We start from the raw sequence: 217,466 nt of genomic DNA, 5'->3' as shown, positions 1-217,466 counted from the left end.
ATACCACTTCCACAAAGAAATCAGATGCAGAGCAAAATGCTCCAAATGACAGAAAAGGTAGCAAGGAGTCTCTGAGGTAAATGGAAAATGTGAAATGATGGTACACACCATGAAACCCTAATTTTGAACACTGCATTTTATTCCTCTTATTTTGCCTCTTCTTCTTCTTCTTCTTCTTCTTCTTCTTCTTCTTCTTCTTTCTTCTATCTTCTATCTTCTTTCTTCTTCTTTCTTCTTTCTTCTTCTTCTTCTTTCTTCTTCTTCATCATCATAAAAGGCCCTATGTGAAAGGCCTAATATCATACTGCTTTGCTATGCATACTCTCCCAGGATATGTAGATAGTCTCACTGCAGGCAGCAGAAATATCAAAAGTATGTTTAAAGAAGAGAGACCTCTAAGCCATCTTAGAAAAGAATCACTGCATGGAAACAGATAATGATGGTGAGAGAAGGGAAAGGCAATGCAGCAGCTGCAATAGCCAATTTCCCCCACAGTCAAAATATCAGACAGAATGACACTGATGGGCTTCAGGCTGCAGCTGACTTTTAATGGAACCTTTCCTGATTTGTACACTTCAGAGTAAAATCAAGTTCAACAACAAAGCCCTAACTCTTGTCACAGCAGTCTGTGCATTAGAAACTGGGTTAATCACAACCCTGAAATAAAGATTCTTTCACTGTGTAGCTCATCTCAAGAAAGGATGTATCATAATTACAAAACTTACCTACTTCACACACCTGAAATGTGTAAGTTGAGAAAGAATTGCTTGGATTTATAGCTGTTCAATGGAGTAGAACCAGGACTATTTTGCTCAATATTTTCACTACCATTTGGAATAAAATTTTTGGTAATGGAGTTGTTAGTATTCAGGGTAGGTTGCTTTGGAGTACTCTAGTTTATCCTATTGTACATATAAAACTGAACAAATACAGTAAGGCCAAATGGAACATTTCATAGAATGGGGATGAGTGTGGATTTGATGGCTGCTAACAGCAATTTCTAAATATAATCTCTCACTTTGTTATGGCAAACCAGCAATTCTTGGGCCAGGCAGATGCAGAATGTATCAAGTTAGTACCTTAGGGCAAGGAATACAATGGGATGTTTCATTACAAACTCAGGGAAGCAAACTACATCCTTAACATTCTCTGCTTCCAGACGTTGCTGAGGCAATTGATAATTCTTTATGTCTCATGTGGAGGATCACCAGAGGAAATCTCTGGAACTAGTCATTAATCAAACAACAGCATAACACAGAGCTAAAATCTTTGAAATGGTGCCAAAAGCATTTGTGGAAATTTGCAATGACAACTGATGAGAAACTCAATGCCTAGAGGGAGGGAGGGTTGTGGCTTTCCTCTGGTTTTGTTTTGGTTTTTTAGATTTTGCTTTTTACTGATTGCTATAGAATCGTTACAGGGAAAATTTTCCAGTCAGTCCTTTGTAGAAAAGAAAATCCATTTTACAGTTTCTATTATACTGGCAATATTCCTGTAGTTATACAGAATGAGATTTATCCATTCCAACAATAGGTTTCCAATTAAAGAAGAAAACCAAAATATAAGGCAACAGAATGAGTCTAGAATAGAGTAGGGTGGGATGAGCCACAATCAGAATGCACTTGGCAAAAGAAAAAGGTATTAAATTGGCTTTAAAACACAAAGAAGAATTCCCAGACAGTAGGGCAAAAAGAAAAAAAATAGGAGAGAAAAAATGAGTGAAGAAACTCTGGTAGATAGCAGCAATTGCCTATGTCTAATTAGCCTTAGCTAAAATGGGAGAAATATATTCTAACAAGCCCTTGCAAATGGGCTGGCAGGTACAAATAGAGATCTCACTTCTCAGGTTCCTGGCATAAAATGATATATTTTGCACATTTTTGTACATTGCCTAGAGAAACAGGGCTAGCTATGGGACACTGTACTCTAACATGAAAAAAGACAGTTTCAGTAATCAAGGCCATTAGCCTCAGATTTCCCTATGCTACCAAACCAGGATACTTTGTGTTCAAACAATCCAGACAGACACAGTCTTCAAGGCACTAATACTTATTCTTATGATACTCCCTAGTATATTTTTTAAATTCCAAGTTACTTCAGGTAAATTAATCCTTAAAGTTTTCATGCTGCAGTGTCAGGTACAGTGCTTTTTCTCTTCCCACTCATTTTACCAGGGCTGGCATTTGAGGCCTAATTTCAAATTATGGTCAAAGCCTCAGATAATGCAAACTGTCATTTTTGCATCAGGTCTATCATTGTGATAAAATGATAATTATCTGCCAATCCACTGGAAATCTTCCTACTTCAGTGATTTATATGTGCCAGACAATTTTGAAATTCACTCTACAAAGAGCTCCTTAAAAAAGAGACTATCTTATAAGAAAAACAATTGGTGACATCCTGCCCAGTGAAGCTCAACAAATTTCTGTAATGGAATTCCCATTTACACCCACACCAGTCTGGTGATTCGACTGCACTGGTGGAAAGAAGACTTTGTTTCTTCAGATCAACCAGCACTTACAGGAAAAGACTCCCACACATTTCTGAATGCTCCATTCCAAAGCCTGATGTGCAGACAGACACAACTGCAGATAATTTATGGATCACACTAAGCTCAGGCTAGGCTCACAGATAAATCAGTCCTGGTAGGACAGCACTAGTTCCAGGTACTTTGCCACTTCTTTCAGGGAAATCAAAGACAAAAGGCACAAAAGCTTACAATGGGTGTTTAGGCAAAACTTAACTCATATGATATTAAAGAAAATATTTAGATTAAGAAAAGAACAAGAACATTCAAACATTTAACTCTCAGAAGCACATTTAGATAATAGTGGAATCATGACCTAAAGCATTGTGCTTAGGAGAAGATGTATTTTCTCCATACATGCACCATAAGCATTAGCGTTTTGCTATAATGACAATGAATGTATGCTAATGCCTTTGTTTCCATGCCAAACCACCCATCTGGTCTCTGCTCAGAATTCCATCACGCTCCTTTCTTTTCACTTTTGCCCTATGCTATATTTAAGTCAAAAATATAAAACTATGAATTATCACATACATGTAATTTATGATCTAGACTCAGAGTTAATGAAATTCAACAATAACAAAGAGAGAATGGTTTTGAATACTAAGTTTCCACTTGTTTGAGATGTAGCACTGCTTTATTGTGTTTATTGTGTTATTGTGTTGCACTAGCAACCTCTTCATAAAAAGGAGAGGCAAAAAGTGTTTTAATTAATTACTTCATTGGTAGGAGGGAAAAGAATCTAACTTTTAAATGCATAGTTCATTCATCTGCTAACACATGAGACACTAATATTGTCTCATGCTGATATATCACTATCACCACCATACATGATAAGATACCTACTAGCCATCATTATTATGGGATTTAGGTTTCATTAATTTATTAAAAAGGTGCCTACAAAGTCTTTTGCATTATCACTTGCTGTTTCAAAAATGGGAACAGAAGTTTGCATTAGAAGTTTTTAGGAGACTAGTAATCAGACTTCCTGCACTCACTGTGAAATTTATGTGATATATTATAAATTAACACTAGATGTGTGTAAGTGCTTCCTGCCTGTTGTCTGAGAGTGAATCCTGCAATATGAGTCATAATTATTCAGGCCATAATTTATGATACTCTACATTTCCTTTTGGGCAGCAGAAGTACTTCAAAAAGGCCCTGCTAGGGTATAAATACAGATGAAATGACCAGCCTGCTTCAGGGATTGTCTACTCTTCTAGCTTCTAGGAGAACATTTACGACCAGATCAGTTAGAATTGAAGACAGATGAAAAGACCTGATAATGGACCTTTTTCTCCAAAGCACCTACAAAAGGGACTTTCATAGCTGGGCATTCTCAGCTGCCATTGTGCATGTGTAATTTAAATGGCTATTTTTTGTCACAGCCCCAGAGAATGTCATTATGTATGTGAAACTACAGCTAGCAGTATATATAAAATACATTCACATATTCATGGCATCTTCAAGATAACGTGCTCTTAAGTACAGCTTCGTTGCATCAAGTCCTACATGATGATTAAGTGATTACACTAAATTATGGTTGAAGCACAGTAAATATTTTGTTCTTCCTATGGGTCCATTTTTCTTCTGCACATAACAAAAAACTGATGTTAAGCCAAAAGCACATGCTGAATTAATGGTGATATTCAGCTCTTTTCTCAGATGCACAATTGCTTTCTGAAGAATCAGTTTCTCATAATCCAGTCCCATGTGGCTTGAATATAACCCAGTTACAGCACTGAAACCTTTTCCCTTTTCAGTGTCAGTACAAAGAAAGCTGGGGACAAGCTCCTAGTCCATGCTCTGGCAGCTTTAATACCTGCCTAAATAGGTTACTCAGGATTACTTTTGGCACTGCTTGGGAAACTTAACTGATGTCAAGCCAATGTACCCCACTTTCTGCCAACTGCTTCTTGTTCTCTTCTTAATCAAGGAAGTACCATTAAAAAGTGCTGTGGAGAAAGCTGAGGACTGGGCTAAAGCACACTTCACTCCAGTGAGTTGTGTAAGCACAAGGGATCCACAGGGAACAATTACAGACCAGAACAACCTGGAGCAGCTACTGTAATTTGTTCTGGGCACCATATAGAGATGCCAGCATCTCCTCGAAGAGTGTGCCAAATACTCTGGCAAATCTTGACATTTTGTCCTTAAGTCAGTGTTTGCAGAAAAGTTCCTAAATGTTGTGTTGTCCTGCCTTCCTGCCTCCATCCATCCATCCATCCCTCCCTCAAAACTTTATCTGAAATCCCTTGCACTCTGTGGGACCACAAACAACTTTAAGTGAGTATTTAGCTTATACCCTACACCAGACTGAGCTTTCCAGAAGTCAGAGATCTGCAAAACCTCAGTTTTCCTTACTGCTATGAAATTTCAGAAATAGGGCACTGCTGCAAAATATTGTCACTACATTACAGGTGAAAGAAGGTTTTTTTTTTTTTAATCATATTTCCTATTCCATCTGTTATTGAAGAACTTTCTTCCACTCTGAACTCTTAAGGGTTAACTGGCATTGGGTGGAGGAGGGGGAAATCAGAGGTCAGCTCATGTTCTGATATCAGTGAACTCACAAGTTACTCCATAAGCATGTGGCTTCATCCTAGGTTCTTCCTGCCAGCAATTTCTCACTTTAATCATACACCCACAGCAACCCAGATCTTTAAATTCAGCAATTCTTTCTCAGGTTTCAGCAAGTCATTGGCAGCCTGAGCTATTTTTGGGATATTTTCTCTACTGCAGATGCAGCTTAGGAAAACGCAGGGAGCATGCTAAAGACCTGCAGCTATTTGCCTTGTACGATTTGCTCATTTCTCTTTATTTCTCTGTTTTCCTGCACTCATCACTTAAAGGACAATCTTTCTTGCAAACAAAATCCCTGGAGCCTGATTAGAGGGACTGAAGGCTCCCAGACACGGATTGCCTGCCAGCCACAGCACGGTAAGGACATGGACACTTTTGGCTAGCCTTGCATTGCAGCTTTTTAAGCTTTGCTGAATGTTTATTTGTGTCCATCACTTCCAAATCAACACTGCTGGCATGGCAGGCAGTCTCCAGCTCCCGGTCTCCATTTTCATTCCCTAAAATCCTCAGCACCTGTAAGTAACACGTTTATACTCACCATCTCTTTGTGTGTTTTAGAAATCAATGACTGACACTAATTTTGATCAGTTCTAGGGGTCTGAGATTTTTCTTTACATTTTACTATCTTTTGGACATCTGTAATTTGCAATCCTGATTGAAACTGTGGATATTTTATTGCCTGATCTTCCCTGTTGAAGGTATATTGTTAATCTTGTTACTTAGCTCAGCAAATTATTCAAATCAGAGAATGGTTTTATGTACAGTAAATGGAAATGTTAAGAAAAGCCCTGCTCCAGCTGATTTACAGTTTTATACGTTGCCTTCCTGTCTTGTGCTCCAGCTCTGCTTTAATACCTTGAGGCTGCTACAGAGCAGTACACTAACACTACAAAGGAATTGACAGCATAAAACCAATGCAGCAGACAGAGCTGTACTAAAAATGACTCAATTTTATCATGCAGTTATTTTATTTGCTCACAGAAATGCACCAAGTAACCTTAGCAAGAATGCTGAAATTTCAATATATTAATATATTTTAGATTTAGTAGATTCGGAATCGGGCTCTGAAGGTGGTATTTTTATTTCAAAAAGTCTCTTAACAATTTTGAGACAATTTCTATGATATTGTCAGTGTTGCTTGTAACATAAGGCTGATACCTGAGCCTGGCTCTCTAATCCAGCTTGTGAGTCTGTCTCAGTTTCACTGAAATCCCTGATACTAAATTAACTGAAAGATAAATAGGCATCAATCCTTTAATCCTGAGTTCAATTTTATACCCAATCCCAAATGTTAGTACTCAGATTGCTTGAAATCTTGAGACTCAACACATTTCCCAGAGACCACAGGAAGAAAGATAGATGTGTTTTACTAAAAGTTAGCAAAGCTAACTAATTGCTTACTACTAACAGAAAAACTGTTATGTCACTAGACAAGTTACAGAGCACACATGTAAAGCTATATCATGCATTTCTCTCTCAAAAAACCAATGTTGCTCTCAGCACAAACAGAAGTCAGGTGAAGGAAGTTTTACCAAGAGGACAGGTCTGTGCAGAATTGAGGCTTTTGGGAATTCAGTGAGATAAACCCAATACAGGAATTATACCTGTACATACAACAGTTCAAGTGGTTCTTGTCAGGGCTCATTTTAAAATATTGCCCTAAATTGTGCCACTGATAAAAATTATTTTTAAAAAGACAATGCTTGTTGTCACAAGATGTGCAAAAAGGAAATAAACTGAATGATGAAAAAACAGATTACATATCTAACTGTTTCTTTTCAAAGCAAACTGTTGCATACAGGAATTCTCTGGATTTAAAATCTTGTCTTTGTTAGAGGAGGAATATAGACCATGGAGATTAGCAACTCTCCAGACCTTCCCAACTGAGCATACACTCTTACCATGTTAATACAATCATTTTTTTTTGTGTGCATATATACTAAATCATCCCCACACAAGATACTAAAAATTAATTTAATCTATAAATGAACTAATTTATAATTCAGCAGCAGCACTGCATAACTCATAATTGATGATCTAGAAACCAGAATATAAAAAGGACTAATGGATATCAATAACCACAAAGGCTAAAGTGAAGTGGAACCCATGCTGATGTAAAGTAAAACTTGTTTTAGACTCAGAACATGAGTCAAAAACTTGATTATTCCTCAGAATATCATGGAAGTGGGTCCCTCTAATTTTAGTGACATTCTCAGACACACACTAAAGCTGCAATATGATACCATACATTAACACAGATAATGGTAATTGGACAGTTATATTCCATTCAGCTTGGTTGGGGCTTTTTAAGTTTACACTTCACAATTTTAGTTTAAAAATCAGTTTAGAAAAAGTTAATTGGTCCTGTACTACTCTGCAATTGGCTAGACTAAAAGCAACCAGAGTTTCAATGGCTCCACTGACACACAGTAACTTACCAACGGCAACAATCTGATCATATCTGAGCCCTTCATTAAAATTGAAGGTACCGTTTTATTTTTCCTGGCTGTCACTTTGGACCAGATTAATTCTATTAAATCCAGCTGAGGGACTGTGTTGAAAGTGGAATCATCAACAAAGACTGAATAGTAAAAGTTCTTCAAGGACTGGGTCTGAATTTTAATAGTCATACAGAGCAGGGCTCTGCAAGAAAAAAACTGACACATTTAGTGGTGTGCTGCTGTATGTTGGAGGCAGCATCAGTTTAGATGAGGAATAACACAGAATTGCAGAAATGAGAGAAGATGTAGTAGTAAATTAAGGTCTCATTGGAGGCAGGAATAAGCAGATAAGGGGGCAGCTGAGGTGACAGGCTGCAGACAGTACATGAGGAGGCAGGAAGCGCCCACTTGGCAAGTCTGAGCAGCTGGGCATTGTCTTCCCTGTATCTGTGGAGCCCTGGCAGCACCAGCACGCCCCAGCCCCCTCCCAGATGGCAACAACAGCAGGATGAAAATGCTCTGCAACCTGTTTCTCTCGAATCCCCCCATCTCCATTTCTTCCCACGTCATCCCACAGCTGGAGTAGGCCTTGGCCCACTTCTGGATCTCATTTCAACCTAAACCTCAGCCTGATAACAGTTAAAGAAGCACCAGGGTACAAAGGGCTTGGGAAGGATCAGAAAGAGGCTACAGGGCCTGGACAGCAAGGTGGAAGTAACAGAGGAATGGAGAGGTAATAGATATCCTGGAGGACTGTGCAAAGAGACAGGCAAACAAACAAAAGTGCAGCTGATTCCACCTAACACTCTGAGTGTAAAACAGCTGAGAAAAAGACAAAACCATACTAAAGTACAGCATTATAGATCCTAGAGACAGTACAGCACTGATGGCATCCTATAAGTATGGTCAGTCCCTAATTAAAACATTATATAGTTGTTGTCACTCACAACACAGAAAGATCAATGTGTATTGTAACAATGAGGCAGGAGCATGAAGGCTATTGGTAAAGGCATCATCACAGAGATTAATTATTTAAAATGTATGAAAATGTTGGCCCAAGAACAGACAGATATAAATCAAATATAGCAATTAGAATTTGGAGAATACAATGAAGCAGTGAGATGGGAACAAGAAACCTAATTATCGGGCTTTTATGATGAAGAATTATCAATTACCAAAAGCAATGTCTGTTTCTGCAAGTTGCTGCAATATTATAATTGCTCCAGGACTGTTTCTAGATCACTGTCATACATGCTAATTTAAGTGAGTCAGTCTCAGGGTGTGATGAATGGACAGGTGCTATAACTTACTTTAGCAATGTTGCTCCTTTTGACATCACTTCTCTCTCTGTACAAAGATTAAGATAACAAATGCAGTAATACCAGCCTCTTTCAGATACTCAAATAAAACTAGCACTTAAAGAAGAATGAATGAAGCAATCTTGGTTCTTGTTGAAATCCTGAAGAATCTTGGAAATCTGTTATGAGACTACATACATTAGGGTACTTTGAATGTATTTTAACTGTAAATAATAACCAAAAAGTTACTTCCACGTTACGTTTTTCCTCTATTTTTTGAAAACTAAGTTGATTTGACCATTGTTATTAATGTTACATTAATTTCCATTATAATCTTTGTAGGCTGCAAGTTAAATATAATCCCTGATACCACCTTTTGGCATTTCTAGACATTGACTTCAATTAAATATAGTTGCAATGGATCCCTTAGCTGTCCCTATCAAATATATCAACTCTTCAGTCAGTTTTTGTGGATATTTTTATAATCTTGCTGATTCTTGACTGACTTTTGTTTTACTACATATAATGGTCAAACTAGCAATCATAAGAAATAGAATCACTAGCAAAGGCAGCTAAAAGTTATATTTATACTTGAAAATCCAAGTCCAAGTCACTGAGGCAAGTCACTGACAGACACTAACAATATACAGCAGCTCCTAACTCCAACTTACGCAACTTATTATACAACATCTTTTCCTCTGCCACGTCCTGTTAATAACTGAAGTCACTAATTTTATCAAAAGCTAGATAGAATATACAAACTCAAAGAATATAATATATCAATGCAGGAATGGTCTACTAAATATAAATAATACTTTTATCAAGGATAGAAAATGCAACTAAAATTTGCCTCTCATTAACACTACCTCACATTTATGCCAAAATCTTTTCGGTTATGACTTTGTTTTTTGATGCAGACACAGTATTAACCTGCCAGTACTCAAAATTAGAAGGTAAACAATTTTTGTGTTTGTCAAAAGAAAAAACAAAAGGTCTCAGTCAGGAGGGAGGAAAGAGATTACTATCCTTAAGTATGAGAAAGACTTCCGATAAAATACTGATCCAGTCATATTTATGTCTACTAATTTCACCATTTTAGAGTTAGATGAAAACAAACAATATCTCAGTCTTGCAGAGCACGCTGACATCACACAGCCCCCAGTTTTAGTTCTTTAATGTAGTTTGTCTGTGCTGGTGTTATTAATAGATACACTAAAATGGGAACTTTGCCCTGGCTCACTTTTGACTCACTACATGGCCTTGGGCATCACATAACCTCTGTCTCCAGTTCTCTATCTGCATAATGCATTTGTCTATCTAGTGACTTTGCAGAGTCATGGGTCAAATAAATGAGTCACTTCACAGAAGTTTCAAATTGAAATACACTGGCTTCTCTTATGCACTTTTGTAATATATTTCCCTGAATTTTAACATAAACTCGACTTTTGCATAAAAGCAACCAAAGTGTTTAAATAAAGAGAAAAAAAAACTATTTAACACTTCCAAATTAAAACGTCCTTGAACTACAATAATGGAACCACAGCCACATAAGACAGCTTGTCAACTCACAGCCTAAAATACCTTTAGCTGATGCTTTTTATAAAGTTCTTCACTGTACAGGGGAGAGGAAAGAAAGAAGGAAGCTTAATTTTGCACCATGCAAAAAATAACAGACCACAGTTAGTAAAATCTGCACTGCAAAGTATGGTCTGGACATAACAGATGGAAGAATCTATCAACCAATCTCCTTTATTACACTAGCAGTCAAAAGAGCTGTATTTTTTTTTTAATCTAAACTGGTTCTGAGTGCAACAGAGTCATATTCATTTGACTGCACCAGAAGATACAAATCCTTCGTGCAGCTGAGATGACTTGCCCAAAGCTAATCAAGTTAGTTATACGCTTAGTTAATTTTTTTGCTTGTTGTCCATTGAAACTAAACTAATTTACTCTAGAAAATAACTTCTCTGCTGCAATTCTAACCCTTTGTGTCTTCAGGAGAGGAAAAACCCCTTCCGTCAAGGCAGCCCCTGAGGGGACTTTTAAAGCATTGACATGCAATACTCAGATGTTCATTTGTTTGTAACGGGAGTCTAACCTAGATGCAAAACTGAATTACAGAGTCATCTGGCATTACTTTAAAATGCAAAGATGGACAAAGCAAGCGCATTAATTATCAAAAGTTGAAAAGTTCACTGCTGATTATTGCTTCAGTGGATGCTGCTTCTTTACAAAGCCCAGACGTCCAGCAAACAACTGATGCTTCATTAGATACAAGCAATTGTATCTTTCAAGGTGGTGTTCTTGGATGCTCACTCATCCATTGCTGTCTTATTTTTTCTTATTCTTTGCTTGGGTGAGGTACAAGATCAAAAAGGGACCTTATATAAAGGAATACTTATAATCTAGGATATGCAAGGAATATGCTGACCAGTGTTGCTGTACTAAGCAAGCAGCGAGTTGTTCCCAAAGTTAGCCCCTTTCAGCTCTGTTAATCAGGAACATGGATCTCATGATAGCACAGCTACCAGAGAATGGCAAATGTCATTGCATTACTAATTATATCACTACAGAACAGTGAGAAAAAATAATGTATTGCTCCAATGTATGTAGATACGTTTGTATGCCAAACAGGTTCTTGGTCTTGGAAGTACCTTGTCCATTCCACAAGAAAAAAGAATTCAGAGCTCCAACCTAATTCATAGCTTGTGTCGTCATGGAATTTGGCAACAGGACAAAGAATTAAAAAAAAAACCTCTAAAGCTGATCTAATCACTAATAATGACATAATTATTATGACATAACTAGAAATTTATGACAGATCTAGTCTGACAATGCTATTTGAGGACAACAGGTCAAATGAGGATGCAAAAAAATCCAAGTTCTAATTCATTCCCAGTGCAAATTGACAGTATCCCCTTTGACTTCAATGAGAGTTTTACTTGTTCACTTCAGATCTAATTTTTAGTCAACATCTTCCCAATATTTATGATTGAGTTGCACCAGCCTAAAAAGTACCCACTTTTAAATTCAAAGCAAGAACCTCCAGAGAGCTGAGGAAAGGCATATTTTCATATAAGAGTCTTCATTTAGATAGTACATTTACATTTACTTTTACTGGAGTAACTTTCCCATATAAAGAGAAAATTTAGTAAGAAAAAATTAACAAACTTCAGAGGCACAGCAGCAAGAGCCAGTCTAAAATATCTATGTGGCTCTTTTGTCCAGATAACCAAAAAGTAACACCCATGGAGGAAAGAATAGAAGGAATAATTAAAATAGAGAATAATGAGAAATAATGAACAAGTAGATGCATGTAGATACATGTAATCTTGTATTGTTTAAACAACAATAATAAATTCAAACATTAAACCAGAAAGAGATGCTTCTTTTGTTTTGTGGGAAATGGGATTTCTGTTTTCATTGTGACATAGCTATCGGAGAGTTTCAAAACAGCAAATCTTGGTGAGGAAGGGAAATTTTGAGTTGTGCTAAATGAAATACTTGAGTCACATTAGTGTGTAAATTGCAGTAAAAAACAGACAGATACTCCATCCTTCTTCAGCTCAAATGGTATCAGCAATGAGGCCAGAGGATCAGTACTAGTACTCAGTCAATCCAAATGTCTTGCCACAGAAAAGTCTTGATTCTGGACAAAACACTTCACCATAGGTTGGGCTGTGATGATAAAGCATATATTTAAATTCTTCGCTGTATTAGCAGAGGGATTTTGCCATAGCATAAACCTGAAGCAAAAATGAAGAGAGAACTGAGGCAGCCAAGTGATCCATTATGTCTTCTCAGAAGACAAAACAGTGAATCATTTATGATAAGTTAAATCAGCAAAACACTGGTTTTAATGTATTTATCTATAAATACATTTTTAATGTGGTTATTGATTTAGTATTTAATGATGGTTGGTTAAAAGATGAGGTTGCCCAAGATCTGTATCCATTACTATTAAGTGTCGAGGACTTGTGGATACTGACTGTGGATACTGTTTACTGACTTCCACATATTGCATGAATACCATGGCCATGCCTCAATGACTCAGGTCAGGGTGTGTTGCTCAAAACTCTGTACAAATGTCAAGCAAGCAAAACTTTAATATATAAACAGTAGTTTATATATTAAAATACAAAAAAGAAATATAAGTTTTATAAAAGCACAGGACTTGAATGGCCGTTTATTAGCTGCCAGGTTACTTTCAATATTGATCAACTAAATTTTCATCCAGGGTAACCATTGCTTCACATGAAAAAGGAAAGAAATTCACTGGGCTCCACTGACTGAATGGCACTGCAAGCTTTTGCCACTAGAGTGTGTCAGGGCATTTGTGAGGAATAAACGTCTTCACGTGCTGTATCATTCAATTCAAACTATTACCACAGCCCTTGACAAAGACAAGCAGCTTGAATGTACCATTTATTTTTCTGATTTCCTGCTTGACTGCTAGAACTTGTCTTAAAGATTATACTACTATGAAAAGGTCTCACCTCATTAGTCTGCTTATGCTGTGCACAGGGATTTTTATATGGATTCTGAACACAGGCATCCAGAAACAGTGCAACCAATTTTAGGATCTATTACACAGTGCCTATATTTTCAGTTCAATGTCAATGAAACACCATTTCCAGGCTAGGACTCCTACTTTGATGCAGTACAATAACCCTGCTATTTTATACTGAAAAGTCAGCATGGCCAGTCAATGTATGTAAATATGTCCTTTCCTGCTTCTCTCTCTGCTGGATGTCTGAAGTTGCACTAAAATTGGGGTGTGGGGAGCAGGGGGGAGAGGAAGGGGTAAGGGGAGCCCACACACCTATACAAAAACTGCTGAAAATCTGAAAACATACTGAAAATCTGTGCTGAGAATAGAGATGCTCCAGCATATTTAAAAAATCAGTTTGAAGAGAAACTATAAAAGCCCTTCTCTTTGATAGTAAAAAAAAAATCAGAACAGTTAAAATTAGAAATGCGTAGGCATAAAGCATTTCCAGGATCAGAGTATGCTGAAATGTACACATTTGGTAATGCTAAAAACCAGGATCTGCCTCCATACTTTTCTGAATCAAGGTTTGTTCCCTTCTCCATCTGTAAAACTGCACTGACAGCACTCCCTCTCTCTTTTTGCTCACTTTTGTCTCTTCAAATTGCAAACTCTTATTAGCTGTTTTGACTACAGGAGTTTAGTAAAAATTTTCACTGTCCATAATGTAATCTCCAAGCTGAAGATTTTACCTACTAGACCAACCCTAATCACTTTTCTTTAAAAGACATTAAAAACAAAACAAAACCCAAACAACATCCAAAAACTACCTATAAGAGATAGGAATCCTACAGCCAATCTGTAGTCATTTACACACTCAAGTGCTGTTGTGAATGGAGACACATAGTAGCACTTGATTTCTTCACCTGCTTTACTTCTCCTAGGAAAGGTCTGGTAAGCCTCTCTTGGGAGACTGCAGCAGCTTTCTGAGCTTCCAGAGGTTGACACTGTTAGAGTGACAATAATGACAGAGCAGAACAGCTTCTGAAATGCTTAAGCATTCACCCAAATCAGCCATATAGGGTCAATGGGAGAGGAGCCACAGATCAGAAGATTCTACCTTTTAATTGCCCAGACCAGCCTGAGAAAATGAGAGTTTGACAGGGCATCCAGAGTTCTCATCACCTACTCTGTAACTTTAAATGAAAATTTTGAACATTGTATCTATTTGAAATGAACTGATGGGTGACAGGAGAACAAGCAACAGGAAAGAAGAGACTAGGAACACAAAGTAGAAGGAAAAGATCTGTGACTAGGTCTCTTTTTACTCAGTGTATGCTGAGCTAATGATACCTCATGCAGATATCCCACAATCACATTAGAATGAAGAGATCCTGCTTTTCAAGAACAGCCTGCTGAAATCACGGATCCCTACCCACTGTATTTTTGTCCCAAAGAATCAGAGTACAGCACAGGCAGAGCATGCAGCAAGGCTCAAGGTCCAGCACTGGTACAGTACAGGGAGGAGTTACACCCTCATACACTAACAGTCACCTGAAAACACACAGATCACCTGAAAACTCCCAGAACAGTGTCTCATGAAGATTTTGTGAACAGAATCAAGCAAGTGAAGTTTCTTCCAGTTCAATAACAAAATGAAAATACCAGCAAAAAGGAAGCACAAAACTCCGTTCATACAGAATGCACATGATACATTTTTTTAAAACAAAATAAAAACCCAGTAATTTCCATTTGGGGTAAATCTGTAATATTACATCTAATCAAAAATAAAATGTTTTGTGACTTTTAAAAAAAATACACATATTTTACTATTCAATTTATATTTACTTGGAAGTGGGAAATGGTATTTCTGTTTCAAAAGATGAAAAACTTTATTTTCAGCATGTTAATATATTTCCTTTAAAAACTAAGAAAATGTTTCATTTTTTTCTATATTTCATTTGAAACAATTTTAGCTCAACCTAATCTCAAGAATGGTACCAGTCCTTTCAAATCTCAGTTATTCTAAGAATTTAAAAATCATTCAAAATTTTTGTCTACCTCTATTCATAAATTCAAGCATCATTTTGGCCCTAGAATCTTCGGAAATACTCAAGAGTCTTTCTAAAATATCTTTCCATTTCCCACCACTGTGTCCTTAGCTGATATTCCTTGTATCCTCATGCAGCAATAGCTCTGCCTTTACTGTGGCAGAGTCCCTTGTGAAACGTTTTCTAGAATTAGAGTGTGAAGGCTGGAGAGTGAACTTGCTGCTTTTATATAGAGGGAAGAACACCCAGGAGAAGGTATTTAAATTATGTCCTGAGGCAGAATGAAGTTGATTTATGTCAAGGATTATTTTTATCTCTCCAGTCAACTAGAAGTTATGCAGCAAAGCCAGCAAAGACAGAGCCATGCAGCATGGTCCGTAGCAGACTCTGACAGTGTGGAAGATAAAGGCAGCCTAGCAGCAGGAGGAGCTGTGCCCTTGCGAGCCCTTGGGAAGGGCTTCCCCTGCCAGGGCTGCTCCCTGCCCAGAGGGGCACCACCCGGGCCCTGCAGAACAGACTCCACCGGCAGATTGCCACAGCAGTTCCGGAGACTCCTGGGTTTGGCTCCTGCTCTACCACTCCACTCATGTCCTGGCATACTGATGAGGGGAAAATGGGATGGTTATGGGATCCCATGCCCATTCTTCCATCACATACTGCCTCTACACATCTCTAATCTGTACTGAGAGCAGGTTATTTGAACCATGGACACCTGGGACCCTTCTCCTTCCAGCTTCTGGTCTGGCTCTGACAGAAGTGAATATATTCTTCCATGCCTGAGACCTCAATTCAAAGTGCATGACCTTTCCATTGATTTCAGAAATCCTTGCATAGAACTACAACCAGGTATTCCTGCAGAATATCATTAGGAATACAAAGCAAACCCTCACAATTGTGAAATTACCTCTGGAAGAGAAATATCTATTTCCTCAAGATTTTTTTTCACTGAAAAAGGCAGCATATTTACTGAGTTTTTAACAAGTAGATAGAGGCACGTATGCAGTTGCCTGAAAGCACATGATCTAAAACATTTAATCTCTGCATTTCATTTTCATGTCTAGGGAAGAAAAATCAGTAAAAATTTTGAACCAATAAACTCTAGTTTTTAGAATAAAAAATTAGAGTAAATGTTTCCAGGCAGCCTGGAATAAATAAATAAATTGCTTGGATTTTTAAATTCTCTTGCAGTTTTTGAAATTAAAACATTGCATCATATTCCCAGTCCTTACCAGCAAGAACAAATTCATTATAAACTAGCATAAAACTACATTTTCTTCTACTACTGGTGAATAAGCAGTGATGTGCAAGGTCATAAATAAGAAATGCAAATGAATTTGTATGTTAATAAATGTAATTATGTATCTATCTGAATTTTAATCACCTAATGAATATAACTCCTAAATTACACAGGGAAAGAAACTAATTGTATTCTCTGTATCTTTTCTGTTGTGGCTACAAGTAGTGTATCGCACATTTCCTAGGACTGAGAAAGGACAATGCTTTGGACAAGGAAGGAGTTCCATCCAGAGGCCAGCAAGTAGCTTGAACTTTATGATATGCAGCTATTTATCTTTTTTCTTCTTTTGATTTTTCTAAGTAGAAATACCACATTTTAAGAGACACCCCTCAACCTTTGAAACAAGTAAAACTGATGACCAGTGAAATATGTTATAAAGAAAAAATAATTATCAAAATAGTAGCTAAAAGGAATATTTTAGAGCTACTTGCATACTTCAATCTTTTCAAAATTTCAAAGAGCACATTTTCACAAGAGCTAAGAAGTGATTTTACACTATTTAATACAGTGTAGAGATGCAGTGGATACATGTGTTTTCTTAATAAATCCGTCTCTGAGTTCTCAACATTTTGAATCAGAGCAGCAAAAAGCACTGCATGGGGTAATGCAAAATTAAAAATAAATTTTAAAATTCTTTACACGTTTTTTGCTAAATATACTGTATGTATATATATTACACTCACAAGCTTTATTCCTTTCTTGGCATGAATGTTTATGGTAACATTACTTGAAAGTAGAACAGAAAACTTATAGCATATTACAGATAGAATACATATAAACAAGGTTCTGTCAATTAAAATCCTAAAATTCATATAAGTCCTATATTATATTTGGTTCTCTTTTTTTCTATTATGAGAAGAATCTCATATCATTCCTATGAGATAATGACAACTAATAAAGCAGATGAAATTTGCACAGCAGTTTGCAAGAAAGAGAACTATTTTTTAATCTCCATTTGACATAAACAAAGCTAATAATAGCAAATTTTCTGCTGAATAAATTATTAGCAATTACACCTAATTTGGGTACCATACTGTCAGAATATTTCATCAGTAGACAAATGCAATTTAAGTGAGGTTTATCTCTAGCAGTAGAATAACAGACTGAGGTCACTTTAAACAAATGTTTGAAATGCAATGTGTTATTAGTATTTCAACCACTGCCAACTGCATTTACTTACTATAATTATTATTTCATAAGATTTAGAAGAAGCATGTTTTGCTATCTGCTGCAGGATACTATACCACAAATTGAGGGGATTTGGATTAAGACTTGTCTTATTGTAAGTACATTCTGAAGCCTAGACTTTAATCTTTATAAATTATTCATATCGCCTCCCAATTTTACCTGTTTCTTTAAAAAATAATCTTCTATGGATTTGCCCTTTCTTCTCAGAGATGCCTGTTCCTCTGATTATCTTAGTTTGGACTCACCCAATCCAGGCACTAATTCCTTCTACCACCTTTTCCTTTCTTAATTTTCCAAAAGGAATCCTAGTGACCACAGTTCTCTGATGTTGAGTGTCTAATTTTACAGTTTTCTACAAACTTATTGGAGTGAATTTTTTTTTCCACAGAAGAGTGGTGCAACAGGCCACCCTGTTTCGCCTAGCAAATTACAAGCACACATTGTAATAACTTACATGCAATCTAATGTGGTGGTAATGAACAGAAACCTACCCAATAAGGTATATCATGCCTACTTTTTGCACACTGATGCTGGATGATGACCAGCAGTGGCCTTGTGAGGGAGCATATGATCAGAGAAGTCATTGATTTGTGTGATTTATCCAACATTTTGAAAGCAAATTGTCTTCTGATGTCTTAACTTTAAAGTGGCAACAATAAGATAATGCAATCTGATTTTTCTAAATAAAAAGTATATACACTTTCCCTTTTCATCATTTGGAGAACTATCACAGCATTTCTCTTATTGCGCCCTTGTTTATAATAATGATTACCTCAAATATTGACAACGATAAATACATTATAATATTAAAGGTTGTATAAACAACTATATTTCTGACAGATGTTAAATGTTTTAAAACTTAGAAACTTTAGAAGCTTTATAAGTAATAGATTCATAACGTACCAGCTTGGAAAAAAGCCAAAACAAACCCACCAAACAAAAAACTCTCAAACAAATCTCCAAACTTGAATTTATATTTCAAGGGAAAAAAGTTGTATGTAGCATAATTAGCAGTCATGGCTTATCTCCTTAATTATCTCCCAGTTCCTTGAAATGTAGACTCATGTATGATGTGAATGCATGAATACAAGAGTTCATACCCCTCACTTCATACATCACAGAACAGGTTTCCTGCATTGCCCTCATGAGGCCCATAAGAATTGAAGGTCTGCATTAAGGCAATAATTGTAATCAAACCACATTCTTCACCCAGCAATTCACAGGGCTCAGGAAGGAGTTAGTCTCCCTGATGCACAATTAGCTTCTCTGATACATATTTTGTTTTTATCTATTGGATTTAGGTTGGGTATTTCTCACCTCATTCTGAAGCACCAGCTCAGCCCTATTGTCTGGACATACATCCAAACTCTATCCACACAGACCAAATCAGAAGTTAAATCAGACAGAACCAAGACTTTAAAAATTAAAAGCAATGTAATTCAGTAGTGCATAAATCATATTCTTCCATTGGCATCTATGCAATTTCTAAAGCTCATCTGGTAATTCTTGTTCCAAAGCAGAAGGACATAATTTTGTCTTCATTTAACAGTTTCTCAAATAATTGCCCACATTTTCCCACAAGCTTAGTATAGTACAAATGGCTTTTCTGATATTTTGATTAATTTTTCCCTAGTAATAACAACCAAATAATTGGACTAGAAAAGTGTATAGTTATTTTACAGAATTCTGTTTTGGTTATTGGACTATATTTCTAGTCTTCATGACAATTTTCATGACTCTGCAACATGTCCCTTGCCCTCCACAATCCTAAGACCCTTCCTTCCCTACTTCTTCCCTGCTCTGCCCTTTTTGGTTTTACAGCACTTTTTCACAAGCCCACAGCCTAGGTCTCTCATAGAGTCCACCTAATGGCAGACTACAGCTTCAGACCTCCGAGTGAAATAAAATATGAGCACATCTCATGTGGCTTTTTTCCCCTCCTCATCAGCACAACAACATAGTCAATGGTAACACAATTGTGTTAGTCTTCGTTGTTGCTAAGGAGAAGGGAGCTTGGAAAAATGTGGGAGCAATGTTACTTTAAAATCTGCATGTACACATGGTCTTTCATACATCTCCTTACCTCTATACTGGGAAAAGGAATATGGCATTATAGTAATGATGTTAATATATCTCATATGGCATTACTTCTCTACTCCTTGGATAACCAAGGAGGGCTACCCATGGGGTCAATACTTATACAGAAGATAACTATCTTCTTCACTCCATCAATGTCATTTAGATCTATGTAAGATTTGGGGACACAATAATTTTGTATCTCTTTGGTTCTGAGAATACTTAGAACAACCTTATTTGGTCTACTTCGCATCCTTTTCTGTTTATGTCCTTGGTGCAGGTAGTAGAAATAAAAGGATTTTACTTATCCCCCTTCACTTCCTCTGCAAGTTCTCTATGCTGTTCTCTTGATTTTGTTCTCAGAATCTCTTATTTCCCTCTCTGCCTGGCAGACAAGGCAACCTTTGGGGCCCTGTGCTATTAGTGTCATCACAGGGCAAAGATTCAATTCATGGAAGAGCTGTTTCCTGCCTGGCTGTGAGCTGTATGCTAATGTGACAGCCTGGCAAGTATTTGAGACTGTCACTTCTAGCAAAATAACTGTCCTGAATGGTATTTGTCATATATAAAACCACATATATATCAACAAAAAAAACCCCAACAATATCCAACTCTAATACATATTTCAAATGAGATGCCCACAGGCACTTACAACATAAGTACATGTCAGTAGCCATATGTGCTGTAATCCTCCTCTTTATACATAGACCCAGCATAATCCTTTCATGCACCATGTATCTAATCTGTATTCTCTGCTTTGGAAGCAAGATTAATCTCAAACTTTCAGAATTAATTCAAACGCATTAACTAGCTTTCAAATCTTCATTATTTTGGCAACCAAGTAGTTAAACAATGTGGCAAATGACCAGATCATTTCTGATACCACTTCATTTCAGGTTCTTTAAAGCCCTGCAGCTGAACCACAGCTGGGCACTTAATACAAGGTTTTATCTTTTGGGGGAATGTTACTTTTAAATGCTTAGTAATTATGAATTCATTTCCCATTTTTTTTATAAGCAGAGGATCATAATGAACTCATTTGTTATTCATGTGAATGTCAAATGTGTTCCCACGGGAGTTTTATTCTAATTCACTATTAGTTAGTGGACTCATAAAATAAAATGTTACTCATTTTTTACTCGGAACATGTAATGTTTGGTAATTGTTCATCAAAGGGCAAATGTAGTGTTTTCCTTTGATAACTTTCAGTTCTGATTTAACTAGAAATAGAACTAGTTTTAGAGTAAGGGTACTTCTAGAAAAAGAAGTAGATTTGATAAGCTGTGAGCCTTCCATTTAAAATGCAATGAATGAGATTATCATAAACTAGTATTTTAAAAAGCAGATGTATTATACTATAAGCGTACATGTTTGAATGACATGGTTTAGCATAATAAGACAAGCCATATCCAATATACATTGTTTAATAATAGTTCAATGAAAGATATATTTCAGTATTCCACAACAGTTTTCAGGCAGCTGTTCTATTGCAATAGAAAATTTAGAGGTGAGAGACTGACAGGTCATGGCAGAATCTGAATGTGATGACACTGGACAGCTGAACTTTGACTTGTGAAAGCAACCACAAAGTAAGCAATAGAAAAAAAGAGAATTCAAACTCTTATGTGATTTTTTAAAATAGTTAAATACATGGGATTTTTTTATTAAATTACTTACAAATTTCTTCTATATCCCTAATCTAAACTGAGCATTAGCAGGAAGGATATACTCCATGTACAAATAGCCCTGAAATATTTCAGTGCCTTAGATCTGACATGCTGTACTAGGATTCTCAACAACTGTGTCACAGGGATACTTCCAATCTTGAAATGCTCTTTAGAAATGCTAATCAAAACAAATGAATTATTATTGAGATGCAGTTTCAAGGAAGATGGTAATAAACCCAGAATCGAATTTATAATTGGAGCCTGTAGATCAAAATACTTACAGATTTGGTCTATAAGTACTCTAAAATAAACAAGGAGAGAATTTTTTTTCACTTGAAGTAACAAGGACATGTTTTAAGTATTAAGAATGGAAATAATAATTTCCTCAAATCATATGTATGGTATTTAAATCAAAATATGTTATTATTGTGCATTCTCTGGCAGTCAGTAGATTATTAGAATATTAACCATGAAGAAAAGTCTTGATCATCACAGATATTTCCAGATGTTAAAAACTGTAACTTCACCTTTTATAATGGGTAGCAGGAAACATAATAAGCAACAGTGCTTCCTGAATGCTATGACTTCCTTCATAGTTTAAGAAATAATATTTATTTTAATCTTCTAAAATATGTTTTACTTTATTTCAATAATGATCATGTTAAAAAAGAAAAGGTCTACTTTTACTTGCTATAATGGCAGACTTGAGTTATATAGATAATGTGGAAAAGGAATAACAGAATTAGTGAATGAAAGGAAAAGTGCACAAGAGAGGTAAAACTTTTGGAGCTTGCATGTTTATCAGCTGCTTTTTATTAAGATGCAATGTATTTATTTTATACATTAAACAACTATGACAGAAATTATCACCACCAGCAGGCAGCCTGAAGGCTCTTCCCTAGAGTGAAAATACAAATGTGGGAGATCAGAAAAATGGGAAAAAGTTTTGTGGGGATGGATATTGATCTGTGAAAATATCACTTTCCTAGACAACAGGATAGCTCAGGAGACCTAGAAACTGACAAATCATTCATCAATTTACAAGGGGATCTACCAGTTTAAAAGGTCTGGGTTTGAACTCCTTATTCTCTAACAGTGAAATTCTATTTACCTCACTGGTGTAATTTGATTTATACATGTCTAAAAGGAGAACTGACTTTTGTAATAGAAAGAAATGAGAAAATATGTTGGAGAACATGAATTCTACAGAAAGGAAACAATCAAACTAATGGAAATGTAACTGTGAATGAGTGAGGCACTGAATTCTACCAGTAGCAACAGATCCAATTTTATTCAGAAACTTGCAGAAGTTGGGGTTCAGGATTGCTAGTCCCCTCTAAAGTCATAAAGATAGAGAGTTATGATTTGGTGCTCACAGGTTGTTTGGCTTTTCCTACCCACTTGAAAGAAAAGAAGAATTTGCAGGACTGAATATGTGGAAGCAGATAGGGGTGAGGCTGAGCCTCAGTTCACTGGAGCTGCCCTCACAAAGTGCCAGGGAGGAAAGGAACAACTGCAATGACAAGGGTATTTCCAGAGCCCTGCTGGCTTTTTGCCACAGAGGGTAACAGCTGCTCTTAACTAACATTCAATTTATAGCAAGTCTCTTTTAAGACAATATATTTAGTGATTTTAGCAGTTCATAGTGCTGAAGAACCAGCATCTTTCTGGCAAAACACTGGCATTTGCCAGCTTTTACTTTGCACAGAAAAAGAGAGAAGTGCAACAAAGTGACATAAGTGGTGATTTTATCAAAGCAGTCACAGAAAGGAGGATCAACATATCATTCAGGGTGACATGTACAGATCAGAAGCACTGGAAGATATAAGGGTAAGTAATTTAGGCATTGAATATAAAGAAGGCTGATACTTCTAGGAAGAAAGGAAAAAAAAATACAGTTGATAAATAGTAATGTATTACAATAACAAAGATGGCAAAATACTTGAGTGCCCTGCTTGCATATTTTTAGAAGCTGCAATAGTCTACTAATGAACACACTTTCAAAACAATAGCTAAAATATTACATTAGGAGCAACCATCCAGTATCAAGTGACTAGATGTTTCCACCTGGAACAGTGGAAGTAGTCCTTGGCCATCTTAAGATTCACAGATTCTTTTATAGAACTGAGAATGGTAAAGGGCAGCAGAAGGATTTGCTGAGTTTCCACTACTCACAAAGATTAAAGAAAAAAGTTCTTCAGTCTCTGGAGAAAAGAACAGTATATCTCATTTCTTTGAAAGGAACAGAGAGATGACAGCTTCAATGCTATCTGAACAGTGTAAAACACCAGAGCAAGGGAGCATGAACCTGAGCTAAGAACTGGACATTAGAGGAATGGAGGTGGAATTCCTTAACACCAAAAGCTCGATAACATGTGCAAAAAGATAGCAAGAGCAGCAGCCAGAAGAAATCAAATCATTTCACAAGAAAATTAAGTAACACCTGAAAAAGGAAGCTCAACACAGTCTCATACACTTGAACATTAATGATTACATTTATTTCCTAACATACCTCAATTGTTGTTTCCTATTTGACTATTGCTGAGGTTCATTAGTGGTGTCTGTGTAATTGCACTGGAAAAACAGACACTGATATTGTTCTAATTAACTTACAACTCTTAGAACTCTCACTCTTCCAAATTGAGAAATGCTATTAATATAAAAGGTTCTCCATAGCGATGGCAAATATTCTGTGAAGAAGACTAACTACAAACAGCCATGTCAAAATATATATCCTAAGGCTTATTATTAATGTATCAGCTAGCATAAATCACTGTAGCTTCACTGACCGCAATGAAGCCACAGTGAATTCATATTGAGAATACAGCTACGTAAGCTGCATCTCCTTTTGCCACTGTACAATGGGAAAATACATTGCAAAATGATAGGATATGACATTAACATAATATTGGAGGAACATTGCAGCTCACAGAATTAGTTGAAAATAATTCCATTAAAAAGCTACTACTAGTCTCACCTTCCATTTGCTACAAGTGCTTTGAACTTTGGGTTTTTAATTAAATAATTTTTCTGACTCATTGACACACTTAATGCTTTTATCCCTAGTTTAGAAACTGTTCAGTCCTCAATTATTTACTTTGACAAATAAAATTTTAGAATGTATGGTGATTTTTTGCTTTACTTGTTTGTTTTAGAGGGTTTATTTAGTGGGATGCTTGTTTGTTTGTTTTGTTGTAGTTTTTTAAAATGCCCAAACTAATGCCTGGTTTTGCAGTGCAAGCCCAGATAGTTTAACAGGACCAAACTCTAAATTCACATTGGAATAAAAAATGCCTGTAAAACAATGTGAATTTAAAAACAATACAGATTGGATTCACAGTACAGTAAAATTATAACATAGTCCAAAATATGAAATAGGACCAGGATTCCAGTAAAATAACATGTGAGGACCTTTTGTCTGCTGGCTGTTATCACATCCGGAGATGATTTCTGTACAAGATTTTTTGGAAGAAACTTCAATAGGGGTTTGATATATGGAACAATAGCAGGATATGGCCTCTAAATGGTAGGAACAATTGCTGTTCTCAGACATGTGCAAGTTAACTTTCATTAGCTTTGTTAGAATTTGTGCACACTTTCTGGCCTAGATTCAGGGCTGCATCTAATTTCTCCTGGGGACAGCTGAGTGTAAGTGAAGAACAGTAACTATTCTGTCTAAGCAGAATATACTGAGGAAAACTCACATGAGCTTCAAGAGTGTGATAGACCATTTTGGGAATAATGTGAGAAAGTAATACAAGCAAACCCACTTTCTTGCCAGCTACACCCTTGATGCCTTGTAGGCTGCAGAGCAAGGGAAGATCTGCCTAGACTGACTCCACAATGGCTGGAAACGCCTCAGAACCAAAGGAATTTTCAGCATGTTATTTCTTCCAGTGTTATAGCAGGACCATCCAAAAAAGCTTTAGGAGGGGAAGAGAGAAAGACAGACTTTAACCTTTGAATTTTGGAAGATGTACGTACAGACTTTTCTCTAGGATAGTAACTAACAACTCTATAGACATGCTAGCTGTTTACATAGTTCAAATTTCAAAGGGTTTGTTTTTACAGAATTATTTGTAGTATAAAAGGGTTTAATTCCTTCAGTTCTCAGAAAGTGGAATAGTCTGTATTTTGAAAAGAGGACTTTCTGTTTCCTTTTCCTTCATTACCTGACTGACTTTTCTACAGTCCCAAGCAGAAATTAATTTCCTTCCCATTCAAGGAAGGCCCTTTATCTTTCCTCAACTGGTTTTCTTCACCTATTATTTAAAATTCAATCGTTTCTGTAATTTCTGACAGTTTCCCCATAAATTAAAATGCTGCTTTAGGCTGCAACTTCTAATTTTTCACCAGCACTGTTTCAGCTGCCCAAGGCCACTAATTCTCAATTTTGTGTAGCCACTTCAGGAGGCCAACACAGATTTTTGTGCAGCCCTCTGATAAACCAGACTGGAAAACTTATTTGGCTGAAAAATATTTTATGGAAAAGAGTGTTTTTAAACTTCATCTTCTGCCTCGCATCTGCACAGGCAGCTGCATGAACACAACACAATGGGTGGGGCAGGAAAGAGAACAATTAGCTGAGGCAGAGCTGCTTAAACCAATATTACTACTCCACAGAAGTGCACATGGAGCCAAACAGTCTAAATGTGCTATTTTAAGTACCCTTTTAAAACCCTCACCTGTTGCAGTGCCTATTAAAAGAATTTATACTAATAACTCAAGGATTAGTTCACTCCTGCTTACTGATGGAGCCAAATTTTGGCTCATTGTTTCCTTGTTCTGGTTGATTTGTCTTCTAATTAGATTGTAGAAAACATAATGGAGAGACATAAATGATCTTTTGGCCCACTTAACAACAATCTGACTTCTGCTACAGTCGGTGCAAATTTTACCTCAGATTCAAAAGGAATTAGATTGTGTCTGTCAGGACATCATTTCCCCCAGACACTAAACATTCTGATTATTTTGTTTTAGAAGGGCAATCCTTCAGAGCAGGGTCAGATCACTGAGAAATACATTTCTGCAAATAATTATGTGTTTCCTATAATAATGTACAGCTCTTTTCAAGAATAATGAGTTGTGTTTTTTAATTAAAACATTAATTTTTATCTGTTACTTTTCTGAAATCCCTGGGGCTTTAGAACGAGGTGAGCAATTGTGCTAAACAGCGAAAGTCATAAAGGAGAGCTACATCACTCCTAAATTGCATTGACCCAATTACATGACCATTCTTATTCTGATGGTACTTCTAAAGAGTTTGTTTTTCATCCAGAGTTCACTTGGGATATTTGACTGCATGAGGCACAGCACTGTCATAAACCAACAGGAAAGAATCTGCTGAAGTTAGCAGAGTATAGAAGTACATTCAGCGATTCTCGCAGTAAGAAATGTAAAAGTCTTTGATACTTAACTGAAGCAAAGGACCAATGAAACACATGTTGCAGTTAACCAAAGCCATATTATTCAAAGCATAAATGCTCCTTCAACTAGAAATGAAAAATTTCCATTGAGCTGTAAAGAACATTTTGTGAGTCTGCAGTTCTCTCCACTTCAAGATACTTGATAATACAATTCTGTCCTACTGATTCCACTAGTTTCCACAGTTGTGTTCGTATATTTGTGTTTGTATATTTGTCTTTACATAGAGATTTAGTATGCATTATATGCACTGAAGTAAAATAGGAACACAATTATATGCAAATACAGCAGAGAACATCAGCAGAAGTGAAAAAATGAAGGTTTTTCTAATGATTGAGTAATATAGTTTACCCTTTCATTCAGGGACCATTTGCAATACAATATTTAATCAAAAAGTTATCACTATTCATTATTAGTAGTCTTGATATTGCATAAGGATATCAGTCCTAGCTCTGAGCCTTCCAATGAATCTTCCAAGTATGTGTCCCATGGAGCAAACAATTAATCTTTTTGTCTGCATCATAAGCTTTTGCAGTTAGTGAATATTTTTATAAATATTGGTGTTGAATAATATAGGATGTTAAAAAAAAGAGAAAAATAATTCAATACCTGGAAAAACTATTTTCCCAAAAGCAACAGAAGGTGTCACTGCTAACTGATTTTAAACAAATGAATCCCTCAGTGGAAAACACTGTCTTTGTTTTGAAAGAAACTTGAACATTGTTTGGGAAGGCAATTGGGTTCCCTTCTCAGGGATTCACCAGCTCCAAACATAAACATTACATTTAAAAATGGAAAAGACTGCTTCACACCATCTAATTCTCCTTTCTGTTTGCTATAATACCCTGCAGCTGTTTTACTTCAGGCTATGATTCAGAATCAAAGCAAGAGGAGTTTAGGCCAGTATTTGGACAGAAAACTTCCAAAGGACCTTTTAACCCATTATTATAGAAGGTCTAGTAATTAAATTTCTTCAAATACATCATTTAAGATGCTGCCAAAATTAATATAATGAGGATGCTAGAGGAACCATTTCCATCAAGAAATGCAAAACTGAGTTTCCAGGTAGTTTGACACTGAAATCTTTCTGTATACTGCATTTCAGCTTGTGTAACAGCTGTCTCTCTAACCTTGTGGTGTTATTTTAACTCTGTGTGGCAGTCCTCACTGCCTTGTCTTCCTCGATACTGTAGTGCTGCTATTCTATGTTAAACAGCTGTTACATCCATGCCAGAGATGTCTGCATAACACTGACAGGTGAGGTGTTATTTTCTAAATATACTTACAGATTTTGAAGTACTTTATCACTGTTTCCAAGTCTCTCCATCCATTCAGATATATATATATGAGACTAATGTAAAACAGTAATATAAAACACATTTCCCCTCCCTAATAAGCTTAATTTTTGGTTTCTGGAGAACAGCGGGAACTCACATCCTTTTTCCTCTGGACTTCCCTTCCCTAGAGGTCCCTCCTGGGCTGCCCGCACCCAGCGCCGTGGTCGCACCGGGTCATGGCTGCTGTCTCTGCAGCTGCGGGCCTATGCTCCGAGCGGCTGTTTACTGCTTGTGAAGTAACTGCCAAAGCTGTAATTAAAAAAAAGATGCATAATATATAGATATATATATATATATATATATACATACATTTAAAGCCCGTGGCTTTTAGCCATCACGATTGCATGCTTAATAGCTGCATCCAAGCACTCTCTCTAGGCTCCCAGCCTGGCGGCTCCAACACAGCCCTCCCCTTCTTTTCCCCAGAGAAAGGCATTTCAGGTCACTTGAATTATTTAGCGGGGTGTTTTTAACCATCTCAAGGGCTTTGCTCCTGCCGCGCGGTGCCTGCAGAGCTCGGGTCTGTGGTGGGTTTTTTTTATTTCTTTTTTTATATTTTTTTTTTTTTTTTTTAGCACGCGAGGTGGAGTTGCTCCACTTCCCTGGCAGAAGGAGGAGATAAAACGCGGGGGGAAGGCGAGAGGGGCGGCTTAGCGTGTGAGGGGAGGGGAAAGGCCGCCACACCTGCGGGCCGCGCGGCCCCTCAGGCCCGGCCCTGGCCGCCGGGACCGCTCACCGGGTCGCTCTAACGCAGCTCTCTCTATCTCTTCCCCCCACCCCCCCTTCCCCGCCGATCCTCCTTCCCCTCCCGCTCCTCATTCATCCTCCCCTCTCCCGCCCCCTCCCCGTGCAGGCGAAGCGGGCGCGGCAGGAGGCGGAGCGGGCCGCCGCACGTCCCCCGGCCGGCCGGCCGGCCCCCCCGCCATGGGTCGGAAGCGCTGCGTGGGGGGAGACGGCTCCAAGATGGCGGCGGGTTGCTGCGGGGTGAAGAAGCAGAAACTCTCCAGCTCCCCTCCCTCGGGCTCGGCCGGCCCGGGTGGCGGCGGCGGCGGCTCCCACTGCGGCGGGGCGGCGGCGGCGGGGGGCGAGCCGGGGGCGCTGCCCCCGCCGGGGGGCCCCCGCCTGAACGGCATCGGGGGGCTGGCGGGGGGCGCCGCCGGCTGCGCCCTGTCCCCGCCGCTGCCGCCCAGCTGCGGCGGGGGCCCCGCTGGCCTCTCCCCGCCGGCCTCCTCGCTGCTCGCCTCCCCCGGCTCCGGCGGGCCCGGCTGCAGGAAGATGGTGGTGTCGGCCGAGATGTGCTGCTTCTGCTTCGATGTGCTTTACTGTCACCTGTACGGATACCAGCCCCCGCGGAGCCCCCGCTTCACCAACGACCCATAGTGAGTATCGGCGCGACCGCCCGCGTGGGCGCCTCGTGCGCGCCCGTCCCGCCCGGCTCCCCCCAGCCGGGCGCCCTCCCTCCCTCCCCGCCGGCTCCCGCCTCCCGCCCGGCACCTTCCCCGCTGCCGCCGCCCGGCCGCTGTCCTCGCCTGGCCCCACGCCTGTCCCCGGGCCCGGCCCGCGGGCGCCCCCGCTCCCCGGGAGCCGCGCTGCCCTCCCGCACCGGGCTCGCCCCGGGGAGCGCCGCGCTGCCCCCCAGCTCGGTGACTCCCTCCCGGCCCCTCTTGGCCCGTCGGGCACCGGGCTCGCTGGTGACATCTCCCCCGTGATCCCTCACACCTCTGGCAGCGCCCTGCTCCGAGCGGCCGCCTTTGTGGCAGGCTCCGCGGCCACCTCCGGCCGCCGCGCTCCGTGGGCAGTGCCCGCTCCCCGCTCGTGGGCTGTGTTCAGCAGCCCCCCGAGTAGCTCGCTCCTCGCTCGTTTCACCAGTAGTCCTTACTGGGACCCCTTCACTAGGCAGCCTCTCGCTGTCCGTGTGTTCTGCATGAGGGCGGGCCTCTCCTTCACCAGTGCTGGATGGTGAGTACCCAGTATAAGAGCCCTGTCGTGCGAGTCCCAGATTTGTGAGCACTAGTGTACCTGTACATTTCCCGTGCCAGGCACTTGTAACGTTACTTTGGTCTCATATCGTTCAGAGTCCTTGATTTGTAATGACTCCTGAAGATCACCCAGTGTTAGACATCCTGAGTCCCTGAGTAATCCACCAAATCAAATTCCCAGAGTTTTGAACAGATCACATAAACACCTGTTACTCCCATCCTCCCTCTGCCTCCCAAGCTTCCTTGCAAGAGTGTCCAACAGGGGCCTGTTTTATTCCCATCCCTGGCCACTCTTGCTCAATGTTTGTCTTGAGCCCTGTGCCCCACCACCTTCAGGAGTGACCTGCCAGGACCGTGTTGCCCAGCATGTCAGCACTTGCAGCCTGCCTGTGCCGGGGAGCCGGGCATGCTGCTGCAGATAGAGCTTGACACATCAGGGAGTAACTTCTCTCTGACAGGAAGTTCCTTCCTCTCAGCCGGGATGAGTTACTGCTGCATGATCCAAGTCTGTTTGATTGTAGAGTTAATGTAAGGGGTTGTTGAAAATGAGTTTCCAGTGTTTTACTTTTCTTTTAAATGGAATGGAGCTCGTGTGGTGAGTTTCCAAGCTCCAGCTGAGACTCGACTGTGTTGGTCCACCAGAATGCATGTCACTTTTTTACTCTTATATATAGCATGACTACCAAGTTTGTGAGACCCTGTGCTTTCTCAGTACTTAATGAGTGCAAGTTTTCTGTATATGTCCTGGCCCCTTGTGCACCCTCACCAGTGCAAACAGTTATTGTGCAGTCTGTGTTTCATTAATGAGATGTAGTGTATGCTTCTTGGTGTTTAAAAATGTAATATATTGATAATCTTATTTGTAGTCCTTGCTGTTCTAACACTCAGGATCTATACATCTCTTGCATACTTTCAGCTGCTGTCATGACAACCCAGCTCTGTGGATTCCTACTTAACCTGCCACCCCAGCAAGTCTTCCTTATATGCTCTTCATAACTCCTATGTGATTTCATCAGAGTACCAATAATGAAAGGAGGGCAGGGAGACTCCACTGTGAGTTTCTTTACCCAGGTCTTTTGCAAATCCATGTCTGTCCTTCTGTAGATAAAAACTGTTCAGCAACTGCTGCTCTGAGTAGACATTTTGCTGTGCGTTGTCCTGTGTCTGTTTTCCATCCCAGACCACTATAGGTTGCAACATCAGCTTTTTGCTGTTTCACTTTTTCATTGCTGTAAGAGAGTTGAATTTTGTCTGTGTCTCTGTAACAATATTACCTTGGTGTTATGTTTTTTTTATCTGTGTTGCAGAATGACTTGTTGAACAGATTAGTTCTGCTGTCTGTTTTATTAGTGGAAGAAACTGAGGCAGGGATGAAGATCTCAGCACTGAAATGATTTCCAGTAAGCTCTTTGATTCTTCTTAGTAAGCAGTAGATCACTTGAAGTTTTTCCTCCTGCTTCTTACTTTAACAACAACACAATTGCAAACTAAGTAAAATTAGTTGATTTTTTCTGAAATTCATATGTGTTCTTCAGATTTAGTTGCTAGACTTGGTGAAAAGTTGCTGTATCAACTTCTGAACTTCTAGACTTCAGGAAGTGGCACTGTAATTAGAATTCACAATGTAATTTCTTTTTATTCCCATGCTTGTGCCATCATGCATGGTTGTATAAATCAGGAAATTATCTAACAATAATTTTGTATTTTCCCCTGATTGGTTTCAGAGTTTGGTTCTCTCTGGATCATTGCATGGCTTCACAAACATTTGTGCCTGCAGAAGTGTGAGGTGGGAATAAGCAGACAGATGGCAGAACTGCTGCTTTCAGCAGCCATGTGAGCTGATTATGTTTGTGCAATTGGGGATGCAACTTTGAAAAAGTTGTTCAGTATTACACGTAAAATTTTAGCTCGGTCAGTAAACTGCTCCTGCTAAGTGTTCAGAGGCAGCATGATTTCTAGCATTCACAAGATTAACAGACAGTTGTATAACTGGGTAACTCACAAGGGTTAGATGTTGACTTTGAAGCTGGGCTTCATCCTGTACAGCAAAAAAAAACCTGAATGAAAACTGGTGTTTTTCAGTGAATGTGTGTTGCATCTTTCTGCCTTGAATTAATTTGGAGGTTTTGTCCATAGACTGAAATACCTGGTCGAAGAGCAGTGGCCTAAAATAAGAGTTTGTATGCAAAGTATGGAATTATTTTTTAAAGTTATGTTAATTACAGGGAGGATGAAAGACCTGTGAGCGGGTATCCTCACACAAACATTACTCATATTCCTTGCAGGTCTTTGAACAATGAAACTGGGCATGATCAAAGAAAAGCAGGTAGCTGAATCACTTGGACAAGGGGTTCTGGCATCTTGTCTTTAGAGCAAAACCTGCTTGTGACACATCTGGATTTTTCTGACTTTCTGATGGCAAGATGAGGACAGCATCAGGGCAGCAAATTCAAGGCAGTAGGAATTACTCAAAAAGCTTGTTTTGAAAGGGTGTGGGTTTTGAACTCCAGGGCAGCCCATACATGGATGAAACAGTTGGCATTTTCCTATCTCTGAAGTTCCTAAAGCACAAGAGAATAGGGTGTTGAGGGTATTGCTAGGGAGGTGTTGGGTTGGAGGGGGTGGTGACTCAGGGAGTTAAAAGAAGATAGCTGGAAGATACCGAATCTCTCCAGCAGTGTTTTGTTGAGAATAGGCTGAGGAAGTTCTTCCAGCCATGGACTCCCTCTCCTCTTGTAGGCTCCATGGATCTGCAGACATTTTATTCTGTCACTCTTAATTGGACTTGTACCTTTAATTTCACTTCACTTTGGGTTGCTCTCTAAGCCACCCTTGCCCTTCTTTGCAGGATATGTCCGGCAGGGCCTGTGTCTTGCTTCCACCAGTGCGATGGCTCTCATTCCTGAGCTGCAGAAGTTATGTAGAAATGACCCTGGCAGTGTGAACACTGATACAAAATTTGAAAATTGCTGACTCAGACGCAATTGTCTCTAGGACAGAGTGTCATCTAGACACTGTTTTTGAGACTCAGTTTGATGAGTAAAGTTGCAGAACACTGAACTTGTCCATAGAAATGAATTGTAAGGGGATGCAGGAAGAGTTGTAAAAGCATTTTAGCCCACTCATTTATGGAGAAGGAAAACTGAGTAGCCTTCTTTCCCTGTGTTTCTTGCCTTTCCAATGTGTAATTCCTATCCCTTTATTGCTTTTCTGGTTTGGTCTTGTGCAATACACAAGATGGGCCATTATGATTAGTGGAAACAATACCATGTCCTGCCTTCCATTGTGGAAGTGGAAAGGAGGTGTCTACCAGTGTGAAGGTGCTCAAGGTGTACACTTGCTCACTGCTATTTCCCTTCTAGTAGGAAAGTGTTTGAGTGGAAGTGCAAGAAGGTTGTGACAAGAGAGGGAAGATACATGTGTGAAGAGGAGTTCAGTTGAAGCTGTGCTGTGGGGAGTGAGGAGGACCTTCTTCTTAGAATCTCATCTCTCTGCTCACTGTACTGATTTCCCTTGGCACACAGAAATCATCTTTCTGAGTTTTGGTCCTGCACAATGTCTGCTTCAAAATCTTAATCTTGCCTACTTAATTTTAATATTAACATCTTTGTGGAGAGGACATTGTCTGGCAGTCCATCAGGTTAACTTTTTTGTCAGTTGTCTGCTTTTTGTAGTCCCTTCTTGAAGGTTTCCTGCTAGTGAGCAGGATTATTTTAGTGGTGACCACCTGTACTTGATACAATTTGTAAGGGGAATCATCTGAAGAGCTCTTTGGGAATTGTATTCAAATGCCCAAATGAAGACTGGCTCACATCTTCCTCATCTGTCTGGGGACTGTGCTGGCAGCAGTAGGTGGTTCCTGTAGCTGACCTCTGTACCTGTGGTGGTTCTGATGCTTTAGGGAAGCTGACAGCCCTGTGCACATGAGGAAGTATTGCTGGCTACCACATTCTTTGCTAGGAATAATCTGTATGGCTTGACCATTTTCTGTGATTGACCTCTGGATTAAAATATTGTCCAGGTGATGGCCAGTTTTGAGATAAAGACTTAGCTCAGAAATTTATCTGTTCCTTTCTTCATTGATGACTTGTGGCATTTTGCAGCAACTGTTTGTTTGGCTACAGGACAGAGATGCAAATCAGCAGCCATCTTAATGTGCCTGACTTTAGTATTTAATTGTGTTTTCAGGTCTAATTTACATAATCTGAAAGGATATGGGGTAGCAGTACTACACTACCTTAATATTTTGTTAGTGAAATCTGGAAACATTTCAATTCAATACAGTTTAAAAATACAGAGTTAGCTGGTCTTGTGCCCATTATTTTTCTCACTCAAAGACTTTAAGTTGTGATTCTACTCAAACTGAGTATAACTTAATCTTGTAGTAAAGAAACAGATCTAGGGTTACTGGATATTCAGGGTTCTTCCTTAGTTACTGTGTCTTGGTAAAGTGTTGATAATGGTGGAGAATTGCTGGTAATTTAGATTGAAATAGCTTAAAATCTCCCTGTACAGTTGCAAAGCTAATTTTTTTTTCTTGTTTACTGTCCACTGCTTTCTAGTAAGGCATTGAAGAGATGAGACTTATCTATAGTGTGTACATATGCTTACACATACATGTGAATAAAAATGTTATGGCTTGCAGTTTATAGAATTTCATGCTTTTCTCAATTTCTTGTTTCTTGGCTGCAGCCTGACCTCCAGCTTTAGTCTCTACAACTTATGGTAATGTTGCACTTAACTCCTTGCTTGCTCTGGTATATGCTTCTTTGCAAGCTTTTCTTTGAAACTTTGTCTGGAAACTCAGAATTTCATATTGTCTTAAAAAAACCAGCAGTGTTCTTTCTCTGCAATCCCTACACAGAGTTGAGCTGTACCTATTTTCATTACTGCTCTTAGTGCCAGGAATATGAAATTTTGTTGTTTCTCTGTAGGACTTGGTTTTATGGCAGTGGAGACTTGCACTGTTTTGTGGCAGACTCAATAATAATAATAATTTATATTTATTGTTACAGTCCAATATTACACAACAGCTATAATGATTGCTTGGTCACGGCCAAAGATCAACAAGGAAACACACAGGGAAGTGTTCTTTCATGTCTGTGTGTCTGTCTGACTTAATTCTGGTTTTCATGTGCGGGTCATGTGGATTTGTACAAGGTTCAGTATTTTCTTCTGAATTAACAGCATGTATTGGTCTTTACTGTTGAATGTTAAATGTTGGAATATGAAGTGGTAGTTCTTTCAGAGTGGCATTCCATGGTAGATGCTTTGAAAATATAGTACAGTAGAGAATGTGTATTTTGGCTGGCACTGGCAGTGCTCAGCAGGGAATTCCCAGCATATTTGAAAGCAGATCTAGTGAATGCATTTTGGTGCAGCAGAAGGACAGAAGGGATAAGGTTGCATGGCTTCAGAAAGAAGTTGCCTTTGCCAGTAGGTTCATCCTCTTGATATGATTGGTGAACTGAGAAAATATGCCATGATAAACTCCAAATTAGGTTATCTGTAATTTGAGGACTTTTTCCTTCATAAGTTCACTTTAATGAGTTGTTCTTACATGCAGATGAGGTAGTAATACAGGAAATCAAATCATTGGCAGTCTTAAGGATAGACCTTGGTTTTGTTTCTTTAGCTAAAAGCAGTCACCACAAATACTACGTGCTCTGATTCTCTGCAGTACTAGTTCTGTGGAAGTTAATTGTTCTCATATTCATTGTAGGATGGAGAGGAGTCAGCAGCGACCTCACCTTGTGCCATCAGTCTGGTCATTCATTTTTATTGCCTCCTTTGGTTTAGTTACATTCGTATTGTTTGTCATATTTTCTTTATTCTATTTGGTGCTTTATGTTCCTGCTAAAGATTTTCATGGCAATTCAGATTTTAATATTGTTTTGACATTTAAACTCTGTCAGAAATATGTATTTTGTGTCTAGACTTGGTATACTTCACACGTACATCTAACTTCAGTATTTTTTGCTAGAAATTGTTGAAACGTTAATGATTTAGGAATGCAAGTATTTTATTTGGAGCTGCTGAAAGAGTATGTAGTTCTGCCTTCTTTTCAGTTGTGAGTTAAATATAATAGTAATGTTATCTAGCACTGAATACTAAAACAAGAGAAATTTAATGTTGGCACTTTTAAGAAATGTTGGCACAGTTAAGAGATAATCAGAAAATAAAAATTTGGAACCCTGGGCTAGTTAATTGTGCTTATTTTACGGATCTAGACTGTGACCAGTTAATGAATGAAATGTAGTCTTTAGTTTTTGTTCTCTCAAAACTCATGCCATAATTAATAGAGCAAGCTCACTATGTTATCTGTTTTTGCATTAAGTAACTGTTTACAGTTAAGTACAAGTTTTCTGTAGCATCAAATTACTTCAGAAATAGAAGTGTTAGTTGTTTGATATATGTATGCCATATACTGGTGGTTTGTGGCAGGAGTCTCCATGGAAGGTAGGAAATATGTAAATTATTTAAAAATAATAGTAGACTCATCAGAGTTTGGCCAATACAGAAACTGTTGCTAGGCTGGAGGCCAAAACAAGTCCAGTCAGGCCCTGACCCTCATTAACAAAGCATTATGAAAATGCTTGACTTTTTTTATGATGTTTATGCTCCCAAGGAGTGGGTTATTAAGATTGGTACTCTGCTTAGCATTGCAAAGTTTGCATTTAAATAACAAGATGGGGCGGCTCTACTGTGGTTAATTGACAAATTCTCAGAAATGTCCTTGATAACAAAGCATGCTGGTAGTGCAATAGCTCTCAAATGGAATATGGCTGTTGAGTTGGTCCTATGCTGCACTTCCTCACTGTGTGGTAATACTCTGGTATATGCTGACTGACCAAAAGTTGGGCAGTTTATCAATCCAACACTATAAACAAGTCAGCATCTGTCCTGGGCTGGTTGTCTGACTTTCTAAAAAGCCCTTCATTTTTGTGACTGGGGTGTTGGCTAAAGCAATCAATATAAAGGGCTTCATTTCTGAAGTGGCATACCTTCTTGTTCCATTGGTCAGAACCATATTTGTCGAGGTCTTTTTTGTTTTGCTTTTGTGTCATCCCTTCACAGCTGGTGTCCCCTAACAGACTGCACGTCTGTGTCCATGCCTTAGAGGATATGCCTGAAGTTTTTGTAAGCTGACGGGGCTCTGGTAACTTCCTGGAAGGCAGTGCTTGTTGTGAGTACGTGGATATTGCTTTGCCACACTAAGTACTTGCAGCCAGGGTTATTAAAGTGCTAATTTCATGAGAATGACATCTTATGGAATACAGAACAGCTCCGTGGAGTTGTGGCAAGGTCACTGGGACAGCAGCCATATCAAGATCTGTATGTCTTCCCAGAGCACTCTTGTGTTACAAAGATGGAGTTTTCACAATATTTAATGGTATATAAAATCTCTTTTTTTGTTTTCTTTCCATTAGCTTGAAATCTGTGGCACCTTTGGCAAAGTTGAACCTGTGGCTGCAGTGATTGTAATATATATGCCCTAGACATACTCCTGTAATTTATCTTTTGCCCCCTGCCACCAAAGATGTCTCCTCTCCAGGCTTTGTTGGCACACCATGGGTTCTAGCATCTGTGAGGCTGTCTGCTTTACTGAGTGGTGCTTGGGGGCCATGTTTGAGACAAAAGAGAGAGGAGGAGAAGGATCCCTGTCATAAGTTTTTATCTTTAGTATCAGTAAGGCTTCTGTTTTATCTTTTCTGAAAATTGAGTGTTTTTCATGTGGCACTTTGTACAGAGATGAGAATTCTATGGGTGAAGCTCAAGAATTCATGAGTTTTATGTGTATTATTAAGGTAGAAAAAAGTATGTGATTCTTCACTGGTGGACAGCAGTGTGGGCCTGTGTAAATCTGGTTGCTTCCAGCCCCTTTTTCTAGGTAACTGGAAGAATATAAGGGTTGGGTGCCACACTATTTTCCTTACTCAGTAAGTGAGCACAAGGGTATGTTCAGCTGCCAAGGAATGGCAAGTTTGCAAGGCTGTTCTTTTCTGTATAAATGAACTTGCTGAAAGATAAACTTTTGGGGAAGATGATGTGCTATGCAAAGGTCCCTTGCAAGGACCTTTATGAGGAATAAAAAACATATTTTTGTAGTCTTCAGTACTTTATTTTGTCTGCCACATTAAGTAGGCAAAGAAAGTGCTGCACCAATCTTCTCTTAAGTAGTGTTTCTGCAGAGAGAATGCTGGGGGCTGAGCGCGTGGTTGAAAAACCGACAGAAAAGGTGTAGTGAGGAAAGAAGCCCTCTTCAAAGAGTGCTGCAGTGCCTGAAGGGAGGTGACTAACTGCAACTGAAGCATCTCATAAGCGTGAGGGGAACAAAACTCCAGCAAGTCACTGACACAAATTAAAAACTGCAAGCCAAGCAGTAGAAGGTAAGTTATTTTGGTACAGTGTTACAAGCAAACTGAAGAACCAAATGGTAATGTAGTATTAAAACTGATCCCTGATAAGATGCTGATAGAATGCAAAGTTGTAGTAATGAGGCTCACTCTTCCTTAAGAAGTAAGAGCAGGATTCTGGACCTGATTCAGTTCTACTAAAATTGAAAAATAAACAACCGGAGAAGAGGCAGGTGGCAGAAATCTCGCATGGGATATTTCCCACCATAGTACCTGAATTCCTCTAAAATACTGGACTAAAATTTGAGAAAATGCATGAAGATTGGGGCTGTTCATTGGGAAGGAATTCTGGATAAACCCAAGCATTAAAAATTAAGTGTTCTAAAGAAGGATAAATGGAACACAAATTACCTTTTTCTTAATTCACTGGAAAAAGTTTCAAGTGAAACAAGCATTCCTGTATACACTTAAGCACTGTGGTCTCTTTTCACCTCAAGGATGAATTATTGCAGTTTTCTGTGCTTGGACAGCTTTAGCTTTTAAGGTAGAAAATTTAAACCCCTGTAAAAAGTAGCTCCCAGCAGTTCTTCTTTTTGGGAGAATATGAAATCTGTGCTTCAGGTTGTTTGGTGCCAGCTGCTTCTTTTTTTTTCCCCTTCCTTTTTTTCCTTTTGCACGATTTCAAGGTGTTAAGTTTCTTCACATATGTAATGTAAATGTCTTGGAATAACCTGCTCAAAGACTACCTACTACCCTTTGCCATCCTGCTAATTTAAGTATGCTTTCTTCTTTTTTAAATGTGTTGAGATGCTCAGTAGCAGCAGATTGTTGCTCATCCTGAGCTGAAATAGTTACACTAGGCAGGGTAAATGAAGATAGAGGAACATGATGAACACTCTGCTGCTGCAATGTGAGATATTACTCTTTCTCTGACCAGTGGTCATATAAATGTATAGATGACAGATATACATCTAATACTTAGGCAACATAAGCATAATACACTTTCTTGGTTGTCATTTTATGTAGAATGTTTAATGGAAATTGCTCTGGAAGGGAAAACTAGGCCAGTTCAGAGTGGTCTCTGACATCTTGGCACTAAATTTTAGGGGATTGGAGATGCCAGAAATTTCTTGGAAGAGGCCATTGCAGAGAGATCAGTAATGTTCAGATGGTTCCACTGGTAAGATCTGTACTTGTTTTTAAGTGATTGGATTAGTCAAAAGAAGGAAGAGACAATCTTATATAAAAAGACTGAATGGCTGTTGGACCTCTGAGTGTTTCTGGGGCTTTGCAGGTTCTGTCCAGCTCTCTGTATCCAAGTTATTAGAGGAGGCAAGTGAGACTTAAGGATGAATCACTGCAGTGGTGTTTGGAAGGATTGTTTTGTTCCTGGCCATGTGATTATGGTGGACAAGCTTGAATGAGGTCTTCAATCTCTCTACCTTGTGTTCTTTATGTAAAAATAAGGCACCTCAACCTACTCTTCTTTGTCAAGTTAGTATAGAGAGAAATTGGCTGTTATTGCAATTGTTCTTTTTCTTGACTGGATTATCCTGCCAAGAAGCTCTCCAGACTTGGCTCAAGATATTTTTGCCTAAATTGGCAACTTGGAGGCATACACTTTTTTTTTTTTTCCATTTTTTCCTTATTTTCGTTTTTTTTAAACTGTAATCTACTATATCTGAAATGAATCACAGTTGTATTCATGTTAGCTTGACTCCTTTAAAGGCTATTGTTGCTTCTCAAATAAGTCACAGAATTTGCAATGATTTTTTTTTCAGAATAGTTTTTTCATTTGGGGTTCTCATAGTCACAGTATTCTCCTTCATAGTTTAGGGTTCTGTTCAGTGAATACTTAAGAATAGTTCAGACAGTTTTAAGTTTGGTAATACAAGTTGAAGACAAGACCTTCTGGAAATCATACTGCATCTTGTGTTTCTGTTCAAGCAGTATGAACACCATTGTTTTATGGACATTTTGAAACTTGGAAGAGGGAGGAAGGTATGGTTATGCATTCCGTGCCCTGCTACGGCAGTAAGTTATGGTTGTGTAGAGACAAGTTCTCTTGATTTTACTGAGTGTTGGAATTGGAGATGAGCAGAAAGAAAAGGTAGGGTGGCAAGGAAATACAAGCAGTGACCTTATAATGATACTTCCCTAAATGTTTTTCTAGTCTTTAGGAACTAGTAGTTTGGGACATCTGGAGCCAGAAGTGATGGGTTTCACCAGTAATTCTCCCCAACACCTCATCCACCCAACTAGCAATGAATAGGTTATTAATAAAGTTTTATGAAAGTGAAGTTGGAAGAAAGAGACTATTTTGCAGGAATGGTTTAAGTACTTCAGGGGCTATACTGTTAGAAATGGAATGAAAATCAGTATTTTTTAGAACAATGCCATGTACTTCAGGAGTACATAAATACTGATTCTGTAAGTTAGGAGTTTCTCTCCTTAATGGTTTTCTGGTATTTCCAGTTGACTGTCAGATTGCTTAGCTTTCATTATGCTATAGATCTATAAAGGGCAGGTGGCTATTTTAAAGAGTAATTATAAGTAAGAATATAAAAGTACTAAATACAGTTTTAAAAGGGAGTGGCTGAGAGCTTACTCATAAAAGTTTATGGTTCTGCTGCTCTCAGGAGAAAGACATCTTGTGTTTGCAAAGCAGGGCAGCCAGAGTGCTTGAGAGTGTGAAATCAGCTTGCAAAGGAAGGTGAAAAGGGCTGGGTTGCTTTAGAGGATCAGAACAATGACTAAAAGGTACAAAATTTGATTGAGGAGAGGTGTGTATGTGTGTATACATATTGGTATATCTATATATATATATTGTACATACATATTGGTATGTACAATATATATTGGTATATATTGGTATATCTATATGTATCTATCTCTTTGTCTGTGCATATGTATGTGTGTATAGGAAGAGAAAGGGACATAAATTAACTCTTTAAACCAAATGCCAGTACTGTTAGAAGAGCAAAACGGATATTAAAAGACTGTGAATTAATTTTAGATTTAGAGTGTAAGGTTTCCATTTTCTGGAGTAATGTGGCATTATTGTAATCAGTAATAGGATTAGTGGGGGCAGGCAATCCAAATAGTTTAGATAGATCTTGATTACTTTGATAAGATATATGTGACACATTGCCTTTGGTAGTAAGTTTAAAAGGTCCCTCTGAGTTCATTGGAGTGGAATTGGGCTTTAGGCATCAATGTGGCATTTTACCTTCTCAGGGGATGGATAGGTGGCATTAATCCTGATCCTTGGTTGTTTCTGCTTTGGTAATATGTTCTAGATTGAGAAATCATCTGGTCATGAAGTTTTCAAGAATAAAGACAATAATTTTGCCATTGAAAGTCTCAAGTTATCAAGATAATGTGACAAAGCTTGTCTTCTCAATATCATCTGACCATCTTTATTTCCTGCCTGAAAATTCTTCTTTTTTTTTTTTTTTTTTTTTTTTTTTTTTTAATTGATACTGCAATCATTGCCAAGTTGTTCATGTCCTATTGTGTGTAGCCATGGTAGTTAGTAATGCTCTACTGATAACTCCTTACATGAAGTTAAGTGCTGTCACTAATGAATTCTGTATCTGAATATCGGGATAAGTCAGTTTTAATCTGTGGCACTGATGCTTTTCTTGTATAAGAAAGATTGGTTTTGGAGAATAGTGATGATAGATGAAGTTTATTATTTTTGAGGGCTGTTAGATGAACTGTCTTTAGGCACCTTCTGATAGACTTTGTCTTGAGCAGATTACTTGTTTCACTTTGAGTTCAAAGATGCCCAAGTTGGTGCTCTCTGAATGGGTTGGGTCTAGCAGGGTTACTACCTTACTTAGTGGGGGTTCTTTAATAAATTGTTTTGCTTTGACAGAGAAACTTCTACCTTTCTTTCCAGTCTGCTTTTGGTTTGAGTAAGATTTATGACTTTCTTGAGATGGAGACAAATAGAAGTAAATACTGGTCAGTAACAGAGCTCTGTGGAGGTAATTAATTTGGAGAATGTTATATGTATAAATAATTTTTTACTAAATTGGAATTGAACCATAACTCTGCTATTGTTCATGTAGAACAGGGAATGGGATACTGGTTTTCTGAACACAGTATCCTTTGCTCTTAACAGGAGTGGTTGCCAAAATAAAACTCAAGGAAAGGATTCAAATGGCAAACAAAGTATATGTTAAGCAGCAATGTTTTTTAGAGTAGTGGTGCTGGAGCCTTTACTGCTTTACTTCAGCCACCTAATAAAATGAGTTTTTATTTGCACACCATTTCATGGCAACAAAGAAATGAAGCAGTGTAGGAGCACAGTTTCTATGAAAGGGAGTAACGGGGAACTGAAAGACAGGCTCACCCTGAGGTGTCAGGGAGAGTTGTGGCTTCCACATTTACATTGAAATGGCAGAAGACTTCAAGTTGATAATTTTGAAATTGTGAACTTTTAAAGCAAAGCTGCACTTTGGTGGGTTGTGTTGCTTTATTTATTTATTTATTGTTTTTTAAAATCAAGATAACAGACCAATAAAGTGATACAGGTGATCTTTGCTTCTAGAGCTGGTAACATGGTGGTTTATCAGTGTTTTTATATGGTCATCCTGCTGTTCCTCCTCATCTCAGTTTAGGTTTCCCCTATCAGCTGAAGTATGCCCACTACTGCACGTGTTTCAGGCTTGGATGCAGTTGAGGGAGTGGCAGCCTCTATGGAGCTAAAACTGGAAATAATGATCAGAGAAGTCTGACTTCACACCATGAGGTGGAACACGCCACTACCTCGTGTGTGATCTGGCACAGAGCAGAGTGCTCTTCATGAGGTAGATGCTGTACAGTGGCTGTACCTGAGCAAAGTCCAGTGTGTAAATCCATGCTTTAGTTTTCAGTAAATCTTGCTGGTCACAGTGTAGACCCACCATTCCCAGGTTACTGAAAGAAAAATTGATGCCAACCTCCAGCTGCCAGAGCCGAGGTCAGGGAGCAAGGTGCCACAATAGTGGAATTATTCTGCCTTGGAAGAGGTGAAAATAGGAGATCTGGCATCTTGAAGCATTGCAGTGAGAAGTCCAAAAAGGAGCAATTTGGACCTCTCTGTTGCTTTCAAGAGATTTATGGTGATTTTCATAGACCTTTAAAGCTATCTACCCTTACCTGTGTTGATTTAAAAAAAAAATAGGCAGTAGGATGGTTGAATGTTTAGGGTTTTTGAAGTAAAGATAAATTTTCAGTGGTTTGACCTTTAGAAATGTCACTGATTAGCCAATATACAAATTTAATAACAACAAAATAATACTCATCTTTAGACCAGTGATTTGGTCTGCAGCTGTTTTATTTTAGCTAATTCCTAGAATGATTGAATTGTGGTTGTATGGGACCTGCTCATCAGTGGTGAGTTGGCTTGGGGCTTTTTGGTAGTACATCAAATAACCTGTTTTTAGCAAAACTTGAAAATTTATATTAAGTTAAACACTACACATATTTTTGTGGTGCAGTTGTAGGATACAATATTTTCAGAGAACTCCTGGTACTAATTTTGAAATGCTATATATATACTTTTCTGGTGTGCAGTGCAGTTGTATTTTGTGTTAGCTTTAGAAATGTGTCATTTTCATGGTTAATTTTGAAGATGTTGTTAGCTTTTTGCTTTCAAAAAATGTCTAGTGAAGAAAACCAAAACATGAGCACACAGATTTTGATGTGTCAAAAGTGCACTCTGGTTATTTTCCAGAGTTTTCAGTTTGATAGGATGATTTTTAAAATTCAGTTTTGACATTTGAAGAGATCTCACTGAAGGTTTCTCTACATAGTTATGAGAGACTGCTTGCATCTCATGCGGTGTTTGAGAGAGTATTTAATTTTAGAAGGAAGTGTTTAAGCTTTGTTGTGGAAACATTGTAGTGTTTTTGAGATTAAATGGGTCTTTCAGAATTTTGTTTTTCTTTAATCTTGTTAGTGTTGCATAACTGACTGTCTCATACAGTGTATTTGTGTCCTGCAAGCCATTTGAATGACATTATAGAACTGGGGTGCAATTTCCCAATCTGACTTCACTCGCATACCAAGATGACTGTAGGCATAATTAATGCTCTGACTATAGTTTGCTGGTTTGGAGAAGTAATGTGAGTTAAATGCAGCCTTTGGATGAGGCTCCATGTCCAGGACAAACAAAACATCCTCATAGATGTGCCCCACACCCTCCCTTGAATTACTTGCATTGATCAGTGCATGCTGGCTGTGCTGTTTCTGCTTGATAAGTCAGCAGCAGATACTCTGCTGCTTTTTGTTATGGTTTTTTTTTTGTTTGTTTTTTTTTTTTGCTGAGTTTTGAGACTCATTTTTGCTGAGTCTTTTAGCATGCTAAATGCCAGAGCTGGCTTAAGGGATAGGATCTTCCCATGTGGTCTGGGGAAAGATGGGACTCTTGCAACCAGCCAGTATTAATTTTAGTCTGACAAGAACTGTAGCTCAAGTTGTTTTAACCTGGATTTGTTTTCTGCTCTGAGAATGTAAATGCTCTGCTGGTTGAGACTGTAAGCCCGTTGCTGTACCTAGCAGCAAAGGGAATTATTTTTTTTTGGTGGACTCATTTCAATAAATTTTTCTAGCTTTTGGCACATCGAGCAGGTAGGTTGGAGCCTGCAAGTACATTCAGAAACTGTGGAAGAAAAAACAATCATACAACATATTTCCTTTTGTGATTCTGCTGTTAACAGCATTGCCAGTTGTTTGCCCTACATCTTATTCCCCAGTCATCAGAACAAAGCTTACAGGCTAGAATATAAGACTTAAACTGGGACTTTTTTTTCCTTGTTGAGTTCATCTGGGTATATCATAGTGCTTTTATATACATAGTTGCAAACATTGCAATGTACTGCAAACCTTTGGATCATAATTTTAAGACAGCAAAGGAACCTGCAGTATGTAGCAAAACTATGTGCAGGCTGTCACAGAAAGTCTTGATCCCATTTTGGGTGGCTGAGAATTACATTTACAAGTAGTTTTTTTATCCAAAATAGTCCTGATAGTCCTAAAATACTCCTAGCTTTGTGGATTGCTTCCACAAGGCTATCTGGTGTTTAGCCCAGTAACTTAAGGGATCCAACAGTTGGGGGATATGTAAGTTGGCACCAGAGTGGGGGAGTATTGTGGCCTTGGTAGGAGAAGTACTCAGAGGAGCTGAGTGTACTTTTTCCAAGAGACTGGTTGTCTGTGCTCAGTGATCTGATCTGCTGCTACCTTGCAGGGATGGAAATTGTGTTTGCTTTTCTGTAGTGTCAGTCCCTTTAGAGTCTTTCGTGTGCTCTGGAATTACATTGGCAACCTGTTGCCCAGCAGTTCCTCAGTGTCGGGTTTGGAACTGTCCTGTGCTGGCCCCAGCACAGGAACTATGTCTGACTTGTCTGTTCAGCCAAATGCTTCCCCTGTACTTAATTCAAATTGACCTCATCCCTCTGACTTATATACTGTGAAGATAGGTGTGAATGTCTCCCCAGTAGCTTCATTTGTAAATACTGGGAATAGTGTTCCACTGAGCTTCTCTACACTGGTGTTGTCAATCCTCCATCCTTTTTTCATTTTGGTCTGCAAGAGACCCTGCTGGTTTTTCTAGTTGGTTTCCAGCTTTCGATGTAGTTAAGTAACTTTGCAAGGTGCTACCCAGATATGTTAAGTTCTATTTCCTGTTTACTTTTGACCTACCATGTATATTCTAAACTCTTCTGTTCTCATTAAGCAAGCTTTCTGATTTTAAAAGCTGACTTCTCAGATTTGCTTCCTAACTTCCCCATTTAATCATGCAGTATATAGGCTCTTACTGCAGGGGCTGATGTATTCTTTTGACTGCTTTTGTTTTGCTTCCAACTGAGAGGAGTTTTTGCTTGATCTCCTAATGCAGAATTTTGTCTGCTTTTTTTTTGTAATTTTTTCCCCCTCCCTTCAGGGTTGTGTGGTTTTGGGTTGTTTGTTTGTCTGTTTGGGTTGTTTTTGAGGGGAAACAGGTTTGAAAGAATTGCTAATTACTTTTTTTTTTAACACGGTTCCCCTAACATTAATTATCCATGTGCCAATAGTTTTTTGTCTCACTGTATTCAGCTGTGATCTTGAAATATAATTGCATTGCAGGCACAGTTACATAGCAGCATTCTTATCCTTTAACTATATCTTATGTACCATTAAAAACAAAGCCAAAAATTGATTCTTTTCATGTAGATCCTAGCACTAATTCTCAAGGTAGAAATCATTATTTGGGGAAAAAAAATCTGCATGCCATTCTAATGAGTCACAGCCTTCACTATACATCAGGAGATTTCTGTTGCCCATTGCTATTACCTTTCTTAAAGTTGAAAGTCTGTAACCTTCTTGAACTGGTCGTGCATCTTTATTACTTGATTGTGTGACTTCTAGCATAAGAAGTTAATTGGACTTCTCCTCACCTGTAGCACTTTATGCCATTAAATGTTTATATAACCTTCACAGACAGTGCCGTTCCCCACCGGCCTGTTGTTTGTTGCTCCTGTTGGAATTGCTGAGTAAGCTGGCAGGCTCTCAGCATTATCCTGTTTTGGTTTGTCCTCTTTCCACCAGATCTTGGAGATGCTTGTTACTTTGAGGGTGTCAGGTGAGGCCAAGTATTTGGGCTTCCCATGTGTTACTTATGAAATTCCTAGCCCTAGTGTGGCAGTGTTTGTAAGTTCTAAAACTCTTATTAGCATGCCAGTCTGGCTGACTCTGGCATGACTAATGTGTGTGCTTAACAAGTTCTTCCTGTTCCCATCATGCCTGAATCCTTGCTGTCTGTATCACTGACTTCCTTTCTCAGCCTCACATGTGAATCTGGCAGCACTTAAGAAAGCAAAACCATGGAAATCCTGAGTGCAATGCTTCTGTCCATCAAGCTAAGTTTACTTCCCAGAGAATCCATCCTGTGATTCTACACACTGCTCACTGCTGTTACTAGTGTGTATTCAGTGCACTGGGTTGTTTGGTTGGGTGTTTGGTTTTTTTGTGGTTTGTGGTTTTCTGTTTTGTTTTTTTGTTTTGTTGATTTTTTTTTTGTTGAATCACCAGGTAGTCGAGGTTGCTGCCTTTCCATCTGTTGGCTGCTGTGCCAGCTGGTTGTCAGATGTCACAAATACAACAAGCTGTGTCTCGAGTAAAGTCATCTGATAACCACACCTGCTTCTTCCCAGTCCTAATTCTGTCTACTCCACGGATTCCTATGTCAACAGGAAGCAGAGGGTGGATTGTTCCAGAGATTAACTCTGATCCATTCTAGGTCCACTTGAATGCTAGAGATGGCAAAAGGCATGATGAAGCATGGAAGAGTAAACAAGTAGGCAACACAAGAGCCTTTTTCAATGGTATTGTTTATCTGTTATAAAACTGCAGTGATGTCCATATGAAGTAGTGGGATTTTAAAAAACTTTTTAGATTTGTTCCCTCATAATGAAGGCATATCCCTACAATTGTCAGTCTTCAAAGAGGAAAAAAAAATCCATTTTTGGGAAGCAGAATTGCAGACAGCATTTCTGTGCTTTTGTGAACTTGTGTTTAGTAAAAGACTGTGAAAGAATTGATGTTCCTAGTGAGGATCTGCTTTATTAGTGTCCCAGGGATGGCCAGTGGAAGATTCTGCTGGAAGAATGTAACAGCAGGGAAAGCCTGTAAAGATGCTTCTGTACCTCCAGTAATTTCCTATACTAGAGCTGGTGTCTTTGTGTTTATGGGTTGTCCAATTGTATGGCTGGTGATGGCATGTAGTAAACCAGTATACTTGCTCAGAAAATGATGCTCTGTTATCTTGGATGTCTGAAAGTAGCTAAGTCATATCTGTTGCCTGCTTAAAATTGTAGTCCCAGTATTGGGTCTGTGTGTTACTGCATCTTTGTGTCACTAACTGCAGTGTGTTCTCTTCCAAAGGGATCAGTGACCAGTCACCTGGCTTATTGCTACACACCTCTGTGTTGCTTGAGTGCTAAGTGTGTTCTTTTTCAAGGTTAGCATGGTTGTTTACCTCATGACCAGTTTTGTTCTCTCTTGCGTGTTGCATAATCTGCTAAAGCAATGTGTCTGAAAGCTCCTCTGCTTTTTTCAGCAGTAGTCTGTCCTCATGAAAGTAATTACCTCTCTTTAATAATCTTACTGCTGTTTCCTGTTGTTTAAGCTGTACTGCATGTGTTTCTTCTTGTGAGATGCAAATGTAAGCAGTCATCTCATTGCTCTTCTTTACTGCCTCTTTTGCCTCTCCTCTTTTTGACCTGAGGTTAGAGCAAGTCTGTATTTATTTAAGCAGCAGGTCTGGACTTCACTGTTACTCAACCCTTGATACAGTCATTAGTGATTTAAGGGGTGGGAAGACAATGAGAGATCATCCAGTGCATCTGAAAGCATGATACCCTGTGTTCTATACTTATGCTGACTGAGAGATGTCTGTCTTTTTTAAAAGCATCCAGTTTCCATAGACTTTCAAACCAGGGAGAACTCTGATTTTGAATCATCTTTATCAGTCTTAAAAGTACTGTCTTCTGTTACATCTTTATCAAAAATATAAATTCCATTTGGCTCTAATTCCATCCTGGTATTTAGAGGATCTTAAAAAGTGTAATCTCATTGCTTACATTAAATGGTGAAGTTCTATACAAACAGTGCAATCTAGAATGATTGAATAGTAATTAATAGTAATTAATTTATTCCAGCTGTTGAGTTAGTGAAGTCTGAATTAGAGGGCAAATTCAGATTCTTCTGAGCCTTGCTTTTTTGCTCTTCTTGCATTATTGTGAGTTTCTTGAAACCACTTCCAAAATTATTGAATGCTTACTAAATTTTCAAAGCTACGTGTTTTAAAAATACATTCTAAAAACTTGAAAGTAAATGCTAATGTATCTTCTTCTTGTGTGCTTTCTCATGTTTCAAGTCTTTTGCAAGCTACTGTTATGCAGTCGACCTTTAAAATATGTAATTTAAAATGAGAAGGAGCAATGATTTTTAAAGGAATAATTTTGAATGTTTGGCTGAACTGCAGTCTCTCCTGTCAGTTGATGCCTTGGCATATAAGTTTTGTAATATATTATTGCTATAAAAAAAATCCTGTGTAGTTTCAATTTTTTCCTTAGGTTTCTTTAAATATTTCTCAGTCCTTCCTTTGAACCAAGTTCCACTTAAGCAGAAAACTCCTGTGTGTTAATTTCTCACAGGCTTGGCAAACTCTAAGTTATTGGCATAAATTGTTTGTTCATCTGTTTATGTTATGCCCTTAGGTGCTTCTGTCTCAGCGTGCATCATGCATTTGGCAACTAACAGAAAGCATTTTAAAGGCCAAATGGATGCCTTTATGGCTATACCTAGTGTCTTGTTTGTATAAAGTGTCTGAACTTAATTAAGAAAGTTATTTTCCAGAACAAATTTCATATGTTGCATTGCCTGCTTCTACTCACTGATATAATATTTTAAATGAACACTGTGTCTCACAGTTAGCTGAAATTCATTAAAACGTAAATTATTCATCTGTAGCAAATATCTGTAGAATCCCAGATATACCTCTAATAAAATTTTGTGTGAACTTTTATTAACTGTAACTCCTGATTTTCCATTGATGGCTTGAGTAACTGCTTCAAGTAATATTTCAGCAGAACAAAAAAAAAGCAGTTTATGAAAATCCAGTGGTCACTGGCAATTTGAGTAAAACTGGCAAGTCTAATCAGAGTGAAGAATTCATTATCTTCACTGACAATTGAGAATGGACTCTCATTTGAGGTAATCTGTGTAGACTCTGAAGGTAGGAGTAATTTGTTAAGGTACGGTCTGAACTCTATGCAAAACAATGTTTCCTGGCTCCTGATTTGTAGTAAATATGCAGCAACTACTTGTGAACATGGAATTGTTTTCCCTCCTAAAAGAAGGGAAATAATGTTGTGGCGCAAAGCTTCCAGACTTTTAGTGCTTGGAAAATGCTTTTTCTCTATCAAATTTAAAAACTAATTTTATGCCTGCGTCATTCTGCTAGTGATAGAAGGGGAAACATTATACCAGTGCCTCAAAACTAATGTTTGCTGTATTCTTGCTAGTGACTTCTAAGAAAATAAAAATATAGGAGCCAGAGCTATTCTTGCCAGATTTCTTTAGCACTGTCTTCTGGTCTTCTATGGGGTAGAAGTTCTGGGGATCTTACACATTTCTAAAACATGTTGCACATGGTGTTCTTAAACCATGTGGTTTTGGATACATTAATAGAATTTTAGGAAAGTTTTCTGCTGAATCCTTTCAAAGCATTAATTGTGAAAAAGTTACTGTTGAAAATACTTTCAGTGGAAATACTTTGTCTCAATTCCAGTCTGTACTTAGAGATCACAAACTATACCTGAGATCTTTGGTCCTGAAATTGCTTTAACTTTGATTTGCAAAGCATCCAATTATGTTATTAGGGTAACTATTTTGCTCCCTTTAAAATGCTTTCCTTTGACGTGAGTATCTTTAATTCAGGACTGTTTGGTCCTTCTGGAGAGGAGTGTATCTGTAGTGTTGCTTTGGGTAAGTAGTGCCAGTCCTCGATAAGCTGAAGACGTGTTAGTTTGTTAATGGGTACATGTGTTTGAGCTCATTTTTAGATATGACAGCTGCTTGTGGTTTGAAGTTACCCACTTTCTTTGAAACTTGGGTGGGAAGGAGACTTTGGCTGGAACCTATCTACCTTGAAAAATTCAAATGTAGCCAGAGTTTCTTGCTAAGTGTTTTCCTGATGTTTCTATTAAGAGCTACCTACGGGAACATAAAATAATGTAATGTTGTCTGAGGAATGAGAGAGGTGGAAATACCGGCTTTGCTTTGTGAATAGTTTTTCTTAAACAAACCATTAGTTTCAATGTATAATCTGAAGTTTGATTTGATTAAAAGAAGTGTAATGGATGACTACTAATAAAGGTATCAAGGAAACAAAAGTATATTTCTTCAGAATATTTAAAAATGTCCCACAGAAACTCATAATTAGGTGACTGCAGATTCTGAAGTAATACTTTTTATGATTTGTAATGACACTGAATTGATTCATTAACTTCATAAAGTCTGATTTTTCTGCTCTGGTTCATAATTGTGCAATTGAGGAAAAAGAATTGCTTAAGTAGGTCAGAGCATAAATGTGAAGAGTTCTATAACATGTATATATATTGTTACATAATTTTATTAAATATTGCAAATTATGGTGCCTTAATAACCTGGAATGTGGTGACACTTGTTCTTGGGTGCTTTTGACATTCAAGCAGAATTTTGTCTGGAGTTACAGGCCTTACCCTGGATGTGTTTAATAAGCATGTGTACTGTCTTGAAAGATTAAGCATTACTTTGGTAAGAGACGTTCCAAAGAACCTTTAAGTCTTCTTTTCAAAATGCAAACCCCACTTTCTCATAATTTTTTGCTGATTTTTTTTGGGGGAACATGCCAAATGCTCCAGGAGTTTTAATCAAAGTGAAGATTCCAGAATTTGTGAAACAAATAGAGACTTATTTAGTGAGGGTCGAGGACTTTCTCCCTGACTTGTAATGGGCATGTGGAATGCAATAACTTGAGTATTTCATTATTTCTTCTCTCCCTTTTTAAAAACTGGTTGCAAAGGGAGATTTAAGTATGAAAAAGATGGAGGGAGAATAGAAATGGAAGAAAAAATTAAAGGTGTGGGGGAACAGAAATGGAAGAGAAAATTAAAGGTGTGGGGGAAGGGAAAGAAAGCCTAAAAACACATGGAATACAGAAATGGGCACAATGAGCAGAAGAATGAGTTTTGAAATGTAATGAGCTCAGAGCATGATGGAGGCAGGAATACACATTTATTCTGTAATACCTTGTCAAATTGTGTGAGGGTGATAATGTTCATTAGAGGAGTGTTACATGTTAATGGCTTTGTTACAAAACAGTGGTCAGTTCTGCAATTCCTGATCTAGTGCTTAATAAGAGCCAGAATCATCTAGGCCAAGTGCAGAGCCAACCTATCTGCTCTCCCACATATGGCACTGTGTTCCTCAGATAAACACAATCCCCTGGAAATAGTCAAGGGATGTCTGTCTTCAAGCTGCATTGCTCCAGACCTGTACTGAGATACTTGTAGGCACCTTTAATGAAAACAATATTTATGGAACAATAAGCCTTTTTAAAAAGCAAAGCTGATGAATTACTGTCATTTAATTTTTTGGTGTTGACATAGAGATGGTTGGTTGGTTTTGAGGAGCAGGTTTCTGTGTGTTTATCCTGCGAGTCAGGACCTGCATAGGATTAGCAGAAGTTCGAAGGCGAAACCTGGCTAGTCAGAGGTAAATATGGAAGAGCAGGGGATCATGGTGTATATGATCACAGAAAATACCTTGAAAACACCCTGGTGAGGAACCTTGGCATCACAAGTGCTGTGACCCTTTGTCCCATTCTGGTAGTTCTAGTCTACATTGTTAGCTTCTATTATTTAAAACTAAGATAGATTCTGCTCAGCATTCAGAGGAAGGTGGAAAACTCTTCTCTTTCCCCACAGCTCCTTCACTTCTGTAGTCTTTTGAGGAGAATTGAATTTTCCATTTTATTCTTCCTTGCTTTTTGATTCCTCCTATCTACTCTCTAATCATGTCCTCCCCTCCCTGTTTTGAGTCCCGACTTCATGCCACTGTTCTTTATCATTGCAAAGAGTATTTTCAATTTGAAATGACTAATGGTTTCCCTGTTGGATGTGTGATTCTGACAAGAAATAGTAAACATAAAAGCTGTGCTAACATTAATGTTGCTAAGATCTGCAGCCAGGGAGCTGGAATAACCTTGTGATACTGAATTGGCTAATACTTGGGTCATACTTGGAACGCTTTCTTCAGAGCTGTATGGGTTAGAAACATATTTAAGGCTTGATTTATTATTTTTTAAATAAAAAAAAAAAAACCTCTGAAATAACATAGCCATATCTCTGTGAATCCCTTCTGGCCTAACTGCATAAGATCTCTGCTGGATACTTACTTTAACTTGATCTTAATTTCTTGGAGATACAAATGGCTTTAGTGACTAAAGCACAGCCCTAAGCTTTGATGCTCTAAAGATACGCAATTCTAAATTACTTCAGTTAATGGTTTAGCATCTGTCCAGATGTATAAACCTGGTACCTGCTGATTGAGGTATAAAACAGCTTGATGATCTTGGAGTTTGTGGTAGACGAGAGCTGTGGTTGGAACATTGTTGAAGTGTTGTAATTTGAAGCAGTCTGAGCTGATGAACTGGTGTGTCTTCTTGGTTTGTGTGTGCATACTCAACTGTGTGACACGTCAGTCCCTTGTACAAACACAATTCATACCCAGTTGAAGTTATAGTGTTGGCAATTCAAGGAAGATAAACATTTTATTTCAGAGGACAATTCAAGTGTCTCACATTAAAAAAGTTATATAGGCCTAAAGATTCATCAGTAACTGAGCAATGAAGTGAGTAATTAATTCACCTGTAAGGAAGATGCCATCCTGAGGAATTGCCAGGTGTGCTGTGAGCTGTAGGACTGCAGAGTTAAGTGCTCTAACTTAAGTGACCACTGCCCTGACAAATATTACTGTGGAGAACATCATGATTTTGAAGGTTGTTTCTTGAAAGTACAGTCTAAGGAACTGCAGATATTCAAACTTTTTTTAGCAATGCTTAATAAGCTATGCATAACCATCTTGTGTGATTTCTGAGGCACTCTGAGTTTTGTTACATATAAATATGTATTTTAGCGAAGTGAACAGTAAACTTAGGAACATACGTCATAGAAACTCAATTTGTTTCTTGAACTTGAGGGGTTGTCTTCTGAGAGTTACAGGGAGAAGGTGCAAAATAATGACTTTTTCATTTGTTTTGATGTTTTGTTGGTCATGTCTGACTGAGCATTCAGTCTGAGCATAGCTAAATTTTCTTGTCATACCCTTATAAATTGTTGCTTGTACCCTCTGTTACCTGGAATGATGCCCATGTTGCCTGAGCTCATGTAATAGAGTGTACAAGAATAGTGGCTCTGATGCTGCAGCTGAAGGAGCAGACACATAGTCTGGCTGTATTTGTGAATTTTTGTCCTTTTTTGTCGGTTTTTAATGTGACCTTAATTAAGGTATTGTAGGTTCACTTTAGAAAATGACCAGGCAGCAGTCCTTTTATTTTTAACCCTGATTATACGCTTGTTTAAACTAGATTTTCTTAAAATAGTAGCTGCTTTCTGACCTTCCTTAAGATTAGCTGCTTAGATAAGCAGAACTCGCTAACAAATTCACACCTAGCAGCTCCGGTTTGAGGTTGATCTGTCTAGGGCACGCAGTCATTTCAGGGAAATCACCAAATACACTAAATGGTTTATATGCCTAAAGAAATCAATCTCTAAATGTTGATTTCTGAAATACAGTAGTTGGAAGAGTTGCTCATTTAGTCCTGAGAATGAGTGAAAGAATATGCTGTGTTCTCAGAAGTAATTAATAAATTTTTCAGTAATTGTATAGTATTTTAAATTCAAAAATTGCAGTTCTTTCTTGTGACTTCTGAAGCCACTAGGTTGTGATTGTCTTTGGATCACCATGCATTGGCAGTAATAAACCTTCTTCATTGGCTAAATGTGTTGAAGGAGTAGTGCAATGCAGACTGTTTTTAAGAAGCTCAGCATGTTTCCCACATGGAAGAAAAACGTTATCATGGAATCAGTTTCCTTGTTTGGGAAAATCCATGTTTTATGTACTCCAGTCTTTGTAGATTTTCCTGGATGGTGTCACTGTCCTAGAAAGTTGAGGTTTCTTGTGAATATGTGTTTTGACACAGGCAGGGGAATGGGTTTGAGACTTTACTCAGTAGTTCTCTTTTTGATTGTGTAAAACTAGTCAAGCAAATTGTGCTGTTAACACATATTTTGACACTAGCTGTTAAGTGGCACTGTAGTAAAAAAAAACCCAACTTTTGGTTTGCAGCTAGCCCAAAAGGCTCTTTGTATTGACTTCCAGAACGGGAAAAACATAATATGTGGGCTTCTCTAAATTTTCACTTTAGAATGTTTTTTGGACTTGAGATGAAGAAACTGGTGTCTATTCTGTATTCAGAAGAAGTTGAAGAGCACCTTGAACCTCAAGAAAGCTACTCAATCATCTGTTCCTTGAAGCAATAAATTATGCTTTCTGATCCTTAAAATATGATTAATATTGCGTATCTCTTTTTCTCTGCTCAATTCTGCAGTAGTGCTACATAGAAGGAAACATACAGAAGTATAATATGAATGTGGGGTTTTTAGATTTTTTTTTTGACAATGGGATTTGTCATGGCAGTTCTCTCACACAGTTTTACACAAGTTTCATGTGTGAATTATCCCTTTGTTCTCTTACCTTGCATCATACAAAATCAGAAAAGGAGTCTGCAGTGAACATCAGGAGTCCATTTGATCTTTTCTCTTGTTAAAGGATGGAATCAAATATATTTCCAGCATTCCTGACAGTGGCCAGTTTTTGAAGGCCTTTGAAGATACACTTGTGATGGCAGGCATACATCCTCCAAGGCAGTCAATACTAACATTGATGTTTCTTACTGTTAGGACTTTATTTAATTGAATATCTTACAGTGAAGGTTTCTTAGCATCTTCTGTTGTCAGGTGTTCCCCATAGTCTCTGAGTTAAGTAGCTGGCAAACAATTTCCTTGTCTTTCTCTTCCTTCTCAGAAATGATTTTATGAGGATAGTAAGGGTTCCCTTTATACTCATTTATATTCATAAGTTGCAAATTGATTGTCTTAGTTGTGCCTTTTCTTGTGCTTTGCTGTTTTTCTGTCTGCTCCAATTTTTTGTAGTGGATTTATTGCTGCGATTGTTAGTCTTTATGCACTTGAGCCTTTTTCCTTTGAGGAAGGAGCTTTGGGCTCCTGTGAGAAGCTACTGACTTCTTCCTTTTGTTGCTTCTTTTGGCTTCTGGAAACTTTGTTTTAATTGTCTACATTTACCAAAATATGTTTTTATAAATGTGGATGGAAGGCTGTTGCCGTTCTCTTAGTCTCCTGTGAGATTCATAAACTCCTGTCTTGACTTTCTTGTGTCTTATCAGGCTTTTTCTGGAATATATCTGGTGAGCTAAAATGTCCTTGCCCTACATTGTGTGCTTGTATGATGATGACTGTTTGAGAAGGACAGCAGATTTTTTGTGGTTCTTGACCAGCTCTGTAGTTTTATCCACCAACTTTCCCCTTTCATCACAAACCAGGTACTTCCAGCAGGTCTGTGCAGGTGCCCTTGATGAGGGTATTGGGGGAGCTGTGCTGTCTCCTTCACTCCTGAGCTGTATTCTCTTGATACTGAGTAATGAGAGTTAGCTCATGGAATTGTGACAGCTGGAAATGCCCCAGCCTGGACAGTGCTGGAGTTGAGTGCATCAGTCACAGGAGGAGGGCTGCTCTCTGTGCTTCCAGGCAGGCCTGCCTCTGCACCTGTGCAGGAGGGGTCACAGCAGACTGTTCCAGTGACAGGCTCAAATGCCTTTTCCTCCAGATGCTTCTAGTTGGAAACAGTACTATGAGAAGGTTTAGTATTATTAGAAAGGGTAACATGATCACAAATAAGACAGTAAGCTTGAAAGAAAGAATGTGAATGTGAAAAAATATAAATCTTAACATTTCTGGAACTGAGGAGCAATAGCTCATTCACTTGTGTGAAACAAAAAGGAAAATGCTGGCAGCACCACTTTGCTTGTTCCAAGTGTTTCCTGTGAGTGTGAGAGCTTGGAGATGCTCAGAGCTGAAGTGGAAGCACTCTACTCTTACAAAGGGATGAGTGTGCAGCTTTTCAAAGTGTCAGATCCTGCAGCTCTGGGTGTCAAGTGACATGAGGGCTGAAGAGGCTTTCTTACCTTCTGCGGTTATAAAAGGTAGTGGTTAAATAACTGTAATTAAAATATCCATGTAAATATCATTTTACCTCCCAATTCATCAAGTTTAATCCTTTTCACTTCAAAGTCCTCCAAGTTTTTTATTACTTGGAAGTCTTCAAATGAAACAGACATTTCTCACTCATCTTTTATAAAAATAAAGAAATATTCTTTACTGTTACTCTTTCTTTCCCCTGTTCTCACCTTCACCTCCTTTCTTTTTCTCCCTATCCACAACAAGGAAGAGAAACTTTTTATATTGGTGGTACCAGTACAAGACCAATTTATTCATGGTTCTTGCTTTCTCTCCCACACCCGAACTTGAAGAAGCCCTTCACTTTTTTGGTAAATAAGAGGCAGCTTGTATCTAGTGCTGCTTTATATTGAAAGAAGATATTTTTAACAGTGCATTCTGCATGATGTCAGTGCAAGTTATTGGTATGATGACTCTTAACTGTGGTAGCTGGCTGATTGCTAAAATAGCTTGCAGACTTCTGCTTTCAGTCTAAATATTTTCAGTAACATATAGCAACAGGTGAGTAAATGGTTTAGGCAATTTTGGCTGTGAAGCATTACCAGTGCCCTAAGCACACTTTTTAAGCATTTTTAAAGAGAATATTCTGATACTTGCTTTCAGTGCTCCATGGGGATTGTTCCAGTTCTCCAGGAGTTGTAACAGATTAATGCTCAGGTGAAGTGTAGAGCTGTCCTAGTTTTTTCATTAATGAGAAGGGTATAATAGGCATGGACACCACTGATTGGGTGACCCAAGCACCTGGGCTTCAGCCACGCATTTTCTGGCTTGTCTTTAAGGTCAGTGTTCAGGGTGTTGGATGTGTTTCAGAATCTGACAAGGAGACAGACTGTGCATGTATGCCCCTTTTGATGACTACAGTTGTATATAAGGAAGTAATATCAGGTCAAACTCATTGTTTTGCAGCAGTCTCTTTAATTCAGTTTTGCAACTGAAAGGAAAAAACAATATACATGATCAGCTGGTTTTCATGGGGTAGTGACTGACAACCTCTATAGCAAATATCTGAAACAGTTCCTGCTGTTTAGATTAGAGCTGGGCAAGACTTTCTGATAAATAGTAATTTATGCAATGTCTGGGTGGTGAGTTTATAGTCTTCAGGTTGCTTGTGAATTTGCTGTGGCACCTGTAAATAGTTTTGGATAGAAATACTTTCTCAGTGTCTGGCTCTCAAACAAACAAAAAAATCAAAACATAGACCCTTATGAAAGAAGATTGATTGTCATGTTTACAGGGGCTTCAGAGGATCCAGATGTGGTCTTTTCTTCTGTTCCTTCATGGTTTGAAACATCTTCCACCATCTTTCAGCTGCTGATACTTGGTGGTGCTCTGCAAAACTCCTGTTAACACTGTCAGCAGCATGTTAGAAGTTCCTGGCACCACAACGAGAAGCTGAACAAATAAATTTCCGAGTCTGGTGGTTCAAGATAGCTTACTCACAAGCTTGGAGCTCTTTTGCTTTTATGCTTAATCCTTAACTGAGTAAGGGAACTGCTTAAGGCTGATTATTAGAGCACTTCCCATGGAAGTGCAAAGTCTGGTTTTGTGAATGTTTTTTTTTTAAACTTACAAACAACAACATCTGCAGCTTTCTGACTACATCAAGAGGGAGCCAGATAGAAAGGTGAGATTACTCCAGCCAGTATGCTCTTTGATTCTTGTGGTATATGTGGCTTCAAACTTCCTTCGACAAAAAGAAGACTGAACTCCAGGATGCCATGCATATTGTAGCTATACATCATTAGATAACAAAGAATCCAAGCATCTGCCATCCTTCCTGCTTCTTACTAAAGATTTTTAGATCTAACAGTGTGTTGCTCAAAACAATCTTGTTTTTATTTTAAGAAAAACAGGTAACACTTGAAAAATATTTTTTTTTTCAAGTTAAAAATGAACCAATTTACTTAGCTGCTTTTGATATCAATATCTGTGGAGTTTGGCACTTTAGCTTTGAATTTGCAGTTATGTCAGATAGCAAGTTTATTTGTGGATTATTGGCTTTAGAACACAAGGAAAGCATTGCAGGCTTTAGGAAGATCTGCTGGCAGCTGAAGCCAGTGATGCTGAGAAAAAGCAAAATAACCTCACTAGTAAGAAAAATATACTTTCCATAGCTTGTCTAGCTTCTGTGAGCAGGTCTTTGTTTAGTGTAAGACTAGAAATGCTCTCTCAAGATTTTGTTAGGCTCTAAGAGTTAGTACTAAAAAGTAGCAGTCAGTGTTCATAATTCAGAAGTGGAAGCATTGATTCAAGTAATTCTTTCTCTGTAATTCTGTCTGCGGTTCCAAACATGGATGTTCAAGAAGGCAAATTTAAACTGGAAAAGTGTAGAGAAGAGATGTGATGGTCAGAATGGAAAGGTCCCCTTTGAGAGGAAGCTGAATGAGCATATCCCACTCAGCTCAGCAAAGTGAAGTCTGGAGAGGCATGTGAATTATTTCTATAAATACTTTGGGGAATAATAACCAGGAAGGGAAAGAACTATTTAAACTAAAGGACAATGTTGGCACAAGAATAGATAGGTACAGGCTGGCTGGGAAAACATTTTGGCAGGAAATTGGAATATTTCCAGAGCTCCTGAACTTCAAGGTTTTGAAGCAAGCTTCAGATTTTTCATTTTGAGGATTTTGTCTCCATTATTTTTACTTCTGACAGTAAAAGCTGGATCATTTATGAACAGAATTATATAATTATTCCTTACAATAGCAGGAGCCCAGAGGTCTCTTTCAGCCTTATTTAATGGATTTTAAGAGTTAGAATCTTCTTGGGTCACTGACTGTTCTGAACCTGTGGTCTGTATTGCACTTTGAAGACATCTGTGATGGTAATTGGATAATTCTGTTCAGTAGGCTTAGATTTCCTGTGTAGACATCCTTGTACCTTTGGTAGCTCCTGGGGAGCAATGCAGAAGTTGAAAAGTTGGAAAAACATATTTAGTCAGATTTGTGTTGTATGGTAATAATTGCTACCAGTAGTGGTTCATTTACCCAACTCAGCTGGAACAGTTTGTTTATACTCCTACTACCAGTAGTACAAAAATACATGTGTGTAACTTTTACGTTTTGTCTTGGTACTCATTGACAAGGACCTTCAAAGTGTATGCAGATGTTTTAGTACTGTTTGTCATTCAGTAGAGCTCTCTGGTCTTCCCTTGTCCTTTTAAGGTAGCAGTAATGTTACACCTTAGAAGGAATTCAGTTTTGACAGGAAGGTAAATATGTATATGTTTCCCTGAATTACAACCCTCCACTAAGTGTATTACAGCTAATAAATCTCATAATCCAAAGATAAAGGTCAAGAGAATAATCCTGAAGTCCGTTTTGAGTCTTACTCATGCTTTTTTCTGTTCAAGGGGAGAGACTGGTTTCAAAGCCATTATGATCTAATAAATTTGTTGGTATGATTAAGGGTGACTGGGATACCTTTATTGAAAATCCAGTAAAATGCTAGTGGCTGATCTGAATGGAAGATAGTGCAATAACCCACATTTTATTAAATGTTTGGGCCCTGCTGGCTTTATGGGCCCTGCTGGCTTTATGCTTTTCAGTACTTACTAAAAAGGGAGGGAGGTGTCAGTAAAAAAGAAAAGGAAATCCAAAAGAAAACTATGACTTCAGCTTCCTCTTTTATTCATTGTCATTGAAAGAGGGGAACTTGTCCAGCTGAATCATGTAAGGAGGAAGTTGCTGTACCAGCAGGTGATAACAGGTTTTAGCAAGTTAGGAGAGGGCTGGATGCTGTTGTGTTAGTGCTGCAGATTGAGGCATATCCTTTTCTACCATCACAGGACAAGTACCTTGTGCCACACCAGACAAAGCTAATGATGTGGAAGGAGAAAAGGGATATGGGCTGTTCCTTGAGAGTCTCGAAGTGCACCCATCCCTATGTATGGATCCTCAGTACAGTTACACCCATCTCTGCCACACTGTGCAGTGACTGATCTCATAGAATAAAATGTACTCTTCTCTGTGTAATGCACTTTCATTTATCACCTTTCTAGGAAAAGAGTAAATTTCAAATGCTTTTCTTCTCTAAACATCCATGTTCATCTCACTATTAGAAATCTTTGTTAGGATTGGTATTCAGGTGCCATGTGCACTCCCTTGAGAAATCCAAGTTAGTTGTGTATTGATTAATGCAATTCTCTAGAACTGCAAGGAAAGGTTTGGTCCCCAAGAGCTGTATGGTTCTCCTCTTTCTGATTAATTTAGTCTATGAATTAGTTTGTTATTAGTATTTATTTGTAACTATCATGGTCATGTGCTTAACTTAGAGACTTTGCTCTACTTCTGGTCAATTTTGATATTTTTAAATGCTAACTTGGGATTCATGGAGAAAATACCCATTCCTCTGGTAGTTCTTTTAAGTTTAGAGGGTATTCCTAAATTTTGTTGTCTAAGGGTTTCTGTTTCTAGCCAGCAGTATTAGGACCGAAGTATTTGTACTCAGGAGGATGGATGGCTAGCATGACAGGGGTATTTTTCTCTTCCATAAAGGGCTCCTTATATACAGATCTCTAAGGTGAGGCTTTTCCCATTCACAGGAGAAGGCTAATGGGTAACAGTAAGGTACACTGAGCAAATTGGATCTGTTGCCAAGCAGTTTCATTCTGTCCCTAAACTATTCCAGTAATCTTATTTTCTATTATATCACATGAGCAATGGTAGAACAGTCAAAAGAATTGCAAAGGACATTTCTCACTGCTATGTCCTGTTCAGATACAGTCATTTTAGAGATTTGCCCCCTGTTGCCTGAAATGGAAGGGCACTGTTCCTGAAATTTCACACCAACTGTCAAAATTGCACCTGTGACCCTGTCTCTCTTTTCCTCCCTACCACAGCCCACTGTTTGTAACGTGGAAGATCGGTCGAGATAAGCGATTGCGTGGATGCATAGGTACTTTTTCTGCCATGAACCTGCATTCAGGACTCAGGGAGTACACACTTACTAGGTAAGAATTTGTTTTCTGTAGCCTTGACTTACATATTTAACTAGTCTGTTGAGGAGATAAGTGTGCTTTGGTTTGTTTTGGGTTTTTTGGCTGTGTCACTGTACGGGTCAATGAAAACCTGTGTCTCCTTTTGATGCTGAGAGTATTGTCTGGATATTTGACTACTGGTGTCATGAGGCCATGCTTGCAGTTAAAAACCATAAGTTGAGCCTGTTCTTATTTTATTGGTCTGTAAACTACTCTCCAGTAGCTTATGGTAACTGATTATTACAGTATTTTTCCAGTGTTCAGACAAATTTTAAACTTAGTAGTTAATGTCAGGCCAGAAGACCAGAAAGTCAGATTTAGGGATAATCCTATTCACACTTCTAAAACAGCAGGTATTTTCACCTCTTCTCCATCAGGTACTTCCAATCAGCTGCAGTTAATTTAATGCTACAAATTTCCATTACATGTTACTCTTCAGATTCATCCCAGCCCCTGAGTGGGAAGCTTCTGGATGAGGGAGGTAAGTGATGATAATCCTTCACTCCCTGGCAGCATAATCTTCATGTTTTGATCTACACCTAAATTCATTCACCTTAATATTGTTCCATTTCCTTTGCATAGAGTGAAAACTAATAAGTTTATCACTAGAGCTAGTAGCAAGCTTTCTACTTGTTTTTCTAAGAGTTTTCCTAAGTTTATTCTCTAAAGAATCAATGGAATTTTGTTCCTTTCAGTTACAATAGATTTATTGTGCTTTAAAATAGAAGCTGCATTCTGGCATGTGTAGACCTCTAAAATTGTCATTACTTAAAATAATTAGTGCTTCCAGATCACTTCAGATTTGAGGCTTTTGTCCATTACAGGATCTTCCTCTTTGCTGTTAAAATGCCTTGTCCATCCTGGCATTAAATAATATTAGAATGGGAGGTGTTCTTTCTTACTTAGTTGCAACCTGAAGTTCATTTCATGCTTCTCTGCTGAGCTTGAAGAAAACTGCTCATCTCCTGGAGCCCTTACAAACTTCTGAAAGACCTAGTTACCTTTATTGTGTTCAATTTATTTATTATGCACTCCGGAATGTTTCTGCTTGTGTCCTTTAAAACAATTCAGAATGGTCAGTGAGAAGAACCTTTTAATAAAATTCAAAGCAATTTCTTTGTTGAGAGTTAAAAGGCTTAAAATCTTAACCATTAATGAGCCAAAGTGAATGAAAAATAACTTCCCCTCTGTACTGGAAAGTGTTTCATTTAGGTGTATGCTTTACAGTGCCTGATCAAGAACAATGAGCTTGTACAGTAAATTTCCCCCTGAGGCTAGGAACAAGGCAATAGCTCAAGAAAATAGTTTTTGTTCCTTGTAGATTTTTCCATTCTCACAAATTGGACAGGACTGTGTTCTTAAATACCTTTAAAACTGATTATATGACTCCTGTCACTGCATTCTAACTGTGGAAGCTGAATACATGAAAAGTGATGAAAATTAAAAGGAACTGAAATAATTTCAGTGCAGTATTTACAGGATGGCCACATGCTGTGGAAGTTTATAGTAGGCTATTTAGAGGATAGATCAGTAATTTTCAAGATGAGGAAAATGGAACTATATACCAATCTATTTTTTTAAAAAAAATCTTCAGAAGCACATAAGTTGCTTTAAATATAACATTTAGTGCATATTGGATTGTGTTACATTTTGTGGTAAATCTTTTTTTTTATGCTTACGGTACCTAAAATGTTCCTAGGTTGCTTAATATTTTTTAAATAACCAAACTTCAAATATGATCACTGAAATGTACAAAAACGGTGGTCCCTTCTATCAGTCACTATATAAAAAATGAAAAAGAGGGTTACCTGTGATTAGTTTCCTTCCTGTGATCAGTCTTTTCAACTGTGGGGCTTCCAGAGGAGAGCATTTGAGGAATAAAAGGGCAACTATTGAAATGTCCAGGGGCTTTGACAGTTTGCAGCTCAACAGGTCTCCTTAGGAAGGATTAGAAACTAGGACATTACAGCTTACTCCAGCAGTATGTTGACAATAGGCTGCTGCAGAAGGCATGACAATTTCTGAAAGGAAAAAACTTATTCAGGGAAGGCAGAAATTATCAACAAGGTAGGTAGAATGAGAATGGGCTCTACTGCAGGAAGTGGAACTTGACCAAAACTTCCAGTTGACAATGCAGTCAGATGACTGCTGACTTTATTTTCCTTTGACACTGGGAGGCACATTCCTTCAGTTATTTTGAAGATATAGCATGGATAAACAGAACCAGGTTGTTTGTCTAATTCATTCTTGCTCCTGTTCAGCAATTTCTGTGTAATTGTGGCCCAGCTTCCAGTCAGTATAGTGGTACAAAAGATCAGCTGTTTTTAAATACCTTGGTGCTTAGAAATCAAAATATCCACAATTCCCTTCACACATGATTTTATTGCAAATATGCTGAATAGTCCATAGGATCACAGTAAATAAATCTTGTTATTTCTAGTGATCTCTGGCTATATATTATATCCATATGTGTAGGATACAACTCTCTATCTGCATATGGTAGTGTAGTTACTTTGAAGCAGCATAATGATAGTTTATCTAGGAATCTGGAGTGAACAATTTCTTTCTTGGGACACCCCCACTCTACACTTTTTTGGGTCTGGAACCAAAAATGGTGGTGATCTGTGACCGTTTTGAGCTCTGTAGGTTGTGCTGATATTGCCAGTATGTTCTAAACAGGAAATTTATGTGGAATGATTCATTGTTAATTGGATGCATCTGCCTAAGTTCTGAGGAGGCATGAGAATACCCATAGTTAAAAAAGCTATTACTGCATTCCTTATAAAATCTATGTGTTAAATTCCATTTTCTCTGCAGTTATATCAGTGAAACACAGGAGAAAGGATGTGTATTATTAAAATCTTCTACAGAACTTTATGAAGGGATTCAGACTTGGTGATTTGTATTTCATTTTACTAGGAGGCAAACCATGTCCAAATGTTCTACAGTGTTGAATGTTACACTTTAGAATGAAGAAATTTTACCATGGCTAAAATAGTCCTTTTTGACTGAATGTGTTAAATTGATTATCCCACCTGAATGCATAAAAATAAACCAATCCAGATTATGAAAAATACCTTATGTTTTACAGCTCCTTCAAGAAAATACTCTGAACTTGGAAGCAGGTTACCAAAGAATTTCATAACAGGTTGATAAATTACTTTTTCATGTATTCTCTACAGCAGTAAGACTTAGGTTTTGGCACTGAAGTTTTAAACTCCTGCTTTTATGCACTTGAGATACTACAAAATTGTTTCAGTTCTTTGTTTTAGTTTTTAATCTATTTAATAGAATTTGAAGTAATATTTTATGCCTATTGGATGTAAAAGTATAGGTGCATAAATTTTTAACTTTATGTTGGTTTAGCCCATCAAGGCTAGAATATGTATCTGGGGAGGGAGATGGTAGAGAGCAGGCAGGTGAAGGGAGATATTCCACAGCAGAGTCTGCTGTCCCAGAAGAAAGTGGTCAAGAAAAACTGGAGGACTCCAAGGCTTAAGTGTATTAACATAATGGCTGAAAACTGGGTTTAACCTACCTTCCTTTAACTAATAGGCCTGTCTCTGCTAACTATATGATGTAATAAGGTTTTTCTGTTGTGTGTTCTACTTATTACTCCACCTGAGGGAAATAGGACTGCTGTCAGACACTCAGCTTAGATGTGGCTGATCAAGAAAAAAAAAACAAAGAGAAGCTTGGGATGAGAAGCACGAGATGGAAGGAAATGAAACCTATGACCCAACTTTCTCATAACTGAATTTGGGTGTACATTCTATATGAGGATTTGGCACTGCTCTGTCCTTGTCAGCAATTTCAAGAGTCAATGCTGCCTGCCTGACCTCTCTGTCAAAAACACTAACCCTTTATTCCTCTTCCAAATGTTACCATCCAACTGTAAGATAGTAGTACAGCAAGCCAATTTAAGGGGTGAAGTTGAAGAATATTTAAGAACTGATCACATTTAGATTGATGCTAGCCATACTTGCTAAAGACTAGTGACAAGTTTTAGTAAGACAGGACAACTTCCTTTGTGTATTCACTTGAGTTTACTACTCTCACCCTGTAATCAGTCCCATAACTTCCCAAAGCCTTTACCACCAAGCAATGTTGCTGTGGGTGTAGGTAGTCATTACCATTGATCCAGGGCAAAGCATACTCATTCATCTGACTGCAATTTTTTGAACTGCAGAGTTGGGGGAATTACATGTTTTTGACAGTTGTTTTGGCCTTTGTTATTCATTAACCTGTGACAGAAGTCATAGGTTGAATTAATTTGTGCAAATAATATTTCATATAATGTTTCACAGCATATTGTTGCTTCTGTGTTGCCCACTGATAATACTTTGCAGGCTCTCTTGCTTTTGGCTTTGATTATAGTATACCACTGCTGAAAGTTGGCTTTTTAAAATTCTGCTAATACACTGTCTGGTAGCCATCAATGCAAAAATGCCTGATAATTGTGAGATGAAGCTTACATTATCACACTTGTAATTAAACTCTGCAGAGAGCAGTGTAGGTTCATGACAGCCTGAACTCATCAGGGTTATGCTGTTCTTCTATGTTTAATACTGTTTTTAGAGTCAGGGAGCTTCCTTTCCATTTGCATGTGTCTGTGAAAAGCTGGTGCCTGCTGGTCTCCTCTGAGTTCTCAAGGTTGCCTTAGTGAGGCACAGATCTCCAAGTGAGAAGCGGTGCTTAGGGCCATATGTGCATAACATGGTTCTGTGGCCAGTTGAGTGAACAGACAACCACTGTGTACCACAGCATGTGAGAAGCCAGTGGCAGTAACCCTCTGCAATGAGTAACTCCTACCTCCCACTTAACAGCAAGGTGCAGTCATGAAGGGGAAAACTTTTAGGGAGGGTTCAACCGATAAAATCTAGTAGGTTTTAAGAACAAAAGTGCCCTACATGCTGTCAGCTGGGACTCCTCAGATCTGTCACATTGAATCGTAGAATTATTTACATTGGAAAACACCTTTAAGGTCATCAAGTTCAACCATTAACACGGCACTACCAAGCCCAACATTACAAAATGTCTCCAAGTGCTACATCTACATAGCTTCTACGTCCCTTTAGGGTTGGAGACTCCACCCGTTGTTTGGGCAGCCTGTTTCAATATTGGTGAAAAAGTGTTACTTAATAGCCAGTCTAAATGATGCTCGGTGCAACTTGAGGCTATTTTTTATTGTCCTGTCACTTGCTGTTTGGGAGAAGAGGCTGACCCCACCAGAGTTATTAATAATGTTGGATCTTAGAACTCCTTTTTGTTTTCAAAAATGCTTTTGTTAAAATATAAAAGGTATTTAAGGTATTAGCACTGTGATCTTGAAGTATTTACTGATTACCTCTGTTGAAACTGAGGCAAAATTATTTTAACATATAGATATTTTGTACTGGCTCATGGATTTGCCTGCCATATCATCTGTATATAGATGAGCTTTTACTGAAACTTGGAGCTGTTCATATTTCTGAATTTTATCCAAGCCAATAAAAGCTAGTTGCTTTGAGTCTGCTTGTAGACACTGACTTTACAAATAACAAGCACTTTAATTTGTGTAAATCCTAAGATCTGTTCTAGTGGAATATATGTTTATTAGTAAAATGGTTTGTGGTGCAAACCCACAATAACAGAAAGTCCAAATAAAGTATATAAATCTGAATTTATTGAGCCAGACTTAGTTACTCTGTGTGAGTCAGTTCAGTAAATAGGTCTGTAATGATTTTGTGCCCACAGTGCCAGGTTGTTACTTCAGGGAACTGTTGTTTAACAGAGCTGTTTGCTGCCTTCTCTCCAAGGGCAAAGCTAGATACCATACTGTCTCTTTAAGTAAAAAAAAAACCCAATTTTTTGTTTTAATGATGAGTTAAATGTGTCTCCTTTTGTTAGGAAGGAAAATCTTGTTTAGAAGAAAGGAGCATGTCCTATGGAATACATGTTTTTTGCATATTGCATGTGTTGAGAATGTAGTGATTCTGCCTTAATTTTTTTCTTTATTTAAGAACAATCAAAACAAAAAAACCTGGTTTTGTAATTGTTACTCTATTATTCCTGAGAAAAACCTTGCTAGACCCTTGGACCTAATGGTAGATGAGTCTGTTTCCTTAGCAACACTGCTTGAAAGAAAGCAAAGGAAAATGCCACAAATGGAAGGACAGTCCTTAGATTATTATCTTTATCAAAGGAGGAGAGCATAATAATGCTTTTCCAAAGCTTTTTCAATAGAACCAGGGTTATCAAATATTGGTAATCATTTTACTGTTTTGCTGGAAAAACTGAATTATAGACTATGAATGCTTTGGCACAGGAGAACGCATTACTGTGTTTTGTAGAGTGAACTTACTTTTGGAGTTGACTGTTTATGAAAGGTATCTGAAAATCAAGGAAAAATAAATTTTATAATTTAAATTTACTACAAAATTGCTGTATCTGTATAAAATGGCTCAATGAAGTTTAGAGGGGGTTTTACTGAGACTTAAACTTACTGTCATAAGTTTAAGGTCTCGGCAGTAGAATTTGGTGTAACTAAGGAAATGGTTATATTTGAATTACTTATCTTATATTTCAAAGACATGCATTAAAAATTGGGAGTTTCAAAAATGTACCTTTATAAAATGCATGCTTAGAAAAATACATGCTCAAGCAAGATAACTTTCATTTGTTAATGTAACTTGTGGTATTGGGAATAAATCAGATGTTGCTGAAATTTGATTGAACTGGTGCTATCCAGCAGTTACTCAGACTTTCCAGATGGGTTTCAGGGAGGAGTCATGTCATTTGTCACTCCAGTCTTTCCCATGATGAGCTTGCATTTCATGTTCTTCCCACACAGTCTCCTATTATGTGAACAAAATTATGTTCTAAGACAGAGTTCTAGTTGAGTTGAAACACGAGTTTGGTTCTAAGTCAGATACTTATTTGTCTTTGGATGTTACTTAACAGAAGTGTTTGGGAGGGAGGGTGGAGGTAGGGGAACTGGCCACCCTGGCTTTCCTAGCAATGCTCTGTATTGCCGTAACTTCTTGTTTACTGGTACAGGTAGTTGTTGGTACTTTCATGGGTTTAAGTCAACTTTTTAATCTTTTTATATGATAATCTTAAGGAGAACATTATCAAAACATTGCCTAAAAATCTTTTATAATGACATTTGCTTTCTTTTGAGACTCTTGGTGACTTACTGATTTCTGAAGTGTTACAAAGATGTGCTGATGGGCCAGTGCTACAGAATACAAGATAGGACTGTGCTTACAACAGACAGAGATATAGGTGGAGTATGTCTCAGAGCACTAATACTGTAAAGAAAGGATTTGTCTATTTGGAAACAGGACAGAAATAAAAAAGTTGGCACAGCAATTAACCTGCTTCTGGGTGAGGTTTCCCCTTTGGCTGTTCTCAGCATAGCAGGTGTTAACTTTTAATGTAGAGCAAGGGATGTTTTTCACAACTTTCTTCTGAGGGTAGTGAAACATCCCACTGCACAAACTGGCCAGTGCTTATATGTACTAAATATGAGACAGTCTGGGAATTGAGGTGCAGCTGTGGTATATTACATAGCTTGCCCAGAAGTACACTTCGGCTCATGAACTGTTTTTTACTGAAATCTGATATTTCAATACCAGTTAGTAGAGATTAGGCAAGGTCACAGGAAAATGAATTGTCTCATGCTTACAAGCTGTTAAAATCTTTAAACTCTGCAGCTTTGTGTGGGAGGCACTGTGGGAAAGGAGTCTCTATTAAAGTTTTCAGTCTGTCAGCACCTCCTCCATTTAGGTGTTTTCTGATGCTTCCTTTTAAGACTATAAAGAAGAAATAGCACAATCTGGGTGTGGGGAACTGGGCTCCAAAAGCCCTTGTTATCCCTGTTCACTTTAATACAAAGGTGTTGAAGCTTTTGAAATGGGTTTTGTACAATTTTCCTTAGATCAGATTAATGAGAGTTAGAATGCTCTTGTAAACTGTAGCAGTGTATTCTGGAATTTTTTTAATAGAACTGACAGATACCGGTTTCTAAAATTTGTTCCTGTTGACACCAGGAAGAAAGAAGTTATGTCCTTTACAAGAGCTGTGCAATTAAGATGGTGGAAAAGCTCTTGGAAGAAGAAGAAATAGCCTATCCACTGCTGGAGCACAGGCAGCCATAGAAATGCTGAAGAATGTCTGAAGACATCTGAAGTTAAGCACATTTCTGAGGTAGTCCTAAAGTCTTAGAGGCCCAATTATTCCACACTATTTCAACTTGTATCATGTGTATATTTGTGAGCAAGTGACCTCAGAGTGGGAAGGGAGAAACAACACACAGGAAAGTCTTGAAAGACTTCTTGAATTTCATCGTTTACAAGTGACTGGAGTTTTACCCCAGTTCATCTCCAGTTCATTGTAGGGGGTATATATACTTACCTGAAAATAACCAGGTTTTTCTTTTCTAACATTAATTTAAAAATATAATATTAGGAACAGAAGCACTTCAGGTTTGTCTCTTTTCTTTGAATTGCAGATGCACTTTTCAGATTCTGCAATTTTCAACTGTACCCCTTAGAAAAATGTATGGAGTGCTATATACACTCTAAATGAGTGTATATTTGTGATAGCCTTTATTTTAGAAACAAACTGAATGTACTTTGATTTTTTTTTAGCTCTGTAAATAACTGTGTGTTGATGCAGTTCACAAAGCATCTACTGCTGTGAAAGTATGTAAACAAACCATTATTTCGGAATATTTGTTGTATAACCAAAAAATATTTCTAATCTCCAAAATTCCTACTTTTGAGTTTTCAACTTTTAATTAAAACTTTTCTAAATATAGTTGTAATTTACATGTGGAGAATAGCTTTTGATCATGGTGGAGAAAAGCTTTTTTTGGCCATCAGTACAAATTTCTGTAGGACTGGTAACACTCAGTTCGTCAAGCAGGGATATTTTCTGTGGGGGAATGGTGACATGTGCCTATGTCGTAAATATAATATGTAGGCTTACAAAGTGTCAGCTCACATGCTTAAATTTAGGTTCCCTGTTCCAGTGCAATGGCATAATCTTTATTTCTTAGTGCAGATTACTTGCATTAAAGGGTCAGTTGTCAGGCAAGCAGTCTCTCAGGTTGGAGAAGTGAAGTATATAAATAACTCCCACAAGAACTTGGGGAACTGGTGCAGATGTTAAGTGCTTTGCTGAGCCTGGGCACAGCTCTGAGAACTTCTCAGCTGTCAGAAGCTACAACCCCAGCTTCAGTAAAAGAGTCCTTTGTGATCCTGGCAATTACTACAGTTGTGGTTTAAGTCTGTGTATGAAATCAGGTATTGCAAACTATTAGCAGCAACGAAAGGTGACTTTTTATTTTTACTGAATTTTTCAGTTCATTTGAATTCCCTTAGTTTTGATTTTACAGGGGAAAAGAAGAAAAGCTCCTGGGGTTTTTTTTGAACAGTACAACTTTCTGGTACTTCTAGTTCAAGTAATTTTATGACTTCTGTAATACCACACACTGAAATACGTGTCAAGCTTCTTGTACCATGCAATCAATTTGATACTTTAGATACCAGCCTAATTGTGAGTAACATTCTCAGTGTTTTATTGATAAATAAAAGCCAGATTAGAAATGCATTTACACTGGTACATTCAAACAGTATTTCTTACTTCAAGAGACTCTTCATTTCTTTATTTTAATGTTGCTAAAGTGAATGATGTAGAATAAAAATATAGATAGTATGTAATAAAAGGTTAAGCAAGTATTTTCTTCAAATATTGGCTTACATCCCATTTAACTGAAGTGTCCATGTAAAGTAAAAATATATATTATGCCTCAATTGTACAAACGTTGAAAGAGATTTGTCTGTATGGAAAAAAAAAAGTTCTGTGTCCCTATGTATATGCATTTAACAGCTTCAGTTCTTGTTTAACTAGAGTTAAAAGAGCTGCTTGTGTTATCTCTAGGCCAGTTACTTCCAGGTATTGTTGTTAAAGCCCCACATGTAATGTGTTCATTTGGCCATGAATTAAAAATGCTTGTTATATAAGTGAACTCAAAGAAGGAAAAGGAGAAATATAATTTTAAAGCAATTGAGAGGTCATTGTAACCTCAGTTCTACAGCAGGGCATCACTGCTTTTCACCAGAAATATTTTACATGCTCTGTCAAGAAACTGATGGTGGTTTTGTTTCTGTTCCAGAAACTTCTGCACAATTTGCAAGCTGGTTAGCTGGCCTTTTCTCATCTGTGCTGAGGATGCATTCTGCAGTTTGCTCACTTAGCTACAGAGAGGCTTTTTTTCTTTGACCTAGACTGCTAATCCCTCATTGCAAAGAGCAGCAGCTGTGCTTTGTCTGTGGAGGTCTCTGCACTGCATTCAGCCTCGTTTGCCAGGGCCACCCCTCTTTGTGTGCTCAGCTTTTTCAGTCACAGAAAGGGTGACTTTCTGGTTTGTTGCTCAGAAAACCCTCTTCAGGTTTGTGGAAGTCTGCAATGCATGTTTGGGGGTTCTTTCCCCAAAAATGTGAATTTCCAAGAGCTGTTACATATGATTTCGCAAGTCTGTGTTTGACTAAAGCATTCCTGACATTCAGGAGGTGAAACATTTCATGAGTTGCTTTTTAAAAAGGTGATAATCTATTTCTATTTAGATATTAGCCACTTTAGATAGATGTGTTGAATTGTATATCTAATGGTGCAATTATGACTAAATCAATTTTTTGTGTGTTCCCACTGTATCCTTATTTAACATTGAATAGCTGGGCTTCAGTTGGTCTTGGTACAAGTCCCATAGTTAAACATATGTGGCAATGCAAGATGTTTGTGGTAGTTAAAAGCTGAATAGACACATGGACAGAACAGTACCTTCCTGGTTTAGGCTTTACTGCAGTAAATGGCAAAACTCTGCTACCTTCAAAGGCAGAAGAATTTGGCCTGTAGTTTCTCTAAGAAGATATGATTTAAAATACCTAATTCATAAGCAGACTTTTCAAATGTATATAATGCTGTTGATTTAAATGCATTCCTTGAATACTTGAGTTAAGATTGAGGCTATGGATAGATGTAGCCTAACCTTTTGCCTTTTCTTCACTTCAGAACTTCCCTTTTCATTCTAATTCAGCTGTTTTTATTTGCTACTCAAAACCTGGTTTAGAGTGAAAAACATACAGAGTGACAGCTGGCAGACTTGGAACTGCATGTACTGTTTAGCTGAGCTTGCAAAAGTTCTGTTGCTTGGGCATCTTGACCTTAGGTACGAGTGGTTTGTGAGTGCCCCATCCAGGCAGTTCTGTAAGCTGAGTGGGTTGCAGGTGGTACAGAACGTGCCACCCCAAGTAGACAGAATTGTGACAGGAATCTGGAAAGAATAAAAAGATGAAATCGTGACCCGCTCTCATGAGTGAGAGAGAAGTAGCAGAGTTGCTAAAAGGAGAATAAGAAGATGGCTTACAGACAACTTCTTTGTGTGTGGAAGATACAGGGAAGGAAATTCAGGAAGCAAACCTTCCAGATATATAAAATGTGTTTTTGTATCTAAAACATACTCTGTTCCTAGCTTGATCTGCTAATGGGATTCATACATGAAATAAAAACCTGTATATGTACAAAATGAACAGAAAAAAAGCCTTTTTGTTGCCTTAAATAGGAATTAAATTGTGTTGATGCAGCAATTCTGATGGCTGCATTCTAGAATAGTTTCATGATAGTGGGAGCAAGTGCCTAGAAACCAAAAGTCTCATGAAGTAAGGAGGGACCATTTCTTTCTCTGAGGGCTTGTTACGTGTGATATGCCACAAGGGACTCATCTTGTGCCTATCTTTTACTGTATTTATAAAAACACATGATTAGTAAGATGCTGTGAGCTCATTTGTCATCCTCTACACTGGCAGCACTCAGATCTGCAACTCTCTGCAGATGTACTTGCAGGATGTGTAAGAGATTGTGTTTAGCTAAAAACCAGTTGGTTTGAACATAATCCAAGCTGAGTTGTGATACTGATGGAACACATTTGGGAAACAAGCCAGGATATTATTCTGTGTTCTGTATTTTGAATAGTTGTATTCCAGTCTGTAAGGCAGTGTGGACCTTTGGTTATTCTCAGTTTATGTGTTTGAAGATTTCAAGACTGGATCCTGTCACCTTTTATTTCACAGACTATATTTGCTAATACCTTCATATTTCAGCGTATTTTCTTGTCTTAATATTTTTCTGTGAACCATTTACTGCAACACCCCACATAAGCAAACACAATTGAGCAACCTGGTCTGGTGGAAGGTGTCCCTGCCCACAGCAGGGGGTTGGAATTAAATGCTCTTTAGGGTCTCTTCCAGAGCTATTCTGTGATTATGCAATATTTGTCCTTCTGAATTGATTTACTACATAATCTACCATACCTTTTGCTTTCCTTATGTTTAACCTGATTGTACATATTTAATTTGTCCATCTCTGTGATTTCAAAGTCCTGATCATAAAACAGTTTCAGTGTTTGTGGCAAACAGTACTGAAACTGAGCAATAAAAATTCAACTATCATATTTTGATTAAAAATGCAGTGTTTCTGGTGAGATAAGAAATGCTGAGAAAATGAAGTATTCTTTTGTTCTAGAATCTCAGCAGCATAATTAAAAAATACCCTCTTTTTTACAAGCTGCAGGAATTTGAAGATGTAAATGTTTAAATTATCTTCATGCATTTATATATAAATACTTTGCTGACACATTTAGAAATGTTTTTGTCTGTACTTAAGATGAGGTCTTTTCAAAGTTCATAATGAATTAAAAATACCTCATTAATTTGTTATTTTGTAAAATTATGGCTTGAATGCAGCTTTAGAGGGGGAGCAGTATCTTGTGAATTGCTTAAATGAGAGTTGAACTCAGCTATTATGTGGCCTCAGAGATTTTTGTCTTGACTTCAGTATCTGTTTCGGGGTAAAATAATGTTCTTAGGTCAGTATTGAGAGATGTACTAGAGATGTAAAGAATTCTAGAGATTTCTTTTTATGTTCCTAGAGATTTAAGTGGTTAATGTTGTTCAAGCTGTGTGGTTCTAAGTGTAATTGAGCAGTTCATTTTTGTTCATTATCTAAACTTTGCCATCTGCTGGAAAGCCTTTTAGTGACATTATAATTTAGTCCAGTTGGAGCTCAATTAGAGTTTTCTGACTGGTCTGTTATCATGTATTCACCAAACAAAAACCTACACACCAAACCCTGGTCAGTGTTGCTCAGTTTTTAAACAAGCATCTGGAATCACTGCGACAAGCCTACTGTGTTATGCAGGGAGAATGTTTTAAGTGCTGTGGATTTAGCTTTTATGTAGCAAACCAAGACATTTCTGTGGAAATTGACACCTTTCAGCTTCCTGAATGTTTATGACACAAACTGTCGTGCATTTTTGAATTCCATTGTCATTTATTCCAGCAGGATGTATGATGCAGGGACAGGTGAGGGACAATACAGGAAAAGGCAGAGAAGAAGCTGCCCGCTATGAAGAAACTCCTGTATGCAGCTGCTGACCTGATGTTCCCTTGTAGTCAGATGTTTGGGGTCTGTGCTCAGCAATCCCAGTGCAGGCAGCTGTGGGGCAGTGGGTGTCCCAAACAGCCTCGTGCTGTCCCTGCAGGATGGAGTGGATGGAACAAGCAGTTGCAGCTCTCTACCTGCACCTGGGCAAATGCACAGTAACTGCTCACTCTGGGCTGTTGTGTGCTCTAAGCCCCTCTCTCACTGCCCTGTGTGATGGGAAAATTTTGGATTTAGCACACCTCTGTCAGGGTGTAGCTCTGAGCTGTTACTGAAGCTTTGCTGTATCTTGAAGTTAACATAATTGAAGATTCTGATTTTTTCTGATGTAATAGGGTATATTGTATAGTAATGCAAAATGATGCCTCATGCCCTGTAGGACTAGAACTGGGAGAAAGATGGACTCTTTACCTTATTTGGCCTTTTGAAAGGTCAGTAAGTCCTTTAGAACCACAGAAGCACTATAGTAGAAGATTTCTGGTTTCAGGAAAAAGGAAGTTAAAGCCATAGCAACTTGACTCCTTATGGATGTAATCAGGAACATACAATATCACTTTGTGGATCTTCTTAGTTTTAACTGAACTTTACGATGGGAGCAGGTTGCAAGTGCTGTGACTTCTATGACCATACTTTTCCACTTGAAGTCCATAACAGCACGTACACAGAATTCTCCTAAACTTTAAGAACCTCTCCATATAAGCCTTTGTTGTTTCCCTGATAATTTATGGCAGAATGAAAGAGAAATTTATTTCAGGCATCGTGTCCACACAGTGTAACATCATCGTGGCATAATGATGAACTAGGTTTCTTTGGAAGAATCCAGCATGGTAGAATATTTCTCTGGATAACTGTCAGAGCAGTAGAAAGAACACATTTGTTTCTTTCTGCTAAAAAGCCCTGAATTTATGGGAGTGTTGGTTTTTAGAGCTTCATGCTCATGAGCTTGCTTTTCTTAAAAGAAATTTTGTGATGGTGAGTCAGTGAGGAGTTGGAGTTTTCATCTGCTATGTACCCAGGGCTGCCAGACCCAACTGAGGAGCCAGCAGTAGTGAAACCCCGAGGAGTTTCAGCCCATGGTCACTGGACCAGGTGCACATGAGCTGTGTGTCTTAACAGGCACTGACAGTCACTGCAGAGTCCTTGAGCAGCATCTCAGACCTTGTCAGTCCTTCGTGTGTGCTCTGGACTGGATCTGTACCGTGTAGCCAGAATAAGAAGTCAGATAAGGATTTGTCTGGAAATTTTAAGTATTCCTACAAATACTCTGTAAGGGCTTCTTTTGATTTATACAGCTGGTGGACTTTTTTATGGAAAAGCAAGGGCCCAGAAGCTTACCAGCAACACCAGTATAGTTTGATTTTTAATTGTGGGTCTGGTTTCCACAATACATGTGTGTACATAAAAATATTCTTGAAGTCTTTAAATAAGGAGAACATACAGACAGCTTATTTCCAGAGCTGCTGCTGTCTAAAATAGAGATTTAATTGTCTTATGTAGCCAACATAGGTTTCCTTTTTAGATGAGGTTTTCTAAATGCTTAATTTATATATGTGCTCTGATTTGTCTTAAAAGGAATGGTATTTTTTCAAAGCTAAAATAACTGTCTAAAATAGAGCAGCAGGTTTTTCCTTCTTCCTCTTAAGTTACATATCTGATTTCAGGCAGATCGGGATATTTCACTTTTGTGGAGTAAAAAATATAAATAAATTTATTCAAGAGCCAGAATGACAGATCAGATTTGTCCCACCTGGAATGCTGTTGCTGTTACCTGGTGCACTGTGCTGATAAAATCAGCTGAGAACTTCAGAGATGTACTTCTGTGCCACACAACAAGTGTGCATTTCTTTTTTTATCCTCTGACTACCGTTTGGCAACATAATGTGCAGGAGGTATAAATGTTGTTCTTTCCCTTTCTGTCTCCTAAATGTAAGGGACAGTTCAGGAAAAACACATCATTCACAGTTGTTTTGTTTCCTGGAAATTTTTCCAGTCTGACCCAAAAAAAGAGCAATAACATAAATAAATGTTTTTTGCTTGCGTTCAAGTGATTTGACGTTATGTTTAAATTACTCTTTGAAATCTCCATTTAAGTTGGCAAAATTCTGCTGGTCATAAATAAAAGTCAGTAGAAGGCTGACCTGTGGGTTGTGTTGGGCTGTCTGGTGGCTTATGCTGACAGCTAGGAGGATTGTATTAATAATAATTTCTACTTCTGAAGTAGAGCACACTCTGCCCTGCTTTTCTGGCTTAAAAATTAATTGCATGTCGTGACTTGGAAGCTGTTGGCTTTCTCTGGTCTCTGCCAAACTGAGCTATGAGAGCTGATTTTCATTAGGAAAATACTGGTGGTCTGCTTAAGTGTTCCTTAATTTCTTCCTCTTGAAGTTACTGAATGAAAAAGTAACAATCTGAACTAACTTCACTGCTCAGTGACCTAGTAATGGAACAGTAAATACTGTCTTTTTTTCTCGTTCCGAAACCCTGACACCAAGTGTTTCTTGCTGTTGTCTTTTCTTCACTGTTCCCTAAAATCCAGTGAGTTTGCCACTCATTAATTTAAGGAGGTTTTGAATTAATTGAAGTACAATATCTCAGCCCTTTGGGCTGAATTCATAGACGAAGGGCCATTTCTTTGTTAAATATATATTCAAATGTAGTAGTAATTCTACTAAGCTTAGTTGGCTCAGTGAAAAAATTTGAAAATCTGTGGGTTACACTTATTGAGCTAAATAAAGAGCTGGTAGGATTTAAGTATTTTCCCTACCATCTGAAAGTAGTGCCACAGTACTGTTTATCAGAAGAGGGTAATAGTTTGTAAAATAAGATCTTTAGCCAATTTTAATATGTTTACTGATTATATTTTAAGAATTGTTTAGATGCCATAAAGTTATGGTTTGGTTTGACTCTGTTCAATATCAGAAACTGGTTAAGAGAAAATCTATTGCAATAAAGTGAACTAAAAAATTAATGGGAAATTAATTTTTAAATTGGATTATTAGTTACCAGTTCTGTTTGATTAAGCTTTTAGGAGCTACATTTCTACAGGGTAGGCTGAGCAGACTGAAAAAGATGCTGTCACAAAAAGTAGACTTTTAGGAATCAGGGATCTTAGATTCTGTTCTCAATTCTGTCACTGACTCAGTGTAAGCCTCCTAAATTGCATGAGTCACTTAATGTCTCTGCCTCATTCACACTTCCTATAAAAGTGAGTATGACTTACATCATGCCCAGTGTTTGACAGCTTCCTTTGCATCTCCTCCTCCCGTGTCATGTTTAAACCCTCAAAGTAATTTCCAGCAATGTACAGAACAGTATCCAGTTTTATCTGAACTCTGTCCACTATAGGTCTGTAGATGTGACAATCTCCAAAAAAGAGCTTTAGTGGGAAATTTCACTCTTAATGTGTGTTGTAAAATAACAATGAGTAGACCACTAGGAATTGAATTCATTTAATGCCACCATTCATCTGAATCAAAATCCTTCTTTACTATTTTTGATGCTTATATGCTATCAAGCTTTTTAAAGGATCTTTTTAATTTAATCACAAGGATTTTGTGGCATTTCTAAACAGAGTAATTAAACTCCATTACTACTTATTTCCCTAATTTGTGTTCTACTGTTTGTTACCCATCTGCCACATCACATGTAAGAGCCCTAGATTCTCAAAGACTGATGCTGACTTTTCCTTTTAAGGCATTTTTATAGCCTACAGAAATTATGGATAGAGAACACAATAATGTATTTCATTTTGCTTCACCTGCACATACTATCATTTCAGGTTGTTTTAAGAGCTTCCCTAGTCATACTTTATAGGAAACCAGATGTAGTCTTAAGGAACATAAATATGTAAGGAATATAATTTTTTTTTCAAATCATCATGCTGTTTGTCACAGCAACTCAAAATACTTCAAACAATTCCCTTATCTTTTTATACTTCCAGTGTCTTTGAAGTGTTTGCAAGCTTTTTTATATCCCACATACAAAGAGGAGTGGTCCTTGGAAAAATGAAATTACTGATAAACATTTCCTATAGCCAAATAAACTTCATGTGAAGAAAAGCTGAGAGTTGTATAGTATGGCTCAGCTGAAGAAAAACTGATAGTTGAGTAACAGTTTGTTTTGGCTTTTTTCCTAACTGGCAATTACTTGATCTTAGGACATCCAGGACTGCATAAATATTTAACTAGAAAGGCCATGTGTATGTGTGCATGCATTTAGTATCTAAAAATAGTTTTCCTTGAACAGCACTCAATTCTGACTTTCCTTGCTTCACTTTTTACATGGAGCAGACTCTATGTGGAAAAATGAATGCCCTTTTATTAGTCAGCTAGAATTCCACTTGCTTGGCACTGCCTCTTTTCAACTCTTCAGTACTATGTGCTTGTATTTAGTCAGCAGCAATATATGTAATCTGTTTCTGAGTATGAAGGACTAAAGAACAGATGGCCTAGGAAATGCTTTTACAATTACTGGGCTTTTTCTTGAAAAGTAGTTTCGAACTCCACCTAATTTTTCCAACTTCTTTTGCTGATTATTTCCACTTACCCTTCCTTAATTCTAAGTTTAACATAAAAATTGTGGAGTTAATATTTTTTAAACTCGGTATTTAATATGTCAGATTTCATTCATTTTTCTAACAGAAGAATTGAGAGAAAAATACAGCATTGAATAAAACTGCAAAATCAAATTCTAAGGCTACAAAAGTACAGCCACATACAGATTCTCCTGTGCCAGATAAGAATGTTGATGACCCACAGTTACATGGTGATTTTTTATTCTGAGTTCAGACCAGTGACGAGGTTTTGAGGAAAGCAAGCATTGCCTTGTCTTGTTCTCTGCTCGCTGGGAGTTGGTTACCAGGAGGCACATGGCAAGTGCAGTGACATGTCAGGGGAGGCCTAGGTCTGCATTTCCATCCATGGATGTTTGTACAGTGTGTGAATTGGTTGGTGAGGGCTAAACTGCTGCCTGTAGAAACTGTTTCTTCCCAGAGCAGGAATGGCAAAAGTAAAAGCTCATGCAAGGATTTTTTTCCTTGCTGACTAAGTGTTGACATCTGCTGACAATTCTGAGATTGATGCCAGTCTGCCAAGCATGGAGAGCTGAGACTTGTATAACGTGGAAGCTGCCCTTGAGGAATTGCTGGGCACCATCCACTTGTTCCACTGTCACCCTCAGAACAGTCATAGATGGTGATTTATTCACTACCCACAGAGATGAAGTTTAAACTCAAGGGCAATGGCTGAGTTCTGAAGGGAAGCATGTCTGATGCAGTACGTCTCCTGCTAACCGGGCATTGGGAAATGCATAAATGAAAGCAGTTCATCTGTGAAGAGGTTTTACAAAGCTGGTGTGCTTTTAGGCTTTGCAAAGGTATCTGGAACTTACGTAGAGTTTGGACCATGGCAGTAGCAATAGAATGATTGAGAAGATGACTGGTATTCTAACTGTAATATAGAGCACAATAAAACAGATCTTGGTTTTTAAAGTAGTATGTGATGTCCAAACTCATTAGGAAAAGGTTACAGAGTTTTCAGGTAGTTCTTCTGAAGCTGGCACCTGATAAAACTTTTGTTTCATAAATTTTGTTAGGAGACAGTGGCTCCTAACAAAATTTCATGTGTAGCTAATCAGTATATGCTCTCTTGTTGGCATTTCCCTTCAGTAGGTTTTATTCCAGTTCCTGATTGTCAACACAAGTTTCTCCAGGTAAATTTAGGTTTTACTTACAAAACAACAGAGGTGAGCTATTTTGAAAGATAGATAAGGTCTGAAGAAAGGCAAAGTAGGAATAAAATCACAGCAATATCTGTGTAGAGTTGTCACAGTAGTGTCAAAGGCTGTTACTCAAATCTCTGGTCTTACTCTGCTGGCTTCTCACTTACCTCCAGCAGCAGGAGTTTGGAGACAGGGTCTGTGCACCAGTGTCAGTAGCTGTGGAGGTGTCGAGGAGAAACCATCCAGCATGCTGTACAGATGGGCTAGCACCTGGCAGTTCAGCAGGAGTTAGTTATAATTGATATCACTCTATCATTTGATAGCAATATTTTAGTTCTCATGAGGAGGTTACATGAAGACAAGGTATTGGTGCCAGTGTCCTGGCTGAAGAATGGAGTGGGCCAGCTGAGCTTGGTGCTCAGCATGTGCTGGTCACTGCAGGGCACTGCTTTCACTGCAGCTGAACCACTTGGCTACCTTTGTGAGCCTGAGGCTTTTTCACCTTTGTGTGCCCTCCTGCTCCCACTGCTCACCTGAAGGTTTCATATCTCAGCTTTTTATCAATATTTAAATATATCATGGTTTTGCTCATCTTGTTTTAAATCATTAGCACAGCATTTAAGTGGAGTAGCTGAGCTGGGGTGTCCTGCAGAGGATCAGGAGTTGATGATCCTTATGGGTCCCTTCCAACTTAGGATATTCTATAGTTCTGTGGGACATGGCTTACACAAGCATGGGCTGAGGTTTGTTTCTGCACAACTTGAAGAATGTTAAATTACAGATTCTTTGTCATCTAGCAGTGCCACTACAGCAGATCTTCAGTGAGTGGGAATTTGCTGGAGACTTCTACTGCTACCTTTGTCTACAGCACACAAACAACCTTTGCCTCAAAAAGTTGAAATTTACAGTAGGTTTTGGCAGCTATAGGAATTGGAATTCAAAGACAAACTCCTAGTACCAAGTTGTGCAAAAAAAAAAATATTTTGAAGGTTTTAAATTATTGCAATATGGGAAGTGTTTTGCTTGGTTAAGAGGGTTGCAGAAATTTCAAGAAGCAGATTTAAAGTGATATTAGCAGTATCTATGCATACAGTTGTTTGTAGGGATAACTGAATTTCTTGTTCCTTGATAAAATAATGCTTGTCTGTCTGGGTGCTTCGCAGTAGGGTGTTCATATAGATTGGTTATGTGACAGAGATGCAAGAGACCTCAGGAAAATGAGCCATCTGCAAATAAGCAAGCCTGTAGTAGCAATGTATTCAAAGAGGATTAGGGGTTCCAATAATAATTTTTTATTAAAAAGGGGGGTAACATATTATAAGTGTGTATACATGAATTTACAAAATAAAATTGAGAAGAGCTTTCAAGTACAGTGATCCCATCTCTGACTCAAAATACCTAAGCTATAAATAACTGGATTCCTGGAGAATATTCTGGGAAGGTACCCCTGGACATTTGCTGTGACCGTGTTCTTGTACTCACTCATTTTGCTAACTGCTGTTGGTAAAGACTTACTACTAGATAGACTTAAAACTAGATAGACTTTTGGTTTGAGCTGTCCCCATGTTCTGAGTGTCCTCCCTTTACATACATACGTTTATTTATTTTCCCCATGTGGGGTATTTGAAAGCTCAATTAGGTTACTGGTATTTTGGGATGTTGTTGGTATGCTGTGGCTATAGGAGTTATCTCTGATGTTACTCTGAACACCAGAGAGCAGAGAATGGTAACTCTGCCTGGCTCCAGCAGTTTCAAATCTAGCCTGGAAAATCCCATCAGCATTACCTGCTTTTGATACATCTTTAGTGGAGGTCATTAGTTAAATACCATAAACCTTATGTTTTAAATCTCTTTAGTGTTCTCAGTTCTTCACAGGCCTGTGTAGAAAAGGACTTTGGAATCTGAATTTCAATACTGTGTTGTGTTTTGTAATATCTGCAACAAAAAATTTGCCTTCCCCCCACTCCAGAAAAACATAGGTTCTACTTTAGCTCTTCAGTTTATGGTATTAGTTTTTGATGGGAAACTATTTCTGGTTATGTATATGATGATTTCCTTTAGTTAAACTTTACATGTTGTGGTTTTTTTCCTCACGTGTTGTTATGTAGTCTGCTGTAATGAAGTTCTGTTACTCTTGATAAAAAACAGTGAATTCTGGTGCAGAGCCTGCAGCCATTATTCTAACACCATGGCCATAGCTGTGATTTTATCAGCTAAGGTGCACCCACTGGCTCTAGGCCAAATAAAACTGTTAAGAACAATCTAATTGTTAGATGAAACAATGAGACATGAAAACTTGGGAGTATTTCAGTAAGTCTCCTAAATTCTCTGTACTCATCCAAAAGCTCAGTTAGCAGATCACTGTTTTTGTTGGAGATGAGCATGTTTGTATTCACATCTTATTTCAAAGCTTAAGAGAATAAAAGATTGAGATGCCATCCTCACATTAACCTTCCCTTTGCCAATTTAACTGGTTCTTAACCAAATTTATGCAAGTAGGTTTTTACAAGTGTTCTTACTCGTGGCACTGCTTGCTGTGTGTTTCCAGGCGTGCTGGCCTGTGTGCAGGCAGCTCCCTCGGTGTGGATTTTACCCCAGTAGGTGTGTTTGTCTGTAGAATGGTACGTCATCCATGGATTAGCTCCTTGCAAGCTTCCCTGTTACTAATCATGGCATCTGCTTTGCAGAACCTCCTCAAGCCCTGTAGATTTACAGGTCTGTAGAGCCCTTGGATGTTTTCACCTTTTTATATTCACCTTTGCTAGTAAGCATGAATATTAGTCTTTTTTAGAGAATATTCTGCTTGTTTGGATTTTTTTTTCCACTGAATAATTAAATTCTACAATTTGATTACTGTATTAAGTGTTTGATCACTGCCAGCTATAGAAGTTCCCCCTTCACTTTGTGTTGAGAAGTTTAATCCTTTTTGAAAGGAGTTTACAAGTTGCAAGCAGAAGAGCTATTGCTTTTGTAACTTTTTTTCAAAAGCTTTCTGCTGCTGTAATAATAAGATTGTCACAGTAGCAAAATCAGCTCAGGAAGGAATGACCCTCAGAACATCATCTGATTGGCCAGCCAAGAGCCAAAAACAAATGTCTAAGGAAAAAGTTGGGAATGTTGATCAGAGTTACACTGGTGACTCGGTAATCAAACTGGTCATCATTTTATCAGGATTTTTTTTTTCTCCTTTATACTCCTCAGATTGAAATTTAAAAAAAAAAAAAATCCTTTGAAATTCTGTTTTGTCTTCAACAGTGCCCTTAAAGATAGTCGTTTCCCCCCAATGACGAGGGATGAGCTGCCACGGCTTTTCTGCTCAGTGTCTCTACTCACTAACTTCGAAGATGTGTGTGACTACATGGATTGGGAGGTAAGAATGTCAGATATCTTTCATGAAAATGAACATCTGTAGCTGAAGTAACACTTTAAATGATCTGCATGTATTAGTGTAGCTGTCACTGTTTTGCACTCTACACATGGTTATGTGCATGGATTCAAAAGACACTTTTTGATAAAACTTTTGCCACTTGAAGAGTCTGAACTGTGCAAGGGAATAAAGTTGTGGTTTTGCCCACGAAGGCACTCGGAGTGGTCTGCATAGTTGTCTTGATGTCTAAGACTCCATCAAGACAAGTGTTGTCTGAGCAAGTGTGTTCTGAGGCCTCATTGGCAGCATCTACCTGGTAGATCAGTCCCTTGACTCTGGAAAGGGATTCCAGTATGGAAGTTAATGGTCTGATGTATACTTCTAGAAACAAGTACTGCACAAAATTGCAGTCCCAGAACAAGCTGCTTCATTTAGCTTGTAGAGACATTCATCTTCTCCCAAACCTCCTTTACTTTCAGAGTGTCCTGCACAGACCTCCCAAAGCCTTTGTGTAGTGAGGCCACGTAAATCATTGCTCTCACGCTGCTTACGCATGGAACTGAATCTATTCTAATTGCCAGGTTCTAGGAAACCTGCATGCATCCTCTTGGAACAGCAGCATAAAAGAGATTAAAAAGCAGATGCTGACGTGTGTATGACAGCGTATACTGATGGAAGTGTTAGTCTGTAATGTTCTTTTCCCCAAATTATTTAGCATTAGATGCTTGCAGAAAACAAGGTACTTGACTTAATATGAACTCCTCGGTCATCATGTTGCATTCCTCATTCCTCTTTGAATCTATTTTTGAGTGGACGTAAGAAAAATTTTGACATTGTCATAGAATAGCAGACATTATAATGCCGACTCCACAAAAGCTACAGTATTTGCCTTTAATAATAACTTAGCCTGGCTAAATATTTAGAACTTCCTAGGAGAAAAAGAGGCTTTCTGTGTATTTAGAGATAAAAAAAGTACATTCAATAACAATTGCACTTGTTAGAACCATAACAGGCCCTGCTGTCTCAGAAGGAGGGTATCAGCAGTAACCTCAGCATTACAGATTTTACAGTAGCTGAAAATTGACAAAGATGTGTTTCCTGTTCACTCATGGTAACAAGGGCTTCTTACTTTCTGCTATATAACTCTGCATTGAGATGAATCCAGGTTTTCTTTCGGGCTTATGAGCATTTTCACCATAATCAGAAATACCCATTTTTTAATGTAATATCAAACCAAAAATAAATGTTAGCAGAAACTGTCTGCATTCTCAACAAGAGGCTTTTACAGAGCCATTTGACACTTTAAACAGTGTTTTCAAGTAATCAAACTAGTAATTATTAGTACTAAAGCTAGAAATCAAAATCATAGAATTTGTCTTCTCTATTAGGTTGACTTCTGATAGCCAGCACTGTGATGTTTTTAATTTCATTTATTATAATTTATTAAAAATCAGACTATTAATACACTCAGAAAATTTAACATGCATAATGAAATAGCATTCAGCTCTTTGCATGCCGTAGTCTATAAATATTATTAGGTGTTGTTTCATTGTGTCAATAATAAATGTCCAAAATGACCCAAGTGTTCATCCTTAAGGAAAAGCTGAAAGCAAAGCCTGAGTTCAAAAATCCACTTTCCCTTGCAAAGACTGGTTTTAGCTTTGTTCCTGGGGTGAGTCCTGATTCATAACTAATATTGATTCATAAGTAATATGAAAAAGGGAGGCTTTTACTTTCTATGCCCTTTCTATATATTTTGCTGCAGAATTTGTGAGACTTTAACAACAGTGTAAGTAAGCATAATGCAGAACTTAGTGAATTCTGATTGATTTTATGGATTCTTATAGTTGTTCTTACTGGAAAGCCCTGACTTACAAGGGAAGAATGCAGGGGTCAAAAATATAAAAGGCCTTGTGTTGCTTAGTTGCTCTCTCCTATTTAATTTAAGGTTTTCTAATGAGGAGTTGTTAAAACCCTTCATAAATTCCTACAATTCTAAGAAATTGTCACAAACTAGGTTTCCATGCAAAATGACCCAGAGGAGGGCGGTGATATATAAATATGAGATTATAAAATTTGTGGTTGTTAGTCCTTAAAGGAGTGATTCATCACTGTGTGTGCCTGGCAGTGAGATAGCTTATGTCACCCATGTGTCTTTCAAGGGAGTTGCAGTTATGCAGTATTAATGGCAGAAGGACATTTCAGGATGTCTAGAGTATGATGTAAAGAGAGACTGTGCATCTTTCATCTCCTGTCATGCTGGTATCCTGAAAAACATCAGCCTAGTTAGGAGCCCCTGCTTTTGTAGGAGTATTACTGATGATCTTGTGGAAGCCAGGTCAGCAATTTGCTGACACAGGTCACAGTATTTCAAAATTGCCAATTCAGACAACTCAGTGCTCTGAGGGACTTAGAGACAATGTCATCTGAAGTCAGGAGTGAAGCTGTCTGGAGACAGCTCAGGAGTGTCTTCTCTGTGCTGAAGTGGTGGATGTTTTCTCACATTAAGTAATTACCTTCCCAAGCAAAATAAGTGAACATTTCAGCTGCAAAAAGCAGTGTGAGACCCTTTTCCATCAAGTAAACAGGAGATTGGTGTGAAATCACTGTTGTTCCCACATGACTTCTCAAATGACTGCATTTTTATCTTTTATAAAAGTAATTAGGGGAAAGTACACATCTTTAAAGGACCACTTCAATACCATGTTCACAAGGATGCTTCCTAAAATACAACTTAGCATTCTTACATAGCTGTGATTTTGTCTGAATTTCAGTGCTGAACAGATACAAGGCTTTGAAAGGAGCACTGGGAGTGTAAGAGCTGCACCTCCAGTTCTGCTTCACAGAGCCCATGACAGTGCACTGTGGTCCAGTTGCTGCTGGGATGGAGTTGAACAGTTGCACAGCCTTTCCACCTCAGAGAAATGGACAGCATGAAAAACTCAAATGTCGGGTTTTTTGATGATACTACTGCTCTTTTATTAAAGAGCAGACAGCAAAGGACTAGTTACAAGACAAGTCATAATGACCACTTATTTTTAAGCATGTGCTATTGACAGCAGTCATTCCTTCCCTCCGTAAACTAATTCAGACCTGCTGATTCAGATCATCTCCTCATTTTTTATTAGAAGATCCTAAAGTATTGCAATTGTTTGTAATTATAACAAAGAACTTTTTGACTAGACTTGAGCAGTAGCTCTTCCTTAAAATACCTTGAGAGAGCTCTTTGCCCCAAAGTTGCTGTTCTTCAGTAAAATACAATCTGCAGAATTGTGTGTGCTGTCTTGATTCAAAAGGCCTTTAACCTGTGTGCACTGGTTTAAATATTAGCTGAAATAGTTGTAGCCAATAATGTTGACTTAAAGGCAGCTTTTCATTGTTGACAAAGTGGGTATATACAAGCATTGTGGAAGTTCTTTCCTGCCTGCAAGTGCAGCGACACCAGTGGCTCTCTCTTCTGTTCTGTATAACTGAGAAGAAAGTCTGGATCTCAATATGTTATTCTCTTTGGACAACATTCAGCAATTCCATGTATGTAAATGAATGATTATGCTTGACATGAAGTAGAGAACAAACCTCCTGAGGAGTCTTTTGCTTCTGTTGTTAAATCCGAATATAGTGTTTAGATGCTACTAAAGATGGTCAGAAAGAAGCCAGCATATTTGCTGAAAATGTGGGGCTAAAAAGCTGTGGAATTGAGCTAATGCCAAGTAGGATCAGCTTCAAGAAAGTAGCAATAGTCACTTAATCTGAAGGTTTTAATTTCCAAAACATTTGTGTAGAGCTGTTTCCATGTATTAGTCATGTAAATAAAGGGAAAAGATACTGTTCTGTGGTATCACAAGGAATACTGTGTAAGTTCCAGGCCAGCTTTTTTTGTTGGGAAAAAAGGAAGAAACCTTTTTTCTAGGTTGCTGCAGAGACAGGGCTGTCCCTAACCCAGAGCAGGGTGTCACAGTGCCACTGCCATGTGGGCACGGGCTGTGCATCAGGTCTGGGGTGCTGGAGACCCCAGAAAGTGAGTGACATAAGCAACAGGCAGATGCTTGTTCCTGACACCAAGGGGGTGTTGTACTGCTCCAGCTCTGGAGCATTCCATGTGTATTCTCTGTAACGGGCTCTTTATTTGCTTTAATGTATTTCTGAACAGCTGTTTTACAATTAATTTATTTTTAATTAGTGGTGATTGCATGCAACTAGCTTACAGAGTTCAGTGCAGTAGATATAACCAAACAACCATTATTTGGATGATAATTTACTCCACAGTGGAGTCCACAGAAACTTAAATGTCAACAAGGCCTGATGTTCAGGTACTTATCCAAATTCCCTGTGGACAGTCTAATGAGAATAATGTTATTTCTTCCTCTCAGTATGGTTGGAGATTCAGTCTAAGAGGAACAAATTAACGAACAGGTTTTGGAGCCTTGGGGCAGAACAGTCCATCAGGAGAGTTGCTTCAGCTTTGGTGTCAGAGGGGGCTTTGGAACCATATTTTCTTAGATAAAGAGAGAAGTATTGTAGGCAGTAATCTGGTTAGTGCCATAGGCACTTGACAGAACAATAAATGTGGCATGTACATGTTTTCCCTCATCCCAAGGTGTATTGGAATAAAGAATTCATTAAAAAAAATGTATAAATGAATATGAATGTGTTTAAATACACAACAAAGTCTGAAGTTTTATAAAGGTCATTTCATAAGTAAAATAATGCAGTTTAATGCAATCCTTAGATGTAATGAAAGGTCTATTAATGTAATTGATATTGTCACAGAACCTAATTTTAGGTGGCCTCTGGCCACTTACACAACTGATCAGAAAGTTTATATCTACAAGTACTGCTTATATAGGACACAGTATTTCATGCTGTGAAACTCCATAGAAATATTTCTATTGTCAGAGGTTGTTTTCTGCCTAAGTCTTTCTCCTTATCTTGCTTTCCTCTCGCAATAGCAACAATTTAAACTGGTTCCTTTCCACGTGGGAGGCTGAAGCAGCCCCTTTTCAGCTCCACAGGATACCTATAGGCAGTAATTTCCCTAATGAATGGTAATAGGCAAGGCAGAACTCCAGCTCTATGTGCACAAGATTGATTTGTTTTTCTAAACTTCACAGACAGATGCTGTTGTTCTACAGAGTGCTGCCTGTAGTTTATCAGTATTTTTAGTCTGAGAAGCAGACCTGAGGCTGTGTAGGAAGGTGTGTGCTGATCCTGGTAGCATAATGCCATCCACAGACCCAGCCCTTACCTCCCATCTTGGAGAGGGCTGTTTTGGGAAATCTCACAGAAGTTTGCATCAGTTGAACACCACTCTCTTAAGGAAAATAAATTCCACACTCTGCCCGTGACAGTCTTAGTGTGGATCATTTTTACTTTGCTTGTGTGTGGCTTCCATTTAGTTAACTCAAGCCTTCTAGCTGGAATTGAACAATGAAAAGCTGTTTGTCCTGCTCAGCTGTGCAGTTGGAATTCATCCTCCACAGGATGCTATGAGATTCTCCCCTGCTCTACATCCCTTTTTCTGCAGACATGGGCCTAAAAATCCATTAAAATGGTTAATGGGAAACACCCAGAGCAGTGATGCAACTTGAATGTTGCATCATACTTCAGTACATCACTAGTGCTCCTGGTTAGCTGTTCATGAATATTGCGTGGTCACTATTATGCAAAACACTTGTGTAGCATTTAGAGTCTCATATTCTGCAGGATTTAAAGGTGTGCAAACCTTGGAAATATTTAAACTTAGTACTGAATATACACAGTTACAAAATCACCAGCTGCAGAACCTTACTAGCTTACTGGTTTGGGCATAAACTCTGTAGGCTGCTTTCAGCTTCTAACATAATTTCATTTTGCATTCAGGCCTTTGGGCTTACAATTGTATCTTCTGAGTTTACAGATTTGGTCTCTCTAATGATTGGATATATCCATGTAATGAATGTTGGGGTTTAGGAATGTTTGGTAATGAAATAACATGTTAAAAGTTGCAGTGAATTAAATTTGTTAGTCACAAAGTTACTTATTTATGAACAATGTTAGATTCATAGGGAAGAATGGTTGTGACCATGGCCAGCCACAAAGGACTCTTCCTCCCATTTCCCCTGTTTAGATCATATATAAAGAACGAAAAGTTTAAAAATTAAAGTCTTAATATAAGCAAATATGTTAATTGAAGAAGTGGTAGAGCTTTGTAAATATTCCTTATTTGTTTTCTTACTGCCCTACAGTTACAGTAAAGTAAGTAAATTGTCAGTGGAGAAGATGTTACAGCATTTTTTCATTAAATTTGTGTCTGCAAGGATATGCACACCAAACAACGTGATACCCTTTTAAAACATTGACTCATTTTCACGTGCAGTGTTAGGATTCAAATGGAAATAACATCTTGGTTATGTGGGCATAAAAATGTCCATCTAATAATGCTTTGTGTTTGTGCACAGAATTCAAAAGCAACTGAAAACCTTCTGGCAATGGAGTATCTTTTATGGCCTGATCCCAGTGCAGGTACTCTCCATAGAATTATTGTAACCTGAAAACAGGAGCCTTAAACAATGCCCTGAAAAGGTGTCCAGCCTCCTTCTTTGTTTTCTCCCAATATTTTTGGCATTTTGATTTTTATCTGCATCCAGCTCCTTGGTATTAGTAATCTTGGTTTCCGTGCTGTCATTTTGTCACCTTATAGTTCTTAGTAGCAGAGAAGTGGGAGTTTGAGGCTGGGTACTTTGTAATATTTCCGTTTCCTCCTCATACATGGGGAGAAATTTTGAAGGCTCCAGGCTCGAGTCCATAGTGTGACAGATCTTTGATCATTCAGTTGCTGCTTTGAACAGAATTAATGTTCTTAATTGAAGCCTCATTAGATTTGGCAGCTGTTTTGCCTGCAGATTATAGCTGGTGACCAGGTGATTTTATCAGCAACAACAATGGTGACAGTGTCAGAGGAGACAGAACAACTTTAGCTCCTCAGCTGGATTTCCTCCAGCCCAGGAATGAAGCTCCATGCTGGGGAGCAGAGGAACATCCTGTGTACCTGTGCTGCTGCTGAGCTTAACGTGGCTGTAAGTGAACACCCCTCAAAAAGATGACACCCACTGCAGTGCCACCTCCTGAAACTGTGCAATGCTGTTAACCACTGTTGATGTTTTGGATTTTACCATGTCAGTTACCACGTTGTGTCTTTTCTCTGGTGATGTACTAACGGAGCTGCAATCTCTTGCAGGTGGGTGTCCATGGCATTAGGATAGAGTTCATCAACGAGAAAGGATCAAAGCGCACGGCCACCTACTTACCAGAGGTTGCCAAGGAGCAAGGTCATTGTTGCACTTTATTTCATATGATCTGGTGAAGAATTTAAACATACCTGTAAATCTAAAATGCAGTATTTGACCTTGCACTGATGTCAGGTGATGGAGCAGTGTTTAATTGTAAGAAGACTCTTATATAACATGCCAATTACATGCCTGTGTCATTCTCCTAGAGGGCTTCAATAAACTGTAGCTGTTTTTTGAGCCAGTCATAAATGCAGCATAGCTATAGGAAAATAAAATGTGCAGGGGTGGTACAGTGCTGTCAGCCAGGCTAACAGCTGTTAAAAGCTGCCAGTTTCTGTGTGGCTGCTAGGCTGGGATATAAGGGAGATTCACGAGCTCTGTTAAGCATTGGGATGGCTGGGCACTTATCTTAACCATGATTTATTCCTGATGATCAAGTTGTTTTTCAGTTAGGTACTTTCTGCTAGTACTCAATTCCTACTACAAGCACAGACTTCCCAGGGTTTTTAATAAATGGAAGGAAACTATTTTCTGTAAGGAAGTACAAAAGAATCTTGTTAAAAGTCCCTTTTAATAGAGGCACAGTCTTAAGTGAATTTAAAAAACTAGAGTAGATTTTGTTGAACAATCTTTTGCTGACTCTGAGGACTCACTATGTTTTTTTTATTTTGAAGGTTGATAGTGTGTCTCAGTTTTTTATAGTTTGCATTACTGGTGCTTTTTTGTACCTTTTTATATATAAGTTTGTCTGCAAAGAGTTCAGCTGATATCTTCACTGAGAATTCTTTTTAATTGATAATTCTGTTTCCAGATAGTTTCATAAAAATCTAGAGGCGTTACAGGCTTTTTTTAAAATTCAGGAATTGTGGAAAGAATGTGTCTAAATTTCTGAATAGCTTTAGTAGACCATGAATTGCAGTCTGATTCTTTAAAGTCTCCAGAGCTGCTCATTTGTATTTTGTATGTGCCCAAATCTACTGTTGTTTTTGCAGGTTTTTTAATGTAGCAATATGACTAATTATTGCATCTTTAGGAAATAACATGTCCAACAGCTATTTAAAATATGAGAGTTTTTAAATAAATAGGAGGTTTGGATAGCACAAAGATTTTATTGAGAACAGTAATGAAACTTCTTTCATTATCCAGACACCTGTAATATATAGTTGTTCTAAAATCAGCCATATCTATGTAAAGTGAAGTGATATTTATGAAGTCTCATTTCAAGTTCTCTGCACATGTTCAGCTAATAGTTATTTTAAATGTTATACATAAATTTAGTTTTCCATATTGTTATAATCATTTATAATGTCTAAAGTGGCTGTGATACATGATCATACCTGAATGTTTTGGAAAAGTTTTGTTTTGTATCACACACCCAGTTTAGGACACTTGGGTAGGGTGGGTTCACTTTTAATATATTTCAGCTATGAGATGAAAAATATATATTGTTTGTAGAGTGAGCTGTGTGTGTAAAGAAATCCTAAATGTGGTATTTCCTTCAGCTGTTCTGAAGTAGGGAAGAACTTTTTGGTTTATCCCAAATGCCAGCAGAGCCCTTGCACTCTCAACAGCACCACACACTGTATTGTGCTTTTGCAACATCTGTTCCTATTGCTTCATTTCTCACTAATTTGTGCTACTGTAAAATTCAACAGGATGGGACCACATTCAAACCATAGATTCCTTGTTGAGGAAAGGAGGCTACAAAGCTCCGATTACTAATGAATTCAGGAAAACAATAAAGCTAACCAGGTATGCACTGGGATACCACACAGCCCTGTTGCTGTAATGCTGGGAGGTGCTCCTTCCTGGTAAGTGCTCCTGCAGATGGTCATGGTGAACTCTCCTGGGTGTATCATTCATGATTGCTTTGTTTTCTCAAGAGCAGTACAGACTTGGGAGAAGCTTTGCACAGGGATGAGTGGCACTAAGCTGGGAGTAAGAGGTGGCTGTTCAATACCAGGTGCCTGCATAGTTGGGCTGATAACTCTGCACATTCACAGCAGTGTTTTAGCTCTGGCTTCTCACAGAGGGATTTTTGGCTGTAGTGGGTGTTCAGGGCTGTGGTTAACAGGGATTACTTGCTCTTGTTAGATTTATTTGGGCAGATGGTGTGTGGTGTGGCTGCTGCTGTATTGTCATGGAGATACTTCAGATCCCTAATCTGCTGCATCCTCAGAAATCTTTGGGTTATGCCCTGTGGAGTGCAGGTTTCCCTAATCTTAAAATGTGAGACATGCAAGCCGTGCATTGCTTCAACAGCAGTGAAACTGTGTCAGGGTATTCCCAGGAGTGAGGACAAGAATTTAATATTTTATTTCATACTAGTTTAGTTTGGTTTTGCTAATTTAATAAAACGTGTTCTTGAGGGCTCCTTAGTGTGTGGCAGACAAGGTATTTCAGAATTAGCAGCAGATACTCTGCCCATACTGTAGTTAGGTGGTAAAGTGTAGAGGAGTCTGTATGAATGTCTGTAGGAATGGTTTAAAGCTATTTATTTGTATAAGCCTGAAGTGTAAAATGACTGCTGAACTCCAGTTATCTAGTCATGCATGGAGAAACAGGATTTTTTAAAAGCTTAGGTTATAAGGAAGTCTTGACCATTTGTCTTCTTCAAGAAGATAAAGACTTTGGGTCTCAATGAGTGTTTGGAATTCTGGATTCTTATAGGAACCTAACTACTGTGAAGTAGCTCTGAGTAAGGGAAACATTTTATTCCCATGGTTAAATTAGGGAGGAAGGATTTACAGAAACCAGGTAAATATCCACATGCAGAACCCCAGTCTCCCTTTAACTTATTTCAGCTGTACACCTTGTTATCTTATTTTCAAAAAGAATATCTGAAGATAGCTGAGGGCAAGAGTAATAATGCAATAAATCATTTCTGTACACCTCAGCCTCAATCTTTTTCCATTAAACAAAAATTCTGTATAGTACGCATTTTCTTCCTGCTGCGTGATTTGGCTTGGAGCAATGGCATGGAGCACAAAACAAAATACCCCTAAAGTTCACCACCACTCCTCTCCAAAACCCCACAAAAAGCCTTATATTTAGTGTAATTAAGTTCACTACAATGAAACTGGTACCACAATTAATTGCCTGATAAGTAAAGTGAGGAAACCATAATTTTTTAATGTTCAAAGAAAGGGGGTTTTTGACTGCCTGTTCTACTTGCTTTGTTGCTTAAAATCTCAGATACTGCTGACAGATTAGAGACAGTATTATTAAAATAGTAATTGTTTTCCAGCATTAGACAACCTGGTTTAGAACCTCATTTTAATAATTTATTGTTATAAATGCAAATATCTATTGGAGGAGTGAATAAGGGCTTTTAAACTTCTTTTTCAAGTCTTCTGAGTTACGGTAAACATCCTGTGTGTGAAGAAAGCTTTAGGCTGATCATGAATCTGTCACTCCCTTCAGGTTCACACCCCAGGTTCTGGCCATGTTTAGAAAGAGGGAGCTAAACAGAGCAGTCAGAGGGGTCTGGAATGCAGAGGTCCCAGCTGGGGATTCTCTGCCATCTGCAGAGCTGTGCAGGGGCTGTGCAGCTGCTGTGATGGTGCACACTGTTACCTGCAGAGCCTCTCCTTACTTCCCTGGTGGGGAATTCTATTGGCTGGGTGCCACTTACCATCCCACAGATTCCAGAAGAGCTCCTGCTTTCTCTGCAAGGCACTGGTTGCTTGCGTTCCTCATTTTCAGACAATACTGATGCAGATGTATTCAGAATATTTCTTGTCAGGACCTGGATTCTGCTTTTAGTTACATGGAGCTGGGCCATGTTCTTGTGGGACCATTCTTCATTATATTTCAACTGATTTGGGAGTCAGGAGAGATCCCAGTTAAGTGGAAGCTAGCAAATGTTGTTCCATTTGGAAGAAGGAAGTTCCTTGTTACTACAGGTCTGCCGGTCTCACTTCAATGCCTGGTAAAATTAGTTTGGTGCCTCTCTGTGAGGACATCAAACTCTAGAGTGTGATGAGAGGAAAGTGATCAGAAATAGTGAAAGGCCTCGAGGGCAAGAACCAGGAGGAGTAGCTGAGGTCACGTTTTGTTCAGTGTGGAGAGGGCTGAGAAAGACCTCACTGGAGTCTACAGGCTCCTGGGGGGGCAGTGGAACAGAGCTGCTTATCTCCTCTTTCAGGTGACCAGCAATAGAACATAAGGGAAGGGAAGGAAGCTGCCTCAGGGGAAGTTCAGGCTGGACATTAGGAAGATGCTCTTTACTGAGAAGGTAGCCAGGCATTGGAAGAAGCTCCAGGGTCATGGTATTGAGCCTGTTGGCAGCCAAGGGGTGTCTGAGCAATGCTTTTAACCATATGGTTTAGTTTTAGGTGGTTGCGTGAGGAGTACGGAGTTGGACTCTATGTTCATGATGGGTCCCTTCCAAGATATTCTGTGATTCTAGTCTAAAAAGAATGCAACTATATTTAATGTAGCTGGGATAATTTTAAAAGCAGAATTTGGCAGACAGTTGATACTGATTGCTTAAAAACAGCCCAAAAATCTATAGTGCTTGTTTATGGTTTTTCCTACTATATTTTTGTAGAGGGTTGGCTGAAGCTACAGGACATTTGTCTATTCCCTCTACCTCAACCAACAAATAGCCAACCCATTTTTTAACAATTCTGTTTGCTTGAAGTATTTTTTCATAAGTAGTTACGTGGTAATTTATCACATGATTTGGGAAATGACCCTGACAATTGTAGCAGTTCCCTTGTGCAGCTAAAGCCAGTCTTATTCCCAGCAACAGAAGTACAGAGCTCTTGCCACTGAACAAACAAGCAGTGCAGCATTTCTGGTGCTACTTGCAGCTTCCTGGTAGCAGTTCCTGAATTGGCTTCTCTGCTCTTTGCCAGGTACCGCAGTGAGAAGATGACGATGAGCTACACAGAGTACCTTGCCCATCGTCAGCATCATCACTTCCAGAATGGTATTGGGCACCCCCTTCCACCGTACAACCATTATTCCTGACACTGAGCCGCATGACCAGTCACTGGACCTCTCTGCAGACCTCTTCCCAGGAGACCCTGCCCCTTCTTGGTCTAGCTATCTCTATTACTGTACCATTTTATGATGATAGTTTCCGTTGCCATGTTGAGGCTCCTTAGTTGGTTCAGCTCATCATGGCAACGGGAGGGAAAACTGCATTACTACAAAGATCCCATACCTTTTTATTATTGATTCACTGCAGATTTTTTTGCAGCATATACCCTTGGGTTTTTAATGAAAATTTAAATTTCTACTTCATTAACATTGAATTATATCAATCAAGGCTTTCTGTAACTGTGGATGGAAGGAAGAGTTTAAGGATTGCAGTTAGGGATGCTTTGCTTAGCAAAAAAGGCTTTCATGGCTTTTGCATTAATGGGTGTGATAGGGAATGAAACATATCAGATTCAGGTATTGAAGTAGACAATGAATTGCATTTTCATAACATTCTTAATGATGTTGTGTGTACAATATCTCACCTTCACAGTAAAGATTCCATGTAGCTCTGTACAGGATCTCCAGATCCAGCACAAACAGCTGGAGCACCAAGGCTGACATACAAAATGCTTTTTTGGGATGAAGAGAAGCAGCTCATGTACATCGAGAGGTGATGTTAACATGGAAGCATTTTCAGAATCAAGTGGCCTAAATGATTTGGGCACAATCCAATCCAGGACCCTTTTGTGTCCCATCCTGTGCTGGCAATCCCAGGCAGCCCAGGCCTGTCGGGAGTCGTCACAAGAGTGCATTTGTAATGAGACGATGCCTTTCTGGTGACTCAAATTAGGAGGGACATTTGTATCCTAAAAACAGATTGGTGAGTAGCAGATGTCATATTAGGAAAGAAATGGATATAGATTTTAGTGCCTTTGACTATAACATAATTATATACTTATACATAAAATTCATAGAAAACATATACTCCAGACATTTTAGCAAACCCTGTTGAGGCTGCTCTGGCATCAAGGTTTTGGACACTTTTTTTTCTCTTTAAAGTGAGATTTATTTTTTTTTATTAGCAAACTTATTTTGGAAAAGAAAAATCCCTGTTTTGTTCTTCATTTGCTCTTGAAATTACTGAGTTTTATCAAGTCATGAATAGTTGAATCAAGTTAACTTTTGTTTAATAAAAGAAAAAAAGACTCTTGTGAGAGAGCCAGGACAAATATGCCATAATGTTACATGTTTTCATCTGTTGCAGGAATAGTGCTTGAGAGCTGTAAGTACTGTTTAATAATTCTGATACCCCTCCACACGGTAGGAGAAAGAAAACCGATTGGAACTTTTTCCTGCTGTAAAAATAGGATTTAGTAAAAGATATGTGTGGTCTGTTTGCAAGGTCAGTCGATGGCAGGAGCTGACAGCTTCCTCCTGTGCCTGCAGAACTCCCACTGCTGCCTATTGCAGCACAGGCTGCCTCTTACAGAAAAGACCTTCCTAACCTGAGTGAATAAACCACAGTAAGCAGAAATTCCAGTTACTTTGAGTAATGAATGTTTGTAAATATAAAGATATATAAAAATCAAATAGATAAAATTCCGTTTAAAAAAATTGGATTAACTGTAAAAGTGTTTCAATAGGGTTTCAAAGTCAGATAAGGATCAATTATGCTCATCCCTTATGTGAGGTTAGGTCTGCCACTTAATTTCTATGGAGGTTCTTGTAGAAGGTCTTTGGTATTCCTTCATCCACAGCATTTTTGTCCAAATATTACCGTTTTCAGTTGCGATGCCTTAATTTTTAAGCAGAGGGCCTGAAATTTCAGGAGCCAAGAGATACCAGCCAGAAGCTGCAAAAATGAGTAGATGTTTATACAGAGGCTATTTTGAATGATACTGTTGTCTTGTTTCTACTTGGGGAACACTTTTAGATTAATTAGTCTTCAAGTGGAAATGTGAACAAGTGGCTACCTGATAGAGTTGTGTTGGTTTTTTTTCTTGCCCTTATAGGGAACCTGAGCACAAACTGAATCATTCTGCTGCGAAAAAAAGTCATCCAACCCCATCTTTATCTGTCATCTCGTTACAGCTCGCTCGTGCTTCTGCATGAGCTCATTGTTAGAAGTTTTTTAAAAAGATCTATTATATATAAAAATATATATGTATTGAAAGGTGCTAATCAACCTCAAGAAGGTCACGTGACTGGTCATGCGGATCTAAAATCATATCAGATTTTTTAAGAAATCTTCGATATATGCAGATGTTATACAGAATTTCTTACCAGTGTAATAATGATATACTGATGAATAAACAATCCTGCAGGATTTTAAGGACAAGGTCAGCAATACTTCCCACCATGGCTTGGGGGAGAAAAGGATAGTTTTGTCTCCTTTTTGTATACAGCATAATGCACAATGCATTTTTGTCTATCTCTTAGTAGCTGTTGCTTAAAAATATAGTTCAAGGGTGTTATACAAACTGTAAAGGTGTGCTTTTGAACCGAGCTCATGCCAGACCCTTCTGGACCAGAGTTTTGTATCACTAATTTAAAAACTGTTACAGAGTCTGTGGTCAATCAGATTGTATGATTTTTTTTTTTTTTTTTTTTAAAGATTGGAATAATCAGTCTACCTACAGTGTTTCTAGGGCACCTACCTCCTCAGCACACTGTGCTGAACTGCTGCAGATTGTTTTTCTGTAATTGTGGGATTCTTTGTACCAAACGTGCAGCTCACTGTGACATGCACTGGCACAGAATAGGTCTGTTTGCTTAAAGCTAATCAGCAATTGCTCTCACAAATGTCATTCCCTTGTAGTTGCATTTAGTAGCTTTTAGCTGTATGGTTGGGGTTAGCTACAGATTTGTTTTTCATTTGGGGTACTTTATAGAAATTAAGGTACAACCAAGTAGCTTATTTCACTGTTTGTTAAGTTGAAATGCTGATTTTTTTTTTTTTTTTTTTAATGAGCACTACTCAGTTTGCCTTATTCCAATGAAGAGATTGTTGGGGTTTTTGTTTTTTTTTTTTCATTCTCTTACCTAATGATCCTAAAAACTCTGCTCTGTAAACTGAGTTAGACAACCAAACCATAGACTTGACACGAAGCTGTTACTTGGTGATGCTTCAAGTGTCCTTCCTGCTGCCATCCCAGCGGATGCTGCTCCGGCAGGGGTGGACGCTCCGGTCCTGACCTCAGCCCCGCTCTGGAACCAAGGTGGGCACAGCCCTGGCACACCTGGAGTTTGTATATGGACCTCTACTTGTCTTCAACTGTGCGGGTTTTTAAAACTGTTGTCTGGAGTAGGTTACATCTCTTATGTGTGTTAGATCGAACCAAAGAAGCCTCCAGCCATGCCCAAATGCTGCTCCTAAAGCCTGCCTTCCAGTCCTTACAAAATCCCTGCAGGATTAAATGTGTTAACTTTTTTATTTTTGTACAGTTTCTAACTGATTTTTGCTAGTGATGTTAATTGAATTAAGTTTATTTGGGGAGTCTGAGTATCTCCTCCATTTAAATAAACTGGTGACTTTCATTTTATGTTAAAAAAATAAAAAAGTTAAAAAAAAAAAAAAAAGAGAAACCCAAAGTGTGCCTCTCAGATTTAAGGGTTTCTGGTTACATTTATTCTTAAGACCAGCAATGATTCTTTATATACAAAGATATGTTTTCCTCATTTTTTATTACTGTTAAAGAAAAAAAAATAAAAAAGAAGAACCTCTTTCTTTGCTCTGGACTCAGTAATTGCGCTGGTACATAAACGCACTGAGAAAACAAACTTTTGTTTGAAACTTTTGTAACAACTTATGACTGTTTTTGTATATCAAAGTTGATTCTTTTCAAGATATTTGGATCTAGTTTCTAAGTTATTTTAGTGTTTTATATGTTACACAGAAAAAAAAAAAAAAACAAACTTACTTTAAATTGTTCACCAGCATCTTGAGTTATCTTCAATGCCATGGTGACACACAGTGGGCTTAGAGCTACCTGGAGTAGCTTGTAAGGCCTCGGTCTTTTCTTCCTTCCTTAGCAACTCAATTGATTACAGTAATATCACAGATTACCTGAACCCCCTTCCTTTATAACTAGATCCTTCTTCCTTCCACATTTAATTGCTATTAGTGTGAAGAAACTGTTGAAATGGGCATTTTAATATAAGTATGGCTTAAAAAGAGAAAAATGAGGAAAAAGAAAAAAAATGCTAGAAGGTTATCTGTGGGTCTGTGAGATATGGCTGTGGAAAGATATTGTAGTAGTTTTAACACTATTGTTATTACCTTTTAAATCATTTACCCAATAAAATAAGGAAAAAGAATCACCATTTCTTTTTATGTTTCTCTGCTTAACTGTGTGGGCTCAGTCAATGTTTCATTTAAGCATTTGTACCTGGTGTTAATGTTAAAGGCTATGGGTGTGTTAGAAATATTTTCCTCTTTCCCTTCTGTCTGCTGTAGGAACAAACTGGGGACAGGTACTTGCAACTTTCACTAAACACTCCCAATGAAATCACCATTTATATCAGCCACATTGTTACTTATCTCAGTATATTCATCAGCATTTGCATCAATTGCCAGTTCAGTTTTGTACTTCTTGTCTAACTTTACACATGGAATTCTGTCCAGGCCTGAGCTCCCTCCTGTGAGAGGCAGAAATGGTTTCAATCTTTTGAAGCAAAACTTCTTTGCAGAACCAATTATACTGGTGTCAGCAACACAGCACCAGTATCCCTTAAGAGGCAGATTGTTCAGCAGAGCATTGTGCCAATGTGTATTGAAGAATCTCTGTCAAAGCAGCAGCACAGCTGATGCCAAAATCGAGTTGGAGAACTCTGGTCCCTCAGCCAAATTCTTGGTGCACTGAGACATTTTCTACTGAGTCTGAGTTAAAGGGAGCATATTTCCTCTGTAGGATAATTCCTGAGACAAAGCATTCCATCTCCCTGGAACTCAGCTCTGAGTTTAGAAGGGCTTTGTTTGCCTCATGCTGTATTAATAGCTCTGCTGGCTGTAGATGCAGTGCCTTTGAAAGCAGAGCAATAGAAGCCATGTAACCTTTGGATGCTGAAGTGATAGAAGCTTGGCTCACACATTTGGTAAAATTTAGTGTAAAACGTACACTAAACCTAATCTAAAACCCTAAGGCCATTGAAAGGCAGAGCTAGTTACTATTTCCTACAATGAGTTTCCACTTCTCACTGCTTTAGCCAGCTCTCAGTTCCCATGCTGTAAAAATCAAACCAAGCTAGTAGCATTAAGGGTGTTTCAGATGTAGAAACTTGCTTATTCTTACATATTTGTTGGTATTAAACAATAAAAGGCTGATTTCCAATTAGTTACGGAGGGCTGCTGACAGTAATCAGCAGCGCCTGCAATGGGAAATTGCTTGCTTAGTTCAGCTCAGGCTGCCATACAGCACTTCACACTGGATTTCTACTTAAGCTGTTTCATCAGTCTTTATACTCTTCCAGAGAAATTAAGCTGAAGAATTGATTCTTTTCCCCAGCCACATGAAAAATTGAATCCTCTGCAATGGATATATATACACAGGGTGTGCACATCCAGTATGTTCTTCTGCCAAGAACAGTATTTGCCAAGAACTGAACACAAGGCAATAACCTCCTTGTCTGAAATGTGCTGGGTCACAAGAATACATCAGCTATGCTGCAATCATGTTTATTACAGCCAGGAGCATTTGCAAAGTACATTAGAACTACTTTGCCATGCTGTGGTGTGGGGCTGAGTGCAGTCCTGCAGCTGCTACAGCAGCTTTCTGAACAAAGGTGTGAGCTGAAAACTTCTGTGCATGTTCTCCTATCTTCTGCTGAAGTGCCATGAAGTAGGAATTACAGGACATTGCCCAAGCTGGGGTAGGAACAGTGAGGAAGCGTGGAGAAAGCATCATTGTACTATAACTGTTCCCTGAGCTCTGCACCTGAAAGACAAGGACAGGTCCTATTTAAACAGAGATTAAAGGATTTATACCCTGCTAAACTGCTGGTGACTGACAGGCAAAAGTCAGACTGAACTGCATAGAATTCCAGAAATCCCAGTACCTGTTGTTCTCCCAGGAACTGCTGTGTCAAGGTAGACAACATCAGGCTGTACAGACTGTTTCAGACAGGAGCCTCCATCTTCTTACCTGATTTATAAAGAGCCAATATTATGTGATTCTTATTTAGTTATAAAAAGTCCTAAGCAAGACAGACTCAGACCTGGCACAATAAAATGATAACAAAACTATCCAGTAAAATGCATTTATTTAATTCCAAGGTTTAACAATTATTTGCCCAATGATCTGGACTTGGGGCACAACAACAAAAAAGCCCACCAGAGCAAAATACAAAAACAAGTACACAAATTACCCCTTATTTGTAAATGTTACCTCATAACCAAAGTTTAGCACATTATAAAGTTTACAAAATTTTTAACACTCTTACAAATTAGTCAGAACTAACAGCATATGTGGCAGTTGAGCCCATCCACATCCATCCTTGCCCTTTCCAACCCATTCTGTGCCTGGATAATGCTGGGAATAGAGTGTGGGGTAAGGACCCTGCACCTGAGGTTCCTGCAGCCCCTGGTGCTCCAGCCCAGCCCCTGGCACAGGATGGTCTGGGAGAGTGGGGTGTGCTCACTGCTTTGCCTGCTGTGTCCTCTGCAGCATTGGGATAATGACTCAGGAAATGCAGAAATAGTTTTTAAAAGTACAAAACTGACCCTGAAGAAAAATAAAATTATTTATAAAACAGCTTGGCTTTGACTAAGTTACACCAACAGCTGCAAGAGAGATTTACGGCAATATCACTTGAAGTACAAGGTCACAAAAATCAATAGAGTTTTTGTTAGGAGTCCTGTCACTGTAGAACTGAAAACACCAAAGCTAACCTGTCTGCCTGCAGAAACCTCACACCAGGACTGACATACACCCTCTTCCTGGGTTTTGGCTTTTTCAGAGCTTTGTTAATTATAAAAATGAATTTAATTCCTATGGATCCACCTAGAGTGAAACAATTGCGACACTGAAGAAAACACCACAACTCATCTTTTTCACTAGCTATAGAGCATAGAAAACAAAGGCTTCTGGTTTAGATGCAAGACTTAGGACATAAAAGTACAGTCAGTTAACAGTTGCAAATAGCCATTTCTGAAAAATACCATTGAAGTTTATAAAATTATCTCAAATATACATAAATATCAAAACTCTGTGGCCAGAAACACAAACCTACTTTTAGGTCCTCTCTGACCTCAAGGTTTGACTGGATTGCAAATGGACTGACTTTTCCTGTTTCCCAGGCTCACCAAGGCAGCAGCTGCTCAAGCACACTAAGTTTTGCATATGGGCAGCATCTTTGAACTAAGAAGCTGAACCAAAACCAGCTCCAGGTGCGTGTTCATAGACTGGTTTTTCATCAATTTATAAACACATGGACAAGAGCTATTTGTTTATACCTTTCAAAAGAAACTATGCAAATTCTCCCTTGGTGCTTAGAAGAGGAAGTTAAACAAATAGATCCAGCCCAGACACTGCACAGTGTCTGAATCCCTGGAAAAAAGAGCTCTGCAGGGATCCTGTTCAGCTGAAGCCATGGCATGAGGTGGTGGGGGTAGAAATGTTACTGGCTTACCTCTGGTTTGGAGGGCTACTTACTCCAAGGCTGCATAAACAAACCCATCAGTGAAGAGGTTTATTATAGCCAATAGTGCTTCATTCGTGGGTACACTTGGAGGGAAATGCAGCCAGTGGCAGCTGGAATTACGGGTTTGTTTAACTCCTTGTTTCTTTTGAAATGCCTACAATACCAACACTTGGAGGGCTCTGTTCAGACCCCTTAACCCATACCAGCATCTCTGAAGGCTAGGCAGCGGCACTGCACAATAATTTTTTGGGGTATTGTGGCCCCAATGAAGCCACTCTGGCGCAAGATTTTACACTCTGCTTCAGCTGGGAACAGTTGTCTGGCTGTGCAGCCCCACTCCTGCTCTGCCCCACTGCCACTGCTGCTGAAATTCCCAGTGCCATGACACATTTGGGCACGTTTGACCAGGAGGCCCAGGACAGCCCTTTCATTTGTGCACTGCACTGCAGCACTGTAAAATCTCATCACCAGGTACTGGGCAACAGCTTCAAGTTATCTTGACATGGATTGAGTGTGTAACACCCCAGGAGACAATGCAGTTGTCTCCCAAGAACAGCAGGAGAGTTTTGTGCTTTCATTTCCAGCATAAACATAAAGCAACCAAAGAAATCTGTATAGTGTAACTTCCTATAAAATAAACCATTCAAGGAAAAGAAAAATCGGCCTCTGCCAGGGAAAACAACACATGACTGCTATAGAGATGAAGTACTCTGCTTTCCCATTTCCTGTACATATGGCAAGCTCTGCCTAATGCATATTTCCAGCAGATACCAGAGACAGGTGAGGAATGAAGGATGTGAAGTTCCATGACAATTGCCTCAGAAGTTTTTTTTCCTTTTTTGCTCCCATTCTGACCTGTCCTTCCACTTCTGTGGAACCTGTCTCAGCTATACTGGTGCAGTTTTGATTGGTGGGTCACCACAGATCAATATGAAGTTCTAAAAACCTTCAAAGAAGGACATGGGGAAGAAGGAAGTAATTTTCAGTCTTGGGCCTGTCATTACAGGAAAGTCACTGAGGCTCTGGAGCACATCCAAAGCAAAGCATCAGAGCTGGGCAAGGGTCTGGAGCACACATCTGAGGAATGGCTGAGGGTGTTTAGCCTGGGGAAAAGGAGGCTCAGGCTGGACCTTGTCACTCTGCAGCTGCCTGAAGGGAGGATGGGGGTCAGCCTTTTCTTCCAGGAAATAAGCAACATGACAAGAGCAAACAGCCTCAAGTGGCACCAGGGAAAGTCTAAATTGGACATTAGGAAAAATTTCTTCACCAGAAGTGTTATCAAGCCTTGAACAGGCTGCCCAGGGAAGTGATGGACTCAACAGCCCTGGTACCACACCTACACATCTAAAAAAGATGTGTAGGTGTGGCACCTGGGGATAAGGGTTAGTAGTGGGCTCAGCAGTGCTGGGTTAATGCTTGGTTTGATGAACTCACAGGTTTTCAACTTAAATGATTCTGTTCTAACTCAACCAGCCTCACTGATACTGCACAACAACAAAGAAGCAACAGCTTATGTTCAAAAGGTGAAGGCTGCACTTCCTGCCTTCCCACCTGACTCCAGCTGCACCATTTGTTTCCCTCACTGCAGCTCCAGTACTCTAAAATCCTTACTGAGGGCAGTCATTGGTTACCTCTCTACCTTTTTGCCTTGTTCAGCGAGACATTTTTGCAGCTTAAATTGGTATGAAAGATTCAACAAGCTCCAGAACATGCCCACGCAAGGTTTAGAAGGGCAGTACAAGTGCCCCACTGGCTCTGATGAGCAGCTCCATCAGCAAACTCCATGTGTTGAAATCACACCTCGAATTTCTGTGGGACTGGAAACGACTGGAGCAGCCTAAGAGGGAAAAGCATTGGTGGGCCAGTGACCACCATGGAGGGAGGGCAGGGGCACCCACTCCCAGCAGCTCTGCACCAGGAATCCCTTTCCACTGCCCAGGGATGGCCCTGGCAGCTCTGTTCACATTCCTGCTACTGAATTTTAAGTCAGCCAGAAGATTTTGCAAATTCTGCTTTCCAAGCAAAGAGCCTGCACTGAGTGAGACACCTGAGCTCATTTAAATGCTCCTGCAGTTTTAATTGACCAGAGGCAGTCAATGGTGGCAAACAGCAGCTGCTTTATACTTATTTGGAATGCCCTGAAGCAGATGATTACAGATAGGAAATGCTATCTTTTAAAAAAGGAAAAAAGGCTCCTACTTAGAGAAATGCTTCCAGTAACTACAATATCCTGACAGGGGAAAATAAGGGAAGTTGCTAAAAAAAAAAAACAATTAAAAAAAAAAAAATCCAAAACAGAAACCATAAATTAAGCAAATAACAATGCTAAATAGTATTTGCAAAATTTGTCTAAAGTCCTTCTATTGTAATACTAACACCAGCTGTATATGCCTGAGGGATAGTTTAGGTACATGCTGCATGTTCTTAAGTTGTGAGCATACAGTATATTTTTTTATATATACACACACATACAGCAAGGCATGGAACAATGTCAGAAACCAGTTTGTAAATCAGGATAGGGGACACAGTATTTCTGATTAAGGTGTACTTTTTTTTAATCATATGGAATAAAAATATTTTAAGTACCACTTGTTCCCTCACCAGAGAAAAAAATTTTAAGGGGAAAAAAAAAGTCAATTTGCTTTTGCTTCCTGAGCATTTGTACCTTAACTTCATACTTTCAGGTGATCCAGCTGGAGGAGGTATGATAGTTTTGGTTTATCTTGCAAGTCACAGCTTTGACAACACAATGAATCTATAAATTCCCCCAAACTTCTGTACAAGAAAAGCCTGCAGCCCTGAAACAACAGTCTGCATAATGGACTCACAGTTCTGGAAGAACACAGTCAGGATTTTCTATCTTTCTGCCCAATGGTTTCTCCTGTAAAATTTGAGCAGGCACACACAGTTGATCATTCTGCCCATCTCCATTCTGTTCTCTAAAAGACACGTTGATGGGTCATGCTACCAAGCTGGGACATGCCCTTTGCAGTAGAGGCTTGCACTGATTTGACATTCCTTTTTATACCTGCATTTTAAAATCCATACACATGATACAGCAGAGCTGTAGGGAGAGAAGAATTTCACTTGGTTTCTTCAACCAGTCTGGTCAGTGAGGGAAGCAGGAATGTTTCAAAACCTACAAAGTATAAAAAAAACCAAAATCCCTGATGTTTACATTGGGCTTTGTATCTCCACTCGTTCTCTAGTATAAGGTAAGTGAAAAAAACCATTTTGTTCAAAGTCAGGACCAAACAGTGGATGCAATATCTTATCATGGCCTATACATAACATGGTTTTTAGAAATTATTTCAACATTCTTTTTTTTCCCCTTGCCAAAATAAAAGCATCTCCAAAGCATTGTGATGGGACTTCACTAGATAGGTACTTATCCACTGCAGCTTAGAAATCAAGTAGTTGATTAATTTTTTTTAATGAGTTATTGTTCCCCAATATTTTCAACCAGCTTAAAGAAAATACAGTAGAACCTCACTGCTTTGCTCTTCTGATTGGAAGATTAAGTGTGCATGATTTCCTGTGACTATTTTGAACATTCAAGCCTTAATAGTTAAGCCAGGTGCTGCAATTCAGCATATTGGTTCACATCAGTGGAGTGCTACAATTCAGCATTATTCCCTATCCTAGAAGTGTACAATTCTTTAATGGAAAATGAATCAAAATGAGGTAGCACTGCCACTCTTTGCTGGAATGTGGACAGGTCCTGGCCTAATTTTAAATGGTGGCTTAGCAAGATTCTACTGTAATCTATACAAAATGTATAAAACATGAACCTTCCCCAGAATAAGGCCACTAATTTTGCCATTGGCAATAGGCAGTGAGAATCAGCAGGTAAAAAAACCCTCACTTCATTACAGAGGTGTTTTTGAGGCAAAAAACTGTGGGAAGAACAGTTGTCCTCTCGTCCCCCAGCTTTGTTTTCCAGTATATCTCTGCTTCCTGTATGAACTAATCTGTGGGGAGAAATTTCAGTCTATTTTCTTAGCTGGGAGTCTAAGCAAGTCCATGCTCCATTTGAAGGTGGGGACAGCACTGTGAAACAGCAGGATTATGAGTTTCCCATGAGTCATGGTCATGACAGTCTGATGTCCAGATGCCCAGATTCGGTACCAGGGCCCATAAAAAGGATCTGAGATGGCTGGGCACAACATGTTGTTCAAATTCACTTCTGTAACCTGAGGAAGCAGCAATAAATTTATCAATTAACAATATTTTTATCTTGCACTGATTCACCTAAAAGCAGTGAAAATTTAGAGAATTACTATAATAATCAAAAATGTTAGGTGACACACATTTGCTCAACACAAGTAGGGCAGCTTTCAGAAAAAAAAGCAGATCCAAATTCCATTGTGTATTTAATAAATGGATTTATGCAGGTACATAACCAGTCTATGACTATTTTATCAGTATTTGCAAGATATAAGATACAAATGCTCATTAGAACATGCAATATGCATACAAGTAGCCTTATCAAAAATTTCCATGCAAGTATTCTTAGGCCTGTAGACCTGGACATTCAAACTACTCAGTGTTTTTATTCCGAAGGTACTTGCAGACTATCCATTTATTAATCTGGGTTTACTTACCAATCCCAGGATCTGCAAGATGCTAAAATGATACACAAACATAAACCCCGTGGATAAAAGAGCCCACCAGAAATTGCAGAGCGGTTCAGGGGTGTAGATACCTTGAAAAAAAGGAACACATTAATGTTCAGCTGCACTGCTGTGCCCATCACACTCTCAGTGAATTATCCTCTCTCTCCTGGATGTCAGGACATCTGCCTTGAGCTGATAACCTCACCAATATCATTACAGTAATTAATATTTGAAAGCTTTATTTCTTACCTGAAGCAACCTGATCAGCTTCCTCCTCCTTGTCCAGCAGTGAAATGTACAATATGTTACCTCACTAAATTTGTCACCAACATCGATGATTTTTATTTCATTCTTCCTTCTACCACAGAAGCAATAATGCAATAAGGGTGTACAATGAATCTTCCAAAAATCAGGTTATTTATACCTAAACACCTGCTTCTTGCAGCGATTATGATTTCAGCATGCACAGAACTGACTTAGGCAGCAGCAGGTCCTGCACAGCCTTTATGAGAGCACAGTTTAATTGTCATTTCCTAATTTAATGGTTGTTTAACAACTATTGAAAAGGAACTTGTACCAAAAATGCCAAGGATCAGAAAAGCTGTATCAGGTGGTCAATCCATTAATGACAAGCTGTGCTTTTAAATGAAAGCTGCTATGGAGATATTTTCAGTTATACACTACAAACAGTTTTATAATCAGTAGATACCACAGATACTGTAAAATACTTTTTTCCCTTCAAATGAAGTAGCAGATATATTATTCCAACCTTTTTGTACCCTCTCAAAACCAGGCTTTACTGACAAAACACAATGTTCCCTGATCTAGAATGTACCAAGGAAATCAGATTTAATAAAAGTACTCATAGATACAAGACTATCTTGGGAATTAAATATTCAAATTTCATCTGGTAAGAACAAAACCAGTTTACAGAGTTCTCTAGACTCTTAGTAGCAGACATGAAAATTGCACTGTAAGATAGGTAGAAAAATATTACTTTCTATTACTTTAATAACAGCCTCAGAACATGAAGGAAAGATGCACAATGTCATGCTGTTTGGCAGCTGTAAGAGTTTCAGAGGATTATAAAAATACGCTGGCAATTTTTATCTGCCTTTATCTGCTCTCTGATCCATTAGATATTATTAAATACTGAAACATGTATCCAGTACTCAAAGGACAGCTTAGAGCACAGAGTGCAATATTGATACTGGCCTTGGCTAGCCAGCACACTCAGTAATTACCAGGAAGTAATGAAAGACTTCAGCATACACTGTACAAGGCTACTGGGAACTTAAATAACTCCACATGCAGAGCAGCTACCACAGCACCCACCAGACCAGAGCTGCTATGAAAATGCCTGTTTATGGCATCCTGTGGAGATAAATGCATGTAACTGCTGTGACCACAGCACTGTTTAATGCTGCATCCCAGCTCAGGTTTAAGGTCTCTAGAGCAATGCTTCCTCAACCTCTGTGGCCCTTTCAAAATTATTTTCTGCACAGTTTCCTTCTGTAATTTGTACCCATCATGCCAGTTCAAATTGATTTTGCAATAGTTACCTGAAATAAGTTCAATTCAATAGCATTTTGTGAGTGCTACAGATTCAAAATCATGGACATGCTGCTGTCTCAAACTGCACATCCACTCAGTGCCCACTGCCAAGAGCACAAGTGCTGTGCTGCTGCTGCACAGGTAAGACTCTGTGTGTGTGTGAGTGCCAGCAGCACAGCTGCACCCCACACACCCCTCCTGGTTCTAAGGAGGAGCCAGCAGCAGTGCCATCACCCCAGGTACCTCTGCACACCAGGGCCAGGGAGCAGGCTGGGACTGGGGAACCTGTGATACATTTGGGCACAGGGCAGCTTGAAAGGTTTCTTATGCAGTGGGAGGTTGAAGGCCAGAAGTGTCTGAGCAGCAAGTAAAACCAAAGGTAAAAGAGAACTCTACAGGAATCACTTTGAGTTCTGCAGGTAAAGGGAAAAAATCCCCAACAGTAATTCTTGGGATGCACTTGGCAAGTGTGAGCTAAGAGCTGGCATCCTATTTAGAAAACAGTACAGAAGTCTTGACTGGACAGCAATATTCATTAAACTCCATGGCCTGAAACCATCAGATAGGTGACACCACCTTGAATATGGTTTTTCATTACAGAGAGAAGAGAAGGAGGAGGAATGAGCCTTGGTGTCAGAGTGCAGATCATGGTTCTATTTTTGGTTACACCAACTTTGGGTGACCTGGTCAAGCTTTACAGAAACTCTTTGTACTCCCTCCTCTGCTGTAAAGAAAACACTGCTTGTCTTGCAAAATTTATTTATATTGTCCTTGCAGTTTTAGGTGCATGTTTAACCTAGATACAAAACACAGCATGAAATTTAAATAAGGTATCAAAGCAGCTCCCGGGAACTGGCTGAGCGGTGTTAAACCAAATTAGGTTTCTGTTGGCAGTTGCCTGTGTTATTTCAAAAGTGTTCGACAAAGCCTGGTGAGAGTCTAAAGGGGTGAGCACCCAGGAAAGCTAAAATACAGACACCTCCATTTCCACGTGACTTACAGGGCAGGTAGGGTATAAATACTAATACAGGCAAGTGACCCCAACTATAAAATGAGGCTGGAGGGACACAACAGTCATTAAAAGACCAAGGAAATTGCACAAGATGACAACACAGATCCATGGCAAAATTTGGCTTTGAACCCAGGTTTCTCATGTCCAGCTTCAGTCTAATCAGGGAATGGTATTTCAAAGGCTCCTCAGCAGAGCTGTTCAGGTTCCTTCAGCAAGGAATTTCCCTCTGCTACATCCTTGCTCTGTTGCAAAATTTAAAAAAAAAATATAACAGCAACTTTTGCTCTCTACAGATTTTTGGTCTTGCTTCCTACTAAAAATATCCCTCCTTATTAGACTTTGCAATCCTGAAAATAATGGTGTGATTTTCAGCAGTAGCACTATTTGGACATCAAAGGACAAAAAGGAAACACTGACCTCCACACAAAAACATTTTGGAGCACTCTAGCTTCCACCGTGTGCTTTGGGAAACTAATTTTAAATTCATACCTGAGATATTTTCTGTACATTTCTCATTATATAAATACCCACTCTAGATTTTATTACTCTACAGCCCTGCTATTCAATGGATTGCTGTTTAATGGAGCAGTGTGGTCTATTTTCCATAGTACAGTCTGTTAAAAGAAAAACACAAACAGGAAAATTGAGAGCCAGCTGAGTGGCTGTTTGAAGGGCCAGTGTTGCCTTTGGCAAAATCTACTTGGTGCTTGCATAGGAAATCAATTTCTGTAGGTGGGAGCAGAGTTTCACTCTGTTTATGAAGGGTCATAGGCAGTTCTTATACATTAAGCACTTAAGGAAATTTAGTCCAAGTGCCAGTCTGACACTGATCTCATTCTCAAAAACACTCACTCCCCAGACAGCTGAGACCATTCCAAGCTGGGGCCATCTAGGCAGGCTGCATGTTTGCTCCTGTGTTGAAATAGCATGGCAGGGGATACCTCCATTTAAATTGCACTTCATTATTTCAATAGCATTGATACAAAGGATTCCATATAGACTGAAGAGTTTGGGGTTCTTCCACTGCTTCTAAACAATACTTTGTTGACCTTGAATATGCCAAGTTGATAATTTTGCCATCTAAGAAATGGAAGAATAGCTTTAAAAAACTAAGGATCAACAAAGAGATTCCATTTTTATACTGTTCCCTCCCCACAATGTTCTACGTCAAATGTTCTTATGAACTATTATTTTTATTTCAAATTCTCAATACACAGGCTTCTGAAAATTTGAACACAACTTAATAGAAAGCAATACTCCTTTTGTATTTCTGTGAGAACATAATGCAGGACAAAATTACTCCTCTGCTTGAATTAGAGAATTAGAATCTAAATATAGTACAAATTTTTAATTTAGTAGGGTTTAAAATAATCTCTTTAATGTCTTGCTTTCATTCCCACTACACTTGATAGAGCATTATGAGCTTTCCAGTGCTGCACACTCTCAGTCGTCTTACAATTATAAGTAGACCTGCTTAATCCAAAACTCAGAGCAACTATTACAATTATTTCATTTTCAAACTTACAAAAATATGTGTGCAAATTTATTTTCCTTTTCTTTCCCTTGATCAGAGGGTTAATTCCAGTTAATTCCAGCTGAGTGGCCTATTGAGCTAGCCTAGAGATAAAACTTCCTTTCCAGGGGAAAACAGGGGAAAAAATGTTTTCAAGAGGATGATTCTGAATTCCATGTTTCCCTACAGCTGTTCTGACTCCATGTGTAAGATTCCTGCTTCTCTCAGGAATCATTTTTTATGTTCCATAAAGCAGCAGCACTTCCTCTACCTTCATATAGTAGCAGTTCTTCCAGATACTGGCACCTGCCCTTCTAAATTTCTCCATCTCCTGGAGAGATATTTCATTTTTCAAACTAACTGTAACTGCCCAGTGCATAAAGCTCAGAGGGTCACAGGACAGGGACATATCTCGTCTTCCTCTTTATCTCTCTTAAATCACCAAACAAGATTATCCTCGAATATTCAAGCTACAGGAGAGTAGCAGCACACAGAGTTACCCTGCTGCTCAATCTGCCACGGCACAAGCACAGCTCAACAGCAAACCACACATTTATGTCTAACACAGGGCATTCAGCAGGTAGAGGAATCTGGAATAGAAAATGGAATTGCTAGAAGCAGAGTAGGGAAATAACATGCAAGAGACGATAGGTCTCTAAGTAATTCAGTTAAATTACTGAAAAGTAAGTAAGAGTAAGCTCTTGCAAAAGAGCTGCATCACACATTATCCAGTATTTAAATTAAGATTGAGATGGACTAGATTTATGACTGCCTAAGTATATCTAAATATGAAGTGATATTTCTCCTGGATTACTACTAAAGGTATATAATAAAGCCTGCTTGATAACCCCTTTAAAAAGCTAAGGAAAGAATTAGCTAAAGGCACTAAAGGCAAGGAAGTGTCACCAAGTGGGAAAGTGGCTGACATAGGGTGCAACAGCTAAAAAAAGTCTTTAAATATGGTCCTAACAGCCAATGGAAAACACAAGTTTAGTGTTTTAATTGCACTTTCCTAATTTACAACCAAAGGAAAAGCGATCCTTTCATCTGTGCTTGGTATCTGTGTGCAGCATCTTCCAGCAAGTCCAGGCTGCGCTGGGGTCAGGAGCGCCGCCGGTGCTGGCGGCTCCTGCCCGGCTGCTGAGCACAGCACAGGCATCCTGCGGGAGCAAGGAAAATAAAACCAACAGCTTCAACGACTGCGACAGTGCCACAGAGCTGCTCTTCTCGTGCCACCTCTGCACAAAAAGGGCTTTGGGACTTATACAGCACTTGCCTAAAAACCAAATTCTGCTTCTCTTCCCAGCAAACAACTCATTTATTCAGCGGCAAATCGGCTCCTAAGGCACACGGGGCGGCGCACAGTGCGGCCCGGCCCTGGCGAGGCCATCCCGGCCCGGCCCGGCCCGGCCCGGCCCGGCCCCGCCGCAGCACAGCCCGCTGGCACCAGCGCCACGGAGCCGCCCCGACAGAGCCCCCGCCCGACAGTCGCTCAGCATCGCTCCCTGCAGCCGCAGAACCCCAAACACCTCAACTCCACCGCCTCTTCTACCTACCGGAGTTACTAACAAAAATAAATAACACTGGGGATATCAAAACACAGGGCAGATTATCTCCTGAGCTCTAGGGAGCTGCTGCAAATTCACTCTTATTTCAGACTGCTGTGGAATAATGTAATTTAGAATATCGTTTGATCACTGCACTAAGGAAATAACAATTCCACCTTGATTAACTACCAGTCTGATTTGATGTACTGAAATAAGGTGTACACCTGATCTTGTCAAATCCACTGGAAAACCTGACCAAACAAGCTTAAGACAGTCAGAAATAGTCATCATCATTGGTCTCTAAACCTGATGTAGTGCAAACTAGATTTTTTTTTTCACTATCTTAAGAATACACAGTTTAAGAATTTAGTTGTTCTGATCCCACTGAAGGTCTCTGAGAGTCTGACTTCTTAAGGACAAGAGAAAACAAACAGTGACCTGTGAGGTTTGGTTCAACTGCTCCAGCAGTTTCTGGGATGCTGTGTACTGCTCAGATGCATACTGCAGTTCTGGGAGGCAGGTGACACAAGGTGAGATTCATCCAGTAAAATAAAAGTGCCAACTGCAGATAGATGTTATGTGAGAACTGACTTGAGGAAGGACTCTTGTGTGCTGGCTTGTCACATCCACACTACATCTGTTTTGCATGAGAGTCCCTTGGTGCCTCAAAGAAAGATGAGCCACGGCCTAAAAGCATTTCATTTGTCTAGCCTGGCATGCATGCTATGTATACATGCATATATGCACTTAGAAAGAAAATATGTTAAGAAAGGGAAGTATGGAAATTTATATTCACTCAGTACAGAGAGGTGTGAGAGGGAAGAGGAAGAGGAGTTTTTAATCCCCAGAAGGGATCCATGTCCTACAGCTCCAGTGAGTTCACTGTGCAACACCAAAGCCTGAGCTCCAAACACCTCTCTCACCCACGTGCTGCCAAGTGTGGCAAATCCCCCACTCTTACAGGGTCAGGAAGGATATAAAGGTTGCCAGTGCAGCATGACCAGCCTGCACCACTGTAAAAAGCAGCAGGAAAAGACAGAAAATAAATTATTACAGACCTTGCTTATTGTCACCAGTTTCCTTTCAAAGAGGAAAAACTTCAGCAGGCAGTTGGGTATGTGTGCATAGCTGGTGCAATACCTGATTAGGGCATTGTAAGCAAACTGGAGGGTGCAGTTCTCCATAGCCTGAGCCTCAAATCCACTCTGCTTCAGGTCTTCTGCTCACTCTATCTTTGAGAAACATTTGGATCCTCTCAAGGTCACCAGTAATATGGGCAGATTCCCAATAAAACTGAAGTAGTATATTTTTCCAAATATAATCCATTCCTTTCCATTTTTTTCAACTTTCTAGCCTTCAATTACTTCTCTCAATCATAATCCACAGATTCACTAATGGAACTTGCTGTTTACAATACTGAATTCAAGCTGCATGTTGATCAATGTCAGCAATGAAAAAGAAATTTTCACAAGATACAGAACTCAGGACAAAGGCCTGTGTGACCTACTCATAAAATACTTAAACAGAGGCACTAGTGAAATGACAAAATTAACAAATATTTTAAGGCTGCATCATTTTTCCACCAAAAAGGATCTATTAGGTCACTTGTGGCAGGAGCTCATGGGGGTTTTGTTACAGCCAGTCAGGTGACGAGGAGCCAAGTGCATAAGAAATGGAGCAGTCAATAGTTAAACAGCCCAGAGCAATCTCAATCCACGCGTTTAGCCAACGAAGTTCTTTAAGCAATTTTACTGCCATCACGTGAACGTTAGATGGCAGCAAATACCTGCTCATAAATACAGGGCAGGGGTTCAGAATACTGAGCCAGGGTGACAAGTGCAACAGCAAAGCCTTCAAACTGCAAATCCAGCTCTTGTCAGTCCCAAACCCTGAAGAACCTCTACTTCAAAACAAGCAAAAAGCCAAACCAAGCCACCAAAGTATCAAAACTTAAAAGAACACATCAATCATCATCCAAGGCCAAGCCTTTTTAAAGCTAAGGACTGTCTTAAAGTGACCTCAGATGGGAACTCCAAGGCCACCAAATGATTTATTGACATAACAAGAGCTTTGTTTGTCACTACCTACAGTTCACTCCACAGCTGCTTACATTTTCTGTTCCCTACTCTTCACCCTCCTCCTGCAAAGATTATGAGTTTGTGTAACTCCTACAACTACCCTGCACTTTGGCATTATTTGACAGAATTTTAGGATATCAAGGGTGGATAAAAATTAAAACATGGCTGGCATATTTCCCTGATGAAAGAGAAAAAGAATCATCTTTTGAAATATGAGACTTCACTTTTCCTCTGAATCATTTTTCTTGATTCCACTCAGCAGGTCACAGTGCAATCAGGTCACTGCAACACAAAGGTTACAGTGAAATAGGGTGAAGGATTCTAAGTGCCCACTGGCATAAAGCAAAAGGTACCACTTCATACCACTGTTATGAAGGCTACTGAACATGTGGATCACAAATGATCATACTTTATTTTCTGGATGGAACAATCCAGCTCTGCTACAAAATGCAGCTAGAAACATGTCAGCACTAGAGGGGGGCAGAGCACCACACCAGCTGAATGTATAGTGCATTCCCTTTGAGAATCCACAACTAGAAAAATCACTGGCCAGGGAAACAATTTAGGATTCCCAGCCTTACTGAACTATTGTGGCATAAGTGAATGCAATACAGCAATACTGTTAGAAGGGATAACAAGCAATCTAGTTAATTCCAGTGATATGTGTCACTACATTCCACTGGAGCTTCAGAATTTCTGGGATTTATCTAACTAAAGAACTTTTTTTTTTTTTTTTTGGCTCATTTTGTGTCCCGGTACTTCTCAAGAGACATCCAAGAAGGTAAAAAATCTTAAAAATACATCCCACCAACAACCGAGAATATTGCAAGATGGCAGAGATGCTGCTCAAGAAAACAATGCGCAATGTGCAAATACATTCTAAATATCCCTTAAAGCAAAAGACCATTTTTACAATTTTTTGTTTAGTGCCTGACACAACTCATTACCTAGGCTAAAACTCCAACATTAGAACACTAGAACATCAGGAACTATTAATTAAAAACAGAAAAAATTGGTTTAAAAAGTGTTTTCATTCCATAGGACCACTTCAATCCATAGGGAGTAAACTGCCTACCTACCTCCTTTGTGCAGCAGATAGATGGGCACAACATAAAGCATCACATGCTGGATGTAATAAATCTCCATTTCAAATGGAAGCTGTGGAATAAGGAAAATACTTGTAAGTATTTTTCATCACTAACAACCAAGTTGCAAGGAATAATTCTCTTTCTAAACCATGACAATGCCTTCAATTATTTTATCACCTATGCATAATAACAAACATTAATAGTCAGTGCCTTGAAAGTGCAGCTAACAGTACCCATACCATCCCCCTTAACACAAACACTGCACTTCCAGTAGGTAATTCCCAAAATTAGTCAAAAGTACAACCAAGAAGTAACATAAGGTTGCTCTTTCCATTTCTTTGCTAGCATGAATCACCAATAACAATGCAAACCACTCAAATAATTAGATCAGAAATTATGCACACCCCCAGAGAGCAGAAGTCTTTTTAGAAAGAAAATATGCTTGGCACCTTGTAAGGGAACTCCATAAATGAGGTCTTTTATATATATATATATATGCACATATATATATATATATATATATATATATATACACACACAGAAGTAATTACTGAGGAGGCCTGTGCAAAAAATCTAAATACCTGATTTATAGCAACCTGCATGCATGTACAGAATTGCTTGAGCAAATATAAATTAAAATAGAAAATGACTGGTCACTTCTTGGTTTTAAAGACAAGCTGCAGAATTACGTGTAAACAAATTACCAGTTTTTCTCACCTGCTGCCAACTTTTGGGAAATTACAATTAGATACTTGTGTGTTTATTTGAATTAGTGTAAATTCTCTTCTAAGAAGTCAGATACCTAAAATAATACTAAAAATAACTTCAGCCATAACTGTGTTTGAGACTCCTAATCCAGACCCAACTATTTCTAGCTCTTTATCAGTTAGAAAAGGGGATGAAAGTCAGTCCCATCTATAAGTACCTTAGCCTATATCTATTACACTAAAGCAGCACATTTTAAACTGAACAGTAGTAGAAAACACTCAAAAATTCAGAATTCAGCTTTTTACTGCATCTGACTTACAGAGCTGAAAAGCCACACTCTTGCAGTATTTTTCTGAATTGAAAATTGGACAATACCACAAGTATGAAATCTCATGGGAATAATGAAAAACCTTTATTCAAATGCAGACTCATTCTGTCATTTTCCAGCCAGAGGAATTCAGATACAGGACCTACCACTGTGGCTTGTGTGTTGGGAAGCAGGGAGTGGGGAGAAAAGCCTTCCTTTTCTATGACTCTTCTGAGACACTGAAGTCACAGCCTTGAAACTGAAACATTACAGAAATTTCTACATCAACAGAAGAGAGGTTGAAAGAGAGTTTGATTTTCTTCCTAACCAGTAGTAAAACAGTTGGTAAATAACATAGTGATCTTTTAAATTCAACTAACAATTCTTATATCCTATTTTGAATGTAGAAGATTTGATGAATCTAGAAGATTCTAAAACCAAAAAGTCCTGGCATTCCCCCACTGGACACTGTGTGTGTCCTGATGGTAACCTCCAAGGTGGTGAGCCAGCTCCTGTAGGGACTAAGCTAAACCAACCCTCCCATACAATCTGTTGGGTTATTTCATTCCAAGTATTCTGTATCAAAACAAACACCAACAAGGTAACTAAGCAAAAGCAAAAACTTCATGAAAATTGTGTGGTTTCCTAAATCTGAACATTTCCTACTGTCATTGAACAAGACAGAGAGCAAAGTGAGGGAATTAAAATTATTTGGGATGGGGCTAAAGCAGTGATCATAACTGGAGAAAAAGCTGTACCTCTCCCATTTCAGAAACAATTGCTCCTGATATAAACACCACAACATGAGGCACTCACTCCTGCCAAGGAGCATTCTCCATTTATCTGTGGTGTCAAAAGGGCTTCCACAGCCGTGGAGTTGTGAGGATCTGTTACACAAACACTGTGCTGGGACACTCCTGAGAACAGAGTAACAGTTGTTATGCTGCAGTAGTGTTGACAGTATTTTTCTGTGTGTAAAACAAAACATCTTTTTCCCCACTGTAAAAGACTGCTTGTTCTGAAGCCTGGTGATTCTGCAAGTGCATTTCCTGCTATAGAGCTGCAGAGTTGCTGTACAGCCAAGTACTCAAGTTATACAGCCAGGCTACAGCAAACACAAAAAGCAAGCTGCACTGAGCAACTAACTCACCTGCATCTTGTGCCTTGTCTATAAACAGTTTTATCAATAAAAGACTCACTCAACACAAGCACCTTTCACATGTGAGGAGAAACTGGAAATGAAGACAAGGCACAAGGATTTAAAGAATCTCTTTGTGAAAATAAGTAAGACTTCACTTTCTAACTTAAACCAGCTACTGCCCAAAGAGAACAATGAGATCTTTCCATGCACTGAACTGAGCTTAGGAAAATTTATTCAAGGCAGCAGTAGAGTGGAGCCCAGAAGTCAGATATTCTGAGTTCACCCCAAAAGAGCATGGACATAATACTAACTTAGATTAAACATTCAGACACAGCAGCTGGCTTTCAGTGGGCTCACAGGTTGACACTTTGTTCTGGTTTCTGACAGTAGCACTGCACTCTCTGTTAATTATTTATACCCTGGCTCAAGCACTGCAACATTCAAGAGCACCTCCTCCATCATTCTCTACAAAGACTGCAGAATGTGGCAGAAAAGGAATAGAAGGGACTCAACTCTCAGATTCTGGTCTTTCCTGTAGGACATCTAGAACACAGCCAAATAAACACCACACTGTACTGTACCAGCCACTTTCTTAGACATTATCAGTAAACAACACGCTCATACCATTTTAATGCACACAGCTTGTACAAGTGCTCACATATGCACAAACTTTGGCTTTATCACCTACCAGCCACCCAAGCACAATCTCTCAACAGCTCCCCACTGTTCCTGCTGTTTTCTCTTGTGCCAGTTAGATTAAGGCAGTTTAGAGACAACAGTGTGCTACCAAACCTATTCAATTCTGCTGTGCAGGCACAGCCATTGCAGGCAAACAACAACAATACAGCAGCCAATGACTGGAGCATACACAGAATGCACTCAAAGTCCTGCTCAGAGTATGATTCTGCTCCTAACACAGATTTAGAATGTGGATTTCTCAGGCCAAATAGTTCTAAGAATAGAATATAGCAGCTTCTGGAAACATTGAAACTGCACATCTCAGCCATGTGAGCTGACACCCATGTATCCAACACTTCTGGGACATGTCCCGTTTTTCACTTTATCCATATCAACATTTTCAGGACATCAGCTGGCAAAACATCCCCACTTTTAAACTAGTGGAAAGACTTTTATTTAAAATTTGATTAATGCAATGTGAAAGCTCCAGCAAACCCAGTTACTTTCCAAACAGTTGGAGTCTTTGTGGCAGTTAAATGAATTTACATGCACAGCCAGGTTATCAGGACCTACACTCTGTGCCACAGAATATAAATACAGAGTAAAAAGAAATTTTTCTACTGCTATATATCCTCTTATACTTTTCTCGCTCTCTTTTGGAAGCCTAATGCACCAATTCCTTCAGCATCTTCTTCTCCTTTATTTCAGAAAGGGGAAGAAGAACGCAGAAAAGCACTGACTGCACCAGAAACAGTTTTATCATTATCCAATGCCTATCCCAAAGCACAGAATTTAATTCCATCAGCACATGGCAAATAATGTAGCAAATAACTGCAATATTTATGTGCCAAACAAATACGAGTGGGTGCATCTGTTGCTTAAGTCTGTTAACTGTTGGCACCTCAATCTCATGCCAAGGCAGGAAAATATTTTCTTGGAAAGAACAGAATAGACTGACCTCACCTTTCAGGCTACATTTTTTGAACACCATCCCAGGTGCCTGTAATAGTCCAACAAGATTTTTAAACTGCATTGTTTAGCATAGTCTGACTGAAAGATTAAAATAATAGAAGGTAGAAACTTTCTACTCTAGTTTCAGTGAATATGTCAGCTCTCCTTTTTCACTGGCAATACACTACTATTTTAAAAGAATTTTGAAATTACTGAGGTTCTAAAAGAAAAAAACTACAAAAAATTGAGATACATTACAAGAAAATTGAAACCATGAAACTATGCCAGAAGCTTCCAATTTAGGATAACTTAACAGCAAAGCATATTTACAAAAACACATCTGTATCTCATTAAATAATGTAATTGGTAGCAAAAACACACGACACTAACAGACTGTGCCACAAAATGTAAGAGGTGTTCTGGAAATTACTTTGAACAAATTAACACTTACAGTCCAAGTCCTGAAACCCACTAAAACATCCATCATCTACTGAAGCAATGATGGTCTCTCATTCTGAATGATTGAATCAAAAGGTTTTCACTTAGGTATTAAAAAAAACAGAGCAGCCAGCTTAGAAAAAATAAAGGTTTTTTTTGGTTTTTTTTTTTTTTTAATTCCTACTAGGTTTTAGGAGACATTTCCTGTTTCAGGACAATATTGGTGTTAAAAACAAAGTGAGAGTTGTGGAGCAGAATGTGTGTCTGCCATGAGAGTCTGGATCAAGGCAGTGCTGTACAACATCACCCACATTATCCTGTGCCAGAAGAAACATGGAAAAGTGAAAAGCCTGGCAAGCAGCTGTTAGGCCAAAAATATCCTGAATTGTAATTGTTCCGAAAATATTTACTCTTGGACAGTATCTTTTAGCTATTCTGTTCCAAATTATAGGAACAATTTTATAAGTAGTCTTTATCTTTCCTGTTTAATCACCACTGCCCTAATATGAATGAGATCTGTGATAATGGCAGAGAAAATACAAGCTAATGATTTATTAAATAGTTCAACATTTTTTCCTTCAAAGGTTACCCAGACCAATTTTGTCATGCCTAAGGTTATATATACTTAAGAACTAGATGGTTTTAAATACAAAATAAAAAGAGTTTTCCTTATCAGGAAAAGAACACTAGTTTTATTAATTTGTTGCCTCTTCAACAGTACCAAGTTTTAATAAAAATGTAATTGCAAACTGCACATAAGCATTAAGTTTATACTTCATCTTATTTAGACAATCAAGACTTGCAAGTGGAGATCCAGGCTATTTTTTTTTTTGTCCAAGAGACTGAAGTTTTACAGCAGATTTGAAAACTTTTATAGGAAAAAAATAATATCTGCTGTGCCTAATCTTGTGGGAGAGGGAATTACAGCCAACAATAACATTTGGCATCTTCCAGGCCTGAGGAATCTTATATTTACAGAGTTTGAAAAGCCTGAAACTGAATTTTGACCACAGGCCACAAGGCTAACCTGTGAAAGCCTCCTTCAAAGCCATCAAGTTTTCCCTCCATTAATGGCTAGAATGGAGCTAACACTCAATACAGCAGTGCTGTCTTCTCATACCAACTTATAAACATCCAAAAATCCAAGATTGCTATTTTGGCTCCACTGTACTGACCAGGAGTCTGCAGCCTGGTAAATGAACTTTAAAAGGAAAAGCAAAGCAAACATCTGACATCACTCCAAAGATAATATTTTAGAAATAAATAAAAAAGGAGGAGGAAAAGCACATTACACTCACCAGTCGTGTATTAACAACAGGAAACAGCAATGCTAACAGGGCCCCGTTCAGCATATGCATCTGCAACCTTAGAAAAGAGATGAGATATTCTTTTCACCCATGGAAATAAAACGCAATAATAATATTTTCACTTCTTTTATGTAGTATCTCTTCAATAAAAGATATCAAGACACTTAAAAAATGGTTTAGGCTTGAATTTTAATTAAGTCACTACTAAATGCAATAAAACTGGACCAAATCCTATCTTTAAATACACACTTAAAGAATTTCCTAAAGTAGGGCTGCTTTCTGTAATGAGCTTTGGGTTCCTAGAAAGCCTGGGCTGCCCATAATCCTGTTCATGATGCAAGCTGCTAAATAGTTGGAATTCTGCTGTTCATTTGTCTTCCAGAGCTTAATACAGCATCTTTGATAAAGGGTTTTACTCCTCTTTAATGCTGTGCATGAGCAGCTTCAAAGTAAAGCCTTAATAATTTGAAAGAATTCCCTTAAATAAAATAATTACATTTATCAAAATGCAACAGCAAGTCCTAAGCAAAGCACAAGGCAGGAAAGTAGTATTATACACTGTCACTTGTATAGCTTTTAGCCATATTTTGTTGAACTACTGTTGTATCACAGGAATGGATAATTGGTATCAGAACTGTTTCAGTCTATTTTACATTAGACACAAAGTAAAGAATAAACTGTCTCCCACCACTGTCTGTCAAACTCCTAGGAATTTAAAAGTAACTTGAGGGAGGAAAAGGTACTACAATTTTAAAACAGATTTTCAAATATAATTTATATGCTGTCAGGGTGTGAGAAAATAGATATACTCATTCTGAAAAACAACAAATATTGTGGCCTCTGCTCTATAACTGGTCTTTAGCAAAGATTTCCTGGACAGCAGACATATTCTCACACTCTCCAAGAGAGATGCTAATACAGAGTATTAGTTCAGCATAATCCCTGCAGAAATAAGGAATAGCAGGGAAAAGCTGCAGAAACACTGTGTGAGGCATTCCCCCAGCATCATTTTTGCCCAGACTCAGACAAGGAAGAGCAGAGTTTAATGCCACAGTGGCAGCTACAGCCAAATACCACTGCCCACAGAGTCCCTGACCCTCCCCTCAGCACATTGGCTGCAGCCTCAGCTGCTGCTGCAGGCTCTGCTGCTGCAGAACTTAGCAACAACATGCAGTGTTTTAGAAAAGACTGCACAGGTCTGAGAAATACCCAACAAAGCCAGAGAGAATTTGCTTTGCCTATTTAACTTTACCTATCACAATTTTGAAATCAGACCCAGAGTGTCTAAATGGCTTCCAGCAAGGCCCAGTTACTGATTTCTACTGAGGATGGAAAAAAGGTTCAAGGCCCATGACACAAATTATAGTAGCTCCTACATTAACCTGCATTAATCCACTGTTACTGAGCTAATTCCTGTTCATCAGTGAGGTCAAACCCACCAACATACAAGAAGCAAGGATAAGGGGCCCAACACCCTGATTTAAGCCCTGACCCTTTTCAAAGTGTCATTTTTCAATCCAACCAATATGCCTTTCCAACTTGATATTTCCCTTAGTATTTTATAAATTAAGCAGTGATTAACTTCTAAAATACATTGTACAAGTAGACAGAAATACAGTAAGGAAGAGGTAATACCTGAAGAGAATCATTGCAGTCCGACATGGAGGACAGGCAAGAAGAAATATCTGAAATGTTAGAAACAAATTTAAATTAATGACAATGACCTCTTTTAGAATCCATTTTCTAAATCTTTCCTACTCAGTTCTGCATGTCACAAATAATTTCTTGCCAGAAGATGTGTTTACAGCAGAGCTGGAAAAGACTTAAAGTCTTTAACAAATCAAAAGGTCTCCCACTACCTACATATAAAAAGATTAAAGCAGTATGAGCAGCACTGAGGGTTCAGCTTCTGCCAGTGCCTAAAAAACCAGTAAAATTTTAGGCAGTTATTATTTGCATTATAAAAGATCTCTCAAGAACCAGATTACTGTGTCACCAATCTTCTACAGCAGCTCCCTTAATCATGGCGAGGTCCTTGCTGTGCTAAATATCAGCATTTACAACATCATCACTGTCCTTCCCTTCACCAGTGCCAAAACCTCATACTTTAAAAACTTCATATTAGCAAGTCTTGCTCTAGATATGAGCAGGACTTACATAAATGTTCAGTAATATTTTTTTTAATGTTGTCCACTGCTGCAAAGAAGAAACTCTGGTTTACTGTTCAGTATTTCAGCAAAATATGGATCACAGTTTTTACTGCTGTTCCTAAAATAAAGTCATAATATCTTATTTCACTGACAACCAACAAAACAAATTACCACTGAATTGAGTGAGAACATTTGGAGAGTATGTCTGCTTTGTGATGTCAGATTGGACAATTCACCAAATGTGTTTCTTTCAAGCATTGCAGGGTTAGGAAGAGGCCTCCAATGGATACTGAAATTAATTAATACCAGACCATGTACTTGCAGCAATAGAAGAAGTGTTGAAATCTGGATCATCCTACAGAGCCCTTTCATACACAAGGGGCTCCCTGTCATTACTATACAAATAAATGTACAAATTTCAAATATTTTATTTCCAGGTCAAGTTCTTAATATACAGACATCTGTATGTTCAAGTCTCAACACAGCTTAAAACACAACACACACTCAAATTGTTTTTCCCAGTCATACAACACTCTAACAAAGGCACAGTAAGAGAAGCAGCAATTAAATTTAATGGAATTACCATTACATTACATATTTAATGTAACTCAAGACATTTTCTTAGTGAATGCTGTTAAAATCCAATCAGTTTCTCTGAAGTCTTGCATTTAAAAAGCAAGCTATTTCAACTTATTAGGGCAGGTTAAGGATGAAGAGAACATAATAGGTGCATGATTAGAATCACTAATGGATGTTTTCCTGTGCTAAGGGAAACAAAGAAGAAAAAAGTACATGCCAGAAAAATCTTATGAGAGCTCTGTATATCACCTTGCATGGAGCTTCTGGGAAAAGTGTCTAACACTTATTATGTCTCATTATTCCATTGTTGCATATTTTGGAATAAACTTTGTTTATTAACTAAAGTTTCTTGAATTGTGGACTATATTTTCTCTTTTTTGGAGACCATAAATATCTTGTACAGCTCTATTGTGACAAGTATTTTCTCACATGTGACCTGCATGCAGAGTCAAACTTTTTAAACACTTCATGTTATATGTCAACAAATGGAGATATGATATCCAGAGATTCACCAGTTGATCTAGTTTTAAATTTGATTATTTTATCATTTCCTTAAATTCAGAAATCTGACAGGAGATATATGTTACTGTTGAAGCATGGTTAATACTTCCATGAAACAAGTTCTGCTCTTCCAAGGGAGAAATCCATTTCTTTTTATCTCCTACACCTTTAAAAACAAACAACAACAACAACAAAAAAAAAACCAAAACAAAAAAACACCCCAACCTTATAGGTTGATCTTTTTGTCTGTATGCACAAAATAAATAAACTACAACATCTTAATAATATTAGACCCTTCTTTTTCTAACACACTGCAGAACACCCCAACTACTACATGGTAGAGCAGAAGCTACATTTTGAGTCTGAGTACTGTCTGAATCCCAGCACTGAGAACTAAAACAGCTCACATTTAAAAAGGATGGCAGTCTTACAAGGAATGAGAGGGACATACCAACTTAAATCACTTCACTACCATGGAGACAAGCAAAGAAGAGAACACGATTCACAGCTGACTGTTTTTATTTCAACTCTACTGAAAGAAACAGTTTCAGAACCTCATGAGGGGGAAACCAAATATTTAACACTTTTAAGCATGAAAATCTCTCCGTTAAAGGGATCTTTCAGAAAATAAGCCTGACTTCCAATTTTCATGACAGAAGAAAAATCATAACCAGAATTTTTATGCTAAAAGTTTAGGATCATGGAAGAGATTTTCAAATGCTTCAGCTTTAACAGCTTAATATCAACATTTTCTCTCTACTTATGTAGATACTTGCCATGATAAATCTCAACTTCTTACGGGAAATTTTAAAGGACACACTTGTATCTGATTTTCAAAGAGTTGTATAAAAAGTGTCATTACTCAACTCAGAGTATCAGCAGTCTTAAATACAGTTCACAGCAGACAGGCTCAAACTCCAACACAAGTGTTCCCACACTGATCCCATAATCCTACTACTTTTCACTGTCATATTGGAAATCCAATCCTTTGCCTTGTAGGAGGGAACAGTTCTGTTCCACAAACCAAAGAATCCTGAGTTAAATCAGCAGCAGGGCTGTGCAGAGCTCCCAGCCTGTGTTCTCCTGCAGAACTCCTGAGTTTTGAGGGCTCAGAGTCCCCAGCCCAGCTGGCACTGCAGAGCTCCAGCAGACACACTCACATGCAGTGTGTATGGTACACCACAGTAAGGGGGTTCTCCTTGCCCAAGGCAGAATAACTCAGCTTTCAGTTTAGAAGAAACACTAGGAAACTACTTCAAGATCCCCTCTTCTTCCGTCACCTTACAGATGAAATAACAAAAGAATTAGCCCCAAACAGACAAAATTAACTATTTTAGATGGGAAAAATTAACTACAAAATATACATTGCCTGATAGGCTGGATTATGAGATTAGTTCTGAACACTGCCTTTCCCTTCCACTGCCAAAAAAAAAAAAAGTTACAAACCATCCTCCACACAGGGATCAATATCTGCAAAAGACTGCAGGCACATGGATGCAGGAGAAAGAGGAAGTACAAAATTGTGTGTGGCATTGAAGAAATGCAGAGATAAGAAGTCCTAGATGGGGATAATACTGAGAGCCAGGATGGCTGAAGAAGCAGAAGCACAGGACCAGAAGATTCTACAACTGTTCTCAGGCAGTAAAATGCAGAGTATCTCCTAACACTGGTTAATCCACAGAAGTTCACTTCAACCTTGAGGACCCAAGGTTGAGATAGAGATAAGCTTTAATAAATCTGCATTGAAATAAATATTTTCACTCTGCTAGGTTGATCAAAGTACTCTCCAGAGCAGAAGAGATTAAAAGGTATGTTTAAAAGGCTAAGATGTAGTGAAGTACACTTACCTCAGGGTGGTAAGCTTAAGTGTACTTTACTGTACTTGTGAAAATCATCTGTTTTCCCTTTACAATAAGGCAAGGAAGATCCAAGCAGATGGACAATTTAAGAGATGTGAAAGATTTTGTCAATCAACTCTAAAATTTATTTTTAATTAAGTTCAAAACAATCATTCTATCATTTATCAGAAAGCAATCCTTTAACAACTCCAGCATGCAGCTTTGAGTCAGCATTTCTTTCTGTACAAACTATCAAGTCAGCATAGAACAGCTATCACTTAAAAGCCATCACTTGCCTTCTAAAAGAGAATTTAAATAAAAATTAAAAATCTGGTCTGTGGTTTGACAAGTTCAGACTGCTAAATCTGGGAAAAAAAAAGAAAATATACCAAAAGATGTTACATTCTAATTGCTAAATAGGAGCAAGTTGAATGTATTCAATATTTTAGCATAAAAATCACTGCTGCCTCACTGCAGCTGTCAGACAGGTTCAGGGATTAATGTGTCCTATGGTAAATTAGTGGTAAGGATACTCATGATCCAAAGCAAAACTGCTGGCAGCATTAAGAAATACTACAATAAAAGTAGTTTGTGTGTAACAAAAACTGGACTCTGGAACACAATGAGCTGCTTGTCCCTGGTTCCACCCTCCAGCTTCCCAGTTCTACCCAGGGATGGAAGATGTGTAGCAAGCTGAACAGCTTCCATCCTCTACAATCTAATGCATTGTAAATGAGACATGTCCATTGGGACATTCTAGGTTAGTCTCCCCTTCCACAGGCTTAGTTTGTTTAATCAGCAAACCCATATTCAGCTTCTTCCTTCTAGAGTCTTAGGTGAAAGATTTCTAGACTTCTCATAGTTCAGGATTAATTATTAACACATGACTCAGGTCTTTCTATGAGTGCATTAGCATTAGCTGTCACACCTTAGGAATTAGTATTTCAGAAGTCACTGAAATTACTTTTCCTTTATCTCTAATTACTATCTGCACCAGCCCTTCACTAGTAGTGGGTTACTTGATTTCCCATTCTTAAATCAGTGCTTATACAAAACCTGACAATTAAAAATATATCTGAGGTAAAAGAACAAAGAGGCTGAATTAAAAAAAAAAATCCTAATTCCAATTTCTTAAGAAAATTTAATTTACACTGAAAATTTAGATTAACTTGCATCTCCCTCTGCCAGTGACACATGAGTTCACAAGAAGATTCTCATGTGTATATTCCCTTTTGTTACTTTTCCCCCTGAGCAGGATGTTTTGTGTTGGTTTTCTACAAAAGCAAAATCATCATAGAAAAGACCAACTCCACTCTGAGCCACCAACACCTTTTCTTGTCACAGTTTGAAATTCCTTATTTTGTAGGATTTTACAACAGAAATTCTTAGTCTTTAAAAACACAAGACAATAAGTAACCAACAGCCTTACTACAGATGATTCTTACCAATTAAATAGTAACACAATCTATAAAAAGCTACAGCATACAACATTGTATTCCTGATAGTTCAAGCTGGCATTTCACTAACCAACAAAGTATTACAAACCATTAAATTTGCTTGACACTAATTACTTGGCCATCTGAATAAACAAACCCTCACCACATCAATCCAAAGCCCTGAGGAAGTGCCACCAGAAACACGAGTCCCATTACACTCTGCAGGTTCCAAACTGGTGGCACAGGATTTGTTCCTGGTGCACACAGACAGGGGTCAGACTGCTGCAGGGGATGTGGCTGGTGTACAGCCCCCTAGGTAAAACTCAGCACCTGGCACTGGCACCACTGACAGCAAACAAGGGCTTCTTAGCCTGGAAATCATGAGATGAAAGACATCTGGAATTTATAAGGTGTCCAGTGTTGGTACTGCTGCTGTTTTCATTCACCACTCCACTGAAATCTTGGTGGCCTCAGGGAGCTACTCCTGAAATATCAGTCTAAGTTACCAGCAAACAACCTACATGGAATGGTGTGTGAAACTACCAAATAAGATTTAAAAATCCATCCTAAAAATATATAGCCAACAGCAATACATCATAACACTGGATAGTACACTGAAAGCTCTGTTCTGAAAAAAAATCTAAATAGAAGAAAAAAGAAACAAAGAGAGGCCTCTATCTCCCTAATATGTTCCTCAAACTATACAAGTCACACTTTGACTGATATTTGCTTTAAATCTGTGATGATCTCATCAAAACAAACCAATATCTGGTTACCTAATCATTCATCTAGTGGACTTTAGATGATAACAGTGTAAATATTTGGGGTCAGAGAAAGCTAAGCTTTTTCATCCACAGTTTCCAATCATCCAGTTCCTACTCCTGCTTAGAGAGCAAGATACCCATTGTCAACTCCCTACTTTTTATGTTCTTTTCTCCTAAAATATTCAGAATAAAAGAGAGAATTATCTAAGAATGCATTACAGCCTGAAGCACATCAGTATTTCTAAATTCTAGCAACTTCAAAACAAAGGCTTCACTTAGAGCTTTGGACTCCAATTCCTGATCTAGAACATCCACCAGCATCATGATGTGTTCCTGTGGTTCCTGACACCTGGACTAAAGCTTAGATTAAAGCATCACAGGCCAAATCTTGTTAAATTGAAAAGGGTGGTCCATAATCACTTCAAACAAAGAAAACTGAATCACAGCCTTAGGACACATTTGCTATCTTCTTTATACTAAACAAAAAATTACTCTTATATCTGACCAAGAAACCCTGCCTTGCCTCATACTAATACTTCCCCATTTCTCTACTATATGCTGGGATTGACTAAAAGTAAACACAATGGTGGAACAAAGTATATCCAGTGTTAAAGCTATCACAAAAAAGCTTTTCCTCAGTCCTATATGTAATTATTACAATAATTGCAGTATCAGTAAAAGCTTCTATACTCCAGCTGATTGTGTTTTTAAACACAACAAAATAATTGCTTAAAAATAATACAAATAAAACAAATTAAGACAAAAGTAACAATTAAGAAAAAACATGACAGTTCAGGGAACCAGGGGCAGATTAAGCTATCCAAGCATGTCCTGGTGTTCTGAAGGCCAGCCCAATGGTTCTGGAGCCCTGCAGACTGGGGATAAAGGAGCTGATGGATTGTCCCTGAGCTGTCACTTCCTATCTGTGTCCCTGAGGCTGCTATCAGCCTCCTGGAAGGAAAATGCTCTCCTTTGCAAGAAATGAGGCTTGCCACCAAGAAGCACTGGTGCTGTCAGTGCTTTAATTCTTCTTCATCTGCCCTTTTTCACCATACACCAGCATGAATTTCCTCTCTAGCCATCAGCTGTAAGGAAAACCATCACAAGTTAACTTGCAACTATATAAAGACTTATGTTCCTAGATTTACACTTTGAAAAATGTATATATTTTCATAGGAATTTTTGTCCCTTTTATTTTAATTCAATATTTTGAAGAGACAGAATATAAAGAAATATACACAATTTAAGTGATTCTTCCAAATACTACAGAGCATATAGGAACCATGTACACAAATTTAAAGGAAAAAAAAGAGAGGAAGTAAGCAATTAATTAGATATATTTTGGTACATATTCCCAAATGATGTAGAATTCAGTCAAGCTTTGTTTATTATGTAAGTTCTGAAAACAGCCCATTGTTTCAAAAAGCAGTAACTTCTTTTGCAGAGGACAGAAAGGATCCAGGTCTCTAAAGAAGCCAGAACTGGAAATAATGAACACAGAATTTAGTATTTACTGAGCTGCAGATGCACTTAGCACTCACTTTATTTATGCAAACATCAGACCAAAATCACTAGGTGAAACCTATCCTTCTTTCCACCTATTGCTTCCTTTTTACACTTTTCTTTGCCTAAAAAGATCACCAAAGCAATAACCCAGGAAAACAGATGTTTCCTACAAACACACTTTTCTTTATTCCAAACAAATGTCAGTCCTTAACCGGCTGAAGTGAAATAATTCAGTGAAGAGAATTACAATAACTGACCAGCTGTAATTTACCACTGAGAAATTATTTTTGCAAAACTCTTTATAGAATAGAATTACAACATTTATTTTAAGATTGACATTAAAGCATCATTCTGGAAGAAGGCTTGGACATACTAAAGTTCAAAATCCACAACAGTTTACAAGAACAACTGGCTGTCGTTCAACCCATCATTTTAAGATTAGACTGCAGTCATGTTTCTGCCACTTCATTAAGGTTTCAATAAAATTATACACATGCCATTTGAATGTCTACAGACTGATCAGTCAGAACCTTCAGTGTTTTAAACTGAAGAACATTCTAAAAAGAAATACATTATCATAATCACATAATCATTAAGATTGGAAAGGACCTTTTGAGATTCCATCACCCTACCAGTGTTACCTACATCCTCCAATTTAGATGGCTTTTTCCTTACTTTTTTCTTTTTTTTGGTTACAAATTTCTCTATTGCAATACAGACTAATTTTAGTTCTGAGTCCTGTCTACACTTAATTGCCTTTTAACTCCACCTGGGTGTCTTCAGGACATCAAGAGACACCTGTGTTAACTCATTTGCATTAAGATACCTTAATTGTGAATACCAAGTTGCAAATTCTGTGTATCAAATTACAAAATGGGGGTACAGGAACAAGTTTTTTTTTCATAAATTCTAACTGCTCCTTCACTAAATGTGAAATGAAGAACTGCTACATGAACACAAGGGGTTTGGCTGAAAAGTAACTTCTTAGGTTGCAATGCAAGATGTAATCAAAAGTATGTATTCTATTACCAGCTGTTAAAACCAGGTGGGGCAGTGCTCTTCATCTCCTCCACCACCCATCCTCCCTCCAGGAGATATTTTCTATTAATGGGCCATTGTGTCTCACTGCATGACTGAGAAAGTTTCATCATCCCAGGGTGAGATGTTCCAGCTGGGGGAGGAGCCAAGCACTCCTACCTGGATAGAATCTGAGACTTGGAGCACCACAGCCAGCCTGTTCCCACTGGATTCCCAGAGGAAGGCCAGACCCATCTGCACCACCACTGGGCCTTCAGAGGAAAACTCCACCCTTTATAGGATCACTGCTCCAACAGAACCACAGCTGTCACTGCAGGAGGGCTGCAGCCACCATTTAGTGGGACTGCTGCCACCACCCTGACCCACAGAGTGCCAGGTTGTATCCTGATTCTGTCAGTGCCTTTGTACTACTGCATTTCATTTTAATGTTCCTATTAAATTGTAGTTCTGACATGGGATCTCTCACTGGTTTGCTTTCAAAGCAGTACAACTAATAAAAAATTAAAGTTTAAAGAATACAAAATAGATAAAGAAAATTGGTTACAAGTAATTTGGTTTGACATTGCAAAGAGTGGCATTTTCCTTTCACCTCACTAAAGCATGCTCATAGACAGGAACACAGCACTTGTGTCTGTACTTCTCAACAAGCACACTGGCTGCAGCTCAAGATCTCCTTCACAAAGCTTGTAAAGAAATCAATAGTGCTGTATTTGGCTCTTGAGGGAATCTTTCTTCATGCTGCTCAATCAGAAACTTTAAAGATTTCCTTCACATAGCCAATTTCAATACCACAATTATGTCCCCAAAAATAATAGAAAGAAGTAATGTCTTGAAAATATAACACCTGGCTCCTAAAACATATGCTGATTTTTGTTTCCTGCTATGGAAAGGCAAATAGGTTTTGAACAGCCTAGAGACTTAATGTTTTCCTTTTATGTCAGGTCTGCAGCAGCACCAATCCAATCATATTGCCAATCCTAAAAGTAGAGTGGTTTGTGACTTGTTCTTGTTTTCTTTTTTTAATAGAGGCATTCAAATAACTATCACAAAGACCATTTTTTTATGTAAAGAAAGAGTTCAGTATGAACTCCTACACAGACTTCTCCCCTTGCTGCACCACACACTAAGTAAACACCATGCTGCACAAACAAGCCCCATCCCCACCCCACAGCTGGAAGAAAAGCACACCAGTTTCTATTCACCTTTGTTACAAAAGACATATTTTTTAAGACTTGAAGGATTTCTCTCCCAATGATGCTGCATGCATGACACTGAAGAAACACCCTTCTTCCTCCAAAAGCTAAGCAAGAAGCCAAAACCCAGAACAGGAAATGAGTGCCACGGCTTCTAGTAATTCAACCAGATGACAGGATGGCAACAAATTCTGGGAAGCTGATTAACCATGAGACCTGCTGAGGCAGTTAAATACATTCATTTGATCAACACTTCATCCTTGCAATGACACATCTAAACTAGTTCTTTCCACTTATGAAAAGATTTGAACACAGGTTGGCATGATAGGCAGAAATTAAACACCTGGTCAGAACAGACTCATTTCTAAAACTCAGTAGCCATTGTATTACACAGTTTTGTCTGCCCAAATGCACACACATCTAACTTCCATTTTACTTTGATCTCATTTTAGTCTAAAGTCTTTTAAGAGCAGGAATTTTGCTTTTGTCCAGGGAAAACCTGAAACATAACTTTCAGTTTCAAATATTTTTGGCTCAGAGCCCAGAGTGTTTGTTGCTGAGGTGAAACAGTCTCAGCTGAAGAAAATGAAAACAGAAATAGAGTGAAAGAAGAGACCTTTATCAACAGCTACTGTTGGCTTCCCTTTGAAGTGATCTTGATTGTCGTAGAACGTTTCATCTCTTCACCTTCTACTTTGTTCATTCTATTATTTAGACCCTGCAGGATTATGTACACACTACTACAAGAAGAGAAGGGAAGGACAAATTCTATTTTCATATATTTCATCTTGAAAATCTGTTGCCCTCAGCAAACTCAGGCTAGGAAAACAATGTTTTCCAACTATGTGTTACTCGTCTGCTGGTGGAGGTCACTGACTATCTTTGGCTCTAACTCTTTGTCTGCTGAGAGCCACTGGTTTTGCTATTATTTTCTTTCTCTACATTAAGCCTAGGCCTATTTCTAATACATTGTTTTAAGGATAAAGGGGCATGATTTCTACATTTTGCCAATAAACTCACCTTTTCAATATCACAAATGCTGGAACACCATTTCTAGTGAGTAATTAGCATAGGATTATTTTTAAAACTTCACAATTAGTCAAAAGAGATTCAGAAATGGCAATGCCTGACTACAGAGCTTAATTCTCAATTGACTCCATCTCCCTTTCAGGAGCCATTATTGAAAGAGGTGAACAGAGCTGTCCCAGGTCTGTGCAAGCAATCATCTGAATACTTGTCATTAACATCATAACATAAAGGCAACTAAATTTTCAAATCCTACTGCTAATACATCCTCATCTCTTTTCCAGAGAATTAATAGGAAAATTTCCCAGTTACTATTGAGTACTGCCTAGAAAGAGAATGTGGCCATATTATTTAAATTATTTCTACATAGTCCTGGCACACCTTCACCCCAACGCTGACTGACTGCACAACAATCCTTATCACTTCAAGGGAAGGAAGTGTCCTATGCTGTAAATTACTGAGCAAGCACTACATCACAGCCTAGGAATTTACATAGCCTACTTATTATTTCTGGAGCTGTAAATTAATTGCTGTAAGGGTCTTGAATATAGCTGTATCAGCTTCTTTCCTCTCCACCCCACCCCTTGAAATAAAACCCATCTCTCAAACTGCTGGAACAACTGGAAAAGATGTTTCCCTGCCTTTTAGGAAATGCTCTCCAGGTGCCAGATCCAACAACTGCCAAGATCAGATTCAGCCCAGATCACCTCACATTCTGCAATAGGAGACCCAATAGGCATTGATCTGATTTGTATCTGTTATTGATCTTAGACAGACACTGCTACCATGGCAACTTTTATGAAAGCCTTTTTGACATTCTTCAATTAATTCTTGACCTTGAAGTTTTTAAGCTATTCAGTGTTGAGGGTACAAAATTAGCAAAATAACAATATTTTTGACATCTGCAACACTCCTTAATGAGCTCAGTGAAACTGATAGTTAAGTACATGCACAGGACTATTAACAAACACAATTTATAAGTTTTAGATAGCCCAGTTCATTAACAGTTTGTCTACGTATCCATTATTTTGAAGTCTATACAAATTGCACATGATTACACATCAACAACCATGCCACAAGTCATAAAAGGAAATGGTTTATCCACACATATTAGGCCACATCAGTTTGTTCACCCCACATATGAGAAACAGGTAACATCTGTTTCTTTACTATTCAGCCTCTAAAATTAGAAAGGTAAACCAACAGTATCTGCACAATGAGTAATTTGTTTCTCCAACACCTTCACAAAATATAATCACACCCCTAGAAGGCACTTGCTTGAAAAAGCTGCACATAAATTATATAGCTGGTTTTGCATTTAATCTTGTTTTCATTACATTTGGTGCAAATTTTAGCACTGCTGTCAGTGAAAACAGCACCTTCTATTCTTGAAGCAAGGATCAGGTGAAGGCAAGTGATGAGTAAGCCTTAATTACTTACACTTTCAACCAGAGTTCAGGACATTAGTTATAGCTACAAATTTCACTTTTCATCTGATTTGGACTTTTTTATAAATTTTGATTCAGCTGACCAAAACCTATGATTTAAAATATTTATACCATTCTTGGCATTTGTATTTTTGCTAGGCACTTGTAGTCCACAAACCGACTACGGGAGGGAAAAAAAATACTGCTTTGCAAGTGCATCACAAAAGCAAACTTCCAGGTGACCCTGCACAAGCCTTACCTGCATCACGGTGACCACGTGGCAGGGATTCAGGAGGTAAATGACAGTCCTGGTGGCGAACTTGAACCCCACCTCCAGCCCGAAGATGAGGCAGAGCAGCACCAGCAGCGCGTTCTTGCCCAGGCTCTCCTGCTTAGTCTGGGGCTGCTGCAGCAGATTCTCCAGCTCCTGGACATGCTGCTGCCGGAGCTTCCACAGGGACACGAGGATCTCCACGGTGCCCACGCTGAGGAAGACCAAACTCTCCAGCAAGCGCTGCCGGCCGGAGAGAAAGGCGGCGCATTCCGGCCCCCCATTGCCGGCAAAGCTGGGGTCCACCCCGCCGTACATCCAGTCCAGGAGGTTGTGCAGGCTGTAGCGAGACATGGCGGGTACCTCTTCTCCAGGAACAGGTAGGAGCAAGGCGGAATCAAAGCCGGAACACTGCCGGGCTGAGGAAGCACGAAACGCCAAGAGTAGCCGCTGCAGCCCTTCCCGGCCAGGCTCCGTGAGCAGCGGGCAGCTCCGCTCGGCGCACGGGCACTTCCCGTCCCTCCCGCTGCCCGGAGGAGAGCCGCACGCAGCCTGAGGGAGGCAGAGGCCGCAGCTGCACGGAGCCTGCCAGCTCCAGACCCCCTCCCCGGGACCCCTCCTCTCCCCGCCCGGCTCTGCCGCCCACCGCTCGCCCCTTCCTCCCCGTCCTGGGCTGCCCTTACCCGCGGCCAGCGCCGTACCCAGCCCCCGAGCCCGCCCCGCCGTGCCTCCGCGGGCGGGCGGCTGTCAGGGAGCGGCAGGCCCGGCGCCCCCGGCCATGGCGCCGGCCCGGGCGAGGCACGGGAAGGAGGAAGCGCCGCTAGGCTCGGCGGCAGCGCCGGCACGGCCGAGACTGCGGGCCCGAGCGGGCGGGCCGCTCCCCGCGGCTGGCCCGGCCCTTGCCCGGCGCCGCAGCATCACCCCACCGACGTGCCTGACTCACGCCGAAAAATGGACGAGCCCCCGAATTGGCTGCGCCCGCCGCCCGCTCCTCCCTCCCGCACGGCTGCGCCCGCCCCGCTCCGCTCCCCGCCGCCTCCCTTCGCCGCCTTCCCTCGGCGGGTGCGCGCTCCCCGTCCGCGCCTCCCTCCCGCCTCTTGTCCCTGATTTCGCCCCCCTTCCTCCTCCTCCTCCTCCTTCCTCCTCCTTCCTCCTCCTCCTCCTCCTCCTCCTCCTCGCAGCTGCCCGCGGTTCGTCCCCTCAGTGCCACGGGCCGGGCGGGCGGCAAGGACCGGGCGCAGCTCTGCGCGCCCGTCAGCGCGGTCGGGTTCGCCGAGCAGACGGCAGCGACCTCGACTCGATAAACGAGTTTTCCAAGTGCCGTTGAAGCAGATATAGGTAGGTCGGACGAGGAAGGACAAATGAGAGCGGGGCTCCGGTCTGGACATGGGCAGATGCCTGCAGCCAGGCGTGCCCAGTGCCTTGCACAGAGCGCAGACCCCACTTGTGTCAGTGCTTAGACGATTTACTGCCATGTGTGCCCTGTGCAGCGGAGCACGGGTTTGGTTCCTGGTTTGTGGCATTGTGAAGAGGTTGTATTGCAAATATGTAACTCTGTCTGAAAGACCAAGGTCCGTAGAGAACCAGAGAGAGTAGCAGGTTAAGGGGATATTTTCAAGGCAATTAGAGTGAGGTCATCCCCGAGAGCTGTCTCCTACCGATTTTATTTCACATTACCTGCGTGCAACCCCATCCTGATTATTTCAGGGCTTTCCTTCTCCACAGGACAGCACTAGGACAGCACCATCACTGGCCAAACTGTTGAGCCTGATTAATTGAAAATAAAAGCTTAGTTCCACAAAAAAGTTTGAAAAGACCAGTTGGATATCAATACTGGCTGAGCCAAAGTTATTTCTATATAGACACAGCAGCAGCAACACCTGGTCTGTAAAGCTGGAGGATATATGTCACTGCCATTCTGCTGTGGAAGAAATTACTCCCCTTTTTGGGAAAGAAGGATCCAACCAGGCTTTTCCAAAATCTTCAAGGACTTCTTTCCACAATTTGAGCTTAATAAGAATTCTACAAAATGCTGGCTTTTCAGTCACTACTGATTGATTAAAACACCTATTGTTGATGTAAACCTGCAGCACGATGTTCCTGTAAATTCCTCCCCCATTAACCAGACACACACATACCTGCAACACACTCACGCTGCACTACCCTGCTTCACAGCCTGAATACTCAAGTAATTCAGCATTAACGCCAATATTTTCAGTTTTCTTCTTCCTCTATTTCTAAGCTGTAGGATTACTGTTCAAAAAGATGCTCTATTTCTAAAACACAGGATGACTGCTCACAAAGCACAGAGTACTGTCTCTTAGGGGCCTACCAATGAACAACCTGGGACAAATCTGTCCCCTTCCACTCCCTCAGTCACATACAAGAGGGCAGCTACTGCTGCTAGAAGCAATCCCAAGCAGTTTTATACCTTGTCTCTGCATTTCACTGTCTCACCTTTGTCAGTGTCTGGGGTCTGGTTCTCTGACTTCTTTCTTGAGTTATCTTTGGTGAAGTGAAAACTCCTTTCCATCAGAGCAGCACTACGTTGTCAGATGTAGTGATTTCTTTAGAATATGGCCTAGCCTCAAGAACATGAGGGCTTGGTTGGTTGGTTTGGGGTTGTTGTGTATTTTTCAGAGCTGGCCAGTGAAGAATAGCTGTCTGAAAACATGAAAGTGAGCAGCATTTTGCTCACAAAAAAGAGTGTTTGTAAAATGTCAGCTTGTCCATTGAAGAGGAAGGAAAGAGAACAGCTAAATAAAAACAAGTCATGAAAGCTAAAGATTTAAGCAGTCAATAATTAAGATCTCATAGGAAGGAAGTTTAAAAAAAGGAGTTAAGAAAAGGAATGATGCTTTAGAAAATAATTCAAAGGGCCATTTATCCCAATTGTGAGTAGAACAGAAATAGCAGTAAGCTTAGCCTGGCCACATCATGAGGTCTCTATTGACCTTAAACACATGAAGAAAATGCAAAGGAAGATGGGTCAAATCACTAATAATAAGAAAGAAATACTAAAAAAGGTGTTGCTGCAAAACCACTGAATTGTCAAGAGCTACCAGATAAAAACTGCTCTTTACATATATTTTTACTAAGAAGGATATAGATAAATTATTAACTCCCTACTCAACAGAGAAGAAAATCTATCAACAAATTATGAATACAGCTAAAGGGATTGGTGTTTCTGTTGTATTAGACTTACAAAAAAGACCATGCACAAGCAGATAGTTGGAGCTGGTGATGCTGAGAACAAAATTATCTGAGCCCAGAGTAGATAAAGAACAGACAAAGAACACTCAGATGAACCAAATGTTTTCAGTTTGAGTCTAATGAACGTGTTTCAAAGACAATTGAAAAATGGGAAAACAGAAGCAGCAACTGTACATTGCTGTTATCAGAGGGGGGATAGAGCCAGAGAAATACAGCTCAATTTAAGTGTAACTATGTTAAATTCATTTAAAAATCCTTGGACAAATAAACCTCACAAACTATTATTAGCACCTAGATGATAACCAGAGAAAACTTGCAGTCAACATGGATCTGTCAAAAATAAATCACACCAGATAACTTGATTTTTTTCCTCCAATAGAGAACAGGCCTTATGTATAGGACAGAGCCTGCTGTCGGCTTGATTATGTTTATGACACTTACATGATATTTTCTTTAAAAAGTTAAAGAAATACAGAAGAGTAAATGTATTATGAGGTCTGTACAAGACTTCCTGCATAGCAAGGAGTAGTTCAAAGCAAGAAATAGTTCACTCACAAAAGGAAAGGATATATTGCTGTTTTTTTAAAACCTGTCTTCAGTCTGTGTCTCTGTGTTATTAACAACTTACGTAACAGAGCAGAGAAAATTCTTATTAATTTTGCAGGTGGTGCAAAGCTGGAGGAAGAACACAGAATTACATTTCAAAACATTTTTGACCATTCAGGAAACATTTAAAATAAATAATAACTTTAAAATAAATAATAAAAAGATGTTCAGTAAGTTCAAGTAGAATCATAGTTCAGCACATTATACTGGTATAAATAATCTCTGCCTTTCCTCCCCTTGCTACTCATTTTCTGCCTCAGTGTCTTACGCCAGCATTAATATTTTCTGGGCTCTGGCTGACACTATGATGAAGCTGATTAACTGCACAATTATAATTCCAGAGTTAAGTGTAACCTGGAGCACTTTGCTGATCTATATGATCCTACTTTAGGTTGTGGCAATGGATAAGGTGACCCGCTGATTTCTTGCTATGATATTCCACTCATTAGAAAGAAGGAACATGGTTGATATAAAATTTAATACCCTGGTACAACTGATACTTCTTTGCAACAACACAATATGGATCATCCATGTTCAGACTGTGATCCAAAACAAATCCAAAATATCTGCTTCTCTGATCTCAACCTGCTGGATGGCTTATGCACAGTTTGTTCATTCTCTCTGAATTTCTTCAGTTTCTTTGAAAAACACCCTGAAATCTGTGAATAACAATTTAGTATTATTGAGTGAACACTAAGCCATTGCTCTTTTCTACTTATTAACCATTTCTTCTCATCCTTTGCCTAAGTAAGTTAGGATCTTACTAAGATGCACTGTAAATATATGTATCTCCTGTGTCAATAGAAATGGTTCTCTAAAAGCAATAAATTCATGCAACTAAAATATTTGCATGAGAGCCTGAGGCTTGTTCTTGCATCTAGCATGAGATGTGTTTTACTGTCAGTGGCTTCTTTAAATATAAAAATGGTGAAATCTCATGTTAATCCAAGAAGAAGTGCCAGGCCCTGGGCATACCAGGAGTCTTTGCCTACCCAGAGCCCCCTCCTCTCCCAGGCTGGGCTTTAGGCAGACTGTTCTCAGCTCTGGTCTTTGCTGTTCCTGACTTGTTGAGTGGCTTCCTGGCCTGACCCTGGACCTGGCTTGTCCTCCCTTATTTCCTTAATGACCACTGGACTCTTACAGCCCCTGGCACCATTCCAGCCCAGCCCTGACCTGGCTGGATGCTCTGGGATGAGCCCTTAGTCAGGTCAGTGCCTCTGTGTGGTTGCCCTCAGTTCCTGGATCACTGCCTCTGTGGGGCAGCCCCACTCTGACAAGGTATGGAATTTAAAGGCAGCTTATGCTTTCTCTGGAAAACAAAACTCTGCATCTTGTCTCTCCCTAATGTATCATTTGCAAATTCCATCTTAAGTGAGTCTGAAAGTAAAGGCAAGGCCTTAAATCTTGCATGTGGTAGGTATCATCAACAAGCATCACAAGCTGGACTTCAAAGCAGGAGTAAACAACCTTAATTCTTATTCAAAAAAGCATTTAAGCACATGCTTAGCTTTAGCCTGTCCTCAAATCCTTTGAATTTAATTATATCAATTTCCTTAGCATCAAGCTCTGCTGCTGTACTTTAGAAATGTGATTGTACATATCAACATGTAGTTACACCTGTAGATGTACTAGAGACTTTGTGCCCTTGTTGTATAGGAGATATTACAAAAAACCAAATCAACAATAACCCGCAAGCTAAATGAGCAACAAAGTTACATTTTAAGTCCTGAAATGTTTCTGGTGAATACCAGTATTCACAGATCTTCCTTTTTTGTAGTTTTTTTTGGCTGAAGAACAGTACTGGGCACATAATTGCAGTCTGAAAATGCTTTGAGCAGTCAAAATGAGACTGAGAGCAGTTCTGGGCAGCACTTGCAGACTATGGGTATGAATACATTCAAGTTGTGTATGCAGAGAGGAACAACAGTTGTAAACCAGAAGGCCTATTTCTGTACAAAGCAGAAACCACAGTCCCTTTGGCTTCCTACTTACGTTCTACCTTTTTTCACTTTTCACTTGGCCTTCTTGTTTCATTCCTTGTAGCCATGAATTAAATCAAATGTACTTTCCCTTCACAAATTAGGACAGTTGCTCTCCTACTGAGGTTGAATCTTCAGAAGCCTGTACATCTACATCCTTCCTGTGACCTTTGACACCCCAGGCTGAGTTCTACTAACTCCTGAGGTGCTTTTATAGTCTTAAGAAAATTATTCTCACTTTATCCCCTTTTCAGAAAGTAATGAAACTCTGGATCACTTGGGGAAGCAGTGGGGCCACAAGCCATGCTCTGCTGGCTGTGGCAAGGGCTGATGACTTGCTCTGAGCACAGGACACAGACTGTGAGAGTCTGCTGGCAGTCCAGCACTGCTGCTGGTGCCCTGCTCTAGTGAAGCTGCAGCTGGGTGCAGATCCATGGCAGGAGCAGGCAATGCACCTTTGGATGTGACATCAAACATTCCTACCTTGCTGCAGACATGAGATGCTGGGTAAGGGCTCTCCCAGCCTGGAGGAGCACCATGAGAGAGTCCCTGCCCCAGGGAGATCACCAGCAGCAGCTGCCATGCAGGACACCTCTGGTTGTGGAGGATGCAGATACTTACAGCAAGCCTACAGGGTGGATTTGTCTGTTATTTTTTCTGTTTTGTTGGGTTTTTTCCTTCTTGCTACAAATCCAGGCTCATAGAGATTCTTCCATCAGTTATTCTGTCTTCCTTCTATTGAGTCAGTTGCTCACATGCATTTTTTACAAATTTAAAGAAAGGCTTATGGTAGTGTAATTGCTTATTTCCTCTCAAGGAATTTTCTTGAGAGAAAGATGAAAGTCTGTTGCATTTATCATATCTCTCCCTGTCAGCTAATTTAGCTAGAACATATGTGAGACAATACCAAAAAATAAGTAAATGTCAATTAGAAACATTCAAAATAGAAGCTTGAAAAGCATATCACATTGTCATGTTTTTTAACCTGATAGACTGAAAATAATATAAAGCACCAGCAGAAACTTGCTAGATGACAACTGCATGAACCAGCTTCTCACTGATTCACATTTCTCTCATGTTCACATTATTAAATTTAGTTTTTCCCTTACATAAAATACTGTGGTATTAGCAGACACAAAAAACAGGGGGATATAAAAGCAGGGGAAAGTACAGAACTATCATGAATCAGCAAAGTTTGCTCTGAGATAAAGAAAATCTTAGTTGACAGTTTATCTGCACATTGATTACTTGTGTTGAGATTAAGAGGTCAAACAGTATAGTCATTCTGCAATACAGGTAGAGGAGCCACTTGAAAAATGGGAATATTTCTTTGTAGTTTCATATTCTAAATGAGTAAACAGTCTCTGAAGCTGTTTGGAGCTTGGGAAACTATATTTTTGTTGAGTCTGAAAAAATGGATCTGCTATAAAACACATGTTCTTAAAAAACCTTAAGTTTCTATACAGATATTCTCCTTAAACTTGAAGTATCTTGAGAACTAACAAAAAGAAGAGTGCTCTTTTCATACATCAGCAACCAATCATTTATGTCTTAGAACACTTGCTTTTGTGTTTGTGTCCTGTGTTGTTCAGCCATTTTTCAGTTTTCAAGGCATGTGCATTATTTTATGTCCAGTTAGCCCCGTATTATTGCTAAATATAATAAAAGGCATTTTTAAAAGAACCATTCAGACTCTTTCTCCTGGAAGCTGAACCTTAACAGCACTTTTCTCAGTCTCTAGTTGTTTGTTACAGTTGAGTTAAGCTGTGACTGGTATACGTAGGAGGTACACTCTAAATCTACATAGATATTAAGGCAGAAGAACGTGTGCTTTCTATTTTTGTTCTGTTTTGCTACAGTTTATTAAGCACACTGGCATCCATGATGAATTACTGAAAACCCTTTTGGCAAAAACTGAGTTCTTAGTTTTAAAACTAAGAATTAATTTTAAATTGTGAGACACTGTCACTGCTTATGAACTTCAACTTGAGGGATTCAGAACACTGTGTCTTCCCTAACCTTCTGTGTGGAATTTGCCTTTGTTATTAAAACCACAGTGATATTTGGTGTTCAAAGTCAGGGAACTGCTATATTTTACATAATGTAAAACAAATGTAACAGCAGTCTGAGAAACAACATGAAAGGTGGGAAGGAGGACTATAACATGGTGCAATCTCTGGTTAATAATATTAAATGAAATTTGTACCATTTCATTCTGTCATGGAATATTATATGGTCAGGTCTATTATGTTACAAAATTGTGTTATCACAGTGTGTTTTTATGTCTTGTGATATTTGGGAAGGAGGTGTTGGATGCCTCAGTTTTACAATGAGTGATCAAGAAGTGTCCATTTTCCACAAAGATTTCTGAACCAAACCTGGGTTCTGTTTGACCCTCCCATCATTTATTAGCATGCACAGGTGTCAGTCACATGCTTGAACATTTCTGTGAATATAACCCCTCCTGAAATTAGATTTAAGATACCAAAAGGCTGCTCTTATACCTTTGTATTGGGTTTGCATGACAAGGTTTTGGTGGTCGAGATGACTTCTGTGAAGCTGCCAGAAGCTTCCCTGATGTTCAAGAGAGCCAAGGCTGGCTGGCTCCAGGATGGACCCGCTGCTGGACAAAGCTGTGCCCAGCACCAACAGAGACAACAGCTCTGGGATAACAGCTTTCAGAAGGAGCAATAACCCCTGTGCAGCTGCAGCGGAAGAAAGGAGAGAGAATGAGAAAAAACTGTAGACACCAAGGTCACCAAGGTGAAGAAGGAGGTGCTGGAGCAGAGATTCCACTGCAGCCCCTGGTAAGGACCATGGTGAGGTATGTCTTTAGTGTCTCTTAATAAGTTATTGAGGAAAAGTGAGTATACTGGCATGTTTTCTGTGCAAGCTAATGCATTTCACAAAGGGTAGGAGCCTCACACGGGACACAGGTCATGTTGAAGTGCTTTGTTACAGAAGGTTTAACCATTTCATTGAACAGCCTGGAAGGAGCCGCGAGCCCTCTGGTGGTTGTTCACCCCCTAAAATTCTCATCCAATGCTCTATAACTAATACAATAACCCACACACACTTTGCTTTCAGTAGCAGTACAAGTTTTGTTGGTTTATCCCTTGAGAATGTTGCTATGACCACTTTTCTACACATAGGAAATAAAATAGTAACAATTTGCTATTAATCAGGCTGAGAGAGTTGGGATTGTTCAGTCTGGAGAAGAGAAGGCTCCAGGGAGGTCTTAGAGCACCTTCCATTGCCTAAAGGGGCTCCAAGAAAGGTGGAGAGGGAGTTTTGACAAGGGCATGGAGTGAGAGGACAAGGAAGAATGGCTTTAAACTGAAAAAAAGCTGGTTTAGATTAGTTATTGGGTAGAAATTCTTCCCTGTGAGGGTGTAACAGCCTGGTCTAGTAGAAGGAAGGAGGTTCCAACCTTGGCCATTCTATGTTTCTGTTTCTATGAATTGAACTAGTTATATTCTAACTATATGGTACACCTGCCTGACACAATATTCTTCTATAAGGGAGTTTTACTTTGAATTCCAAGAATATGTGCCTGTTTCTGCAGAAGGGATGATGGCCATGTGGTCACTGAGAGCTTGGCTGGGGCCTAGGCACACCAAGCATTCTGATAGGAGAGGGGTTGGGAAAAGGAGTCAGTGTTTGCAGGAAAGAAGGCAGGAATTGTGTTCTCATGTTAGACCTGTCAGAGTGAAATAGGTTTTGTAGTTCTCAGATGAGATGGGGTAGAAAGGAACTAGCTCTAAAATGCAGCAATTGCTGGACTGAAATTTAGTGATAAATACCTTGAACTAAGTTTTCTTGAAATATGTAAGGATTGCATTTATTGTAAAGCAGGTGATGTTTAAATATAAGAGGGTTTTTTTGGTATTATTTGCTGAGGCCAATGAAGTGCACTGTGTTTGAAGGAAACAAGAAAATATATATCTCATGCAGATTTAATATCTTGGCTTATTTTCTCATCTTGGTATCCAGATGAATCATGTAGCCATTGGCTCCTTTATCCATCCCACATTAGTGGATGGTTGCTAACAGTTTCCAGTAATAGAACAGGGGATGAAAAAGAGTTTTTCAGGTCTGTGATATTCAGACAGCTCAGCTCCTCTTAGTCATTTTCATAAATCTTAAAAATATTTACCACAGAGCTTTCTATATTTATCAGGATTCATGGCTTGTGTACATGTGAGCATTTTCACAGCTTGGCTGATGGTATTCACATGCTTCAGAGCTGGGGGCTGAGTTTTCTCCTTTGGCTGATTACTGGGAAGATTGCTTCCACAATCCCAACCCTGACACAATCTCTTCCTGCCTGGATGGGAGGTCATTGCTGTGGTACTCAGTACAGGTCAGATCATATGGACTCAGCAACAGATTTTTCTGTTTAAAACTCTAATTAATGCTGAACAAATGTGCCCCAATTATTTATGTAAAAGCCTTCTTTACTAGAAACAGAGAAAAAGAGATAAGCTGGAACTGTAGTGTGGGCACATAAGCTCAAAGGATCTCCAGGAGCATGTCATTGAAAAAAATATCCAAAGAAAGAGGAAAGATGAACAAAACTCCTTATATTTCAGCTTGAAACATTTCAGGTTATTCCTGTGTTTCAGATCTGTTTGCTGCTGTTCTATTAACTCCAAAGAGCACAAATGGCTGCTAGATAAGCAAAGAAAATTCTAGAGGTTCAGCCGCACAAACAGAAAAGTACTTGGTATCTATATAAAATCTGCTTTTCTTAAAACAAAACAAAACAAGCAAAACCCCAAAACCAGCAGGAAAGAAATCACCAGTCAAGCAGACATGTGCAATTTGGTGAACATTTAGCACAAAGTTTGTATTATCCGTAGGGTTGCAGACAGTTCTCATGCGTTCATAAAATAGTTCAAGTGCCCCCAGGAGTTGGTATTTTGAGATATTTCTTTTGTAGAGGTTGAAGCACATTGGGTTGTACACATGTAGAGAGCACCCACAGGAACTAATGTTACAGGGCAGGTGTGTGACCTCTCAGGTGAGGCTCCTACTGCTGTGATCTTGCCTGGACACCCTGTGAGTGTGCACCAGTGAACACGCCTGTGCTTCAGGACATGATTCTCCAGATTCCTCTCTAGGTGATTATTTGTGAAGGAAATCAGGTTAGACATCTGCGTTCTGCAATTAACCTTTGGTTACACAATTACTCACTGTTGTAACAGAGAGCAAAACTTGCACAGCAGATGGCAGCCCTGGCCCTGCTTGGCTTTAGCCTGGTTTGCACCTGGGAGCAAGTGTCTTCCAGAGCTGGAGGGGTTACTGTGTCAAACAGCAGTGCTTTCCTTTATGGGAAGCCCCTGATTTTTAGTAAAGAAGTCATTGGTCACTGCCATACTACAAAGGCAGAGTGGTTCAAGAGGACATAATTTGAAAATAAAATCAGTAAACTACAGTGTGTGTGTGTGAGCAGCACAACTCACTGGCAGTTTGGGATGGTACTGTAGTGTAGATTCAAGCTGAATCAGTAGAATGTCAAAATCAAGCAGTAAGTAAAACTCTTGATAATCCTGCCTGAGTTATGCTCCACAGCCACCCCCAATACATCTCCCTGTTAGCAGAAGCAAGGGGTTCCCACAGTGTATTTTTGGATATTGAATGGCCTGAATAATCTGAAATATTTTGGTTAAATTGTAAAGAGTAGAGTGTAGTAGTCTAAAGCTTGTAGAACCAATGGTGTAAAATTCTCTAGCAGATTCTGAAAATTAATTCCTGAAAGTTAATTCTTACCCCTCCTCTCTTCTCTGAACCTTAAAAGGTGTGTTAGGGAAAGGAGGAGGAGGGGGTTTATATCTTCTCTGCACATGGAGCAGTTTGCTTTGAAATATCAGCTTCAGATGGATTTGCACCAATTCTGTCTTCAGGCAGGCCTAAAAACCATTATGTTTTCATTGAATGTTACATATCCTTGTTCCATTTCCTCACCTGGCCTGTGGGGGGAAAAAAGAAGGAATTATTCTGGGAATACATTTATCATGAGATAAAAACTTGACAGCATTTATTTATCATTATTTTGGGTCAGCATAATAAAAATATGGCCTGGGTGGCAGGCATTTTAAACTTGATTTGCTAAAACTATTGGTTTATTTGCCTGAGTGGGACATTTCAGTATTTAGCTGAACTATCACCTAACACCCAGGGGAATGTCTTAGACCTACAGACTTAGGTGGTTATTAGGCTTAATTGGTATTATTACTGTCGACCTCCTGAGATATTGAATATGGCTTATTATGGCTTATTATAAACTTTTAAATCCAGTATTAGGAGGAATTGCCATTAAGTTATACCATAGAAAAATAATAAGTCTAAAGTTAAATCTTGTGTTGTTGGTTTAAAACTGTTTAAGCCTCTTGTTCATCACAAATCCTCTAACAATTTACTGAACTCCCTTGTGCTTATGCCAACACTTTTTATAGCATGTGCTACAGCACATTATAGCTTTTTATAGCTTTATACAGCCTTGTGCCCAGTGTAGCACCAGAGAAGTCAGTGGGGTCATAATGGAGATTAATTTCACAGTATTTCAGTCATCTAAGTTGATTCACTCCTAGTAAGTACAGAATTCTGTGCTGCCAAAGTCAGTGGAAGTTCATTAAAAGCCTGTTTCAGTTCTCATGGAGTCTCTCTTTTGTGGAAATACCTGTTCTTTTTCCTTTGTTTTGTGTGATAACTTCTCCAGGTTGTCTATTTGCAAGATCAAATCTGAAAGGTTCTACATTTTGTACATGGGATGTAAGGTAATGGAATTTGCATTGAGGTAGCATTTGCTGTTTGCTATGTAAAAAAAAAAGTGAAAATTGGAAACAAGTATCAGAAATTATTTGATAGTTTTAGCATTAAATGAGTAGCAAAAGTAAATGCTTAGAGTGCAATTTCTGTCTGTAGTGTTTCCCCTGCACTGCAAGGACTCTATGTACTTCAAGTACTCCTGTAGCACTTTACAGAAGAGTATAAAAGTGTTTAATGTTTGAAATTATTATATAAAAATAGGGAAAAATATGAAACAGTAGCATTGATTATAGATCTAATTTTGTGAGTAAACTTGAGCAAGAAGCTGGTGGATTTTGTTATCCGAAATTCCTACCTGAAGCATGGAACAAAGCTGCTTTCACAGGATAACTAGGGGAGACTCAAGACCTGACAATAAAAGCTCTGTGAGGAAAGGATGTCCCACCTTATAAATTTGCTTTTTTGATAAGAATTTGATATTGGGTCGAAGGTGAAGACACACAGGATTTGCATGTGCAGTCACATGGCAACCTAGTTTAGCATGGAAATGGTGAATAATGTTGAATGATCTTTTACAGTAACAACCTAAGTTGAGCATCCTTATTAAACAGGAAATCCATGGAAGAAAAAGAGCTAGGGTTTCAAATCTATTAAAAGCCTGTAAGGCTTCATCAGCTCTGCTGCTCGTAGGAGTTCTTGTTTACTCTGCAGAGCAATATTTCAGTCTAAAGGCCTCGTCTCCTGTGGGCAGCCATTTCTGGGAAGGGAGGTTAATGGCAGTGTAACATTGAATGACATTGAATAGGGACAGAGCTTTTAATTCTCCAGCCACAGCAGTGTTTGTCAAATGCTCAGTATAAAACAAAATTTGATAAGACAGCAGAGGTAAAAAGGGGATAAAGTGAACTTATGTTCTATTATGTGGTTTGTCTCCAAATTATAGAATTCCTTTCTAATATGAGAAGTCTGCTTATAAGAAGGAATGAAATTATTATACCAGCCCAACACGTAGGTGGTACTTGGGGAGTTCAGATCTTACTGTAACATATGTAAGTCCAGTGTGAAAACATGTCTTAGAAAGGCACACATAACTGCTTTGTTTTAGACAACCCCTTAAATTCTGACAACAAGCACTGGTCCTGTGCTACACACTTTGCACATGTTCTGTTTGCTGAGCAGCCTCTGCAGGCAGAACTGACCCTCACTTGTGTGTGAGGGGAGAGAAGGTGCTGCCACTGCTGTGCTCTGGTGTCCTGGGCTGACACTTGGGCTGCTCCCGACTTTTCTCCTGAAGGGTGTTATTGTCAATGCTGATCAATAATATTTAAAGGAAAAACAGCCCTACTGATGTTTGTATCCTTGCTAATGAGGAGATAAGAAAGGCATCTCTTGTTAAGCCTGATAATACAGTTGCATGAAGTAATGAAAAATAGTATTCTAAAACTTGGTAAGAGATGGAGTTGCTCAGGCTGCTTGTGCAGTGGATATAATGTACCTTTTGTTACCCTGCCTATTTTTGCATTGCCTTCTCATTGTCTCAAGCTGATACAAGTCTTTTATGTGAGGATGCTTCCATTGTATAACAATGAAGGAGTTGAATTATCTAGGTAGCAGAGGCTAAAGCTGAAACTCCCTAGCATCATCTTTCTTAAGTATCAGAGTCTGGTAAGAAAATAGGTCTGTAAGTGATACTATTCTTCTAAACAAGAAGAGACTGTTATCGGGGTGCTTGTCAGCTGTGTAATATTGATACCTGGGCTGGCCTGTGGAACCAGATAGCATAGCAGATAGTGGGGGTGGGGTGTTGGGGGAGATGGTGTCTGCTTTTGGGCAGTGTTGGACCCTGAGTACCAGAGTAGCAAGGGCAGAGAACACCTCACAATGCAGCCATTCCCCTCCCTGGTCCCAGGGCCTGTGAATTTAAGAACTTCATTCACAAGCATTTACTTCTTCTGTAGCTACTACAACAATAACAGTTATTTTTTGGAAACAATTTGCATATATGGTCATGTGAATAAATTAAATAACTGACTCCAATAATTAACTTGTAATAGGACTACTGACAGAAACAAAAGCATAGTAATTATAAGTATTGTGTAAATGAAGTATATTCCATTAATATTTCTTGCATATGTGACGTTAATTGGAAACCTGAGGAACAGCCACTGATCTGACAAACTGATTGTGCAGGAAGAATTCTCTTCCATTTTGCTGCCAAAAGCAAAGTCAATGTTACAAGTGCAAGCATTTAAGAATCAGAGTTCTGTTAATTTTACTACAGCATTATAGACTGACTTTCACCTGGACTCTTCATTGTAAATGCTTTTACTTTACAGATCTGAGGCTGAGTCAAATCATCTCATAGGAAGCACTTTTTAAGGTAAGAATTCCAATACCTTTTTTGTAGTTTGAGCTGCACTGCCCATATTTATATGATATTTCTGTTTTTTTCATGGACAAATCTGTGTACCACTGGTATTATGAATGGAAACAGACCAATTTAGACCCAAAATTTTGGCAATGAAGTTGCTATGCAAAGGAACTGCTGACTTGTTGACTGAAAAATGATATTAAGGATGTAGAAACTTGTTATTCTGGCATCTTTGTTCATGTAAGCAAGAGATTATACAGACCTAAGTGGATGGGAGAGGTAAAAGTGTATGTGGGGAATGTTTTATGGGTGACTCCTAAAGGGTCTGAAAAAGGTGACCAAATATTATATACCCTTCTTAAACTGTTCAGTGTTGAAATTGCTGAAGAGGTCTGTACCACGACAGCAAACTGTCCATAAATTACATTTTAAAAGATATTTCTCCTGGATTTTGTGTTCCTTTTTCAGTGTTCCACAGTGCTATGGAGGTAATTGTGTTGGGCTGATGGGAAACAGTGTGGTGATAAATCAGCCTCTGAAGAAAGGGGTTATGCTAGAAAAAACAAGCTGACTCAAAGCTTTGCTGAAAAAACAGAATTAAAAGAATACTATTTGAATTACAGCAAAATCCTGACTTTTTGACAAGCTGGGTAAATAAGATTCTTATAGGTGCATTCTTAAAGAATGGAAGCTGCAAGACTGTCTTGTAAGTGCTCTCTTGCCGTTTCAGGAACAGCCTGAAACAGAACTCCTGGAGCATGTCAGGGCAGACTGGCAGCTTGCTGGAATTGAGACAAGATGCACAGAATATTTTAGTACTTGAAGACTACCTGTTTGCTTTAAGGCATATGCAATACTTCTGTCCTTGGGCTAGAGTTCTGTGCTACCACTCCATAATTTTACCCTCTGGGCACAGCAATCTCTGATACAAAAAGAAAGTATATCTGATGAAAGCAGGATTAATTTGTATTGATTTTATAGGGATTTACAACCATAAAAACAGAGGAACATTTACAGGTTGTTTAAAAAAAATCACACAACACAACTCACAATAACAAGAAGACTTTATAAGGCTTGTATGTAAATAGATTGCCAGCCTATCAGCAAACAATTTTTAGGAATTTCTCATAGATTTTTATATTATTATGTATAGGAAAGAGCTCAATCTCTCAATGTTAAGGACTATGTGTTGATTTGGTTTTTCACTTCAAGAAATGAAATATCAAAACCCAAAGAAACACATCATTTAATCTTTGTGTAATAGGTAAATTGTTACACAGGAAGCCAGTTACTCTAAAATTACTTAACTGCTCCTTTCTGCATCAAAATATGGTTTGCACACAAGATAATATCTGTCCTTTATGCAATATACTGATGTGTATTTGCCCTCAAGGCTTCTAGGAATGCCTACAAATAGATAAGCAGTAAGTTGAGTAATTCTAACCTTACCAACATTACTTCTCACTTGTGCAAATTCAGAGGAATACATGCACATGCAACTGTTCCCTGTGAGAACAACATGTACAGGAGCACCACAGAGGATGTTGTTTGTTCTACCCTGTTCCCTGTTCCTCAGAAATGCAGCTGAAGCAGCAGCCAACCCACATATATACATGCTTAGGACTACTGCTACTTTTTAAAATGGAGTATTGTAATTTTTTTAAATTGAGCTCAAATGAAAAACTGGAGCAAAGTTAAGGTGAACAAGTAACTTTTTTTCTATCTAGGTTCTAAATAAAATAAAAAATTGTGGGAAAAGGTATGAATTAGGAGCTGGCCTTGCTGTTCCTGTCAAAAACTTCTGCCATCACATATGTAAACAGAAAAACTATTGAGGTCAAGGTCCTCACTGAAGTCTAGTGTTTTCTCTAATGAATTCCCCAAAAATTAGGGCACCATATTTAAAATGTTATGATTCCTTTAAAGGGAACTATAAGACTCAAGAGATCCTGGTGAGAATACAGAAATGCTGAAAGAAGACCATTTTAAACCATATTTTTAACCATAATGTATCTCATAGGCTCTGTAGTATGTCTGGCCTTTTGTGGCTACTGTTTGCTGAGGTCATGCACTTTAGACTGGATCTGGGGAAAAATTAAAGAAAGCATTTCATTTCCATAGCAATTAATTTTCTTTCTTGTGACTATCTCTAGGCAGTGTAGAACGTATTTCATTATGTGCTAACTATTCAATCTTTTTTTGCAATGGCTGTTCAAAGTTTCCTCTCAAGTCTACTTCTAGGCATTTTGTTTTCTGTGGTGATCTACCGATTGTTCTGCCGATAAGACATGTAAGTGTTGGCAACAACATTAAATTTAGAGTTCCACATCTTTCTTTTTTACACAATAAATAAATTTAGATTTATTGTGTATATATCAGAAATCTCTCTGTCAATACTGCTTTCCTTTCTTTAAATCTATATCCTTCAGTCAGGTATTCCTGGTCCAATACTACATCCTATTTGTGATCTAATACTTTAAGGCTGTGCTTCAGATAGGCCTTTTCAGTTTTGTGATAAACTGGACAGTAAGAGAACACTGAAACAACATTCTCCTTTGGCTTCATGTAGTGTGTGACCCAACCAATGGAACTGCCTGTGAGTGCTGATTTGACCCAAGACAGTAAATCACTAGGTGCCCACTTGGAGGAAAGAATGAGGGAAAAGAGAAAATCAGAACATGTGTGCTGTCATTGCTCTGGTGTCTTGAAGCCTAAGCAGAGTGCTACTGTCAGGAATTATTTTGGGAAAGCAGAGTAGCTCTAACCTCTGCACACATCTGAGCAGGTAATGAAGCTGATGGTTTTGGAAAATACAAGTTATGTCTGCAAGCAGGTACGTGTTTCTGTGTCATGCATGGAATAGGGCTTAACCAATGATTTAATTATGTAATGCAAGTATTTGTTCAGTGCTTGTAAGCTGCTGTTCATTTTTCTGCACAATGTCTCAAAGTGAGAAGTCATATTTGGGTACATGAGGGGGAAAAACTGATTGCAGGTTTTTTGTTCAGAGAACCTATTAGACAGTCTCTACATTGCTCCTGCTCCTTCCCCCAAAGGCCCAGCTATAGTTGGAGATGCAATAAAGGGGTTTGTGTTTTTCCTATAAAAAACAGATTCACAGATAATTTTTAAATCTGGTTTCCTATATAAGACTAAGGGAGGAATGGAACTAGCTTGAACAAAAACCATCAAAAACCAAAACAATTCATATGTTTGGTAGCAGCCCCTTCTCTTAAAATGCTGCCTTTTATTCACAGCCATCCTTCAGTTCCCCCTACTGGAAATTCCCCCTTGGAGTGCACTTACTTGGAGATATCAGTAAGCCTTTGTGTCATCAAATGTATATGACTGATTGCCGTGTTGGTTTTGTTTTCTTTTAAAACATAAGAGTCAGTTTAAAAAGTTCTGGAGTGACCAAAAGTCCATTATTCTCAATGGGCAGAATTCATGTGGAGGTCCAGTGTGCAAAAAGGGGCACACTAAAACTTCACCAGCCTGAGACAAAACTCAGGTAACTTTTCTGGGAGAATGCTTATTCCAAATGGCCAAGTTTGTGTAAAAATTTTGTTTTCTGTTGTTTTGATTCTAACTGTACAGTCTGTGAAGACAAACAGGATTCTATTTAGGAAATAGTTTATTTCCTCAGTCACTTCTAATATAAATAAACAACCCACAAGGTTCCAGATATTGATTTATTACTTAGAAGTGCTAAGATTATGCAATCCCTTTGCTGATATCAGGAATGAGGTGAGAAGCTCTTCACTCTTTCCAAGTTTTCATTGAATTCTGGGTGAAAATCAGAGGCCTTGGCTTCAGCCTCTCCTCAAGATCCCTTTCTCTTCTTTTGACCTCTGTGTTAAGGTTGAAAATCAGCGTCAGTACAGAGTGACTTCACTGTCTGGGAAGTGCTGTTACACTCATCACATCCCACAGAGATCTTCAGTGAGTGTTTCTTACTGGAAAAATATGAAAGGGTTGCAACACGAGAGACAAGGAAAAACCTTTCAGTCAGATTTGGTTTTGAGGATACTGCGACATTTTGTTGTATAAAGATCATTTTCATTTTTGTTTAAAGACTCCTCTAAAAGTTTGCAAAGACATTTTGCACATCTTGTAGTGAATGTCAGCTTCCTGATCATAGGCTTCCTTGTCTTATCTTTCTGTTTTAAAACCTTTAGAAGTATCACACATCCTCAGGGAATTACTACTTGACCACAGCTTTATTTATAAAGTGCAAGTAAATCCATTTCTGCTTTGCTTTCGAAACAGAATGCTTGGCATCTTTCAAAGAACTGGTTTAAATGAAAATGTATCTTATGACAAACAAAAGAGCATATTCTATATCAGTAAATCCTATGAAAATCAGGCAGGTATTTGCATACCTGCAGCTGCAGGAAAGGTTTCCCATGGTGCTCTTTCTAAAGCCTCCACAGAACAAGGCGTATTTGACTCTTCACCCTGTAATAAGTCTGTAATAAGTGTAACTTTAGGACTCATTATTCTAATGATAACCTAATAGGTTATATTTTTTCCTTAATTGTAATTAACCAAAATTTGTTTCCAACTTTGCTGAAATTATTAGTTTGACCTAGATGTTTATCCTTCTGAAACAGACAAAGTATTTTGTTGAGCATCCCCAAGAACACCACTGAGGCCTGGATGTCAGTCAGTGGTGCCTGGTCTGGGGACACGAGTGGACAAACCTTGCAGACACTGGGGTTCCCCACAGAGCTTCTTGCTGTGGCACACAGGGCCAAGAAGAGGTTGATGAGGTGGTCCCATGGCTTGGTGAGATCTCCAGCAGGAAGGGCATAAAGGGAGAGGAGGGGAGTTACACTCAGCAGAAGTGCACAACCTGAAGCACCCGGAATCCAGGTGGCAGCAAGGACGAACAGTCTGCAGTAGAGAGATGGAAGCTCCAACTTCCTGGAGGTACTATGAAACTGCACCTGGAAAGTGTGAGACTTGTCAGCCTAGAAGAGAGGTAAGTAAGGTAGTAGTGCAAGGAATGTGTGTTACAAATCTGCAATAAAACAAGGAGCATCATGGAGAGAGGGGAGAGAGGTAAGAGAGAATACTTAACTAATGCAAACATCAGGGGACATCATGTGGAAATACCAGACAGAAGGCATGAAACATACAGAGGTGATTTCTACCTAGCATGAAGTTAGACTGTGGAATGACACAAGCTGTAGTTGCTGGAAGCTGATCAAGCTGTAGATGCTGGAAGCTTAGAGGACTAAGAAAGCAATTGAATTTCTTTTCCCTTTTCTATCAAGAGCCAATACAGGATACTTCTAGCTAAAGGTCTCAAAGTTGCAGAAGTCCTCATCTTCCCAGGAGATGGTCAGCCACTGCTGAGAACAGCATCGTATTCTACCTCAGGCATTCCTCTGGTCCACTGTGGTCATTCCAGTGCTTTAGCTGGCTTAGGTACAAGACGTGCTTCCTTACCCACCAGCAGGATACATCAAGGTAAATCTGTACGCACTTAATTCAAAATCTAATACTATAAGAAGTACAAAGTAGCTGTAATAAATTGCAAGTAGAATTTCTTGCCTATTTACTATACATGGCAAAGATTTAGAAAAGAAGCTGTGTCAGTGTTCTAGTGGGAAAAAAAAATGTGGCAAGTTGGTTTGCCCAACCTTTTCTAAGTATTTAGGGAGGTTACATCAAAAAAGTAATCCGCATGAAACAGATATGCCTTTGGGCATCTTGTGCAATTCAGGTTCCCTTATTAGATGATGTGACATTAAGAAAAACAATGGGGTTTGAAACAAATGAGAACAAAGTGAGAGTATAACACACTGCCACAAGTGTCATATAGTCCAAACAGAGCAAAACCCACACAGTGATTCAGCTCAGCCTCTATCCAAGGAAGTGATGTGCTTTTTGCTTCTCTGGGAATTATTAAATATAACATCCACATTGCATGTGCAATTGTTGCCTGAACATTTTAGCCTCCTGCAAGGTGTTGTCCTTTATGGAAGCAAACCTGTTACCAAATATAGCGGTGGCTATGTAATGTATGCCAATTTTATTTTTTCACACTCTATCCCACTCCATATGGGGCGGGGGAGGTTCCTACTGGACTTCTGTTCCACATAGATGGAGCACCAAACGCTTCCTCTTCCCTTACATGCTATTAAGAAGTGGCATTGTCAGAAGCAAGTTATTTTGTGCCAGTTCTCTTCAGAAGAAGCCTCACACTCCAAAACAGCTAAAGCCATCTGGCAAATTCTTGCATGAATCATGGGGATATTTGTAGCCTCTGGCTTTTTGAACTGAACTGTGAGTAATCCCAGTCGCTCTCGTCAGCAGTGCTGCTGAAACCCGTTCCTTGTGTTCTGAATAAAAACTAAAGGGGCCTCCGACCGGGCCTGGTGGTCTCCAGATGCCAGGCGCCGAAACGGGGTTGCAAACATCTGCGCTGTCTCCTCCAGCCTGAAGGACCCGGCTGGCGGCCTCGCTGCGCCCCGCCGGAGCCTGCCCGGGAGGTGAGCCCGGGGTCCCGGGTGGCGTTCGCGGCGCAGCCCGGCCTGCCCGCGGCCTGCTGCTGAGCCTCAGCGGGCCGGACCAGCCCCGCCAAGGGCCGCGCTGACCGAGCTCAGCCCCGGGTCCCGTGTCACGCCCTCACGAGCCTGCGAGTCCCGGCGGCACCGAGCGGGGCCCGGGGCTCGGCTCCGCGGCCGCCTCCGCCCGTTCCCCGGCGCGTCACGGCGGCCGCGGGAGGGAGGGAGCAGCGGGCGGCCCCGGCGGCGGCGCGGGGCTCGCTCCTCCCCCGCGCCCTCAGCCATTTTAGCAGCCGGCACCGCCGCCGGTAGCGCTGCGATCGCCGGCAGCGCCGGGGCCGGGCGCGGTGAGTGCGGGCTCTGGGCGGGGAAGGGATGGGACGGGATGGAGTGCGGAGAGGCGGGATGGGCACGGCTGGTTCCCTCACCTTGCTGCCGCTCGGCAGCATCTGGGGAGGGCGAGGGGCGGGAGGGTCGTTCCGCGCAGGAACAGGGGCCGCGGGGCTCCCGTCGGGGCAGGGTCAGCCGGGGAAGGAGCGGGGTTCCGCGGGGTCGGGTCCGGGCCGGGAGGATGCCTGGGCGCTCCGGTACGGGCGGGCAGGAGCCGCCTCGGCCGCTGCCCGGCGCGGAAAGGCCTCGTGGGAGCGCCGAGGGGGCTCGGGCGGGAAGCTCTCCGCTCCCCGCGGCCCCGGGGCAGCAGCGCTGGCGCATCTCGCCGTCCCCGTCCTGCCGCAGCCCGCGGCGCCGAGCGCGGCCGCTCCCGCCAGCAGCCGGACCCCCGCCCGCCCCTGCCCCGCTCCGCGCCGGCGGGAGCTCATCCCCGCGGCTCCCCGGGGCCCTGCCCGGTGCTCGACGGTGCTCTGGCCTCCCCCGGAGCGCCCCGGCCCTTGGAGCCCCCCGCCCTCCGCCGGGATGCAGGCGAGGAGGCTGGGCTCGGGGATGGACTGATGCTGATGAGGAGAGGTGATGCGCTGCTCAGCGCATGCTTCTCTGCTCCGCCTCACAGAAGCACCTGCTAAAGGAAAGCAAGAATCTGGCTGAATATTTTCGTAGTCGTGTTCCTCTGCGATAGATTTTCCTTTTTGGTGTTCTAGAGTATCCCCTTTGTGGATTTTTGAAACTTATTTGAAAAGCAATTGTATGTGCAGTACTGGCTCCCCTGCCCTGGCTGCACAGACCTCTCCTGATCCAGTGCTGCTGTTTGCCCAGTCCCTTAATGAAATAACAGTAGCATATACCTTTATAGCATATAATATTTGAGAAAAAAAATTAAATCTGAAACATTTATGTTAGGAAAAAAAGGAGTGATAGTGCAAAACATTTGAGTGAGGATGTTCAATAAATATGGATGGAGATTACAGAGAAATTTGGTGTCGGGGAGTGTTATATAGAAAATAAATGGACAGTTGAAATCCCTGATGATGGTAAAAGATGATTGTCAGGTTAAGGATAATGTTGGTCCTTGCTTGCATCCTCTGTTGGTCCTCTTTGCATCTTAGATTGTTGCAGAAAAATAAGAATATGATGTGTGTTGTCATTACTATTATAGACAAACTTGCAGTTGTAACCTTGCCAACTTCAAGTGCAAAAAAGAGCAAATAAAGCTGCAGATAGACTTTAGAAACATACAATGTTTTTTCTATAAGTTTTGCTTTTTGAATCTTTGGAATTTGTCATCTCAGACTAATTGCAGTGACTAAGGACATGGATTTTCTTTTTCCCTAAGAAATGTTTAAGATTTTCATGTCTCCACTCTTTTCACCCAATTAAAAGACAGGTAGCAAAGTTCTGCAGTCTCTGACAGGATGACAGGTTTCATTTTTATTTCTTCTGCTCTTTCTGCATGCATACAAAGTTTGTATTTTAATACAATTCTACAGAAGCCTTAAATATTTCCTCATAAAATTAATTTTGGAAATTATTTAATGCATATTTAACACAGCTCTCAGTTCTTTGTATTTACCAGTTCCTCCTTCACTGTTGTCTTAAATTACAGAATTGTATAAACTTGAAACAGGTAATTTCCCCCTGGACTCTGGTGTGGTGGGGGGTTTCAGGAGGTGTTCATTATTTAGGTGTTTGCATCTCATGCACAGTTAGCTCATGTGTTATCTTTAATGCCCTCTGGAACATGCACTGCCAGTGATGGTGCTGCCTGTTGGCTGCTTATTGAATAATCCAACAGCAGCAGCTATAAATTTTCAGCATAATAAATTAGCAGAGTTCAGCAGATGACACCTTCTCCTAATGCAAATGTGATGCTTCAGCCCTTTTATAAAAATAGAGAAACCACTTGCAAACAAACTACTAAGGCAAGGCTTTGTCTACAGATACGTGCCAGGTGATGTTGTGATCTATATCTAGTAAAATAGGTGCAGCCTATTACACTGTGGTAAATGAAGCTAGTACTCAAATTAAATACCAAACAGTAGCCTAAGCCAAGTAAACATGCAAAATATATTGAAGTTAATGATAAATAGAGTTAGGTAGTTAACATGACAAATGAATGAGTGTTCTTTCATAAGTAAACCCTTCTGAGTAGGGCTTTGCTTAAACTAAAAAAGAGTTTGAGTTAATCATTAAGGGAAGTTTTGTAGTATACTCAAATAAGCATGTGGTCACTGTGCTTGAGGATATTTGTTTTCTCAGGAGAGAAGGAAGTTGAATGGAAGGAGGAAAGCAATTTCCTGAGAAACAGAATTTATGGTTTCTTTCTGTTTGTTCGTATATTGGATTGTTATTTAGATGGTGCAACATCTTCAGCCTTTTTTGTGGAGGGCCTATCTCAAAAGCTGTCCACACTGTTTAATTTTACTGCCTTCTGGGGCAGCTGCAGAGTGACTGCTTTGGTGTTCGTCTTTTTTCCAAAGTCTCCTTCTCTCCTCCCTGTAACTGGGATTACTGCCCTTCACATTTCTATTTGGAATAGACTAGCTGTATGGAAGGGAGGGCTTAAGAAAATTTCTTCTGCTGGTAGAACTATCTTTACAGTGGATAGGGATTATTACTGTTTTTTTGGTTGAGTGTGAGGGAGGAAAATTAGGATTGCTTATAATCTGCTGACACTCCTAGAAGCTGTCTGTTTCTTCAAAATGTTGAACTGGTTATTCCTCCTGTGGCCACTCTCTCAGGGTAACCTGTGCTGCACTGAAGGTAAGGCACACACTCAGGTGGTGGGACAGATTTCTCCTACACCTGTGGTACCCGTGGAGCCTGACAGCACCAAGGCCTTTTCTCAGACTGCTCTGTGGTCTGAGTGGTGCATGGGGAAGACCTTGCCTTAGTCCTGGACGTGCTGGAACAGTGAGTTGGATTTGCTTGTTTTATACGGACATGAGCTAAAAGACACTGTTTGGAAAAAGATTTGGCCAGTGGCCAGCATTGCTTAGGGGCTGTGGTTTCAGTTTCCTTCTCTGCAGAAAGCATCTAGTGTGATCTGCATTGGGATCAACAAAAATGGTTGGGTAGAAGGTAAATAAACTACAGCAGCTCTGCTTTGCCTGCCCCACTTCTTATCAGGGCTATCAGTTCCCACCTAGCACTGCATATGAAGTGCGCTCATAATCAAGATACAGCCTCGATTGTGTGCCAGCTGTTCATAACATTATTTACCTGACCAAGTGTGTGAGACAGGGGTTAGGAATGAGTGGTGGGGGTGGAAATTCCTCACGCTCTTATTATTGCCCTAGATAGGGAGCCTGTCTCCTCTGCAGGTTACTGTGCTGCTGCTGGCCTGTGCTGCCACAGCCCAAAGTAGCTTCTGGGTCAGGACTGACCTGGGGCTGGCATCAGCTTCTCTTTTACAGTGAGGATGGTGAGAGCTGGCACAGGTTGCCCAGGAGGGCTGTGGATGCCCCAAGCCTGGCAATGTCCAAAGCCAGGTTGGATGAGGTCTTGAGCCTACAGAGCTTTGTTCCAAGGAGTGTGTGCATGTGAGGCCTGATGGTACAATTGTCTGGAGAGGTATTTAGGATGATCCCAAATATAGCAGAAAACTCAAAGGCACATTGAACAAATTTTTAGTAAGGGAATAAATAGCACAGGCAGTGTTGGGAAATGGAAGAGCAGAACAAGCAAGCAAAGATGACTGGGCATGGGACTGGGCAGAGTGGGAAGTGTTTTTCTTCAGCCAACATGTTGCCAGATTATCAGTTTGTATAATGGATGAATTTTAAAGTTTGAGTGCCTGAGTTGCTTAGGATGGATGTGAGGTCGGAGCAAATGCTGCTGCTTCAGAAAGTCAGTGTGCAGTTTATTTGCTTTACATTTGGAGTAACAGCTGTGTAATGTGAAGGATGTGAGGAATTGTTTTTCTTTTGCTTCACATAGAACTAAGCACTTGGGACTTGCCCCTGAAATCAAAGGGTACTTTTCACCTCAGTAAAGTGGTTTTAAGGAATTCTAGATATTGATAAATTTTTTTTTTTTTAATACATTTTTGCATGAGTTTTGTAGTACAGTTAATACTACATTAAGGGCTGTTGTACGTCTGGGAGCTCATCAGGCTTCAAGGTGAGATATCTTTATCTCCAAGGTAGAGATAAAGTGATCTACCAATTATCACAGAATTAAGTCTCGGATTTAAAGTGATCCAAGGTGGATCCTTAGTTATCACTTTAAATCCGAGACTCTTAAATCTGTTACACTTGAATACCACTGTTGTTCCACAAGGACAAAAACTACTGTACTAAGATTTCCTTCAATGTATATTGATGCGACTATTGATTCCCTATAGTACATTACTGCTTCATCAGTAGAGCATCTTTTTTTAAAAGCAAACTTGTAACTTTCCTTTCAGGTTAACATGTTTATATTTCTTTTAAAGTTCTTATTATAAACTCATTAGTCTGGCAATGACAGCTTTCAAATTCAAAACTCAGAGCAGAAGACCTGTATACATATCTGTTTTACTTGAAGCTGTAATGATGCTGCCAGCTCATTGCATGATTTTTGCTCAACACTTTTCTTAGTGTGCAGGAAAAATACCCTTTTTTCCAAGCCGTGATGTTTTATAGCATAGGTATATAATGGCAGTTAGACTATTAATATGTGTATCAATTTAAAAAATAATCTAGGTATGCTTGAAAGACTGTGAAATTAGAAACAAGTTGACATTGCAAGGACAGACTTAAAATAGCACAGTACATCCCAGTACTTGTTCTCTTACAGCTTGTACTAATTAAGAGATGTTTAAATTACCATTTTAATAACACTGAGGTGGTGTTCTGTTCTAACTTGCCTTACTACAAACATGTACTGATTAGCCTGAGAAAGGGTGAATCTCCTGCTAGTCTTAAAGACAAAGCTGAAAGTGTGCTGTACTTTTGGAGACTGAGCAGGTGAGTTGCCCATTCTACATTGAGCTTACTCAGCTCCATAGCAAGCTTCCTATACCAGTGTTTGCTAAAATAAGAACTTTCTCAAAACAAATACATTTTTGTGTTCATATAGTGATTGCTTATCTGGCAACAAGTCTTCATTGGAGATGTTATAATTTACAAAACAGGAATTTATTTATTAGGAGCACAACCTGAACAAAAAACTACACTAAGGAGGATGTATTTGGAGAAACAGTAGATTGTATTGCACTGTATGCGAGGAACTGACAGGAATAATTATTTACAAAGAGCACTCACTACTGTCAAGTTAGGCAGGTATTACAAAGTGTTTGCTCTAATTTCACCCTGTGTTGTAATTCACCATTTTATTGCACACATTTATGACAGGTAGCACGGCAGAATACAACAGGAGTCTTTGCATATTTAAATGTGCACTAACACCAGTGTCTTGTTGAGTGGGTAGGGCTGAAGGAAGCTGGTAAGGACACAAGGAGTCTGTGTTGTCTTTGCTGGTAAGAGGGTGCAAGTGTCTGTCTGAAAGAAAAAAAGGCAAATTGATGTAACTGGTTGGATTTACTGAAACACTTCACCTTAAGTGATCCATTGGGTACTTTGTTGTTTCCTCCCCAGAGTCATACATGCAATAGTTCTGGAAAAGATCATATTAAATTCAGTTTATCTAAAGCACATGATAAGTAGAATACACAGTGAGTCATTCTCTCATTTGTCTTGGTAGCTAGAGGAGTTGAGCAGCCTATGAAATTTCACTATTTCAAATACGGCAGTTCAGTCTGAAGAGCTGGACACAGTGTATCACAACATGCTGAATGGCTCACAGCAAAATCCCAAAAATTTATGAATGAGGGCATTGGTCTCATAGTTTAAGCTGACAGTTTGGCAGCCAGCTACCACACAGTCACTTTGGATTAGGAAAATAACTAACTCCTGACCTTCCACAAATAAAAAATTATGCCTGTTAAAGTATTTTGGAGTGTATAAAATTAATCTGCAATAAAATTTAAGTGGCTAGGTATGGGTGGTTGGGGATTTTTTGGCTTTCAATAATGATAAAAGTGGATTATATATTATGGCAGAGCTTCTGGTTACCTTTTTTCCCCCTAGTACACTTCCATGGCTGCACTAAGTTTGCAAAGGCTGTAGCCAGCAGTCTTACTCTGGCTCCTGGCAAAAGGAGGGGACGGACTGGGGCAGCTACAAACAGGTAGAGGCTACTTCATTCAACAGTAGCTCTGTTTTCAGGCTTATTTCAAGTTCTTGCAAAGCACAGAACTGTGTTTCAGCAGAACCAAACCAAGGTGATGACTTCCTCTCTGGCAGTGGCACTTTTTGGCACCGAGTCGTGAGTGGTGTCAGACAGCCCATGCCAGCTGCAGGTTGTGTGACCCAGTGCCTGCAAACTCTGCAGCCCAGGGGAACAGCCCAGGTGGGACCACCTCAGTCCAGAACTGCATCCAGTTACCTGCCATGAGCCTAAACTAGAACACTCAGGGAACCAGCCCCCTTCTTGTGCTGTTCACTTCTCATTTGGAGTCTCCCTTACACTGAGGTCATGTTTTTGTCAATTCAGCAAAGTAATTTGCTGATGCTGTGTTGTGTCCTAAAAACTGTTTTAAGTACTAACCTCTCTAACCTCTTCTCTAGTCCTAGTATGGCACTTTTTGTTTTGGTTTTTTTACACAATGAAAATACACATACTAAAAAAATTGCAGTACTGTATAGGTAAAGTGTAGTTTTACAACAGTATTTTCTATAGCTTTGAATGTTATGTAGAAAAATAAGCTGTCAGTGGTAATGTCAACTAAGATAAAAGTGATACAAATTTATTTAAAAAAAATTAAAAATAAGAAAGAGATCTTGGTTTGTGGTGTCTGTGGTCTTTTTGCATCATATGTAGAAGTAGGAAGGATATAGTAGTTTCTGTCTGCTCATGGTAGCTCATTAGTTTGTCATTCTGCACATTACTTTCCATGAAGGCAATTGTATGTACTGCTGATTCATACTGTGTATTTACACAGGTAAGTTAATACTGAACTTGATAGCCTTGGTTTTGTACCTTTGTTTGATAGATGTGTTTAATTTTCATTATGAAAATGGATTATCTGTTTATTTTATAACCATGCAACTACTTCTGTATTTTTATGAGCTCCTCCGTGTGAGCAACTTAGTCAAAAATGCTTTCTTTATGAAATGTATTGCCACAGGCAAGAGGAACAACTAGAAAGTGAAACTAAGCTTGCTGTGCTGAAGTGAAAAGCAGGGTGAGACTGTGGGGGCTGGACTAGGGATCAGAGCAAGGTTATGCCTTAGAAAACTATGCAGAGCATCTTCCTTGTTTGAGTGTGCTACATTTTGCTGTTCTGGGGTTACCAGTTCTCCATCTGGCTGCTCTTTCAGGCCTGTTTTTCTTGCATGTCTTTCAATAACAGTATCTATGCAGAATGTTGTATGGCTCCATGAACTGACTAGGGGGAGAGATGATAAACACCTGGCAGTTTCGGTCTGACATAAATGGAGGAAAACCCCTCATTCTAGCCCTGAATGAGTTCAGGCTATTTGCATGCTCAAAGGTTTGATGAGTGATGATCACTTATTTCTGACTGCTCTGTGTAAGACTCTGTCCTGATCATATTACCACACCTTTCTGAGTCATGGTCTGTGTCCAGATGTTGGATGAAAAGGTAAAGGGAGGATGTGTTATTCCCTGAAAGGCAATGGTGGCAAGGCTTTCTGTTGTCTGTCTCTAAGTTAATTCATTGGTGTTTCTCAGACAGAACAAATAGTTTGAGAAATTTGTTACATATTACCTCTTAGCTTTTAGTTTTCCTAATTACTTGAAATGAGATTTGCATTTGTAACTTGCATAGCATTAAGTAGATTTATCTTTCAGAAAGGTAAGCTTTGATTATTGGGTTGCTGAAGCTTTACTGTTGAGGCTGTTAAAAGCAGTCAGATGCTAGATTTAACCATCGTGAGTACACGTGAAAACTTTTTGTCTGGCATGCTTTTGGCAGCATGCTACGTCATTCAGACTCCTGAAGGTGCTCAGAACATAAAACTGAGGTGAAAATTGAAACTTATAATGTAATGAGTTTCTAGTTTTATGCCCTGACCTACATCCTGTTCCATGTTTTCAAGGATCAGGTAGTGTTTTCCAGTTGTACAAATGGTATTGACAACCAACACCTGAAAAAGCTCTAATTACCAAGCCAGTAAAGGTTTGGGTTGAGTGGTTTAAAAATCAGATATGCTTGTAACTTAAGAGGGCCTAGAATTTTCACTATTTTATGTTTATCTTCCCTAGATTTTTTTGTGAGTTTATCAACCTTCTTACCCAGAAACATTTGAAATGCAGTTGTGTTCAAGGTAAAGTGACTTGTTTTTAGTGTTTTCTAGTGAGCAGCAAGATTGACAATAACTAGAGTGGCACTCAAATAACCTTTACTCAAAACTTCAACAGGCAACTTTGTCTTCCAGACCCTGTAAGGATCAATCTGATAGACTTGAAATGGGGACTGTGTATTTTTAAGTCAAATTAGAAACTTTTTCTGCCAATGTTAGCTTTTGGAGTATCATTGCATGTGTTAATAAACTAAATTACTAATTGTTTTTTATTATTGACCATAAATTGTTGCTGTGATACACTGTATCATGCTTAGAATTTTTCAGTCCCTTTTCAGAACAAAGAGTTCCTAAAAATAAGTTGAAAGAATGGTCAAGTTCCTCTTGAAACTTCCTTCAGAATTTGTCTGAGACCACTTTACTGTCTGTTTAGTCTAGTGTTGCACAGTTTTTTCTTCTGCAGTTGCTGCTGTGGCTGCTGCTTTATTCAAATTCAAAATTATCCAGTTAGCTAAATAAATAATAAAAGCCATGGCATCAAAGCTGTGTGCTTTGCTGCAAACAGTCACACACACTTTTTTGTCTTTTGGACTGAACAAATAATCTTTCAGGAAGCTCTGTGGCTGAGCTGGCAGGCAGCTGTCCTGTGCTAGTATGTTTTGCTGTGGGGTAGGACATGTATGACCATGACATGTGGTATGACCATGGTAATGTGGTTACACAGCTCCTTGGATAGAGCCAGCTCCAGCTCAGGCTGGAGCCAGTGATCCTCTACCCCTCTGCTGCTTTGCAAGTGGTACTTTGATGATATACATCAAATGCTTCTGCCTTTGCAACTGTACACCTTAAACACTTTCTTGTCTGTAAATAAGAAGTGCAATGCACATTTATTGGTGCTGGTCAAGTTCAAAATTTTGAATTTTAAAACTGTTTCAGAGGTATTTTTTCCCTGCATATTTTTTTTAAGACATCTTGGAGAATTGTGCTAGTTTTTGCTGTGTTCTTAGTGCGAATGATTATGTTCAGAGTACTTTTGAACAAAATATTGTTTAGAGCTGTTCAATCTAAAGACTTGAATATGCACTTTGCCTTGTATGGGAAAATGTAATGGGATTTGTTTGGTCACCTCACTTCCTCTTTGAAATGCAGATAAAAATCAAAGAACTATTATGAAACAGTAAGGCAGTAAAATTGCCTTTCTTGGCAGAAAATGCCAAATAATGTTATTAACAGAAATGTACCCTAAAGGTATCTTGGCCTACCATAAAGTACATGAAAATAACAGAAAGCAACTTCATTCACAAAATGTTTTACATCAGTTCAGCAAAAAGTTGCAGTATGTAGTCCTGTCTTAGATAAGTTACAACTTGAGAATTACATGTATGGATCCAGAGATGATGAATACTTAGAAATGAATCTAGGTATGTTTACCTAGAAGGTAAATGGGGTAGGTTCAACATGAACCAAGCAGTAGACTCTGCTAAAGTTTTGCTTTATGACTACAATAAAATTCAATTCCTTAAACATACAAAAAACATCATCACTTTTTCACTGGAAGATATTGTGAAACTGTTCAAAATATTAAACTATGCTTGCTCCCAAAGCTCCTGTTTATTGACCCTCAAAGCATTTCTGTTACACAATGAAAATTAAAAATAGAGATGACTCATGTATGGAATCTCAGGGGCTACCATCTCAAATGACCATGGATAGGGGCAGCTTTCTTAAATTTGTATTTTTTGAAGTGCACACCCAGTCATCTGTACATCAGAATGTCTGCAATGAGAGAATTTCTTCAAATGGAAAATAAGAAAGCCTAATATGGTGGGGTTTTTTTGCTTAGTCAAAAAAAGGGAGAAATTTGCATTTGAATGTGAGCTCCTTAGGGAAAAAGGAAGGTGTATTTTCTAGCTCTAGTGCTCTTCTTGTTGACTGTCCCTACAGAATTTTGGAAAACTCCTACAAATATTAGAAAAATCTCACCCAGCCTACAGTACACTTTTTTTGCACCAGACTACTGGTGCAGTACACAAGGAGGAACATTTACTCTTCCCTCTTCCTTTGTGTATGTAATTAATTTCACTACCTAAATTATGACCCATGTCTGAGAAGAAAACACCCTAATGTGAATGCTGAGAGAGGATGGAGCTTCTGAAAAGTGAGGAGGGTAAATGTAAACTCGATGGCAGCATTTCTTGCCAAAATGAAAGCTGAAGAGGCTCCCAGAAGGAATAGAGAGTTATACTTAGAACTGGGACAAGCGTAAATACATTTTCTGTGAATCAAATTCTGAAAAACACCCAGGGAGATTATTTTCTTCATCTCTATTTGCAAAACAAAAAACACCTGGCATCCTAATTTCCTTACATCGTCAAAGGAAATGATCATCAGAAGCATAAGAGGGGGAGATGAGCACCCTTGAATAGTGAGTTTAAGAATTCTTAAACAAAACATTTTTCAATGCTTATGTTTGTAGTGCTAACAATATCTGAAAATAGATAAAGAAGAACATCACCAGGCCAGGGAAACACCTAGCATTTGGAAGCAAAAAATGAGTTAGAAAATATCAATGTAACTTTTATCTGCAGTATCCAGTAATAAGCCGAAACAGGAATATTACATCTGGCTTTGCAAACTTTAAAACAATGTGATGCCCAAAAGATGGGCTGGAAATAAAACCCCATAGCAGTGTCTATAGAGCAGGTATTTGCTTACTGCAGTGCTGGAGTGAGGGGGATTTCTCCTCCTCATTCACCCACCTTTGTCAATGCTGTGATGTGCTTATACAGTAAGTGTTGCTCAGTGTCACTACAACACCATCACATACTCACCAGAAGTAATTTACATAGTGTGACCTCATGGTTATTATACAGTTCTTTTGCACTGTGCTTGTGCCTCCCCAATTTGGGGGTCATGGGGGGTCTTTGGCATTTGGTAAAGGCTTCCAAAGTCCTTTGCATCTGAACTTTTCAACTTTGTCTTAGGAGCATGCACAGTTAAGCTGTTCCTTGGTCTGTTTGGTCTTAATTGGTCTAAATTCTTTATTTGGTGGCTAATTGGCTTTATATTTGCCAGTTTCTCATTAGTACTATACTTACCTATCTCTAAAGCTACCCACCTGGTGAGTTTTTTCTTCGTTTTTGTCTATTCAGCATTAAGCAACTAATTAACCATATACAAGTTATAGTATAGTGTATACTAGTTAGCCATTACATTGTATAGATATTTTTTCAGGTTATATACATTATATCAGGTTATATAGGTATAAAAGTTATGATTCAGTTTATACAGATATATAAAAGTCATTTTTTAGCTTATACTGATTACAGGTTATATAAATATATCGGGTTATATTGATATTTTACAACTCAAGCTATATAAGCACCTTGTAACTCTGACATAAGTTATATAGGCACCAACTGTACATCAGTTATTTACTTTCATTGTGCCCTGAAAACGCAGGGGAAGATATGGCAAATAGGACTTTACATCTGTAAGTCTCAAATTGATTTGTTCTACACTCTCTTTTTGTGAAGTAGTTTGTTACTGAGAAAGAATTGGAAAGTAAAAGATGATGATAAATTTCACTAGCTGGATCATCAGAGTCATGTAAGTCACAACCTTTCCACTGCAAAATGCTTGTGGAAACACAAGCTAAACACAGACCTAGCCAGTCTGTCCATAGTATATTTACTGTGCGTGGGAGGGAAGATTATCAGTTCTTCCTTGGCTGTTTACAGAGCTTTTGCTGAAGTCTTCTGTGGCCACGTCCTCTGAAATTTGTCCTTGCTTGTACTGCTGGTCTTTTTGTGTCCTTGTTTAAAAAAGTTGGGTGGAAACAGTACATTTATCTCTGCTGTTGGAACAGCAGAGTAACATTTGTCATACGTATATGTTGAGGCATCAGACTGAAATACTTCGTTATTACTATAGAATATGTATTTTCTTTGTATTTTTTCCCCTTTAGTCTAAGTATATTTTATAGATGCTGGTAATAACAGTATTTTTCTGTTGTACATTTTCTCCTTTTCCATCTTTTTCTGGAATACCCACTGTCCAAGCTACCAGATTTTAGCCTAGTCATTAACTAAAATGCCAGTGGAACAGAAAGATGTCCCTCACTTCCCTTGCTACAAAAAATGATACTGAAACAGCTGTGTTTATCATCAGTCACAGTGAGTGCGTTCACAGTGCTGTGTGTAACTCAGATTGACTGGTGATTTTCTGCCCTGCCCTTGTGAGACCCAGCCTGGCCTATGGCACACAGTTCTGGGGTATCCAGCATCAGAAGGATATGGGGCAAGTCCAGAGGAGGCCATGGAGTTGCTATGGAGCACCTCCCCTATGGAGATGGGCCAAGAGAGCTGCTGTTCAGCTGGGAGAAGAGAAGATTGTGCAGAGACCTCACAGCCCCTCCCAGAACCTGAAGGGGCCTTCAGGGAAGCCAGAGAGGGACTCATTGTGAGGAACTGTAGTGACAGCATAAGGGGGAATGGGTGCAAACTGAAAGAGGGAAAATTTAGGTTAGGTAATAATTTAGGTTAGCTAATAGGAATAAATTCTTTATAGTGAGGTGGTGAGGCACTGGAGCAGGCTTTGGATGCCCCATCCTTGGAATTATTCAAGGCTAGACTGGATGGGCCCTAAGCAGCCTGTTCTGGTGGAAGGTGTCCCTGCCCAGGGCAGAGGCATAGAACAAAATGAGCTTTGAGGTCCATTCCAAGCCCTTAACGTTCTATGGTTCTGTGACTGGACAGCCTGTGCAGCCCAGGCTGTGAGCAGGCTGGGTACAGCCTGCAGGAGAGACAGTGCTGCAGTGACAGCCTCGGGTACTCCCAGGGCAGCTTCTGGTAGAGCTGGAGGGAAGGAGCAAGGTGGGACAGAGGGAAGGAGCAAGGTGGGTCAGAGGAAGGAAGTACTTTCCCAGTGCATTCTCAATGGACAGTTTTCAGTTGTGAAATCTTGCCTTGGCCTTTAATGTTTTCTGCCTTTGGGCCATGCAAACAGCTCTTACCCTTTCACCAAATATTTTCTTGCACTCATGTTACAATTAGGAGAGAGTTTCACACCCAGCTCTTAGGTAATTGAGAACTACTGGGTCAGTGTAGCTGGGCTGGCTTGCACTACAGTACTTGTTGCAGAAATAGATTTTTGACATTTATAAATGGATTTTTTTTTTCTGATTGACTTTAAGCACATATATGTTCATAAGTAGTAAGCAGAAGCAATGAACATAAAAGACAACAGTAATATCTTCTTGTACATTTTTCTTGAACTATTAGCTTTGCTATTAGCTGAGTAAAATATTGTATTAAGCAGCAGTATTTTTTAAGTAGCAGTTTAAGAGAAACACAGTTTCCTAAGGTGACTTGTGATTTTGCTATTTCAAGTAGAATGTATATATTTAAACTTGTATCAGGATCCACTACAACTGATTTCCCCTCTCCTTGTTTGTTTCGATATAGGTACCAGTATTTACACTGTACAGGCATAGTGAGAGCTCTCCAACTCTCAGCTTTGAACAGCTGAGTAGAAGCTCAAAGTTGAGCATTGCCAGAACACAGAAGTACTTCTCAAAATTGGTTAGGTTTGGTTAGGCTTTCTCTGGATTTTCACTGCCCTTTGTGATGTACCAAAATGTGCAAGAGAAAAACATGTAGAAATCTGCCTGTGAGAAGGAAAGAAAAATGAGACCTCATGAACTTTTTTTCCTATGAGTAACTTGCATTAATATTGCTGGAGTTTGTTTTTATAAAAGCACCGACATGATATAAAAACTGAATCATTTCCTTCAGTTTCTTTTCCTTCAATCTTTCTAATCCCAACTAAGCTGTAATTAGCCACCAGATCCTTCTAACTCTTACTGCTATTTCATCACAGTCTTCTCAGCTGTGGAAATGTTCTCTCATTCTTGTGTGTGTTAGGTATAAATGTGGAAAATCAAAACTTTTAGAGAGCCTGGCAGTGTGCACCCGTTCGTTTATCCTGCTCCATCTTCCTTGCTATGTGGTATTTCTTACCCTTGGAGTAATCTCTTTTTCATCATCTCTTTTTCAAATCTCAGCCTTGTTCTGTCCTGTACAGGAATAAATTCAGGATGACTGAGTACCAACTAAATTCCTTTCCAAAAATTGACTAACTAAACACCCACATACTTAGGTCAACTCAATTTTTTTTTTTTTTTTTTCTTTACTGTATAAAACCACTTTTCCAGTTACAAATCCTGAATGCTCACGGTGGTGTGACCAAAATGTTTAGATCTGCCTGGATGCTGGAGAAAAACATGTAGAAATGGCTGTTACTTACTCATACTGGGTTGTTTTGGATGATTTCAGAACTTCCGGACAGGAGCCAGCTCTGAGCTCTTACACTAAAGTCAGAATTGTGTCTCCATTTGAAGCTGGCAAGAGCTCCAAGAGTTCTGGTGCAAAGGAACCAGACTTCCTCTGGTGTTGCTTTTAAACTAAAACCAATCTGCTTTGGAGATTCCAGTTTTCTTCACAAACTAGAACACAACCCTTTTCCTCTCTAATGTCATCTTCCTTACTAGATGACTTTCCTAACACTATGTTTGAAGCAGACAGAAAATGAAGTTGTGTTTTCTTCCAAACATGTGATTCTGTAGTAAATTGGATCCCTGGCAAGCTTTTTAACACCAGAGGAAGGATTGTAAGCAGTGTTGTTGATCTACTTTCACTATTAAGCCTTTGGAGTGTTTTGGACTTGGGCTAATTAAAGCCTTTCCTAGTGATGCTAATAATTTGTTGCCTTATTAAAATTAAACTGCACAGGATAAAATTTCTAGTGCAGGTACTTCGATTTTGAATTACACCTAAAAATGCTAGTAGTGTGTGTAAATGCTGAGTAAGTTGATTCTGTTCAGTTTGGCGAGTCAAATACAGAGATTAGGGCATTTCCTCTTCTGAGAATAGTCACTTCCAGAGGCATAAACCCTCTCTCTGTCCCCCATACACATTTGCTCTTATTTAGTCCCATAAGCTTTTGTGGGTTTAAAAGGGTTTTTTCCTATATTAAAAAATATAATTGCTAGTTGTTTCTTAGATTTGAGTTAAAATAGGAAGAGAGGGATGTCTCTCTGAAATCAAAGCACATGTTCTGGAACAGAACTCTGTTCTATGACCCTGGCTACAGGACAGGAGTAGAAAGTTGTATATTATCTGTCTGAAACTTTTATTTAAGGATATAAAAGTCAGATTATACTTAGATAATATCTCTTCCATCTCTGGCAGCCCATAACGTACAGTGTCAGTCAGGAGTAAACTTGGCCTGTAGGATTTTTGTAAACACCCAGTGTATAAAAGCCGTAAGTGAAACATTACCTCATGAGTGAGGTTTGCAGCATGTACACTGTAACATGTCGCTGCAAATGCTAAATGAACTCCAGACCACTTCCAAATTGATAGAAGCTGATTCACCAGAGGAAAATTCTTAAGAAAACCAGCTATCTATGTTCTCATAGATAGAAACAACATCCATTTTTGTTTGGTTTCTTTTTTTCTTGTAGTCATGCCTGACGCACACTGCTCGTTCTGGGAACATGCGTTTCCTGTGTCAAGAACTGGAAGCTCTGCTGTTTCCAAAACAGCTAGATAAGCATCTCAAGAGGCTAGTTCTGCTCAACAGTCAAGAGAAAGAATAAGCTATGTAAACCAATGGAAAATATTACCTATTCTAAATATTCCAGTGTTAAATACCAGTTTTATCTTATTGTGAAATTGTTCTTGAATGCTAAATTTTATTTGTAAGGAATGAGGAAATTTATGAAGAACATTACTGTTATACTTCAGTAATATGTAGTTGCCTTACCTTGAAGTGTCCTTGATGTTGCATTGACGTGAGCATTGCATCTCATCCTTTCTCTTAAAGTCTAATTAAGTAGGAGATTGAAGGCATAAGGTATAATTTGAGTAGCTAAGTTTGGCTTCTAACTGAATACAACTGGTGTGGAGGTACCTTTGCATGGAATATGTCAGTCTGTTATATGCGGTATATTTAAGAGATGATAAATATTTATTTAGCATGAGTTTGGGATTATCCTGCGATAGATCAAAATCTTATACAGCCACATGCAAATGCCAGTAACCCTAAAAACATTCTAAAAACATTCTCTTCTTTGTATTTCAAAATAAAATCTTTGTAGGAGAATTTTGCAAGGGACATTTAACTCTGTTTCAGTCTGTAAAAACTGATTAAAATCTTAGACTTAGGGGGAAGGCTTTTAAAATATAACTGGGTTAAACATCAGTTAAAGCTTTCTGCGGTAGACCTCTTGGAGCTTTATGTCTGCAGTTACACACAGCCATCTTTTATTACACTGGTCATGAGACCAGTGAGGCCTCAGTGCCTCTATAAACATGCTTTTGTTCTGGAAACTCTTCTCTTACCTCAATACCCCAAATCCTCTTCATGTTCTCTTGGGCAATAAGTGCCATGAGTAGTCCTGAGTTTGTGTTTCTACTGATATTCATCTATCAATAGTGACAAAGTGCTTCTTGTTCTGCCTTGAGTCAGAAGAATGGACTGTATGCAATATGAAAGTCTCTTCCTGCGTTTCATTGGTAATTAAATTGCCTTAAGCTTCTATTCATAATTTTATTCAAAACATGTTTAAATACGAAAGGGAGGAAGTAGTATCGCATAAAAGTTAAGCTTCTTTTTGGCAGCTTCATCTCTTGTCTGTCCAGTGTAGTTTGGAAGTTTTAATCTTTTCCTGTATTGTAATTGCCCTCCCTTGTATGGGTTGTGTTACACCTCTGTCTGAATTCATAGCCTGTGCTTCCTAGGGGGCAGTAGGGTGAAAATTCCAAGGATTCCCACATTCTAATATGTTTTTCTGTTTTACTATAGATCTAATCCACACTGAAAAAATATCAGTCATCACTGGGAGATCCCTTGTAAGTACACCTTTGTGTGTGTGTGAGGTTTTGCATGAGCATGTTCTAAGGAAAAAACCACAGTTGTATTTTTGGGACTCACTAAGTATTCCCAATTGATGTCTTTTAAGAATCACAACTGATTTTTGTCAGGATAGAAATGTGATTTTCTTCTAAATTACTCCAACTGTATACAAATTAGCTGAGTTTTCTGTTTTTATAAACACTTTTTAAAGTATTACAAATTAACCTGAAATTCCAAAATGAAAGCAATGGAACCTTCCTCACTTCCCTTCCTAAATTAGCTGGTTCTTTGTTATTAGCCAGCAGTATTTCATAGTAGCACCACTTCTGAACAAGCTCCTACGCAGCCCAAAGAAAAACTGTGGTACTGTCTCATTGTGTTAAATGCTTTGCAGTACTCCAACAACTCTGCTTTTTATCCAAGTCAGTGTGCCTTGGTCATATGTTCATTGCTGGAAGGTGAGGAGCAGCCAGAGTTCCCCCTGGGGTCTATTTTAAGTTGTAGCATTATGTGTAACCATGGGTGTGTCCTGCCATTTCCTTACCATGTCTTAGAGCCATGGCTGGCTTCTCTTTGAAATACGGACTCAACTGCTGTTTTTGGAGCACTGAATTAACTGGGATGAAAGTGTCATACAAGATTTGTGTTATAAACCAATAGTACTTCATTTTAGAGAACTGGAGCTTTGGGAAGTAAACTGATCTCTTTAATGCTGAGGTTGATGGTGAGGCTCACCAGAGCAGAATGAACATGTACATTTTGAAAAGAATGTAGCATTCATTTTTTATAAAAAGTAATATGCAGAATACTTTCATCCATACAAGTCTGAGCTTAGTTTAGTTTAGCTTAGTTTATTATACTATCATTCAACAGTAATTTTGTTCTGTAGCTGTAATTACAAAATTAATATGGTGGTCATGTTGTTTTAAATATCTGCAGATCTCGGAGTCTTACATTACCTTAAAGCTGTTGATATTGGCTACAACACAACTGCTTATATTGAAATTCTCATTAAATAACCCACCAACATGTTAACTGACATCTGTCTTCTATAAATAGCAGTTGTCTTATTTAACCTAAAATGTTAATTGTAGCCTCCCTTATCACCTGAGGGTAGCAAATATATTAATAAAGGTGTATTTTGAGGTGTGCCTACATTCTTTTAACTCTTGACGGAGCCCTGAGAACTTGCCTATTCTCATCCATTCTGTTTATCAGATGGTGCCTGTGACAGCCTGGGCTCTGATGGTGTCAGTGTCACTGGCTCCTGCTGTCTGAGGTTCTGCCCTGGCTTGGTGCACCTGTGCCTTCTGCTTTCCCCTCTGTGGCAGCGTGGGTGGTGTGTTAGCAGGCTGTTCTGCACAGCAGCCAGGTGAAGATAACCATCCCTGTCTCACATGCCAGGGCAGACTGTCCTAGCCAGTGGGCTGGCCATGACTGGAGTTTGCTGTGATGGTTTTGTTTTTCTCCCACTCACCACCAGTCCTTATTTATGCCCAGTTCTCCTTAATGAGGAAAGATTTCTGACATGCAGACAAAATTTGCCAAATTGTACTTTATTTTAAATTTAGTTAAATTGGTCAGATTTTATTCTGTTTTCCATACTTGGAGTTTGAAATGCACGTATTGAAATATTTTTTGAAATTGGAAAGGCAAATCTGCATAATGCCTTTACAAGAGTCTGACATTCAGAGTTGAAAAGTAGAAGATTAAAAATGCAGTTGCTGGAGCTAAGATAATACAGCAGTTTTGGAATATTATATAGTTTTAGATTATAGCATGTAGACTTTTGAGCCTATATACTATTTTTGAGTATATCAAGATACATTTTAATCTGAATAGAAGTTGACAGAATATTTTGAAAAACAGTAAAGCAATCTGCTGTGCCTTTTCTCTGTAGTAGAAATACTTAGTGGGAAAACAAGTGTTGACCTTTCCCTTAATTACGCAATTGTATCATTACTCAAGTAGCTTAATAACAATATTATGTAGTGAAGGACAGACTTCATCTCAACAGCCCTGAACTATTCAAACAGAAATAGTGGGGGAAAGTCTGTGAAGAGTAAATATTTGTGAATGCAAGAAACAAGTATGGAAAAGATTCATCTTCTTTCATCCCCAGAGCAGTTCACTGCTCTATTGTGCAGTGATGCTTTTGAAGTGAGCTCTTAGAAGGACTAAAACTAATTAACTATAATATTACTAATTTAATTATTTTTTCTTTCTTTTTCCTGCTCTCTGCTTGGCACTGGTTTTCGCCCGTAGGTGTCCACTGTTGGCTCTCAAAGGTTACTAAAATTTTGCAGCTGCTCTGAATCAGCACTTCCTAAGCTTCACCTACTGTTGCTTCTCCCTACACCACTCTGCACTGCTGCCTTGCTCTTGTCTGCTTCAGAACTCCATAAGAGAGTTTCTCTTTTAAATACCCACAATGAAATTTAGGCTAGAAATGTGTGCCATTCTCTTGCTGCCTGTGTACTTGTTAATCTGGTTGTACAGTATGCTGGTATTTATTCCCTGGTATTTTCTTACCAATGCCAAGAAGAAAAAGGCTATGGCAAAGCGGTTAAAAGCTAAACCCATCTCGGACAAGCCAGGGAGCCCCTACCGCTCTGTCACTCACCTGGACTCACTAGCAAACATAAACATCCCTGGAGCAGACACACTGGACAAGCTCTTTGACCATGCTTTAGCAAAGTTTGGGAAGAAGGACTGTCTTGGAACCAGGGAAATTCTGAGTGAAGAAAATGAAATGCAACCAAATGGAAAAGTATTCAAGAAGGTAAAACTTAAAATTTTTTACTTAATTCTGACTTGGGTTTGAGCTGCTTTGTAACTTGCTTCAACAACGCATGTCCCTTTGGAGCTCTTCCTCAGTCATCATCTAATAAATCATTCATTTTATGGTAGGTGAGGAATAACAGAATATACAGGATGCACTGTTTATTCTACTTGAAGTAAAAGGAAAGCAATTTCTTAATGAATGGCAGACTGTGTACTCATGGTGTTATGCACCAACTCACATCAGCCACTAGAGCTATACCAGAATCTTCTTGCCATGAAAATTCATTGTTTTTTTCTCTCAAGTTAATTCTAGGAACTTACAGATGGCTATCCTATGAAGAAGTAAACGAGAAAATTACTCGCCTGGGGAATGGACTGACTGCCCTGGGACTAACCCCGAAAAGCACAGTGGTCATCTTCTGTGAAACCCGAGCTGAGTGGATGATTGTAGCTCTCACCTGCTTCAAGTACAACTTCCCTCGTGAGTGCTCAACTTGGTTACTTCTAATGTATTCTAGAACCATTTCTCAGCACAGATCTGGCTGTTAAGTACTTTGACTCTGCCAATCTTGTCATTGGAGACATGAGAATTTCACAAACTTTCTCTGCTGATGGTCTGATTCCTAGAAGTTTTCAATCAATTGTATGCATTGTGGGTGTCCCTAAAATTAACTTGCCATACTTATGAAACTGCTTTTAATTATTTTATTGTACTGCGTTCTAAATGTTAAAATGATAGAATAGTCCACTTACTATTCAGGTAGTTTTAAATATTCTTAAGATGTTAATAGTTGCATTTAAGATGTCAGTAGTTGCATTTCTCCCCACAAAGTGTGGCATGTTTTTATAGTATTTTGTGTCTGTATCCTAAATTATACATCCAAAAGATGAAATAGTTATCAGAAGAGAAGAATGGTAAACAAAATCATATGATAGTCTGTGGGTAGTCTGTTTTGGTGACATTTTTAAGCTACTCAAATTCATTACAATTATGTATGGGTTTTCTGTTCCTTTTTTTTTTTTTTTTTTTTTTTAATTCAAGCTGTCAGAAATCTCTAATGGTGAGCTGCAGTGGTTACTGTGCACTCCAGTGCCCATTTTGCACACAACACACTGTGAACCACAGCCCTTTTTTTTTGCTTGCACTCTGCTGTCTCTTTTTCTCTTAGCAGCAGTAGTAGCTGCCTGTGTGAGGAGTAGATCATACAGTAGAGTGTGCAGAGAGCCTGTTCAGGGGCAGTAGTGGAAGAGATGAACTTGCTACTGAAGTAGGAGACTATGGATAATTTGGTCTGGATCCCTATACTTTGAAAGGCAATAAGAAATAGCTGTATAACATTCCTCTTTTTCCTGTGCTGTGTGAACCCTATCTCACAGCACTGTTAAATTCCTTTAATGGTCTTTGGAGGTTACAGTTTGAGCAAATGATACTAAAGGAGGGTTTTTTTCAGTAGAGAGAGAATGGGGAGAGGTGAACTCTATTGTGGCTGGGAGGCACTTAATGGCATTCCTCTAGCCAGTCTGGGTTAAAAATAATCTGGCAGTGTGAAAAACAGTCTGATTCCTTAGCCTGATTCTCTGTCTTGCTGCCATCACTAATTCCATGGGAGCAAGGAAAGTAGCTGACAGTGTGCAAAGAGCTGCCTGTAGCTGTGCCAGCTTGAAGCTGGTGCCCTGTATTGTCTGAGTGTTACCTCTCCTCCTGAGTTGTGGTTGCAGAGAGCTCAGGGGCAGAACATCTGCTCTTAGTTACTTACTCTGGGATTGCTTTGTACATTATTGTTGAGGTTTGGTTTGTTGAGGTTTGTTCTGATAATTTCTGCAATAGAAAAAGCAGAATTATTTCGGGAGGATGTAGATGACTGTTATAGGTTCCTTCCAACTGCCTGACCACTTCAGGGCTGACTAAAAGTTACATTCTAGAGCATTGTTCAAAGGCCTCCTAAACAGTGACAGTCTTGGGGCATCAACCATCTCTCTAGGAACCATGTTCCAGTAATTGACCACGCTCTTGGTAAGGACATGCTTCTTGCCCAGCTGTCGTCCTTGTTCCAGAAGTCTCTTGTGCCATAAAATTTTTGATGTGGAAAAATCAAAAGCTGTTTTATTTCCAAATTAGAAAATTCCCAATTGAGTACTTTTCAGTAAGATAAAGCAAGAGCTTTTGCATTTAGTTTTACTTTTACCCTTCTTTCATGTCCTCTCCCATCCCTGTGACAGTTGTCACTCTCTATGCCACGCTGGGGGAAGAGGCAGTGACCTATGGTCTCAACGAGTGTGGAGCATCATATCTGGTCACGAGTGTGGAACTCCTTGAGAGCAAACTTAAGGTAATTAATTTGGTATTACCTTCATCTGCTGTAAGCAACCCTACAGTTCAGTCAGTACACTACTAAACATTTCATTTCTCTTCTGTAGACTGCACTGCCACAAGTCTCCTGTCTGAAACGTATCATTTATGTGGACAAGAAGACTGTCAATAAATCAGAATACCCTGAAAATGTGGAGATTCATAGCATGCAGGCAGTAGAAGAGCTGGGAGCTAAACCAGAAAACTGTAAGTGAATAACTTCACAGAGGACTGACTAATCAAGCAATGTTAGCACCTGGGTTAAGAGGGATGTGTAGCAGAAAACCACCCACCCAGAAAAGGATGGCCTTTGTTACCCACAAAGGCACTGGCAAGTTGCCAGTTCATATTCCACTTCCCTTTAAATAGACAAAAACCATATATTTTGTTCATGTGTCACGTATATCAGGATAAAACTGTTTTTGCTTCTAAACCATAACCAGAATTATTTAATACTTCATCTTTGTTTTAGGAAATGAAATAGAAACTGGTTTAATGTTTCATTTTCTGCTACTCTTATCTTTTATTTATCTTACTGTCACTATTTTTTATTAGAAAAGAGGAGAAAAAGCACTTAAGGCTAGAGGAATGAGAGTTACATTCCTTGCTCCATTGGGCAGCCAGGAGTGACTGTAAACATCTTTAAGTAAGGAAAACCCAACCCTGATGATCTGTTCTTACATCAGCAGTCTGTAATTAACCATGTCTCTCTCTGGAATAAAGGAGGAGATAAACTGGCAAAGGAGCTTTGGGAAACACACATTCATTACAGCTGCTTATCTCTGATCAGCCTGAGGTGCTGATACAGACCTGCAGTGACCCTAATGGGTGTTTTTTCTTGGGCTTAGTCTCTGAAAAGCCTGCTTCCTTGCAGACCTTGTGAAAGCCATGGAAGTTGGTGCTTGTCATCCTAAGAATAAAGAGGACTAAAACGAAAATCAGAAGTCAAGTGTTTTAAGCTAACTACTTTTCTACTAAACCTGCAGCTTACCTGTGGAAGGTTTATTTATTTTTTTTTTTTTAATGGTGAGGTTTGAGGGGAGTTAAAAGGAATCTTACCTGTATAGCCTTGGCTTTGAAAGACTGATGGACAGAAAATCTGACTTGCAGATTTTTGAAGTGTTCTTTTTTTGCTTTTTTCACCCAACTTGCTATTTATGATCAGCACTGTATTCTCTCCCTTTGCTGCTTTTGACAGTTTTATTTGGTCTTCAGAAGGCTCCTTCTATGAAACTTTCAGTCAGCTATAAACCACAATGACAAAAGTGTCACCTAAATTGTGTAGATGCTCAAATACTCATCATTCCTTTCAAAATTTGCCTTCCCTCTCTTCCTCATAGAACTAGATGACAACTTTCTCCAGCACTGACTATGCAACAGCTTGCTATGCTGGCCATCCTTGAAGGACGTGTTTCACACTGATTACAGACATTTTCACATTGATTAATTACAGAAATAATTTAGAAAGTAGATAAGAATAAATAACAGCTTTTCTCCTGAATTTTGTAGCAAGCATTCTGCCAAGCAGACCTGTTCCTACAGACTTGGCTTTAGTAATGTACACCAGTGGCTCTACTGGGAGACCCAAAGGAGTGATGATGATGCATAAAAACTTAATAGCTGGAATGACAGGACAGTGTGAGAGAATACCTGGATTGGGGTAAGAAACACTTTGTTGTCTTGTGCACAGAGAGATAAAACAACCTCCAAAAGTGTCGCATTTATAGAGTCTCTGCTGGCATTGTGTTAACAAGTTTCTTCATGTTACTGTGAGGCCACTACTTTTTAATCTGTAAGAAATAACGTCTTGTGTGTGTGAATTTCCCTTGCTTGAAAAAGACGCCCTTCTAGCTGTTTCCTCACATGGTATTGCTTTTTTTATTATTGTTAGCTCTAAGCCTATGATGGATTTTTGCACATTTTGAGTATCAGAGGATACCACTAGATAAGAGATTCCTCCTCTAGTGCAACTTGGGAAATGTTTTTAGACATTTTCAGCACCTAGGATCAGTTTAGTAAGCATGTCAGAGCCCAACACTTCAGTGACCCGGAGACACCGCTCTGGGTGCACGTGCTGCAGAATCTGCTCAAGTACAGCTCACTGAAAGAGCAGAAAAGTAAGAAATGATGCACTCACAACAATAAAACCAAGTGCAGATTCCTTCACATTAATGTTTTGAGGAGGTTTTTCCTGGAAGTGTCTATTTGTCTCTGCATTCACAAAAGGCTCAATAGCTGAAATAAGCCCTGTTGCCAGACAACTGTTGTGAGAGGATATAAACCCAGTTCTGGCTTGGTGCTGAAAGCTGCTGTTCAGTGACAGCTCTAAGGTTCTTGCTGAGAAATCTCTGAGCAATTACTTTCCGAAACCAGCCTTAGTACTTCAGTAAGCAGCTTTATTTCTAGTAATGTATCCTAGAAGATGATGACTGACAGGGCTTTGTAAGTCATTGGTCATTATTTTAAAGTGTAATTATTTCATAACTGAAATGAAACCTCCCACAAGGAGAGGAAAGAGCTTTAATACTTCACTAAGTAATCAGACTAAGGAATCAGAGTTTCTTAGAAAACAAGGCAAATCCTATAATTTATACTGATTTCAGTAAGGGCAGATTTCCCCACTTTATATACTGTGGCTGAAATCACACCCATCTTGTGTGCAGGAAAATAAGCTCACCTGGGATCCAGGTCAATCAAAAAATAATAACTAAGCACACAACAAAATGGTTAAATGGTATTTTCAGTCCACTTGTGACTCATGGCTAATTATTTTTTCTTTTCCAGACCCAAGGACACTTATATTGGTTATTTGCCTCTGGCCCATGTGTTAGAACTGACAGCAGAAGTTTCCTGCATCACTTACGGCTGCAGGATCGGTTACTCCTCTCCTCTCACTCTCTCAGATCAGGTGAGGGCTAGCAGAGCAAGGTGGGGAGCAAACTTCAGCTTTTGCAGCCTGTTCTCTCCTTGCTCAGCTTCCTCCTTCAGTAAAGAAATACTGATATATATGGTACACTTCAGAAATGTAAATTTTTTTCAGAAAATGATGCAAATTAACATTCTTGATGAACAGCAGCAGTAGGTTGTACCATATAAATTTTATTTAAAACTTTGCTTTTATCATACTTAGGAAATCTAAAAGCAATCCTAATAACTGCCTGTAGTATTATCCACTGGATAACAGGGTAAGAACAGCTCTTAATAGATCAGCTGAACTGTTTAAAGTGATCTTAAGTTTTGGTCTCACTTTATCAGTTCTTTATCCACTTATTGCAGATCTTCTATTTAGTCTCTTGCCTTTTTCCCTTTAACAATTCAGATAAATAAGAGTAAATTAAGCCAGAATAGATACCTCTATATGTTTTGCTTGTAGAGAGATTTGCATCAAGCAAAACAAGCTCCCAAAGGAAGATGGAGGAGAAAGCAAGTACTAGAGGGAGGAAGTAAAAGAAAGATAAACAAAGTTAACCTGTAAAAGATTGAGTATTTTGGTTGAAATAGATGTTAATCATTACTCTTTCCTAACAATGAGGGCAAAACGACACAGGAACAGAAGATATTTAAACAAATTATGCTAATATATTTCCTCCTTTTATTAGCCCTTTAGTTTTCAAGCACTGTTTTGTTTTCTGCTTCATTAACTGACATATTTTCCTTATTACAGTCAAGTAAAATTAAGAAGGGAAGCAAAGGAGACTGTACTGTACTTAAGCCTACACTGATGGCAGCTGTGCCTGTAAGTATGCAGAAGCAGATATGTCCAGCAAGAAAACTTCTATTAAATACTTCACCAGCCTGAACAATGTTTTAGGTTCTGTGTATTAGGGTGACCATAAGCTTATTATTTTAATGGGAATTAATCCCTGGTCTGTGACAGAATTGTGGTGGATGTTTGTCAGATAATTAGAATTACTGCAACCACATTTCTCTGAAAGTTGAAGAGCTCTCGTGGAAAAGGAAATGGTGCAATAAATTCTTAGTTTATTCCCTTGCACTTAACAGTTGCTGTGGATAAAGTACAGCATCAGCGCTCCCAAGCAGGACACGCCTTGAGGGGAATTTACCAACCTTTAGCAAAGGGATTGAGTTAAACTTGAATTTTAAATTTTCTAAATCAGTTTGTCACAGTTTAAGTACAGGTTCAGGTATAAATAGCTCCAAGCTGCAGTGGTCTATAAATTGGCTTATCGATCACATGTTAAAAGCATTGCACATAAGCACTGACTACCCCCATGATGCAAAGATTTCCACTCTTATCCATTTTAAAGGAAGGAATAATGAGGGGGTGGTTACTTATGACATGGGATTTGATTTACACACGCTAGTCTGTCCCATGTGGTGATTTTCCTTTTTTTTTTTTAACACTGTAGGAAATAATGGACAGAATTTACAAAAATGTCATGAGTAAAGTTCAAGAGATGAACTATATACAGAGAACTCTGTTCAAGATAGGCTATGACTACAAATTGGAGCAGATCAAGAGGGGATATGATGCACCTCTGTGTAACATGTAAGTAGCATTCAGGGGCCAAGGGTGCCTTTTGCCTTGGGATCTGTTAGGACAGTCTAAAAGAATGATCCTCTGAGCTGTCAGACGGTTCTCGTCTGACATGCAAATAGCACCTAATGAGTAACTGAGGTAGTCCAAGTTCTTATTGGAAACTGCTAAGACATTTCATGGTAATGACTAATCTTCCAAACAGCTGGCTGGTTCATTTTCATTGCACTGCTTTTTTTTTAAGTGAAAAAATTGGAATGTTTAAGTTACAGGAACTCTGCCTCAAGTGTTACACAAGAGGTAATGGGTTTGGATTAGCCCTGCTGTCTACTAAATTCTGGGAAAAAGTTATTTTTTTAGGGGTTCCAGATAGGAAAGAAGGAAGGAGGTTTGTGTCTTCTTAAGAGTGAGCTAAGTGAATAATTTTTAATTCTTTTTGCCTTCTTTCAAGACTTTTGTTTAAAAAAGTAAAGGCCCTGCTGGGAGGGAATGTCCGAATGATGCTTTCTGGAGGAGCACCACTCTCGCCTCAAACACAAAGATTCATGAACATCTGTTTCTGCTGTCCTGTTGGTCAAGGCTATGGACTGACAGAAACATGTGGAGCTGGAACCATTACAGAAGGTAGTTAAAACACCTGTGGAAATACATAAATTCAGAAATATGTAGGGTGTTTGGTCATTCTTAGTTTTTTTAAAACAAGTCAAAACTGCAGCTGTAGTTCTGCAGTAAAGTAACTTGAGATAAGATACACCCTATTCATATTTTAAATAACAAAAAATCTTGGTTTTCTTTCTTGTTTTCTCCCTAAGTTGCTGATTATAGCACTGGCAGAGTTGGAGCTCCTCTTATTTGTTGTGAAATAAAACTAAGAGACTGGCAAGAAGGTAAGAGTAGTAATTGTTCTGATTTTACTAATTCATTTAGCCTCTGCCTACCTGGTATCTTTGACTATCTGCTTAGCTAGGTGTAGCATATGAAGAAATTGTTCTTTCTTTGATAATAGTCATCAGTTAGTGTGCTTTAGCTTCAAACTGAAATTTCAAAGTATTGCCTTGGCAGAAGTATATATAAGTTTAAAATAATTGCTTGGGACTGTGTTGTTTTCAGGAGGCTATACTAATAAAGACAAGCCTAATCCTAGAGGAGAAATTATAATTGGTGGACCCAACGTCTCCATGGGATATTTTAAAAATGAAGAGAAGACAACAGAAGAGTTTTCTGTTGATGAGAATGGCCAGAGATGGTTCTGTACAGGAGATATTGGGGAATTTCATCCAGATGGGTGTCTGCAGATCATAGGTGGGTCTCAATTTTTGATACCTTAATATATTACAAAGTATTGACTAACCATAATTACAAACATGTTATTAATACTGTTGGCTTTGCCTGGACTAATCTACTTAAGGTTACCTATTTACAGAATCGGTGTAAAACACATTTCCAAAAGTCCTCATAGCTGTAGTAAGATTTTGGAAGTGATGCCATTTCCTGTGACATTACCATCATCTAAATTTAGCACATGGACTTTAAAGAATAAATACAAGAATTAAGGTTTGGAATCAGAGTAATTTCCTACAAACTGTGTGACAAGTAGTGTAGTGCTAGAACATTTTTTACAGAAATTTTATTATTTGGCAGCTATTAGCTGCTTTAAAACTTGTCCTTTAAGATCTGGTGTAGCACAAAATATGCAGGTGGTATGTATGGAGGTGAGTCTGTGGAAATGCTTAAGTTTAAAGGAAGCAAAGTTTTCTTTTTTTCCCTTCCCCTGATTCTAGATCGTAAGAAGGACTTGGTAAAGCTACAAGCAGGAGAATATGTATCTCTGGGCAAAGTTGAGGCAGCACTGAAGAACTGCCCATTGATTGACAATATCTGTGCTTATGCCAAAAGGTAAGAGTGGTATTAACTTAGAGTAAACATGAAGTACAGGCTCTGTTCCACTTGTCTAATCCAACTCTAGTTTTCCATGGTTTCCTTCTAATAACCCTCTCCATCAGAGTACAAGTTACAAACATGTCTGAAGAAGCACAGCTTTCCAGATTCCCTAAAAACTAAAGAAATTACTTGTTTTTCTGCTGGCATTTCTCCTATCCTGATAGGCTTCTGTTCCATCCCATCCCTTCCCTAAAAATGTATATATCATTATGTATTGTTACATTTGGCATGTGTTCTGGCTGTCAGAATACCAGTGAAAACTTAATCTGGACACTTTGCACCTGATCCAAAGCTTTCCAGTGAGTTTTGGAAATTAGTTCAAATATATTCCCCTCTTTGTCTATGTGAGGGGGAGCTGCAGAGAAGTGGCTAAACCCCAGGTCTAGCTGGGGAGCTAAACTGAGACATGTGTGAGTGGAATGACAGCAAAGCCTCATTCTGATCAAACCTAATGTTGTAAACCAGCTTGGAATATCTTCTTGATAAGACTTCAGTTGTGAAGACTTAATGCACAAGAAGGGTTCTGTACGGTGGAATAACTTGGGCATTTGTGGGTCCAGCAGCAGGTAATTTACACCCTGAAATGGAAATCTTGACTGAACCTTTCTTCCTTCCTTCTCTTGCCACTCTGTGTAGTGACCAGTCCTACGTGATCAGTTTTGTGGTCCCTAACCAGAAGAAGCTGACAGCACTGGCTGAGCAGAAAGGCATCAGTGGAAGCTGGGTGGACATTTGTAACAATCCTACAATGGAAGCAGAAATACTGCAAGAGATTAAAGAAGTGGCAAACAAGAGTAAGTACCACAGCACAGCCTGCTGGCCATGGGGGCTTATTTGCTCCTCCTTCCAGTTTCTCTGTATCTGCCAAAACTTAATGGTTTATTGAGGCAAAGACCACACAAAATTGTTGTGTATTATCCCAGGAATTGACATAAATCTAGTTGTATTGATTGTATTTTTTACAAAATATCTGAAGGTTTTTTCCAGCTAAATTCTGGAGACAAATTTCTTGTCTAATGTGGTTAAAATAAGGTCCAAAAGAGCCATTAATTGGAAGAAAGGTTGCAAGGCATTTGCTGGCAAGAAAACTGGTTAAGCAAGAGATTTCAAAGCATTTTTTCCCCACACAACTTTGTTCCCTACAGCTTTGAACAGACATGATCCTTGTGGTTTTAGAGGCTTAAAAGCTTGCTACTCCTTGCTGTGGTACTGAATGATCAAAAGTGTCATCAGTCCTTTACAAGACAAAAAATGAACTAACTCAATGGGGAAGAAAGTCTCTAAAGCATTTGGCACTTCATACAAGGAAGCAGTAAAAGCTGCACTTAAGCACATTCTAAGCACTTTCAAACAGAGAGGAGAATCTGCCTTTTGAAAATGGGAAAACAAGAATGAAAGGCACTGTTAAGTCTTACCTTGGGAAAAAGAAAATCAACCCATATGGTTAAGGCTTAGGTTTAAACACTTTAATCCTGGGGGGTTTTATCAGGAATTGGGCAAATTACTATCCATATAGCTTTGTGTACTTAAACAGTTTGCTTATACATTCTTTCTGCCTTTTAGATAGTAATCTACTATTGAGATACAACTAATTTATGTGAAACTTTTTTCAAAATTAATTTTAAGAGGTAGTTCTACATTCTTAGCAGAGCAGGTGCACCTTCATTGTGAGCAGGCACACATCTGAGTGAGAGGCAGCAGCACATCCTGATAGCAGTTGAAGTTAGAAAGGCAGAGGAGCTGCTGCTCCCCAGAGGCTGTGCTGGAATTCACTTGCAAGTCCATGGCTGTGGATCCCATTCCCAGCCTACCTGCAGGAGCTGGTAGCAAACTCCAAGTGTTACTGGGCACATGCAGCAGCTCCCTGTGCTGTTCCTGCTGCTCCTGCCCTTCCCTCCTTCCCCCTCCCTTGCTCCCCCCTCTTGGGCTATTACCTGTGCAAGGAGAGAAGCAGCCTTGGTTGCAGTGAGGTTGTGCATGTGCCAAGCCACTGCTTCCAGCTGAAGGGAAAGTAAGTGGCTAATGTAACAAAAATACAAAGAAGTCCCTTTGTTTTGTACTCTAAACAGACTTTTAGGAATGAAAAATATAGGAAAGAAACATTCAACCAGGGAAAGTGCACAAGTACTTAATTATAATTGAAATATGAAGCATGCCCAGCTAGTCTGAGTTAACTAGTTATTCCATTCCTGTAGTGAAGGTACAGCTGTAGATTTCAGTGTATGCTTTTGTGGTAGTAGTCTCAGAACTTCGGGCTACTCAGTCATTTGTTTCAGGCTTTAGATTTTGCATTGTCATACACAGAGTGTATAAGAGTATTTACACACTAACCAGCACCCAATGTTGGGACAGGATGAAATTTGCCTGTGGTCCTTCTGTAAGGTTATTTCATGAACTAGGACAGCATATTATACAAGCTACAGGGTGCTGACCAGATTTTTAGGGAACATGAATCAGTATTTCATTTGGCTTTGTAATCACAGTCGTGCTTTTCTTTGTTCTTGTCCCTGCAGTGAAATTAGAAAGGTTTGAAATCCCCATCAAGGTGCGGTTAAGCCCTGAGCCCTGGACCCCCGAGACTGGGCTGGTAACAGATGCTTTCAAGCTGAAAAGGAAAGAACTGAAAAACCATTACCTCAACGACATTGAGAGAATGTATGGAGGCAAATAACAGCTCTGCTGCCCTGGCAGCTGGTTCCTTCTCATGCCTCAGTTTTGGATGTCTGTGTGTACTGTAGATATCACACGTTCAAAAAAACCCCACCAAATGGACAACTGTTTCTATAATCTCTATCAAGTAAAACAGAGAATATCTTAGACTCCAAATTCTTAATTGTTAGCAGATTAGACACTGATGGTCTTCATAGAGTTTTGTGTGATCATCTCCAGTTTTGAGACAGACATCATTATGCGAAGCAGTGTGACCAGGTAATTTTATTGTTTCTCTAGCACATTCAGACTGCTTACAACTTCTCTTTAACTTGTGCTGAAGTCTGGCCTATATCTCAAAGAGGGAAAAATAATGTAATTTTGGTGATTATTCTGTCATAATAAGACACTTGTAATAAGATACTTCCCTCTAGCAAGAAGGGAAAAGGAGTATCTAATGTCTACCCTTCTCTATTTAAAAACAAAACCAAGACAACAGCAGTAGCCAAGAACTTGCTAGAGATTACTAATAATGCACTGCTTGAAAATGGATGGACTCTTCTGCACATCAATATCTTGAATATTTACAGTGCCTACAAAAGAATAGAAAGTACACTTACTGAAATAAAGGTGAACTGAAAAGCTTTCTAAAAACAAGTTATAAGAAATTTCACTCAAGAGCATTGAATTAACTATTTCAACTTCCAACTCACCAAACAGGTTTTTAATTGCCACTGCATTTTAATTCAAGCAGAGCTTTCCACTGGACACGGAGTGTAAAAGAAAACAAAGACTTGCACAGCTCTGGGGGTGCTGATGAGAAATCAGTGCCTGAATGCAGAACCTGCATCTGGACTGGCAAACAGCTGTGAAACTGATAGGCAGTGGTCTCTAAACAGACTTGAAACTCAGAGGAGTTTTGTTGGGTTTTTTTGAGAGGTGGTTGATGTTTTCAGGGCAATGATTCTCTAGACCTTCACATACATGTGAGTACTGGATGTAACTTAAGAGGATCAGGTTTTAAATGTCTGCATTCCTTTATGGAAGGTATTTCTGTTCACCTTTTAACTGTGGTAAGCATGATAAGGCATCCAGAAACCAACAGGAGTTTCCCTGTCTGGTCTTGTTTTACCTACAGAAAAGTAGTCTGTGGCCAGGGAACGTTTGTTTCCTGGAAACTTGTAAAAAGGGACAAATCACTCTACAGAAATTAATTATAAAAATGTTCTCTTATTAACTGGAAGTCATAGAAGTGAAGAAGGAGAAAGATATAATTTAATAATAGATCACCATTTTGTGTGCCGAATCCTGTACTGTGTCTCCTTTTGAATTGTAACTGAACTCCTGCATCCCTCTCAGCTCTTCACACTTGAACCATAAGTGCTGTAAAATGGAGGCTCTTGATACTGTTCTACTTTGCACTTTCTTAATAATTTTATATATGTTGCTTACATTTTGTACAGCTGTGGCCCTCAACTGCTCTATATTGCAAATTCATTTGAAAGTATTTATAGATTTCTATTCATAACATTTGTGTTGTGTATATGATGGTTAAAAAAATTATTTGGTATCATCACTGTACAGAAAGTAAAAGATTTTGTACATTGCTTCTCTTGAACACACGAGCTTGCAATTTCAGGACAAGTTTTTCTTTTCCTGCATGTATATGTATGTTTCTTTTCCAGTTAAAATAGACTCTGGCAAAATTAAATGATGGCTCTATGCTCCTGAAGTAAAGCATCCCTTCTCCTGGGGACCAACTTCAAACTTCACCATGCATAACTTTTTCTGCTAGTGCAGAACACTGCCAGCTGACCTTCCAAGAACCCCAAGAGAAAGAGAGAAAGGAAATCTGGTATACAAAGGTGCTGGTATCCAGTTGTGCATGGAACTACAAGAGTCACTAAAAGAAACAAGGAAATAGCTTATCTAAATTTTTTTTTTTTTAAGATACACATGGTTGTTTTTTGACAACAGGGAATATTTCCCATATCAGTAGCAACTTTTAAAATTACTTGGTTCTGGAGTCATGTTTTAAAACTGGTCTCTATTCAGTAGCCTTTAGTCAGCCTAATAGTATCACAAAAGTGAAATACATGTAAGAAAGATACTTACACTTGAGTCTGTCAGCAGGTTCTAAGACTATTTTTTTTAAACCATGAATGTATTTATATGAAGTGTATTTTATCTTCTGTGTCTTGGTTGACTGAGGATTGCTATTTTCAAAATATATGTACACACATAACACATTGTTAACATTTCAAAAGTGGAATACAACTTAAATGGTTCAACAAGTTTGTGTTTTGGGAAGATCTTTATATTGTTCCCATTCCGTGCCTCACATTCTGTCTAAAACTGAGTCTCTCTCACAAAGCAGCAGCATTGAGTCCATACTTCAGGTAATGAAAAACCAGGCCTGGTTTTCTTGTAAGGAATGAACTAGAGGTGAATGTACTGCAGAATGCAGTTTGCTACATCATCAGCTCTTCAAGCACCTTTGAGGAAGGGGAAGGATTACATCAGGCTGCCTTCAAATAGGGGGATTATTTGCAAATACCTTGGGAGTTGGGCAAGAACTTTATCCTTCATTTTAATGAATTCTAAATCCTTTTTGTGACAGAGCTTGTGGAGAAGAAACAGAATGAGCAAGAATGTTTAATTTTTGCATTAAAAAGAAAGAACCAGGATGCAGATGAAGAGATAGTAAATAATTTCAAAATCATTATGTGATAGTTACAAATGCTTTTTATCTTGTGCTGGGCTGAAATTTGAGAGAGAGGTTAATGTACTACTGAGGGTTCCAGAATGCTGAAAGTTCTTCAGAAAGCAGGTTAAGAATTTTAAAATCGTCCTTAGAAGACTGAAGAAACAAGTTCAAAGAGCAATAAAATGCAGTTCAGGTATATCTGGTGTAAGATTATATTTAGGCCCTCTACCTAAAAAGGCATGGTGTGTCTAGAGAAAGGCAGAGTGTAACTGCCACACCAGGGCCACTAGAAAGCTTCAGCTGTGAGGGAAGATTGGAGTTGTTTAGCTGCCCTGAGGAGGAATGGCAAATGCCACTAGATGATTAACCTGCAACTCTGTGCAGTTACCCTGACAAAGGCACAAAGAGCTGGCCCCAGGGAAGGAGAAAGAACAGGGTCTAAGTTTGCTCAAACTGAATTGGTAATTTGGCATTTCAAGAGAAACATGGGATTCAAAACCAATTCTTTACTAAATACTGACCTAGTTGCCCAAGATTTCTGCCACTGAAAATCTTCAGAGCCTCGGAGTCAATGACAGTTCAGCAAAGCCTTTGAGGAACAGCCTTGGCACAGACCCCTTGGTGGGGCTGGCAGGGACTGGTCCTGCACATGACACAACAGGAATGCTGCCTGTAACAGGCAGATGTCATAAGTGCCTTGAAAGGGTTAAAAATAAAAAGGCTGAACAGGGAGAGGAAGGAGTTACTCCCCCAGGAGCAGGTGAGGTGGTGTTTAACCACCCCATGCAATCACAGTGCCCTTGACAACACTCAGAGAATAACCTGCAGGGGCTGCCTGCCAGCTCCCCAGCATGAACTGCACTTCCCAGCACACTGGCAGGCTCTAAAAGGAACAGAACATCAGTTCAGAATGTGGGTCACATTTTCACTAGCAAAAAAAATGAAAAAACAAAAAAACCCCAACCATATCTACCACATCTCAGAACAATAGTTTCAAATAACTTGTATTCTAACAATAAATTAGTGTTGTTCTGCAATTACATGCAAAACAAGAAATAAATTCTCATTATACATTTGGTTTTGTTGGGGTTTTTGTTTGTTTGTACCTTGGCTTTGTTTGTTTGTACCTTAGCTATTTTTGTCTGTGGTGGGGTTTCTTTGCCTTCATACTGAGCCTACCTGAAAACTAAGCTCTATTTACATGACAGTAAAGCAGTTTCCTTTTTGAAGGCTAGAACTTACACACTTGAAGATCCAAAATAACACATCTGGTGGGTTTTTTGCATAAGATGGTACAAAGGTCATCTACAAAATGCAATCAGCAAAACTTGCAGTCACTGGCTACAAGGAATTGCAAACAACAGACATGAGTAAAACTCTGTGTGAACTTACCTGGATTAAAAAAACACATTTCCAGTTAACTCAGTGCTGCTGCCAAGTAGATTAGTGATTGCTTTATGATAGGAGTACATCAGCCATGGAGGACCAGGGCTGACTATATGAAATTACATTTGTACTTAGCCTGTCATTTTCACATAATTTAATATGAATAAATTCTGACAGAAACAGGGTAATGTTTGCACTATTGCTTTGCTACTGGGTGCTGTAATAGGTTGAATCTTGCTACACTTTTATTGGGGAGAGACATGCTTTGAACAAAATGAAAAATGAAATTCTAGATTGATAAAGTGTTCTAATGAAGCTGATTATCACAGATAATTTATCCAAAATTGTCTTTGGTTGGAAGCGTGTAGCCTTGACATTAGACCAGTGCTAATTAATTTAGACAAACAGAGCTCTGGGCAGTCTGGTCCTCACAGGCTTCACCTGCACTTTTAGACCAAAACATAACTAAAGTACCAAAACAAACAAAAAATGAAACCAAAAATAAGCCACAAACCATCGAGTTTTCCCCTTGTTCTCCCATTTTGAAACACCAATAAGCTGGTTAATGATGAGCACTACCAGAGATGCCAGAGGTCACTACGTGTTGGTCACACTGCTTATTTCTGCACTTATCCTCACATGTCTTCAAGTACAGAAGTTTGCCCATCACCTCTGTGTCATCCCTGTTATTTCTGAGCATCCAGACCCTGAGCAGGAATGCCCATCACTCCAAGACATGTCCTCCTATCAATTTAAATGCTAAAACAAGAAGGTGTTGTGTAAGTTTTACTTTTTTAAAACACAAAAGACGCCTCTATTTGAAACAGTTTTGCACTACTTCTAACAGGTGAATTGAAATCATTACTTCTGTCCACATGTTGTTCCAGCCTTGGGAGTTGTTCCTAGAATTTTTAATTGTTTTAAACAACGAACCTAAACTTTTCCTACCAGATAAAAATCAGCTTCTTATTGTGCTCCCCCAGGGAGTGAACATGAAGAATGGATCACTGTTCTCTACAGTTGCCTGCCCTACTTTGCTTTCTGCCTTTTGAGTAGAAGCAAACACAATCTCTCCCAATAAGCCCATTTCTATGGCATTTAATCAGGGGCATTAAACCAGGGCCCCTCTGCCCCCACGTTCAAAACAAAACACCTGCCTCACCTCCCTACACAGCTTATGGAAATTACTTCCCAAAGCCTTTACCTTCATCCCAGAACATGCCTGCTTCTTATGTAATGGGACAGCTCTCACCTTGGGACCTTTTTTTTTTCTTGTTATTTTTAAAATCTGGATCTCAGCTCTGAACACTTGCAGTAGCACAAGAACTACACTGCTGTGAGGAGGGGAAATGCACAGCATCTGACAGTGACCTCTTCAGGATCTCTGCAAACAAACACCACACCTCCACCCAAGCTGAACTTCCAACAGCTCAGTCTGGATCAGTTTTAACCTGCATGCAGCTCATTCTGAGCATTTACTAGCAAGCAGATTCCTTACTTTCAAAGGAAAGATGACAAGAAAATTGTTCATGCCAACAAAAAACATACCATAGGAAAACAAACTAAAACCTAGCCCTGTGTGATATCCATACACTGATATTCAGTCCTTCTAACTGTGGTAAAAACTATGGTCTGTTGTACTTTTTTTATTTCCATGTCCAGCCACCAGTACTTTCAGTAGGTCACCTCTAAACAACGAAAATGGAAGATGTCTGCAACATATCTGAGCAAAAACTTCACTTGAGAGACATGAATTGTAGGACTCATAAGTGAAGAACACCACCTATTATGCCCAAACTCCCCATATCTTCCTGACCAGACAGCAGCCTCTCATTCGTGTCCTAGAGAGTGTAAATTCCCCTGTGCTGCAGCTGTGAGGCAAAGAGTAACTATCCTAAAACCAGGCAAGGCATTTGCCATAGGTTGATTGCAGACATTTTACCCTGACAGAGAGCTGCCAGTCTGTTCTGCAGTGCCCCAGCAGCACTTGGCAGCAATCAGAACTCAGACCTACAACAAAAGTAGTAAAGATAAGGAAGCCACAAATTATTTCTTGTACTTTTAATCTCATAAGAACAAGCTATGAAAATTTCTAATAATAATAATAATAATAAAAAAAGGTAGAGTAACCAGTAGGTTCGGGGGTTTTTTATGGTGTTTTTTTATCTCGGTTTTTTTTTTTTTTTGGTTGGTTGCTTGAGCTTTTAAAATAAATCTTACAAGAGGTCTTAAACAATTTCAAAAACTTACAAAATATATTCAAGTGTGGAAAGTCATTTTACTGGTAAAACAGCATCTCATTATAATGTGCTTTTCTCCAGACAGGTCAAGGAAGCACAGGCATATCAGAACAAACCATTCATACCATCAGTACAAATCCCTTTTATCCAATATAGGCATTTTAAATCAATTGAACTGTAGTATGCCAAACGAACAGAGCAACAGAAAAGCAGTGACTGCTATAGACAATACAGGGAACATACACAAAAGAGAAGATCTCTCAAGTTTTCAGCTGGTACAATTTCATATGTGGAAGTGCTTAGCTCTCCAGCTGGCTTTGTTTCACTGACTGGTTGTACAGGAGTAATTTGGTCTCAAACAAAAAAATGGAAGCATTAACTCCAGTGTTTGGAGCACAAACATATTAATTTTATAGATGCCCACTGTAAATTTTGGGTACTGCAGTAGAGTCAGCAATGGTCACACTAAACCAGCTGGATAGGTTTGTACAGAATAAAATGAAAACCTTTTTGGTTTTCTGCTAATTTCAGCATAGAATATTTGCAAGCAGCACAGAGCTAGTAACAACGACATTTTTTTGTTTGTACCATTAGTTACTCCATTGTAAAACCACCACTTGACTCTAACAGCTACATTCTCACTTTATATAATAAATAAAAATATTTTGCAAACCAGCAATTTCAGTTATAAAGAGCAAGAACTAATTATGGTAGTACTGAATCACCCAAGTGATCCTCATTGAAGATGATGGAAATAGGCTGGAGAAACTGGCACCTCTCCCTAGCCTGAAGCAATTGCATTCCAATGAATTTCCCTACAAAACCCCTGGGTATCCTACTCCATATCTACAGACCTTACTAAGCAGGAGTTTTAACTGGGTTTGTCCAGTCCAGCTAGGCCAGTTAGTTATCTTTCTCAGTCATGTTCCAGGTAGTGGTAGGGTTTTTTGTTTGGTCAGTTTTTTTAACATTAATTACAAAAGTCAGATTTAAGAGCAGCTTGCATTTAAATAGCATGAAAATAACTGAGAATAACATCTGATTGATTGATTGAAACATTGCCTCATAGATTTTGAACCTCCCAGCCTGCCTAGAAAAAGCTTAAAAATTATTATACAAATTCAAACTTGGATAAAAATATCCAGTAAGTACTAATCCATAGCACAAGCGTATCAGGTACTGATAAGTGTGTGTTCTGGTGACCGCCTTCAAAGTCCAACAAGCCAATGCCACAGCTGCACCCATTGCTGCATTTTAAAAGGCAAAACTTGTTTTGTGTATGCAAAGCAGATCTGTAACACCACTTACACAATCAACAGCAAGTTAAACAGCCAGCAGAATACACCACGCCAGTGTCACAGCTCAACAATGCTGTACCAGTTACAGACATGCTTAGGTTATGTTTTCTTTTCAATCTTCTAGAGGAAATACAAATATATGAACATCACATATTCTCTTAAGAACAAACAGTAATTAAATAGAATGATCCTTTCTTCACTACATACAGAAATAACAATGTATTTACAATATTTACAGTTTTCAAAAATTCTCTTCTTGCACTAGTCTGCAGGAATTCAAATTCTTCAGCCTGAAAAATAAGTACCCAATAGTTCTGATCATAAACAGCCTCTGAATAGAGACAGGTTACTAATTCTAACTTACTGCTGTAAAGTGTAGAGGGCCTGAAAAGGAAATAAAGCCACTCATTTCAGCTAAACATCCCATTGTTTGTGGGATTACATCACAAACTACAGATGCTTTAAGGTGTTTTACCCAAGTGAGATATTGCTCATTTTCACAGTTTTCTCCATTTAAGTCACTGAACAAGTGAGCTGCAGTTGTAACTGCTTTCAGACTGCTGTTGTCATTGAAACATAGGTTATGGTGAGAGTTACAAGCTCCCCTCCTGTATTTTCAGTTACAAGCAAGTGTATGCTCAGGGATACAGCTACATTTTGGGTTTGTTTTTTTTGTTTTACTCAGCTTAAAACAGAAATACACCAGTTTGAAACAAAGCTGCTGATACTCAAATTTGCTCTCAAGTTCCAAAGTAAGGTGGACTCTCTTAACTTACAGTCTTGAAAAATGTTTCAAAACAGCTGGAAGCTTTAAACTACAAATTTAAAGCAAAACACACAAAACCCCAGAGAATCAATAATTAAAGGCAATTTTTTAAAAAAACATGAAAAATACAGTAAAAATCTGCATGAGAGGAAGATAGTGTTAGTGGTGCAGAGCTGCTGTTCTCAATTGAAAATAATGCAAGCACCTGTTCTGAATAACAGTACTGATAAGAAAAATTGAAGGCTTCACAGTAATGCACACTTTCAGTGCCACTTTTTAACTACAATGTTTCTTGAAAAGACAAAAAGGATTCAAATCTTTCAGACTTAATATGAGAAAAATAATCCAAACCTCATAGCAACAGAATGCAGAACCAAAGCCAACAGATATAATGTATGTGACCTATTTCTAGGCCATGGTAAGACTTCAAAAGAAAAATAATCAGTTTGAAGTCCTTCACATGCACATGAAGAGTAATTGGCACAGGAGCTCCGAATCATTCAGCATGCCCTACATATGAATGCATGGAATTAACAACCAAAGTCTGGGAAGCTCAGACTGAAAGGAAACCCAAAGATATATATGGTCCTTTGGCATCAGAGAAGGTAAACATTACCTTTCTAATGGATTGAGAGATTACAAATTTAGGAGCTGTATTTGCTCCTTTCACTAACAGTAGAAACCAAGCAATCCTTCCCAGCCTCTCACAACTGGGAGTAGGGAGCTTTCAAAATTACATCTTCATGCCACAAGCATCTTCTTCAAAAGAGAGAAGATGATACTGTAAAAACAGATCTTTTCAAGTTGAAAAAAATTACGTTTGGTCAGAATTGTATATGAACAGGATTCTGTGTTCAAACAGAACAGTTTGAGCACTCAGCAGTGGCAGCATAGCTGCATGTAAGGCATTTTAGGAATGATTCGAATACAGCTCACTGCCTTCAGCACTTTACTAAATTCAACTAACACGAGCAACCTCTCACATTTTATTACTACAGCTGTGGTCACTGGAATCAACCCCGAAACATCTGTAGACCGTCCATAACATCAGATGCAACACAAAGAGCACGTGCATTCCCTGCTGGGAACAGCTGCCTGCACTGTGGGCTTGTTGGTGCCAAGTGAGAGGTCACTGCCCGTGCCAGCCCTGCTAACTGGCCCAGTCCTGGAAGCGGAAGCAGTCCCCGGCGATCTTCCACACGGTGTTGGTGGGGGTGGCCTGTGCCGTCAGCAGGAAGTTCTGATTGAAGTAGCGCTGCTTATCCCCATCAAATTTGACAGTCCCACTTGTCACCACGAGCACTGTTGTCTGGCCTTGAGTAGCTTGCTCTTCACAAGGAGGTATGAAATGATGAAGAAAACAACTCAAACAAAGACTAGCAGGTAAAGAGGCAGGAAATGTACACAGAAGCTTGGTTCAACTCTGGTTACACTGCGCCAGGCTAACGGCTGGGTACAGGCAGGGAAGTGCAGCTCTGGTGCAGCGTTTCTACACAGACAGCAGTGGGTTCACCAACACGGCTTGGCAAGGGCTTTGCCACTTTCATCTCCTGCTCTTCATTTTAGAGCACTGACAAACACCTCCATTTGTGCTTAGAATGAGCTCTCATTACTTGAGATATACACACAGAGAGATTTAGCAACTTGCATATACTTTCCCCCCCCCGGTTATTAGAAATTATATCTTTTTCACAGCAGAGCAAAGCAAGTGTGTTTGACCACAGGCTTTTCCCTTACTTATATTCCCAAAATGTCCATTAGAAGCAATTTATTAACTTCTCAGTTATGTGAGCCTTTCTTTAGGAGCTGTTAATCAGAAATCTAAAGAACTTAACACCTATTCTAGATGCAAAGAAACCAAAGTACATACAGGTTAATAACAATTTGTTCCACATTATACTGCAGGTATAAGAGGCCACCATAGGGGTCTCCCAAGCACAACATAACCTGGTGAGCCAGACTTTTTCCATACATGAAAATAGATCACGTCTGAATATGATCTAAACAAAAAAAGTCCTTAAAATATTTTCCCAGACATGAAAAAAATGTATAGTTGCTGCATCTCTTGATTTGTGCTGTATTTAAGCACAACTTGACATTTCAACCCTCAGTATTTCCTCTAAGCTTATTCCAAAGGAATTATTAGGCACTATAACTGCTCACTTTCAATAGTTATAGAAGAATGAAAAATAACTAAGTAAATTATAATACAACCTTACCGTGAACAGGCTGGCAGTCCAACACATTAACCTGGAATTCACTTGATGGCAACATTTCAAAAAACTTATTTAGTTCTTCTTGCCCAGACACTGCATTTCCATTCCAAACTAATGTTGCTTTGTCCAAATACAGTCTGGTTAAAGCCTGAATGATTATGAAAACACACATTTAGAAAAAATAAGTAAACATATAATGGGCAACATAGAAAACTTACACTGTGAATTACTGATTTCTTCTGTTACTTTGACAGATAAAAAGCCTTCCTGAAAAAATAGCTCCTTTTAACAACCAGTGCTCCTGACCAAGAATTAAAACTAACAAACACATTTTCCTTTATGAGTGGCACAGTGACTCATGTCTCAAATATTGGTAACATTCCTTTAACAAAGGTAATGACAGAACTGAAGTGGTTGCTAACAAAAGGACACATTTCTACAATAAGTTTATCAATGATTTTACTTTTTTTTTTTCTTCTGAGAGGGAGAGTGTGCACACAGTTTAGGTCAGGAAATTATAAATTCAGGTTAAAAAAAAAAAGGTGAACAAGACAAGGAAGAGGTGAAACTTGAAAAGGTCAGCAGCATACCAGAACTTCCCAAATGTTTCATAAGCTGTCACAGCTGATAACTGCCCAAGTCTCCTTTAAGCTGTTGACACACCCCTGTCCTACTCATGTGCAAAGTGACTGAAGTGACGTGGGACTGCTGGCACTTTCACAGTGTAAATTGCAACTGCAGTGCATCTAAAATTCAAAGACTGCTCTCCAGGCTCTCTCTTGGTGAAAGTATTTGTTACATGGTACCACATCAGTGTGGTCCAGGAAGACTTGCAGAGCCAAGCACAGCTGTACCTCAACTTCAGCACTCAGAAGAAGCTCAGAACCAAAAATGGTAACTGCTAATGAAAGAGGTTTGGGGAAAAAAAAGCTAAATCCTGACCTCAAGAGAAAATAAAGCACGTTCTGCTTCCTTGTAGTGACCAAATCCTGTACCTGTGAGACACAGCAGCACACCAACTGAAAGAGGATTATGAGAAGTCTGAGGCACTTTCTGAACAGCCTCTTTTATAGCAAGGGAGCACAAAATCCTCTGCAGGGCAGCCTGAGGAACAGCTGCCCTGCTCTACCACAGCCAGTGCAGCACATGGAAACCAATGTTCAGGTACTTTCTGTGTAATGACACTTGGAAATTCCAGCAAAACCTGCCAGGACAGTTTTAACTATTGCCAAAAGAGCTACATACCCTTCTTCTCTTGTCCATTGTCTCATAGTAAATGTTGACAAACTCATCTGCAGCTCTACAAGCTTGATCCACATAGGTTTTGAAATCCTGGAGGGAAGAAATCATATCAAATTTAGTTATGCAACCCAATCATTGACTCAATTTCTCCTGCAAGTCACTCAGACTGGTCTTTTCCATCCTTACCAAAAGATCATCAAATCATGTTGAAATTTATTCTAAGCTCTTTTTCTACTTGCAGAAGTACCAGCTGTTAGGCAAGTGACAGTTTCAGCATTAGTTTTGAATGCCGACATATTTATTGTATTTAAATTGCAAATATTTACATTGGAAAATGGACTGCAGCTGGCTGCAAGTAATGTGGCCACGCAATTATTCAAGGAAAACAGTTGTTGTTGTGATGGCTGTTCTGAAATAAAGGAACAATATTTATTGATGTACTTCTGAGAATTAGCAAGAACCCCAACACACTGCCATCCTAGTCTCATTTTTAACATACCTTTATATATAGAAATATAAAGTGTAGTAAGAGAGAGAACACCAACAGCTGGTTGTATTCCTTCTAGTATGGATCAGTGCTGTATCCACAGGTTAAACCCAAACACTTCTCACAGCTCTCTGCTTGCCCCAGCTAACAGCCTTTGCTGTCCCACCACTGCACTGTGATCTCACTGGGTTCTTTGCTCACTTTGCTCCTCTGTTTGGCCCTTGATCTCTTACACACCCTCAACTGGGACATCCTGAAAAGCAAATTCTGAATTTCCTGTCCATACATCCATAAATCTGCATTTAGCTCTCTTAACAAATGTTTAAAATGTTATTATTTATCACTGTCCTATTTCAGTATTACACTCTCAGTATCTGCAACTCAATCAGTGCTGAACAATTTCACTGCTTGCATTTTCTTGGCTGCTTTTACTGAATATTCTCCAGAACCACCAGGAATTCCTCCAGTATTAACACAAGAATATTCACCATCAGAGAAAGATCCAATCTGAAAAGTAACTAAAGCCTATCAAACAATCTCTGTTCATCCAGCAAAGCCAAACACGTTTCTGTGCCCTGCCTTTCCTCCCCCCTGCTCTTCACCCTCCTGCCTTCCCCAGCAACCCCCAGACTCCCGGGCCAATCCCAGCGAGTGCCCAGAGATCTCCGGAGCTGCCCCCGCCCCGCAGCCTGACCGAACGCTGCCCTGCAGCTCCCAGCACACGCACAGCCCGTGCGAGAGGGCATGAGCAGGGCCGGGCGCTGGAGCCAGCTCTGGGGCAGCTGCCATAGAACCTAACAGGAAATAAACTCTGCCGCTTTTGGCGAGCTTTTCCAGCCATAACCAGCAAACAGTTTGAAACTCTGCGAACAATGTAGGCCGGAGTAAAAACTTCTGGAGGCCATCTGGTCCCAATCCCTTTTCAAAGCAGAGCTGATCCAAAGGCTGAGGCACTTTCCAGGCTACCTCTGACAGCTCTGGGTCTCCTGGCCCGTCTCCTGCCACCTCCGGACATCTCCGGGGATGGAGACGGTCACGCTTCCATCGGCTTCCAACACCCAGCCACCTCACTCAGAAACCCTCCTCCCAAGCTTGTAACAGGAAAGCCACGATTGAAAAAGCCAACCCAGCAACCCCAAACCAACTCCTCGAGGACTGGCGGCAACTCCAAGCAGCTTTCCAAGGCACACGGCCGCTGCCGACGGCCCCCCTGAGCTGCTCTCTGCCCTAGGGCCCTACAGGAGGGCGCTGAGGCCGCCGGACACGGCCCCGCCCCGGCCCGGGACCCTCGGGAGGCGGCAGCGGCCCCCGCCCGCTCCCCGCGCTGAGGCGCTGCCGCCCTGCCCGCTCCCGGCGGCCTCCCCGCGCTCCCACGGCCGCCCCCCGCACGCAGCAGCCTCCCGCGGCGGCCTCCCCGCGGTTCCCGGCCGCTCCCGGCCCGGCCCGCACTCACCACAGACGCGGCCATGGGGCGGCGAGGCGGGAGGGCGCCGGAAGTGCTCAGCTCCGCCGCTTCCGGCCGCGCGTCCCTCGCCCAAAAGGTTCCGCCGCGGAGCCGCGGGAGCGTTCCGCCGCCAGGCAGGCCCGGCCGCTCGGGCCAATCTGAGCGAGATTCCAGCCAGGGCTGGAAATGCCCCCAGCAGCTGCTTCCAGGGAACTGTAATCACTGACAGCCAACAGCATTATGTATTTCCCTATTTGTGTGGAGTAATTAGTAGAAATGACTGCTTTAGAACTTCAGTCAAATTGACTCAAAAAACCTAAAAATGTCTTTGCTGAAGGATGCATCAAGATTTCAGAAACCCATCTGGGTTAGGCCGTATTTTCTTCTGTTTTCAGCTATTGATTAAAACAAATTAAAATTCGTAACAAAACACTGAATAATTTCAGAATCACGTACAAACTGCATAGATTTTTTATTGTCAGTTATTTGATACTGGGCAAGGATTGACTACTGAATGAAAATGGAATTCAATCTCCAGTAATGTGAAGAGTTCACATTTTCCCACAGAACCCTCATGTGACAACCATGCACATTTGTATTAAGGCCTATACAGAAATGAAGACAGTAGGTCTCAGATGTTTGACTTACAGGCTCGATAAAAAATTAATGCTGAAGCTGGATTTGGGATTTACTAAACCACAGTAGACATAAAAAAGCCTATTTTGGCCAGTTCCCAGCATAAAAGGTGGACCTGGGCAGAACCTGTGCTTGTTACAGTCCCATGGGGACTCTCAGCTGTGACTACTCCACCTCAAATTTCTGCCATACCAGACTGGAAGAATGCAATTACTCTTATGCTGATAAATACTTCCCTTGTTTTTTAAAGAAAAAGAGGACTTGCTATATATTGAAGTGGGAATTGCATCCAATGGGAGGTGCTGAGATCAAGTACAAATAACTGTTCCACTTTACTCCATTCAAAGCAGTCCCAAGTGGAGATAAATTTTCAGAACAGGTCAGTTCAAAGTGTAACCACATTTGCTTTTAAAGAAATTTTTAAATCCTCTTCATTCATTTTTTGACCTCTTGAGAAAATCTGACCATGTGTATGTAAAACATATGGCCAGGTAAACATACTTGTGGGGTTTTTTTCCTCCAATATATCCCCCTTTCAAAAAAGAGACATCCTTTGACAATAGGCAAATTTAAAGTAAATGTTCATTAATTTTCTTTTTTTATGAATAATTATGGATCAGCTACAGATAGAGCACTAACTACTGCACATTATAGATCTATCAGAACATCTGTGCAGAGTTCACTCAGATGAGAGAGGCCTGCAGGGCTGGAACTGCAGTTTCTGTGCTCTCTGAAATTGTTATCTCAGGTCAGCTTGTAGCACATTCTGAGCTCAGTTTTTGTTTAGCTCAGGCCTGAATGCTGGGCCCTGGCAGGTAGCCCACAACTAAAACTGGTTTGTGGGAGCACTTAACATCAACCAAATGCTAAATAATATTTCTCCAGGCCAAACATACCCGTGACCTTTTAAGGAATCATTTTCCAGTGAAGAACAATTTACTTTCAGCTGAAAGTAAAGAGTTTTGTCGTTTGCTTTTCTTTACAAATGGAAGAGTTAGAAGAATCCTGTGTGATTTTTGAGTACATGCTTGCAGATGTTTTACTTCTATTCCTGAATACACCAAACTATTCAGCCTTGTCTGAGCATCTGACCTGTGGGTCTGTGCTCAGCTGATCTGGCACAGCAGCTCTGCAGCAGGGAAAGCAACACACCTTTCTTTTGGACTGTCCCTGCTCTCTGTGTTATTACAATGGTACCCAATGTTCCCTAAAGTATCAGTAATCCAATAGCCAACTGTTAAAAAAATGGCAAAATTCCACTAACACTTGTAGAAGTCAGATCTGGCCTTTGGTTTGTTTACTTTGGCTAAATAGGGAATAAACAAAGTTTCTTCAAAATGTACCTTTAACCTCTGCATCAATTCCAGAGCCCCAGTGCTCAAGCTCCAGTTTTAGGAAATAACTTGGCTAAATGTCAAACAATTCCATCAGCTCTTTGAAGGCAAATATTAGACAGAGATTGCATCTGAAATAATTACCCAAGCACCATTCAATTAACCTACTTGGCTAAAAGGTGATGAACAAATCAATAGTTTGTAACAGAGGCATGTGTTTCAGATCAAACCAATCAATAAGCATCAGAGTAATTTCAAATTACAGACAAATACTGACAAAGTTAAAATTCAAGCAGTTTAGATGCCAAGTGTATTGCAACTTAAAAGAGCTTTTTTAGACAAGATATTCCCCATATCATTGCTTTTATTGAACTATTTTGTCTCTTTTCTAAAATAAAAATAATTACTGTAGTCTTGGGAGAACTCACAAAACAGGTGCAAGATTTCCATTGGATTTCCCTTGAGCACAGCAATTGGAATAGACCTGACCCTCTGGAATTTTTCTGTTTGCTTTTCACAACTACTTTTCTCCTCCTTTACCTTCTAACCTTGTACATGTGTAATGAGATGAAACAACAGGAGACCCAGCCCGGAGCCCAAAGGACAAATTTTAGCATCACAGGGCTTGCTGTTTTCTAGCTACCATAAGAAAAGTTTCTTGTTCACAAGCCTTCCTTTTTTTAACAGGAAGGGCTGTCAGGGAATGAAGAGGAGCTGTACAAAATGAGCTGATTCTCATCTCTCTTTTCCTTTATACTATAAACACACCTCCAACCAAATTTACTGAAGAAAGTCATAGCACTTCCTGTGGATTGTCTTGGTTCCATGGAATCGTTGGCACTTTTCTGGCCTGTGGCTGCAATAACAACATTTGCTCTCTGGCAGCATTAATAACTCACTTTCTACCATTTGTGGGCAGAAGACAAACCTTTTCCAGACAGATAATCCCAGTATGTTACATACTTGTTTCTTTGCACGTGCATTCTTTACGTTTGAAGGAAACTCCCACTCTGTGCTTGCTTTGAAGTTGTCAGAGTAGATGTGGGACAGCCATGGGGATTTCAGAACTCCCACATGACACCAAAGGTTGCCTGCAGTGGCAAAACAGTGAGTCTGCCATCTTTGCTGGCGAACACTTGCATGGAAGGCACCACCTACTCTTCTTTTTCCTGACGATTCCCAGCCCTCAGCCAGATCAAAAATAAAATATAAGATCTGATTGTGAACACTCTCATCTCTCCAATAATTTTAAGGAATATCCATTAAAATAGTGATGTTTGGTCCCAAAGAGGCTGAAGAGCAAGCCCAGACACAAGTTTCCTTTTTACCCTTACTCTTTTACAGGTTCTGTTTGTTTATGGAGACCCAAAGCTAGGTCAGTGTCTAGTCTCATGTGTAACAGCCTAATCTATTTCTCTTTGACAAGTTACAACATTTGGAATCGATTGTTTATAATGGTCGTGCAGCATTTGTACTGCATTTACCAAATACTCAGTAGGATGAACGACCATTCCCACTGCAGTTATTAATAACAAACTCTGCATTACTGCAGTGTAAGTACTGACACACCAAAGAACACTAAATCTGATTATTAACTCCCATGGTTGCACTAGTCTGACAATAAGGAATATATTTAGAAACCACAGTAGTAAGTAGTGGGGGAACACAAGCCTTGAGTCATTTACTAGGATTTTTTTATCACCAAACAGACAAGGTAAATACTCAAAAAAAAAAAAAACAAACCCCAAGCCCTAGGACAGTTTAAAAATTGTTTTTCTGCATTCCTTCAGAATTTACGTCAAAGTAAGAAAAGGGATTATCATCTTTAACAATATTATTTCTTCATGTTGCTTTTCTCTAGTGAAGAAGTTTAAGCATATGAAGATTCTTTTCAGAAAGAAGACTGAACATAAGAGATTTCCTAGACAACCTTTGGAATTATATTTCAATATAATTTTATAGGGATAATGAGAGATATTATTTCCTTTTAGGCACTAAAACTGATCAGGTAAGAGGAGGACTCAGGGTACTGTTAAAAGGCTGCAGAATCTCACACATTTAAATCTTCAGCCAAATCCATCTAACTTATTTAGAGACATAGGTGGCATTTACTATGGATATTTGTTCAGTTCTCAGAAAATAGACAGTGTCCTCTGAAAGGTTCAGACATTGTTTCAGACATTAGGCACAGTGTTGTAAACAGGAAAATTAGGATACAGACAAGCTATCTTTAGGTAAAATGCTGTATTTGCTTCTGTACTTCAGTATATCTAAAGAACAAAGTACAGGAAATGTAAGAATCTCCTGTAATGGTGGTTAAAAATCAATGCTCACAGAAATCTGTGAGCACCATTAACCACCATTAATGGTGGTTAAAAATCTGTGCTCACGGAATTATAACAGGCTGTGTCCCTAAGTTCTTGTCAAGATTCACTATAAATCTTCTCCTTATTATTTACATTTCAACACATTAATACACCACTGTGCAAAAAAATTGTTTCTAAAGTATTGAGAAAAGAACATCCAATAAATTGGCTTAAACGCCATCAGGACAGGCAGGAATAAACCAACATGCCAATGCTCTGTTGATTTATTCCAGAGTGATGCACCTGGACCCACCAGCTCTGTTCATATCCATCTGGAGAACAGCTGCTTTTTCAATAGTTGTCATATTATCTGACAAAAACAATTGCTTGTTAAATTTGTCATCACTTGAAAATGTCACATTTTGTTTCTGTCCTTAGGTTTGGAGCATTTTTTTCTCCATAATGGGCAGGATTCCCCTGCAGCTCTGGGTAATTCCAGTCAGAATTACAGGGCCTGTAGCATCTCCAAAAAGGTCAAGTTCAAGGTGGTTCACTGTGAGCTAAGGATGCCTAGGGAAGGGGAGGTGGAAAGTAATGTTTAGTAGGTCATATGATGTGGCAGAGACGGTGGAAGGATCAGTCAAATTGCCAGGCTAAGAACGTGAGACAATAAGTACATTTTGTATAAACTGTGGAGGAGAAAGGAGAGGGAAATTCCAGATCATGGAAACTGTGGATGATGTTACAACAGTCAGGGCTGGGGAGAGCCCTTAGAGAGTCATAGCTGTGGGGAGAGAACAAACATGTTTACTGGCAGTGTTATTAGGGAATGTTTTGCATGAAACAGTGAAATATGAATACTCAATGAATGAAGCAGCATGTTATTATTGCTGAGCAACTGGGAGGACTGTGGTAAAGAAGATACTCAACAGGAAATGAACCAACATTATGTGATCAGAAAGTGCATAGAAATGGAGAGGTAGACCTGGGAAACATTTGAGCATAGGCAAGCGTGGAAGCTGAGGGTTGATGACATCATCACACAAAAATGTGTAAGAAGATGTGGGAATTGAAGAGTCATACAGTACCTCTGAAGAGGTGAGAGAACAGAACTGTACCCATCCAAACAGATGTTTTATGAACTGTAGGAGATAAGCACCAGGAGTGAAGGTAGTGAAAAAATTGGTTTGCAAGTATATTACAGTGGGTAATAACAGAGTCAGTAAAGTGCATAACGGATGGGAAATCGAGTTAGCAGAGACAGAACTTGCCAGACAATTATCCACCTAATACCTTCTTTACAAGTACTGTTTGTGGCACAGAAGAAACTGGCATGAATGAAAATACTCAGCATGTTAACTTACACTGCTCACAACGTACAACTAATCAAGAGACAGGAAAACTCTCTTCAAAAAACCTTTTCACTGACAGCATGCACTATTAGAAATGTGTGTTTTATGAAACTGTACACAAGCAGGTCCTGGAAAATGACCTCCTTTCCTCTCAGATATGTGCATGCTGTACTTGCTGATGCCTCATAAGAGATTTGCTTCCTTTTTTGATGTAAACTGAATAATAATGAATACCATGAATACCACGTAGTCAACGTTTTAAATTATATTTTTTGAATGAACAATGTGGACTTATCATAATAAAACACCCAAATTGTTATTCCTCAAAAAAAAGAGATTTAGTTAAATATCACTAAACTCAAGGATTTTTAAAGGGCAAACTGTGGTGAAAATGAACACAGTCCAAGATAAGCAGCAGGTAATCTATGTCTCCATCATTCAAATAAAGAAGGGTAAGTTTTCAGCTGAACTTACTGACACTGATCTTTAAATTCACTGAATATAGAAAAGACAGAGCTATTGAAGGACAAGACACATTTTCTGCGAGGAGGGGCTGAGAGAGTTGGGATTGCTCAATCTGGAGGAAAAAAAGGCTCGGCTGCCTTCCAGTAAAGAGACCTTAAAGAGAGAAAGAGAGCACAGGCTTTATAGCGGGACCCGTTGTGACATGACAGGGGTAAAGGACGTTAAAGGAACAGAGGGCAGGTAAAGATTCCAGGCTGAGGTTCCAGGCTGAGGTTCCAGGCTGAGGCGGCAGGTTTAGGTGGCAGGGTGAGGTCCCAGGCCGGGGTCCTGGGCTGGGGTCCCAAGCTGAGGTCCCAGGCTGAGGTGGCAGGTTTAGGCGGCAGGTTTAGGTGGCAGGCTGAGGTGGCAGGCTGAGGTGGCAGGCTGAGGTGGCAGGCTGAGGTGGCAGGCTGAGGTCCCAGGCTGAGGTTCCAGGCTGAGGTGGCAGGTTTAGGTGGCAGGCTGAGGTGGCAGGCTGAGGTTCCAGGCTGAGGTCCCAGGCTGAGGTTCCAGGCTGAGGTGGCAGGTTTAGGCGGCAGGCTGAGGTTCCAGGCTGAGGTTCCAGGCTGAGGATCCAGGCTGAGGCGGCAGGTTTAGGTGGCAGGCTGAGGTTCCAGGCTGAGGTTCCAGGCTGAGGTTCCAGGCTGAGGCGGCAGGTTTAGGTGGCAGGCTGAGGTTCCAGGCTGAGGCGGCAGGTTTAGGTGGCAGGGTGAGGTCCCAGGCTGAGGTTCCAGGCTGAGGTCCCAGGCTGAGGCGGCAGGTTTAGGTGGCAGGCTGAGGTGGCAGGCTGAGGTCCCAGGCTGAGGTTCCAGGCTGAGGTGGCAGGTTTAGGTGGCAGATTTAGGTGGCAGGCTGAGGTTCCAGGCTGAGGGTCCAGGCTGAGGCGGCAGGTTTAGGTGGCAGGCTGAGGTGGCAGGCTGAGGTGGCAGGCTGAGGTGGCAGGTTTAGGTGGCAGGCCGAGGTCCCAGGCTGAGGTGGCAGGCTGAGGTCCCAGGCTGAGGTTCCAGGCTGCGGTGGCAGGTTTAGGTGGCAGGCTGAGGTGGCAGGCTGAGGTTCCAGGCTGAGGTTCCAGGCTGAGGTTCCAGGCTGAGGTGGCAGGCTGAGGTTCCAGGCTGAGGTTCCAGGCTGAGGTCCCAGGCTGAGGCGGCAGGTTTAGGTGGCAGGCTGAGGTCCCAGGCTGAGGTTCCAGGCTGAGGTGGCAGGTTTAGGCGGCAGGTTTAGGTGGCAGGTTTAGGTGGCAGGCTGAGGTGGCAGGCCCAGGTCCCGGGCCCAGGTCCCCGCTCGGGCGCTGCCCCCCCGCGGTCCCGGGGCCGTTCCGCTGCTCGCCCACAGGCGGCGCGCGCGCAGCGCCCGCGGCAGGTGCTGTAGCAAAACTTTATAGTTAAAGTTATTTTTGCGAACTCCTTTTACCCAGCTGAGCCAAGTCCTCAGGCTTCCCAACACCAACTGCAAAATTAGTAACAGTAATTAACAGTAACATAAATAATTTCACCCCAAGCACAGTGCTCTATAAATGGGAGTGCAAAAGAACCAGCAGCCTCACGGAGTCCAAGTGCCTGTTGCAGTCTTTGATGAAATGATGCTGTGAACAATCAGACATTCCTCTGGAAGGAGAAAGAAGTGATGTTCGTGTCTTTAGTGAAGATCCCTACTTGTTATTCAAACCATTATTGAGATAGAAAGATCTAAAGGAGAAGGAAGAATATTTACGTATTTGAGATCTGGCAACACTCTAGAATATTTTTTCTGCTTGTGATTCAGCAGATTGCCGAAAATGTTAGATATTTTCAAGCACATGATGAGGGAATATCCTGAAAAACAATTTTCTTTTCTTTAGGTACTGAAAAGGCCACTGAGACCTATGGCTTTTTAGTATATTAGTCTAAGTTTAACATCCTAGCCATGAAAACAGAAGAATTTTTGCTCAAGTTTGAAAATCTCTTCAAATATAGACAGTACCTTTGAATGTCTCACAATTATCACTAAAGCAAAAGTATAGGAAAACATTGGAAACGTTTCTATTACCAGATATTTGGAACAAGGTTATGTGGCACTTAAGTATAGAAACAGAATAAACACTTCCAAGTTCTTTTTCAGTTTCAAGCAGGAAGACAAGAAGGTACAATGACAATGATAGAACACACCTTAGTACATTCAACTGCCAAAAAAAACCCAATTTATGATATTTTAAAGTGGGCTCTGGAGTATGCGACAGTCTGATAATTAATAGAGACAGGGAATTTTATTATTTGTGTTAGATGCCCCAATGAGGGCTGCTGAGAACCAAGGAAATGTCATTGATCTGTGAAGCTGTCTGTGCACATTGAGTACAAACTTTGATTTCTGCTCTCACTGACAGTTCTGCAAAGAGCACAGCTCTTTGCAGCAGCTTCACTCAGGCTCCAGGGCCAGTCCCTGGCCAGGAGGAACCCCAGAGCCATTGAGCACCCAGAGCAGCACTCACTGGTGCCCTGGTGTGCTCAGCCCTGTTCTGTGTCCAAACAAGTCTCATAGCATCGGTGTAAGTTGATCTCTGGCTGATCTCATTTGAGAAAGGAGACAGAAATGTGCATGAGGGACTTGCTCTAATTTTTATTTTTAGGCAGATCTTCACAACCTTGAACAACTATCAAGAAAAAGAAGCCAGTGCTGTAAACAAACTCTGAACTAGAAATTCTAACACAATTAAAATTCAGACAGTAAGGTCAGGAGATTGCAAAGGGTGTGTGAAGTGAAATGCACAGGGGTTCCTTAATTCTGCTTCTGTGCTGTCAGAGTGTGTCCCCTCTATCCATCCAGCTGCCTGCAGGTACCACCTGCCTCCTGTGAAAATCTTGAGTATCACTTGCTGCACAAGTCTGTCTGACTTTCAAGACTGTACATATTCAGGTCAGAAATATTAAAATGGGCAAGAGAAATTGTATCTTCATTTACATCCCAGTGAAGATTTGAACTATAACTATATTCAAACTGTATGAAAACATGGCTTTGAAAAATTGGTTTACATTAAGGAAGGTTTAGAGGATAAGATTCTAGAAAGAGAAATGTTCTGTTGATTTTCTCAAGTTACTCAAAACATTCTCTTAAGCAGCTTGTTAGGATTCTTTACAGCAATGAGATGCTTGTATGAAATGGCAATAAACTTTTAGAAATGTGACATGGACTAGATTAGCTTCAAGATAAATTTCTGTGGATTTTAAAGCAACAGTAGGTTGTGCACTTAGTATACCAGTGTGGATGGACTAGTAGTACAGTTTAGAACAAATTGAATGATTGAGGATTTTAGGCTTATAGTAGGTGCATTTAGTGTCTACTCATTTGAGAATGGTAAGTTTATAGACAAATGGTAATTTATTAACTTGAACAATACTTTTGTCTTCCTGCATGATATTTTAGGGTACAGACATAGCAGTCAAGGTATGAACAGGCACTACATAGGCAATAAATTCTGTTTATTAACTCCAAACAACCTTTCACACTAATCCTCAGCAGACATGTAAGAAATCAGCACCAATGGTTTCAGCATAGTAGTTCAATTACTCTGAAAACTAGACATAGATTTTACTGAGGGAAAATCACAGAGGGGAGTACAGAATATTGTCATACTGTGGGGCAGAACACTCAGAAGGAGGATATCCCATTGCAGAGGGAAGAGGTGAGGTAATGGTAACATCATTTTATAAACTGCATGCGCAGCAATGACAACTTAAAGCTTAATGTACAGGAATGTCTTAAAATAACAGAAAAAGAATTAATTTGGCCAGATAACAGGCACAGGACACTGTTAATGACAATGCCAGCAGTAAAACCAAGAGGAATTTTGTAGGCTTATATTGACCTGTGTTGCAGTCCAACATTCCTCATATGTGTGTGTGTGTCAAAGTAATTTTTGTTTCCACAAAATATTTGTATAAGAAAATATAACAAAATCTCAGATCCATCTGCCTTATGCTGTTGTCTGCTAGCAATGAAGGCTCATGAAAAATGGGCCAAATTATGCTGCACATTCTCTAAGAAAATACATTTTAAGATCATGAATGTACATAAAAAAAGTAGTGCAATCCAAATCAAAATAGTAACAGAGTCCTGAGCACTCTGTTATTGTGCTGGCACAGCATCAATCTTTGTACTTCCTGAGAGCAACACCCAGCAAATGGGTGCGAGCAGGGAAAACAGAGGCGTGGTCAGAACCATGTCTATCTAGTACGAAATGATGATGTTGACAATCACACGGTTTGTTATTTTGTTATTTTCAGCGTGGTGAGTGAAGGCACGTGTGTCAGCATAATGTCCAGAAGCTCTGCTGAAAACACTAACTACCATTTAGCAGTTCCTGACAGCTGGTGCTGCTTGGGGCTGTAAAAGATCCCAGCAAGGGTCACAGCTGGCAGAGCCCAGCAGCTTCACCAAGTGATGAGCGCCTCAGCCAAGGCTGTAATGGAGTTCATTATGGGATGTCACACTATTCATGATGTTGCCACTGATTCCAACAGTAGCCTGTCTGGTATCAAAATATCCTACAATCTATGTTTTATGGTCCCAGCACCAGCCCAAATGTTCCAAAACTTAGCATTCATTATGTCCTTTATTCACTTATTCTGATGCATTGCCCTATGTACAGTCTTTGCTCAGCTTTTCTCATTGCAGATATCCTGTCTTACAGGACTTTCATGTATTTACTCCTCTCTCTCTACAGTCAGTCTTGACCAAGTCCTCCCCCACTTTCCAGCTGTGTCCAGCTGTGCTCAGGAGGCAAAAGCACTTTTATCACACTACTGGGTCTTGCTCTTTCTTGCTGTCAAGATATTTCTTTTTGTTTCTTTTGGTTTTTTTCATAGGGCTTTTTTGTTGTTTGTTGGTTTGTATTGGGGTTAGTTTTTTTGTTGCTTTTTTTGGTTGGGTTGGGTTTTCTTTGGGGTTTTTTTGTTTTTGTTTTGTTCTGTTTTATTTTATTTTGGTTTTGTTTTGATTTTTGTCAGTATGACTTTCCAAGGGTTTGATTTTGTAAAATGTTGAGAACTTTCCATTCCCGTTGGCTTCCGTGGAACATAAAGAAGTCTACAGTATATATACAGACCCATTATGTTCACATACTTAAACTCAAGCTTAAATTGTCTTAAACTCATCCTGCAGGGTTAGGATGTGCCCTTTGTTAGACATTACAGGTGTACACTCAATGCAGATATTTTAATCTAACTATTTCAAAAGTTCTCCTCTCCTCTCCTCTCCTCTCCTCTCCTCTCCTCTCCTCTCCTCTCCTCTCCTCTCCTCTCCTCTCCTCTCCTCTCCTCTCCTCTCCTCTCCTCTCCTCTCCTCTCCTCTCCTCTCCTCTCCTCTCCTCTCCTCTCCTCTCCTCTCCTCTCCTCTCCTCTCCTCTCCTCTCCTCTCCTCTCCTCTCCTCTCCTCTCCTCTCCTCTCCTCTCCTCTCCTCTCCTCTCCTCTCCTCTCCTCTCCTTTCTCCATTTATGCTTAACTTCTTAGGCTTCTGAGTTTCTACACTTCCCCCAAATATATCCACTATATTTTATCTTCGTAAATGCTTTCTGCAATGACATCTTCAGGCCACTTTCTTTAAATAATGTCTTTTCACATTTCTCCTCAGCCACAAACAAAAGTGCTTTTGCATTTTCTAATGCTGTTCAAGTAGTGCTTCCATTCAAGTGGAGGAAGAGCTATTAACTTTACTCTCCTCTTATAAAGCATTTAAAAGTTTAAGAAGACACAATCACATCAGGCTGATATTTCTTTTGTCCTCAGCCTAAGGGTAAAATAAAATGTGAGGACATTTTGAAAAAGTTTCATATTGCTGCTTTTTAAATTTTGGAGCATGAAAACTAAATAATGTATTCATCATTAAAGAACATTTTTGATTTTTTTTTCCACAATAACTAACTCAAAAATAGCTTTACTGTTGGATTTTCTCTCCCTTTTAATGTAAGTGTCAATTAAGGAAGTTGTAATTCTAATAAATAAGCACACAGGCACAAGAGGAACCAGTGCCATTGTTTAGGGAAATAATTTGGCATTTAATGAATTCTTTCTGGCAGCTGAAGAGGATGGCAATTAACAATTCATGTTGGGAGGGCTCTGGGCACTTCCTTCTAGGAAACACTATACCTGTGGGTTTATTTATAATATAATCTTTCATATTTGCTAAATCATATGTGTTCTCTTTATCCCAGCTGTTGTTAGATGAACAAATTAAATCTATATGTAAAATGGAAAACAACTAAAATATGATGGTTATGGGCTTAATCCCTGCATGACCATTCACTTAGGCATTGGACTTGATGATTCTCATGGGTCCCTTCCAACTCAGAAGATTCTGTGATTCTGTAATCTGTGAAAGGCTGATTTGGTACTATCCATCTTGCAGAATGCTCTTGTGAGCAATAGCTGAAAAATAAAGGGAACTCTGAAAGATGAAATTATATCAAAAATGAAATGAGTTAGGGATTCTTCCTTTCTTCACCATGAATTCAAGCAGAAATTACTGGCACTGGAGAAATAATTATGTGCTTAGTGGAAAGTAGTGGTAGCTGGTACAGCTATAAAAAGTAATTTTTATTTTCTGCACTGCTCTATATGAAAGT

The 217,466-nt window shown here is 39.4% G+C and overlaps 4 protein-coding genes across 12 annotated transcripts; 2 read left to right on the top strand and 2 right to left on the bottom strand.

Moving 5' to 3' along the window:
* The first annotated feature begins 5,261 nt into the window (after positions 1-5,261).
* Positions 5,262-101,678, top strand: AMMECR1 (AMMECR nuclear protein 1). Of its 2 annotated transcripts, XM_021547858.3 has the most exons (7): positions 5,262-5,467; positions 29,232-29,757; positions 62,448-62,558; positions 85,044-85,158; positions 92,372-92,462; positions 94,079-94,175; positions 97,286-101,678. In XM_021547858.3, the coding sequence occupies exons 1-7, from the start codon at positions 5,296-5,298 to the stop codon at positions 97,398-97,400; spliced, it is 1,227 nt and encodes a 408-aa protein (XP_021403533.2). In that variant the 5' UTR covers positions 5,262-5,295; the 3' UTR covers positions 97,401-101,678. The 2 variants fall into 2 exon arrangements, with proteins under 2 accessions (XP_021403533.2, XP_021403534.1); XM_021547859.2 differs by lacking the exons at positions 5,262-5,467; positions 62,448-62,558 and having other exon boundaries at positions 29,342-29,757.
* A 1,918-nt stretch (positions 101,679-103,596) lies between these two features.
* TMEM164 (transmembrane protein 164) lies at positions 103,597-138,459 on the bottom strand. Of its 2 annotated transcripts, XM_021547860.2 has the most exons (7): positions 138,344-138,459; positions 137,649-138,079; positions 125,567-125,616; positions 123,923-123,989; positions 118,393-118,471; positions 109,598-109,698; positions 103,597-109,186 (listed from the first exon to the last, which is right to left on the bottom strand). In XM_021547860.2, exons 2-7 carry the CDS (start codon positions 138,012-138,014, stop codon positions 108,980-108,982), a joined length of 870 nt encoding a protein of 289 aa, XP_021403535.1. In that variant the 5' UTR covers positions 138,015-138,079; positions 138,344-138,459; the 3' UTR covers positions 103,597-108,979. The 2 variants fall into 2 exon arrangements, with proteins under 2 accessions (XP_021403535.1, XP_021403536.1); XM_021547861.2 differs by lacking the exon at positions 138,344-138,459 and having other exon boundaries at positions 137,649-138,173.
* Positions 138,460-159,354: 20,895 nt separating this feature from the next.
* ACSL4 (acyl-CoA synthetase long chain family member 4) lies at positions 159,355-194,735 on the top strand. Of its 6 annotated transcripts, none has more exons than XM_077786552.1 (17): positions 159,355-159,462; positions 167,777-167,838; positions 176,683-176,729; positions 179,279-179,515; positions 179,821-179,998; positions 181,738-181,847; positions 181,936-182,074; positions 183,377-183,527; positions 184,652-184,775; positions 185,532-185,603; positions 186,238-186,377; positions 186,817-186,989; positions 187,178-187,252; positions 187,476-187,667; positions 188,147-188,261; positions 188,943-189,100; positions 190,820-194,735. In XM_077786552.1, the coding sequence occupies exons 4-17, from the start codon at positions 179,288-179,290 to the stop codon at positions 190,975-190,977; spliced, it is 2,013 nt and encodes a 670-aa protein (XP_077642678.1). In that variant the 5' UTR covers positions 159,355-159,462; positions 167,777-167,838; positions 176,683-176,729; positions 179,279-179,287; the 3' UTR covers positions 190,978-194,735. The 6 variants fall into 6 exon arrangements, with proteins under 6 accessions (XP_077642678.1, XP_077642677.1, XP_021403520.1 ...); XM_077786551.1 differs by having other exon boundaries at positions 179,276-179,515; XM_021547845.2 differs by having other exon boundaries at positions 178,999-179,515.
* Positions 194,736-197,501: 2,766 nt separating this feature from the next.
* On the bottom strand, positions 197,502-204,815 carry NXT2 (nuclear transport factor 2 like export factor 2). 2 transcript variants are annotated; one of them, XM_021547843.3, is made up of 4 exons: positions 204,751-204,815; positions 202,814-202,900; positions 201,572-201,716; positions 197,502-200,681 (listed from the first exon to the last, which is right to left on the bottom strand). In XM_021547843.3, the coding sequence occupies exons 1-4, from the start codon at positions 204,763-204,765 to the stop codon at positions 200,503-200,505; spliced, it is 426 nt and encodes a 141-aa protein (XP_021403518.1). In that variant the 5' UTR covers positions 204,766-204,815; the 3' UTR covers positions 197,502-200,502. The 2 variants fall into 2 exon arrangements, with proteins under 2 accessions (XP_021403518.1, XP_021403517.1); XM_021547842.3 differs by lacking the exon at positions 204,751-204,815 and having other exon boundaries at positions 202,814-202,918.
* Positions 204,816-217,466: the final 12,651 nt, after the last annotated feature.

The sequence above is a fragment of the Lonchura striata genome, chromosome 14 (genome assembly GCF_046129695.1).
Source record: "Lonchura striata isolate bLonStr1 chromosome 14, bLonStr1.mat, whole genome shotgun sequence".
Lineage (NCBI taxonomy): Eukaryota > Metazoa > Chordata > Aves > Passeriformes > Estrildidae > Lonchura > Lonchura striata.
Note: the sequence above shows the minus strand (reverse complement) of the source record. Positions and strands in the feature narration are given on the sequence as shown.

Bases quoted from the DNA above. Each gene is read 5' to 3' on its own strand.
- AMMECR1 (XM_021547858.3), top strand. From the start codon at position 5,296: ATGCTAAAGACCTGCAGCTATTTGCCTTGTACGATTTGCTCATTTCTC. The intron at 29,758-62,447 runs GTGAGTATCGGC...TCCCTACCACAG, and splicing joins CGCTTCACCAACGACCCATA to CCCACTGTTTGTAACGTGGA. The intron at 85,159-92,371 runs GTAAGAATGTCA...AATCTCTTGCAG, and splicing joins GTGACTACATGGATTGGGAG to GTGGGTGTCCATGGCATTAG.
- TMEM164 (XM_021547860.2), bottom strand. From the start codon at position 138,014: ATGTCTCGCTACAGCCTGCACAACCTCCTGGACTGGATGTACGGCGGG. The intron at 125,617-137,648 runs GTAAGGCTTGTG...CTAACATTTCAG, and splicing joins ACGTGGTCACCGTGATGCAG to ATATTTCTTCTTGCCTGTCC. The intron at 118,472-123,922 runs GTGAGTGTAATG...CTTATTCCACAG, and splicing joins CTGTTGTTAATACACGACTG to CTTCCATTTGAAATGGAGAT.
- ACSL4 (XM_021547845.2), top strand. From the start codon at position 179,165: ATGAAATTTAGGCTAGAAATGTGTGCCATTCTCTTGCTGCCTGTGTAC. The intron at 179,516-179,820 runs GTAAAACTTAAA...TTTTCTCTCAAG, and splicing joins ATGGAAAAGTATTCAAGAAG to TTAATTCTAGGAACTTACAG. The intron at 189,101-190,819 runs GTAAGTACCACA...TTGTCCCTGCAG, and splicing joins TAAAGAAGTGGCAAACAAGA to TGAAATTAGAAAGGTTTGAA.
- NXT2 (XM_021547842.3), bottom strand. From the start codon at position 202,918: ATGATTTCTTCCCTCCAGGATTTCAAAACCTATGTGGATCAAGCTTGT. The intron at 201,717-202,813 runs GTATGTAGCTCT...ATAATCATTCAG, and splicing joins CAATGGACAAGAGAAGAAGG to GCTTTAACCAGACTGTATTT. The intron at 200,682-201,571 runs GTAAGGTTGTAT...CTCCTTGTGAAG, and splicing joins GGACTGCCAGCCTGTTCACG to AGCAAGCTACTCAAGGCCAG.